The sequence below is a fragment of the Rhinolophus sinicus genome, linkage group LG03 (genome assembly GCF_036562045.2).
Source record: "Rhinolophus sinicus isolate RSC01 linkage group LG03, ASM3656204v1, whole genome shotgun sequence".
Taxonomy (NCBI): Eukaryota; Metazoa; Chordata; class Mammalia; order Chiroptera; family Rhinolophidae; genus Rhinolophus; species Rhinolophus sinicus.
The window spans coordinates 610,623-848,214 of NC_133753.1; the positions used below are offsets into that span (position 1 = coordinate 610,623).

Below are 237,592 nucleotides of genomic sequence, written 5' to 3' on the forward strand. Positions count from 1 at the left end.
CTATTCGGCAGTAAGAAAAGATGATATAGGAACATTTGTGACAACATGGATGGATCTTAGAGTATAATGCTAAGTGAAATAAGTCAGACAGAAAAAGAGAACCATATTATTTCACTGATATGTGGTATATAAACAAAAAATAACAACAGAACAAGACAAACAAATGAGAAACAAAAACTCATAGACACAGACAATAGTTTAGTGGTTACCAGAGGGTAAGGGGGGTTGGGGGGTGGGAGATGAGGGTAAGGGGGATCGAATATATGGTGATGGAAGGAGAACTGACTCTGGGTGGTGAACACACAATGGGATTTATAGATGATGTAATACAGAATTGTACTCCTGAAATCTATGTAATTTTACTAACAATTGTCACCCCAATAAATTTAAAAAATAAAAAAATAAAATAAAATAAAATAAAAGTATCTTGTTTAATCTCCATGTATTTGTGGGTTTTCCTGCTTTCTTTTTGCAGTTGATATCCAATTTCAAAGCCTTGTGATCAGAGAATATGCTTGGTATGATTTCAGTCTTCTTAGATTTGCTGAGGCTAGTCTTATGTCCCAATATATGGTCTATCCTAGAGAATTTTCTGTGTACACTGAAAAAAAAATGTATAGTCTGATGTTTTAGGATGAAGTGCTCTATAAATGTAAATTATGTCCATTTCATCTAATGTGTCATTTAGGGCTGCTATTTCGTTATTTATTTTCTGTTTGGATGATCTATCCATAGCTGTCAATGATGTATTTAAGTCCCCTAGTATAATTGTGTCTTGGTCAATTTCTCCCTTTAGTTCTGTTAGTAGTTGCTTGGTTTATTTCGGTGCTCCCTGATTGGGGGCATAAATATTGATGACTGTTATGTCTTCTTATTGTAGAGTCCCCTTTATCATTATGAAATGTCCATCTTTGTCTCTTGTTACCTTTTGTATCCTGAAGTCTCTTTCATCTGATATCAGATGATTTTGTACACCTGATTTTCTCTGGATACCATTCACTTGGAGTGTCAATTTCCACCCTTTCATTTTGAGTCTGTTTGTCCCTTTAGCTGAGATGTGTCTCTTAAGAGACTGCATATGGTTGGGTTTCGTTTTTTTGATCCAATCTGCTACTCTGTGCCTTTTTATTGGTGAGTTCAATCCATTTACGTTTAGAGTGATTGTTGATATGTGAGGATTTCCTGTCATTCTATCTTTAGTTTTCTGGTAAGACTGTGTCTCCATTGCCTTTTTGTTGTTGTCTATTATTTCTGTGTGGTGGTATTCTATGATATTTCCCTCTGTTTCTTCTTTTATTACAGTATATATTTAAGTTCTGGATTTTTTTTTTTTTGTGGTTACCCAGAAGTAACCACTACTGATATAACTGCGGGGCTGCATTGATTGGTTGGTTGGTTGGCAGGCAGAGACATGAATGGCAGACTGCGGATCATGTGGCTACTACTGCGTGTGTCTTGCCCGGCCGCCAGAGAGAATATAGTGGTATGACTCCCCTATCTATGGCTCCGTGGGTGTTCTTTTTTGGCCTAGCGTATCCTGGCTAGCTGGTTACAGCTGATGGCCAACCAATCACAGCTGATGGTCATTTACTACCCAAACCAGCACCTCCCCACGTGAGGCCAAGAGCCTGGAAAGTGCTCTCTGGGACTCTGTCCCCACAACGGTGACCATCACCACAGCCAGTCCTCCTTCCACAGCTCCCTCCCCTTTGCTGGAACTAGTTGGGCTGCGAATCTGTGTCTGTGGACCACAGTCCTCAGAACTGCAAATATTCTGTCCCTTTGATCTGACACTGCTACTGTTCCGCTTCTAGCACTGGGCAGGTGGGGGCAGGGTGAGCTCTGGGAGGGTAGGGAGGGGACGGCTAGTCTCAGAGCCTAAGGCTTCCATTCTCTGCTCGGCAGTGAGGGCTTAAACCACCATTTTCAGCCTTCTTCCCTCAGTTTTGCTCCGAGGTCTCTGCCATGAGTGTTGGGTTGAGCCGTGTTATATGCTGTTCCTTCAGCCCTGTGGAGCCCTGGCGGAGCCCTAGCAGTCCGAGTTCTTCCCTCTCCCGCAGCTGCGGTAGTTCCAGGATGCAGCGAGCTCGGAGCACTGAGCTGGGTCTGCGTCCTGCACCCGCGCGGCTCCATCTCCGCACTTCTCCCTTCCCTCCTCCCCCACTAGCACAAGTTGCCCACCTTTAGGTTATTTGTGTAGTGTTCCTCTTAGTTTTTCCTGTCTGCTGCACAGGGAGTCCTTTGTGGAGTTATAGTTGTTCAATTTATTATAAATTCCAGGGGAGAGTTCAAGAGGCTCACTTCACGCTGCCATTTTTATGATGTCACGCCCTCTCTTCTTTTCCTTTTTTCTCTTCCATACCCTACTTTTCCTCCCTCTTTCCACTTTTCTGTATTGATTTAGTGTGTGTGTTTGTGTGTGTGTGTGTGTATTTTTGATATGTTTGCCTGTGTTGAATATGGGCTATTGGTTGTTTTTACAATGTGAGTGTACTTGGTTGTTTTCTCTGTTGTTGTTCTTGTGCTTGTTGATTTATTTTGCTATGAAATTGCCCTATACCAGGTCCCTACAACACACCCAGAGGCCAACTCCAGACCAAATCAGAGTACTACCAGGTTTGACCTACAAGTGACACATCCAGAGGGACTTCTCTACAGAAACAAGAGCCCATAGGGGCCAAGTCTCATGTGAGTGGTCAACCCTCATGCAGCAGCTCATCCACCGTGGGCAGAGCCAAGTCTCACAACTAGACAGCCTAGGAGTCAATCCCACCTACTGATGAGCCAAAAGCAATTAAAGCTCAACTTTAACAGGGCAATATACACAATACAAGGGTCACCTTTGGAGCACATGCACAGGAGAACAGGGAAGTCGTGCAAGTCAAATATAAAGGACACATACTACATAAGCTCATCCAGCAAAGACTAAGAACCCTCGGAGATCTACCTAATACATCAAAGCAAACAGAGTCAGCCAGAATGGGGAAACAAAGAAACATATCCCAAATAAAAGAACAGAAGAAACCTCCAGAATTGGAACCAAATGAAATAGAGGTAAGCAACCTCTCAGAGACAAAGTTCAGAATACTGGTGATAAGAAGGATAGAGAAACCATAAAGAACAACCAGTTAGAACTAAAGACTACAATAACTGAAATAAAGAAGATACTTGAAGGAATTACCAGCAGGTTAAACGAGGCAGAGGATCAAATCAGCGATTTAGAAGACAAGTTAGCAGAGATCCCCCAAGCAGAACAACAAAAAGGAAAAAGAATAAAAAACAATGAAGATGGTTTAAGAGACCTCTGGGATAACATCAAACGCAACAACATGCGCATCATAGGAATACCAGCAGGTGAAGAGAGGAAGCAAGGGATCGAGAACATATTTGAAGTAATAATGTCTGAAAACTTCCCTAACCTGGTGAAGGAAACCAACATACAAGCCCAGGAAGTGCAGAGAGTTCCAACCAAGATGAACCCAAACAGGCCCACACCAAGACACATCATAGTTAAGATGGCAAAGGTTAAAGACAAAGAGAGAATCCTAAAAGCAGCAAGAGAAATACAGTGGGTTACATACAAAGGAATTCCTATAAGACTATCAAATAACTTTTCTACAGAAACTTTGCAGGCCAGAAGGGAGTGGCAGGAGGTACTCAAAGTGATGAAAAACAAAGGCCTACAACCTAGACTGCTTCATCCAGCAAGGCTATCATTTAAAATTGAAGGAGCGATCAAGAGCTTCCCAGGAAAGAATAAGCCAAAGGGATTCATTACCTCCAAATCAGCAATGCAGAAAATGTTAAAAGGGCTTCTGTAAACAGAAGATAGACGAAAACAATCTAACTAATGAAGACCAGAAATACAAATAACAAAATGGCAATAACTATGTACCTATGAATAATCACTTTAAATGTAAATGGATTAAATGTTTCAATCAAAAGACATAGGGTGGCTGAGTGGATAAGAAAACAAGACCCTTGCATATGCTGTACACAAGAGACTCACCTCAGATCAAAAGACACACAGGCTGAAAGTGAAGGGTTAGAGAAAGATATTTCATGAAAATGGAAATGAGAAAAAAATCTGGAGTAGCAATACTTATATCTGACAAAATAGACTTTTAAATGAAGAACATATTAAAAGACAAAGATGGGCACTATATCATAATAAAGGCATCGATCCAACAAGAAGACATAATCCTAGTAAACATCTATGCACCCAACATAGGAGCACTTAAATATATAAACAGATATTGACTGACATAAAGACAGAGATCAACAGTAACACTATCATAGTAGGGCCTTCAACACACCACTGACAACAAGGGACAGGTCCTCCAGACAGAGAATAAATATGGAAACAGCGCCCTTAAATGACACATTGGACCAGTTGGAAGTAATCAATATTTTCAGAGCATTTCACCCCAAACCTTCAGAATACACATTCTTTTCTCAAGTACACATAGAACATTTCCCAAGATAGGCCACAAAATAGGTCTCAATAAATTTAAGAAAATTGAAATCAGACCAAGTGTCTTCTCTGACCACAGTGCTATGAAATTAGAAATCAACTACAGGTAAACAATTGGAAGACACACAAATACATGGAGGCTGAATAGCATGTTACTAAATAATGAATGGATCAACAATGAGATCTAGGAAGAAATCAAAAGATGTCTCGAGACAAATGAAAATGAAAACACAGCAACCCAAAATCTATGGAATGCAGCAAAAGCAGTCCTAAGAGGGAAATTCGTAGCAATGCAGGCCTACCTAAAGAAACAAGAAAAATCACAAATCAACATGTTATCCTTACACTTAAGGGATCTGTAAAAAGAACAGCAAAATAAGCCCAAACGGAGTACAAGGAAGGAGATAATAAAGATCAGAGTGGAAATAAATGAAACAGAGACCAAAAAAACAATACAAAAGATCAGTGAATCCAAGAGCCGGTTTTTCGAGAAGATAAACAAAATCGACATCTTTTAGCCAGACTCATCAAAAAAAGAGAGGACTCAAATTAATAAAATCAGAAATGAAAGAGGAGAAGTGACAACAGACACCACAGAAATACAAAAAAATTTTAAGAAATTACTATGAGCAACTATATGCCAACAAATTAGACAATCTGAAAGAAATGGACAACTTTCTAGAAGCACACAACCTTCCAAGGCTAACTCAAGAAGAAACAGAAAACCTGAATAGACTGATTACCACCAGGGAAACTGAATAAGTAATCAACAAGCTCCCAACAAACAAAAGCCCCGGACCAGATGGCTTTACAGGTGAATTTTATGAAATATTCAAAAAAGAATTATCACCTATTTTCCTCAAGCTATTCCAAAAAATCCAGAAGGAGGGAAGGCTCCCAAACACTTTTTGTGAGACCACTATCACCTGATCCCAAAATCAGACAAAGACACCACAAAAAAAGAAAACTACAGGCCGATATCTCTAATGAACATAGATGCAAAAATCCTCAACAAAATATTAGTGAACAGAATTCAGCAATACATTAAGAAGATCATACACCGTGATCAAGTGGGATTCATGCCTGGTATGCAAGGTGGTTCAACATCTGCAAATCAATTAATGTGATACACCACATCAACAAACTGAAAAATAAAAATCATGTGATCATATCAATAGATGCAGAAAAAGCATTTGACAAAATACAGCAGCCATTTATGATAAAAACTCTTAAGAAAGTGGGAATAGAGGGATCATTCCTCAACATAATAAAGGCCATATATGATAAACCCACAGTTAACATCATACTCAATGGGGAAAAGCTAAAACCATTCCCCTTAAGATCAGGAACAAGGCAAGGTTGCCCACTTTCTCCACTTCTATTCAACATAGTGCTGGAAGCTCTAGCCACAACAATCAGACAAGAAAAAGAAATAAAAGGCATCCAAATCAGTAAGGAGGAAGTAAAACTGTCATTATACGCAGATGATATGATACTATAGAGAGAGAACCCTAAAGACTCCACCAAAAAACTACTAGAGCTGATAAATGAATTTAGGAAAGTAGCAGGATACAAAATTATTATTCAGAAATCAGTTGCATTTATATATACCAATAATAAAATATCAGAAGGAGAAATTAAGAAAACAGTCCCATTTACAATTGCTTCAAAGACTATAAAATACCTAGGAATAAATTTAACCAAAAAGGTAAAAGACCTGTACTCAGAAAATTATAAGACACTGAAGAGAGAAATTAAAGAAGATACAAATAGATGGAAACACATACCATGCTCATGGATAGGAAGAATTAATATCATTAAAATGTCCCTACTGCCTAAGGCAATATACAAATTCAATGCAATTCCTATCAAACAACCAAGGACATTTTTCACAGAAATAGAACATATAATCCTAAACTTTATGTGGAACCATAAATGACCCCGGATAGCCCCAGCAATCTTGAGAAATAAGAACAAAGTGACACGTATCACGATACTGACATCAAATTATACTACAAGGCTACAGTAATCAGAACAGCATGGTACTGGCATAAAAGCAGACACATAGATCAATGGAACAGAATAGAGAGCCCAGAAATAAATCCATGCCTATATGGTCAAAGCAAGAATTTATATTGGGGTAAAGACAGTCTATTCAATAAATGGTGCTGGGAAACCTGGACAGACACATGCAAAAAAAATGAAGCTGGACGACCTCCTTACACCATATACAAGAATAAATTCAAAGTGGATTAAAGACTTAAATGTAAGATCTAAAACCATAAAACTCTTAGAAGAAAATATAGGAAGAAACTTTACAGACATTACCGGGAGTAAGATTTTTACTGATACATCCCCTTGGTCAAGGGAAGTAAGAGAAAAAATAAACATGTGGAATTACATCAAACTAAAAAGTTTTTTCACAGCAAAGGAAACTATCAATAAAACAAAAAAGGAGCCTACTGAATGGAAGAAGATATTTGTCAATGATAAGGGGTTAATATCACAAATTTATTTAAAAAAATCATTCAACTCAATACCAAAAAAACAAACAATCCAATTTAAAAATTGGCCGAGGACATGAAGAGACATTTTTCTAAAAAGGACATACAGATGGCAAACAGACATATGAAAAAATGCTCAACCTCACTAATCATTAGAGAAATGCAAACAAAAATCACAATGAAATACCACCTCACTCCGGTCACAATGGCTGTCATCAATAAATCAACAAACAAGTGCTGGTGAGGATGTGGAGAAAAGTGAACCCTTGTGCACTGTTGGTGGGATTGCAAATTGGTGCAGCCACCGTGGAAAACAGTATGGAGGTATCTCAAAAGATTGAAAATGGAACTACCTTATGATCCAGCAATTCCACTCTTGGGTGTCTATTCAGAGAAATCCAAAACTCTAATTCAAAAATCTTTATGCACGCCTATGTTTATTGCAGCACTATACACAATAGCCAAGACATGGAAACAACCAAAATGCCCATTGGTAGACGACTGGATTAAGAAACTGTGGTACATTTATACAATGGAGTATTACGCAGCCATAAAGAAGAATGAAATCTTACCATTTGCAACAACATGGATGGACCTAGAGAACATTATGTTAAGTGAAATAAGTCAGACAGAGAAAGACAAATACCATATGATCTCACTTATATGTGGAATCTAAAGAAAAGAATAAATGAATGAACTAATCAGAAACAGTCTCAGAGACATAGAGGAAAAACTGAGGGTTGCTAGATGGGAGGGGGTGGGGATAAGGGGGAAGGTGAGGGGATTAGAAAGCAGTCAGTAACCACAAGATGGCCACGGGATCACAAAAGTTAATTTGGGGAATGTAATCAATAATGTTGTAAAGATTTTGTAGGGTATCCGATGGACACTTGTCTCATTAGGGAGACCACCTCAGGGATGATGTAGATGCCTGATCACTGCACTGCACACCTGAAGCTGAAGCTGAACAATAATGAATGTCAACTACAAGGATGGATAGATAGATAGATAGATAGATAGATAGATAGATAGATAGATAGATAGATAGATAGATACATAGATAGATACATAGATAGATAGATGTAGATTTACAAGAAGCAGAGTACAGCATTAGGAATAGAGTCAGTGGAAATGTAACGGCTGTGTGCGATGTCAGAGGGAGAGTGGATTGGGGGGTTATCACTTTGTGAGAGGTATAAATGATAGATGTCTAACTATTACAGTGTTTTGTACACCTGAAACGAATAAAAAATGAAAAAATAAAATAAAATAAATGTAAATAGATTAAATTATCCAATGAACGATATAGAGTGTCTGAATGGATAAATTAAAATAATAAACAAACAAACAAGATCCAACTGTTGACATAAGAACGTCCACACCTGTAGAGAATTTATGAGTTTATTTGAGTGAAATTGACGATTGCTGGAAAGCAAGACTTCAAATCCTATGGGGAAGGACAGTTTGCAGTTCTTTCTCTACATTTGGAATTAAGGAGGGGACATAAGGAAGATGACACGGAGAGGAGAGAGCAGTGGGGCCTGCAGGCCACCCCGACGGCCACACAAACCGCACCACAGAGATGGAGCATTTCTCTGACACTTTGAGTGAGTGGCCTCCTGCAGCCGCGAGTGTAAGGAGCTTCCCTGGTCCACAGGCCTGGCGGGCTCTGGAAGCAGCACAGTTGCCCTGACTGTGGTCCATCAGCCCTTGTTTCGATTTTGTGCATGTTTGCTCCCTGGGTGGTGTCCGCTCCCTCCTGAAATGCCTGGAGGGTTATGTTTTCTGGACTCAAGCTGGACTTTCAGAGCAACGGGTAGGAAGTGCTCTGGCGAACAGAGCCTTGAAAGTGGGCACTGGCCCCACGTATCCACCCTGGAGTGTGGGGGGCAGACGCTGCTGCAATGGGTTAGGTGGGGGCAGGATGAGCATCATTGGGTCTGGGCCTGGCTGCTGTCTTCCCTGCACTGGGCCAGTTGGGGACAAACCATAGGAAGGGGCTTCTGTGAACACCGTCTCTTTCATCTTGTTTTTGAAAGCCAAACCCAAATTCAATACGAGGGCTCGCAAAATTTCAACACTAGGTGAACACTGCCTCACAAACGTTCTCATGTGAGAGGGTTCATCTGGAAAGATCGGGGCCTTGAGAACTGGGGTGGGTCGTGTGTGTGGGTTCTGAGAAAGCCCAGATCACACTGTCACACCCATGTCAGCCAAAGAATCACCCCACCTGTGCCTGATATCTTGTAATGACCCCAAGAGACTGATCGCCTGACACCCCCCCCACCAGCACTGGGTAGGCAGCATGGGGACCACAGGTGGGGTGCATGATTTGCCAGAAACCTGGACATATAGGTGGGAGTGGACTCCATGGGCAAACACCCACCAGCCTGCACACTCCGGGGTTTCGCCAAACGTACCGATTCGTGGAGCCGACCAGAGATACCGTAGATCAGTGTGCTTCTCCAGAAGCCGGAAGCACTGCTCCCAGCTCACAGAGCTGGACGCCGAGTGACTGGACCGAGAACTCAAGGTGACCTGGGCACCGTGGAGAGGAAGCAGGTTTATCACCAGTTAGTCCCAGGGCGGGACTGGAGGACAGTCCCTTCACCAGGGCTGTGGCCAGAGCAATAGTCCCAGGACCACGGGCTCCCAGCACCTCGCCCAGCCCCCGCATAGGTGGGGCCACTGGCTGCCCCGTGATCCAGACCCCACAGGCTTGTGTGACCGCCTCTGTGGGGGAGGCTGCAGACGGGCCACTGCTGGACTTCTGAGAGCAGGACCCAGGGAGGTGTGGCTGCTCCTGAGAGGCAGGCTCCGGGCATGTGCAGCTGCCACCAAGGCGCCATGCTGGGAGTCCCCACACCACAGAGAGGCTCTTGGAGACCATGGGGGGGGGCGCGGGGAGCCCACCCAGCCCAGGTGCTAGACTCCAGGCAGAGCCTTCAAGCCCCTCACTGGGTTGCCTGTGCCCCACCAGATCATGTCCTGGGGCTTGGATGTGGGTGCTGCTGCAGGAAACCCCAGACTTTGGGACATGGTGCGAGAAAGGGCCTGCAGGAGGCTGTCACCGGATGTGGCAGCCCCCAGGACACCGGAGTGCTGGGCACTGCAAAACCATGGGTGGGAGGGGCCACTCCTCTCCTACGTCTGTTAAATGATCTCTTCCTGCGCACTGGACTCTGCTCTGCAGGCCTGAGGACACAAGCCCTGCCCACTGACCCTTAGAAGGAGCCCTGCCCGTCGCTCTCCCATAGCCTTCCTGGCCCCTGGTCCTTCTGGGGTGGAGGCTCCATGCCTCCCAGCCATCCCCCATATCCAGGCTGGACCTCGAAGTTGTCAGATGGCCAAGGGGCAGACACAGGGCAGGGGTGAGCTGTGAGATACTTCAGACACTGAAGGCTCGCGTCCCTCACACAGGACCGCGGGGTCTTGGCCACAGGAAGTGCAGGGACGGCATGCTGTCCAGCCAGAGGCATGTCTGGGCCCCGGTGACCACTGTGGACTTTGTCCTTGCACATCAGACTTCTGTCTGTCCTCTGGAGGACATCTTTCCTCTGACTGTGGTCTTTGCACCTTTGGTCAGGGATCAGGCCACGGACACAGCCAGGGGAGGAAGAGCTGGGGACCTGGAGCAAGACAGCAGGCTCCTTGGGAGCTGCCCTGCTGGGTGGACCAGATGGGGCCAGGGCTCGGTTGCAGGCTGTGAGCTGGATGGCCTGCGCCCACACCGCACACTCGCCGGGGTCAAGAGAGGAGCCCACCACAGCCAGGGACGTCGGGAGGCTCAGGCAAGAGGCCCAGCTCCCAGCCTGTGGGGGCTGAGTGGGCACAGTCCCATGGGGGCAGAGAGCCAAGAGCAGTGTGTGACGGCCAGGTGCCCACACTCTCCCCTGGGTCCCGGGTGCCCGCATCACATCACCCCCACACACCCACGTGAGGTAACCTCGGCCATGTCTGGACTCCCCCAGGACCCTTGACGCAGAAACCACCCAGAAAAAAGGGAACTTCAGGAAGCAAGCCATGCTGCCAGTTTCAATCTAGTTCTTAGTCTTCGTGGGGCTGCAGGGGGGGTTCACCCCTGGGGGTGGGGCCCGGCTACCAGCTCCTAGGAAGCAGGGGCACAGAGCCCAGCCACAAGAGCGTCATGCACCTGGGACCAGAGCGAGCAGGGTGGGGCGCCTGCATGGCCCCAACCCCTGGTGAGCGGGGTCCACACAGAGCAGGGCTCAGAGGGAGGGTGGTGGGGACAGTGGGACCTGCCACAGGAGCTGAGGGGAGACCAGGCCCTCGGGAACCACACAGAGGGACTGGAGCAGCTGAGCCAGCATGGAGAGTGCAGGTGGCCTCAGGCCACGGCCCAACTCGGCACAGGAGCCAGGGACCCATGGGCAGGGCACGTCTGTGCAGCAGGCCTGAACACACTGGAGGCCGGCAACGGTCGGTCAGGCCAGGGCCTTGGAAGGATGCGGTGAGCTGGGGGCAGAAGCCTGAGGGCTGTGCTTGGCCAGCTGTGCAGGGGTCACAGGCTGGGCTCTGGGCTGGAGCAGAGCTAAGCAGGACCCCTGCTAGAATGGACAATGGGTCTGAGAGAGGATGCAGGGGAGGAAGAGGACCCCAGGTGGCCTAAGAGTCCTGTCCAGGCCAGTGGGTAGTGTCAGAGGAGGAGACCGTGGGAACCTGGGCTGAGGGCAGCCGGCGAGCAGCACACAGCGGCAGGAGCGTGCTCAGAGCGCAGACAGCGTGAGGTCCAGCGGGCAGCTCTGCCAGTGGTGGCAGGGGCCGGGGCCGGAGCCGGGGTCGGGGCTCTAGGCAACAGCTGCTGGGCACAGGGCAGCTGACCAGCAACTGGAAGGAGCAAAGTTCCAGACGGGGCTTGCGGGGATGATGGAGAGAACAGAGCCTGGGACCAGGCAGGGCCAGGAGCTCCTCTGGGAGGAGACTAGGGTGAAGCAGGTGTTCAGGGCAGAGCTGGCCAGAGAGAGTGGGTGCTGGCCGCTCCAGGGAGCAAAGCCCAGTGTCAGGAGACGGATGAGACCAGGGATGGGGCTGCACTAGGCTGAGGGCCCTGGGCTGGGCCTGGGGAGACACGCAGCCTGGGCGCGTCTCACAGACCTGAGGGCACGGGGGCCCAAGGAAAGGAGGAGCAGCGGGCTACTGCGGGCCAGAAGCTCTAGGGACGAGGGCAGAGCCATGCAGGTGAGCAGGGGCAGGTAGCAGAAGAGCAGGGACCTGCCCCAGGAGGTCAGGGGAGCTGGCAGAGCTATGCAGGTGAGCAGGGGGCAGGTGGCAGGGCAGGGAGCTGCCCTGGAGGTCGGGGAGCTGACAGAGCTATGCAGGTGAGCAGGGGCAGGTAGCAGAAGAGCAGGGACCTGCCCCAGGAGGTCAGGGGAGCTGGCAGAGCTATGCAGGTGAGCAGGGGGCAGGTGGCAGGGCAGGGAGCTGCCCTGGAGGTCGGGGGAGCTGGCAGAGCTATGCAGGTGAGCAGGGGCAGGTGGGAGGGCAGGGAGCTGCCCTGGAGGTCAGGGGAGCTGGCAGAGCTATGCAGGTGAGCAGGGGGCAGGTGGCAGGGCAGGGAGCTGCCCTGGAGGTCGGGGGAGCTGGCAGAGCTATGCAGGTGAGCAGGGGGCAGGTGGGAGGGCAGGGAGCTGCCCTGGAGGTCGGGGGAGCTGGCAGAGCTATGCAGGTGAGCAGGGGAGAGGTGGGAGGGCAGGGAGCTGCCCTGGAGGTCGGGGGAGCTGGCAGAGCTGTGCAGGTGAGCAGGGGGCAGGTGGCAGGGCAGGGAGCTGCCCTGGAGGTCGGGGAGCTGGCAGAGCTATGCAGGTGAGCAGGGGAGAGGTGGGAGGGCAGGGAGCTGCCCTGGAGGTCGGGGGAGCTGGCAGAGCTGTGCAGGTGAGCAGGGCAGGTGGCAGGGCAGGGAGCTGCCCCCACGAAGTCTGGAGAGTTGGCAGAGCTATGCAGGTGAGCAGGGGAGAGGTGGCAGGGCAGGGAGCTGCCCTGGAGGTCGGGGGAGCTGGCAGAGCTATGCAGGTGAGCAGGGGGGAGGTGGGAGGGCAGGGAGCTGCCCTGGAGGTCGGGGGAGCTGGCAGAGCTGTGCAGGTGAGCAGGGGGCAGGTGGGAGGGCAGGGAGCTGCCCTGGAGGTCGGGGGAGCTGGCAGAGCTATGCAGGTGAGCAGGGAAGAGGTGGGAGGGCAGGGAGCTGCCCTGGAGGTCGGGGGAGCTGGCAGAGCTGTGCAGGTGAGCAGGGGGCAGGTGGGAGGGCAGGGAGCTGCCCTGGAGGTCGGGGGAGCTGGCAGAGCTATGCAGGTGAGCAGGGGAGAGGTGGGAGGGCAGGGAGCTGCCCTGGAGGTCGGGGGAGCTGGCAGAGCTATGCAGGTGAGCAGGGGAGAGGTGGCAGGGCAGGGAGCTGCCCTGGAGGTCGGGGGAGCTGGCAGAGCTGTGCAGGTGAGCAGGGGAGGTGGCAGGGCAGGGAGCTGCCCTGGAGGTCGGGGGAGCTGGCAGAGCTATGCAGGTGAGCAGGGGGCAGGTGGCAGGGCAGGGAGCTGCCCTGGAGGTCGGGGGAGCTGGCAGAGCTATGCAGGTGAGCAGGGGGCAGGTGGGAGGGCAGGGAGCTGCCCTGGAGGTCGGGGGAGCTGGCAGAGCTGTGCAGGTGAGCAGGGGGCAGGTGGGAGGGCAGGGAGCTGCCCTGGAGGTCGGGGGAGCTGGCAGAGCTATGCAGGTGAGCAGGGGGCAGGTGGGAGGGCAGGGAGCTGCCCTGGAGGTCGGGGGAGCTGGCAGAGCTATGCAGGTGAGCAGGGGAGAGGTGGGAGGGCAGGGAGCTGCCCTGGAGGTCGGGGGAGCTGGCAGAGCTGTGCAGGTGAGCAGGGGAGAGGTGGCAGGGCAGGGAGCTGCCCTGGAGGTCGGGGGAGCTGGCAGAGCTATGCAGGTGAGCAGGGGAGAGGTGGGAGGGCAGGGAGCTGCCCTGGAGGTCGGGGGAGCTGGCAGAGCTATGCAGGTGAGCAGGGGGCAGGTGGCAGGGCAGGGAGCTGCCCTGGAGGTCGGGGGAGCTGGCAGAGCTATGCAGGTGAGCAGGGGGCAGGTGGCAGGGCAGGGAGCTGCCCTGGAGGTCGGGGGAGCTGGCAGAGCTGTGCAGGTGAGCAGGGGGCAGGTGGGAGGGCAGGGAGCTGCCCTGGAGGTCGGGGGAGCTGGCAGAGCTGTGCAGGTGAGCAGGGGAGAGGTGGGAGGGCAGGGAGCTGCCCTGGAGGTCGGGGGAGCTGGCAGAGCTGTGCAGGTGAGCAGGGGAGAGGTGGCAGGGCAGGGAGCTGCCCTGGAGGTCGGGGGAGCTGGCAGAGCTGTGCAGGTGAGCAGGGGGCAGGTGGCAGGGCAGGGAGCTGCCCTGGAGGTCGGGGGAGCTGGCAGAGCTGTGCAGGTGAGCAGGGGGCAGGAGGCAGGGCAGGGGCCGCCCCAGGCTCTCGACACTGTCTGGCAGGGGTGAGCAGATGAGGGGAGAGCTGTCCTGGGGCCGTCGGGGAAGGGGGCAGTTTGGCCAGGAGCTGCAGGGAGGAGGCACGGCAGGTACAGGTGTGTAGGTCTGTGCAAGGACTCAGCCGGGCAGCTGGCAGAGGTAGGGCAGGGGTCCAGCTGGTCAGTTGAGGGCCCAAGGCAGGGGAAAAAGAAGCCCAAAGGCAAGGAGGGCTTTGGCCTGAGCTGGCAGAACCCGGCTCAGGTGGTCAGGAGACCAGGGCCCAGTGTGAGACGCAAGGACCAGGACGCAGGCAGCTGGGACGAGGTGAGCCAGCCAGGCACAGAGGGAGCGCAGCTGGGCCTGCACACGTGAGCTGGGAGGGCCGGAGGGCAGGCTCAGCCCCGGAGCTCAGGCGACAAGGGGCCGGACCTGAGGAGGCCTGGCCTAGGTGGGAGCAGCAGAGACGGCTGGGCTGAGCGATGGGGATGGGGCCTGGGTAGCCTCCCTGTGCAGGAGAGTGTGAGCCAGGTGAGGGCCCGGCTGGGACCAGGTGGACAGCAAGCTGGTGTGGAGTGTGCAGGGGGCCCTGGCAGGACCAGCTCTGGGGCTGGAGGGGAGGGGCACCCTGGAGGGGTCCAGAGGGCCAAAGTTCTTGATCCCAGGGGCACCAGTCCTGCTCCGGGGGCCTGTGATGACGTGGGACAGCAGGGGTGGACACGCGACAGCATGGGGGTGGCACAGGGCCCTGGACCCGGCGGAGGGAAGCAACAGGGCCGATGGGGCCTGGTGGGGCCTCTGGCTGAGGCTGTGGGGGGAAGGGCTGGGGGAGGTGGGCAGGGCCCTGGGGCTGAGCAGAGGGGCCCAGGGCCGGGGACAGGCCTGGCCCACACGGGCTGGGGTGCTGGTAGGAGGCAGGAGAGGACAGTGCCAGGCTCCCGCCTGCGCTCAGCGAGGACAGGATGGTCTGGGCAGGCCTAAGCGTTGGGACGGCGGAGCGCAGAGATCCCTGAGCGGGAGGGTGTGTGACAGCTCAGGAAGCCATGCCAGGCGGGCCCTAGCAGGGGCTGGCGGGCCCAGAGTCACAGATTTAGGAGCCTGGGCTGGGCGGCAGGGCCACAGAGATGAGGGCTCCAAGAAGGAGGTTCTAACACGGAGCAGAGCAGGGGCAGTGGGGGGCACAGGCCCACCACACCTGGGGGGCGCCTGCTCGCCTGGGGCAGGGCCAGACTGGGGAGACAGGGCACTGGGCTCAGGGGACCAGTGGAAGCCAGCCAGACGCAGGGGCCACCGGTCAGGACTCAGACAGAGGCTCAGTGGGGTCAGGGCTCTGGGGCCTGGGGGGCTGCAATGCAGGCAGCCGTCCAGCACTGATGGGGCTGACGAGTCCAGCGCCCGTGGCCACAGAGGGCCCTGTGGGGCAGCTGGGCTGCAGAGTTCCTGGAAACACACTGGCGACGGGCACTGGGCTCAGCGCTGCCCCGGCCCAGGCAGCTGACCCTGCTCAGACCTTCGCTGCTGTGAGGCGCTGGCAGTCACATGGCCCCGTCTCTTGCAGCCTCCAACACGGCCCCGAAGGTGTTCCCGCTGTCCCCCCGCTGTGGAGGCACGTCTGGCTCCACGACGGCCCTGGGCTGCCTGGTGTCCAGCTACTTCCCCGAGCCGGTGACTGTGTCCTGGAACTCGGGCGCCCTGACCAGCGGCGTGCACACCTTCCCATCCGTCCTGCAGTCCGGGCTCTACTCTCTCAGCAGCATGGTGACAGTGCCCAGCAGCAGCTCGGGCAGCCAGACCTACATCTGCAACGTAAAACACCCGGCCACCAACACCAAGGTGGACGTGATAGGTAAGAGCGCAGCCACAGGAGGGCGGCCACTAGGACACGGGCCGGGCCAGCCCTCATGCCTGGATGGACCACGTGGCAGGGACGGCTGACCCAGCCTGGGGCAGCAGGCAGGGCGCTGTCGGTCTCCTGAACCTGAAGAACCCCCAAGCTTGGGGAGGGGTTCTCTGGGAGTTTCCACCAGGCCCAAGCTGGGCCCAGCCTGGGCACCCCAACCCCGGCCTCTGGGCCCCGCAGAAGTGGGCGCTGGTCTCAGACCTAAGCAAGCCCCCAGGGCCATCCCCCCAGGTCCCGGCAGCTCCCAGTAACCCCCGTCTGCTCTCTCTGCAGTGCCCTTCGGAGACGTCACAGACCCCTGCTCCAAGTGTCCCAAAACCAAATGCCCAGGTAAGTCAGCCGCCCCAAGGAGGGGGCCCACGGGGGGACAAGTGCCCGGGGAGGCCCGCCGAGGTGCTGACCCCCAGCCCTGTGTCTCCCACACCAGCTCCTGAAATCCCGGGAGGGCCGTCCGTCTTCATCTTCCCCCCGAAACCCAAGGACACCCTCATGATCTCCCGCACGCCTGAGGTCACGTGTGTGGTGGTGGACGTGGCTCAGGGGGCCCCCGTCACGTTCACCTGGTACGTGGACGGCAAGGAGGTGAACACGGGCAAGATGACGTCTGAGGAGGAGCAGTTCAACAGCACCTTGCGTGTGGTGGGCTCCCTCCCCATCCTGCACCAGGACTGGCTGCAGGGCAAGGAGTTCAAGTGCAAGGTGTCGAACAAGGACATGCCGTCCCCTGTGCTGCGGAGCATCTCCAAGGCCAAAGGTGGGGCACACACAGGCGAGGCAGGGGCGCGGGGGGCTGGCCCCTGCCTGGGAGTGACCGTCGGTGCCGACCCCGTCCCACAGGGCAGGTCAAGGAGCCGCAGCTGTACGTCCTGGCCCCGCACACGGACGAGCTGAGCAAGGACACGGTCAGCGTGACCTGCCTGGTCAAAGACTTCCACCCGTCGGACATCAACGTGGAGTGGCAGAGCAACGGGCAGCCGGAGCCAGAGGACAAGTACAAGACGACCCCGCCCCAGCTGGACACTGACGGGTCCTACTTCCTGTACAGCAAGCTCACCTTGGACAAGGGCCGGTGGCAGCAGGGACACACCATCACGTGTGCAGTGATGCACGAGGCCCTGCACAACCACTACACCCAGAAATCCATCTCCCGAAGCCCCGGTAAATGAGCACGCGTCCTGCGCCCCAGCGCCCACCCTTGTACACACCCCGGGCCCCCAGCATGAAATAAAGCACCCAGCTCCGCCCTGGGACCCCGCGATGCTGTTATGGTTCTTTCTGAGACACAGCTCAGGCCGGCCTCTGAGGCTGGCTGGCACCACCAGGGGAGGGAGCCGGTCCCACCCGGGCGGGCGGGCGGGCGGGCGAGATGCCGAGCCTGTGGGTCTGCACAGGCCGCCCAGGACAGGGGAGGGGCTTGGCAGCTAAGGCCCCTCCTCAGGCCCCTCACCATGGCCACTCCAGGCTGGAGGTGTGGATGGGGCAGGGCCCTTGGGGAGCCCCACAGGACATGAGAGCTCAGTCCCCACCTCTGTACAAGCCCGCGCTGAGACTGCTTCCTTGTCTCCTGGGTTCCCCGTGCACTGGTCTCTCAGGGGCTCTGTGTCCACACGGGGGGCGTGCCTGGCCCACGGTGAGGGCACAGGCCCTCCTTGCCCTCACGATCACGGCCCCCACCCGCCCTCAGACGCACTGGCTCTGTCTGGCCTTGTCCTGCCTGGGGCAGGCCTGTCGACTCCTGAGCACTCATCCTCCTGCTCCAAAGGGTCAGAGACAGGCACAGGGCCCATGGAACAGACTGTCCCAATGCCCCATGGACACTGAGCCCATGCCCGTTGGAAACAAGCCCCTCCTGCTGAGCAACGCCAGCTCATGGCACCCTCTTCACACATGCACATATGTGCACATTCCTGCACACACACTCTAGGGCCTCCCACAGGACACCCTGCACAGGCCCAGACCACAGCATGGGGCGGGTCCCGTGGACCCCCACATGGACACCAGCCTGGCCCCATGCCCTCCAACGCCCCAGGGGCCACTCAGTGGCTTATCCACACACTGAGCAGCTCAGACACCAGCCCTCCTCCTGCCCAGGGCACCTACACCTTCCCTGACACGCAGAACGCCCCCACACCCAGACCAGCCCTTGGACATGCCCACTGGTCCCAGCACCCCAGCCGCTGCTGCACTTGGCACACACTCAGCACGTCCTGGCACTGACTCAACCCCCGGGAGAGGCAGAGGACTGGGTGGATGGACTGCAGACAGGCCTGGCTCTGCCCTGCGGTCAGGATGCCTTCTCCCCAGGGCCCAGTGCAGGGTGGCTGAGAGGAGAGGCCAGGTGGAGATCTGGGGCCCAAGTTGGAGGGACGTGGGACCTGGGCGCCCCTGGCCCAGCCTGGCGGGGGCTCCCACACTGTCACAGAGGGGATCCCCACAAGGCTCTGCCATGGCGGGCCAGCACTGACCACCCCTTCCCTGTCCAGAGGTGCTCCTGGATGACAGCTGTGCGGAGGCCCAGGACGGGGAGCTAGATGGGCTGTGGACCACCATCTCCATCTTCATCACCCTCTTCCTGCTCAGCGTGTGCTACAGTGCCACTGTCACCCTCTTCAAGGTGGGCCCACCATCCCCACACTGTCCCCATGCCATCCCCACACTGTCCCCTTGCTGTCCCCACACTGTCCCCATGCCATCCCCATGCTGTCCCATGCTGTCCGCACACTGTCCCCACATTGTCTCCATGCCATCCCAACAGTCCCCTTGCTGTCCCCACACTGTCCGTCACAGTCCCTCACTGTGCCCTCACTGTCCCTCACTATTTCTCACTGTCCCCACACTGTTCCCAGATCAACCCCACCTGACCCTCCCACACACTCCCACACTGTCCCCTCACTGTCCCACACTGTCCCACGCCGTCCCCACCTGGCCCTCCCTCACTGGCGCTGGGGAGGCTGACGTGGGTCCTCGCACTGCCTGCAGGTGAAATGGATCTTCTCCTCGGTGGTAGAACTAAAGCGAACCATCGTGCCCGACTACAGGAACATGATTGGGCAGGGGGCTTAGCGCCACCCCCCAGGCGGATGTCCAGGGCAGCCCAAGGCCCCGCCGGGGACCCAGGGCCACCAGCCTGCTGGCCACACCTGTTCTCTGCCTTCTGACCTCGCTGCCCTCTGACCCCACTGCCACCCTGGGCCTGCACCTCCCCTGCTCTGGCCTCATGGCCACTACGGGCTGCGTCCTAGCCCTGAGCCACCCCTTTGGAGACCCGAGTGGACAGCAGGTTCCGCCCCAGCCTGAGCTGAAGGACGTCTGCCGTCCCCTCGTCAGCAGCCCAAGACACCGCCCGAGGGCCGTGTGACACCAAGGGCCACAGAGTGGTGCGTCCTCGCCCCGGACATCACTGCCTGGGGTCAATGTGCAAGCTCATCCTGGAGGAGGTGGAGGCCCTGCATCCCGGTTCCATTGGGCAGGACTCAGCTCCCGTGAGAAGCCCGTCCATGCCAGGCTCCAGGACACAGGCTTCCTGAGAGGGTCCTGAGTGGAAACATCCACCTCAAGGCAAGGAAGGGCCATCGTCCCCCACCGGAAGCTTCCAGAAGTTCCCTCATGGTCACTCAGGTTGCCTCCACCAGAGGAGAGCCTCGGAGAAAGGCCTGGGCCAGGATTGTACATGCCCAGGGAGGCAGGGCGATCGGCCAGTGTGAGTCCTAGAGGGTCACCTGGTGAGCAGGTCCCTGGTGGGCGGGATGCAGCCTCCATGGGTGTTGGGGTGCAGGGTGCCAGGAGGATAGGGGCCTAAGCCCCGGCGTGGGGGACAGGGCTGAGAGGAGGGAGGACTGAAGAGAGCCCTCTGCTCGGGGAGCCATCGGGAAGGAGCGGGGTCGCAGGGCCTCACGCCCCTGGTCGCAATGTCCCCTCATGTCTTCAGCAAATGCCAGTCAGCACATCTAGCTGGGAAGGAAGGAGAAACGGACCCCCAAGGCTGTAGGGGCTGCACAGTGCGACATTATGCGAAGGAAACACCACCTTGTAGCCTGGGTTGCTTTTTCTTTTTAATTTTCTGGAGCCCATTGATTTTCTTTCCTGTTTCTCTTTTTTTAAATGACAATAAAACATCCTTAAAAATTCCATCTCTGACTGGGGAGTCTTGCTCTGCTGACGTGCCTGATGACATCATAGCCTGGCTGAGGCAGCGGCCTCCTCCCAGCGCCCTCCCTCCCGCCCCTGCTCTCCAGCGGGGGGTCCAGCGGGGGGTCCAGGCTCCCAGCAGTCCCTGTTCCCAGTGGGTGAGGAAGGTGGCCTGTGAGGAGCCAGCGGGGGCCGTGTGGGTGCAGGCTTCAGCCTGGGGGTCGCATGCAGGAGTTGCTCCTGGCTCTGACCGTGACAGGAGCAAGACACGCATAACGGGGACCAGTCGGCACATGCTGCTGTGACATGGCCCCACACCTGGGCGGCTGGAACAGCAGAAACGAATCCTCTCCAGTCCTGGAGGCCGGAAGTCCCAGGTCAGGGGCCTGCAGGGCTGGTTCCTCCTGAGGCCTCGCTCCTGGGCCGCGTCCTCACATGGCCGTCCCTCTGTGTCTGTGTCCTTTTCTCCTCTTCTTAGAAGGACACTGGTTAGACTGGACTAGAACCCACCCTAATGGCTTCACTTTAATTTATTACATCCCGAAAAACCCCATCTCCAAAAACAGGCACATTCTGTGTGTGTGTGTGTGGACATGTGTGTGTGTGTGTGTGGATGTGCATGTGTGTGTAGGTGTGTGTGTGAGAACATGTGAGTGTGTGTGTATATGTGTGCGAGGACATGTATGTGTGTGTGTGAGGATGTGCATGTGTGTGTAGGTGTGTGTGTGTGAGAACGTGTGAGTGTGTGTGTATGTGTGGACATGTATGTGTGTGAGGACATGTATGTGTGTGTGTGTGGATGTGCATGTGTGTATAGGTGTGTGTGTGTGAGAACGTGTGAGTGTGTGTGTATGTGAGTGTGTGTGCCAGCAAAGGCCAGGCCAGAAGGCACAGAGGTGGCAAAAAAAAGCCCGACACTAGTCAGGGCTCAGTCAGTAAGAACTCAGCAGGGAAGAGTTTCCACATGGGCTGAACTCGACCTGGGTTTGCCCAAGGGACATGGGCATTTTCCATGGCACGGAGGGGCAAGTGGGCTGTACTGAAGGGTCAGGACGGGTGGCCCCAGGACTGCTGCCGGCAATGGTGCAGCCGAGCTTGTCCTGCACAGACACGGGGCTGGGGTCCCATCCATCCTGCCGATTCCAAGTCAGAGGAATGGGCCTCAGCTCCCCAGAGACGCTCCTGGGTTGTAGGAGACACGCAGCCCCGAGGCGGGTGCAGGACCCAGTCGTCAGCCCTTCTCAGTAGAAGCTCCACAAAAGGAGATGGTGCTGTGCTGCGTAGGGGCCAGCCTGGGAGGCACCAGGAGCCAGGAGTTTGGTCACAGAGTTGCCAGTGGCTGGTCAGGAAGTGCCATTCCAGCTTCCTGGGTGGGAGAGAGTTTTGTGTAGGGAAGGGGCTGCAGTGCTCCCGTGGGGGCCAGGCCCGATGGGAGGTCGTGCAGCAGGGAGTATCTCGCGTCCGGGCTGAGACGCTCCATGAGCAGCGTGCTGCACTCTGCCTTCAGGGCCCCAGGTGACCGTCCTAAGGGTCACCCACGCCCTCCGTCTCCTGCACCCTGACACCTCACCAGCGAGCCGGACTTGCCAACGGCCACACAGCCTGCCCAGCCCCTCTCCCTCTCTGCCCAAGGCCTTGGCCCTCACTGCCATCAGCTGGGTCAAGGCTGACCCCTGCAGCCAGCCCACCCTCCCTCAGGAAGCCCAGGACTGTCCCTACCATGGCTGGCTCTGCAGCCTCCATGCTGAGCACGAGGCCTTGGCTTGGACTATCCCCTCGGGCCTGGGACAGGGATGCCCTCAAGAACTGCCCACCTGCCCAAGGCTCCAGTCTGTGACCTTCCAACATGCGGCACTGTGTGGCACCCCCACCTCTCCAGGGAACCCCCCCACCAGCCCGGAGCCCCTGCACCTGCACCTGTGTGACGCCGAAGCCCACCTGCTGCTGCCTCCTGACCACCTGGAGCCTCCAACCCTGAGCCCCAGCTCTGACACACGCCTGTCAGTGACTCACCTGGTCCACACACCTCCCTCTGCGTCTCACACACACAGGGCCTTGCACACACACATATACACACACGCATATACAGAGAAGTACACACACACACAGGTCTGTGCACGCACACAGGCCCTCACACACACACACTTACACACACGCACATACACACAGAAGTGCACACACACAGATCTGTGCACGCACACAGGCCCTCTCACACACACACACATACACACATGCACATACACACAGAAGTACACACACACACAGGTCTGTGCACACACACAGCCCTCACACCGAGATCTTCATGTGCACACGCACAGCACGCTGTCTGCACACTCAGGTACTGACCACTGGGCCCATCACGCTGCCCTTTCACTGGCGTCCCTTCACCCCACACACGCAGCAAGCCCCTCCCCTCTTAGCTCTGAGCTCTGTGCCTCCTCTGTGCGTCTCCCCTCAGCGCCAGCAGAAAGCACTGTGCTGTCCCCATCCTGTGTCCGTGCAGCCATCCTGCTCAGTACCCACGTGCATCTGTCTCCCAAGGAGCCCGTAGTTCCTCAGACCAGGGCCAGTCCCTACCTTTTCGTCCACGTGGACTTAGATTCCTGCTCTGCAGACTGGCAGACACCACGGCATAGGCACCTACGGCTTTCCCAGACCCAGACTGGGGCTGGCACAGGTGTGAGGTCTGTCACAACATCAGCACGACTAGGAACTGCATGACCACCACCTTGCCATTCCCAGGCTCTTTTCAAACACAGGCTGCAAAGGGCCAGGCCAGGGAAGGGGCTGAGGGGGCAGCAGGGCTGCCCACAGCAGAGCATGGAGGACCCATACCAAGCAAGGGACCGATGGCATTGGGTGACAAAGACCCAGGAGGGCACAGAACATGGGACCCAGTAGAAGCCCTGGCTCTCGGCAGCTGGTCCCTGGGCTCCTGAGCACATCTTCATCCTGGGGTTAGGTCAGTGACTGTCCCCACCCTCCCTCCCCCACCCCTCCATGCCAGCACCCCTTGGCCCCTGCCTCAGCCAAAGGAATGTGCACGGGTCCGTCAGGGCTCTGCTCCTCTGTCCTGGGAACGGTGGGTTCCAGTGAGCACCTGCTCCTTTGGCTGGATCCAGAGAAGTCCCGGAAAAGCTGCAGTAAAGGCGACCAAGAGACAGAAACAAGCGTGTGCTACTGTAGCCCTTTCATTGGGAAAGGTTGTTATCAAGGTATATCCTGGCATAGCTGACCAGTGCAGTGTCATCAAAATGTGACAACGCAGAGTAACCACGAGGACAAGCACAAGACGTGGCAATAGCCACATTGACAAGCACATGGTGTGCTAACATTTACAGAGTTTTTAGAGACTGTCCGTCAAGTTTCTCAAGAGTAACGACTGACAGGAGACAGATGATGGGTAGGCAATAGCCAAGCGAAGACAGACGATAGACGATCGATCGATCAGACAGACAGACGGACAGACAGACAGACAGACGATTCCTGCCCTTGGAGACAGGCCCCCTGCGGAGGTCCCTCCAGCCTGAAGATATTTGGAGAGATGGAAGCCATGGAAAGTCTGTGAAGATGCAGGCCACTGATCTGCTTGACCACTATTAACCAGACGGTGACTCTGCCACGATTGTCAGACATCGAGCTCACTGTACTGACCGACACAGACGTGGCCTCTGACTGCGAGGAAGCTAGAGACCAGAGCACAGGCTGACGTGAAGCAAATCATTCCACAGACCAGTGAGGCCCATTGTGACAAGTGCTGTGAATGGAAAGCATCGGGGCTATGAGGCCGCGGAGCAGAAGGAACGGAGCCCAGTCTATGGGCTAAGGGGCAGATTTCCCGGGGTGCCCTGAAGGAAGGGGGTGTCCACGGTGGATCTGCTTCTCCCCACGTGGTGTCCTGCCCACCGGCCATGAACGTCCTAGACATAGGTAGTGGGGCCACGGGGCAGAAGCATTAGCAAGGTGCTACAGACTCGTCTTCAAAAGGTGGCATGAGGGTGACCCTCATATAGATATGAAATGAACACATCGCAGAATTTTTATTGGACTCATTAATTGAGGTGCTACGACCAGTTCAAAGTAGAATTCAAAGTACTACATTTATATAGTTGGATCAAGAACGCAGAGATGAGTTTATAAGTAGTTTATAAATGGGAGGCAGGAAAGAATCACATGTCTTCCCAAAAACGCTTGGCATTGCCATCAGGCACGTGCAGTGGACAGAGTTGTAAAATAGCTCGGAAACAATGAGAAGTGCGGAGCCCCCATTGAGCCAGGAGACTGGGAAGTCCGTGCAGGACAACACCTTGCTGTCCGTGAAGACACAAGAAAACCTTCTGCTCCACGCCAAAGTCTTCCATAATTTCTCCTGCAAACATATACAACTGAGAGAAACAGGTCCCACAAGTCAAAGAAAAGAAAAGAAAAGAAAGAAAACCCAAGCAATTCAATAGAGAAATGGGCAAGAGAATTAAACAGATGCTTCAAAAAAGATATCACAGTAGCCATTAAACATTTGAAAAGGATGCTGAACCACACTAGTTATTAGGAAATTGAACATGAAAAACCACATGAGGGAAAGCAGTTCTCATCCCAGAAGTCATGGGCCAGCTTGTACCACACTAACCCTTTGCAAATAGCAGTTGTAAACTCTGGAAAACCTGTTTTTTGAAGGCACTGGGGAATGACCAAAAGCAAGCAGAAAATGCAGCCACCCTGGCTAGAGGGGTCAGACCCTGGGTTCAGGGCTGCATTTCAAGAGCAGCTGGAAGCCACAGAAGGGGAACCCCCAAATCTGCATGTAAACACTACTCGAATCCTTGGATGACCCCTCAACTGTGCATGTGTAGGGCAAACGCCGAAGGGCTCGGCAGAAAACACCAGCTGGGAGACTGAAAGAACTGAGGAGACTTAAGCTACTGCCACCCTCACAGATGGCAGATTCTGGAGTCAGAGTCCCGTCAAGCTGTCTCCTGACATCAAATGAGAATATGTTTCCAAGGAAGAGGATAAAATCCACAGTCTGTACAACGTCTCATCCACAACATCCAGGGTATGTTCAAAACTTACTAAGTATGCAAAGAAATAAGAAAATGTGACCCCTGGTCAAAATATAAAGTACTCAATGGTGATCAACCCACAGATGATGTAGACACAGACCTGATTATCAGATAAGCGTATGAAACCAGCCATTATATGTATGTTCAAAGACTTAAAGGAAAGTGTGCTCATAATGAGTGAATAGATAGAGAATCTCTACAGAAAAATCTAAATTGTTTACAAGAAGCAAAGGAAAATTCTAGAACTACCAGGTACAGTTTTGAAATTTTTTTAGAAGGCCGCTTTATGAGTTAACAGCAGATGATTGGAGAAGGCATAAGAAAGGTCAGAAGACTTACATATATATCAACAGAAATTTGTTTGAAACCAATCCAAAGAATAGCAAGAAAAATACTGCGGGGAAAATGAAAAAAGACTCAGTGGACAATACGAAGCATCCAAAATGTGTGAAATTGGAGTCCCACAAGAAGACAAGAAAGAGAATGGGGCAGAAAAAGTCTTTGAAGAAATAAAGACTGCAAGTTTCCCAGTGCGGTGATGGTGTTCCTTGCCTACGCACGTCATGTCAAACTGACATAAACAAAGATACAGACCTGTCTTGAAAGTAGCCAGAGAAACGACACATACGTACAGGGAACACATTATATCTGGCTTGTCATTGGAACAACTGGTAGCCAGAAAACAATGGAACTAATAGAATGGCATCTTTAGAGTGGGAGGGGCTTTCAAGGATGTTTGCCGATGTATTTAGGTAGAGGATCTTGAGATGAGATCACACTAGATTTCAGAGGGGTCCCAAGTCCAGTGATCAGTGGTCTTAAAAGAAGAGATGACACACAGGGCAGAGGCCACGTGAAGACATAGGCAGAGGTTGGAGTGATGTCAGGAGCCACCAGACCCTCCACAGGAGCCTTCACAGGAAGCGCGGCCCTGCCCTCACCTTGATTTCGGACTTCTGGCTTCCAGAATATGAGAGAATGAATTTCTGTGGCTTGAAGCCACCACATTTGTGGAGCTTTGTTAGGAGAGCCGCAGGGCACTCATACAGCTGGTAATAGAGTTCTCCAACCCCCAAAGGGGCGTCAGATTTCCCAGGCTCAAAGCCCCCGATCCTGTGCTGTCGGCCAGGCCCCATCTAACCTCCTGCCAGTCCCCACAGCCCAGCTCCTTGGGAACTCCCTAACCAGATGGGGTCCTGAGCTGGGGCATTCAGGAGCGGGAAGGTCCCAGCTCCAGGCTTCATGTCCTCCAGCGCAGTCGGGCTGGCCCTGAGGGGTCCTGTGGACACCAAGAAACATGGCCCTGCCCAGGCCAGTCACACACAGATGAGCAGCAGCTGTGTCCTTGCATCTGCTGCCCCACAGCCCTCCGTGGTCGGCAGGGCCTTTCAAGGGTGGGGTAGGGAAAGCACACCTCCCCCTGCTCCCCCAGACACACACGTGTGTGCACACACGTACTGTGCATGTCACATCATGTACTCACACACATGTGTATACATGTGCACACAGACACATGCACTGTGCATGTCACACAGACGCACGCACACACGTGCACAGCTAAGATGCAGCTCATTTAGATGCAGGCTCTGTCGTGAGTCATACAGGAGCACCAGTGTGGGGCCACAGCATTGTGGCCGGGAGGGCTGGGGCACATGCCTGCTGTGGGGGTGGGGGGGACCCCGCAGGCAGGACGGGAGCATCCAGGCCACACCTGGACAGAAGGGGGAGGGACCAGGGCAATTCCTGGAGGCTGGGGCAGGGCCACACAGACCTATGTGCCCAGAGCTAGGATGACCTTGGGGAGCCTTTCTCCTCCAAGACCGAGGAACCCCAAAGGCAGCCAAGGCTAGAGAAAGGGTCCACCCCCAAGCTGTTCCTACCCTGGCACCAGCAACCCAGCATGTTCTGGGACGTCAGGGTAGAGCCGGGAGGCTAGCTGGGCACTGAGGCCCAGGCCCCAAATACCCACAGCCCAGGGAGAAGGGCAGCGTGGCCAGGTGGAGCCCCCAGCCCCGCTCACTCCCACATGTGCAAGCACCACCTGGCCTGGGCCTGCCCCCCCCCGCCCACTGGGGTTCTGCTCCCCCAGCCCAGTGGTTTTTCTCAGTCATGGGTGCTTCCAAGGAACTCTGTGCTGCTCACTCTGCCTCCCACGCAGTGTCTCCCCTGGGCCAAGGGCAGGGTGTGACAGACCAGGAGTCAGCCCAGGGGGGCCCTGGCCAGTGCACTTGGTCAGCCCACCCCACCCAGCCGGGCCATGCAGCAGCCCTTCCGGGGTCTTCTGACGGCGCCACGCCTGACAGAGCCAACTCCACACAGCCTCCTTGCACAGTAACCACCGGCCCTGGGTGTCCCAGATCCAGGGGACAGTGTCCTGATATCATCCTCTCCAAAGCTCTGCACGTCCCCTCCCAGCAGCCCACAGTGATGAGCTGGGCTGACAGTTTCCCATGGCCTCCCCGTGTGTGCACGTGGGCCTTAGGGAGTTTCTGGGGACACACAGGCCTGCTGGACATGTCCACAGTTTGAAGGCAAGACCTGGACCCACCCATCACTTGGCCCCACACCCCCATGGGTGCCTGTGGCACAGAACAGTGACAGGGGAGTGAGCATGTGGGTGATGGGCAAGGTCACCCACCAGCAGGTGCCCAGGCCTGCCTGTCCCCTGTGGACCTGTGGACCTGTCTGTACATGCACACTCGAAGCTGCCCCCTCTGGGCCCAGCCCAGCTCCCCCCGCTGGGCAGCCACAGGGGAGCCCTGCATTCACGTCTCAGGCACGTGGCCCACACAGTGGCCATTCTCAGACACCAACAGCCACAGCCTCACCCTCACAGGACAGCCCTGGGAGCGGCAGTCGCGTGCCTGGGGCCCAGTCCCTCCTCAGGGCAGCGCGGTGACTACAGGTGTCTGCTGGCCCAGTAGGCCATGGCAGCAGGGAGAGGGACCACGAGCTGGGCAGTGGAGGCCAGGGGACGAGGCCAGAGAAGAGGGCACTTCAGCCACAGCACAGATGCCTCCCCGAGAACCCCCCCCCATCACTCGATCGACTTCCCAAGAACAGAGAAAGAGGAGGGAACTCCCAGTGCTGCCCAGGTCTCTGGGGGTTCCCACCCCGTTTTTAGCTGAGAGCACTGAGGCAGAGCTCCCCTCCCCCCAGGCCCTATTGTCTGGACGTAAAAATAACAACAATGGTTTCTAATGATTGACGGCGCCTGGGAGCCTATCCAGGGAGCTGCAGACAGTACGGGCCACACCGGCCGCGGCACCTGACGGAGGATCCCGGCACTCCAGGTACCCCACTTTCTGGGGCTGGTCCAAGCAGCAGTGAGGGTCAGGTTGCCTGGGCCACTGCCAGGAAGAGAACACCTGGATTATCCACCCAGCATGGACCGAGCCTAATGGTCACTGCTTGTCTCTCAGCTGCCCCTTCCCTGAATGCGGACCCAGGGAAATGAGAGATTGCCCACAGCCAAGCTGGAAACCACAAGGAGCCCAGAACCTCGGATGGGACAGGGCTGGGGCAGGGCCTAAGGCTGAGGGCAGGGATCACGCACAGGGCGGACAGTGGGCTGGGTGTGGACCTGCCAGCAGAGTGGCCGCCAGCCCAGGGTCAGGGGAAAATAGCACTGAGCTGTCCCTGTACTGGACTAGATATCAGACTGGCCTGGGGCCACATCCTCTGGCCTGACCTGGGCTGACTAAGGTGGGCTGAGCTGAGCTGAGATGAGCTGGGCTGAGTGGGGATGAACTGACTGAGATGGATAAACTGGACTGAACTGGGCTGAGCTGGCCTGAGCTGGCCTGAGCTGGCCTGAGCTGGCCTGAGTTGGGCTGGGCTGGGCTGGGGCCATGTCCTCTGGCCTGAGCTGACCTGGCTAAGGTGGGCTGGGCCAGGCTGGGTGTGGCTTGTGTGGACATTGCTAATCGGAGGCACATGAGCTATCCTTGGCTCAGTTGGGCCAGGCTGGTCCATCTGCGCTATCCTCACCCATGCTGAACTGTGATGGCCTGAGTGAGCTGGGAGGCCTGAGATAGGCCAGGCTGTGCTGAGCTGAGCTATCTGAAGGCCTTTTTGACTCAGCTGGGGTGGGCAGTGTGGGGCTGAGCCGGGCTGTCCTGGACCAGACAGATTTGGATGGCCAACTGAGCAGAACTGAGGCAGCCTGGACTGGACTGTCCTGGATTGGCTCAGCTGGGCCGACTTTAGCTGAGTGATACTGTCCTGGACTTGGCTGGACTCTGCTGAACTGAGCTGGGCTGTCAGGAGAAGCTGAGCTCAGCAGAGTAGAGCCAAGCTAGAGTAAGCTAGGTGGAATGGAATGGGCTATATTGGCCTACCTGGGCTGGTCTGGGCTGTTCTCTGCTGAGCTTGGCAAACCTGGGCAGGGCTGGGGTGGGCTGGGCTGAGCTGGGCAGGGCTGGGCAGGGCTGGGCTGAGCTGGGCTGAGCTGGGCAGGGCTGGGCAGGGCTGGACAGGGCTGGGCTGACCTGGGTTGAGCTGGGCTGAGCTGGGCAGGGCTGGGCAGGGCTGGGCTGAGCTGGGCTGAGCTGGGCAGGGCTGGGCAGGGCTGGGCAGGGCTGGGCTGAGCTGAGCTGGGTTGAGCTGGGCTGAGCTGGGCTCAGCTGGGCAGGGCTGGGCAGGGCTGGGCTGAGCTGGGCTGAGCTGGGCAGGGCTGGGCAGGGCTGGGCAGGGCTGGGCAGGGCTGGGCTGACCTGGGTTGAGCTGGGCTCAGCTGGGCTCAGCTGGGCAGGGCTGGGCAGGGCTGGGCTGAGCTGGGCAGGGCTGGGCAGGGCTGGGCAGGGCTGGGCAGGGCTGGGCTGAGCTGAGCTGAGCTGGGCAGGGCTGGGCAGGGCTGGGCAGGGCTGGGCTGAGCTGGGCTGAGCTGGGCAGGGCTGGGCTAAGCTGGGCTGAGCTGGGCAGGGCTGAGCTGGGCTGGGCTGAGCTGGGCTGGGCTGAGCTGGGCTGGGCTGAGCTGAGCTGAGCTGGGCAGGGCTGGGCTAAGCTGGGCTGAGCTGGGCAGGGCTGAGCTGGGCTGGGCTGAGCTGAGCTGAGCTGGGCAGGGCTGGGCAGGGCTGGGCAGGGCTGGGCTGAGCTGGGCTGAGCTGGGCAGGGCTGGGCTAAGCTGGGCTGAGCTGGGCAGGGCTGAGCTGGGCTGGGCTGAGCTGGGCTGGGCTGAGCTGGGCTGATCTGGGCAGGACTGGGCTGGGCTGGGCTGGGCTGGACTGAGCTGGGCTGAACTGGGCTGAACTGGGCTGAACTGGGGTATACTGTGCTGAGCTGGGCTGAGCTGGGCTGAACTGGGCTGAACTGGGCTGAACTGGGGTATACTGTGCTGAGCTGGGCTGAGCTGGGATGAACTGGGGTGAACTGGGCTGAGCTGGGCTGAGTGGGGCTGAGCTGGGCTGAACTGGGGTAAACTGGGCAGGATGAGCTGACCTGGGTTGAGCTGGGCTGAACTGGGCTGAGCTGGGCCTAACTGGGGTGAACTGGGCTGAACTGGGGTGAACTGGGGTGAACTGGGCTGAGCTGGGCTGAGCTGAGCTGGGCTGAACTGAGGTGAACTGGGCTGAACTGGGGTGAACTGGGGTGAACTGGGCCGAGCTGAGCTGGGCTGAACTGGGGTGAACTGGGCAGGGTGAGCTGACCTGGGTTGAGCTGGGCTGAACTGGGCTGAGCTGGGCCTAACTGGGCTGAGCTGGGCTGAACTGGGGTGAACTGGGCCGAGCTGAGCTGGGTTGAACTGGGGTGAACTGGGCTGAGCTGGGCTGAGCAGAGCTGGGCTGAACTGGGGTGAACTGGGCTAAACTGGGATAGCTGGGCTGAGCTGGGCTTAACTGAGCTGAACAGGGCTAAGCTAAAGTGAACTGGGCTGAGCTAGGATGAACTGAGATGAACAGGGATGAACTGAGTTAGCTGGGCTGAACTGGGCTGAGCTGGGCTGAGCTGAGCTGGGCTGAACTGAGGTGAACTGGGCTGAACTGGGGTGAACTGGGGTGAACTGGGCCGAGCTGAGCTGGGCTGAACTGGGGTGAACTGGGCAGGGTGAGCTGTCCTGGGTTGAGCTGGGCTGAACTGGGCTGAGCTGGGCTGGATTGAGCTGGGTGAACTGAGCTGAGCTGGGCCTAACTGGGTTGAGCTGGGCTGAACTGGGGTGAACTGGGCCGAGCTGAGCTGGGTTGAACTGGGGTGAACTGGGCTGAGCTGGGCTGAGCAGAGCTGGGCTGAACTGGGGTGAACTGGGCTAAACTGGGATAGCTGGGCTGAGCTGGGCTTAACTGAGCTGAACAGGGCTCAGCTAAAGTGAACTGGGCTGAGCTAGGATGAACTGAGATGAACAGGGATGAACTGAGTTAGCTGGGCTGAACTGGGCTTAGCTTGCTAAGCGGACCCGGACCCAACCTGGTGAAGCAGGTTGGTGCCAGTCTCCAAGGCCTGCCTAACTCAGCTCAGTTGTGCTATATTGAGCTCAATTTACTAAGGAAGAGTGCCCTTGGTTGGCGGGTTGAGATGGGCTGACCTGGAACGACTTTGGTTGAATTGTATGAGCTGAGCTAAGATGAGTTTCATAGCTTGGAATGTTCTGTCCTGGGCTGATCTGAGCCAGGATAGGCCAGGGTGGGCTGCCTAGAACTGAGCAGGCCTGAAACAGGGCTGGCTGGGCTGTGAAAGTGGTTGGCCTTGGTTGGTGCCAGCTGTCCTGACACAGGCCACGTGGACTGGGCCCAGCAGGCAGAGTGGAGTAGAGATCCTACGGCCAGGAGAGGGGCAGGCAGAGTCACCTATTGAGGGAGGGACTGAGGTGGGCTGTGTGGGGTCTTCATCCTCCATCCATGGAGGCTGCAGTTGGGCTCCCTCAGGGTCACAGAGAGGGCTGAGCACTCAGAAAGCCTGGCTGGTCAGGGAGGGGCAGGGTGAAGGGGCAGCCACAGCTGCAGGGAGCAGGACCTGGTGAGTGGCAGGTAGACATGCTTATGGAAAGCCCCACAAAGACTTTGGGGTGTGGGAGGGACACACTAGTGATTCTTGGGGAGTTGGGGGTGTCTCTGGATCCCCAGGCCTTAGTGGGGGGCTACCAGTGGGAGCAGAGGGGACATCTTGTCAGTTCCTGGGGGCCTCAGGGACCCTACTTCCCGTGTGGGTCTGTGAGTGGGAGTATTCAGTCTGTGAGGGGCGGCCTGGTGATTCTTGGCAGCTCGGTGTCCCTGCTCCCCTTTGGGGGGCTACGGGCTCTGAGCCTCAGCCTGAAGGAATGGCTGATGCCTCTCCTTCTGAGAACCCTGTGTTCTGGCCACTCAAGGCCGAGGGTGGTGACAGTGACAGCTTCTGGCAAGGGCACAAGGATTCATCAAGCGGTGTCCTGGGAGGAATTAGAGAGGGAGGAAAGAGCCCAAAATGAGCCTGGGCCTTTTTGTCCCCGAAGCTGGAGCAGGGGCCCAACGCTCCTTCCACTAGGGCCACAGTCCCCCCTCCCAGACTCCCGGGGCCCGAGGAATGGATGCCCCCGGTCAGCAGTCAGCCAGCACTGACCCAGCCCAACCCCACAGCTCCCAGGAAGGGCCCCTCCGTCTTCCCGTTGGCCTCCTGCTGCAGTGACACCAGTGCTGCTGCCACCTCCGTGACGCTGGGCTGCCTGGTCCAGGGCTACTTCCCTGAGCCAGTGACCGTGACCTGGGACGCAGGGGTCCTGAACAAAAGCACCATAACCTTCCCTGCCACCCTCCACTCAACCTCCGGCCTCTACACCACCTCCAGCCAGTTGACCGTCGCAGGTGCATGGGCCAAAGAGAAGTTCACCTGCAGCGTGGCCCACGCTGGGTCCACCCCCATCAACAAGACCTTACTCGGTGAGCCCGGTGGCCCTACTACAGCCAGGGGGCCACTGTCAGCGGAGGAGGGGCAGGCTAGGTGGCGGGGGTTCAAATGCTGCCATGCTGCTCACACCCAGAGTGCTTGGGGTCCTGGGCTGGGACGTGGGGCTCACAGGCTGAAAGGCCAACATCACGCCTCTCACCTCTGTCCCCAGCGTGCGCCATAAACGTCACCCAGCCCACCGTGAAGCTGTTCCACTCCTCCTGTGACCCCCTCGGTAACACCCACGCCATCATCCAGCTCCTGTGCCTCATCTCCGATTACACCCCAGGTGACATTGAGGTCACCTGGCTGGTAGACGGACAGAAGATGGAGAACGTGTTCCCGTACACCAGTCCCCCCAAGCAGGAGGGCAAGCTGGCCTCCTGCTACAGCCAACTCAACATCACCCAGGGCCAGTGGACATCCCAGGGTACCTTCACCTGCCAGGTCAGCTACCTGGGCCACACCTATGAGGGCAACGCCCGAAACTGCCCAGGTACAGCCCCTACCTGCTTCCCCAGACACTCAGGGCTGGGAAGGGCCTCAGCCTCATGCAGCCCCTCCCTCCCCACAGAATCCGAGCCCCGTGGCGTGAGTGTCTACCTGATCCCACCCAGCCCCCTCGACCTGTACGTCCACAAGTCTCCAAAGATCACCTGCCTGGTGGTGGACCTGGCCAGCGTGGAGGGCATGAGCGTGAAGTGGTCCCGGGAGAGCGACGTCCTCAACAAGGCCACAGAGAACCACAAGCAGCACTTCAACATGACTTTCACCGTCACGTCCACCCTGCCAGTGGACGCCAACGACTGGATCGAGGGCGTAACCTACCAGTGCAGAGTGGCCCACCGAGAGCTGCCCAAGGACATCGTGCGCACCATCTCCAAGGGCTCCGGTGAGCCGCAGCCTGGGGCGGGGGCGGGGTGGGCACAGGCCCCGGCTGGAGCCGCAGCTGACCCCACGCCTGTCCACAGGCAAGCGTGCTGCCCCCGAGGTCTACCTGTTCCCGCCCCCTGAGGAGAACCACGGGACGACGGTCACCCTCACCTGCCTGATCCAGAACTTCTTCCCCGCGGACGTCTCTGTGCGGTGGCTGCAGGACAATGCACTGATTCAGACCGGCCAGCACGCCACCACGGGGCCACTCAAGGCCAACAGCTCCAGCCCTGCCTTCTTTGTCTTCAGCCGCCTGGTGGTCAGCCGGGCGGACTGGGAGAAGAGGAGCAAATTCACCTGCCAAGTGGTCCACGAGGCACTGCCCGGCTCCAGGACCCTCGAGAAATCAGTGTCCAAAGTCCAGGGTAATTGACGCCCCCGCCCCTCCCAGGGCTCCACCCTGCTGGGAAAGGGGGAGGGGCCACCAGACCTCCTGTCCAATATTGTCAATAAACACTCTGTGCCTGCTCTGAGCCCTGGGCACCGAGTTCTTGGGGTGGGCAGGGCTTGGCACAGGGGGGCACACCTCCAGGAGAGGGGCGGGGGGGCAGGGCTGACATGTGCCTCTGTCCACCGTCACGTCCACATTGAGGCGCTCCTCAACACTGCGCCAGGGGTCCTGCTCACTCGGAGGAGTCCTAAGAACGAGTGTGGTCCCAGGGGAGGGACCACGCGACCCCAGCCCACAGCCCCTCACTCTCCAGGAGGCCCGGGAGCCTTGGCCTCCACCCCAGGCTGCTGCCAGCTGGCTGCACAGACAAGGTCCGAAATCCCCAGGTCTAGCTGCACACACAGGCCCTTCTGCGGGAGGAATGGGCAGAGTGAGAAGCTCGCACAGGTGCCAACACGCAGGGACCCCAGACAGCCCCACCTGCCGGCCCCACCTGCCAGCCCCACCTGCCAGGCCCACTGCCAACACCACCTGAGCACAAGTGGGCCAGAGCAGCCCCCCAAGCCCGCACAGGGCCAGCGCCAAGCCCTCTCGCCCCGTCCACCCTCTGAGCCTCTCCTTCCCATGTGGTCTCGCTGGGCCAGGGGCACCCAGTTCTGCAATCTTGCTGCCCGCCCCACTCCACCAGCCTGCCCTCCCCTGTGTGCTCCCACGAGCCTCACATGCTCACACTGCCAGGCACGCAGTGACTCCCACATCGCATGCACTGTCAGCCGTGGGTGCCCCACACGTGTGCTCACGTCTCACATACACTCCTGAGTGGCCTCCCATGCCCTCCTGCCTGTCACACCTGGGCCGCAGGATCCAACACGGGCTGGGAATGCCTCCCCGCAGCAGGCCCCACAGTGCCTCCTCCTGCAGCCCAGCCTCCCCTCTCCAACCCTCCTTGTCAGCTGCACCCATGATGGACAGGAGGACAGACACTCAGGGACACACATGCATACATACAGATTATACACACTGACCCACAAGGACACAGCACACAGACTCACTGACACACTTGGAGACACACGTACCCAGGATGTGAGCTCTGTCCCACACCCCATCCCAGGGCCTGGAGAATGCGGGGATCAGAGCCAGGGGCCAAGCCCACTCCTTAAATACCAAGCTGGTGTGCACCTGTGACAGCCCCCAGACCCACACTGCCATCCTGCACACACACACACACACACACACACACACACACACACTCCCTAGCACACCAGCTCCCACCATGAAAAGCCATAAGCTCCAGCCCACACTCTGAAGACACAGCCCAGAGACGCCCAGCTGGTGCCGGCACGCAGGCACACCTCACTCCTCTGAGCAGGAGTCTGGGGGACAGCAGTGGGGCCAGAGCACGGCCCTGGCCAGCCCCTCAGAGCACCTACTGCTATACTCAGTGGCTGCAGAGCTCAGACCCTCCCAGCCTCTGGCAGCCAGCCACGATCATGGTTTGGAGGGGTCCCCAGGCCAGCAGGAGTGAAGCTGTGCAGGCATCAGGCTGGGGGGTCAGGCTGGGCAGCTTGATTCGGTGCAGGGAGTCGGGGGGCATCCCCAGGAGGGTGAGGGGTGGAGCCGCAGGGCTGAGCTCTGTTGACCAGCAGTCAAGAGAGAAGCACAAGTGGAGGTGGAGGAAACACGGCCACCTGGGGGGCCAGGAGAGGCAGAGGACTGGGCTGCACCCCCACAGCCACCGGCCAAGGCGGGGACTGCCCGAGACCGGGGCACTGGGAACCAAGGCGTAGGGCCCCCAGGCTCTCCACTCCCTAAGGTGGCAAGGCCGGCCCTCCCCGCCGTCGTGCCTGAGGCCAGGGAGGGCTCACTGGCCGGTGCCCGCAGAGCTGGACCTCCAGGACCTGTGTGTGGGGACCGCCGAGAGCGAGGAGCTGGACGGGATGTGGACCAGCCTCTTTGTTTTCATCGCACTCTTCCTGCTCAGCGTGACCTACAGCGCCTCTGTCACCCTCTTCAAGGTGGGACAGAGCCCCTGTTCCAGGGCCGCAGGTGGGCCAGGGTGGCCCAGCAAGAGGGACAGCCCAGGACAGGGCTGAGCCCTTCACGCGTCGCACCCTCCTCACAGGTGAAGTGGGTCTTCGCCGCCCTCCTGCAGGAGCCCCAGCCCACCCACGACTACGCGAACGTGCAGCCGCCAGCCTGGGCCCGGAGCACAGGCAGCACGGGTCTCACTTCCTCCCTCCCCACGTCCGAGCGTCGCTGAGGCTGCCCGCTCTGCGCTGGGTGGGAGGAGAGGACCACAGAAACCCCAAAGGGACCAAGGCCACGGACCCAACGACCAGCTCGCGAGCGTCAGGAAGGTCCAGGCATCACTGGGACATGCCAAGCACAGTCCCACCCCCACCCCACTTTCAAACAAGTCCCAGAATAGCATCTGTCCCTTCGACAGAGTGACCTGGGCCGGGCAAGGGTGCTGACCATTCTGGAGTCCACCCAGGCCCCTAGAGTCGGGGCCTTGCTCTTCTGCCTGAACAACCCCTGAAACACAGTGAGGCCTGGATCCCAGGGCCCAGCCCCCTGCTCAGTGTCCAAGCCCAGCCCGAGGCCTCACTGCCCAGACTTCAGTGCAGCCCTCACTGGGCCCAGGGCCGAGCAGGCGGCCCCTGTGCCAGGCCCTGCCCAGCAGAACGTGCAGGCAGAGAAGCCCTTCCGAGGAGAGGCCCCAGGACTGGTGGGGCTGCAGGCAGGGCCCCACGGGTGGGAGCAGGAGCTTCCTTGGGGCGCACACAGCGGCCGGCGTGGCCCTGCAGCCCCCAGGCCACCCATCATGGCCTCCTCTGAACTCTCACTCCTGGCTTTGCAGTTCTGTTTCCTTCCCTTTGGGTTTCTTAGTATAGTTTATTTTTACAAATCCAGTGCCACTTGAGTGTACTTTGGGGAGGGTCCTATGGTCCCATGGGGGTGGTCAGACAAGGGGCCAGAGGGAAGGGGTCAGGGGGCAGCTCTGGGACCCAAGTGGCCAGCTGCAGGAACGCAGCTGCAGTCACCAGGTCGGACTAGCATCAGCCTCCCAGGACCACCGGTCACCTGCCCCAACCTGTCCACCCATGGAGCACACAGGCAGCCTGGGGTGAGGGGAGGAGCCACAGGGCTGAGTTCAGGTGACTAGCAGTCAAGAGAGAAGCACAATCCTTGTCTCCCGTCCCCTGCTCCCAGCCAGCCTGGACATCCCGAGGAGCTAAGCAAGATGCTCAGGCAAGAGCAGTGTGGGGCTGGCCGCTGTCCTCAAGAAGAAACTGGGTGGGCCAGGAAGACAGGGGTTACAGGTCCCAGTGACAGGGCCAGATGGCCACGGACGGCGGTAGGCACAGGCTGTGCCCCTCCTCAGGATAGAGAGGTGGCTTCCTTGGTGGGAGAGACCTGCCCATGGGGGTCTCTGTGCAGCCCCCTGGCAAGGGGGGAGAATACAGGAACACATGTGATGAAGGGCAGGGTTCCCTTACATACAAAGAGCGCTTGGGAACCAAGAGAAAGAAAAGTGGGCAAAGGTTCCTTCACAGCAAGGAAAAAACAAGTGGCCAAGAATTGGAAGAAAATGTTTCAATAACTAGAGAAGTTACAGTAGGAGGAAACCAGGGTGGGTCTGAGCGTGCTCTGGGGGTCTCAGCCCTGGGAGGCGTGTGAATTGCTGAGACCATTCTCCAGCCCACTGGCCACATCCCTGGCATCCAGATGCCCAGACCCTGTGGACAGGAGATTCCCACCCCTCACCATGGCCCTTCAGAGAGCCTGACTTCACTCTGGGAGGCACGGCATCACATGGCCAACATGGACGAGGATGGACTTGCGCTCCGACGGTGAGCCAAGCATGCAGCCTGCCAGGGTGCTCAGACACTGGCCCCCCATTGGGGCAGAAAACCCAAGACTGGGCCCCTCTGAGGCTTGTCCAGGGACACTGAGGACTGGGTCCAAATAGAACACAGCGGAGCAGGGGCTTCTCACACTGCAGTCCTGGCCCGCTTTGCTCTCACACAGACACACTGTCACACACTCGGGGACACTCAGACACACAGGCACACTGTCATACACTCAGGGACACTCAGACACACACAGACACTTTGTCACAAGCTCGCGCACACTCAGACACACACAGGGATTCTCAGGTGCTTAAAAAACAAAAACAAAACAACCCCAGAGGTTCCTTGAGCCACCCTGGGCTCCCCTCCCGCTGTCCACCTCCTCTCCTGCCCCACGCGCCCTGGGCCCCCTGACCCCCTAGGAAAGGCTGACCTCCCCCAGGGGCCCTGTGTCATTGGTGGAAGGCTTCATCACATCTGCAGCTCTCCCCACCAAGGTGTGCTTTCTGGAGGGGACTCAGTTCCTGTATGTCTCTCCAGAACCTCTGCATATGAAGCAATGACTGAATGAATGAACACAGATGCAAACCAGGCCCAACTGCCCCTTGTGTGCCCAGGCAGGGGCTGCTTCCTGAGGGGACACCAGGGAAGGCTAAGTGGGGTGCCCAGGAGCAGGCAAAGTGGGTGAGACTCGGAGAGCCACTGTGGCCAGCAAGCCTGGCAGGGCTGGTGAAATGGGAAAGCCCTGGGCAGGGAACTGGGCAGTGTGGGTGGAGGCAACACCTCGGCCACCCAACTTGCAGGGCTTCAGGCTCCCAGACAGGGTGGCTGCACACCCACACCCCAGCCTCATTCTGGGCCCCAACTGCTCATGGGCTGGCTGGGGAAGGGCAGCCACTGGTCATGCCCAGGCCAGAGTGGCTCCCGCTGTCCTGCCCCACCCTGTGGCCTGAAGGTCTACCAAGGCCTGCTCTCGGGGTGTGACTCAAGGCAAGCCCTGGACTTGGGCTCCCTGCCCTGCCAGCCCTCACATCCTCCCTGCTGGCCCTCACTCCACGTCCACCTCTGGGACCATCTCTACTTCAGTGACCTGAGCCCCTCACTGCATTTACTTAGGCCTCTGCTTTGCTGCATCTCGGCCCCATGCCCAGCCCTGTGGGCAGCCACATGGAGCCAGGACCCACCACAGCCAGGGCCAGGCTCCTAGGGGGGTCACAGCCCAGGCCACACACACCTGGCCTTGCCACAGCCAGACCACAAACTAGACATGACGTGGAGATGAGCAGCCGCGACTGGCGGGACAGGAAGTGGGCGAGTGACCCCATCTAGGATCATGACACAGTCATGCAGCCCCTCCCCAGCCTGCCCCTTACAGCATCAGCCTTGCCCCGGCGTGGGCAAAGGCCCCAAATGGGGCGGGGGTCTGCCGAAGCCACAGCCATCAGGAAGGGCCTAGACGAGGTCTGGCCTGCTCCCCACTCTAGCTGCTTTGGGGCAGACATGAGGATGGACCTGCAGTGCGGGCCACCTGGCCAAGGGAGGCCTGGGCCTCTCAGCCATGGTGGACCCTCCAGCAGCCTTGAGCAGGTGGGTCCCAGATACTGTTCAAGCCTCATCTTCTCCTCAGCCAGGCACTTCTGAGCCCTCCTGGGACAAGGGTCAGGGAGAAGAGGCACTAAGACAGAGAGGACAGGGACAAAGGCAGACAGAGATCCCAGAGAACCACAGGGCAGGACACTCTGCTTTGTCAGGGGTGAACTGGGCTACTGTGGCCTGGCGTGAGCTCCTGGGATGAACTACGCTGGTTGATGTGAGCTGGGCTGAGCTAAGCTGTGCTGAGCTAAACTGGGGCTGAACTGGGCTAAGCTGGGCTAAGCAGTGCTGAACTGGGCTTAACTGAGCTAAACTGGGCTGAACTGGGCTAAGCTGGGCTAAGCAGAGCTGAGCGGGGCTGAGCTGAGCTGAGCTGGGCTGGGCTGAGCTAAACTGGGCTGAACTGGGCTAAGCTGGGCTAAGCAGTGCTGAACTGGGCTTAACTGAGCTAAACTGGGGCTGAACTGGGCTAAGCTGGGCTAAGCAGAGTTGAGCTGGGCTGAGCTGAGCTGGGCTGGGCTGAACTGGGCTAAGCTGGGCTGAACTGGGCTGAAGTGGGCTGAGCTGAGCTGGCTGAGCTGAGCTGGGCTGGGCTGAACTGGGCTAAGCTGGGCTAAACTGGGCTGAACTGGGCTAAGCTGGGCTAAGCTGGGCTAAGCAGTGCTGAAGTGGGCTTAACTGAGCTAAACTGGGGCTGAACTGGGCTAAGCTGGGCCAAGCAGAGTTGAGCTGGGCTGAACTGGGCTAAGCTGGGCTGAACTGGGCTGATCTGGGCAGAGATGAGTTGAGCTGGGCTGAGATGGGCTGAACTGGGCTGAAGTGGGCTGAGCTGAGCTGAGCTGGGCTGAGCTGGGTGAGCTGAGCTGGGCTGAGCTGAGCTGGGCTGAGCTGGGTGAGCAGAGCTGGGCTAAACTGGGCTGGACTGGGCTGAGCTGGGCTAAGCTGGGCTGAACTGGGCTAAACTAGGCTTAGCTGGGCTGAACTGGGCTGAACTGGGTGAGCTGAATTGAAATGGGCTGAAGTGGGCTGGGCTAAGCTGAACTGAGCAGAAATTAGCTGAACTGGACTGAGCTGTGTTTGGCTTGCCTGAACTGGGATGATCTGGGCTCTACTGAGATGGGTTGAACTGAGCTGAGCTGAGCTGGGCTGAGCTGAGCTGGGCTGAACTAGGTTGAACTAGGCTGAGCTGAGCTGAGCTGGGTTGAACTGGGCTGAACTGGGCTGAGCTGAGCTGAGCTGAGCTGGGCTGAGCTAAGCTGGGCTGAGCTAAACTGGGGTTGAACTGGGCTGAGCTGGGCTGAGCTGGGCTGAGCTGATCTGAGCTGAGCTGAGCTGAGCTGAGCTGGGCTGAGCTGAGCTGGGCTGAACTAGGTTGAACTAGGCTGAGCTGAGCTGAGCTGGGTTGAACTGGGCTGAACTGGGCTGAGCTGAGCTGAGCTGAGCTGGGCTGAGCTAAGCTGGGCTGAGCTAAACTGGGGTTGAACTGGGCTGAGCTGGGCTGAGCTGGGCTGAGCTGATCTGAGCTGAGCTGAGCTGAGCTGGGCTGAGCTGAGCTGGGCTGAACTAGGTTGAACTAGGCTGAGCTGAGCTGAGCTGGGTTGAACTGGGCTGAACTGGGCTGAGCTGAGCTGAGCTGAGCTGGGCTGAGCTAAGCTGGGCTGAGCTAAACTGGGGTTGAACTGGGCTGAGCTGGGCTGAGCTGGGCTGAGCTGATCTGAGCTGAGCTGAGCTGGGCTGAGCTGAGCTGGGCTGAATGGGGCTGAACTAGGTTGAACTAGGCTGAGCTGAGCTGGGCTGAACTGGGCTGAGCTGAGCTGAGCTGAGCTGGGCTGGGCTGGGCTGGGCTGAACTGGGCTAAGCTGAGCTGGGCTAGGTTGGGTTGAGCTGAGCTGGACTGAACGGAACTGAACTAGGTTGAACTAGGCTGAGCTGAGCTGGGCTGAACTGGGCTGAGCTGAGCTGAGCTGAGCTGGGCTGGGCTGAGCTGAGCTGAGCTGGGCTGAGCTGAGCTGAGCTGAATGGGGCTGAACTAGGTTGAACTAGGCTGAGTGAAGCTAAGCTGGGTTGAACTGGGCTGAACTGGGCTGAGCTGAGCTGAGCTGAGCTGGGCTGAGCTGAGCTGAGCTGAACTGGGCTGAACTGGGCTGAGCTGGGCTGAACTGGGCTGAGCTGGGCTGAGCTGGGCTAGGCTATGCTTAGTTTGCCTGAACAGGGCTGAGTTGGGCTGAACTGGACTAAACTTGACTGAGCTGTGTTTAGCTTGCCTGGGCTGAGCTTGGTGAGCCAAGCTGGGCTGAGCTGGGTTTAGCTGAGTTTAGCTGGGCTGAGTTGAGTTGGCTAGTGGCTTTGGTGGATGGGAGGAGGTGGGTTCAGTACGGATCTCCCCCAGAGCCTTGTTCCCCAGCTAGACTGCCCCCTGTGTTTCTTGGGGGCACATGAAGGCCTTGCAGTCTCAGGTACATCTGTGACTTGCTTCTTCCATCACTAGTGGTCCTGAAGGGAATACACAGTGGGCAGACCATATCCTGTGCCTCACCTGTCCTGTGCCTCACATGCCTCACCTAGTCCAGGCAGGACATCTCAGAGGGCTGATTTGGACTTGGGCCTCTGATCTTGAGACCCTCGTAGGCCATGGGGACAGAACTCTGCTAGTTGAGGACCCTAACCAGGGAAGTTTGAGGCTCGGGCCCCCGTCCTCCCCCACATGCCCCCAGCACAGCCGAGCCAGCCCTTGGTGCAGGCTCAGCTTCAAGTCCAGGTCCCTATCCTCACCTGTGCCCCCTCTCTGGGCCCACCTCTCATGACCCCCAAACCCTAGGAGAGAGCATGGCTGTGCCCACAGACTCAGCTGGTCAGTGGGGGTACCGATGTTAACAGCTCTCCATCTGGGAGTGGCCTGCATCCAAGGAGCATGTTCCTAAGAGTGCCGCTGGACTCGGCGGCCAGTCCCAACCCTGGGGCCGTGGCACACAAGCTGTGTGGCCTTGGGGCAGTCACTAACTCTTTACCCAGTAGGGAGCATAGGTGGGCTTCGGCCTGTCTGCAGGGGGCTGTCTCGGGGGTCTCACAGCACACCCTGTGTTGCAGCCGACCCGACCAGCCCCAGCCTCTTCCCGCTGAGCCTCAGGAGCACGGACCAGGCTGGGAATGTGGTCATCGGATGCCTGATCCGGGGCTTCTTCCCGTCGGAGCCCATGAACGTGACCTGGAGCCACAGCGGGGAGGCCGTGTCCACCAGGAACTTCCCCCCCGTCCAGGCCGCTGATGGGGGCCTGTACAGCATGACCAGCCAGCTGACCCTGCCGGCTGCCCAGTGCTCAGACGGTGCCACCAAGACCTGCCGCGTGCAGCACAACTCCAATTTCAACAAGGCTGTGGACGTGCCCTGCCAAGGTCAGAGGTCGGGCGGGCAGGTGTGGGCAGCCACATCCCATGGTAGAGCCATGTGCCCCACTGGGGTTTCCCTCAGACACAAGTGCACTGCCTGGTCGAGCCGCCAGCATGTGGCCTGGAGGAGCCCCCTGGCTGGAGCTGGAGGGGAGGGGAGGGTGAGCTGGCCAAGGGTGCTGACTGGTGGCGGTCTCTCTCGTAGGTAAAAATAAGCCGTGCCCACCACTGAACTGCGAGCCCCAGCTGTCACTGCACCGGCCTGCCCTCGAGGACCTGCTGCTGGGCTCCAATGCCAACCTCACATGCACACTGAGTGGCTTGAAAGACCCCAACGGCGCAACCTTCACCTGGAAGCCATCTGGTGGGAAGGACGCCATCCAGGGGACCCCTCAGCGTGACTCCTGTGGCTGCTACAGCGTGTCCAGCATCCTGCCAGGCTGCGCCGAGCCGTGGAACCGCGGGGAGACCTTCTCGTGCACTGTCACCCACCCTGAGTCTAAGGGCCCGAAAACCGCCACCATCACCAAGGCTTCAGGTGGGCTTGACCCCTCCAGTGAGGCACTGCTTGCCCTCACTCTGTGGGAAGTACATTCCTAACCGACCTCCCCGCTAGCCCCTGGGTGCCCCGCCAACACTTTACAGAGGGAAACTGAGGCACAGAGCTCCCAGCGGATGAAAGGTTTCTTCCCCCCACATCCCTGACCTGGCCCTCTGCCCCCAGGGAGCGCCTTCCGGCCCCAGGTCCACCTGCTGCCGCCGCCGTCGGAGGAGGTGGCCCTCAACGAGCTGGTGACGTTGACGTGCCTGGTGCGGGGCTTCAGCCCCGAGGACGTGCTGGTACGATGGCTGCACGGGACCCAGGAGCTGCCCCGAGACAAGTACCTGACCTGGGGCCCCCTGCCTGAGGCCAGCCAAGGTGTCACCACGTTTGCCGTGACCAGCGTGCTGCGTGTGGAGGCTGAGAACTGGAAGAATGGGGACAACTTCTCCTGCATGGTGGGCCACGAGACCCTGCCCCTGGCCTTCACCCAGAAGACCATCGACCGCCTGGCGGGTAAACCCACCCACGTCAACGTGTCCGTGATCTTGTCGGAGGTGGACGGCACCTGCTACTGACCGCCCCCACCTGCCCTCCCCGCCCTTGAATAAACTCTGTGCTTGCCCAAAGCAGCCACGATTCCCTCCAATGCCTGTGTTGACCCTCTCAGCCTGGCACCTTGATGTGCCTTCACACCCATGCGCTTGTGTGTGTGAGCATGAGTGTGAGTGAGCCGTGCCTGGTGGTTGGAGTAGAGCGGGGAAGGACACCTGAGCCTGGCAGAGGCGTGCGAGGCCGGCCCCACCTGGGCAGCTCCTGAGCTCAGTGGTCCATTTGTCTCAGAAAAGCAGCAGGAGGGTAAGAGGGGAGCAGGTGACCAAGGAAGAGGCTGCACCTGTCGTGTGGGAACAGGGCATGAGAGGGATGGTGCAGGAAGGACAGCTGGATGCCAGGGCCCCACACACCCACACACCCTCCGTGGGCCTAACTCAGAGGTGCAGGCTGCCCCGCTGACTCGCAATGAGAGGGGCCCACCCACCTGGGCACAGCCTTCCCCCCCTGCATCATACAGCTCTATGTGCACATGTGCACACACACATGTTCTCCACATGCTCACATTCACATGTGCACACACACCTGTGTGAGCCCTGCAGGTGCAGGAAGATCACAGCTCAGACCCAGCTCCAGGAAGGCAAAGTGTGTTTCCCCCCAAGCCCCCAGTGGGTTTTCCTCAGGCCCAGCCCATTGCCCCAGACCCCTTCTGGCCTCAGGCCTCCCTGTTGCCCAGCTGGGCATGGCTCAGGGATCAATTCCACAGAACCCTGCCAGGCAGCCCCTGCTCCCTGCCCAGTCCCCAGACTCAAGCCTCCCATTGCCTCCTGAGCCCAAGAATGGCCAAACCACAGACAGGATAAGGGGTGAGCCTGGATTCAGAAGAATAGCTTCCACCAGGAACCTCTGCAGCTCCTGTGTGGGGTTCCTGGCAGAAGAGGAGGCCAGGGGAAACAGAGCATGGAGAGGGCAGTCCCACGACCACCTGAGGACACCTGGCATCACCAAGGCCCCACAAGGGGGCAGTGGGGCCCCTGCTCTTGTCTCAGACACCTTCTGGGCCTCCCCAAGGGACCTGGCTTTCTGCCTGCCTCCCTCTGTTTCCAGGGCCAAGGTGGGATGGGGACCCCTACCCACCCTGGCCACCCCTCCCTTCTGGAGGGTCCAGTCACCAAAGGGCACTAGGGAGAGCAAGGTATGAACTATAGAAGTGCTGCCATGGAGAAGGTGCTGCAGCCACCAGGGACCCTGGACCTGCCCAAGGAGGAGCTTCCTCAGGAGACAGGGAAGGGAGGACAGATCAGGGAAGGCTGAACCAACAGATGGACGGCAGGCAGGTAGGTAGATAGACCATAAGATCTACAGTGGATGGCAGGCTAGACAGACAGGTGGGTGGGTGGGTGGGTGGATGGATGGATGGATGGATGGATGGATGGATGATGGATGGATGGATGGATGGATGGATGGATGGATGGATGGATGAATGATGGATGGATGATGGATGGATGGATGGATGGATGGATGGATGGATGGATGGATGGATGATGGATGGATGATGGATGGATGATGGATGGATGGATGGATGGATGGATGGATGGATGGATGGATGGATGATGGATGGATGGATGGATGGATGATGGATGGATGGATGGATGGATGATGGATGGATGGATAGATGGGCAAATGGGTGGATGATTGGATGTGTCAGCATATGACAAGCAGGTCCCATTCCCATTTAACAGGGGAGGTCCATGCCCTGGGGCCTTGAAGACAACAGGGCTACCTGGTGGCCTTCACCTGGGTCTCTACGTTCCTTGTAGCTTATCAGTTACATTCCCCGGGAGGGCAACAGAGGGCACTGGTCATGCCCATGTGGCCCTGGAACACTGAACCACAGGCCAGATCTATGTCTTGACCTGGAGCCCCTTGAGGGTGGCTTGTGCGGTCCTCTCTGGCCTCACTCGGGGTACAGGCCAAGGCCAGCCCAGAGCAGGGCCTTGCTGAGGGCACAGCTAGGGCTGGGAACCAAGAGGCCTAAGGCTAGGCTCTCCTTGCAGCAGCAAAGACAGTGCCCTGCCAGGCCTCTCTACCTGAGGTACTCTGAGACCTTCAGACACAGAGGCCCTATGGGAATCTCAAGAGCTGCAAGGGTGGCGGTCCTTACCCTGGGACCCTGCCACTTTATCCTCCCTGAGACAGCCTCAGACTTGCTGTCCCAACCCCGACCCCGAGGGTGCTGGGCGGGAAGGGCAGGGCTTGGCCTCCACCCACGCAGGGGCCCTCCTGGCAGGGTCTTGGTGTCTTGCAGAGTGCCTAGAGACACTTCCCTGGGCGGTGCTGGATCTGCAGGCAGAAGAACTGGAGGAAGACTCCCCGGGAGCCAGCCTGTGGCCCACCACTGTCACCCTGCTCACGCTTTTCCTGCTCAGCCTCTTCTACAGCACGGCGCTGACCGTGACAAGCATCCGGGACCCATCTGGCAGCAAAGAGGGCCCCCAGTACTGAGCAGGAGCCAGCCAGGCACAGGTGAGGCAAGCAGGCAGAGCAGTGGGCTAACATGGGTGCTTGGCTCCCAGGAAAGCATGTGCCAGTTGGGGTCTGGTCTCTCAGGGAGGTCATCCTTCATATATACTGTGGACATGGCCAGGCATGAGGTCAAGAGCACAAATGTCCCCCTACCAGGTGTAGTCACTGAAGGATTCAATCTGATCTCCTGTGAGCCAGCCCAGGGCTGGGCAAGGGGCACTGGCAGCCCTGCCTCCTCAGGAGCTCCCCAGCCCCTGACCCACCTCATGTTTGCAGGGAGCAGCATGGAGGAGTCCCCTGGAGCCCAGCTGGATACCAGAGCTCAGCCCAGCTCAGAAGCCACCCACCCGTCCCCACACAGGCCATGCTGGTGCAATAAACTCATCATAAAAGCAGAGGTTCTCAGACTGAGTGGTGTGTGGGATGGGCACAGAGGTGGGGAAGGCTTTGGAGAAGGAGGCCTGCCTCGTGACCCTGGGCAGGTACACAGTGGACATGCAGATGGGATTCTCTTGCCTAAGCAAAATGACCAAGCTATATATGAGGAACAGGTCCATGCAAGAGCAGAGCTTCACAGGGGAGCATAAACATGACCCCTCGCAAAAAATGGACCCAACTCCCCAGTACTGCTTACAGGACCTGGTCACTGGGCCCTGGTCCTGATCACTGAGTCCTGGTCCTGATCACTGAGTCCTGGTCCTGATCACTGAGTCCTGGTCCTGATCACTGGGTCCTGGTCCTGATCACTGGGTCCTGGTCCTGATCACTGAGTCCTGGTCCTGATCACTGAGTCCTGGTCCTGATCACTGAGCCCTGGTCCTGATCACTGAGCCCTGGTCCTGATCACTGGGCCCTGGTCCTGATCACTGGGTCCTGGTCCTGATCACTGAGTCCTGGTCCTGATCACTGAGCCCTGGTCCTGATCACTGAGTCCTGGTCCTGATCACTGAGTCCTGGTCCTGATCACTGGGCCCTGGTCCTTGTCACTGTTTCCTGGTCCTGATCACTGAGTCCTGGTCCTGATCACTGGGCCCTGGTCCTGATCACTGAGCCCTGGTCCTGATCACTGAGTCCTGGTCCTGATCACTGAGCCTCTTCCTGATCACTGTTTCCTGGTCCTGGTCTTGATCACTGGGCCCTGGTCCTTTTCACTGTTTCCTGGTCCTGATCACAGAGCCCCATCTTTATCACCAGGGTCTGGTCCTGATCACTGAGCTCTATTCTGATCCCTAAACCTATTTCTTATAATTGGGCCCTGATCATAATCACTCTGCACTTGTCTTGATCACTGGGCCTTATCCTGATCCCTGACATCTGTTCCTGGTCATTCAGCCCTTGTTCTGAGCACTCTGTCCTGTTCTTGGTCAATGGGCCTTGTTTTGATCCCCAGCCCGAATCCTTATCACTTGCCAGGTCCTGGTCTTATGCCCATTTATTCTGCCTCTGAAGCCCGTTCTCTGGCTCCATCACTATATCTCAGACCCTGAGTCCTGCTCCCATATCCTGAGGAAGTGACCCACATAGAGGACAGGAAGCCTCCTGGTAACCTTTAACCTTCTGGGTCTTCACACTGGATGGAGTTTGAAGAGATGACCCCACCACCTAGTTTCATCCTTTCCAGGGCTTAGAAAGGTTTGTAGGTGCCTGGCTGACTTAGTAGAAAAAGAATCATTCCAGGCCCAGGTAGCATGAGTCAGATCCCTGCCCAGGAGGGTCATCAGGCACAGGGGTCACCATGGGAGAGGGGTTGGGTGCAGGAGTGGGACAGGTGGGGAGGCAACGGTGTTTGTGTTCTGTTGTTTTTCTCTTTCTTCTCAAAGCTCCTGTTCCCCCATCACCTGCTGAAACTCCCAAAATAGCCTTTGGGGCAGTGAGTCATTGTGAGCTCAGCCTAGCCCAGGTGTCCCAGCCAAAGACTACTGTTTGCAGATCATGCCCAAAACCGAGACCTGGCCAGATGGGCCTGGGGCCTAGGCAATGGGCCAGAGGTAAGAAGAGGCCTTCTACACCAGTGAGACCCCCAGGCCCCCAGAATACCTCAGACCAACCCCACACCACCCTTAGCAGGCAAGGGTCAACAAGGGTCAGCCAGGGTCAAAGCAAGATCAGCCAGAGTCAACCAAGGTCTTCCAGAGTCAGCATGGTCAGCCACGGCAAGCCACGGGCAGCCATTTAAGAGCTTACAGAGGCCAAGTTCAGTCAGGATTAGACCAAGTTCAGCCAGGGTCTGTAAGGTTCAGCCAGGGACAACCACAGTCAGCCACGATCAGGTCTTAGGCCAAGATCAGTCAGGATTAGACCAAGTTCAGCTAGGGTCAGCCATGATATAGCCTTACAGAGAACAAGTTCAGTCAGGATTAGACAAATTCAGGCAGGGTCTGCCAGGGTCAGCCACGGTCAGCCATGGTCAACCATGATCTGGTCTTACAGAGAACAAGTTCAGTCAGGATTAGATAGACCAGCTAGGGTCTGCCACGTTCAAAATCAACCACAGTCAGCCATGATCAGGCCTTACAGAGGCCAAGGTCAGCCAAGATTAGACCAAGTTCAGTCAGGATCAGCCAGGGTCAGCCAGGATCAGCCAGGATCCAACCTTACTGAGAACAAGTTCAGTCAGAATTATACAGGTCCACTAGGGTCTGCCAGGGTCAGCCAGGTTCAGCCAGGGTCAGCCAGAGTCAGCCAGGGTCAGCCAGAGTCAGCCAGGGTCAGCCAGGGTCAGCTAGGGTCAGCCATGATCCGACCTTACTGAGAACAAATTCAGTCAGAATTAGGTCCACTAGGGTCAGCCAGGGTCAGCCAGGGTCAGCTAGGGTCAGCCAGGGTCAGCCAGGTTCAGCCATGATCCAGCCATACAGAGGCCAAGATCAGTCAGGATTAAACAAACATCAGCACACCCTGACCTTCTCACACTCAAGCTCCTACACTCACTCACGTACACACACTCTCACATGCATTCACACACGTTCACTCTCACTCTGACAAATTCTCAGTCACACAGCTTCACATTTGCACACTCACATGCACATGCAAACTCACACACCCATAGCCCACACACTCTCGCAGCCATACAACCACACATGGTCCCTCTCACACTCTCTTACTCATCCTCACACACCCACACACTCACATTCACACTCCCACACTCACACTCACACACACACTCACACTCACACTACCTCTCATGCACACTCCTCCCTCTAGACCCTTTGGGCTCAGGGAGACACAGTGAGGCTCACTCTGGCCTGGTCGCTTTCTATGGGGTGACTGCCAGTTCAAAATCAATCAAAGTCAGCCATGATCAGTCCTTACAGAGGCCAGGTTCAAACCTTACAGAGGCCAAGGTCAGTCCGGATTAAACAAAGGTCAGCCAGGGACTTCCAGGTTCAGCCAGGGTCAACCAAGGTCAGCCATGATCAGGTCTTACAGAGGCCAAGTTCAGTCATGGTTAGAGAGGCCAGCTAGAGTCTGCCAGGTTCAGTCAGAGTCAACCAGAGCCCGCCATGATCAGATGTTACAGAGGCCAAGTTCGGGCCTTACAAAGGGCAAGTTCAATCAGGATTAGACAAATTCAGCCGGGATCTGAAAGATTCAGCCACGGTCAGCCATGGTCAGCCATGATCTTGCCTTATAGAGAACAAATTCAGTCAGGTTTGAACATGTCAGCTACGATCTGCCAGGTTCAATCAGAGTCAACCATCATCAACCATGACAGGCCTTACAAAGCCCAAGATAAGTTAGGATTAGAGCAAGTTTAGCCAGGGTCTTAGAGAGAACAAATTCAGTCATGATGAGACAAAGGTCAGCCAGAGTCAACCACAGTCAACCATGGTCAGGTTTACAGAGGCCAAGTTTAGTCAGGTTAGAGCAAGTTCAGCCAGGTTCAGCCATAGTCAGCCAGGATCTGGCCTTACACAGAACAATTTCAGTCAGGTTTAGACAAATTCAGCCAGGGTCTGCCAAGGTCTTCCACAGTCAGCCATGGTCAACCATGATCTGGTTTTATGGAGAACAAATCCGTCAAGATTAGACAGGTGAGTTAGGGTCTGCCAGGTTCAAAATCAACTACAGTCAGCCATGATCAGGCCTTGCAGAGGCCAAGGTCAGCCAAGATTAGACCAAGTTCAGTCAGGATCAGCCAGGGTCAGCCAGGGTCAACCATGGTCAGCCAGGGTCAGCCATGATCCGACCTTACTGAAACAAGTTCAGTCAGAATTAGGTCCACTAGGGTCTGCCAGGGTCAGCCAGAATCAGCCATGATCCAGCCATACAGAGCCCAAGATCAGTCAGGATTAAACAAACATCAGCACACCCTGACCAGTGTCAGCACACCCTGACACACATGCACATGCAAACTCACACACCCATACCCCACACACACTCTTGCAGTCACACACACTACACACATGCTCCCTCTCACACTCTCTTGCTCATCCTCACACACCCTCACACTCACATTCACACTCCCACAGTCACACTCACCCTACCACACACACTCACATTCACACTCCCACAGTCACACTCACCCTACCACACACACTCACATTCACACTCCCACAGTCACACTCACCCTACCACACACATTCACACTCCCACAGTCACACTCACCCTACCACACACACATTCACACTCCCACAGTCACACTCACCCTACCACACACACTCACATTCACACTCCCACAGTCACACTCACCCACCCACACTCACATTCACACTCCCACAGTCACACTCACCCTACCACACACACATTCACACTCCCACAGTCACACTCACCCTACCACACACATTCACACTCCCACAGTCACACTCACCCTACCACACACACTCACATTCACACTCCCACAGTCACACTCACCCTACCACACACACATTCACACTCCCACAGTCACACTCACCCTACCACACACACTCACATTCACACTCCCACAGTCACACTCACCCTACCACACACACTCATACTCCCACAGTCACACTCACCCTACCACACTCACATTCACACTCCCACAGTCACACTCACCCTACCACACACACTCACATTCACACTCCCACAGTCACACTCACCCTACCACACACACATTCACACTCCCACAGTCACACTCACCCTACCACACACACTCACATTCACACTCCCACAGTCACACTCACCCTACCACACACACTCACACTCCCTCTCATGCACACTCCTCCCTCTACACCCTTTGGGCTCAGGGAGACACAGCGAGGCTCACTCTGGCCTGGCAGATTTCTATGGGGCGTCTGGGACCGCTGGCCCCACTCCTCGCTGACCGTGTCCTCCATCTTGTCTCGGGGGTCCCATCTGTGAGGTGCGCACATGCCCTCCGCTTGGGGAAGGCCTCAAGCACAAATGGTGCAGGAAGACATGGGCAGAGGTCAGCGGCAGCTGGGAGCGGCCGAGTGAACCCTGGGTCAGAGACCGGGGATGGTGTGCAGAGTTGGGGACAGCTCTGGGTTCTGACCCCTGAGGTTGCTGGGACATCCACTGGCCCTCTGCCCTTGCACTGTTACTGTGCTGGTGGGGACAGGCCTCCGGGCCTCAGGAGAAGCCCATCGACCTGCCAGGGCTGGAATGTGGGGCTGGGAGGCAGGAGGGTCTGAGGACAGTGAAGGACCCTGGGAATACCATAGGACAGAAGGCTGGTGGGTGGGCCCAGAAGGGGCTGTGTGAGGAGCCAAGGGTCAGTGGGAGCCTGGCTAAGGCTCATCCCAAGGGATCGGTGAGCAGCTGGAGTGGCCAGGCTGGGTGGGGGTGGAGGGCATGGAGCGGACAAAGAGAGGAGAGTGACTGGACCAGATAGTGACCGAGCCCAGCCAGGGTGTAACCTGTACTGACCGCATCCCCTGGTTGCCGTGTGGAGAAGGGACAGGCAGAGGCAGGGGGCTTGGGGGTGAAAGACATCACGTTATGAAGGGTCAGGATGGGTTCAGTCCTTTCATCCCTGCCTCACGTGTTAGCTGGGAATCTTCTGGAAGGAGAAGTGCCCTTATTGTCATGTAGTGATTGTACAGCACAGATCATTCTGGAAAGAGCAGAGGTGCCGGCCTTCCCTAGATTCACCACTTTTCAGAATAACGAATGAGTCAGTTCCAAAGGTGGTGGGACCTCTGTGGATCGTGGGGATCCCTGCACGCACCCACCCTGCTCACCCCACGGTGCTCCCTCAGCACTCGGGTCTGCAAGGCCTCCAACACCTCCATCCATCACCCTCATGAGCCGGCAGCACCAGGCCTCCTGCAGCACATCTCCCTCCGTTTGGACGGTGACACCATGGCCACCAACAACGGCCCCGACCCCGGTCGGCGTCCCACAAACGCCTGCCCCAACCTGGCAGGCACCCCCACCTCTCTACACCCTCATGGTCCCTTATGTCCACCCCTCACAGTATGCATGAGCCCCGGGGGCAACTGGAAGTTTCTCTGCAGCTGCCCCCACTGCCCGGCTGGGCCCCAGGCAGGCCACATCCTTGCCACTGGTCTCTGCCCCAGTGCCCCTTGAGTCCACGTTCTCATTGCGGGGGTCCCTCCCACAGGGGTGCAGCCTGGGCTGCTCAGCACTGAGCTGCGGGGCCAAGGGAAACCAATGCCAGGGTGGGCTGGGGGCTGCCTAGTCGTGGTCTCTGGGCCCCTAGCCAGGGCTCGCAGGCCCATTCCTGCCCCACACCCTGCCCTCCCCCAGGCAGGTGCGAGAGGCTGTCTCAGTTTCTGCCCAAGTGACTCATTTGGGACGAACTTGGCCCTGGAGGGCACATGCAAATGGCTGTTTGTTCCACACCGAAAAACATGTTTCTCACCCTCTGAATCTGTTTCCAGAAATAGCACTGACTCCCCACCTGCAGCCCCAGCCACAGGCCCCCAATGCAGCCAGGCTGGCCCAGGGGACCCTCCACCCCCTCCCCTAGGGCAGAGTCCACTTAGGTCAGAGACACAGTGACCACGCTGCAAATGGTGGCTTTAGTGAATTGAAATGGCTCTCAGCTTGTTTCCATCTCTGTAACCCAGACCCGGGGCTGCCCACTCTGTCACTGGTGGGGTTCCAGAGAGAGTGACAGAGCAGAGGAGAAGGTACACTGGGGATCACCCTAGGGACCCTGGTGGTCCCCACTTGACAGATGTGGATAGCCAGGCTCAGCATGGCCAGAGAGTTGGCCTGAGGTCACAGGGAACAGGAACTGTGTCCCGAGGTCTGTGGCGCATGCGGTGACCACAGTGCCTGAGCCCTCCTCAGCCTGTCCCCTTCCTGTCCTGCCCTTGGCCTCATCCAGCCCGGCCACACTCTGACTCCATCTGAGCCTCTGGCTCCTTCCCTCCCTCTGACATTCTCCTGTCTCCTCTTGCCACCCTCGTCTGTCCCTGTCTTTCTGTCTCTCTCTGCTTCTCTCTGTGTCTCTGTATCTGTCTCTGTCTCTTTGTCTGTCTCTTTCTCTCTATCTCTGTGTCTCTGTATGTCTCGCAGCCTCCCCTCTATCTGTCTCTCTTTATCTGTATCTATCTCTGTCTCTCCTTCTCTGTCTTTCTCTGTTTCTTTTTGTCTCTCCCTGTCTCTGTCTCTCTCCCTCTCTCCGTCATCTGTCTCTCCCTCTGTCTCTATCTCTCCCTCCTCTGTCTGTCTCGTTCCACCTGTTTCTTATTGTCTTAAACTTATGAATCAAGGGAAGACCAGGCAACTCTGCCTGTTCCACAGTGATCTGTGCTCCACGGTCGCCATATTGTAGATGAGGGGACTTCTCCTTCTGGAAGGTTCCCAGCTAACATGTGAGGAAGGAATGAAAGGAATTAACCCGTCGTGACCCTTCACGACATGATGGCCAAGGCCAGTGGGCCTTATGTTGCAACACTCTTGAGTATCCCAGGCCAGCTTGTCCCCCTGCATCTGAGCACCTTTCAGATCCCCCATGTTGGTGAGTCTAGGGGCCACGACTACACGGTGATGGCCAGTGGCCAGCCACACCCATAGCTGTGTGAGCTAGAGAGAGCCAGGGCTCATAGGACAGAGGGTCTGAGGACCTGGGGACCCACCTCCAGGACCACAGGACTGGGCAGGGGTCCCATGGGACCGCCAAGGGCAAAGGATCTGTATGGGGAACACAGGTGGCCAGGTCCTGACACTGAGATGGTGGGAGAACTCTAGTAGGTCTGGGTGACACATTGTGAGTCATCACTGACAGTGACAAGACAGCTTGGCTCTCGTCAAGTCCTCCTGGCCCCGAGAGGTGCACGCTGAGGGCTGGGGTGCCTGAGACACCAGGACCGGGGGCCATGCCGGCACACCCTGACTCAGGCCCTTCACCCACATGCCCTCCCCAGCAAGCATCTTCAGATGGACCTTCGAATGTTCCAGACCAACTAGGAGGGAGGGCTGAAAGGACATGCTCACATATGACGTTAACACATGAGGGTGGGAAGCAAGCAAAGATACGTCTCCTGTCTTGCAGTGTTTGGAGCATCTGTTATCAGTGGAGTGAAAACTCCCACACTCCTTCCCAGTCCAGCCCCCAAGGCCCACTCCATGCCCTCCCCCCAGCTGGACCCTAGGCTGTCAACCCTAAGCTCCCACCTGCACCCCCAGCTCCAAGCCCCAATGTTCCCAATTAGAACCCCAGCCTCTCTCTCCAACATCCCTCCCTGCCCCCACGTGAACCCCAGGCATCTGGGCTCAGGCAGAGCAAAACCAACGCCCCCCCCCAAGTTGCCCACCTGGCCCTGTCACCCCCACGGCTCCTCCACCCCCACCCAGCCTGGCCACTCCAGCTGCTCACCAATCCCTCGGGATGAGCCTTAGCCAGGCTCCCACTGACCCTTGGCTCCTCACACAGCCCCTTCTGGGCCCACCCACCAGCCTTCTGTCCTATGGTATTCCCAGGGTCCTTCACTGTCCTCAGACCCTCCTGCCTCCCAGCCCCACATTCCAGTGGTAGGGTGAGTGTGACTGTGGGAGTGTGGAATGTGTGTGTGGTAGGGTGAGTGACTGTGGGAGTGTGAATGTGAGTGTGTGTGGTAGGGTGAGTGTGACTGTGGGAGTATGAGTGTGTGGTAGGGTGAGTGTGACTGTGGGAGTGGAATGTGAGTGTGTGGTAGGGTGAGTGTGACTGTGGGAGTGTGAATGTGAGTGTGTGGTAGGGTGAGTGTGACTGTGGGAGTGTGGAATGTGTGTGGTAGGGTGAGTGTGACTGTGGGAGTGTGAATGTGAGTGTGTGTGGTAGGGTGAGTGTGACTGTGGGAGTGTGAATGTGAGTGTGTGTGGTAGGGCGAGTGTGACTGTGGGAGTGTGAATGTGAGTGTGTGTGGTAGGGTGAGTGTGACTGTGGGAGTGTGAATGTGTGTGGTAGGGTGAGTGTGACTGGGAGTGTGAATGTGAGTGTGTGTGGTAGGGTGAGTGTGACTGTGGGAGTGTGAATGTGAGTGTGGTTGGGTGTTACTGTGGGAGTGTGAATGTGAGTGTGGTAGGGTGAGTGTGACTGTGGGAGTGTGAATGTGAGTGTGGTAGGGTGAGTGTGACTGTGGGAGTGTGAATGTGAGTGTGTGTGGTAGGGTGAGTGTGACTGTGGGAGTGTGAATGTGAGTGTGTGCGTGTGAGTGACTGTGGGAATGGGAGTGTGTGAGTGTAAGTGTGCATGACAGGGAGGGTGAGTGTATGAGTGAGTGTAAGTGTGTGAGTGACTGTGAGAGTGAGTGTGACAGAGTGTGGCAGAGTTATATGACTGAGGGATTGTGAATGAGTTTAAGTGAGTGTGTGAGAGTGAGGGTGTGAAGGTGTGTGTGTTAGTGTGAGAGTGTGTATTAAATGAGTGTGGGGTGTGAGAGTGTATGAGGGTGTTTGAATGAGTGAGTGTGAGTGCATGGTGTATAAGTGAGAGTGTGAGTGAGGGTGTGGTGTGGTGTGAACATGGTTATGTGAGTGTCTATGTTCACCTCTGTGGATGTGTATTGAGTGTGTCAGTGTGTTCTGAGTCTGTGTGGAGGAGTGAGTGTGAGTTTGGGTGTTTCATGTGGCTGTATTTTTGTTTGTGTGAGTGTGTGGCAGGGTATGGTGCTGTGGTGCTCAGTGTGTGTATGTCTCCCTGTGTGTGTGTGTGAGTGTGGGTGTGAGTGTGTTCACATGGCTGTGTGGGAGCCCCTGGGTGTGCTGTGAGGGGAACTGAGTCCATGTGTCTGTCTGGGCCTCTGTCTCTCTCTGTCCAGGTCTGAGACACCTACCCTGAGGCCCAAGCTGCCCCCAGTGCTGTGTCACCGGGGCTCCTAGCCCAGGCCATTCCCACACCCCACGCCTGACCCCAAGGGGCTCCTCAGCCCCCCCATGCTGCCCCTCCTTCCTGGGGAGGGGCCTCCATCAGGAGCTGAGAGCTTGGGGGCTCTGCCCAGACCAAGGAGGTGCTGGGCAACCTCACCCCCACTACGAACCCCACACAGGCCTGACTGTCTGGCACACATATGCACATGTGTGTGCACCCATATGCACCAAGACACATGCACATGTTGTGCATATGTGTGCACATGTGTGTATATTCACACACTCATGCATTCACACTCAGACATGTGCATACACCCGTGTGACATACAGACACACATGCCTTCACACTCAGATATGTGCATACACGTGTGTGACATGCAGGCACACATGTACACACAGGCCCACACGGGATGCCATCCCAGTCATCGTCCACTATTGTGGCTACATCATGAGTGGACATCCGTGCCAGCTGTGCTGGGGACATAGGCCACCCTTGCCTGCCCTGTCACTGCCTGGGGGACCGTGGGTCATGCATGCAGGGACCAGGAGGCCTGGAGGGTGGACGGAGCTCTTGTGCTGGGGGTGATAGTGACACACACCCACGGGAGGTGTCCACGCCACTTGCCTTGTGCACACTCATGTGCTCACGTGCATGTGCACACTCAGGCACATGCAGAAGGTGGGCCCAGTGGTGCCTCCACAGCCAGAGCCAAGGGCAGAGTTGTGAGGCTACAGTGACAGGACTGCACAGCGACACAGAGCCGGGCAAGGGTCAGCTCTTGCCACCAGGGCAGCCAGTGCTGGAGCCATGGTGTATCCACACGTATGTGTTTGTGTGTGTTGTGTGTGCACACACATGGTGTGTGAGTGTGGAGCAGATCCCTGCCTATCACTGAGCACCACTTTCCATCTGTCCCCTCAGCCAACAGGACTGATGTTCTGGAAGATTCCATCTGACAGAGTCCTGGACCACACTTAGGACAGGCATCCCAGCCTCCAGGCCTCCCCACAAGGACATGACCCAGGCCTGGGCCCCACACACTGCCCAGGGCAGGGGCCACACACCCTGGGGCCCCCAGGACCCTCACGGTCCCCCACAGGGGAGGCTGACATGCAGCTCGCCCCCTCCCCCAAGCCCAGTCTGAAAAACAAGGCCCTTGGGCTGCCTTGGCTCCCACCCCCACCCTACACACAGGCACAAACACACACTTGCAAATATGTCTAAAAACACCGAGGATGGGAACCGCAGGGCAGGTGGCGACTCGGATGGAAAGTCCCACACGCCCCTGAGACCGAAACAGCTGAGCCAGAACCCAGGGAACATTTGCATTGAGGTTGGGGGTTGGGGCCAGCTGGTTGGGAGAACTCCTGACCATTTTCCTCCCTGGCCTGGACACCACCCCCAGGAGACCAGGCCTGTGCCGTGGCCAGGCCCGCAGTGACCAGGCCCCCAGGGTACTTCCCAGAGGACTGCCTGGTGGAGGGGGACACTGGGGTGGGGAGGGAGCAAGGTCCCTGGCACCTTGGGTAGTGGACTTTGCAGGCCATCTGGAGACAAAACTCCTGGCCCACAGCCAGGTCCCACCAACCCCCTCATTCTGACTGCCACTGTCCCTCACAGCCCATCCTGCCACCAAAGCTGTCCATGCTGTGCCCAGAATAGGAGCTAGCCACTCCACCTCCAAGATTCAGGCTGCAGCCTCTCAGGTGGGCACCCAGCCGCACCCCGGCCCCCAGGACCCTCTGGGCCTGCCCCAAATGGCGACCCTGGGGGCAGACCTGCCCTTGTCCCCAGTGGGCTGTGGAGGCCCCTGTGAGACCACACCCTGCACACAAGGGCTCCATCACCCACACACCAAGACACCGGAGGACCAGCAAGGGTGTGGTGGTCATGGTGAAGGGCACCCCTGGGGAGGCCCACGTCTGAGGACACAGTGCAGGGGGGTCCTGGCTAGGCAGGCAGTCCCCACCCCCAGCCTCCCAGAAGCAGGGGTCTGTGCCTGCGCCCACATCGCCAAGCAGACCCAAGCCCTCCAGGGAAGACCCTTAAATCTGAGGGAAGGGTCCTGGGAGGACCCCAGGGAGGACCCCTAGGGTATGGCCTGGGCGACAGGGGTCAGTGGGGTAGCCCCTCCTTACACACACAGTCTCCCACACAGGCTTGCACAGACAGAGAGACACAATCAAACAGAGATATACACAGACACAATCACACAGAGACACAATCACAGAGAGACACACAGAGAGACATAGAGACACAGAGAGACACAGACACAGAGAGACACAGACACACAGAAAGACACACAGAGATTCAGAGACACACAGAAACACAGACACAAAATCACACAGAGACACAGACACAGAGAGACACAGACACACAGAAAGGCACACAGAGATTCAGAGACACACAGAAACACAGACACAAAATCACACAGAAACACAGACACACAAAGATGCAGAGACACACAGAGAAAGAGAGACACACAGAGATGTACAGAGAGACACACACAGAGAGACACAGAGAGACACACAGATACACAGAGATGCAGAGACACACACAGAGACAGAGATACAGAGAAACACAGAGACACAATAACACAGAGACACAACAACACAGAGACACAGAAGTGCACACACACAGAGACACATAGAGACACAGAAACACAGAGAGACACACAGAGATTCAGAGACACACAGACACACAGAGACACAGACACACACAGAGAGACAGAGAGACATACAGAGACACAAAAAGACACAGAAATGTAAACACACTCAGGCATTCAGACACACTACTGGACACACACTGACACACAGGTGTTGACACACAGATATACTCACAGACCCCACAGGCTCAAACACACATACAGGCACTTGTGGCCTGTCAGATAAACATGAAGTCACACTGGCAAACAGACAGATACACACGCAGGCACACTCCCAGACACTCACATGCTCTCAAAGGCTCAGTCACCACAACTATGTGGACACCATGCACACACACACACTCAGGCACACACTGCTTCCACAGACTCACATGGAGCTGGGAGCACGCACTCCATCATGCTCACCAGTCCCACAGGCTCACTCACATGGGCTCACACAGCTCACACAGCTCACACTGGCTCACACGGCTCAGACAGGCTCACACAGCTCACACAGCTCACACAGGCTCACACAGCTCACACAGCTCACACAGCTCACACAGCTCACACAGCTCACACAGGCTCACACGGCTCAGACAGGCTCACACAGCTCACACAGGCTCACACAGCTCACACAGGCTCACACAGCTCACACAGGCTCACACAGCTCACACAGCTCACACAGGCTCACACAGGCTCAGACAGACACTGTCACTCGCAGAGGCACATGGATAGTATGGTGCTGGGTGGGCCCAGTGGGACTTCTGAGGAACAAGAGAGAACACTGCTCAGCCCAGAGACCCCCAGGCCTGGTCCTCAGGCAACCCTTTGGGGGCAGGGCTTCATTCTGGGGACTTGGGGACCCCAGCTGGGCACAGAGATGCACATCCAGGAAGGAACATATCTGTGTTGGGCTGAGCCTGCAGCCGGGGTCCCAGACACATAACCCCACACCCAGAAACCCCCAGATACCTGGGCACTCGCCTCCCAACACAGAAGACATGCAGGGCACACATGAGGCATGGACACACAGCCATGCTGACACGCACTCACACATCCCAGGCAGCCCTCTGAGGTCCCAGGGTGACCCATGAGGCCGGGCACCCAGGGCTACAGTCCAGCTGCCTGGGTCTGTCTCCTCTGCCAGCAGCTCCCTCAGCTCCCATCTGTCACCCTGGGGATAGTTCTAGAACCCAGGCTGACCACAACCTCCAGTGCTCTGGGGGTGATGCCTGGCCAGACCCTGCCTCCTCCACAGCCAGCTCAGCCCCTCAGCCCCTGTCTCCCCACACTGGCTGTGGACGTGTGCCCCAGGCAGGATCCATGTGGAACTTGAGTGCCCAGCCCAAGGGCAGCAGGTACAGACATGGTCACTGCTGCCCTCACGGCACCCCTGCTGAGCCCTGGGGCCAGCCTGGACACTTGCCTAGGAAATGTCCCAGTCACAGCTGACACCCCTGGTCGGGCCCCAGCACCTGGTTTTTCTGCCAGAGCAAGGGCAGTCCTGACCCAGCAGGCCATGCACAGCAGAGGCTGAGCTGGCCCCACTCACTGGGCCCTGACCCCCCCTCCCCAGGGCTGTGTAAGCCTGTGTGAGCCGTGTGAGCTTGTGTGAACTGTGTGAGCCTGTGTGAGCCTGTGTGAGCTGTGTGAGCTGTGTGAGCCTGTGTAAGCCTGTGTGAGCCGTGTGAGCTTGTGTGAACTGTGTGAGCCTGTGTGAGCTGTGTGAGCCTGTGTGAGCCTGTGTGAGCCTGTGTGAGCTGTGTGAGCCTGTGTGAGCCCATGTGAACTGTGTGAGCTGTGTGAGCTGTGTGAGCCTGTGTGAGCTGTGTGAGCTGTGTGAGCCTGTGTGAGCCCATGTGAACTGTGTGAGCTGTGTGAGCCTGTGTGAGCCTGTGTGAGCCCATGTGAGTGAGCCTGTGGGACTGGTGAGCATGATGGAGTGCGTGCTCCCAGCTCCATGTGAGTCTGTGGAAGCAGTGTGTGCCTGAGTGTGTGTGTGTGCATGGTGTCCACATAGTTGTGGTGACTGAGCCTTTGAGAGCATGTGAGTGTCTGGGAGTGTGCCTGTGTGTGTATCTGTCTGTTTGCCAGTGTGACTTCATGTTTATCTGACAGGCCACAAGTGCCTGTATGTGTGTTTGAGCCTGTGGGGTCTGTGAGTATATCTGTGTGTCAACACCTGTGTGTCAGTGTGTGTGTCCAGTAGTGTGTCTGAATGCCTGAGCGTGTTTACATTTCTGTGTCTTTTTGTGTCTCTGTATGTCTCTCTGTCTCTCTGTGTGTGTCTGTGTCTCTGTGTGTCTGTGTGTCTCTGAATCTCTGTGTGTCTCTCTGTGTTTCTGTGTCTCTATGTGTCTCTGTGTGTGTGCACTTCTGTGTCTCTGTGTTGTTGTGTCTCTGTGTTATTGTGTCTCTGTGTTTCTCTGTATCTCTGTCTCTGTGTGTGTCTCTGCATCTCTGTGTATCTGTGTGTCTCTCTGTGTCTCTGTGTGTGTGTCTCTCTGTACATCTCTGTGTGTCTCTCTTTCTCTGTGTGTCTCTGCATCTTTGTGTGTCTGTGTTTCTGTGTGATTTTGTGTCTGTGTTTCTGTGTGTCTCTGAATCTCTGTGTGCCTTTCTGTGTGTCTGTGTCTCTCTGTGTCTGTGTCTCTGTGTGATTTTGTGTCTGTGTTTCTGTGTGTCTCTGAATCTCTGTGTGTCTTTCTGTGTGTCTGTGTCTCTCTGTGTCTGTGTCTCTCTGTGTCTCTATGTCTCTCTGTGTGTCTCTCTGTGATTGTGTCTGTGTGTGTCTGTGTCTGTGTATATCTCTGTTTGATTGTGTCTCTGTGTCTGTGCAAGCCTGTGTGGGAGACTGTGTGTGTAAGGAGGGGCTACCCCACTGACCCCTGTCGCCCAGGCCATACCCTAGGGGTCCTCCCTGGGGTCCTCCCAGGACCCTTCCCTCAGATTTAAGGGTCTTCCCTGGAGGGCTTGGGTCTGCTTGGCGATGTGGGCGCAGGCACAGACCCCTGCTTCTGGGAGGCTGGGGGTGGGGACTGCCTGCCTAGCCAGGACCCCCCTGCACTGTGTCCTCAGACGTGGGCCTCCCCAGGGGTGCCCTTCACCAGGACCACCACACCCTTGCTGGTCCTCCGGTGTCTTGGTGTGTGGGTGATGGAGCCCTTGTGTGCAGGGTGTGGTCTCACAGGGGCCTCCACAGCCCACTGGGGACAAGGGCAGGTCTGCCCCCAGGGTCGCCATTTGGGGCAGGCCCAGAGGGTCCTGGGGGCCGGGGTGTGGCTGGGTGCCCACCTGAGAGGCTGCACTTTGGAGGCTGTGGGGTCGAGCAGGCTGCTGCTGCAGCTCAGCCTGAGGGTGCACGGGGTTTGCAGTGGCTCTTGGGTTGTGTATCTTGGTTTGGGGCACTTTTCTGTCAGAATGTCATAAAGTGTCAAAACCACACATATGTTGCAAACACACGCACTTTGGTGATGATGTTTTACTGAAGTGAAAGCGGGATGAGCCCCCTGGGGTCCAGGAACCTGGCAGACCTGGGCGGGTCTTCACTAGGGAGAGGGCGCTGGGCACAGAGAGCTCATCTCTATCCTTCTGCACGTGTCACACGTTACCTTGGAAACATGATTAGACGTGGGGGAGGGCGCTGTGTGTCAAGCAGGGTTTTGGGAACAGTCCTCCAGTCCACCCCACACTCAACACCATGACACTCTGAGAGCTGAGGGCTCTCTGACCCCAGGACAGGAGGACAGAGGGGCAGCAGGGCGGGGCTGGAAACAGGGTAGAGGGAGATGGAGGGGCAGGGAAACGGGGGCCCAGAGGGAAGAGGGGACAGATGGGAGGAGGTGTGGGCGACTGGGGAGGGGAGGAGACTGGGGGGCAGGAGGGCAGGCAGCAGGGCGGCTCCCCCGCCGGAGCCTCTGCCTCCCCCGCCCCCCGTGGCCTCTGTCCCAGCCTCTCCGCAGGCATGGTCATTGCTTTTAGGGTTTGCAGGGGGAGCCCTCGTCCTAGAGTGGCTCTCCCCAGAAGGAAGTGCAGACTTCCCCACACACGGAGCCTGAGCCTGGGGTGCTTCTGCCCTGTCATCGCCTCCCCACGCCCAGGACGAGCCCGTGGTCTGCGGCTCTGTGACCAGGGCACTGCAGGGCCCGTCTGCAGGGCCCTTTGGGGGGGGGGGGGTTGACCTTTTCTTTCTCCCAGGTCACTTTGCCAAAAAAAAGGGGACAATTTTAAGTTGTTTTAAGTCCAGTAGTTTGAGCAGTTTCACCAGGACGGTGGTTCAGGGTGTCAGCTGTGCTGTGCTGGTAGAAACAAAGCCCCAGGTTGTTTGTCCTTGGTGTGCCATTTCCTGAGGTTACTGTGACCCCTTCCACCGAAGAGGCCTACAGGTCAGGACGTGGCTGACGCGGCGTGACCCAGCAAACCAGCAAACATTGGGCTGACGGGCTCTGTCACTGTCAAGGGGCGGGACAAGGAAAGGGAGACCTGAGGGCCCTCCGGGTGCAGGGACTGGGGTCCCCGAAGTCCCAGGGCTTCAGGACACGCTCCTAGCCCCGGGCACAAACACACATGTGCCACGACACAGCTCCACACATGTGTGCACATCTGACAGTTGAGAAGCAGCCTCTGGTGGGGGGTCCTATAGCCCCTGCAATCTGGAATGTGAGTCCCTGTCACCAAAGGACCTGGCCCCCTCCTGGCTGCCACCATCAGACCCTCCACCTGCAGGCCAAGTGGCCCACGGGCCCAGACTCTGTCCCCTCCCCCCTTGGCAGGGACCAGGCACTGAGCTCCTGCCCCACTGGGACCCCCCACACACACTCCAGAGGTGCCCAGGACAGGACCAGTGACCAGAAGTGTGGTCCCCTGGTCCTGTCTCCCAAACACTGCCCTCAGGGTGCACGCTCACCAGACACAGACAACTCAGCCCCCGATGGCTGTCCTATTGTGGTGAGTCCAGCCTGGCGGGGACGGGATCAAGATGAGCCTGGGGCTAGAGTCAGGTGGCCTAAGGCCAGGGTCAGGTGGCCTGGGGCTGGCCTCCGTGCAGACGGGACCCCTCTGGCCCTCTCAGGACCACCATGCCCAGGCCGGCAGCTCTCAACTGGACATCAGCGCCCTGCATGCGCACCGCTCTGCTGCCCCCGTGTGGCCATCAGCAGCATGGCATGCCCTTGAGCGACAGGAGGCTCTTCCCAGACCAGAGGCTGAGGCAGGTGGGGGCAGGGGAGCAGATTCAGTAGGGAGGGCAGGTGGGGGCAGAGGGCGGTGGGGAGGGGCCACGCCAGGGCAGAGGGCAGGGGGCAGAGGTTAGCAGGGAGGGCAGGTGGGGGCAGAGGGCGGTGGGGAGGGGCCACGCCAGGGCAGAGGGCAGGGGGCAGAGGTTAGCAGGGAGGGCAGGTGGGGGCAGAGGGCGGTGGGGAGGGGCCACGCCAGGGCAGAGGGCAGGGGGCAGAGGTTAGCAGGGAGGACAGGCTGAGGGAGAGGGCAGGAGGCAATGGGGAGGGGGCTGGTAGGGGCAGAGGGCAGAGGGCCATGGGGAGAGGGCATGTGGGCGCAGAGGGAAGAGGGCAGGGGGCATGGTGTCTGGGGTCTGCCTGGGACAGTGGGCAGTTCTGGATTCCTTCCTCACCCCAAGCCCTTTCAGTGGCTGTGGCCTCAGATGTTCTTATAACAAACTTACAGGGAGGGTCACACCAGGTACCAGGCACACCCGGGGGCACTGGGTACCTATGCTGTCAGGTGTGTACATTGCAGGTGTGTCTGCTGTCCTGATGGCTCCAGGCCCAGCCCGGCCTGAGAGGTGAGGCCTGGGTGCTTTGCTAGCTGGTCAGTGGTGTGTTGTATTTATCATTGCAGTTTGGGGGGACGCTCCCCAAGGCCCATGCCCCATATTGCCCCACAGGGTGACATCCCGGGTTCCACTCAGCATTCCTGTCCCAGGTTCAGTTGCGGCAGGTCCCAGCAGACAGTCATCCCCGGGTGTCCCCTCAGAGCACATTTGGCAACACAGGTGTGTGGCCACGGCCCCCACAGTCGTGTTTCTGCAGTGACCACAGAGCAAGGCTCAGGAGCCCCCTGGTGGCCATCCTGTGCCATGGTAGTTCTGTCATTTCCCAGTCACCAGACCCCGCCCCGACAGCTGCTGCAAGTGTGGGCTCTGGGGACACCTGGTGAGCAGTCTGACATAGGCTCGGGGGTCTGCCAGGAGCTTCAACCACATTTGGGCTCAGGTTGGGGCTGAGGCCAGCATGCCTCCTGGCCAGGACTCAGTTCGGGGCCAGCTCACAGCCACTCCAAGACAGGCTAACTCCCCCGCTGGACAAGGACAAAGGCCCCACCCCCACTCCCAGGGCACAGCTATCAGGCACTGCTCCAGGTGCTATGGCCCAGAGCCAGGCCAGTCCCAGCTCAGCCCTGGCTCTGGTGAGGAAAAGTCCCCTTAGTGCCCCACAGCCCCAGGCAGGTAGGAAGCAGGACCCACCATGCCCAGGCCCCTAAGCACCCACGGCCACACTGCTGTGGCTGGTCCTGCTGGCTGGTCCTCCAGGGGCCTGGCACACGCAGGCCTCGGTCACCTTGGAGGCTGCCCTACACGGGGTGTTCAGACCTCAGAGGCAAACCTCAAAGAATACGCACAGGTGGAGATCTGAGCAACGGAGCACACGAACAAAGAAAATCATAGTGAAGCAAAACCAGGACGCCTCCGCGAGCAAGACCCCAGGACAGGAGGCTGTACGGAGCAGGACCTCAGGAAGGGCCAGTTATTAGAATCACTAGATACGGAGTACACCATGTGTGGTTAACTTCTTAATTAAAGTGTTCGCGTGGGACTAGGAAACAAGAAGATGACTTTAAATGATCCAGTAGATTTGGAAAGAACTTCTGGACAATGAGATGCCTGGTGTTGGAATCGAGACCCATGGGACAGACAGCACAGGGGACACAGCTGTAGGGAGAGTCCCTGAGGTGGAAGAAAAGTCAAAGACGACATACAGGGAGGGGAAGAGGCAGTGACTGGGCATTTGCAACAGTGATGGAAGGCCGGACTCACATACTCTGAACCCCACCAACCCCCAAGCAGGAGGAGGAACCCGTCAGCTCCAGTGGGCGGCTGCCTCAGCCTAGGGGCTGCGATACAGCCTAGTGTCTCCAGTCCTGACGCTGAGGGCTCAGGTCAGGTCTCAGGAGGGCGGGGCCTCGCTCCTGGGCATGCAGCCGGCCCCCTTCTCCCTGTGCCGACATGCTTGTCCCTATGTGTGTGTGTCCTGACCTTCGCTTCTTATCCGACCATAGTCAGCCTGGATTAGGACCCACCCTAGTGACCTCATTTTACCTTACTCACCTCTTTAAGGCCCTGTCTCCACATACAGTCACGTTCGGAGGTCCCAGGGGTTAGGAATTCAACATGAATTTGGGAGCACAATTCCACTCATAACACTAAATAAAAATAAAATGCATGTCCTGACATTTTGAGATGAACCTGCCAACTCCTGTGGCAGAGGATTTAGAAAATTCAGACAGAAGGGCAGGTGGCAGGCTTAGCCTCGGTGCAGTCAGGGCCCAGTTGGCTCAGGTCACAATGGCAGGTCAACCTGTGCTGCCACCTCCCTACAGACAGTCCCTGCTCGGCAGTGACCAAAGAGCGGAGCTCGGGCGCCCCCTGGTGGCTGTCCTGCGCCATCGCATATGCTCCAGACCGGGTGGGTTTCTGAGCCCTGGGTGGAAGAGAGGTCACAGGGACAGTGCCTCCAGTCACCCGGACAACCTTGTCCACCCACCGCCCACACCCCATAAAGCCATCTACAGGAACCAGGACACAATGAGGAGCCAGAGGGAAACAGAGAAGACCAAACTCGCAGGCGACCTGGACAGTCATGGCGTGGAGCCTGCCCACAACAGGAGCACCGTCTCCGGAGGCTTCTCAGAGACAGACCGGACCCTGGACACGCATGGGGCAGTCACGTGACGGAGGGCAGAGAGCACCTGCGCACTTATATGGTCACAGGTCTGCCTTGTGATGGGGACCCAACTCAGGAGCTACCTTGGCCAGAAGTGGGACAGCTGAGTGGAAAACAGTCAAGTTGAATAATAATCCCAAGTACAAAACAAAGGTCCACGAGTCCGTGCTGATCGAAGTAAATCACTGAATAAAAATACAAATGGGGAGAAAAGACTAGTCTCCCAATCTCCCTGCAGAAGAAGCCACATAATTGATATAGGAGCTCCGCCCACTGGGAGGAGCCCATCCCTTAGGCGCCCACTACTTCTAGAGGTCACTGTGGAAAGGGGGAAAGAGTCAGCTTCCAGTGGAGAACCTGACAGCAGACTTCAGCCAGGTGATCAAGGTCAACATCACAGTGACCCGCCAGGTGGATACCATGTCCACACTATCCACATGCAACCCCAGCGTCATCATGAGAAAACATCAGACAAGGCCCATGGTGGGGGGTCGTCCTGCCCAGTGCTCAAAACTGTCCAGGCCGCCAAACACAAGGACAGTCTCAGAAACTGCACACCCAGAGGAGCCCAAATGACAACTAGATGTCACATGGGGTCTTCGAAGTGGTCTTGGAACAAGAAAATAATTACACTGGCTGCAAAGTAAGGAAATCTGAATAAAGTATAGATCTTAGTTAATAACGTATCAGGACAAATGTCATGAGGTAAGATGTTAATCTACGGGAACTAGGCATGGAACTCTGTACTGTCTTCCCAATTTGTCTGGGACTATAAAGCTATTCTACGTAAGGCATTTACCAAAAGTTTTAATAACCTACAAATAATAAAACCATGCTTTCCTCTCCAGCCCTGTTGCCCACTGTGACTGCCATGGGGCCTTCCCTTGGTTCACATTTTCTTGGTGTGTATTTCCCTGTCCTTGTATTTTCCAACTTCTCTGTTTTTTGTTTTGTTTTGAGTTAACTATAAAGTTAGTCTTGATTTTTTATTTCATTATAAGAATGTCCACTTTTTAATTGAGTAGTTTAAGCCATTAATACTTATTGTAATTACTAATGTATTATGTCTTACTTCTACCATCATGTTTCATTTTTTCCATTTATGGTATTTCTTTTTATTTCTTTCTTTCTGGCTTCTTGCTTTCCATTGAGCAGATTTCATTATCTTTTGCTGGTTTAAAAAGTTATACTTAACGTGATTGTTTTTAAAGCTCCTTGTAATCGCCTCTCTTCATTTATAGAATTTGCTAACCCTCACAGGCTCTCAGCAAGGCATATCGGGCAGCACAATCGATGTGCCTTGATAATTCCACCCTTATCCCTGAGAGTGTTGTTATTTTTGAGAATTTTAGTGCCAGGTAATTACACACATATTTTCCTTCAGCATTTTGATGTTCTTATGTTTTTTTCAGCAACAGCTTTACTCTCCTTACTTCTGGAATTCTTCCTGCGGCAAGGACTTCTCCTGACAGGTGGGCAGCCTGGGTCTCTGTCCAGCAATGGTTCTGAGGCCTCTTTTGCCTAAAAAATGTTTTCATTACACACTCACATTTGAATGACAGCTTCCCGGATGTAAGGTCAAAAGTGCAAAGCTCTTCTGTGATGCTTTACAGTCGTCGTCTGTCATCTCCCTGCGTCCAGTCATTGGGACGGTCTCGTATCAAGATGACTCTTACTCCTTTTTTGGGCGACCTGCTCTTCTGCTGAGACTTTTCCAGCTGTCGCTCTTTTTTTCTGATATTCTTACAGGTTGCATAATTGTGACAGGGTATGGGTTTTCCTCACTGTATATCCTTTGGAATTCTATGCAGTCTTTCATCTTTGGGGCCTGTCAGCTCTGCCGGCAGGTGCACCTGTGGGGCCCGGCGGTATCCGTCCCTAAGGCAGAGCTGAGGCTTGGGCGCCTCCTTGTGGCCATCTTCCACCAGTGCAAGTCCCGGCAGCGGTGCCCTAGCCAGGTGGGGCTCTCAGGGAGGTGAGCTTTGTGGGCAGGCCCACCTGCCAGAATAAATGTCCCCTCTTCTCCTTCCACCCAACCCTGCTCGTGGTCAAGTCCCAGTGTCATGTCACTTGGTGGGGAGGCCCACCCTGACAGCCCCACCCACCCTGCTGTCCCCTGCACCTGTATGACACCTATATTCACACAGGCAGAGCGTCTCCTCCTGGGAAATGCAAGCCAGCACAGCGTCAGCACCCGGAGACAGCTGGGGTGGGGGCCCTTAGGTGCGTCCCACACAGGATTGGGCACGTACACGCCCGTGAGTAACTTACCAGCACAGATCTTGTGCAGCCTCTGCTGTCATCTGTCACTCCCCACAGTGTTGTGTGTCCCTGCACAGCACAGCCCACCTCCCATGTCCGTGACCCCTGGGTGAGGCAGCCTTTCTGCGGTAGCCTGCGCGCAGCCTCGAAATTGTCCGTGACTTGTCACCACCGTGTGAGTACCATTTCCAATGCTCTCCACTTCCAGCCTACGTCACATAAACTACGTTCTCTTCCAAAACCCCATGAACATAAGAATTCTGACAAGAGTAAACGCTTGTCTGTCCTTCCACACAGCGGGCCCTGTCCTCAGTGTCACAAAGGGCTCCCCATTTAACCTCCACAGCACCCAGCTTAAGGATGGGGACACAGAGGCACAGAGATGAGGAGATGCCCCCGGGTCGCACTAAACTGACAAGGGCCGGTGGGAAGGAGGATGTGGTACAGGGAAGTGTGGAGTCTGCCTGCGGGGACATGGGGAGTGAGTCAAAGGCTGAAACCGAAGCCAGCAGCAGAGGACACACAGCGAGCCCGTTGTCACCACAGCGCCCGGGCAGCAGTGGGTTCTGTGGGCTGAGAGCAGAGGGCTGGCCGGCCGGGATGGCAGAGCAGGCACTGGACCCCAGCAGGGATGGCACGTCCCAGGGTAAGCACAAGCTCAACTTGACCAGAAACTCGGAAACTTCTGGGAGCTGCTTTGGAACTTGGGGAAGGAGGTCACCCTTCCATACTTTTGGCCGGAATTGTCACTCTGCTAATGTCACCCTGCCCAGCAGAGTTGGGCTCGAGCACTTGCATTTCAGGCCGCTTAGTCTAGGCAGCGAGGCAGCTGCACACGGCCAATCACAGTGACTGCCACAGAGCGTCACTGCAGACAGAGGCGTGGAGTGACGTGGGGACTGAGGGAGCTTCTGCCCACAACCCCTTCGGGTCTGGTTGGACACGTCAGTGACGCGGGACCAGAGTGAAGCCGAGAGGAGCAGTGCAGGGCCGGTGGGCCGCTCGAGGGTGTGCCGTCCTCCGTGTGTGGCCCAGATGGCTCTCAAACCCGTGCCAAACGTCCCAGCAGGAAGGGGGTCGGGGGTCTTCATCCAGCAACAGAGCCTCCAGCTAATGGAGGAGAGGGGCACTGGTGGCTCTGGAGAGAAGCTCTGAGAATGTTCTTCCGCTGCAGGCCACATGGACCCTGGAGAGGGCTCAGGGGCTAGGGACACAGTGACAATGCAAACACGTGACATGCACTAATAAATTGACACAGACAATTCACAGTGAAAGAACAACTGAATTTTGCGTTTTTAAAGTAAACCAAAAACCTAAACTATAGCTAGCTGAGGTGGGATAGGGTTCAACTGGCATTAAAGTGGCCAAAACCCCTGATGACCAGCAAGGAGGACAAGTGTGACCTTTTTAGGAAAACTAGTAGTTACGTGTTCAAGTGTAAGCTCAATGGAGCATGGTCCACCCACAAATGGGACGTCACTCAGCCTTAAAGAGGATGGACACTCTGATACCTGCTAAGACATGCATGGACCTGAGGACACTATATTAAGTGAAATAAGGCAGACACACAGGGACAAACCCCATGTGATCCACTCATACGAGGTCCCTGGAGGAGTCAGGTCCAGAGACAGGAAGTATATGGTGGTGCTGGGATTGGGTGAGGCGGGATGGGGACACAGTGTTAATGGGGACAGAGGTTCAGATTGGGACAATGAGAAAGTTCTGGAGACGGATGGTGGGGATGGTCACACAACAGTGAATGTGCTTAATGCCACTGAGCTGTGCATTTAAAATCGGTTAAAATGGTAATTTTCGTGTTATGTGTATTTTACCACAATGAAAAATTCAGTGGGGCCGGCCCGGTGGTTCAGGTGGTTAGAGCTCTGTGCTCCTGACTCCGAAGGCTGCCGGTTCGATTCCAACATGGGCCAGTGGGCTCTCAACCACAAGGTTGCCGGTTCGACTCCCACAAGGGATGGTGGGCTGCACCCCCTGCAACTAACAACGGCAACTGGACCTGGAGCTGGGCTGTGCCCTCCACAACTAAGATTGAAAGGACAACAACTGACTTGGAAAAAAGCCTGGAAGTGCACACTGTTCCCCAATAAAGTCCTGTTCCTTTTCCCCAATAAAATCTTTAAAAAAAAAAAAAAAAATCAGTGAATATATGCCGCCCTCAAAAAAATTCAGAGGTAAATTTTTAACTCTATTTTCCAAACCAGCAGAGGATAAAAAGTATGAAAAACGTGACAGATCCAATGGACTGGGGGGGGGGGGGGGAATAAGAACACACACACGCTCACACATTCACACACGTACATGCACACGCACACTGAGTGGTGGAAAGAATACATCAGAATTCAGTTAATGTGCCTTGAGCTTGCCGTTTCAGAGACTCCCACATAGGACTTAAATAATAAAGTCCACCCTTGAACCCAAACCAGTCGGAGTGTCTTGTCCAGCAGCTGCTGTTATAAGACATGACAGACAGGTGGCTTGAACAGCAGACACTGCCCTCTACAGTCCTGGAGGCTGGAGGCTGGGGTCTGGTGTCAGCACACCAGGTCCCTAAGCAGGGAAGGTGAGCTCTGGTCCCTTCCTCTTCTTACAAGGGCACCAACCCCAGCACTGGGCCACATTCACGACTGTCTAATTGCATGACATCCCAAACACCCCTTCCTAATAGCATCTCACTGGAGGTCACACCTTCAACATATGGGTTTGGGGGCACACAATTCAGTCCAGAGCAGAGACTTTGAGAATAAAGGTGGGGAATATATCATGAAAACACAAAGCAAAGAGAAGCTCGCAGAACAATTCTATCAGGAGGAAAGCACATATAGTGATGAGAGACACTCAGAGTGACAAAGGTGCCGTGACCACTGAGCCCCCACCTAAACTTAGTGCAAAAGTGACAGAAGTGAAGGACAGACACAGTCACATGTGGGGTTCCAAGCAAACAACTTGGCCCAGAACCGAGAGCTCACTCAGACAACAGAAGCAGTGACTCACCTCCCTCGGTAGGTGACACATGAAGCAGGTGAGGATGGAGTGGATTCCACATGGGCCGCTGGGTTGAGGGGAGGCACGGGGATGGTCCCAAGGAAATCCAGGCCTTGTCACCATGAAGGCGCGGCCACTGTGTGGCCATGGCAATGCCCAGCGGGCATCCTCCTCACCTGTCTTGGCCTCTGTCTGGCAGCCAGGTCACTTCCTCCTGCCTCCTGCCTGACACCTCCACCTGTGTCAGGACTGGGTCACAGACGCCCGATAGCACATCAGACAGTATTTCTGGGGGTGTCTATGAGGGTGTGGGGGAAGGAACTACCATCTGCCTGGGTGGACTGAGTAAAGCAGGTGCCTCCCCAGTGCAGGTGGCCTCACCCAACCTGCTGGAGGCAGGATGGAACCAAAGGCAGAGGACAGAGGGTCCACTCTCCCCTAACTGCCGAGCTGGGACCTGGGTCTTCTCCTGCCCTCAGCGCTCCTGGTTCCAGGGCCTTCAGACCCGCCTGGGATCTGCACCACCGACTCCCCGGGGCCTCCAGCTGCAGATGGCAGCTCATGGGACCACTCGGCCTCCATAATCACGTGAGACACGTGGATACAAAGGGAGCAACTTAGTAGACCCCCACAAGCTCGGGGGGGGGGCACATGACAGGCCTGACAAGCTCAGTGACCGAAGTGACCACACAGGATGGTCTGAACATCAAAATTCCTAACTAAAGGCGGGTAGTGGCAGGTAGTCACGTCCTAGACCTGTAGCTTCCTTGACAAAGGTCACTCTTTACCTGAAGTGAGCCTGTCTGTTGTCTTTTTGCATCTAAGATAACATATCTTTGAAATGTCAGAGGAATCTCCTTCCCCAGACCCCTCAGGGCACAACCTCCCCCCAGAGCCCACACCACAGATTCCCTCACTGTTATTTTGTTGTTCCCATACCATCTCCATGTGCTTAAGTGTTCATTGTTGTCCGTCCTGTACCCACCCATGTAAAGGAGTGTGTGTCTCTGTTTTAGTTTTTATCCAAACAAGGATGGCAAGGGCAGAGATCTCCCCGCTTTGCTTCCTCCCACCCCCTTAACCTACCACCCAAGGATTCCATGTAACCCCCCTTATGTCTCCTCCTTTGACTCTAATGTAAAAAATAAACTGCAAAACTGCCGTTCTCTGGAGCATTTTCTCAATCTGTTGAGATCCTGCTTCCCAGAAATCATCAGTTTGGCTCTATAAATTCATAAAACTCTTCCACAGATTTGGACATTCGTTCATCTACAGCCAACCCCTCGTACTAGATCCTTTTCTGTGTGTAGAAGTTATATTGGGCTTTTATTATTATGAAGCTGTTTTGCTACAGGAAATGTGCCTCGAAGTGGAGGAAGTTAGGGTGCTTGCTATCTTTTCGAGTGACCGAGTGGTATCTGCTGTGTGATGGGACCTACAAGCAGGTGAAGGTGGGCCCCAGGAGGGGGACACAGGACCCCCACTTTTTAGTGGGGGGAGTTGGCCAGGTCTGGCCCTAGGCTGTGGCTTCCAGAACTTCCAAAGGACACAGAGCAGCTTGCGGCTTGCTGCCGGGGTCACTGGGGAGCGGACTGAGTAACCTGGTGACTCAGACCAAGTGGGCTGCCTCAGTGTCGGTGCAGCTGGACATTTCCTTGGGGATGTCAGTGTGCGCTGGTATCATTGAGAATGCCAACAAGGGGACTGACCACATGGTCACAGGCAGTGTGCGAGCTCCTGGCTCGCCACAGTAGAGTCTCCTGGTTAGGTCTGAGGGCTGGTCAGCTGTGCCGTGCACCTACCCACAGCCCATCCCCCTGGGACTTGGCAGAAGAGCCAACACACATGTGTGGTGCCCGTGCTCTGCCACGAGGAACATGGTCCTCTGCCTTTGGCTCCACTGGCACCCAGGGCTCAAACCCCAGACCTGACAAGTCACAGCACCCCATTTCCTGTGGCCAGCCATTTGCACAGAGGTTGCCGTGGAGACCAGATCCGGATGGGGGCCCGAGGGGACTGTACTGGGACCTGTGAGGTCTTCCTGCCAATAAGAGATGAGCAGGAGGAGCTCAGCCCTCCCCGTCCTACATTTGGGTGTGTTCTCCAGACGACGTGAGTGTCATGCTGCTGTGAGCCTTGGCACGACCCAGGGGGACATCACTCACCCTCCAAGCTGGGACATAAAGGTGGACAGAGCCTGGGTCCTGTGTGACGGGGCCACCCTGCGAAGGTGTGCCTCAAACTCTGCCCTCAAGGCCACAGTCTGATCTCCCACCTAGCAGCAAGCTGACTCTAAGCTCTTTGGAGGGGCTGTCAAGCTGGGACTTTTAGAACAGGGTTAATGATGCCTGGTTCCCCAGGTGACAGAGGGGCTCCAGCTGGAGCCAACGGCGAGCAGCAAGGCTGGCTCCAGGACCTCACAGGTGCCTAGGCACCTCAGGTCCCGACGGGGCCAGCACCCCAGGCATCTGGAAATGGGGCTGTCGGCCAGGATGGTCAAGTGGAGAAGGGCGGGTCCCAATCTGAGGTGCTGGCCTAGATCACCGTGTCCCAGTTTTGTCCTCCAACCCTCTTATGTGCCGAGGTCAGGGGAGGACTGTGAGGAGGTGGCATCTGACTTTGTCTGGGAGGAGGATGGCAAGGGCAGAAGGATGGAGGTGGGCCAGCCCCCAAGGGGACCCTGACCCACTCTGCCTCTGCCCTGCTCCTCCCCCACCGCACCCACTGCCCCCCTCCAGGCCAAACCTCCCCGAGGACTGGCCGCACCAGCCCCACTGTCCTGCCCACTCACTCGTGAACTCGCTCCAGTGGGATGTCCACCCCGCAACCTACGGGCACTGCTCTGCCAAGTCGCCAGTGGCCTCCTGCTTGACTGACGGGCATCTCCGTCCACCCCGCACTGGACACCTGCCCCGTCCACCTGGCCGTTCCCCCGGCCCCCACAGCCCCTCTGGCTCTTGCTGTTTCTTTCTCCGTTTGACCCTGAGTCGAGAGAGGCCTCAGCCGTCGTGGGCTGAGGACCTGACCTATCCCAGGTCCTCTTCTACAATGGGCACCAACACCCAAATGCCCAGTTGTCCTGACGTGCAATTCCGATCCCTCCAAAATGCCAGTGTGACCTCCCGCCCCGCGTGCAGTCCTGCGTGTCAGTCAGCGTCCCCGGTGGTCAGGCCTGGGGTACCTCCTCGTGTCCTCCCTGACCTTCCCCCACATCCAGGTGGTCCCTAATCCCATAGCTCCGCACCCTGCTGACTTCCTTGGGCAGTCTCACTGGGGCGCCTGCTTTCCTCACACGGTGGCCTCCTCTGGCATGGATCCGATCACACCATTCCCACTGAGAACAGCTTGGGTGGGGGTCCCTTGCTCTTGGAGCCCACGCCTGCCGTCCCGACATGCCCCTCCAGTCCCCAGGCTGCTCCCCTGTGGGCTCTGACCATCTAAGGCCGCCTCCCACGTGCACAGAGACAAGTCTCTGCCTGGGCTCAGCATCAGCCTCAGAGCCAACACCCATCAGGGCCTGTGCGCTGATGACTGACGTACTGAGAACACAGGGACCCGCTGCAGCTTCTCCGGAATCCGGCCATGACAGCCCACCTCGGGGAGCCAGGGGAGCGCAGGCTGGATCGTGGCCACGCCCCACCCTGTTCCCAAGGCAGACCTAGAGGGCAGACACCTCCTGGCACAACCAACAAAGGCCCCTGACTCCCAGCCATGCACGACCCCAGGCTCATGGAGACAGTGGGGGACCTCGCTCAAAGACACAGGTGGGGAGCCGTGGGCCGTTAAATCAAGTCAGGACAGTGGGGCCAGGGTCCCTTGTGTGAGAGGCCTGGGAGGCTGGGGAGGCCAGGGAGGCAGTGAGCAGCATGGAGGGCCAGCCAGCATAACTGGGGTGTGTCTGGGGGACTGTGAGTCCCAGCAGTCTTCTCTGCCCTGGGAGGAAGCCACACTCGGGGAACCAGCTCCCACCTCTGACACCAAGACATGGGGCCTCATAGCAAAGCTGACCCCACAGCAGTGTTCCCCATCACTGCCTCCCAACTTCCTCTGGGAAGAGGCTCCGAGAGAAAAGCATCAGAACAGGCAGAACCCAAAACAGGGTGTTAGGAGGGCATGGCAGGACAGACCCTCTCTCTGAGCCCACAATTGGGACTGCCCAGAGAGACCAAATGGGGACTGGATAGGCCAGCTCTGGCTCAGGGGTAGGACGGGACCCACTCAGGCCCAGACACCGAGAGGGAGCTAGCTCTGCAGGACTGGCCCTCGGGCCCTCCCGAAACCACACACTCCCTGCCCCACGGGCCTGGGCCCCATGCAGCCCCTCACATGAGGCCTTTTCAGTGTAGCTTCCACTGCCCCTCCTGCTGCTCCATGCCCTCTCCCCTGTCCACCTCGTCCACTTGCCAGCGTGGCTGACTCCTGGTCCCTGCACTCCAAGTAGGGGGTCTACCTGCTCCCCAATGCAGGCTCCCCCAGGGCCCACAGAGGTGCGGGGGGATTGGGAGGGCAGGGCTGGAGGGACAGAGCCAGGGGAGGGGAGGGAGGGTGACATGAGTGGTTGTAGCCGTGCCTGGGCATCCGAAAAGAGTGGTCCCGGAGGCCAGCTGGCTGGAAAGCAGGCAAGCAGACCCCAGGAAGCAGCGAGCTGGGGGATGGGGTTGAAAGGAGAGGTGGGGGCTGCATGGGGGTGGAGCTGCCACCTGCCCACAGGCCCCTGTGACCTTTCAGCCAAGCCCTGAACTGCTGTTAGCCCTCTCCCAAAGGATCCCCCACTGCGCCCCAGCTCCCGCCCTTCTGGGAGCAGTTGGTTAGACACTGGTGTCAGGGACCCAGGCCCTGACATCAGGAAGTGCAGCTGAATGCAGTAAACATGTGTTAGAGCCACAGGGCTCCACAATGCTCTGTGCCACCTGACAGACGTGCAGACATCACCCAGCCACCATCCTCAGCCAGCCATGTCAACAGTCTCCCCAGATGCAATTGACACCTCCCACACCCACCCCCAGGTCACATCACAAGTGCACATGAGACCTATACATGCGCTTCAGTGTCGTGTCCTGTCTGCCCCACCAGGGTGCCACGCTGCCTGGGCCAGGGTTGCTGTGGGTTCCATGGGGTCTGGGCCACAGCCAGGCCCAGGTGAGGTGTAACCAGGCTCCCATGCTCCTGGCCTAAGGCTGCAATGGCCCCCGAGAGCAAAGCTGGGACCTGATCCCAGAGGGCTTCTGGCTGTCATGAGCTAGGGGAGCCCTTGGGCACCAGAGCAGAACCAGGGGCTTGGGGACACTTCTGGGCCTGTGGTGGAGGGACATGGGCCAGCACACCCTGCAGTGAGGGACAGGAAGGGTGGAGTCAGGGTTATGGAACCTCTGGAGGTGGGGACAATGAGATTGCAGGGAAGGTGTCTCTGGGACAGAGATGCAATGGTCCCTCCCAGGAGACCCAGCCCCAGCACTTTATTCACTCACACCCTCTCCTCCCAGCCCCTCCCCAGGACGCAGCAAACAGGTAGCACGTGAACCTTTGGATACGAAACTGTAAACACGAGTCTTTAAAATGACAGAGGCCTCCTTGACCCCAAACTCTGAGCCAGGGGCCACCACCAAGGGACACCCCCCGCCCCCAGAGACCAGACCTCCGCCACCGTCCTCCCTTCCCACCCAGGCCCCGAGGGCCCTTGCACTGCAGGCCAGGCGCACACACCGACCCACAGGCGGGGCGGCCTGATCCGAGGGGTCCCTGAGATGAAGAAGCTGCACCTGGCCCGTGAGGAGCCGCCCCCACCCCATCCCATGCAAACTGCGCGCCCCACCGGCCAATGTCTGCGCCCCAGGGGCGTCCCTGGAGCCGCAAGGGCCCTGTCATGTTTCCAGGGCGTCGCGCGTGGGCGAGGGCCCGCGGGGGCGGCCGGGCGGGCCATGCAGCTGCTGGGACGCCGGCACAGAGTTGCGCTGCTGCGGGGGCGGAGGCTGCAGCTCTAGCGTGAGCGCTGGTGGTGGGAAGTCGCGCACCTGGCGGCGGTACTCCAGGAAGGTGCAGGCCTTGGTGGCGAGCGCCACCACGTTCTTGCCAACGAAGATGGCTGAGACGCGGCTGTCGCGGAAAAGCGCCATGTTGGCGGCGCGCGCCAGCACAGCCACCACGTTGACGGTGGCGAGGCTGAGCACTGGGTAGAGCATCATCTTCTGCGGCGCGATGTGCTCGCCCTGCATGCTGACCTCGCTGAGCGCCACGCACGGCAGCACCAACAGCAGCATGTAGCAGTAGAAGAAGGTGAGGCCCTCGGCCCACAGCGGCAGCCCGGTGCGCGGCGGCTCCCATAGGCTGGCCTGCATGTCCAGCAGGTCCAGCAGGTCCAGCGCTACCCAGAAGAGGCGTCCGCGCAGGTCCTCGCGCTTGCGGAAGGTACGCACGTACTCCATGCGGTCGAGCGCCACGAGCAGCAGGAAGAGGCCGGGCACACACACGGACAGCAGCAGCGTCAGCGCCTTGCGAGCCACCGGGTCGGCCGCGCCCCTCCGCGCCGCCTTGTAGTTCTGGAAGATGAAGTAGAGCTTGATCTCCAGCACGAAGATGTAAAGGAACCAGAGGATCATGGCGTAGCCGCGCTTGGCCGTGCGCACCTCGGCGCCCACCCACACGGCCACGTAGCGCAGCACCAGCAGGAAGCACACGTCGCCCACCAGCACGATGATACACACGCCGATCTTACGCGGGCCCTGGTTCTGCTCCACCAGGTATGCGTCCATGACCGCCATGCTGCCCATGATCACCAGCGTAGTCAGGCACACGTGGCGCCGGTCCGGGGGCGGCAGCACCATGGTGGGCCGCCGGGACCCCGGCTTGGGCGCGCGCGGCCCCCACGCGTGGTGGGACGAGGCCCGGCAGCCGCGGCGCTCAACCCGCAGGCATGGCGCCGCAGGGCCTGTTCAGCCGCCCCGAAGGCGCCACCGCTCCTGGCCCGCGAGCTTGGAACCTGGGGAGATTAGAGACAGAGTCAGGCTGTGGTTGAGGGATGGCCTTCCTACCCGGCCCCCGCGATGCCCCCGAGACCTGTGTGGCACGCACGCGCCTATGCGCGCCGGGGGGGGGGGGGGGGGACCGGGAGCCGGCCGCGGGGCCTCCAGGGGGCGCTGCAGCCCCACCTGAGACCCGAATGCTCATTCCTGCCGCCGTCCGGAAGGAAATGGAATGGAAGTGGCTTCTCCCCGCCGCGCGCGTCCCCAGACACCGGTGGTTCATCCTTGCTGGGCCCACGCCGCCGTGTCTCCGGCGCTAGTGGCCTGGGCCCCATGTCCGAGGCCGTTCCCGTAGGGGTTCGGGCGACCTCTCTCCCCCAGCGCCGCGCTGGACTGGGAGGCGGGCCTGTGCCCCCAGTTCTGCGCACTCGCACTTGGGGAGTGCGGGAGGCGGGCGCAGGCCCCAGGCCCCATCCTGGGACCCAGGTTTTCTGATCCAGGACTGAGAATCGTCCAAGTTCCGAGGATCCTATCCCATAAGCCTCTCCATGCCTCCCTACCCCCCGCCTTAGCCGACTCAGCCTCCCCTCGGGTCCAACCCCCAACGGCAAGCGGACTGTACCCTGCTCCCCCCATGTATCCCCATTGCCTTATCGCCTGCTGTGTGTGCAGTGTACACTTCCCTGCACCTGGTCAGCACACCCACGGCTACCCTGCTCACTGAAGGAGTGGGCCCCCTATGCTCCCTCCCCAACACCTTCATGGCAATCGAGCAAAGCTCGCCCTCCGCTTTGAACACCTGGACCCCCTTTGGGCTCCGCAGACCCCTGAACCTCTCACACCCCTGGCACCGGTTGTCGTGGCTGTGCTGGTTGGAATCACACCAGGCCGCAGGTCCCACACTTGGGCTAGTTCACACCCTGGGGACGTTAGAGGCTCCCACACTCTCACCCACTCAGAAGTCAGGCTCACTTCCAGCCAGGCTTACATCCCTCCTCTCCCCTCCACAGTACCCCAGTCCCCACGGCTCTGTTTACTGCCCTGTCTAGACCAAGACATAAAATTTAATGTCACCCGTGACTGTGGAGCCAGTGCTCGGCCTGCCCCTGATGACAACGCGGTCTCCACTGACAAGGGAAGGAAGCCCTTTTCCAACTGGGCCCCCGACCCAGCACCCTGCTCCCAGGGGTCCCTGCAGCCACACACAGGACCCCGGATAACTCGAGAGCGCAGACACCTTGAGTAGAGGGTGCCTTGGGGTCATCGGCCTGTGCCTCTCCCTCCACAGTTCCGTAAGCTCCTGCTCCGCACCCACACACCCACCCTGTTCTCAGCCCCGCTGGGTGGATATGCTTGATCAAGGGTGCGCGCGCGCGCGCGCACACCCACACTTGGGCCTCCTATGGCAGCAGCGGCGGCCTGGGAATTTCCTTCCCCGAGCTTGGTCAAACCAAATAGCCAGAGAGCCGCCACACCGCCACCCCCTTCCTCTGCATCCACTCTACGTCGTCCCTCAGTCACTCGTCAAACCCGGGCTGAGGGCTGAGAGTGTCGGGACAGATCCCCCTCCCAACCAGAACGCACTGAGGGAGCTCGGGCTCCTGCCCGCGAAGCCAGAGCCTGGCCTGATCACCCCTCCCCCACCCTGCCCCGGCTTCTCCCTGGGACCGGTCCAGGCCCTCCTGCCCTGGTAGTCCTGTGCCGCCGCTTGTCCCCTGCATGCCCCTCAGCCGGGACCTCACAGACTTGGCAGCCTCGGGCGCCCCGCGGCCCACCCCTCGCACGAGCCCCCACCCGAGACCACCCCCAACGAAGCCCACGAGAGAGGAGGGAAGGGCCGTGAGCTCCCACCGGACCAAGGGCGGAGAATGGGTTGGGCTGCTCCCAGCAGGCTGCGTCTCCGCTCCTCAGCCCCACCGCGGGCTCACCCGGCCCAGGCCTCAACCCCGCATCCCACCGCCCCTTCGGCCGGCAGTGGGATCGCCCAGACCGGGCCCCCACCCCGCTCCGCGGAGGCAGCCGCCCTCCCTGCCCGCGCCTACCCGCCGGCCAGATGCTGCGCCCGGCGGGCCCGCCAAGCCTCCGCCGGGCCGAGGCCGCGCTCCTCCGCCGCTCTGCCGCCGGTCAGTTCCGCTGCGCCCCCCGCCCCGCCCCGCCCCTGCCCGAGGCCCCGCCCCGCGCCCCACGCGCCCCACCGCCCGCGGGGATGGGGGTCCGACGAGTGTTGCCACGGCAACAGCACTGCGCAGCAGCGTCGCCGGGCACCGGTGGCACTGGGGAGCTGGACACCCCAAGGGTCCACGCGCAGGCCCAGGAAGTCTTCCTGTCACCGTTGCTCACCCACAGCCAGAGAACCGCCCCGCGGGCGCTTCAGTCCTGCTAGCGCCCTGAAATTCCGCTGCAGCCCCCACCCAGCCCGCCCACCAGAGTACCCCCCTCACCCGCGACAGGCGGCTTGCGGGACCCTGAACCTGCCGGCGGAGCTGACCCGGACGTGTAGGCCGAGCTGATGCCGGCTGATGCAGGTGGCACCCTGGACCTCGATGGGAACCCAACAAAAAGCGTGGTGGGGGCCTGGGTCCGGATTTCTCCAGCCTTCCCAGGAGTCTTCTGAGTGTGGAGGACACAGGCAGTGGGTAGCCATCCAGGGGGCACACTAGGGTTTGGAGGGTCAGGTTTCTTTCCTCTGACCAGAGTCACCAGCCTGTCCTCACAGAGCCCCCCACCTACATCCCAGCCCATCCACCCCTAGGATGGAGGAGGGGAGTGCACCTACTGCCTCTCTGCCCTGCTTTCTAGAGTTGCTTCCACCTCCCTCTGACAGAGGAGGAGCCTGAGGGTCAGAGAGGTGAAGGGACACCCAGAGCCCACTGATGCAAAGGGGTGGAGCTTAACGCATCCATGTCTCCTTACACAGAGGCCCTGACCAGGTGCCTGGGCCCACACAGGTAACCCATCTGCCACTCCCCTTCGTACTGGGGGCCGGTGCATCAGGCCATAGGAGCTATCCGTGAGAGGCACAGATGCTCATTGGAGTGAACCCTCAAGATAGCTGGTTGGGGGATACCAGCCCCCACACAGGCGTGCTGTCCCTCCAGGAAGTGCAGCCAGAACCAGAAGATGCCTCTGTGCCCAGGGAGGGGCCCCAGATCCCACAGGGGTGGTTCTCTCCTCCCCACACACAGGGGAAGCCTCAGGGAACAAAAGCCCTACTCAAAAAGTCCCTCCCGCAGCATGGAGGGAGGAGGGGAGGCCAGGGCATGCGGGTCCTGCCTGGGCAGACCACCGTGGCAGGTCCAGGAGGCAGAGAGCACGCTGGGTTGGAAGGGGACCAGGAACACCTGCAGTGTCCCCTGAGCTCACACCACAGCCCTGTGCAGCCTGCTCCCTCTACTTTCTGGGAGGGGCTGCCCCCAGGCCACCTGGACCATTTCTGGAGCATGTCCCTCTGCCCTCACCCAAAAGCAAACTCAAAAAAAGGAATCTTTGTCAAAACCTGTGAGCTTGTGTCAGGGCTCTAAGCACCACACACCCCACCAGCACCCAGTTCTGGCCTCCCGTCCAGCAAACCCTGGGGCCTTCTCTGCTCGGATGCCAGCAGAGCTCACCCTCCACCCCTCCTGACCCTCAGGGCAGTGGCCAGGCCCAGAGTGGTATGGTCATTTGTGCTCCCTCGGAACCTCTAGAGAGGAGTGTGTGTGCCTTGACTTTTGCTTGGCTGTGGATGCACCCCTCCTGCCTGACTTTGACACCACATGGCCTCCCTGTGTGACTCCCCTCCTAATGACACGTCATACTGGAAGGCCCACCCAAATGACCTCACTTTAACTTGAAAACGTTTCCAACTCAGGCCACATTCGGAGGTGCCAGGGAAAGTGTCTCTGTTGGCAGACCTCAACTTATTCCCCGAATAATGTTTCAAATACAATGTGCCCCTCGAACTGGGCTCCAGGAATGAGCCGGCAGGAACAGACAGACTGCAAAAACACCATCAGATGCAGCCTGAATAGTGTTTGCTGTGGCCCACGACAGGCCACTAGAAACTATGAATGTGACAGAGCAGACTGGAAAAAAAGAACAGAAATTCAAGCCCTCAAAACAATAACCAGAACTAAGGATCAAAAGAAAAGTTAACAGAATGGACACCGCTGAAAGGAAGCTCCGAGAACTGGAGGAGAGGGTAGTGGGAACTGTCAAGACTGACGCAGAGACAGACAGACGGAAACCACAGGAGAGATGCGGAAGGCCACTGAGGTTGCCTGGGACTGGGGGGCAATGCGACTACAGGGGACCCTGGAAGTGGAGGGGGAAAAGGGGAGTCAGAGGACAGCTTGTGTGGGGACTGAAGACCTGCAGACACCTAACTTCAGCCTGGGGAGCCGGTTGGGCTTCAGGGCCACCAGACCGCTGCTTCCGGCCCCAACATGCACTAGTTTGTTACAGGCACAGTGGGAGCCAAGCCCACTGTCACTGCAGGCTTCCCACAGGCTTTCCCTCATGAACTTTACAATCGGCAACTGGTCACACAGACACATGGGGTGATAGGAAGTGGAATGACTGCAGGTGAATTTATGAAGTGACAGCTCCGTAACAGTTTGCATTTCTAAAGTCACATTCCCAAGGGCCACCTGCCACCCTGGCTCAATGGCAGTCCACAGAAGGCAGGGCGTTTTCCAGAATGAAAAGGGCCCCACTGGGCAGTTGCACAGTGGTGGAAGGGTGGGGGTTGGGCTGCAGGGAGTCCAGGCATGACCACATATTCAGGTTGCAGGTAGAGGGTCAGGTCCTATGTGCCTTGGGCCACAGCTGAAGCCAGCAGGAAGTGATAAGCCCTTCAGAAGAGCTAGGGAGGTGGTGCTGAGGGGACTGGTGGGAGGGGCTCCAGGCCAGGAAGCATGGACACAGGCCCAGGGGCTCTCTGGGGGCTGGCCCCATAGGACAGGGTCAGGGACATGCTTCTGAAAGGGAGGACCTGCTGGCCACTGCCTGGTCTGGCCACTGCTCCTACTACTGCTGCAAGGGTGGCACAGGCATTTCCCAGCCCACGGACTGGCCAAGAGCTGCCCATCCAGCACACCCCAGGCAAGGAGGAAAAGCCTCCAAAAGAACATTGGCGGGAGGTGGGGGTGGGGGGCTGGGAGTGGCCTCAGGCCTGAGCTGGCTGGAGTCTGAGTCGGGGTTCCACTGCCTTGGGAAGAGGGGAGCCTGGTGAGAGAGGCAGGGCTGAGGCTGTGCCTCCTGGGGTGGGGGTGGGGCTGTCCCAGCAGCTGGGGGCATGTTCCCGGACACAGATGGCTCTTTGTCAGGGCCAAGCCCTATGAGCAGAGCAGCGTCAGGGACAAAGTCCCTTCTGTCCACAGTGGCCTCCCCCTCACCCCCAGGGCACCACCCCCAGGAAAGGACCAGAGCCCCTACCCCCCAGGTTCCCATCCAGCGCTCACACACACACCAGGCCCAGGTGGCAAGATGGGAACCAGGGTGAGGGGCATGGGGTGCGTCAGTGGCGTCTCCCCACCCCCACCCCAGGGCCTACACCCACCCTGTGCTACAGGCCATGTCAGTTCCTCCAACACCCAGGCACCCCTGGCCCAGCGCAGCGTTGGCCCCCACTGCCCAGGGTCCCCTTCCCGCTCCCATCCCCTGAAAGAGAAGTGAAAGGGTGGCAGAGGGACAGCCAGCAGCCTGGCCCCTGCAAGGAGGCCTGCACAATTTATTTCTGAGACCTCTCTAGACCCTGAATGCCCACAGCCCCCCACTGGACATGTCATGACCTCCTCAGAGGGGACTGCGCATGCCGTCCCCACTACTGTCGGCGAAGGGGCTGAGCTCTGTCCAAAGCAGGGACAGCCCCACGCCTGCTGCTTCGAATGGACCTGCAGCCACCCAGCCCTGGAATCAGCCCCCCTGAGGCCCAGCGAGGTGCCCCACTCCAGGAGGATACGTCCTCGTCCCTCAGCGTCCAGGCGGCAGGATCCAGATGACACTGGGCAGGGCTTCCGCCAGCCTGGCCAGCTCCTGCCGACACTGTCCCTGGAGCCGGTGCAGTGTCACCTCCAAGCAGGCCTCCCGACTCCTCAGCACCCCAATCACCTCAGCAGCCTGCAGGCCCGGGCCCCCCAGCACCCCGGCTTCACTCCTCACCAGCCGGTGGGGTCCGTGGGGCTGGGCCCGGCCTCCGCCTCGCTCCCAGGCCTGCCGCAAAGCCGCCAGTTCCTGTCCCACAGCCTCCTGTGCGGCCCGCTGCGCGGCACTCCACTCCGGCCCCAGGCCTCCAACCTGCAAGGGGCAAGTCAGTGACTCCACGTCCTGCTCGTGAGGACCCACTGCAGATGTCACCTGTCACTACCAGAGCGGGGAGGGGCCTGAACAGCAGCCAAATAGCACAAAGGCTGCAGGCCCTTGGAGACGCCCTTGCTCTTCCGGGATCCTGAAGACGTGAAGGGGAAAAACCATGCCCGTTTTACGATGCTTCAGAAAAGGAAAGCAGAACATGCCTACTGTCTGCAGCCATGAACCCATGTGCTCAGGCTTCCCTGCCCTCAGGTGGGGTGGGGGACCATGTGCCCACCAGCAGGTCAAACAGGCCACGTGGATGGGAGCTGGCAGGGACCACACAAGAATGCCTGGGGCGAGCCAACAGACCCCAACAAGGGCGTCAGGCAGCTGGGGGGCCCTCACCGTACGCTGACCACATTTATGCTAAACCCATGTCAACTCCACAGGAGGCCCTGAGGAGGCACCACGTCACACCAGCAGCTCCCGAGCCCTCACCCTGGACGCCCAGGCCGCCCGCCGGGCCTCTGCAGCTGCCTGCAGCTCCTCCTGCAAGGCCTGCAGCTCCCCGGCCACCAGCTCCAGCTCATCAGCCCCGCGCTCTGGGATCCTGGGCAGAAATGTGGGCCACGAGGATTCGGGGGGGCAGGCACCCAAGACAGTGTCCTGCAGAGAGAGAGGCCCCAGTGAGGGTGGGCGGCAGCACAGGCGTCAACTCCCCAGCCTGCGGGACGGAGGCACAGGAGGCATGCCCACCCCAGGGCACACAGCAAGCTGCATGGCTACCATCACCCAGGCAGGCCTGGGGGCCAGGGAGGCACAAAAGCCAGTCTTCTGGAAGGCTGCAGACCCCTAAGAAGTCAGGGCTCCCCAGAAGCTGGGCAGGGTGGGGCCCATGGACATGTGGAAGGAGCCCCAGACTCAGAGCTGCAGGCCTGAGTGCAAAGCTGGCTGCAGGCCGGGATGGTGTGTGGCCCCGAGTCTCCTCTTCCTGTTCTCTGGGAAGAGGGAAGATGCCCCACCCCACCCCAGGGCCGCTATGGTCAAGGCCAGGGAAGGGGGTCATCCCAGCTTCCTGACCATCCATTGCCAGAAGACCAGCTCCCTGCACCGCCACTCCAGGGCAGCCTCCAGCCGGGCATTCTCACTCTGCAGCCTCCGCAGCAGCTGCAACGCAAACCATAAACCAGGCCTGTCAGAAGCCCGCTTGCACTGGGCCACCAGTGTTGAGACCCCACCCATCGCACCCACCCCTCCCTGCAGCACACGGCAGCCCCACCTCCACGCACCACCAGGCATGAGCAGCCCGGGGACCCCCTACACCGGCCCCCACTGCTAACCCCTCAGGGTCAGGCTGAGTGCAGGTGCCGCCTGACTTGCGACCTCCATCCACATCCCTCGCTGACTGGGGGCTGCACCCTGGAGGCTGCTAGCAAATGAGGAGGCAGACCGCGAGCCTGCCACCTCTGGGGGAGGGAAACCCCTCCCCTGTAACCTGCAACCCCAAAGGCAGAATAAGCCTCATGGCATGCAGCTGGGAAGTGACAGGGAAGAGGCCCCACCATAGCCCTGCCCGGCATGCACAGCTCGTGCCCACAGACCTGCACCCAGGCGGCCGGGGCTGGCTGAGGGACCGCCGTGCACTCCACCCCTCTGGCCCCTGCATCAGCCTCGGGAAGCTGGGCTAAGGGCCCCGCCCAGGAGCAGCCGAGGCAGGTGGCACTGTCCACCTGAGGGCCCACCTGAGATGGGGAGGGACTGTTTAGCCCCTATCCCCATTGAGAAGCCCCAGGCCGGGCACCTGCTGTGGCTCCTCTAGAAGACAGAGGTACTAGGCCATTTGGGAACCCGGGAGCATGTTCCAGGCAGGCACAAATGTCCAGAGTGTGGCAGCCAGACAGGAGCTCTGCCAGGCCACCACTCTGGGCTACCACATCAATGACCCTGGGTCTCCCCTAGACAGGGAGGGGCCCCTGCTCTGCCCCCTAAACCCGTTCCTGCCTCTGGCAACATAGAAAACCCAGAGTGCTGGCCAGGAAACCAGGGGCCTGCTTGCTGCGGCTGGAACCTGGGACTCCAGGGGCCAGATGGGGGCGGCCTTGAATGCCAGGCCAAAGGCCCAGCAAGCCCATCGCTGGTGCAGACTGGAGGGAGGCCTGAACCAGCCCACAGCCTGGCGAGCACAGAGCCTGGGAGGGCTCAGACCTGGGGAGAGTGCCCGCACACTCAGAGCGCAGGTGCCCGCACGTGTACACACACACCTGCAGGGCATTGGCCACTGAAAAGTTAATGCCATTTCCAAGAACAGTCCCACAGAGTGACCCCCCCACACCTCCCAGGCCATAGGAAAGAGGAACAGGCACATCAGAGGGGGTGGAAACAAGTCCCCTTCACACCCCTAGGGCTGGGGCAGGGAGGGGGCACAGGGATGCAAGGAAAAGGCTGCAGCCCAGCCACTCCACAGCACTCCACAACCACAGATCATTCCAGAAGCCTCTGAGACTTGTCCCAGGAATACAGGCCCTTCAGATAGGCCAGTCCAGGCTGCTGCCAGCTCCCCCTCCAGAAACTGTGCGAGGAAGCCAACTGTGGCCTCTGCCCACCTGGCCACACTGTCTGCAGTCCTCCGGCACCAACAGGTGCAGCCTCCAGGAGGCAGGGGAGCCCCACCCCCACCCCAGAGGCCAGGATCCCAGGCAGCACCAGGCTGGAGCCAGCGCAGCCTCAGCTCTGCTCCAACCCAGGGGGACCAGGGGCAACATGCCAGGGCCTCACTAAGTCACCCTTAAAAGGAGACAGAGCGAAGGGCACCTCAGGACACCCAGATGCTACCTCAGCACCTCCAGGGCCCCGCGCAGCCCTGCCTGAGTGGGACCCAGCCAGGTGTCGGCCAGGGACACAGGCCCAACAGACACCAAGGGCCAGGCAGGCGTCCCCACTTGGGCACACGGACCCTACAACGGGATGCAGACCCCCACACGAACACAACAGCTCCGGACCTGCAGGGACCACATCAGCCCCGGCCTGAGCCCTCCTGCCTGGCCAAGCACCCAGGGGGCTGAGTGGTGCCAGCCTAGCATGCTGGACAGGCCAGAGCCCAGCCTTCAAGGGACGGCCAGTCCTGGGCGTGTCCCAGGACCCCTGGCCAGAGTGTGGGGCGTGCTGGGCAGGCACCCCACATCACCAGCTGACACCTGCACAAGCTCGAGACGCCAACACTGTCCCCTTGGAGGTTGCAATGGTCTTCCTTCATTCCAGCACCCTGCTCACTGGCTGCCAGCCCCGCCCCGACATCGGTGCCCTCGGGCCCTGCCCATGCCGGACAGCAGCCAGTCTGCATTCCCACAGCACTGGATAACCTAGGAGACCGGGACGGGCCTAACATGCCTGTCCCAGACACCAGCAAGGTGGTGAGCGTGATAGACACAGCTCAAAGCCTGGGTTCCCCACCCAGGTCCTTCCCACCCTGGGTCCTGCCCTCACCTGCCGGCCGGCCTCTGGGTCCCTGAGCAGCTCTGTTTCGGTGACAGACAGGTGGCCAAGTCTGTGGTCACTGTGGCAACCGCGAGTATATGAGTGGATCTGAAACGGGCAGCACAGAGCCCAGGCTGAGCAAGGGTGGGTGTCTCCCCCAGCGCAGGACAGAGGCCCTGGAGCCCCGCTCTCAGATGTAGAAACGGGGCTGAGGGCCACACCTTGCCGAGGCAGTCCAGGGCAGATGTCCTCAGCACCGCAGGCGGCCAGCCCAGGGCCTGCCAGGTGGCCCCTGCAGAGGGAGGGGCACTGGGCATCTCCCCACAGCTTCCCCATCCTACCAAGCTCCCGGGCTCACAGTGGAGGGTGGGGGTGGAGGGGGCACCCCTGCTTCCTTCCCCCCTCAGTTCGTCGAGTGCCAGGCCCATGTGGTGGGTGAAACAGCCTGTGGACAGGCTCAGCGGTCCAGTGGGGCTGATGGTAAGACACAGAGTGATTTGTCTGGGCCTGGGGAGCAGTGAGGGCTCCCCAGCCAGGTGAGGCCTAAAGGCGGCATGGAGGTTAATAGGTGACCGTGTCCCAAGCAGGAGTGGCTGGAGCCAAGGCCAGGTAAAAGGGAGTGAGGGGTCCTGGTAAACACCAGCTGAGCATGAGACCCTCGGCTGGGGCTGGAGGGGTCCCAGCACCAAGGAGCCCTGCACTGGAGGGAGCCTGCAGTCCCCTCAGCCCAAACCTTGCACTGGGCCTGTGGGGGACACCTGTGCCCCCAGCTGAGCCCTACCAGCCCACAACCAGAATGCAGGGGGAAAAGGGGAGGCCCAGGCTGCAGCAGCTCCCCCAGGGCCTGCAGCCCGTTTCAGTGCTCAGTGACACAGAGCCTGAGGCCTCTGGTGGCTTCTAGGGACAGGATGGCCAAACCTGCAGGCTGCTTGCCCCAGTGATGCCCAGCTTCAGCTGCCCTAGGCCCCCTCCTGGACCACCTGGAGCCCTGGGCTCAGGCCCTGTGCCACTCCAGGGCAGTGCCCAGCCAGCCTGGAAGTGGGCCTGGCAGGCCTACTTCCAGCCTGTTCAGGGTCTCACTGGACAGGCCACAGGCAGGGAGAGGCAGCCTGACCGCCTGGAGCATGGAAGGTAAGTGCCCCTGGGTGGGCAATGCTCAGGTGGCAGTACCTTGCCCAGGAGGGAGCACTGCTCCTGCTGACTGGCCATCAGCTTTCTCCAGCGGAACCGCAGCTTTCCCATCAGCCACTGTAGGTAGCGGACGTCTACACAGCCATCTGCTTCCACACGTGCAGCAGGCAGGCTGGGGCCGGCCAGGGCCTTACACTGGAGAGGGGGCAAGAGTCAGGCCCTGCTCCCACACTGCAGTGGAGACCCCAGAAGGGGAATGAGAAAGGAGGCCCCTGGGAGTGAGAACCGTTGGGTCTTGGAGGTGCCAGGGGAAGAGGCGGGGCCACAGCCTGTGGGCACACACCCCACCCTGCCATGAAGGGGGGGGGCGAGATGCGGGCCTAGGAGGCCAGGACAGAGAGGCCAGCCTCCAAGTCCTCACCGGGGCAGCCAGGATGGCAACACTGACCCCCACTGGCCTAGCCTCAAGGGTCTGGCAGGTGGCGCCCAAGGTTCCGGCCAGGGCTAGGACCCCTCAACCTCACCCCACACCCACCTCACACACAAGCATCTCATCGCCCAGCCGCACGTGGGTCTGGGCCAGTAGCAGCTCGAGCAGGGGCCCGCGGGCCAGGAGCCAGGAGAGGGCCAGGAGCAGTTCGCGGCTGCCCCGGGAGCCGTCCTCTGGGAGCTGAGCCAGCCCCCGACGGGGGTAGCCCTGGGAACGCAGCGCAGATTTCACCCAGCGGGCTTGGGCCTCTGGGGATAGGAGACTGTCAGCTCAGGGGACCGACCATTGGAGGTGACACCACCCAGGCCCCTAAGGAAACCGGGCACAACTCCCAAGCAGAGGCCGAGGGGCGTTGCGATTTAACCAGAATGAGGAGGCAGGGCTAACTGGAGGCGGGGCTTATGAGGTGGGAGGGACCAGAGCCTACGAGAACTTACTGGAGGAAGCGAGGCTGATGGGGCGGGGCCTCGCATGGAGAGCGCGGAGAGGATTTTACCGGGGAGGCGGGGCTAACAGGGAAGGGGGTTGGCCGGAGTGGGCGGAGCCAGTGACGTAGTGGACAGCCCACCAGAGGTGGGGCTTAGAGGGGGTGGGGCTTACCCGGGACAAGCGAGACTGAGGCGCCGTTTGTCCGCAGCTGCGAGAGCAAGCAGAAAAGCAGCCGCCAGAGTGCGGGGGCCTGCGGGGATCAAAGGGTGGCGATTAGCAGGGCCGGCCGCCTCCCTGCGTCCGTCCGGGGCCCCACTGGGCCTGGTCGCCTGCCTCGCGGGCCTCACCGCCTCCGGAAGGTCGAACTTGGCGCGGCGGAAGATCTCAGGGCTGGGCCCAGCGGGCAGCGTCCGACTTAGCGCGGCAATGGCCTCGGGCAGGGCCCCGCCCGCGTCCGCCCGGTCCACCCGGCGCCGCCGCCGCCCCATGCAGTTGGCACCGTCCTCCTCCCAAGATCGCGCGCCACCGCCAGCGGGTCCCAGTGTCCAATCACCGCGCCGGTACCGACTCTGCTGTGCCTGCATCCAATCCCCGCGCGGTCCAGGACACGCCTCTGACTCCCGCCCAATGGGCGGTGGCCTCGGCATTTGAGTGCTGTCTGTTCTGTCCGTTGCTGAGGCACTTCCGGTCTAGCGAAGACCAATCGGCGTTGACGGCTCTGCGGCCCAATCGCGGCGACACGGGACACCGCCTAATTCAGACTCCACCAATCAGCGTCTCACCTCCGTGCACCAAATGGCAATATTTGGCCAAGCCCTCTCCCGCCCGACCGCCAGGGGGCGCCCGGACCCCGCAGCGCGCACCTGGCCGGGCCCGCGGGGACCACTGCAGGGGCACACCCTCACCCCGCCCAGCTCAACCCCGCCGCTCGCGGGCGGAGGGCTCCTCCCGGAAGGCCGGTGACTTTCCCCATCTAAACCTCCATCTGCAGAACCCCCGGCCCCGATTCCTCCCGTCCATCTTCTGCGCGGCCAACCCTCCCCAGCCTCCCTCTGTCCTGCACCCTCAGCCTCTCCTTCCCGCCACTGAAGAGGCGGTCTTTGAAGGAACATTTGGAAAGAACTTGGCGGTTCTTTCAGAGTTAAACATAAGTTTACCCTAAACCAAAAATGCCAGTTCCAGAACCTATGAGAACTGTATTCACATACACGGAAGTGCATAGCAGCTTTGCTCGTAATAACCCCAAACGAAACAATCCAAAGGCTGCCAGCTGTGCAGTAAGGCCATCCGTTGAAGTAGTGATCAGTAGTCAGTGGCAGCCACCTCACTGACACGTGCGCATGCATGGCTGCAGCTCAGAGAGGGGAGAAGCTTGTCTGTGTCTGCATCTGTTGGAGACCCAGAGAAGCAGATGTGCAGGTAGCGGTGGCCTGGAAAGAGTCCCAGAGTGGGCAGTGACAGCAAATGGGCACGAGGGGACTTTTGTGGGTGACAAGAGTGGTCTAGAATTGGATTGTGGTGGCCGCTGCCAAAGGCTGTGAACTGGTTAGTCACTGCATGTACACAGGTGAACTTTATGTATGTAAATTATACCTCAAAGCTGTAAAAAAGCGGGAGAGAAGAGGGAATGAGAACGCACTCTGTCCTCAGAACCCCAGCGCTCCCGGGCTGTGGCCAAGCCCCCAAGCAGTGCGGTCACGCCAGAACCCCATCTTCCTCGCAGCCCTCACCGTTGCCCGCCTGCCCGCCTCTCAGGCACAATGAGCCCCTTACCTGTCTCCCCCACAACCGACCTCCCCTGGGCCTCCATCGCAGGTGCTCCTGGGTTCCCTGCCCCAGTACCCCCACCGAACAGCCATTTCTCGTGGCCGGCCCCGTTGGCCCACACCCTGCTCCCCACCAGCACAGGGACATAGCTGCCTGCTCCCCCAGCCCTCCTATCAGTCCCCTCCAGGGTCCCCCTTCAGCTCAGGCTGGGACTAGCACAGGCCCCAGTCTGGCCCTGCCTTCCAGATCCATGACAGCCGGAGGCCTTTCTGGGTAGTCTCCCCGCAGCCTTCAGAATACAGATCACATCCCTTAGCTTACAGGAGTGGTTCCTGATGTTGGGTCTGGAACCCTCTCAGGCCTTTGCACCTGCTGCTGGGCCTTCCTCCCAGAATGCTTTCCTCCCCACCTGAGGCCTGGCTGACCCACTCTTCTCTTCCCCCAGGCCTCAGGACAGGTGTCCTGTGCATCGACTGCCCACTCGATGTCCCCCGGCCCCTACGCCCCCACTGTCCACTGAAAAACCCAGCCTTACCTTAGCATGCTCTGCTCTGTGCCTCTCTGCCCACATCCCATCTGGTAGAATCCCATGAGTCCCGTTTCCCTCCCTGTACCCCACCACCCCGCAGACACACTGCCCTTCATCCCCTCTCACAGCCTATCCAGCTCAGGCCTACAGTACCTCCACCAAAGCCCTGGGACAGGGCCAAGGCCACCTGGCATGAAGGTCACTTTATGCCAAGCTGAAGTGACCCCTCTGGGCTCTTCAGGTCAGCAGAGACCTAGGAGGGGTGGAGTAGATCGGCCAGTGGGGGAAATGGGAGGGCTCTGAGAGTGGCCAAGTCTGCAGCTGCTGCCTGAATTGACATAGACTGTCCAGAAAGCCCCCAGCCATCACTGCACAGCCGGTCCTCAAATGCGCCATTTGGGCAGCCGGCCACTTGGTAGTCCCTGGACACAGTGTGGGGACAAATGAGGGGCGGTGATGTCCAGATCGATGCCCTTGCAGAAGCACAGCTGGCCCGGTCTTGTGGGATGGGGTGCGGATGGGGACAAGGTCAGGGCAGCAGGAAGTGGGGAGGCAGGCAAGGACTCCCCACAACTCCCCCAGCTCAAAAAAAACGGAACTAGCATGAGCTCAGCTGATTCGCTCCTGATCTGGTAGCCTGTTGTTCCAGCTCTGGGCCTTCCCCCACCCCCTGGGGCGGGGCACCTTGGGGGCTGTCCAGGCCACTTGCTGTGCAGAGGGGGCTGCAGCCTGCAATGGGCCCCCAGCAGAGCTCCCACTCCCAGGGCATCCTGCTGCAGCAGAAAGGGCAATTTCCAGGCAGGGTCTAGCATTGGGACCCCCACCTGCAGCTCCCCTGGACCATTCCCCAGCAAAAGGCACACACAGGCAAGTCCCCAGTGTTGCGTTTATTGAGGGCATGGGGTCCTCAGGGGAGCCCCAGGTGCCTGGGGTTAAGGCCGGGCATCAGCCCAAAGGGGCAGTGGTCCAGCAGGCAGCCAGGGATGGGGTCTCCACAACCTGCACAGAGACAGAGACCAAGGTGAGTGCAGCCCTCACTCAGGACTAGGGGAGCCCATCCTGAGGGCCAGCTGGGGGTGATGGAGGTGTACCTGAGTTTACTTGTTGAAAGTGTGGCTCTCAGCTCCACCCCGCCCAAAGCCTGCAGAAAAAATAGTGGGCAGTTCAGGAGCAGCTAGCCGTGGCAGGCTGCATGGGCCGTGGGGGGCTGGGTGGGCCGTGGGGAGCATACCTTTGGGCCCGAACATGGCGGCATAGCAGGGATGGTTGCAGTAGGGCTTGCCTTCATGCTGCAGAGAGAGAGGTCATGAGGGGCTGTCCCCCAGCACCCCTTCCCCTGCGGCCCCCCAGGCCCCACCTACCTCGGCATGGCCCCCTGAGGTCAGCGTCTTTCCACACTTCTCACACTTCAGGCAAGGCCGATGCCAGTCCTTCCCCAGAGATGTCACCCTCTCAGCTGCAGAGGTACATAAGGCCCCCCATGAGACACTGCTCTGCGGACACAGGGCACACCCACCTACTCACATACCCACCTTCTCCAGCCACCTCTGCCTAGGACCTCGCCCACCCACACCTGGTGGCCCACCAGAAGTCTCAGATGGCCCTTGTGCCCCCAAGGGTCTTAAGCAGCACCTCTGGTGCCCCCGGCCAACCCAGCCAAATAAACAGGAGGAGACGCTAAGGCGCTAAGGCGGGAGCGGGGATTGGAATGTCAGGAGGGCCTGGCTGCCGGGTTAAGCCCTCCGACCTCTGCACCGATCACGGGGTGGGGCCTGCAGGGCGCCTTCTCCGTGGCCCGGGCTGGGGGACTTCTCACTTCTTCCTGCCCCTCCCTGGGTGGGTACCCGGGCGCAGGGCAAGGAGGCGGAGCCCCGGACCTGCGCGTGCCTGGGATCGCGCCCCGGGCGCCGGTTTCCGCCTCAGTTTTAACTTAACGCTACCCGGGGCGGCCGGAGTCCCGCGTTCCTTCCTGCCCTGCGGGGTCCCCGCCCAGGGCGTGCCCAGGAGGAGGCGGAAGAAAGCGGGACCCAAAGATGGGGAGACACAGAGTCGGGGAGAGAGAGAGTCGAGAACACACAGAGATCGGGAGGCCCAGAGTCCGGGAGACAGGGTCACCCTATACAAGAGTCCCGACCCGCACACCCAGGCGGCTGCGGGCAGGGCTGAGGTGTCTGCTCCCGGGGCCGTTCCCCAGGGTCCCCCGGCTCCTCCAGCCCCTAAACAGTCCCGGCCAGGTCGCCCCAGGGCCGCGCTTCCGCGTGGGTGGCGGGGTGCACCGCGGTTCGGCGGGGGGTAGGCCGAGGTGCCCTGGGATGCGCTCACCGAAGTACACCTCCTTGTCGCATTTGGGGCACTTGGGCATGGCGGCGCCGGGTCCGGTGCTGGAGGCTAACTTGGAGCAAGCAGAGCACTGGACTGGGTGGGTCCCGTCGGGTGCGCGCCTTTCAGGGACCCTGGGACCCCGCCTCTCAGAGACCCGCCCCTCGCGCTCCGCCCCCTAATTCCGGGACTTGGACCCTAGGACCTCGGCTCCAGAACTGGAGGCCGAGAAAGGTCATCTAGTCCACCCCCGCCTCCGGGCAGGCCCTGGGCCTACCCAACCACCCAGCAGGGGCTGGTGGGGACTCACTGAAGGGTGGGGCTGCTCCTGGGGCTCCAGCCCCGCCCCTCGCCAAGGGCTGTGGAATCGCGGGGTCCAGGATCTGCACCGGGGGTTCCCCAGGAGCACCCCTTGCCCCTAGCACCTGTTCGCGCCCCCAGGAGATACGCTGGAGCGGGGTAGGTGACAGCTTATGTAAAATGCAAATAGATGCAAACAGCGGGCGAGAACTTCCCACACGGTTTGACCCGGCCTTCTCCTGGACAGAGCGTTGGGACACCTGCCAGGGAAGGCTCAGCCTGGCAGCCCCCTCGAGAACTCCCCTCCATCCTTCACCACACCGGGCCAGCCCCACCCCACGGGACATCCGGGCTTCTGCGAGCCCCCCATTCCCACCGCTCCTGGGAAGTCCTTCAGACCGCAGCGGGAACGTCCCCGGGGAATTCGGAAGAAGGGCATCCAGACGGTGGGCCCCCTCCCTCGGCGGGGACAGCGAGGGCTGCGGGGGCCGAGGATTCTGGCGGGGATTGTGGGGCGCCACGCCCGGGAGGTCTCTAGAGGTCGGCCTGCGGGGGAGGGTCCTTATCTCTGGGGAAGCGCATAGCCTGGTGGGTGCGGCCCAAGTTCGCTGCCCCCATAGTGGCTGGCCTGTGCCTCCCAGTGCCAGGCAGAGACAGTGCCTCCCGCCGGGAGTGGGGTGGGCCCAGGGGCCTGGCGCTGGACTGCAGGGTCCCAGGCCATCCTTCAACCGGCCAGCTCAGGGGTACAGGTAGGAGAGGGGGAAACCCCATGGGAAAATCCCTTCCCTGTAGGGCACTGCCTGGCCTAACCCTCCCCCCTGTCACCCAGGACACCTCCCTGTTCTGGGGGAAGGGGCTGTCTGTCTCTGTGGACCCTTCACCTCCCTCCTCTGGCGGAGGGGGGGACTGGGGGCGCCACACCCAGTGCCTTGGCTTCCTGAAGGCCTGAGCTCCCAGCCCTCTCTCCCTCCTGCCCCCAGCTCATCAGCTGTTCCTCCCCAGTCCACGACCCCTCCCTTCAGCCACCACAATTACTAATGTTCTAATCTTCCCTCACACACCCATGTCAAAAGACACATCATCTCTGGGCCTGTCCAGGCCCTGTCCCCATGGAGGATGCTGGGGACACCCTCCCACAGGGCCTAGGAGCTCTCAGCCTCCCTACACAGACACTCAGCACCCACAGCACCCAGTGCAGTGACCCTACCTCACCCTCCCTGAAGCCCACCTACCCACCCTCAGGCCCTGTGGCCTGGCACTGGGAGACATAGGAAGCCACGGATGCCTCATCTCAACACCCACCTACCTGCCGTCTGCCCCCCAGGAGGCCAGATTGGGGTAAGGGTGGGAGCTCCAGGCTCAAGGGTGCCAGAGGTCACATCCAGAGTCTCCTGTTGGTAAGGGTGCCACAGTAGACCCCACAATCCCACTCCTCCTCCCCACATCTCTTTCTAGGCACTCCTTCCTCCCTGGGAACCCCCTCTCTGACGCTACAGTTCTGTCCCCACTGGGGCTCTGCAAGCCCAGGGGCCTGGGACCCCTCAGTGGCTGGCTGCCCACTGCCCTCTGGTGTGGAACCCCCAGCCTCCCACCCACCCACATTGGCTTGCTCCTGCCCTGGAGCCTTGACACCCATGGTCATGTTAGGCCACTGCCCTCACTGTGGTTTCTGGAGCTAAGGCCAGCAGCCCAACTGCCCCCACTGCCCCCACCCAGGCCTGGGCCCTATGCAGGGGCCAGGAGAAGGAGGGCACGTCCTAACTTCTCTTACCTCCTGGGTCCATGATCCCAAGAGAGCAGGACAGGGGAAGAAGGGGGACAGGGTGCACGTACAAATACCAGCCAGGGAGAGAAATGCAGAGGCAGAGGCAGCGAGAGGAGAGGAGGGATTGCAGGGTCCAAGAAGGTCGGGTGTGTGTCACAGGGCCACATGCAGCACACACCACCAGCAGTTCCCTGGGTGTGCTGGGAGGAGGCCTCCAGAGGGGTCGGTGAGTGACAGGGTGCCTGGATGCATGCTTGTGTGTGTCCCCGTGCTTGGGGCATACTTGTGTGTGGGGTCAGCCACCTGATTATCTCTGGCGGGGTGGGCACAGGGCCCCTCTCAGAGCAGCATCCCATGTTTTCGTCCAGTCCAGGCTGGAGCTCTCAGGCAGGTGGGGAAGTGAGCCAGGTTTCTCCTCCCCTCCACCTGCCCTCCCCCACACGCAGACTCCAACTCCACCCTGCAGGGGAGCCCCCCCTTGAAAACCAGGGTGATGAGCCCCTTCCTAACCTCCTCTGCTGTTATTGCCTGTTGCTATGGTCATGGTGGGGAGGCTGCTAAGAGCAGGGCAAGGGCCACGGGCCTCGCCCTTTGGTTGGTACACAGCACGGTTTTTCCAGACACACAGACACACACACACACTCAAGGACACACACACTCCCTGGAACCCTCCCAAAGCTTCAGCCACAGACTGATGTGTCCCTCCAAATGCCCTGAGCTCCCCCCACCCATGCTGCTTGTGCATGGACGTTGTGGAGCCCTCATCAACTGCAGTTCCTCAGGTCCCTGGCTCCATGGGTGGACAGCTCCCGCCTGCCCCAGACTCTATGTCCAGGCGCCCCATCTGAAGGTTGGCCCTGACAGCAACCCCGAGACCTGCTTCCATCAATGCACGTGGCCCAGGATGCACTTGTGGGGAGAGGTGCACTGACCTGGCCCAGGGTCCACCCGACTCAGGACCAGCTGGCCAGTTGGAGACCGGGTCCAGCCCTCTACTCCTGACCCCCTCTTTTAAGGCGCTTTTGGCACTGAACAAATGGAGGACATACTGAACCCCCTCATTCATTCCAAGGTGCAGCCTCCCAACCTTGCCCCTCAGTGGTGCCACATGCCCTGGCCCTTGCTCTTCTGTGTCCCGGCACCAACCAGCAGGCACAGGCAGTGTCCAGGACAGGACACAAAGCAACCCAGCTGCTCACCCCAGTCTGCCTTTGTGCCCAGAACGTTCCACCCTGCACCAGGACAGCATGAGGGCACCCCAGGTCCCTGAGACCTGGGGGGATGGGCACTGCAAGGTTTGGGTGCACCAGCCGAGGCCGCCTCTGTCTGCTCATCCCGGCGTCCTCTCGTGCTCATGCTCCAGTCAGGCTCGGCTGGGGACGCAGAAGGGAACCAGGCAGGATCTTGTCTCCTAGAATTCTGGGGAGGCCCGCATGCATGGGGCAGTGACGTCTGAGGAACCCACCTGCAAGAGTCAGCCACTCGCCCCACTCCCCCAAGACAATTCTAATGCTCGGGCAGGACAGACCTTCAGGCCCTCCCTCCACAGACTGGAACGTGCCTCTGGTCTCCCTTCTGCAGCCCACACCCAGGTCTGCTTCTCAGTATGGACAGGTGTAAGAATGTCCCTTCCTCGGGCAGGAGGTCGGCTGGGCTTTCACACACAGATGCTCTGAGCAGTCAACAGGCGCTCCAGGACAAGTGCAGAGTCAGGGGTGGGGCAGAGCAGCTCCCCCCTCAGGGTCCAGCCCTGCCTGCCCTTCCCCCAGTCCTGGCTGAGTCAGTGACACTCAGACATTCCCAGGGTCTATTTTCAGCAGCTTGTCTCCCGGGACCCCCTGTCTGCCCCAGGCTTGGCCCCAGGGTAAGCCTGCTGGGCTCCATGCCCTCCTGGCATTGATGTATGGGGGAAGGGCTCTGCTCACAGCCACCCAGGTGGGAGGAAAGCTTTTCCCCTTCACTCCTGGAAGGAGGGATGGCATACAAAGGAGTGGGGTGCAGGGATGGGGGCACATGCACCTTGAGCTCCCTCAGCCAGCCCTGTCTGGGGTCCAGATGGGGTGCCCCTGCTCACTCCTGTCCTTGAAGCTGAGCCTGGTTCCAGGAACCTCTGGGTCCTGAAGCCAAAGCCCATGCAGAACCGCCTCCAATTCCTGTCTTGCCAGTGCCACTGCTGGGCCTGTTCATGGCCTGGGCCCACCCCCGGAAGCCATTGTGCCCAGGGAAAGCGGGCTGCCCACACCTGGCTGCCCTGGCCCCACCCGAGGGCCACTGGCACTCAGGCCCTGCCTACAGTCAAAGGCCAGTGAGCCGGTGCTTGGACCCAGGGATGGGAGGGAGTCGTGCACCCCCACCCCCAGTTCTAAACAAGTCTGAGCTGGGTAGGGTCCTCCAGCAGGTAGGGGAGGGGCTGCCCAAAGAATCTGTGCCTCAGGGAATTGGGGGCAGTGGGAGCTGCAGACACACCAGGCCCCGCACAGATGTCTGGCTGGGGGCACCAGCCAGAGCTCTACCGACCCAGGTCAGAAGCGGTGCGGTGGCGGGGGGGGGAGGGGGGGGGGCGCAGGTTGGAAGGGCCTGGCCTGGAGTCCTGTGAAGACTGGGGCATTGGGGGTGGGGCTCGATTGGAGAGCAGGATGGTGAAGCAGGCCCGGGTGTTGAGTGAGCGGCCCTGGGATTCTGGGGCGGGGGCAGCGAAGTGGTCAGATGGCATTTCAGAGCCACCTCACTGGCTGGCCATGGGTTGGAGGGGCGGGGGTGGAGGTTAAGCAGAACGCAACACACACCGGGACACTGATGCCCATCCCCCTCTAGCTTCTTGCGGATGCGTCGGGGGCTGCGGGAGCCCGCGGGAGCACCTGACTTGTGGGGGAGCTCCCTGGATCTAGTGCCACCTAGGGAACCCCCTCAGCGCAGGGGCACCGCGGCCCCCACCCACGCGCCTAGCTACGTCCCGCAGAGACCGACAGTAGCGGCACCGCCCCGGTTTCCATGACAATCCCTAGGAAACAAACACGAAGGCGCGTCACCCTCCGCCCGCAGGAAATGGGGCGCGCCCTCCTCAGCTAGATTCAGGGGTGGGGGAGGATGGGAGGCTCTGCGTCCAGGCAGAGCTCGGTCAATCCTCGGTGGAGGTGACCACTGCACCCCTCGCCCGCGCCGGCCGGGGCGGGGCCTTCCAAATAGGTCCCGCCCCTCGTCCCCCCACCTCCCGGGTTTGGGGACTGGCGCGCCGTCTACCACGTCTCCTCCCCACATAGTTTCCACTGGAGGCTCCCGAGGGAGGGGCCCAGGCTGCGTCCTTAGCAGCCCCCACGCCCTAGGAATTTCCCCTCCGAGACCGGGAGTCCGTTGCGAGGGTAGCAGTTGAGTTCCCCCAGAGTCAGCCCCCCTCAACTGGGGAACCTAGGCCTGGTAGGAGGTGGGGACGAGGAGGGGAGTCGTCCCAGCCCCACCTCTGAGCACGCGTCGGGTGCCCCCTGCTCAGTAAGTGGGGGGCTGGGGGCCCCTGGAGTACCTGCTCAGGCTCCCCCCCCCACCATGCAGCCCGGCCCGCCCTTCACACTCTGGCTGCATTCCCTGGGCCGGCCAGGTGGGAGTAGACCTAGGGCGCCTGACTGGAACTGGACTGGAGAAGGGCGGCCTGGCGGGACACGGGAGCCCATTGCTCCACCCACCCCCACCCCAGGAAAGGGATGGCTACTCATCGGACAAAGGGCCAGGCATCAGGCTCAGCTGTGTGAGCCCACGGAATGGAGGGTGGGCCGGGGAGTGGCTTGAGTCGAGCTGGGATGCAGGGCACATGAGAAGCCGGCCGCCTGTGGCGCTGGGGACAGGGGCCCAGAGGTGACTAGGTCCGGTTGCTGCTGGCTCCAGGGAGGGCGAGGTATCGGTGCCTGATGCTGGGGGCCGGCCAGGGCCCCGGAGTTCCTGCCCCACGGCGCCGAGTGGAAGAGAAGGCGCGCCCTCTGGCGGGCTGCCCGGGAATGGCAGATAAAGGGGAAGGCGGACAGCGAGGAGGGGGCTCGGAGGAGCTCCCAAGGGGTCCAGGTTGAAAGGGCAAAGCCTGGGCCGCGAACGAGCCCATTATCATTACAAACGCCACGCAGACTTCCGCGGACGCTGGTCAGGCAGGAGCACCATTCAAGCTCCCGCCCTCAGACTGCCCACCTTCAGTCCTTGGCCCCTACCAATGCTGAGGCAGAGGACCACAAAGGCCTCCACCTGGCCAGCCCCGCAGGTGGAGCCGGGCAGTCTTGATATGACCATACTCCGTCCCCATCCAAACCCTCTAGACTGCCAGGCTTTGTCCTGGCCTGAAGGCCCACCTCAAGCCATCCACTCTTCACCAGCTCCCACCCTGCAGAGGACCCCTGCTCTGGTTACCTGTCTCCTCTCCCTCCGCCTGGAATGCCCTCTGCCACTTTCCCAAGGTTGACCCTCCACACCTCTATGTCTCTGAAGGACCCAAGCATCTCCTGGCTCTAGTGCCCAGTGTTGGCATTTCCAGGGGGCCAGGCTCAGCCGCGTAGGCTCCAGAGAGCTGGGACCTCAGCATAACAAGGCTCTGCCCCTTTCTGGACCCCATCCCCAGAGACCTCCCATCTCCACCCACTTGCCCCTCTCTCAGCTGCCCTCCAGACTGTGCTGGCACCACTGCCCATAACATAGCCTTCCTCCCCTCACCGTCAACCTTGGGAATAGGACCCGCCTCTCTACCAGAAGCTGGGTTCAGTTCGGGAGCATTTGTGAATGGGACAAAGGGATGCTGTGCGGGACTCATGTCCATCCCATAACCAGAGACACAGCACTGGGTCCTGCAATCCTCAAAACTTTTATTGACAGCAAAACCTGTGTGAGGGTGGCAGGTGGGCGCTTGCAAGGCAGTGTGGGAGACGGCACAGGGCCCTGGCAGGGAGCCCTGTCCACGGACACTGTGAGGGGCGTGGCTGTGGTCACAGCAGCAAGAGGAGATAAATAATACTGGGGGGCAGCAGGAGGGGGAAAGTGGGATGGCCACCTTGGAGGGACCCACCCAGGGCCACAGAGATACACAGGGACACATGGGGCCACTAGACACACAGACACAGAGACATGTGGGGCCACACGGAGAGGGGGCCACGAAGACACAAAAGGGGGTAACAGGTGCTGGGACAAAAAGGCAGACACACCCAGAGGAGCGGGAGACGGCCCAGTGCAGCTTCCTCTTCCCCAAGGACAGGACGTGCTGAGGCGGGACTGGTCACTCTCCCCCCCAGGGCCAAGCAGTGGGGCCTGTGGTAGGGGCACATGCCCTGAGGGGGGGCAGGGACAGGGGGGGCTGTGGGCCTAGGGCTGAACTTTGCCCTCGGGGTCCCTGTCATAGATGTAGCTGCCCACGGCTCCAGTGTTGACTCCTGTAGAGAGAGGTGGCAGGGTGGTGGGGAGCAGTGGGGAGAGGGAAAGAGGGGCCCAATTCCCCTCCGCTCCTGGCCACACTCACCCTTGGGTCCGAAGAGTATTCCATAACAGGGCTTGTGGCAGTAGGGCTGGCCATCGTGCTGGGAGCAGGATGAGGGTTAGGTGGGGGTCCACGGACTCCTGTCACCCCACGCCCCCTAGTGGCTTCCTCCTTGTCCACGTGCCTGCCTCCCTCCCTGACAGCCTTCAAGCTCCCAAAGCCATGACCAGTCCACTCACACGGTAGGGGGCGGCTCGAGCATCGGCGCGCCCGCGAGCCTTCACTCTGGCCACCAGGGGGCAGCCCCCACCGCCCGGCGTGGCCCTCCCCTCCGGAGGCGCGTGCCCCTTCCAGGCCCCTCCCGTCCAGCCTGCCCGCCCCCAGCGCGCCCTCACACACGCCCCTCACCTCCGCGTGCCCGCCGGGCGTCAGTGTCTTTCCGCAGCGTTCACAGCGCAGGCACGGCCGGTGCCAGTCCTTGCCGAGGGATGTCACCTTTTCGGCTGGGAAGGGGGAGATGGTGACGACGTGGCCCACGGTGGAGACCTCCCACAGTTTGGGGTTGGGCATGGACACTCACCAAAGTAGACCCTCTTGTTGCAGCGAGGACACATGTTGGGTTCCCCCGTGAACGTGGTGACGCTAGAGGCTGGGGTGGGGGTTGGAGAGGAGTCATGGCCGGCTGAGCAGCTCCCACCCCCCGAGACACGGAGACCAGCCTACCTTTGCTAGGCCCCTTTGGGGGGCCACTCGCCTTTCGCTCCTCAGCTCGGGTCACAGAGACCTCAATGGGGCCAGTGACCTGCGGTCCCTCCGCAGGGGGCTTCTCGTAGATGTAGGAACCAGCACCTCCGATGTTCACACCTGTGGGGTGGCAGGCACTGTAGGGTGGGGGGCTGGTGTCCTCTCCCATCAGCCAGACCTCACCCCCACAACTTCTCAGAAGGTCCTCCACAGCTCGTTCTATGGGGTTAGGACCCAGCCCCGAGAAGGCGCTGTGGGCTGCGGCCCATTTCTGGGAAGGGCATGGAGAGAAGGAAGATGGGGGGAACCCCCCATCCCTTCCAGGCCAGAGCAGATCTCAGGCTGGGGGGCCACCCCGAGCTCACCTTTGGGTCCAAACAGTGTGGCGTAGCAAGGCTTGTGGCAAAACGGCTTCCCATCATGCTAGGCAGAGAAGCATGGGGTGAGGGCCAGTGCCTGGGCTTCTTGGACCACCCCCTGCCTGAGGGTGGAAAGAGCCATGGAGCCCCCCTAACCCAGCCCAAGAGAGGAGCTCACCTCAGCGTGGCCCCCGGGCGTCAGCGTCTTGCTGCAGCGTTCACACTTGAGGCAGAACCTGTGCCAGTCCCTGCCCAGGGAGCTCACCTTCTCAGCTGGGAACCAAAGGGGAGGTCAGGGCCAGTGTCTGAGGGGTCCCGCTCTCCCCAGGGTCTCCAGCACCCTCCCCGCCCTGGGCTGTGAGCTGGCGCATGCATCTTATCCAGGGTTCCCAGCTCAAGCACTTGTTAACCCTCAACATCACATCTGCCCCTCCTTCTACACACCAGCCTCACACTGTCCCTGAGCCATCCACGAACCCCCCAATAAGGACCCAAAGGAGTTGGCAGAGCACCCCTGCTGAGGGGAGTGGCAGGAACCTCCAAACCTTGTGGGGAGGTCCAACCAGCTTTCCCTAGTGGGAACTCCAAGGGACAGGACGCCTGCCTGTCTACATTTGGCCCCGAGTCCCCACCCCACTGCCTCCAGCTGCTGCTTTGGCACCCAAGGTCTGGAACCAGCTGCTGAGGGTCAGGTCAAGTGCCCTCCCCACACCCACACGGCGCTGGGGCTGCGGGGCCACCTCCCAATGGAGGGATGCATAGTAGTCCTCCCCAGGGGCGAACACCAGGAAAAGGGCGGAGGAGAGGACAGGCAGAAAGGCCGGAGCCCAGCCGGAATTCCGGGAGGAGACCTAGCCTGGGGCCCTGGTGGGGGGCAGGGCAGAATCTGGCTGAGCCCCAAGAGGAAGCGAAGGACCAGCAGGTCCCCCTCACATAGAGGTTGTTGTTTGGGCCAGGCCTCCCCTAGGGCCCTGGCAGCCTGGGAGTGAGGGCCTGGCCACCCTGCCATGTCCATGCCAGGGCAGGCAGGAGCTGGCTGAGCCCAAGACGACCCGGATCTCATGCCAGCCGGGTTTCTTCTCCCAGTTCTCCTGCTGGCCAGCAGTGGCTCAGGGCTGCCAGAACCACGCTGCACTGCCGGCTCTAGCATGGAACCGGCACCCCACCCAGCTGCACCATTGTTGGGGACACAAAGGCACAGTATCCTGAGGTCACTCTAGGGTGTCCTGGCCCAGGTTCCACTCTGCTCACACTCTGGGATGTTGACTGCTGGGACAGAGGGTAGCAGGGTGCAGCCTGGTTGAGGGGTGGGCAGGACCCCGGCCCCCCAACCCTCCACTAGTGCCCCCGACCAGGACAGAAGCCAGCGGGTCCAGGCTGCCTTTGTTCCTGCTGGGAGCCCTTGGCCGCCCAAGCTATCAGGAACGCTTTCCGGGCCTTCCACAGGACTGTTGGCCCAGCTGGAGGTCTCTTGAGCTGGTCTGGCTGGGGGCAAAGTCATGGGCAGCAGGCAGACCTGGGACTGTCCCCCACCCTGAGCCTCACAGGCAGGAGCCCTCTCTGAGATGGGGACACAGGGCGGGGAGGGCTCCTGGGGAGGCAGCTGGAAGCCTGTCGGCTCCAAGCCAAACCAGAAGCACTCCAGGCCAAATCCGGTCCCTCCCTTCTGGGAACAGCAAACAACTGCTGGCCTCCTCCTTCCGTAAGCGCAGCTAGCTTCCTTTACCTCAGCCTGTCCTCATCCTGGACCCTAACAACTGCGCCAGGATGACCTGGGAAGGGTCCCCTGTCTGTCCCCACCCTGTGGCCATCCTGGCTTCTGGCACCAAGTCTTCCCTCTGAAGGTGTTGGGGGAAGTCGGTGGGCAGAGACTTTGCCGCCTTGGCAGTCAGACAGAGGTTCAGCCAGGAAGAGGGAGAGTGGATGAGTAAGCCACTCAACCGGTGAGCGCCAGGAGGTGCCGTCTGCCCAGGGGGCATCCTGGCAGAGACAGCCCCTCTTCTGTGCTGCCCTATTCTGACCTTGAGGCAGGAGGGCCTGGCCACCTGGACTCCAGTGCTCTCTCAAGCTCGCTTGTCACGCCACTCCACCCGTGGGAAAGTCCTGGGGGAACTCGCACCAAGGAAGGGAGCGCATTGGGACACGCCAAGATCGCCCCCGCGTGGATTGAGTCCAGACAGAGCCTGGATCTGGCCCGGCCTCTCGTGGGCAGAGGTCGGGGTGCGGGTGCGGGCGGGGGTGTCACTGCTCGGGGACACACCGGCCCGGCCACGTGTCCGCGGGCAGGCGAACTGGGTTCCGCAGGGACTGGCCAAGAAAGTCAAGCGCGCGCGAGAGGTGCCCCGAGCGCGCGGCCCCGCCCGACCCCGCCCCGCTCGGCCCCGCCCGTCGGACCGCGATGCTCCAGCAAACCCAGGCTACCCCAACCCCGGCCTCATCCTGGGGGGGAACATGCGCTCCCGCCCCGTCCCCACTGGGCTCTTCGGGGTTCAGGCGTGGCCGCCCCCACCTCGTTGCAGCTACGCCCAACGACCGCACCCGCGTGGGCAGCTTGGCGAACCGAATCGGGGCCGCGCATCCCCGGGCGGAGGCTGGGCGCACACCGGGGGCGCACAGGTCTGCGGCCGGGGTCTGACTTCGAAGAGCGGAGGGGAGCTGGCAGGGCCGGGGCACTCACCGAAGTACACGGTCTTGTCGCACTTGGGACACTTGGAGGCCATGGTCGGTGCGCCCGGTCGGCTCGCGCTCTCCGCCAGCTCCCGTCTCCGCGTCGCCGAGGCCGCGCCCGCCCCGCCCACCTGGCTGTCCGCGCGCCCATTGGTTCCGCGGCCTGGGCGGGGCGTCGAGGTCCCGCCCCGCGGGTCCCGTCGCCAGCAGTAGAGTAGCCGCCGGGGCGGGGTCACACCTGCCTGGCGGGGTGGGGGCCGGCGGGACCTGCTTGGCTCCCTTCAGCCACGCGCGCGAAGTGGCTTCTGCTGGGGCCTGCCCGAGCCTTGCCTGTTTCCATGGCAACGTCGGGGCCGCGGGGCGGGGCGGAGCGGGGAGTGCGCGGCCCCCGCGGCTTGGGACAGTCCTGGCCAGCGGGGCCTCGGCCCGGAAGGGCGGCCCCTGGACACGCAGACGGACGCCCCGACGGCGGACCCGCCTGCCACGCCCGGCCCAGACGCCTAGGCACCACCTCCCCCGGGAGGACCCCACCCCCATCGTGCTGCGCACCCCGCTTCCCTTTGTTGCTCGGTTTCTATAGCAACGGCCGCGCGGCTGAATCCGAGACGGATTCCTAGCGGGCCCGGCCGCCCCGCCACCCGGCCCAGGCCCGGTCCCGCCCTACCCGCCACCCACCTCCGACCTCCCTTCCCCGGCCCCACGCTGTCGGTTGTGCCGAAGGCTCCGCGGGTAGAGGGCAGGGCGCCCGCTACTTCCAAAAACAGCGAGAGAGAAACTGCTGGGAGGAGACGGGGGAGGGGGCGAAGCAGTGCTGGGGGTGTTGAAGGCGTCCTCCCGGAGCTCTGCCTTCCAGGGGGCGGTAGGGACGGATGAGAGAAGGGGCAAAAGATGGGGAGCGCTGAGTGTCCTCTGTGTATTCATCCCCACTCCCCAGGACCCCTGCCGTTGCATCACTCCTCTGGACCCACCAGCTCAGGGCCTAGGACCTCCCACCTCCAGCCTCTTGGCTCCAAAGCATCCTACTGGAGGGCCAGAGAGATGGGGTCCTACTATCCTCCCGAAGCAGGGGCCTGTCTGACCACTCCCACCCCTCCCTGCCTCCACCCCAAGCACCCTTGGGGGACCTGGAGGACCTTCTGCCTCCCTGGAGTTCTCCTCCCCGTAGGCCTTTCTCTGGGCCTCCAGCCCCAGCTTAACCTGGCAGATGGACAGAACCCCCACCCAAGCCCAGGCCCCCCACTGTGTGCTCAAAGCTCTGTGCCCACCCTGCTTTCCCCTGACCCGTGACCTGCCCCTCCAGAGGCCCTGGGGCCTTGCGGCATCCATCCTGGCTCCTGGCCCCTGACGCTGTGTGTTTGCTGAGCAGATTAGCAAGCCAGTGTCCCACAGCCTCCAGAACCCAGGCGCTCCTCATGCCCTGTCCTGGCCCAGTTCCTTGGGGTGGCCACCCCCCCCTGTACTCACACCCTGCAGCCACTGAAACATAAGGTCCCCCCAAGCCTGACTGACCAGCCTGACCAGCCCCTCTCCCTGTCCACACTTGACTCTGGCCCTGTGCCAGCCAAGGCAAGAGATGAGGACAAGAGGCCTCAGCGGTCTCCTTCCTGGACAAGGTGGCCGCCATGGGGGCTCCCCACAGGTCAGTCATTCTCAGCCCGCTCCTTGGCGGGCATCGGGTATCTCTGAATAATTCATGGCCCACTGCCCAGCGGCGCCACTTACCTCGCTCTCAACAGCTTGGGAGCCCCTTGGCCAGGCATCACCCTCCCTGACTCCACCCCCTCTGAAATTTGCAGGACTGCTGTGGAGGGCGGAGCTGGCCAGGCTGGCACAGGTGTCTCCTGGGAGGAGCCCCAGGGCCCCAGTCCTGCCTGGAGAGAGAAGGGGGGTAAAGGGATGGCCCCAGCACTGGATATATGCCCTGGAGAGGTGACATAGGCTCCCTCCTGTGCCAGGGCTATGCTGGGCCTGGTGGAAAGGGGCACTGATCAACGGTCAGAGCAGTGGTGCTCACCTCTGAGGCCACTGAGGGTAACAGGGTGGGGCAGGGACAGGGCAGGGTGGGCTCCCAGTGATCAGGATTCGGGGCTGGGTGAGGACAGCTGGGTTTGAAGGAAGCAGGCAGGGCCCTGACATGGCTGGGCCAGGTGCCCAGGTGTGGGGGCAGGTCCCTCCCCAGGGGCCACAGTGGCATGGTGCCCTGAGGATCACCCGTCTTCATGTGCCCTGTTGTCCTGGCAACACTGGCAAATGACAGCAGGATCCAGGTCTGGGCTTTCAGGACCCAGGGCTGAGCTCTGCAGGGGCAGGGGAGGCGGGAAGGGGCTTTACGTGCAGGCCCCTCACGGGGACCACTCTTGCCCACCTGAGATGGCCCTTGCTCCCCCACCCTGTGCCCACTCCCCATTCTAGGCCCCACCTCAGACCTCAAAGCTGCCCAGAGGTGGGCAGGCAGCCCAGGCCCTGCCCGCATGGCACTGGGGGACCCCTGCCCAGCCAGGATGGGTGAGGCCTGGTTCAGGCCTGGGGGAGGACAAATTGGGAGGAAATTCCTGGGCCTGAAGAGGGCAGGGGACTTGGGTGGACAAGGAGGGCGGGGCCTGGGGAGAGCCACTCCCGCCACATCCCCCACACCCCTGAGGCTGTCTCAAGGTCACAGCCAGGTCTCCCAGCTGAGACTGCATTCTGGGCAGTGGGGACCATGGAGGGGCAGGACTGCAGATTAGAGTCCTGGGGGTGTCACAGCCACTTCTCCAACACCCTGGCCTATCACTCTGTTGGCCCATCACAGGCTGTCAGAGGGAGGCCCAGATGCCCCTTATCTGTCTCCAGCCAGGGAGCAGTGACTTCTATTTTAATTCCCCGGCTTGAGAGGTCCACACCTCAAGCTGGAGCTGGGGGAGCAGGAGGCAGAACTCAGGAAGGGACGAGGGAGCCCCCCCAGGGAGGGCCAGCTGCAGTGGCCCAGGCTGAGAAGTGTCCCTCCCAGACCCCTCCTTCCAGCGGCTGGTCGCCTGCACCTGTCCTGAAGGCGTGCAAGGGGGGAATCTCGGGGGGACGCCAGAGGTAGGGTTTCTGAGAATGCACTGGCTGAAATCCGAGCAAATTCCCACGCAGAAACTCCACACCTGCTGGGGCTGCCTAGGCTCTAGGCAGAGGCCCTCAGACAGCTGGGGTGGGGCCCTAGCAGAGCCACACAGCCCTGTGGGCCAGGTCCCTGGCTTTGGACAGACACCGAGTTTGTCCCCCAGCCTCACCCGCCCTCCTCCCGCCCCCAGGTTCCAGGCCCTGCCAGAGGCAGGTGTACAGGTGGAACCCTCAGGCCAGTCTGGAGGCCAGGATGGCTACAGGTCACACATTGCTCACTAGGGCTTCTCCCTGAGGGTCCTCTGGCCTGCCCACCTGGCACAGAGGGTGGCCCAGGAGAGAGGGGCTGGGTGGCCTTTGGACCCACCCGGGAGAGCAGTTATTCATCCTAGGCCGGCTCCTGCAAAGTGCTAGGGGCAGGGAGGGCCGGCGAGGGAGAGGGGGGAATAAACAGACACGAGCGGGTTGGTTGTATTTTTCTTTTTATGAGTTTTTTTTCCTTTGTTTTTTTTTAATATGAAAATTACTTGAAAAGACAAAGGGCCAACCCTGCCAAGCAGCTCGGCCGGCCGCTGGCTGCGCCGATCCTAACATTCCAGGTGTAAGTTACAGAGCTTAAGTTCATCTACAAAAAAGTAATAAAAATAAAATTTAAAATGGCACCTTCAACAGAACACAACAAAACTTCCGGCCAGCCCGCGAGCCCGCAGTGCGGTGCGGACACTGGCGGCTCCTCTCTCTCTCCGGCCAAAATGTAACACAAAGGAAAAACTAGCTCCTGGGCGCTTGGAGTAAGTCAGGCTGCACTTATTTCCCCGACGCCCCAGGAACAGTTTCTGGGCAGGTGAGGGTGGGCGGTGGTGGGCGGGCAGGCGAGGGGCACCTAGTCCTCAATGACGATCGGCTCGTCGTTGACCGGCGCGGGTGGGGGCGGCCGCAGCGGCAGGGCCTGGCTCTGGCGCAGGGCGATGGGCTTATAGGGCCTGCGGGCGGCACGCTTGGTCTCCGAGGATGAGAGCAGCTTGCGAATCTTCCTGTGAGCGCAGAGTGAGCCCCGAGTGACAGGGACACACGGCTGCCCCACTGCCCCCCGACCCCACCGGCCTGGAGGCCCCACCTGGTCTCCTCGGTGGCCATGTAGAACACGTCATCAGGGGCGTCAATCCAGTTCATCCGCCGCCGCTTGACAGGGGGCAGGGAGCCCCCCCGGATCAGGCGCACTTTGGTGGGGTACGACTTCCCGTTGAGCAGGAGGTTCCGGCTTGGTCCCTGCGAGGGAAGGCATGAGGGGGCTGCCCTGGGGCCTCCATGCTGCATGTTGCACCCTAAGAGCCCCCAGACAGCTGCCTGGCAGATGGCACGGCATCCCAAAACCCCGAGGGGGTGAGGACGCTCTCTGGGCCGAGGGCATGCCACTGCCTGCCCCTCCACTGGTCCCACTGGGCCTCCTCCCAAAGCCCAAGGGAGCTATGTGAGCACACACGTGCACGTGTGTGGGGTGGGGCCCAGCCTCTCACCATGTGCCTGGTCTGTCCGTGGTTCGCCAAGCCTGACAAGAGGGGGAGGACAGAACATGAGGCTGGGGGCAGGGCATATCCTGAACCCACATACCAGCTGAGGAGCCTCAGCCTGCCCCAGGAGGCAGGGGACCCCTTGGGCCACTCCCCACCCCAAACCACATCCCACACCCAGGCGAGGCCCGGGGGTCGAGGGTGCATCAGCTGCCCTCACTCTGGCCCAGCCCAGGTGGCCCTGGGCAGCCCCACCTACGGCTCTTGGGGCTCTGAGGGCCACCTCTGGCCTGGCCAGTAGAAAAGGCACCAGCTTGGGCTTCAGGCAGGAGGCCAGGAATCTCAGATCTGACAGCTTGCCCGCCCCCGAAGGCCACCTGCCTGCCTGCCTGCCTGCCACCAATTCGGCCAAGACCAATGGAACCAGTGTACACAGTGACCAGGTGACACCTGGCACAGTTATAAATACAGTGGCACCACAGAGCTCTCCCAGGGAGGCCACGCCTCAGCCAGCACTGCTCAGACCCCAGGAGGCCAGCTCCCCTCACTGACCCCAGGGCTGGCCACCCTGGGAGGGGCTGATGGAAGCTTCTGGGAGCAGCCAGCTGGTGAGGCTCTGGCCAGGGCACAGGTGTTCCCACCCTATGGGCTAGGAGTCTGGAGCCACAAGCCTCTGCAGCAAGTCAGGACAGGTGCCATCCAGGTCACAGTCCACAGCACGGCCTGGGCCTGGCTACCCCAGTGGCGCCCAAGGCTTGATTCCCAAATGCTCGTTGGGTGAGGACCTGAGTGGGAAGGCAGGACCCAGCTCAGAGCCGCCATCGCCTCCCTCTGCAGGTGTGTGAACATGTCAGTGTGTCCCCGGGGTGCCAGGAGCTGCTGTCCACCACGTGCCAGCTACCCTGCTGCCCCGCCCCCCGGTATCCTGCAAATCGCCTCCTAACTTGGTGCCCAATGCAGGGCGGGCGGCCACAGCGCTACTTACCCAGGTAAGTGCCTATCAGAGCGTTGGGTTGTGGAGGGAAGAAAACATACATTTAGTGTTAGAATGAGCGTGCCGAGCGGAGCTACACGGCGGGAGGTGGGAAGGGGGTGCAGAGCGAGGCGTGTGGACCAGCAGGTTAGTGACTTGATGCCCCCACAAGTGGGGGCCAGCCCTGCCCCGAGCTCAGCTCACACCTGCGCACCTGTCTATGCCACCTGTCTGCGGGCTGCCTGCAGCACTTGGGACCTGCCTGCCTGACAAGCTGACATGGAAGTACCCCGATTTGGGAAAAACCCACAGAACATGGACTCTATCCACCTTGTTCATTAATGGCTTTTTATAAAATAAGCCCGAAGCTCAAGGTGCCTGCTAATGGGCACCCACTTCCATGTCTGCAGGTTTCATCAGACCACTCCTGATGAAACTGCCCATCGGGGGCAGAGAGGAAGGGCCAGCCCTGCTGCTGAGACGGGGCAGCAGGCAGTCGCCTCCCCGGAGGGCTCACAGAGGAGGCAGCAGGGGTGCTGGGGGCTGCAAGAGGTGAGATGGCAGAACCAGGCAGCACAACTGCTGGCCAACTCCACAGGACATGGCTGGTGGGGCTCCCAGATGTGTCCAAGGGAGAGTGCCCCGGGGACAGGGCTGGGTTGGATGGCCACTGCCTGCAGCCACCGAAGTGGCCATGCTGGGCTAATTCCCGCAGGCCCACCCACTGCCTTGGCCAGCCCTCCGCGGATGAGAAGCCCTCTGGCATTGGGCTTGGTTGGGGAGGGCTCAGGACATCCAAGCTGGCAGGCCAGTGGTGCTAGGGTGCTCACACGGGGACCCTGACCACCCATCTCGAGGGGCTGGCAGGAGCTCCAAGCACGTCCCCTGAATCCTTCCCTTCAGCTTGGTTCCCTGTCTACCTCCCGACAGGGCTCCTGTCGCAGTGGCCAAGCCCCGCACCCTGAGGGCACGTGCCCCTCCCGGCCAGCATGCCTCCTAGCCCCCCATGCTGAAGCAGCCCCAGAGCCCACAGATGTCTCTTTCCTAACTAAGGGGGCAAAAGCAGGGCCCTGGCCAGTGTGGGGAGTGATGGCCGTGGGTGGCACACGGACAGTCAGAAGCCCCAGTCCCCAGGTGGCCTGTTCCCACCCCTCTGTAGGCTTCCGTCCCCTTCCCGAAGGGCTCTGGGGCCTGGGTGTTTACCTGGGCTGGCAGACCACCCCCTCTCCCCACCCCGCCCCACCAACCACACCCACAGTTCCATCCATCGACCCCCACCCCCCCCCCAGGCAGGGCGCACGCCAGAGTTGCAGGCACAGCACGGGCGGCCACTAGTGCTGAAGCTGACGGCATGCGGGCAATTACAGCATGATGGCAGACAGTACAGGCAGGCAGAGGGGGCACCAGGGCCACACAAGTGAGGACAGTCCACTGACCAGGCGCCGGGCCAGGAAGGAGGGACGGCCTAGGAGCTGGAGGCCCTAGGACAGGAGACACGTCTGGGGGAGTTGGTTGTCCCTGGGCTGCACTTGGTTCTTTGCCAAGTGACCAGTGAGTAGGGGCGTGGGGTGCGGCCTGGCCCGCATGGACTGCCCCACGACGTGCCCTGAGCCGCCTGCCACGCAGCACGCACGAGCACAGCACACACAGCACTGCACCGCTCAGCGGCCATCCCCGGCCTTACCCCTACTGGGCATCAAGAGGCGCTTCTTCATGTTGCCTGGCAGCGCCCGACGACAGGAGAGAGAGGGAGAGAGAACACGGTCAGCGGGCGCAGGTTTGGGGACAAGAGGCCAGGGCCCTGGGGCCACCGGCTGCGCCGGCCCAGCTATGAGGCCCCGCCGGCCGCCCCACCGGACTCACCGTCCACCCCGTTGTGTTGCTCGTAGCTCCTCTTGCCCAGGATGGTGGGCGAGCCGTTGTTGATGACAGGGGCCGACTTGGCAGGGGTCAGGCTGCTGAGCACGCCAGACACGCTCTTCACAAGGTCAGGCTTGGGGGGGCGGGGATGGGTCTCTGTCGGGAGCAACACAGGCAGGCGTTTCATGGGTGAAGGACAGAAAGGCCCCATGACCTCTGCCCAGGATCCACGGAGACCAGTGCCCATGGGGAGAGTGCCAACTGCCTGGACCCAGCGTCCGGGCCAATCCCACACCTCAGGGTGTCCTCGGGGCAGGGGACAGCCTGGTGGGGCTGGGCCCCTTGGCTCCTCTGCCCGGGTCAACCGGCCAGATCACTGGGCGACCACCAGCGGTTTACAGGCTCCAGACGAAGGCCCACAAACAAGCAGGCCCATTACAGGCCTCCATGTCTGGGCCACCAGAGCTGATGGCAGATGGCTGGATGGCCACTGGCCAGATGATGAATTAATAGCCCAGCGGGCCAGGCAAGGTCACACCCTTGGTGGCTCTCAAGAGCCATGGGCCACCTCCTCCCACAGGCTGGGGCAAGGCTAGCCTCCAGACCAAGACCACAGATAGGAAGTGATAACAAAGCCACTTGTGTCTGAGTGGAGCACACTTAGCTCATGGTTCTGGAATGTCCTTCACGGAAAGAGTCACCTCCACGCCGGAGGGACTGACTCATGAGCCCACCCTGAGCCCAGCAAAGCGGTGAGCCCTGCCCCAGCCCGCCTGTGGCTGGCCGGGTGGCAGGCAAAGCTGCCTGTGGGGCCCTAGCTGAGGTGCTCAGGGTCCTCAAGCCGCAAAGGCCCTCTGTGTGCAGCTTCTAGCCAGTGCACACATATCCTACCCAGTGTGGGCCTGCCCTCTGGGAGACACGTCCTGCAGGCGCCGTCACAAGACGCCCATCCTGGCTCAGAGGCATCACAGGAGTGGCTGTGTGCAACCCCGACCCTGGCCCCGGGGCACCGCAGGGACTCGAGGGGCCTGCTCAGGATGCCCGGAAGGCTGGACCCGTGGGGGGCGAGGGCACGGGCAGGCATTGCGGGGACGTGCTAGGGTGGGGCAGGCTCACCGAGGTACCGGAGCACAGCTTCCAGGGGTTTCCGCACGGCCTGCTTCAGCACCAGTGGGCTCTGCGAAGCTTCGGGCAGCCGGGCCGTGCCTGCGGGCCGTGCACAGTGAGGGGCATGCATGAGGGGCCCAGGCCCCTCCCTCCCAGGGGACAGAGCATCATCGGTCAGGAGCACACTCACACTCGGCTTTGATGGCGGCGCTGTTGATGGGCATGTAGGGGTGCCTGGCGGCATGCCACGGGCGCAGAATCTCTCGGCACAGGCGCCGGGCAATCCGCGTGAGCTTGGTGGTATGCAGGTAGAAGGCCTGTCGTGTCTTCATGGCAAACTTGGGGCTCCCGCTACTCCGGGCTGGGATGCCGTGGGGGCTCTGCGGAAGGGGGCGCGCCGCCCCGACACAGCGCCATGACCGCAGGCCAGGCAGGGAGGCCACGCGCAGGGGCGGGGAGGGTGCCCACTTACCATGTTACTGCGGTTTGGTCCTGGCCTCTCTCCATCTAACCGGGTTGGCATTTTCAAGCCACCATATTTCTTCCAATATGTCCAACAAGATGCGCAGAGACGACACTGCATGTTAGGGGGACCCCAAGAATACCACTGGTAAGACTGGGTGGCTACGGACAACAAAGTTGGAGATAGACGGATTCCTGAGCAGAACCAGTGACGGCAGAGAGCATTACACAGCTGTCGCCCGCCCATCCGCCCACCAAGCCGCCCACCCCGGCCCGGGCACCCGGCGTCCCCCAAGAGGGCTTCCTCGGACAGTATGCGGCCCCCGCCCTCCAGGCCAGGTCCCGGGATGGGGCAGGGCGCCCACCGCTGCGGGCTGGGGCGGGCCCCGGGCAGCAGGCACTTACTGTAACAGCTCTCACAGGCCCGGCCAGCCCCAGGGCTCTGGCCTGGCGCCCCCGCGCCATTCACCACACCCGCCTTGACGTTGTTGACGCTGATCTGGTTCGGGTTTGGCTTGTTACTTAAGGTAAGGGAGAGAGGGAGGGCGTCACGGGTGCAACCGCCGGCCGGTGGTGCACATCTCCAGGGAAAGCAGGGCTCCTCTTGCCCCCTCGAATCCTGGAAGAGGCTCGCGTGCAGGCTGGAGCCCTTGTCTACACCCTCAGGCAGCCTGCTGGTGCTCAGGGCAGCTGAGCTGAACCAGGCAGGCAGGTCGAGCTGAGGCCCGTGCTGCTTGAGAAGCCAAGGGAGGGCCAGGCCCCGAGCCATCCCCACCCAGGCCCATCCAGACCCCAGCCCGGGCCCCAGGACGGAAGGGTCAGCAGGAGGAACACTTACTAGTTGGGAATATAAACTTGCTTTAACTTGCTCTCCGCTTCTGCTGCTTTCAAGCGTTTCTTAAAACACAAAACAGGATCAGAGAGGCCAGCATTCGGCTGGGAGGGGCTGACTGAGGAGCAGGGAGCTCCAGGGTCTCCCCGCCGGTCTGCCTTATGAGAAATCACCCTAAAAGTCACGCAGGATCTGCCACGCAGCAGCAGTGCCCTGGGATGCCCGACCCTGCCTGTGCCGTGCCCCGCCCAGCCCAGGGAGCCCACCTGCTGCACGTATCTGTCGGTGGTCTTCCACATGTAGTAGTACTCAATGATGCTGGTGAGCGACTTCCAGGGCAGCTGGGTGACAGAAGGGCGCGTCAGGCGGGGGCACAGGGGGACAGCCCGTCATCGCCCCGCCAGGAGGAGGGCGTGTCCTGCTAGCACCTGGACCTCAGCACACGGCGGTGCTCACAGCCCTGGCTCTGCAAGCGCCTCTGAGCTGCCATCCCAAGGCCAGTAAATGTACAGTGTCTTCGCCTAAATGTTCTCCAGCTCCACCCACACCCTGCAGTCCCCACTCACGCACGGCTCAGGCGCCGTCTCTGAGTTCCTAAGGGCTAGAGTTTCGCTCGGTGTGGCCACCTTCTTGCCTGTGGCCCTGCTGCTCTGTGCTCACTGCAGTACCTACGGGACCAAGCCCTGTGCCACACGGGGGACGCACAGCCTGGGGCTCGGACTTGTCTATGCCGGCTGCATTGCGCCCACTTGATCTGTCACAAGGAGAATGAGGTGGGCGTCTCCAAGATCGGGGTCCAGCTGCCCATGTCTCCCAGCGCCTGCAGTTCCTTGTCCCTTGGAGCGGGCGGGTGACACCGGGGCGGTGGGGAGCACTTGCCCCTTAAATTCTCTCTGGTCACAGCCCTGCAGCCTCCGTGCAAGTCCAGCCACCTGCTTCTGGTGCTGTTCTCGCTCTGAGAAAACCCTGCTCACTCAGCTCAGATTTCTAGTGAGTTCTAGACATGTCTGCCTCACGCCTCTGCTCATAGTCACCCTCAACCTTCTGCGTGGACACATGCCTTTCTGAGCGACCCATCAGCCCACAGTGGTGACAAGGCCACTCCCCTTCCAGATGAGTTTCATGGAGACGTAAAGCAGGGAAGGCTCCCTGCCTGCACTGTAATTCCCATGGGCTCCTGGATGGTCACTTTCAAAGGACACAAAATGAGGTCACCCCAAGGTAATGCTCAGCTGGTTCAAAACAACAAACAAAACCAAATCAACTCCAATGAGCACATGATTGTTAAGAGTCGGTGACGGCCCCGGTGACGTCTGGCACCGACCCTCGCCCTGGCAGCAGGTCACAGCAGAGGTAGCTCTCAGCCCTTGCCCCCCCGGGTCTCCCAAAGAACCGCTCACCGAGAAGGGGCCTCAGGGGCGGGGAGACTCACAAAGTCTTGCTGAATGTCCGTGAAATCTTTCCCGTACTTCTCCAGGGCCTCCTCGAACAGGCTGGCCTCCGAGGCTGACCACTCCTCCATCTCATCCCGGCAGAGCACAGGCCCGCCCTGCGGCACCAGGGCCGAAATGGCCTTGGCGACGTCGTACACACTCTTGTGCAGCGTGTCCATGGCGTGGAACTGCAGCAGCACACGCGGGGTCACCCAGGCCTCCATACACGGGCCATGCGCCAGCCCGGGCCCTGTCTGGGCCGTCACAAGGACACGGGAGCCCCAGATGGGGCTTGTCCCTCCCCCCCACTCCCACCTAGGAGGAGACAAGGCCAGTCCCAGGGTCAGCTGGGGGCACGGGGAGTGACGGGCCCTGGGAGAGCTCAGAGAGGATGGCCTGCTGAGAGCAGGAATGCAGACAGGTTTGCTCCCGGAGTGACCCTGGCGGGGAGAGCCCCTCCATGGAGGACCCAGGAGGCCAGGTGGGGGTAAGCTCAGCCCTGAGGCTGCGTCCCTTATGTGGAGCCTGCAGGTGGTATGTGACCGACCTATCCCTTTCTACTGTCTCCCTCCCCTGGCTAGTGCAGTGACCCCAGGGAGACACTGCCCTGGGCGGTGAGCTGTCTGCTGGAAGGTGCAACTGTCCCTTGGGGAAAAGGAGAGTGCGAAGGAGCAAGGCAGAGAGGACAGGGCCTGAGGCCAGCGGCCTCTTAGCAACAGGCCCAGCAGCACTGAATGGGGTTCCTAGGGTGGACACCCAGGCCTCGGCCGTCCCGCCCCAGCCGCTCACCAGGGTGATGTCCCTGGAGGCAGCCGCAGCACTCATGTGCAGGCTGGGCTGCCGGACGGAGCTGCTGCAGTCCAGGGCCCGAGCAAAGGTGCCAACAGACCTGGGGAGGACGACACGCTGATTACTGAGGCTGGCCAAACAGGAGGGGCGGCAGGACCACACCTGGACCCGAAAAGGCGCACGAGGACACAGCCAGTCGGGGTGGTCCCAGGAGTGTGGCCCCTGGGCATCAAGTTAAAAAACTGCTCACACTGCAGGATCCCTGCAGGACAGATCCCAAGGCCTCCACATCCCCAGCGCCCCCTGCAGGGCCAAGGAGAGACAAGCACGCCAGGCGAAGCCCCAGCCCCCGAGCTCACCGGGCCACCACCAGAAACTGGTCAATCTGCTTGTCTATGAGCGGGTTGTGTGCCTCCCACACCTTGGTCTCCAGTTTGGACTGGTCGCGGCCATCCTCTTCGCCTGCAAGGAAGAAACGTGGCACTGTGAGACCAACAGAGTCTGCAAAGAGACCCCGCAGCTGCCGGCCAGGCCTGTTGGGGCCAAGGGTCTGCCTGCTTCGAGGGCTCCATGGGGGACGACGGGCCGCTGTCAGGAGCCACACACCCTCCTGCCAGTGCTGGGGGCGCAGGGGAGGGCCAAGTGAGCCCAGAAGTGGGTGTGGCACATGGGCGCACACATACACAAGCACAGGCATGCACACACATGCAGACACAGGTGCATGCGCACAAACACACGCTGTGGGGCACACTAGCACACGATGGGTTTTCACATCTGGAAACAGCGCACAGTGGGGCTGGAGTGACCACCTGGTCTTGGGTGGAGCAGCTGGAAGACAGGTGATGCTGGGAGGACGGCAGCACCCCTAGGAGGGCCCCCCAACCCCCGAGACAGGCTTGTCTTGGTTTAATGAGCTTCTCATTTAGAGACCCTGCAGCCTCCAGCAGCCCCATCACCACCAGGACGCAGGATGGTCCAGACATGGCACCTGCCACCCAAGGGCCTCTCATGGTCCCAAAAAGGGCCCCACCTCAGTCCATCTTTCTTTCCAGGAAGAAACCCCCACGCAGACAGCAGAGCGGGGGCGCAGTGGGCCATGGCTGTTTGGGGATTCTGTCCTGGGAGCCGCCAAAGGCTTCAGAACCAGCAGGCCAGGCTGCCTGTGATCAAGTGACCTCAACTCACGGAGAGGACAAAGGGCAGGGCTCTGCCAAGGCCCATCCACAAACCACTCAGCACCCTGATCCAGCAGCGATGAGCCTCCAGACTGAGGCCGGGGACCCTCACAATGTCAGCACACCCTGGGGAGCCTGGGGAGGGTCGGGGCTCGAGTGTAAAGTCGCCAAGGAAACATGACCCCATCACAGGGAATGTGAGGCCCCAGGGCCTGGTAGGAAAGCTCTGTACGTGACACACCCGGGCAAAGGTCGAAGGGCGTACACTGCTCGCAGTGCATGGAGGTCGGTGTCCGAGCCAGCTGTGGGGTTTTCCCAGTGTCATGTGTGGGCTCCTTCCTAGTGGGGACTCTACCCTGAGACCCCTCACCTGGGGCCAGGTGGGCACCAAGGACACTGGCATCCAGGGTCTAAGGGTGATTTGGCAGCTGGCCCGCGTCCCCATCTGTCCCTCCACACCCAGCTGACTTGCTCTCGGCTCTCACGGAGCATCACTTCGAAATCCCAAATGCATCAAAGGCAGGTGTATAACTTCATTCACTGCAAGGGCCATGGGCTCCAGGCGGCGTGGGGACACTCGCAACGGGTGCTGGTCCATCCCCTCTGCTCCAGCGGCCCAGGCCTCATCAGGGCCGCTCCTCCTGGCCGAAGCCGGCCGTGCCGAGGCCCCACCTCCTGGGACCCGCAGGCCCAGGGTCTGAGTGGCCGCTCAGAGGGGCTGAGGCACATTCTCCACCCAGCACCCAGGTGGCTGCTCAGAAAGTCAGGTCCTAACATTCGGGCTGCTTGGCATCCTCCTTTGGTCCTCATGTGGGTTCTCCTGTTTCGGGCTGGACGTGGCTGTCCCCAGGCCCTCAACCCTCAGGCTGGGAAGGCGGGACTGGCACCCGCCGGAGACTGGGCACCGTGGGGGTGGTGCCACGTCCAGAGGCCCCAGGGACCCCTGGGATGCCCAGTGCCTGGGGCTGCCCGTTCACGGACGGGCTGCACACAGGACACAGACAGATGCATGTGACAGACAGGCATGTGGACAGACAGAGGGAACTGTGCTGTCACCACACAGCCTCCTCCTTACATCTGACCAGATGGGCAGGACCCCAGAAAATCAGACAATAAAACCAACAAGGGGAAGGGTGCACATGGTGCAAGTATGTGACAGGTGTGTGTAAACTGACATGCACAAGGCAGGACCAGACAAAGGTGACATGTCACATCCGTGGAAGGAGACCAGTGGGCTGCAGAGGGAGGGGAAAGAAAGCAGAGAGAGCCAACGGAGGGGACAAGAGCCATGGCCACACCCCCTCCTCAAGGGTCACCAGCGCAAGCCGGTCCCTGAGACTGCCCCAGGCAGATGGAGGACAGGAAAGTCAGGACCCCGGCCAGCTGGAGCCTGGGGTCCAAGAGGACAGCCCCGTGTCCGCACATGCTGCGGGGCCTGCCCACCCAGCAGAGGTGAGCACACACACCAGCGGACACAGGATCGAGGCCAGGGCCAGCTGCACAGAAGCTCCAATGAGAGCAGGTGTGCGGAAGACACTGCAGGCTGCCCCAAGAGGTTCAGCTACAGCCCTCCTTCCCAGCTTGCAGTTACCCCCAGTTCTAGCAGAAAACGATGACACAGCCAGGGATGATGAGGGACAAGGTGACAGTAAGCAAGCGGTGGTGGCAGGGTCTTCAGGAGCAGGACGACAAAGAAGGCAGGTCCCCACTGAGGGCGGCTGCCTTCACAAGGACCAGGCCATGCAGGACCCCCGCCAGCCAGAGCGCCCTGCCCAGTGCCTCTGGGACAGGACGCAGCCCGCCCGAGTGCAGCCAGCACGTTCCAGTGACCAGAGAGAGCACAGCCTGAGATGCAGCATTGTCTCATGTGCCACCAAAGGGAGGCCCACAGAGCGCCCCAGTCACAGCTGTCAGACTGCCACACGGAAAGTGGCTTCACATCCCAGAGCTGCGCGTCGGGCGCCCGGCTGAGACAAGACGCACGGCCTCTCTGGTCACTGCGGTCCTGCCTATGGAGCGCACCAGGGGTCAGCCCACCCACCCACTCTGCCGGGGCTGCTGCAGGACCGGAGGTGGGGCGCAGTGCCCTCCACCACGGTGGCAGCGCCACCCATAGCAGAAGTTGGCGAAACAGGCAGATCCATTCAAATGAGTGTTTTGGAGACAAAACGAGTTTTAGAAAAGTTACGAAAACAACTGTGAAATGTGCACGTGCCGGGGTGGCCCCAGGACCCCTCCCCTGGCTCACGGTCACCCTGCCAAGCCCTACCTTCCTGTAATAGGTCGGTGACATCCGCCTGGTAGCGGTTCCCCACACGGATCTCCCCTTTGTCCGCCAGCAGCGTCTTCTGCTGTGGGTCGTAGACCAGCGAGTAGAAGAAGAAGTCCTGGAAAACAGCGCCGACGTCACGCGGCCACCCAACTCAAGTGGGAGAAAACAGACCTGGGGGCTAGCAAGGGCGCTGTGGTGACTGCATTTCTATCAACAGCAGCAGCTTAAAACCTGAGCTTATAAAAGTTTAACAGCAACAAGTCCTGAGACGTGTGGGAATGAACCTGACAGATTCTGGGCACGTCTGTGGGAAGATGGCAGTTTTCGTGTGGTTGCCACAGGAGACGCACACAAGTGCGAGTCACAGAATGTTCTGGACTGGGTGCCCAGAGCTGCCGCTCACCCCACCGCGCCACAACTCAGCCTCTTCACCTCACCCGCCAGCCCCCGACGGTCTGGCCTGCGCTTCCCAATGCAAGCCCCCAGCCCACTGTCCACCTGCCCCATCAGCCACCTCTCACCCTGTCCACTCTGTTCCCCTAAATAGGCCCCAAGGTGGTTCCTCTGTCCCTCAGGGCTCTGAGGGTCTGTGCTAAGCTGTCCTCTGGTGCACGTGCAAGGACGGCCTGCCTGGCCTGAGAGATGGCACCACACTGACCCTTGCCCAGATGAGCAGATCAGGGGAGACCCTGAGCAGACCAGGGTCTCAGGGCACGTGTTTTCTTACAGTGTAAGAATTACACGCTTCCTAAACAGATGAGTGGGGACAGGCAGAGGAGACCTAGGTGCCCACACCTGGAGCCACACACAGGTCCCTCCATGCCACTTAAAGCCACTTCTCCGCACACACAACATGACACACATGCGCTTGCCAGTTAAACCGTTTTACAGCATCCTCTTGGCTCACAAACGTCTCTCTGCGTCACTTCCTGTGTGGCTCTGTCATTAAAGGGTTTTTCTCAACTGCAGAGAGTACTCCCCACTCCCCGGTGGAAACATTCCTGGGGGGCCACTGCCCCTGCTCCCGCCTACCCAGTGGGAGGTGGTCACGCACAGCCCTCCCCACATGGGACCCAAGCCACCTTCTCCAAACGTGCCAGGCACGTGATGTCTCCTGAGCCCTGCCTGCTCTTCAGGATTCACTCCAGGCACTATCCTCCTGGCGGCTTCCCAAACCCCTGACTGTGAGTCAGGGCCTGGGCGCCGCCTCAGCGCCAGGCTGCCTCCCTGGACGCTGTCTGCTGTTCCCCACCCACCGTGTCCCACTGCGGCAGCCAGGCTGTGTCAGGGAGGGAGACAGTGGCCGACGACAAGTGGTGCCCACCCCGCAGGCGATGACATGCGTAGGGTGCCCCCTGCAGGCGATGACGCTGTGTGAAGCACCCCCATAGGCAATGACATGTATGTGGAGCACCCCCATAAGTGATGACATCTATGTGGGCCCCCACGCTCCCCCCACAGGCGATGCCACGTGTGTGGGGCCCCCACCCCTCCTCAGGTGGTAACACTTGTGTGTGAAGCCCCCACCTCCTCTCAGGTGATGACATGTGTGGGGTGGCTGCAGGCAGAGTGGGCAGAGTGGCTCAGGGAGGTCCCTCAGAGCCAGAGAACGGCCGCCTCTCACCCGACCCCAGGGGCTCCCTCACCGTTAGTCCCTCTAAGTCACTAAACTGCCTCAGCTGCCTCTGACCCAGCTGGCCTCAGAACATGCCATCTGTGCACTGACTGTCGCTCCCCAAGGGCATGTGCGCTGTCTGGAGACACTGCTGGTGTCACAACTCGGGGTGGGGGGGTGGCATCCCACAGTGGGTCTTGTCCAAGGGACAAGGAGGTTGGGCCCATGGTCCCAAGCCCATGGCCGCACTGACGTTTCCGATTTTATAAACTTAAGGGATGCTTCTCGTCGCTCGGCCAACATGGTTCTGGGCCAACACAGGTGGCTGTACGGCCCCAAAGAAATGGGCGGCAGTGGCCCAGTGGTGTGCTCAGGGCTGCACAGGCCTGGCCGCGGGCGCAGTGTGGCCGAGCCCGCCCGCCCCGCCCAGGGTGCCCGCACTGCGGCCTCACCTCCCGCTCCAGGTAGGACTTGAGTGACTCGGTCTCATTGAGCAGAGTGACACTGCACTTCCCTCTGCAAGAGAAAACGGCCGTCAGGGCAGGCAGGCTACCCTCTCGCACCCATCCAGCGCCAGCTACCTGATGTGGGTGGCTGGCAGGGACTCCAGCTGTCGCGAGAGAAACAGCTCCCGGTGCCGCAGCTGGTGCTTGAGCTTCTCGGGCAGGTCGACCATCTCAGGGTTCTCCATCTCCTCCTCCATCTCCCCTGAAGGACACGGGTGCCGTCAGCGGGACCCCCCAGCACCCGCCTGCCCCCCAGCAGCCCTGCATGGGTGCTCTTACCTTCCTCACCGTTGTCGGTGCCCGATCCGGTTTTGTAGCAGACTGACAGGGCTAGAGGACAGATGGGCCCAGACGCAGGTTAGTGACACAGCTGCCACTTGCTGCCTGCCAGAAGGCACGCCGTGCAGGGTAGACACGGGCGAAGACCACCAGGCATCCCACCCCGTCCGCCTCGCCCGCCCGCCCAGGGCTCCAGCAGCAGCCCCATGACCCTCGGCCAGTCTCCTTCCAGGCACACAGCACACTGCCCGCCCCGCCCCCAGGCTTGAGGGAGCCAGAGCTTCCCCAGACGCAAGGATACAAGGGGGGAGGGGGAGGAGGGTCCCCAAGTACTGTTGGCAGTGTGCCTGCTTCCTGCCCTGACGTGGACCCGGGGGCCACATGCTCCGGGCTGGGACAGTGCTGCCTGAGGGACCTGAAACTCGTGGGTGTCGGGGAGTGGGGGTGGGGAGGCCTCCACGATGGGGACCCCAGCACACAGCCTGGGGGTGGGGTGCCCTGAAGGCACCATGGAGGTCTGGGGTGGTTCAGGGCAGCAGGTGGGGACAACACCAGGGCAGGGGCATCAGAGCTTGGTTCTGGGCAGCGTTCTGGGGAGCCACCAGCCAGACAGCTAAATCCCTGTCCTCTGCCCCAGACTCAAAGGTGGGGGTACAGAGCAGTGTTCCCAGCTGCATGCCCCCACCCTGGGCCTCCCCTGTACCACCCAGAGCTGGCATGGAAGACCTGCCAGGCCACTTCCCACCCACGTCCCTCATCCCTCAGCCGGGAGCCACCACGGGCCTGTGGTCCTCTGCTGCCCCCCTGTGGTGGCTGCAGGGAGTCCTGGAACCCCTGGGCAGGAGAGCCCCCCAGACACTCTCAGCTGAGACTGAGGGCAGGATGGCCGGGGGAGGCGGTTCTGGGTCTGCTCCAGGCTGTGTTCACACTGCCAGCTCCCTCATCTCGCTGCCCACTCCCAGGGACCCCCTGAGCAACCCCGCCTGGAGATGTCACCAGCATCAAAATGCCTGTCCTGTGACAGCAGTGCTGGTCCAAGCAGCAGAAGAAACAGGAACTGGGGCCAGAGGTGGTCCCTGGCGACGGTCCTGTGGTCAGTGCCCACTTGGGTCCCACAGACGCAGCCCCTGACACGAGCCCACAGTGGCTCCTGGACCTGCACCCTGCCAGCGCTCCGTCAGCAGTGGTGAGCAGGGGGGCCGCAAAGGGGACTCCCAGGGCCATGCTCATGGCCTCAGGAAAGGCCAGGGCTTGGGTCAGGCTGGCCTCCGGCCCCCAGGAGCGCCCCTGCAGACCCCTGCCCCTTGCCACCAGCACTCCAAGACGGCCCTGGGCCCTGCAGCACCTGTGCCCCCAGGTGGTTAACGCAGGGCAGGTGGCTCATGGCACGGAGACCCCCTCCTCCGACACTGGTGGGCCCTGACCCTGGGCTCAGAGCTGGGACCTCACCCTAGAGGTACAGGCAAGCTGCGCACTCCCCTCAAAAGCTCACACACCCCACCGACTCTGGGGGCTCCAGGGAGGCCCTGTCACTTGTGCCTGAGGTTTTCCCGGCCAAGGTCTTGCTCTCAGGAGGACAGCTGTGGGGGAAGGGTGGCAAGCAGCTGTGGCCACAGCCACTGTGGCCTGAGGAGGCTGTGCTTGTGCCCCCACAAGGGGCCAGGGCCGAGCGGATGGTGGCCTCGGAGACCTGAGGAAGGCTCCACTAGTGTGGGGTGGCCCAGGGGCTTGTCCTTTGGGCTCCCAGGCCCAGAAGACACCCTAGCAGCGGACCTGACTGTGCAGTGGGCTCCCCTGGGCCTCCATCCCTGCTGCCAGAATTCCGGGCCCAGAGTGTCCACACACCGCCCACGACGCTGGGCACAGCAGCTCCTGGGGAGCCCACCAGACGGTGGAATGTGGCGCCTGCAGACCCGCTGCAACTCAGCACCAGCAGGAGGCTGGGATCCTCTGGGGACGCAGACGAGAGCTGCCTGATGGGCGGGCTGGTGGCCTTGCACGACGTGCTTCCTGAAGCTCTTTCTACCCCACAGCGTGGGACTTAAGGCACACAGGAGCCCCTCCAGACAGGCCTCCCGAGGCCACTTTCCGGGAAGCGTGATCACAGGCTGTCTGCAGGCACCTCAGGGCCATGGCCTGGGCTGGGATGCTGCCCTCTGCCAGACCCACCAGCTCCAACACAGCCCTTCTAGAAAACCACCCCCACCAGCTCCCGCCTGGAGCCTCTGGCCACTGGCCATCCTCTGGGCCACAGTGTGTCACCACGTAACTAGGGGGACTGTGATCACTCTGGGTCAGGAAGTGCACACAGGTGAGGAGATCCTTGGTCATCAACGCCCCCGAGCCCACAGTGAGCCAGCTGCCCTGGGCCACACACCAACCAGTCCACTCCTGGAGTCCTCATTAGTGTCCTGACGGCCTGAAGCAGGCACCAGCCTGCTGACACCTGCCAGGCTAGCAACCACACAAACACTCCTCGGGGTCACACAGCTCATGGACCCGAGACCCCCACTCTTGTGCTTGCCACTGGGAGGTCACAGTGCGGGGTGGTGGGCACAGGCTTTAGGGTCAGAAGCCGAGCAGCCACTGTGTCCCACCTCTAATGCTTCCCCCGCCAAGCTCAGCTTTGTCACTTGCCACTGAACACGGAGCCACACGGGGACACCACAAAGCATACAACAGCCAGAGAAAACTAAAGGGTATAAAACCACACTGAGCCTAGGCCCACAGCCACTCCTGCAACCTTGCGTGGCGCAGGGGCCCAGCCGAGAGCTTGTCCGCCCCGCGTGGCGCAGGGGCCTGCCCTGGGGGCCAGCCCAGCGGTGCTGACCTCAGGCACTGCTCAGGGCTTCATCCACCCCGGCTGCCAGGAACAAGGTCTTCCCTGTAACTGTGCCCGCCCAGTGACGAGAGCAGGATGCCACCTTATGGAACCCATGACAAACAAAGTGACTGCAGGCCGGACGGCCATCAGCAAGAATGCCCACAGCAGCCCTGTAGTCAAGCATCTGGGGACCAGGGACAGTTGCATGCCATGCCCACTGGGAGATGTCACACCCCATGGGCAACACCCTGACACCTCCCACCTCGCCGGCAGGCTGTGTAGAGGTGGCCTAACAGTACATCTGGGACATGGGCAGCTGTGGGCCAGCCCGCAGTCCGTGGTCACCAGGTCACAGGAAGGCTGGCTGTATGACAAGTGGGCGGCGAGCGAGCGTCCAGGCAGTGACTTAGACTTGGGTGTGAACTGTGAACACGGGGCTTCAGCGGCTCAGCACTGTTGGGGCCACGGTGGAAACCTCTTGCAAAGCACAGGAGCGAGAGTCGGCAGGACCAGCGACCCACAGCCCCACCCTCCAGGCGACACCCAGGAAACGGTCCAGCTGATCTGAAGTCTCAAAATTGATCGCATTGAGAAACCCCTGAGGCAGATGACCCCCCGATCCCCTGTGGTGACAAGCACACACCAGGACCCATGAAGCCCCACCTGGGCTGGGCACCCCGGACCCTGGGCCACAGATGTAGTAGGGGTGGGGGCGGGGAGGCAGAGCAGGCGGTGCAGGTGGCCTCCAAGGCCGGACTCCTGGCCTGGGGAGGGGCAGGGAAGGCAGGGCCGCCCACGCGGGGCCGAGACTCACTGGCATGCTTGTCGGCCAGGGCGATGAGGGCGCTGGAGATGTCCCGCCTGCGGTAGAAGCACACCACCTTGGCCTCCACGTTCCCGTTGGCCGTCTGCAACAGCAAGGGCACGTCACCAAAGGGGCCGCCCCAGGGCTCCCGAGCTAAGGGGCACAGCACCTCGACCCCGGACACTCACTGACCCGAACCCCCAGGCCTGCCCCCTCGGCCCCTCCCCCAGCAGGCCCCATGCCACCACCTCCATCGGGGACCGGGCTCCCCAGCCCCTCCCTGCAGCTTTGCATGCTTGAGGCCACAACCCAGTCGACCCCTGGCCACTGGGAAGGTCAGCTGTGACCAGAGTTCGGCGAAAGCTGCTCCGCCTCAAGCCTGAGCAGCCACTGCCTTTGCGGCTCCCGGAGGTGGCTGATGGAGGACAAACAGGTGGCCGCTGGCCCGTGTCACTCGGGACCCGAGAGGCAGCCCAGCTAGGGCCTGCAGTGTCCCCTCCCAGCACTAGGGCAAAATGCTGCCCTCATCATGACACCTGTGAGGGCCGCTACCGGATGGTGGGGACAGGCTCAAGGACTTGCAGAGCTCCACAAACATGGGGAGGGGGCAGCATGCATGCTCGGCAGGTGGCTGGGCCAGCGACCGTGCAGAAAGAACGTGTCTTTTCCCAACAACAGGAGCTCACGAAGTTTTAATAATAAGGCAAGGGTCACATCACAGTTCTCACCCTCGAAGAACTTTGTGTTCCAGCATTTGTGACAGCAAACGAAATTACCTTTAAGGAAAGTATTTAACTTTTCGTTACTTAATTCCTTTAGGCCAGGAATCTTTCAAGAAAGTCAGGAGTTTTCCACACCCATGAGTGTAAGCCACAGCGTGGCCAGCTCTACTGCGTCACAAACACTGTCCGATGCTGTCACACCCGCCAGTGTCTTCGGCAAGCAGAGGTGTTGCTGTGTGCCTCAACCACAGACCCCAGACCAAAAGTGCCTCCTGGAAACCTGGCCAGAGACCACCTGCTGTGCTCGATGACAGGGACGTTGTTGACAACTGTGAACGTTGTGGGTGTGACAGCACTGCACACGTCACCCAGGATGCAGCCTGTAGCGTCGATCCGAGTGGGACCCTTTGACCAGTGTCAGCCCCATTCTGGCAGTGTGTGCTGTCACGGATTGCACATATCTAGGGCCTCATGGGTCTTTGGTGACCCCCACACTGTGCCCTTCGCGTCCCCTCTGGCCCAGACTGTGCCCTGGTCTGTTCTGACAGCGTGGCCTGTGCACCAGCCAGGCAGAACCCAGGAGTCCCCCATGTCCCTCTGTGCTCAGCCCTCAGGACCCCAATCTATGTCCCCAGTCCGCTTGGGCCCCTCCCCATGTAGAGTCCCAAAGAACCCCAGGCAGAAAGCTGGGACAACTATAGCAAGGGCAGTGCTGGGAGCAGGCTGAGTGGGGTCCCCAGGGCCCCCAAAACCAAGCCCAGACACCTTGGGTAGGGAGAAGCCCCCCGGGTCCAGCGCCCGTGTCTCCTGCCGTTATCGCTTGCTGTACCCCGGAGACTCCCACGCCGGACGTTCCAACCCGAGCAGACTTCTGACGGCTTGTCTTCTGACGGCCCACGTCCCCCCACACCCCCCGCGTCATCCCCCCACGGCCCGACGTCCTTCCCCCTCCCCCTCAGTTCTCACAGCTCAGACCCCACCTTTCCTCCAAAACAGCAGTTTTCTCCAGCATATGAAGATTCTCCATGGCCACAACATAAACACAATACGTGTCCCATCTAAGTTCTATGGAGAAAACGCAACGATTCCTTTGAAAGTTCACAAAAGCCCAGAGCCCTGTGGGGTGGGGAGGCTCTGCTGGATGGCCAGCCGGTGCGTGAGCACAGGGCTCAGGAAGGGGACCCCAAGCGCAGCAGGCGGGTGACAGCTTTTCTTAATTGAATCGTTTCCAATTGACAGAGAAGGGCAGGGAATGCGGTGGCCCTTCTCCTGGTCCCTGGACGCCAATGCACCCTCACTTGTGAGACTCCTGTTCCCACCCAGACCCCCCAGTACCACCTGGCTGCTGCGTCTTCAGAGGGCCCCGGTCTTGACCTGCTGAGGCCATGAGGGCGCTCGGGAGCTCCCGGCTGTCCCCATGCTGGGCTCCCGCTTCCCATGGGACGTGGTTTAGGGACGCCAGGGTCCTCGGCCACATCTGCCCGGTCTGCTTGTCATCTTGTCCGTCGTCCCACTAACGACGCCCAACCACTGCAGCGAGCCTTTCACCCAGTCCCTGCACTCTGGCCGTTTCGGGGGCTTCAACCTCATCACCGAAGCCTCCACTCCACCTTCATCGCCACGTCAGGGCTCTTCCTCACTCGAGTCCCCACCCTGTCGCTCCGAGGACATGCATGGCTTGTTTACACTGGTCCCTTCTGCTCCGGCATGAGCTCTTCTTGGTTTGTCTTGATCAGTTTTCTCGTTCAAGGCCTCCCCTGAGCGACTCCCCTCTGCAGGCGTCCTCCCCGTCCCCGAGGGGCTGGGCTCCACACAGGGGGCGCCCCACTGCATGCCCACACGTAGCAAGGGGTGGTCACTCGCAGCCGTGCAGCTGAGAACAGTCACCACTTCTCCTGCTGGCCCGGGGGCTCAGCCACATTGAGCAGGGCACCGGTTCCAAAGCAGTGGCCTCACAAGGCGTCCTGGCCACTGGCCTGACCCTGCCACCTCCAGACCCAGCTCTCAGCCTCTGGGAGCTGCCAGGTCCCTGCAACTGGCCCGACCAGCTCAGGCTACAGCTCCTCCTCCCAGTGGTGGTGGCAGGTGGTGCAGTTAAGAGGCCGGTGAGCACGGCGGGTCAGGGTTCAGCTGTGGCTAAGTGTGACCCTTGGAGGGTCAGCACCGCGACCTTCCCACTGTCCTGCCTGGTCCCAAGACCCCAAAGCTGTGCTGTCACATGGAGGCACAGCCAGGTCCTCCCCTCAATGGCACGAGTGACAATGGGGTCTTATGGGAGGGGGGCTGCTCTGGAAGGGAGGGAGGGACCCAGGGGAGGGGTAGCTGCAGGGCCAGGGATGTGTTGGGAGGAGGGAACACGTCCGCCCCCCAGCACCACCCGGATCACCTCCAACCGGGGGCCAGCAGGAGACGGGGAGGGTGGCTCACGCCTCTGGTCAGAGAGTTCCTTGGGGGACTGCCTACCCAGGACAGTGAGGGGCTCTGGGCACAGGCGGAGGCCAGTCCGGGAGGGAGAAGCAACAGGGCCGGAGCCCGCGAACCCACTCCCCTGCCCCATTGCCTGGCAGGCTCTGGGCGCCCCGTTGACAGGCACAGGCACAGGCACCTCCTCTCTGCAGATGTGGAGCGAGATGAGAGGGGGTGGCCCAAGCGAGCGGCAAGGGAGGCAGAGGGACAGCAGCCACCCTGAGCCCCGACACCCCTCTGCCCGATGCAGAGTGCCACTTCCATGGGTCTCGGTTGGTCCCAGGAATCATCCAACCCAGACCCTCAACACTTTTGTTCTGCTCAGGCCCCGCTGAGCATGTCCCTCAAATGAGGCCACCAAGGAGCCAGGTCTAGGCAGGTGACCCTGGGACAAAGCCATCGAAAGGTCTGAGCAGAGCGGCGGTCTGCCCCCACACCCCAGGCTCCTGCAAACACTGCAGAGGCTGGGGGCCTGTGGTCTCGTCAGTGACAGTGGCTCCTGGGCGGAGTCCCAGGAAGGATAGCACCCTGCCATCCCCAGGCAGGGCCAGAGTCCTGCACACACACACACACACACGGGCACACACACTCACATACACACACACACGGGCATACATAGACACATGCAGACACACACACGTGCTACCTTGTTCAGCTCTTCGATTCTGCGGATCAGGTAAGGGTTGCTGGAAGAGTTCTCGAAGTAGACGTAGTCTGCAAACAGGCAGAGACAGTGTCACAGTGTCACACGTGGGACGGGGCCGCCATGCTTGCAAGGCTCCCACCTCCCTGGGGACCCAGGGCAGCCCCCACCCCCTCCACTCACTCGCGCCCTCAGCTCTGGGTACAGGCAGGAAGAAGTGAAGGCCTCCATCCCAGTGGGGAGAAGACGTACCCAGAACCAAGGCCCTGCTGGGCGGAGGCAGAGATGAGGCAGGAGGGGCCGGCAGCCCTCCCCACCCATTCCCACCCCAGCTGTCCCCCAGGGACTCTGACCGTCCTGGGGGAGGGCAAGAGGGATGGCGACAGGTACCACGGGACCCTACACAGTCACCAGTGCCCCACCTTCTCTCCAGAAACAAAAGCAGTAAACGGAGGCCGGGGCTTCCCGGGCAGGGCGGGCATGGCCCCATCTAGTGCCCAGAGAGACAGAGGTTGCTGCCCCGCTACGCCCCCCAGACTGTGGGGTCCCCACACACAAACCACCCGTGCTCTGGCTCCCCACAGGCCCCACAGGGGAAAGCTACGCCATGGCTCAGAGGAATTCCAGACAAGCCCACAGGGGGAGGCCTAGGACGCCATGAAGCCACCCAGCTGCCAGCCTGCCGCCCAGCCGACGAAACAGTGCTGCGGGCTCCAGGAGCAGCTGGGCCAAGGTCCCCACCCACCTGCACCAGGAGGGCCCCCTGCCCTTCGCAGCCCACAGGGAGGCCCAGGCCCACAGCTGAGCAGCAGGCTCGCCTGGGCTGGAATCCAGTTAAAGCCTGATGTGGCCCTGATGCCCACAACTGGCACTGACCTACAAACTGCGGTAAGGCCAGCAAACGCCAATGGACCAGGCCAGCCCTCTGCACACGGGAGGTCCCAGCTGAGCTGCCTGGACCCTGTGAAGGGGCCTCTTGCCATTGACACACACCTGAGAGCACACACTTAGGAGGACACACCTGTGGGAATGCACCTAAGGCACACCTGTGAGTGCACACAGTGAACACTGCCCCTGGGACCGACAGGCAGCTGAGAGCAGGTCCACGGAGGTTCGCCTCTGGGGGCAGGCGTCCTGAGCTTACATCGTGGCCATGCTGTATGGCCCGTGAAAATGCCAGGATTCACTGAACTGTCTGTCCATGCAAAATGTTGAATTTAATCCCATGTAAATTATATCTCAATCGAGTGATTTTTATAAAAAGGTCTCAAATCAACCATCTAAGCTTTCAAGCAAGAAACCAGATAAAGAACAAATTGAAGCTGAACTAGTCACTCACGTACGCCCCAAACAGGACTGAAGCGCACACCCCCACAAGTGGGGGACACACAGACCAGTGCGAGTCTGTCCAGTGGCAGAGTTCTCGCAGGGCCCGGGTGGCTTGTGGGTCATATGCGCATGACAGCTGCAGCCAGGGCAGGCAAGGGTGAGCACACGGGGTGAGGGGGGTGTGGGGGGACTGGGCTGTCCCACAGCCGTCGCGCTGGTGACATGACGAAACCCACAGTACTTGCGCCTGAGGGGAGCCGAGTCTCAGTGCAGGTGAATCGTGCAGCAAGTGGGACGAACACAGACGCGGTGGACTGCTGACGCACTCGGCACACCCGCCAGACCTGGCCCGATGGACAGAACACAGATGACCAATGGCAGGAATGAGGAGACAGCACATCTGGCTGCTGAGAAACAGCTTTCTGCCAAAAAATCTCACAACTCAGACAAAACAGACCAATTGCTTCAAAGACATGACGTACCAAGGCTCACACCAGGAGGCACAGGTAACCCGGACTCAGTCAAGAAATTAACTCATTAAAGAAATTGAAACCTTCCCATAACCACCCCAAAAAAGAAAGCTAAGAAGGAAAAGCCCTTCTGGCTCAGAGGGTTTCACTGGCAAACGTACCATCTAAGGCAGACTTAACACCAGTTCCACTTTAATTCTCCAGGAAGCAGAGGGGAGGGAGGGGACACGTCCCAGCCACACTGCAGCACGCAGGGCCACACTGCACCTCTCGTGAACACAGGCGCAAAGCTTCTCAACAAAACACTAGCAAAGTGAGGTGGGCAGTGGAGAACAGGCCAGCACAGGGGTCAGCCGGGAACACAAGCCGTTTCAACATCGAAAATCATGTTGGCATAAAAAAGAACCAGATGGCTGGCTCGCAGAGGCAGGAGGGCCTGGCCACACACGACATGTATTCCCATAAAAACCCTTAAGCCAACTAGGGGTTAAAGAGAACTTCGACCTGGGCAGCCGATGGCTCAGTTGGCTGGAGCACAAACTCTGAGCAGGGTCGCCAGTTCGATTCCTGTATGGGATGGTGGGCTGTGCCCCCTGCAACTAAAGACTGAAGCGCAATGGAGCTGAGCTGCGCCCTCCACTAGATTTAAGGACAACTTGGAGCTGACGGGCCCTGAAGAAGTGCACTGCTCCCCAATTAAAATAAATAAATAAAAATTTAAATTTTTTAAAAAAACTTCTTTAAAAAAAAGGGGGAACTTCGACCTGATAAAGGGCATCTATGAAAGACCTACAGCGAGTGTCACACTTAACAATGGAACCCTGGCCGCTTCACCAAGGTCAGGGGCACAGCAAGGCCGTTGGCTGCACTGCTCGCTTGGCACCAATGAGCAGAAAAAGAGGTGAGGGGGGCACACGGGCTGGAAACGTGCTATGTGCAGATGATGTCATTTCTACGTCGAGATTCTGAGCCTTCAATAAAGGAGTTGGAACTAATGGGTAAGGGTTCAGCAGGCTTGTGCAGTAAGAAAATGATATATAAAAGTACCACTTATGACAGCACCAATAAACATTAAATACTGACATATCAATTTAACAAGCGATCTACAGATCTTTCACGATGTAGAGTTGTGTGTGAAAATCTGTGCTGAAAACTACACACGTCCGACGTCATGGGCCAGAGAACAGGCAGAAGGCAGACAGCACCAGCCTTGCAGGACGAGGCTAACCCACGGGGGCACATGGGTGCTAACACAGCACGTTCTCACATACTTCTGGCTGGTGAAATTAGAAATGAAACAATAATAGTTGAGCACAACTTTTTGTAATAACGTTGGTCTACAGATGAGGAGAGGTGGATCGCCTTGGGGGAGGACATTTGCTCAATGGGGGTTCAAGGTCAGGGTATCTGTCATCAAAAGCAGTCGCAGATGTCAGTGTGTGCCGTGCTCCTCTGTTTCATCTCTGTCAGATACTGATATCTATCTACCAGCGTGTGATTTTAATTAAGGAAATGCATGGCTTGGAAGGGTCTGCAAAACCCTTAGATTTTTCTCTTGACATTTTCCATGTCACATCGGTGCACTGAAGGGTTAACTCAGCAGGCCTGAGTTGTCCACACCCTGCACAGTCCAAAAAGTTTGGCCCTTGACCTGCTCCAGCGATGTCACGTCAAAGTCCTTTAAGCGTCCTGGGCTCGTGGGCCCCACGGTGTGTGCTAACAATGTGATTTGTGGTGGGGCTAGAGGTTAGCATGAGCTCTGAAGGGCTGGAGACTGAGTGACAAAGGCCAGACATACAGACAGTCAGCCATGACTACGTGACTAGCCTGGGACAAATACTGGACAGAGGTTGGTGAGCCAGACTTCCCGCGTCCCATCACACGCAGTGGTGGGAGAATTAGACACCATCCAGGACTCCACAGGCAGAAGCCAAGAGGATGCATGCACCTGGCTTCTGTTGGCCCGTTACTGTTGTTAACAACCCATGATCAGAAGCAGGCTGCTGTGATTTCTATGGGTCCTGCCAGTGAACGACGGAGCCCAGGACACGGCAGTTGTGTGCCCAAGCACAGACCCAGCACGCCCACCGCCCTGGGCAGCAAGCAGGTCTGGAAGCAGACACTCCCTCTGCCCTGCTTTGAGGCCGAGAGGCCAGCCAGCAAAAGTGCCCATGGCAAGCACAGGTGGGAAAGCATCTCTTCTCATTTTATTATACTTCTGACAGTAAGAAAGTTGCATGAAGCAGTCTGCGATTCAAACGTGAGTTGTCAACAAAAGGACTTTACCGCAGCCTTAGTTTTGCGTCAAGCCCTATTTTACATACAGTGGTACCTGTTTTTGAACGTAATCAGTCCCGGAAGACCATTCAAGGTCTGAAACATTCGAAAACAGCTGACAGCTTGGCCTCAGGATCTTGCACTCAGTGGAAGCCACGTGACATGCTCAACTTCTGAGTTGTGTTCGAAAACCAAAGCATTTACTTCCGGGTTTATGGCGTTCTAAACCGAAATATTCATCAACAGAGATGTTCGAAAACCGAGGTACTACTGTCATTTTGAGGTGAATTTGTAGAGGACCACGATGGAGCATGTAGCAAGATGGATTCCCAGAGGTACTGGGTGGTTAACAACAGTGCCTGAAGACTAGTCCTTCTCGGTCTGAAAACTTTGATTTCCAGCCAGAGTGGAAGACATCGCACTGAGATTTAACAGCCGCTGCTGGGTGGGGCGAGAAATGCTCAGCTTCTATTTCTGATAGAAGTTCCCAGAACTGGTGATAGTTAAGTCCACAGGGTCAGATAAAGTTCAAGGTGGGAAAACTAAAATGCCTTCTACGAAATACTGTTGGCATGTCACCAAATGGGTGACAATAGGCTTTCAGTGTCTCTCACTTGAATGAGCTTTGTAAATGTGTCCTCTTCTGCTCCACATTTTATCACTATCATTTGTAATGTTGTCTGTAACAGCAAGGGCCGCCCCCAAGAAGCAGAGCCTTGTGTGTGAGCCTGTTCCCCACGTCTCCGTCCTATGCTGGCCCTCAGTGGCCTGAGCACGGTGCCTGGCAGGTCCTCTTTATGCCACCATTGGCTCAGATGCCGGCCTCCTCTGTGGACACCACACAAACCCAGAGGCCACGTGTCACCAGCCGTGGGGACCATGGAAACCCAGTCAGCTTCACCTGAGGGTGCCATCACATCTTACATCTTAGTGCATCCCACTTCAGTTTGCACTGGTCCCCAGCTGCTCTGGGGATATTCTCAATGTGCTTGGTCCATGCACACAGCTCAACTGGCAGTAACCGGGAGGACCGGGCGCCTGCTGCCTCACGAGGGAGAAACAAGCCACCTGCCCTGTGTCCACATGTGGGTCACACCCCTCCCTTCAGCTCGGGTCATCCACACTTTTCTCTGGAGGTTGCAATCAAACTTGCTATATCACCATCAGTAAACAGCTTTCTTTGCTTGGCTGATAAATGAGTTACTCTTCCATGTGTCAGAAAGTCTTCTTCTTTTGACTTTTTTGTTATCCATTGAAAAATGTAAAAACCTCTCTTTGCTCATGAGTCACAGTGATAGGCAGTGGCCGCAGCTTGCCCATCCTGTATGAGGAGACTGCATATTGGCAACGATGCCCCTTCTCCCTCAAATGGATCCATACGACAGCTTCACACAATCCCAACCAAAACCCACCGTTTCTTTTTCTGTAGAAACCAACAAGCCAGTCCTAAGCTTCACGTGGGAACCCGAGGCACTGGGACAGACTAAAGAGCTTCCAAAGGACAAAGTCGGAAGACTGCCAGAACCCAACCGCAAACTGACTGTGAAGTCACAGCAGCCTGGCTGCATGCACATACAGGGACACACAGACCAGTGGGAGAGAACAAAGGGACAGACGCAGCCACACAAGTGGCACGTGCTGGACAGCATGGACATTCTGAGGAGAAAGCACAGTCGAATTTAACCAATGGCAACGGGACAATTGGACGTTTACATGAGGAAAAAAAAAAAAAACACAAAAAAAACACACCACAAAACACCCCAGTCTTGACTGTTACCTCACAAAAATTAACTTCAAATGGATCGTGAACTTAAAAAGTTCTATAAAAAAACAGGATAAAAACCTGTGTAGCCTTAGATCAGGCAGGTTTCACAGATATGTAAGATGCACCCATTATAAAAAAGTCTGCAAAAAACCACATCTGACAAAGGGCTGAAATCCAGAGAATAAAACGAACTCTCACAACCCAACAAGAAAACAAATGACTGAACTTTAAAAACCGGGCAAAAGATTTCTGCAGGTGACCAAAGACCCATGAGTGGTGAATAAACACACGAGAAGAGCCCCACAGCACTTGTCACCAGGGAAGTGCAAAGTGAAACTTTGCCACGCTGCCCAGCACACCCACCAGACACTGTGCAAAAGCAAAAAGCTGATCAGCCCAGGTCTGGGGAGAATGCAGGGGCACTGGGACCCTCGGCAGTGCCGGCAAGAATGCAACGTGCTGGCAGCCACTTTGCAAATAACATCAGCTTCTCATGGTCAAATGTGCATTGCAATTCAGACAAACGACCCCAATCCTGGGTACTTCTGTGACATGACACTAAGCACAGGTGTTCACATCACAGTGGCTTTATTCCTATCGCCAGCAGCTGCAACCAGCCTGCTGTGACCCTCCACAAGATGCATTGGGAGGCAGGTGGAGTCCCCATGAATGGGTCCCCGATCCCGTACACATAAGGGAAGCAGGTCTGTCGGAGCCTTGACCTTGGACTTCCAGCTGCAGACTGTGAGAGGTACACTGCCCTTGTTTATGAGCCACACAGTGCATGGCCTTGTTATAGCAGCCTGAGCCGACTAGGACAGGCCCAAATGTCCACCCACTGCTGAATGAACTATGGTCCACACAGTGGATTCTGTCCAGCAAACAAATGGACCACAGGCACAGGGACACAGGGATGAGTGAAAGAGCCAGACTCCACAGGATGCATTTCGACGACATTCTCTAAAAGGAGCAGGAAAGGTCAGTGGTAGCCGGGAGCTGGAGGACAAGGGGACTGTCTGTGGGCTGCCCTGAGGGTCGGCAGTGCCACATCACTGTGTACACCTGTCAGCATCAGGGAACTGTGACAACTGAGAGTCACATGTGCAGAGTCCACTTCAATACACCTGACTTTAAATGTGACACACACATAGTCAAGTCCTGTCAGTCACAGCAGTTATGTCCTACAGACTTACCACAAACACGGAATTAGTGAGCAGGAACCACTGCTCCTGGGGGACACAGGCTGAGGGTGCTGCCAGCCCCTGGTCACACATTCTCAGCAGCCCGACTCAGGACCTGTGCCGTGTGTTCCAGTAGAGACTCCTAGTTTGGTGCACGTGGCCGAGTCGTGGACAGAGCTCAGAGCAGCAGCCCCGGGGCTCAGGCCTCAGGGGAGCCCACCTACCACACGGGTTTGCTCCGGGAGGCACATCCCAGCCTCCTGCACTCAGGACACTGTGGACAGCTCAGTGTACACTCGGGGCCACTTTAAATAGTGCAGTCGTCAACAAAAATACGAAAACTACAGCACTAGCAGGCCAGGAGAGGGCCACTCGTCTGCAGTGAGGAGCTGGAGCGCACAGAGGCTCATGTCCAGTCGTGTGGGTGCTGGCGCCTGAGCGAGCCGGTTCTCTGCACATCTGCTGGATGGACAGAGCCACCTGCCACCCCTGGCTCTTCTCTGAAGGCGCTGCCGGGCGCCCACCACTGACAGCCACCACTCCCACCAGGAGCACGTCCAACTCCCGGCTGGCCACTGCCCAGGCCCTGTGCTGACCCTGGTCCCCTCAAGTGGCCACAGAAGAAATGACCCCCAGGGAGCCCAACCCACAGCACCCCGAAGAGCCCATCTGCCTGGCACTCACAGAGCCTCCCGGAGCCCGCTGGCCACTCAAACCCCCTTCCTGCTGGGAGGTGCTGCCCTCTGTGCACCTCACTCCCATGACAAATGACCCCTTGTCACCCAGAGGAATCTGGCCTTCACCTTGGGGTCCTGAGCCCAGCCAGTACCCACTCGTGAGAGTGACACTGGGGGCTGAGAAGGGCAGGCTGGGGCCACCGGGCAGAGGGTGAAGTGGAGCCCAGAGGCACCGGGAGGGGCGGGGCCGGATTCCAGGCCCGCTAAGGGGCTCAGACTTGACCCTCCACACCAGGATACCGCTGAGCACTGTTAGGCAGGGGACACGAGCAGATCAGCACCTAAGGCAGGTGACAGAAGGTGGTCAGGGAGGGGCCAAAAGGGCCCAGGGCGCGGGCACAGGCCTCGGAGCTGGGAGAAGACGTCCAACCAGGAGGAATGAGGCCCTGGGAGTGTGCGGAGGGCAGGTGGTGCCCGTGGGCGCCTGAGGCCACCATGTGCAGGAGGGACTCAAGGGACCAGCACGGGCAGGGCAGGCAGGCTCCTGAGAGCATCTGAGCAGCCCCGCCCACCAGGCCCCCCCCAGGGCCACCCCGACACGGGCAGCGGCACCCGGGCTCAGCCACTGTGAAGACTGCACCAGCACCCCTCGCCAGCCATGCGGGGTCCTGGGAGCCCAGGAAGGTTGTGTGCTGCCATGAGCTGTGTGCCCCCACCCCCGCTGCCCTAAGGACAGACAGGCGCGGAGAGTGAGGCCCTGGGCAGATGAAGAGGACACACTGCAGAGCCTGAACTCCTGAGAGAAGGCACATTGGGGTGCCGGGGGGTTGGGCAGGGGCCTTAGGGTGGTTCCTCCGGGGGACTCGGGGCAACAGACTAGTGGGACCTGCCCGGAATCCAGGTGGGCGCACCACCACTTCAGCTGGAGGCAGCCCGGGAGGAGCCCTGCAGTCCCAACCACAGGCGCCCGCCTCCATGCCTGGCATGTCCAGCACCCATGTCCACATGTCCGGATGCCCTGCTGAGCCAGCCTCCAGGAAGGCACTGGAAACACGCAGGGGTGCCCAGACCCCAAGGGTCCCGCCCTGTGGGGCCCAGGCGTGAGGGATTCGCTCCAACTCAGATCAGCAGCTGCTTCTTTTTAATCCAAGAGCTGAAGGGTCAAACTTTTCTCTCAAAGCCACAAGTGGGGCCCAACCCCTGGGGCAGCTCAGCACTTCCCTGAAGGCCACTCATAAGTTGGGGGCTCATGCTTGGCACTGTCTTACCTGGTCAAAAGCTTAAAATAAAAAAACGAAAGCAGCGTTTCTGACAGCAGGACAGCGTGCTGACGTAATGAACGCAGCAGGACACAAAACCGATGATGTGGGGAGGGCAGAGGCTGCCTGGTGGCAGGATGTTCCTGGCACTTTTTTAAAGTATATTTGAAAAAACAAACTATCCATAAGAATGGGTGTTAACTTCTTGCAATGGAAGGAAAAAAATTTAAAAAAAACCTGTGGGAAACGGTCAGAGCCTGTCAGCCGCATGACAACACTGCAGGGTGGCTGACACGTCACCAGGCACCTGGGCAGGTGTGCAGAGAAGCAGCCCTCAGCCACAGCCAGTTCCAGCAGCCTGCCAAGGTCCTCTGGAGCACAGGTCCTGAGGGGCAGAGGTCGTGGACCCTGACCCTGCCACTCGTGCCCAGGCCCCGCCCACCTACCTGCCATACTCGCAGCCTCCTCTGACAGAAGGCCTCAGTCTATGGCCAGGTCACTTCCCTGGGAAGAGCCAGGCCCTGTCCCCTCCCAGGCTGACCCATTCCACCCAGCTGGTCAGCTGGCACAAAGCCACAGCCATGCCTTCACCCCGCCCACACATCCTGGCAGGGCCTTGAAACAGCCCATCAGGTGAAATGCAGGACATCCAGATAACTACAGATTTCTGCAAAGAATTTTCTAGCGTAAGTATGTCCCATGCATTATTTGGGACATACTTATGCTAAGAAATTGTTTATCTGAAATCCAAATTTAGCTGGTATCCTGTACTGTGCTTGCAGAATCGGGCACCTTTGGAAAAGGCTCTGTTCTTAGGGTTCTGAGTGGAGACAATGGGAGTCTCTTCCCAGACTGTCTCTGCAGTGTCCTCCAGGCTACAATCCACTCAGGGACCAAAGGGCCCATCTTCCAGATGGCCCCTCCCCAAGAAAGCAGCACCTGGGAACAGGATGCTGACCTGCCAACACTGCACCCACTGTGACACCAGCCCTGCCAGGACCCAGGGGGTGGCACCTCAGGGTCCCCGCCCAGAAACCAAAACCAAGGCTAAATGCAGTTTCTTCCACATTTAGGGTCTTCCCAGGGACTGACAAGTTCAAAGTGGAGCCTGTGGTCACACTTGCGGAGCGCCACTTGAAACTGGGAGGAGATCCCACAGCACCCTCAGAGGGGCACACGCAGACTCAAGGCCAGCCAGGCCTCCCCAGGAGCCCCTGCAGGTCAGAGAGCCCTGTCCACACCTCAGGGAAACTGAGGCAAGGGAAGACCCCCCCAAGTCGGGGTCCAGGGGCCCAGAGCCTGGGAAGGGCCAATCCCAACAAGCAAGCACAGTGGAGGCCCCACAAGGCAGAGGCGGGCAGAGGTGCCTGGGCAGGGCCAAAGGCACAGTGGCTGCAGCCCCCACCCTGCCTCCCCCTCAGCCGCCTTCATTTATTCTGCACTCAGGGCCAGACTGGATGGGAGGGTAAGACCATGCCTGCAAGAGGGGAATCTAGCTGGTCACCTCAAGGGGGCAGCAGGTGGGCTTCAGGTCACAGGGACTTGTTCCCATCAGCAGGTGCCATGGGGGCCTCACAGAAGGTAGGAGGGGGTCTGTGCGGCACAAAGGTGGTCCAGGAGGGTGCAAGGGGGGACAGCATCGAGAGGGGTGGGTGCAGGAGCCCTGAGCCACAGCAGCTGGGGGTTGTGCAGAGGGGCTGGGGGGTGGAGAAAGGTAAGTGGTCCCCTGGGGGTCCAGGGCAGCAGTGATGGGGCCTTCCCTAGGGTGTGGTGACACTCCTGCCTCCCCATGGTGGGAGATAAACAGGCTCCTCCCTCACAGGGCCCCTGCACCCTGCCTGCTCCCTGTTTCCCCAAGGGCCTGCTGCTAAGTGGGAGGCAGGCCCCCATTCCAGAGACCACCTCTGAGCCTGAAAGGGCAGAGGAGGGTCGGACTGCAGGCAGGTGCCTTGATGACCCACTGCACAGACGGGGTCCTGGTCACAAAACAGGCCTGGCTGGATGGAGATGTGTCCCAGACACCCAGGGGTCAGCCGGCCAGTAAGGGGGCAGACTGGGGACAGCGGTGACTTGGAGAGCGGGGCAAAGGTGGGCAAGTGAGCGTCTGACCGTCTCAGAAAGGGTGAACATCGATGAAATGGGGGGCTGCAAGGGTTCCTCACCTCCCTGTGGAGAAGCCACCTGAGGACCAGCTCAGAATTCCATGGAAATCCAGAGGCAGAGTCCCTGAGGCTCCTCCCCACAAAGTGGGGCAAGGCCCAAAGGTAGGGGGTCCCTGGGGCCCAAGCAGGAGGAAGCCCCCAGGGCCCCGGCCTGCTCAGCACAGTTCCCACCAGGGCAGAAGAAGGGCAGGGGGTCACTGGCCTCTCCCCAACCCTTGCAAAGCACCTCCCTGCTGGCCTGGGGCACAGGAGGCAGTGAAAAGTTTGGGGGTGCTTTGGAAGCATCCTGCTGAGGATCCCGAGGGATCCTGCAAGGGAAGCCTCCAAACACACACACAGCTCTCAGGTGCCCCTGGACCCTGGGGAAAACGTGGCCCAGGCCTGGGGCTTCCCATCCCCACAGGGGCCTACGGCCCCCAGCATTCCAGCCGGCCCTGCAGGCCCAAGACTCCTGCTCCTGGGAGAGCAGACAAGCACCTCGCAAGACCACGTGCTCCAGCTCCGGGAGGGGGCTGGCCAGGCCCCAGGCCCAGCCCTGGCTGCCAGGCCCGAAAGGATGCTTCGGCCTCTCCCCCGGGCCCCCAGGTCACGCAGGCGCCCCAACAGGTGGGCAGAGCCCCGCTCCCCAGGGCCCAACTCCGCCACCCCCACTGTCCGCAGTCGGGGCAGGGGTGGAAGTGGAGGCGCAGGCTGCTCGAAAGGTGGGGGAGGGGAGCAGGGGTGCGGGCGTCGTGGGCCGATGGGGCTGCGCGGCCGGGCTGCGCCGGCGGGGTGGGGGAGGGGAGGGACATTGGGGCCAGGACCGGGTGCGGCGGGGCGGGGATGGGGCCCCGCGGCGGTTTGGGAAGCGCGGCCTGGAGGGCGGGGGACGGGGGCCCGGGGGAGGGGGACGGGTGGGGGGGGCGCGCAGGGGAGGGGGGCCCGGGGCCCGGCGACGGCCTTACCTCCGACCCTGTACATGTTGGCGGCCATGTCCGGCGGCGGCGGGGCCGCGGGCTGCGCGGGCGGCGGGCGGCCTGGAAAATGGAGGCGCGGGCGGGCGGGCGGGGGCGCGGCGGGCGGGCGGGCGGTTTAAAGGGGCCGCTGCCGCCGCCGCCGCCGCCGAGGCCGCGCAGGGACCGAGGCCGCGGCGGGCGGGAGAGGAAGAGGAGGAGCGGCGCGAGCGGGGGAGGGGCCTCGGCGCCGGCGCCGTTACAGCCGCTCGCGCCCTCCCGTGGGTCCTCCCCGCGGCCCCCCAGTGGGTCCTTCCCCAAGTTCTCAGGCGGCGTCTCCCTATTCTCCCCCCCACGCCTGTGTTTCCTCCCCAGCCCCTGGTGGGGCTCCCTGTTCTCCCCACACCGCGGGCCCTCCCTGGAGCCCCCAGGTGGGTCCCCCCAGTTCTCCCCTCGTGGATCCTCCCATTGCTCCTCCCCAGAGGGGTCCTCCTACAACCCGCTAGGGTGCCCCTTATGTGTGGGTCCTTCTGGCATCCTCAGCGCCCCTTCCCGGGGTGGGTCCTCCCCACTCCCCATCCCTGGGTCCACATCTTCAGCGTCCCTTCCCACAGTAATCCACCACACCCTCCACGCCCTCTGGAACCCTTCCAGGGGCCTCCCGCCCCCTCTCTCCCACAAGCCTTCCCCCCCATTACCCCCAGCCCCGGTGGGGCCTTTCCAAGTCCTCCACTGCCCTGACGCCCAGCAGCCATGCCCTGGCCTCGCGATCGGACCCATGCCTCCCTTCAAGGCTGCTGTCTCCACTCACCGTGGGTCTCTGGCCTTGCCGGTCACAGCCCATTCCCCCAGCCATGCTCACATGTGGGGGTGCCCCCACCCCACTTCCAAGTGAGCCAGTTCCTGAGCTGGCATGGCCTCCCTGGCCTGTGGTCTGATGAAAAGGCTGCAGGAGGGCAGCACCTATGCCCAGAGGACGCCCTGTGGAAGACACATCTGAGGCTGGGGTTCCGGCAGGCCTCACTGACCCAGACTCAGTGGGTCGGGATGGCAGGAGGTGCCATGCCCAGAAGACAGGGGGGCTGGAAGGGCTTCCTGTGTGCAGTGAGGCACCTGGCTCTCCTTCCCACACCAGTTGGGATCTGGAAGTCTGTGTGCTTCTTGCTTCACGTCCAACGACAGTGGAGAGTCTGGTCCATGCAGTGCCCGCAAAACCAGGGTCCTTACGCCCCCAGGGGGGAGAGCACGAAGCAGAGGGGATGGCGTCCCAGCCATAGTGTGCAGACAGGGTTGACAGCACTGCTGGGGGGTGAGGAAAATGGGGTGTCGGGGGCTCCAGGGGTCTGGTTTGAGCAACACCAGAGTTATCTGTTTACTCACATGGGGCAGGTCTGTGGCGGGGGCAGGGGGGCATGTCCAGTTTGTGGGACATGGAGGGGCTCTTTCACGGAGTGGAGCTCAGGATGCCACGTGGTGGAGGAGACCCCCCCCATAGACAGGTCCTTACAGGGGACTATCGAGGTGGGCAGGAGCCCAGAGCGTGTGCTGGGATAAAAGAAAGCCAGGCAGGGGTCCCAGGAGAGCAGTGGACTACGTGCCACATGGTGCCACCACCGGCCACCATCTCTCAGGAACTTAGCTGGGAAGGGCAGTGAGGGGGTGGGACCACAGTTGTGCTTGATGGGGGAGGAGCTTAGCTATAGGACACAGGCGTGATACTAGGATTTGATATTCCAAGGGGAGGAGAGGCGGTGGGGTGCTTCCCCTCCCCTCCACAGGCCTCTGTCCTCCCTTTCTGGCCTTCGACTCCTCTGGAAAGCAAAGCTGCAGCGTAAAATCTTCCACCAACACCTCACAAAGTGACCCAGGAGTCAGGACAACCAGAAGGTGACCAGGCAGCCATCATGCACGAGAGCTTCTGCCTCCCTCCCAGAAACTGGAGACCTCAACCTGAGAGCAGATGCCATGGGCACCCAGCCTACTGTTTCCCTCTATCCAGTGGGGGTGAAGGGAGGAAGGGCTGCCTGAGAGTGGACAGTAAAGCTTCTGAGGTCAATCGGTGTCTGAGGGAAGACACCAGAATTCCAAGTCTCCCCTGAGGTGACATGTGCCTGTCACAAAGCAGAGTGACATTTAATAGTGTCTCGGGACACCGCAGCCCAGCTCCTCCAGCTGGCTCCCACTCTTGACTGACAAAGTGGCTGCATGTAGGGCTGAGGCCATAAACCAGTTCCGCCAAGTCAACACATCTGATACGTTGCAAAAAAGACGAATTCCTCTGTTTGGTAGCAGAGCAAACAGACTGTCAGAGCAGGCGTGATGTGAGGAAGGTCTGAGCACATCCGTGAGTCAACACCAGCAGAACAAGGGGGAGTGAGGGGCAGGCCGACGGGGCAGGGACACAGCACTGGAAGCAGGAGCTGGGCTCAGGAGAAGCCCGAGAACTGGAGACATGGCAGCAGGGCCAGAGCAGAGGCCCCCTGTGGAGGGGCAGGATGGCAGGTCCCTAATACAGCAGAGGCTGGATGAGCAATTAAAGCGATTCACTCAGCACCAACTTCAGGCCACACTGTTTCACCTGGGAGACTCCCTCTTGGGGGCGCAAAGTCTAGGGGAGGAGGGAAGGTAACGAATGGTGTGATGACGTCACATGCTTTCAGACAAAGTGACCATGGCAAAGGGCAGTTTGTTTAGCGGTCAGGACACTGGTGAAGGAGGAGCCCTTAGGGCCCAACGGAATCCTGTACGAGAAGTTCACGCCACAGTCTAGGAAAGCCCCCAGCACGACCCACCCAAGGCCGGACTACCAGTCACTGACCCTCAGGACGGAGATAACAGAGAGAGGGCATAGCAGACCAGGACGTAAAGTCAGGCCAGCCCTGGTCTCCAGCAGTGCCCAAAGTATGAACAGGAGCCTGGGGCAGGAAAGCGGAACCTAACCCTTCCCCAGCCAAATCCCCCAGGGAGCAGGAAGGCCCCAGGAAAACATTTTTAAACCTGGAAGAAACCAAGAAATAAAATTCTTTGAAAATGTGAAAGCTACCATACATCCAACCACTGAGGACATGATGAAGTCAGTACGGACTCAGGGCCGAGTGGTGCAGGGGACCATGGGGAGTTGCGGGCAGGAAGGACGCAGTCACAGGACACAGGAAGCAGGAGAGCCAGCTCTGGCTAACGGAAGCATGCTGCCTCAAACCAAGTGACACCCGTCCCATCATGGTTTTTGTAATTTCTAAAAATAATCTTAGGAGCATCTTTGAAACTTGGGGTAAAGAAACATTCACCTCATTTCATCGACCATGTTTTCCCTTAATGCTTTAACTTAAAAGAGTAGCTCTGCACGTTCCGTGTGTCACGTGACCTCTCATGCTTGCCTGGGCCTTTACAACTACCTGCGTAAACTTGATCGAACATTGACAGCAATATCTCGGTGATGAAATCGTGGGCAACACTTTTTTTTTTTTTTTAAGATTTTATTGGGGAAGGGGAACAGGACTTTATTGGGGAACAGTGTGTACTTCCAGGCCTTTCTTCCAAGTCAAGTTGTTGTCCTTTCAATCAATTGTGGAGGGTGCCGTTCAGCTTCAAGTTGTTGTTCTTTCAGTCTTAGTTGTGGAGGGTGCAGCTCAGCTCCAGGTCCAGTTGCCATTGCTAGTTGCAGGGGGCACAGCCCACCATCCCTTGCGGGAGTCGAACCCGCAACCTTGTGGTTGAGAGGACCGTTCCAACCAAGTGAGCCATCCAGGAGCTCAGCGGCAGCTCAGCTCAAGGTGCCATGTTCAATCTTAGTTGCAGGGGGCACTGCCCACCATCCCTTGTAGGACTCGAGGAATCGAACTGGCAACCTTGTGGTTGAGAGCCCATTGGCCCATGTGGGAATAGAACCAGCAGCCTTCAGAGTTAGGAGCACGGAGCTCTAACCGCCTGAGCCACCAGGCTGGCCCCTGTGGGCAACACTTTTTAAATTTTATTGTTGGCTTGTGGAATAGTGAGTGCCCTTGCAAAGCCAATGAAGTCCTTTTTCTCGATGGGGGCAGTGGCTGTCCACTGGCCCTCAGAGCACAAGCTACACCTCCCAGGTGCCCCACTGGTCCTGGGGGCTGGGCTGAGGGGGCTCCCCTTTCTGCTTGGCGTGTCTAGAGCAGCCTCAGACCCTGCTCCACACCGGCCGCACAGGCACAGATGGGTGCCAGGGCATGATGGGGACCACATGGCCAGCCCGGAGGCTGCACCCGAGAAACTGTCCTCCCTCCAATTCGGGGTGTCCCCATGAGTCCTGGGGAGGTGCACTGCTCTTCCTACAGCTGGGGAGAGACATACCTGGTCAGGAATCTGAAGTGAAGGAACAGTCTAGAGTGGATATGGAGATAGCACTGCAGTACTCGCTGTCAGAGGTGGCTGGGGGTGACATCCTAACCACGCTGATTCTGCCTGCCCTGCCTGCTGGGTGGACCCTACTCTCACCCGGGCTCCCGGGCCGCCTCACACCCTCCTCAGGGGACACTGCTGACATCAGGGGCCCGCTCATTCTTGGTTGTGGGGACCGTCCTGTTCTCTGTGGTATGGTGAGTAGCACACCTGGCCTCTATTCACGTGGTGCCCGGAGCCCCTGTGGAAAGCAGAGTGCTTCCCCAAAGGTGCACGTCTGTGACTGCACTGGGTTACATGGTAAGGGGCAGTGCAGGTCGCTAACCAGGCGACCCGAAAGGGACCCGGGGTTATTTATGTGGTGGGCCCGACAATCACAGGGTCCCTAATGGGAGAGGAGGCAGAACAGAGACAGGATGTGATGATGAAAAGGGTCACAGATGCTACGTTGTGACTTAGAAGATGGAGGAGAGGCCATGAGCCAAAGGGTGTGGGCGCTTCTAGAAGCTGGAAAGGCGAGAAACGACTGTCCCCTGGAGCCCCCAGGAAAGAAGGCAGCCCTGCCCACACCCTCACCGTAACTCAGTGAGACCTGTTTTGGACTGCCCAGAACTCACAGTTCATGTATTGAAGACACTGAGTCTGTGGTGACCTGTTAGGGCAGCAACACCTCGTGTGACAACAGAGCCATCTCCAGGCACTGTCCCCGGTCCCCGCACCGTGCTCTGCTGGAGAGGGCCGCAGGCTCCGTGCCAGTCCGTGCCAGTCCCCACGGGGAGACGGCGCTCATTCCCGAGAGTCAGGCTGGTCCTGTGGCCGCCCCCCGCCCCCATGGGAGGCGGCCCAGGAGGCTCCCAGCTTCGGGCCTCGGCACTGTGGTGGGGGTTCTGGGGCCACCTGACAGCTGGTCCCGGTGGGGGGACCTCGTGGAGGGCAGAGCACTGGCCATCCCAGAATCTTGGCCGGGTGAGCCAGCCAAGCCCTGGACCTCGAGTGACTAACGAGCCCATGAGGCCAGTCAGTAAGAGGCCTCCACAGCACCTGTCACCTGCCCTAACTGCTGACTGAGCAGGGGAGGGCCGTCCTGCCCAGCACGCAGCCTGCCCTTGACACCCACCCCACTTCCTCATTGGGGGCTACAAAGCCCTGCCTGAATCTCCCCCCCGCCCCTTAGGACATCTCCCCTAGTCCCACCCATCGCCCCCGTCTCTGGCCCTCCACCCACTCTAGGGATCCTGAGAAATGCACAGACCTGGAACAAAATTACTTTCAGGGCCCCCCAGAGAGAGTGGGGGCACCTAGCTTCCTGAGCCCTGCAGTCAGGCAGGGCGGGAGTGGGGGCATGGGGGAGGAAGGGGGTGCAGCATCTGAGCAGTGGGCTCTGGGAGGAGCGGGCTGGGCAGTGCTGCCCGTTTGCTGGTGCCAGCACAGGCCTGACGCCTGCCCTAGCCCCGGTCCTGCGGCTCGTGAGCTCCTGCTGCCCAGAGCGCCCTGTACCCAGCTGCCTACACCGAAGCCCCATCAGCCCAACAGTCAGTCACCAAGGCCTGCCCTGCTGCTGTCCTCGCACCCACGAGGGCTGGGAGCCTGCAAGCACCCCCTTCCTCCCCTGCCACTTCCCATCCCCCTCCATCTTGGTCTCCCCAAAAATGCAGTCCTGCCTCATCACCCCTCGAAAGCATAGCAGGCGCAGGGTCAGCTCCTCACAGCGACCCCAGACTTCTGCCACGCTGCCTCTGGGCTGTCCAGTCCACTCACATGCAGAGGTGGGGAGGCTCGCCTGCTCCAGGAGGCCTTCCCGTATTTAGCGGCTCCTTGACCCCGCAGCCCCTGGCTGCTCCCCATCACAGTGTCAACTTGGGTTACGTGTGGGCTCCTGGAGGCAGGGCCCAATGCTGACCGGCACCCCAGGGCTGGGCAGGCACCAGTACCTGAGGTCTCAGGATATCAAAGCCCCACCTTCCTAAGGGCTGCTGGTCCCACTGTCTCACCAAGCCATTCAAGCAGGCACCTGATTCCTTGAGGGGGCCTGGCCCCCCAGCATAGACCCCTTGAGCCCAGGCCCGCAAAGGAGCTGGTCATAAACCAGGCCCTCCAAGGCCGCCCACAGCTGCTGGCTTCTGACGAGTGGGCAGCCTCTCCTGGCACCGCCCCCCCCTCCTCCAGGCCCCACCAGGTGGCCTCTTGTAGGCTGGGCTGGGGCAAGGCATCCCTCCTGGAGGTGGCCTCCAGGGCCTCAGGGGTACGTGTTCTGGGAAGAGACAGCCAGACAGTGCTCTTGGGCCAGTTTTCTCATTTGCGGGCTGGTCATGGCCCTGGGTGGGATGTGAAAATGGCCTAAAGTGTCCCTCCGGCCAGCCGCCTCCCCCAGAACCCTCCAGGAAAGGTGCTGGAGACAGACACCAGCTGAGTGGGCTCTCAGGAGGGCGGCCAACTCGAAACCTGGGCCTCCAAAGTCGAGTTCTGCCAGAAAGGCACGCTCTGGGCCAGGAAGGCGTGGAAGTCGTGGGTGGACTCGAAGGACCTCCGCGGGTGGGGGATGAGTACGTCCTTGTCCACGTCCTGGGACACCAGCTGTGCCACGATCTGCGCGACGTCCTGCGGGAGACGGCAGGGTCAGGGGCGGGGCCGGGGCGGGGCTCGGAAGAGAGGCCCCGCGAACCGCGTCGCCCTCCCAGCAGCGCACCAGGCAGTGGGCGGAGCGCCCCGCGGCGCCGCGCCTCCCCCAGACGCCCAGCGTGGCCCGCCGCCGGCGCTCTTCGATGCTGAGGCTCCAGTGTCGGCTGGGGCGCCTGCTTCTCTGCGGTGGCTCGCACACCTGCGGGGAAAGGACAGCGGTTCAGCCGGCCACGACCGGGGGGGTCCCTCCACCCGCCGATCCTCTGCACCCTCCCCGGGTGGATGCCGAGCCCCCTCCCCTCCATCCAGCTCAGGCTCCCAGGACGACGGCCAGGGCCCCGCAGCCCCTGGTCCTGCGGCTTCCGCGGTTTTGCACAGTGGTCTGCGCCTGCACGCCTTCCCAGCACCTGCCCGCCTCTGGGCGCACAGGTCGGCCCCAGACGTGGAGTGTACAGCGGAGGCCACGGCCGCCCAGCTCATGCCCTGAAGGGGCACCTGAGCCTGCCGCGCACACTCTGGGGAGGCCGGGAGAACCGCGGCCAGACTGTTGTGCGCTTCAAGAAAGGCGGAGCCCAACAGTCAACCTTTCCTCCTCAAGTCCACCTAAAATGACCACAAAGAAATGAAGAAATAACACTCAGGAATCCACAACGCTCAAGAAACGGGGGGGTGCTACCAACTGGGAAAGGCCAGAAGCAGGCCACACACACTCTTGCAGGGCCCTGCTGGCAGAATTTCCCAGAACTAGGCTGTCTGTGAAAGACCCTGGGGGAGCCCCTCCCAGACTGCCTAGCCCGGGCCCATCCTGCTACCTCCCTGGGGGAAGACGGGTGCCATGGGGGGGTTGCCATGCTAAAAATAAGGGCTAAGACAAACTCAAAGTGAAGTCCCCCTTCCTCAACAAATTAAAAAAAGAATTACCATATGATCCAACAACCCCACTTCTGGATATACACCCAAAGAATTGAAAGCAGGTCTCAAAGAGCTAACTGTACATCCACGCTCACAGCAGCACCATTCACAATAGCCAAAAGGTAGAAACCACCCAGTGTCCACCACAGATGAGTGGGTAAACGAATGGGGTCCAGCCACACACTGGGACGTCACCCAGCCTTAAAGAGGACGGACTCTGACACCTGCGATGGCACACGTGGACCTGAGGACACTATATAAAGGGAAATAAGGCAGACACAGAGGGACAAATGCTGTGTGATCCACTTACACAAGGTCCCTCAAGGAGTCAGGTCCACAGAGGCAGGAAGTAGATGGTGGGGCCGGGGCCGGGGGAGGAGGGGCTGGGCAGTGAGTGTTTAATGGGGACAGAGGTTGAGATTTGCAGGATGAGAACGTTCTGGAGATGTGTTTCAGAACAATGTGAATAGACTTAACACTACTGAACTGTACACTTAAAAATGGTTAGGATGACAAGTAAAAAGTGGACATTTGAACAGACACACAGAGAATGAAGACGATGTGAGGAGTGAGGACACGGCGAAGACAGCCGTCTACACGCCACGGACAGAGGCCTGGAACAGAGCCTCCCCACAGGCCTCAGAGGTCAGAGGACAGAGAGCTGTGACCTGGAGCTGTGACCTCCCAGGTACGATGTGTCCATGGGAGGGCCATTCAGAAAACAGGAGCCCTTGAGATGAAAAGTGTGACATCAGAGTGACAGTTTCCATAAAGGCCTGGCACAGTGTTCTTTGGCCCGGTTCCCCACTCCCCGTGGAGGTGGCTTCACAGTCGTGTCTGAGGGCCATCGGCTGGCTCTAACTCCAGGCCTCAGGGAAGGGCAGCGGCAAAGCCCACTGTGAGTGGCACAGCTGCCATGGTGCGGCTCCTCCCCACCCGGTCGGAGCCCCAGGCTCCACTCACAAGTCCCGGTGCACGTCGGGTGGGGCGTTCAATCCTCCCACGACGCCTGCCTTTCGCCTGGGCCGTTTGCTCCACCTACTGAGTTACTGGTGTCAGTACTCGTGCTTTGTCTCGCCTGTTTTATGGGTCTTTCTCTGCCCTCTCTTCTTTCCTCTAGACCAATCAGGCGTCATGTGCTTCCCGCTGTTCCCGCCACTGGTTCGGAAGTGGTTCTCTTGGGTGTCATCATGGTGTATGTGCAAACTCATCAAAGTCTGAAGCTGACCATGTCTCCATCACCTTCTCACCCAGCACAGGAGTTTAGGACACTTGCCTTGCTCACAGGGCGGCTCCTGACACCTGTGCCGTGCTGGGTGTGCATGCCCTAGGATTCCTGTGTGTGCGTGCGACATCTGCATACGGCCGCACTCGCCTGCGTTAGTCTCCATCTTTCCACACACGGCCTTCTTTGTGGCCCTCCTTCCATCTGCAGTCACTTTCCTGCTGTATGAGGTCTGTTCTCAGAATGGGGTGAGGGTCAGCTGGGGGCAAATTCTTTCTCCCACTTGTCATTTTATTTACTTATTTTGCCCTTTTCTTGAAAGGTATTTTCGCTGGACATGAACCCACAGAGTGACAGTTTTCTCCTCACACCCCATCAAGCTTCCAGGTTGTCCATGGCAGTCTGACTCTTCCTACTTTGAAGGGTGTGCGTCTATCCTCTTTGATTGCTTCTGAGATCTCTGTCTCTGGCGTCCTGCAGTTTCGCTACGATGGTTCCCAGTACGGATGCCCTTTATTTCTCCTGCGGGGAATTGGGCCGGCCCGTGACTACGCCTCACTCACTGGGCTGGCCAGTGTCACTTCCCACATTTACGCCCTGGACTTCCATCGCACATTAGCTAGGATGACCAGTGTAGCCAATAGGGTGTTGCAGAAATGAGGGGTGTGACTTCCACAGCTGTCACAAGACACTGCAGCCTCCTCATTGCTCTGTGTTGGAGCACTCGCCGGGGGGAAGCAGCCGCCAGCCACCGTGACTGAGGACACTCAAGGCCCGTGGAGAGGCCCAGGCGGTGGAGAGCTGAAGGCCTCCTGCCCACGTCTGGCACTGACTGCCCAGCCATGTGAGTGGCAGGTCCCCAGCCATCCCCAGCCAAGCTTCGGACGACTGTAGCTCTGCCTGACATCTGACAGTGCCCTTGAGGGGCCCCGCCACCCAGTCTGCAGCTGCCAAGTCTCTTGCTGCAGACACGGGACAGATGTATTCATTAGCGCTTTCAGCTGCTAGACTCGGGGGCTTCTGTTGGCAGCATATGCTGCCAGGAACACTGTGTACATTCAGGATACGATTTCCAGGATCCACAGAAAGGTTATTAAAAATTGGGATTGCACGGAATTAGTTATTTGGGAAATCTGGCAGATTTCGGTCAGTCTTCCCATCCAATAATAGGTCGGGCTTCATCCTGTCCTGCGTTCCCTCCCACCCCTTCGTGTTCTCCGTACAGGCGGCAGCCAAGCCCAGACTTACTCAGAAGACGTGGTCCTGTTCTGAGTGTAAATGGCCCTTTTTGCTGGTCCGTTTCTGGTTGGTTACTTTTATGCTGAAGATGATTGTGTTGAATGGCGGTCATATATCCAACCTTCCTATTCTATTAGTGGTGTGTTTTTATTGGCTTCCGTGGATTTTCTAGGCAGACAGTGTATTAGCTGCAAATAGTGACCATTTCGTCTTCTCTTTTCAGGTGTTTATAGCTCACTTCATTTTCCTGACTCCTGCGGAGGCTGTCTCATCGTCATGGCAACGCACTGCTGCCCAAGTCTGCAAGGAACACTCCTGCTGGCCCACTCCAGGCCCACGACAGCCCCCTTTCTCGGGGTACAGAAATGTCCATCCCTTCTGACCTTATGAATAGTCAACAGGTTTTCAGTTCTGTTTTGTTTTTAAGGAACGAAACTGAAGTTTATGAACATTATTTTCAACATCTACTGAGATAATCGTGGGGTCTTCCTCCTTTTGATAATGTAGAGCATTTTATTAATTCCCAAACTCCTTCTTCCTCAGATACAATTTTCTTGTATTTATATACAACTTCATTTATTCAGTACATTCACTGAGCACCTATTGTGTGCTAGGCACCCTCCCAGGTCCTGGGAAAGCAGTGAAGCAGACAGAGCCCTTGCTCTCCTGGAGGCGGGCAGGGCACCCCGACACCGCCGTGCTGTCCTGGAGGATGGGGGCACCCTGACACCACGGGGCTGTCCTGGAGGATGGGGCACCCCAACACCACCGGGCTGTCCTGGAGGATGGGGGCACCCCGACACTGCCGGGCTGTGTTGGAGGATGGGGGCACCCTGACACCACGGGGCTGTCCTGGAGGATGGGGCACCCCAACACCACCGGGCTGTCCTGGAGGATGGGGGCACCCTGACACCGCCGGGCTGTCCTGGAGGATGGGGGCACCCCGACACCGCCGGGCTGTGTTGGAGGATGGAGCACCCCGACACCGCCGGGCTGTCCTGGAGGCGGGCAGGGCACCCTGACACCACCGTGCTGTTCATTGTTTTTGCTGCTGCTGCTGTTTGCACTCCTCATGGTGCTCCTGCCAGTGACATCGGGACATCGGGTTTCCTTCTTTTTCCCTTTTCCGTCCTCCTCTTCCCAGCATGGGTGTCTAGGTGATGCCGGTTCTGGGCAGTTTAAGCCTCACTGAAGGGGATGAGTAATTTCTCCATTGCTTGGGAGGGCCCACCCATAAGTTCTTCCTTCAGGGAAGGTCTGGGGCCACTTCAGAGTTTCCTTTGCTGTTATTGATCTCTCTGGGTCCTTCCTTCCTTCCTTCCTTTCTTTTTTGTACCAGCCCCCTGCACCTGTCGCAGGCCCTGGGCCAGGCGCCTCTCGGTGGCATCTACAGGACGAGGCCTTCCAGCCGTCTGTGACCTCAGTCACCGCGGGGCTGGCCACCTGCTTCCCAGCCTCACCCTGTTGCTCCAGCCTCTCCAGGCCTCTCCAACGCCTTGCTTGCCACGTTCAGGGTTCTAGGAGGGACAAGGTGTGTGTTATTCATGGGGTCCCTGAAATCCAGTCATGGTCGACATCTGAGGGCTCAGTGAGTCACTCCTGTTGGTAATTGTGCTCCTCGGATCAGTTATGTCTTTTTTCTTACTTATTTCATCCCTGTTTTCTTCTCGGAAAGCTGCATTACACGCACTGGAACTGTGAGTTTGGTCATTTCTCAGGAGATGGCTATACCTCTATGTCCTAGGTGCTCCCAGACTCCACTGTGAGGTGCCCCCAGTCCCCAGGCGTTGCACGCAGCCCATGGCCAGCCGGTCCCTGCAGGCAGACAAGGGAGGGCTGTGCCCACCATGGGGCCCTGGGCTCCAGACCTGCCCGTAGAAGGGCTGTCCCATCCCAACCTGACCGTAGGCACGCGTTCAGTTTACTATTAAACAATGCCCACATGGAAAAATGCAAAGGAAAGCATTTAGAAACTCAAGAAAGCACTAGTCTAATGAACAATGCCACGCTTGCTTCAGACTTCCCCCAGGAACACAGTGTGACATGGGCTCTCATTGCCCAGGGTTCCTTCATCCACCTGTGAGCCGCGTGCCATAGGACGCCGCGTCCCAGTCCGCGTGGCCTTCGACTCTGAGCTGGTCTAGCCAGGCAGGTGCACAGTGCCGCAGGCACAGAATGGCCTTCCGTGGGCTCCTCACTGAGCACAGTCTTGGGACATGTCCGCATGGATCCTCGAGGGGCTGACTCATTTGTTGTCATTGCTGTACTACTGTCACCCCGACAGATGGGACACTGGGCTGTTTTCTGCCCACGTGCAGGCTCTTCTGGGATAGCCAGGCACACGCCCACCCGCAGGAGCACTGGCTCTGTCCCCACACCTTTGTCAACATTTATACCCTCTGCCTTTCGTATTTTTGTCAAACAATTGCATTTCTTTCCCAGACACATGCCTCCTACTTCCTTCATGGCCAGCTTGGGCTCGCTCTCCGTGGAAGGCCCATGCGTTCTGGGACCATCTGTCTCTTTCTCAGGTGCATGTGCCGTGTCCTACATGCTGTCTAAGTGGCTGGCGTCTTGTCTCTGGGCCTCACTCCTGTGTCTGTCGGGGGCTAGGTGTGGGGACAAGAAGGCGCTCATGTCCCTCTGTTTTCAGCACAACCTGCTGAATCACTTGTCAGGGTGTCCAGTCCAGCGGCCCAGACGGGCCTGGGCCACCTCGCTCAGTCTGTCCTGCCCACCCGGGGCCTGGTGGGCACACGTGCTTTGCTTTCACACTGCCCGCCATTCACGTGTGTCCTCGGTTAACTCCTCAGGGCCAGACACACGCACTCACCCTTCCCCACCAGACTAGACCCCACTCTTACTGAAAATGCCACTAATAGGTCTTGGAGAAGTTCGTTTGCTTCACCCTATTTGTTCCCCGTGGGCAGCTGTATGTCATTAAATGACATCCATTCCTTCTTTTCTTTTTATGCTTTTTGTATTGTGATAAAATACATAAAATTTATCACTTCAACCATTTTTAAGTGTAAAGCTCACTGCCATTAAGTACATTCACATCGGGATGCAACCCTCACCACCATCTTTCTCCAGAACTTTCTTATCGTCTCGATCAGAACCTCTGTCACCATTAAACACTCACTGCTCATCCCCCATCCCAGCCCTGGCCCCACCATCCACTTCCTGTCTCTGGACCTGACTTATCCAGGGACCTCATGTAAGTGGAATCACACAGGATTTGTCCTTCTGTGACTGGCTTATTTCACTTTACCAGTATACAGTGTCCTCAAGGTCCCATGCATGTCGTAGCAGGTGTCAGGACCTCCTTCTTTTTAAGGCTGAGTGACGTCCCACTGTGTGCTGACCACACTCAGCATTGATGAACACTGGGCCGCGTCCACCTTCCGGATGCAGTGAGTGATGCTGTGTGAACACACACGTGCAAGTCCCTGCTTGTAGCTCTTTCTGTTCTTTCAAATAAATGCGCAGATCACTGAGTCAGTCGTATGGTAATTCTGCTTAATTTTCTGAGGAACCTCCGTACTGTTACCACGGTGACTGGACCATTTTACACCCCACCAGCAGTGCACAGGGTTACGATTTCTCCATTTCCTCGCCAAGACTTGTTCGTTTTGTATTTAATTATGTCTTGTGTCAATGTCCAGATTTTCAGTTTGGTTCTGCTGTTCATGAATCATGTGCAAGGACCGTGTTGCTTTGGTAACTGAAGCTTTGAGATATGAAGTCATACATGTTAGGACTGAAACTAGTCTGGTGTTTCCATTTGACCAGTTTGCCATACTGAAAAAGAGATGTTTATTAGGTTGGTGCAAAAGTAATCGCGGCTTAAAAGGTTAAAAATAATTGCAAAAACCGCGATTACTTTTGCACCAACCCAATAGCATTTTTATCATTGATGACACTGAACTGGGAAGCGTGCGGGGAGAAGCCTCTGTGCTGCTGAGTCTTCCCAGTGTTAAGGCTATGTCGGTAATGCTTTGGGGTATGGGAACGGAGCAACTGCTCACCAATGGGGGCAGCGGGGAGGACAGAGAGGTGCCTCCAGTTTGGGGCTGTCACAAGTGGAGTCTCTAGGAATGTTTTGGTCACGACTTGCGGAGACAAGTGCTTCTGCTGACTGCCTGCCGACACTGTCCTGTCCCCACTGTGTGGGCAGGCAGCTTCCCCTGACTGGGCTCCCTGCACTTGGGGCCGCCGTCTCAACCCCTGGTGGGGGTGCCCCTCTCGCTGGCCTCACATGGCCTTACCCAGGTGCCCAGCAAAGGCAGGAAGACGGCTCACAGTTATGGCATGCAGGAGGGGAGCGAGCCCACTGTAGTGCCCACTCAGGGAAGAGAGCCGTCCTCAGGCACCATTCAGCCCTGTCCATTCACGCACATCCTCCCAGCCCACCTCCAGAGCCAGTTCCTGGGGTTCCCGGAGGGGAGCGATGGGGTGGCCGAGGCCAGGCTCTTCAGCTTACCCAGTCCTGAGTCTGCAGTGTCTGCTGACTGCTGCTCTGGACACCCGGCTGGCCCCAGACTGCAGTCGGGCTGGGCAAGGGAGCGGGCAGCCTGTGCTCTGTGGCCAGCTGTGGTCCTGGCTTTTCCCTCTGGGAGTCCTTAAGCAGATGCCTCGTGCTCTCCATCTCCAGCCAGCTCCTGCTTGTCTGCACCTCTGGGCTCTAGAAGGACCCCAAGGCCACTCGTGTTCTCTGAGCCCCTCTGGCAGATGGAGGCAGTGTCAGGCCCTAGAGGCTCACCTCTGCCACTGGCCAGACAGTGCTGGGGGAGCCTCAGGCCAGTGAGACTTAACGCTGGACTCCAGTGGGTGACCTGGGGCCCCGGGCTCCCGTTGCCACTTTTCTTCACACGGACCCTCCGGGCTGGAGCAGCCGCAGCTCCCCACCTCCCACAGGGACAACACCTCTCCGGGCCCCGCCCTGGCTCCACTCCAGGCAGGTGCCCTCCGCCGAGTACCGCGCTTTCTCAGGACCCGGGTGGCCCGTGCACCGAAGGCGCGGAACCACGACTGCGCAAAACGACCACCAGAGAGATGAAGGGTCGCCGGCACCCCTGTGACCTCACCTCCAAGCTCCGGGACGCACCCCAAGGCCCAAGCGGGCTTGAGGCCGCCCCTCTCCACTGCAGGGGAGGCCGCTGACCAGGTGGGGAAGTGGGGGGGTCAGAGGACACACGGGGAGGGTGAGGAGGACACCACTGCGGGTACCCGGGTCAGTGGGGGGGTACACTGGGGTACGGAGGTGGGAGAGGAGGGGGTACAACGGGGTAAGAGGCGGCGGGGGGCGGGCCTACTGCGGTGGGCGGGTCAAAGAGTAGGGGTGGGGCCCACAGAGGTTCTCGAAGGCCTGATGGGGCGGAGCCGAGCCCAACTTCCGCTCCGACCCCCCCCCCCCGCGCCGGTCCCGCTTCCGGCCGCGTTGCGCCTGCGCCCTGGCGCCTGCCCGCGAGCGGCCTCCTCTCGGCCGCTCCAGGACGCCGTCCTCGCGCTTCTCCGAGGGACTCGGGTCCCAGACTCGTCACTCGTCCGTGTCCCGAGACCCGGGACCCCGGGTGGTCTCCAAGGCGCAGCTCGGAGCTCTGGGTTCTTCTGCCGGAGCAGTCCTAGGCCCCGCACCTGCGGGCCCCCAACTCCCGGCCGTTCGGCCTCACAGCCTCCCCCCACCCCCGGCACCTGCGACTCGGCGGAGTCCGCGGCGGGAGGATGGAGAGTCAGGGAGGGGGCTGTGGCCGCCGACAGGAATCACACAGCAGGCGCGGGAGGGCCCGGGGGCGTGCCCCCAGGTTTATTAGTGTCGCATCAGCACCTTGAAGTAGTCCATGTGCTCACATACGTGAGTTTAGAATCTGTTCCCCCAAAAGGCTGTTTACATTAATTGTTTTCCATTAAAAAGAAAATAGCAACACGTACATTCTAGAAACCAAACCTCACAATGAACTGGGTGGAGGTCTGCAGGGTCGGCTCCAAGGGGTGCCACGGAGGTCAGCACTCGGGACTCTCCCTGCAGACCCCCCTGCCGGGCACATTACTCCCGCCCGCCACAGGATGGGCAGCAAGGTCTGGGGAGGCGTCAAGGAACAGGTGTTAAGTCAGGCAGCTGGCCCTCCAGAGCAAGTGGCTTGGTCGTGTGACGAGTGTCCCAGCACAAAGGCCAGACCACAGAGGGCAGTCAGTGAGGACAGTGCCACAAGGCTGGCCGTGGCCACTCTGATCCCGCCCCTCCCCCCGCCTCTGCAGACCCCCGGCTCTGGGCTCGTCCTCTCATGCCCAAGCTGTGGCCATGACACACAATACTTGCCTGCATGCTGCAGAGACCCAAGGGACAGACGCGGGAAGAGACAGGCAGCTGGCTGGGCTACAGGACCAAGTCTGACCCCCACGGGGCCTAGGCAAGAGCAGAGCCTGCCCACACTACCCAGGAGGAGCCTCGCCTTGCCCCATGGTGCCTGGCAGCTTAACTTTTTGAGTTTCGGTTACTTTTGGTCACCCAAAGGGCTGGGAATCCTTGCTCTGAGGGGGCTGCTCTTGTCCTGTGGGGTCGCTTTCCAGGGTCTGCATTCTTTACATCCCACACTGCCGTCGCCCATGCTTACGGCTGCATTAGCTGTCTCAGATGGCTTTGGCTTGTGTCCCCTTCCTTTGAGGGACAAGGTGCTTTTATGTGTATCCTCAGAACAGCTCCATGAGGTAGGCAGGGGATATGTGACTATCTCTGTTGAGCCAATGGGGAAACTGAGGCACAGGTGAATGAAGCCCAGGTCTCAGTGGGTCACCGTGGCCGGGGTGTGGACGACCTCCAGGGCACTGAGGCACAGGACACCACCAGCGGTCTCTGCAGGGCTGGGGCACAGGGTGTCCTCCCCTTAAGTGTAAAAGGACACAGCCACGGAAGTGGACAGGAAAGCGCATGGGGGAGGATGGCTCCAGGAAAGGGGCCACCCACAGCCAGGATGGACAAGACAGCTCCCTTTGGCCCCTTCCTTCAAAACCAGCTCGGAAGCTAGAAAGGCCATTTCACCTGCACCTCTGTCCTGTTGAGTGACCTTTGGCAAGTTAACTTGAGCCGTGACCAAGGCCCCAAGGCCAGTGGTGGGAACGAGGGTGGGAGGCTTAAGGTCTCATGGCTCACTCGCTTCTCAGTGTACCTGCAGGTGGATGCCTCACAGGCTGCCTAAGGGGTAGCTGGCTCAGTGGCCTGCACCCCAGGTGTTCCCAAGGAGGAGCAGGGCCCCAAGCCAGAGTTCAGTTTCAGGCATCTGGTCCAGGTGTTGTTGGAGGTGGTGTATTTCAGCGAGGGGCTCTCGTGGGGAAGGGCCCTCTGTCCAGCATTCTGTGCACAGGCACCCGAGGTGTGGGATACACCCAAGGTCATGCCCAAGTCCTGTCTGCCAACTAGACCCAAGGCCCTTTGCCATGGACACTGACCCTGAATAGCCACCTGGGGGAGGAGGTAAGCAGGTAGGTCACAGGTAAGAAAGGTGGGCCCTCCCCCACTCCCCAAGGATGGGACCCCTCTGTGCTGCAGCCTGCTGGTGAGGCCTGTTCTCTGAAGCACGGGGCAGCTTGCAGCCCGTCCTGCATTTGGCACTGTTTTCTGAGCATAGCCTGCATGGCTCTCAGCCTTGGGAAACCAGGCCCACAGCCCTGTGGAGGGCTGCCGGGGGCCCAGGGCCACACAGGGCAGAGGCTAAAGGCTCTTCTTGTGGAGACCTGGAGTGTGGGGTTTTGGGGAGGCAGCAGGACTGGGGAGGACCCTGGCTGCTGGGAGGTCAGGATGTCCCTCCTGCTGCACGGGAGGCAGAGGGTGGGACCCAGTCCTCTCTGAGGAGCTTGGCCTAGAGGCCAGCCAGCCCCTGTACCTACCCACACTCCGACAGTTCCGCACTGCCCTGCCTGAGCTTCCACTGGCCACATCAGTGCTGCAGGTGACACAGACACCTGCCAGGCAGCAGGTGGGGCTAGGGCTGGGGGCAGGAGGCCACTGTGCTTGCTAAGTTTGGGGCACAGGGGTGTCTCAAGAATAGCCTGAGGGAGTGCATTATGGGAGGCGGGTGTGCGCTGGGCAGGGGGAAGTGCTGGCTGGCTCTGCCCAGCCCCAGGCGCTAGGACTTCCGAAGAGCAACATCTGTTTGGCAGCTACGTTGTAACATGTATTTAGAAGCATTAAAAATATCTGCTACTGTAAGACCTCCGCTGCCTGTGAGGCTGGAGTTTATTGGGAACCAGGAGTGGATGGTGCTGGGGCCGCTCGGCTGGCTGGTCGGTGGCTGGGGCCCCGGGCTGGGCTGACTGGCCTCCATGTTCTGCTCAGGACGTGGCCTCTGGCGGCCTGGCTCTGTGCCTGGCCATGCAGGCCACCCACCGGGGCCCAGCTCCCTGAGGAACAGAGTCCTGGCTTTCAGGGAGGACGGACACAAAGACAAGAACCTTTCTTGCTGGGGGCCTGGAGGACAGGTTCTGAGGCGAAATGCTTTTGGGGATTCTCACACTCGGCACTGCCTGCCTGTCCCCGCCCTGCCTCCCAGAACATCCTGGTTAATGAGCAGAGCAGTTAGGGGCTCCCAGCGGGGACCGTGCGTTAGTTTCCGGGTTGTGAGCACATTCGGACTTTAAGACGGTTTTTGTTTGTGTTTTAAGAATCTGTCTCTGTAGTAAACTGAAATGTTAACAGGAAAGCAGCAGGGCCCTCCCAGCGCTCGGCCGTCGCAGGGCTGCAGGGCAGCGGGCGGGCTAGAAGGTGGACTTGGAGTGTCCGAAGGTGCAGATGGGGAAGTGCTTGACGTGGGAAGACCACTGGGCCGCCAACTGGAAGAACTTGACGTCGTTCCACTCCACGCCGTCGATGAGGACTGTGGAGACAGCACCGCCTGACCCGCCTGCCCAGTGGCCCGGACACAGCACAGGCTGCGGGGCGACAGCCCAGGGCTCCCAGGCTCCTGGGTGACACACGCCTGCTCCCACCGTCCGGAGGGAGGAGGACCTGCTGGCCGGGCCTGCCACCCAGCCTCCCCTGGCTCTGAGCCACCTGCTGAGGCCGTCTCTCCCCGACTGACCGTGGGGAGCTGCTGGTCCACACCCCTCTGCCCAGCCCGTATGCAAACCAGGTGGCAGACACCCTCCATTTAAACCAGAAAAGTCAAGGCAGGGAGGCTGGTGGTTCTCGAACCCCGAGGCCATCAGACTCTAGCTCGTGGGAAGAGAACCGTGAGCCCCTGGAGCCCCGTTTCAGTCAGTGTAGAGTGTCTTCCAGAAAACACCTGAGACACAGTCAGGCTTCGAGAAGAGCAGACAGGATCGAAAAATTATTGCTCGGAACTTGAAAAGCTGTCACATGCACACGAGTGCCTTAAAGACACGTGTTCCGAGCACGGCTCGGATGCCCCCTCCACAGCAAACTGGCACTTCCTGTGCTCACTCAGGAAGATGCCCAAGGGGGCTGCTGTGCTCCCTACTTTCCACAGGACCGGGGCCCTGGTCAGGGCCCAGCCACGGGGACGCTCACCCCGCAGCATGTTCTGCTGGTGCTTGGCCGTGCAGATGAGGCGGCTGATGCCCTGGATACACTGGCTCTTGGACTCCGCATCCTTGTCCTTGGTTTTCTTGGGCAGAAACATCACTAGGAGGGAAGGGGCCACGCTGTCCTCCTGTGGCTCCTCCAGCGCCTGGCCTGGCCCTCCGACCCCTGCCCACCACACGCCCACTTCTCGCCATGCCCATGGCGCCTGCCCGCCCTCCCGCCCAGGTGGCCTCTGCCTGGGGCTCTGGTCAGAGGGGCCCAGACCCACCCCCACCTCACCCTTCTTGTTCTTCTCCTTGGTGACCACAGTCATGGACATGGTGGGCGTGGCCGAGGCCTCGCCGCTGCTGGGCAGCCTGCTGACCTGGAGAGACCGGAAGGTGCACTTGAGCGTGTTTTTGGCGGCAGGCAGGTCCTTCTTCTCTGCGTCTCTCTTCCTGTCTGTGGGCTGGGCCGCCGTCCAGTAATCCACCTGCAGCCCCATCAGCTCAGCGCCGACACCCTGGCTGGGGAAGCAGAGGGAGGCTCACCACCCACCCTCAGACGCGGGCAGGACGGTGCCAGCTGCCGCCTGTGCTGACTGGCTGACCTGCAGCTGCCGCCTGTGCTGACTGGCTGACCTGCAGCTGCCGCCTGTGCTGACTGTCTGACCTGCAGCTCACTGTAGGGCCGTCCCTGGACTCCTGGGACAGCCCAGTCTGTGCCCATGGCCTTTTTGCATTGTCGCGATGCCGGGCTGTCTGGGCCTGCTGTCCTGCAACCCCACGGCCCCCACACGTGCGAGGACTCCCCCAGATCCCACAGTTCAGTCTGGGTGACTTCTGCTCACGAGCCACAAGGGCACAGAGAGGGGCTGCTGAGCAGCCTCCCGTCTCTAACACCTTCTGCCCCTATCGTGGCTCCCAGAACCCCCACCTGTGTACAGAGCACCCCGTTTACTTACCCTTCTGTCCCTAGCAATGCTGTCCCCAGGCCCTGTGCCCTGCCAGCCATGACGGGGCACCCTTGTCCAAGACAGCCCGTGTCCTCTCAGCAGTCGTCAATATGTCGCCTCCCCAAGACTGCTCTGAGCCCACCCTCCTGCCAGACCCTCGGCTTCCTGGCACCTCAGGGGGTGGCCAGTGACCAGGAGCAATTGGCAGCATTCTCTGACCCAAGCCCACTACGGGTGAGGAGCAGGAATCAGGGCAGCACGTGTAGGGAGCGGGTGGGCACCACACGAGCAGAGAAGCCCCCACACAGCTGCGTTACCTGGGGGAAGACAGGCCCCCGCTCACTGATGGGGAGGAGGGTGGGGTGGGCGAGGCCTCCTTGGCGGCGGGAGACGTGGACGGCGGGGTGGACGAGAGCACACTAGAGCCCGAGGGTGCTGCGTCGTCCGAGTCACCTTTGGGGAGTCGGGGGACGCTGAGTTCCCCCGTTGCTCTGCCCCAGCAGAACCCCGGGCTGGGGAGGGCATGTGGGACATGGGGACCACTCACTGGGAGGAGCTGCCAGGCCTCCTGGGCTTTCAGGGACGACCCCCCTCAGTGAGCAGAAATGCCCAGTGGGCATGGACAAGCCTCCCTGCCCGCCCTGCAACCCAGCCCTGAGGGGAGGGAGGGTGGGGTTACCTGACGTGGCCGAGGATGGTTCCACGATTCCCACTTTCACCACCTAGAAAGGAACAGACCTGGCTGGCAGCAGCGTGGGGTGGCGGCCAGCCCCGCCGCCACTGATACCCAGGCTCCAGCCCCAGGCCGGGCCCTGGCTTCCTGGGCCAACCAGGTGCCGCCCGCCAGTCAGGCTCCTGGGCAGAGCCCGGTCCCAGTGCCTCCTGCCCATGGGCAAAGCCACGCTCAGGGCCCTACTGCCAGGGCGAGGGAGCCTCCCTCACGGGCCATGTGGGAGACTCCCGCCTTGCAGCATGCCCCTGGCCGTCCTGCACTCGGGGAGGGTCCACAGCAGCCAGTAGCCCCTGGGCTGTTCCCGAGCTGCAGCCAGTGCTCAGGACGCACATGACCTTCGGCAGGAGAGGTGCCCTCCCCCATGGCTAACCCTCAGCAAGCTGGGAGCCTGTGTGAGTGGCCAGGCCCAGATGTGGGTGAAGTGAGGGCACTGAGGGAGCCCTCCCCAGCTTGGACACGGAGCCCTGCGGCCTGCACCAGGCGCCGGGCGCAGGCAGGTGCTGCTCCAAACCCCCGTGTGGATGGCTGGGACTCCAAGACTCGTGTGGACGACTACGCAAGATAGAGTGAATTACAATGACAAGTCATACTTTGGTCACATGGTGGCATTTCAAGTGTCCAGAGAAGACTTGTGGCTGCTGTATCCAATACTGCAGCGCCGTCCTGTCACTTCAGAGGGTTCCATAGGACAGGCTGCTCTAGACTAATTTCCTCCCAGGATGCCTGACCAGGATGAGCAGATGCCCTGCTCTGCCCTGTGGCCCACTGTCTAGGCTACCTATGGCTGTCACAGCAGACACCTCGCTGGAGGCCACCAGTGGGTACAAGGCTGCAAAAACTCGGGATGGGAGAGGGACAGCAGCTGGCTGGCACTGAGCCTCCTGGTTTGTAGGCCACACCCCAGGTGAGTAAGTGGCACAGGGCCACCCCTCCCTGTGCTTTGGCTCATATAGGACGGAGGCACCCCTCTGCCCCCAGGCAGGTGGGACCTGTCCTGAAGCCCTATGTCCCTGGGCCCTACCCCAACTCAACACGGGAGAAAGATAACGGGCTTTAAGATGGGGGGGGGGGGTTAAAGTAAGTCCTCTGCTCAAACTGGTGAAGAAGGTTCTGGAATATATCAACTTAATGCAACAACAGGCTGACAAAACTTGACATTTTGGTTAACAGTCTCCCCAGGTAGGCAGAGCAAGGCTACTCACCCCCACGAAGGGAATGAACTTCTGCGAGGACTCCTCGTCAGGGCTGTGAGCAAACACAGGGTTAGTGCTCTCAGGACACGCCCACCCACCCACCCACGTGGGCGCAGTGCCCGGCCTGGACCTTCAGGCCCCAGGCCCCTTCCCACATGCCAGGAGAGGGGCACAGCTGTGTGCACTGGAGGGGGAGGGGGAGCCCCTGGGACCCCCAGAGACAGTCTGGGCCTCCTCCATGATGAGGGTGACTGCCCCAAAGCCACGGCGCAGACAGTTTGGGCAAAGGTGATTCCGACTGGAGATGAGGCTGGGGTGGGAGGCTGTGCCCCAGGCCCTGGGCCTCGCTCACGGGGTGCACACACCACTCTATAACACAATGACGCCCAAGGGCAGCTCGCAGATGAGGCCTAACTCTTGCCGTGCTGCCGTCCTGAGCTGCCGGCATGTGCCAGGTGGGGCACGCTGTCTGCAGCTGGCTCTGGACAGCGGCCAGCACAAGGGTGGCTTCCCTGGAACCACGGTCAGCACGGAGGCGTGGGGAAGCCCCCATGGCCAGCCTCTGCAGCAGGCGGCCTGCTGGCCGGGCTCCACCCTGGCCTGGGCTGTGGCCCGAGGGGACGTCCCATAGGACTCAGGCTGGACAAGTGTGTCCTTCCTGGCCTTTGGGACGGTCCACAGGGCACGGCCAGTCTGGGCCCTCTGCCCCTCCTGTGGCCTTCGAGAAGGGCTGTGCCTCCTCGGCCGCTTCCTTGGCTGGTGGTGTCTGCTGCCGAGGTCCAGCCCTCTGGGCCACTCTCAGAGCCACCTCTGTGTTGTTCCCCACACTGCAGAGCCTGCGGGACTCTTCTGCAGATGCCTCTGCCCGTGCTGGCCTGAGGGGTGTTACCAGGTACAGGGTCCTTCGGGAGAGACTTCTGCAGCGAGCAGGCCTGGGGATGGCGCCCCGAGAACCAGCTCCCTGGAGCCTGGCTGGTGCTCCCTACAGTGTGCCCAGGGGCTGGCACAGACGTGCGGCTGTTCAAGGCTGGTCCTGGCAGGAGTGCTGCCCTGAGCCCTGTCACCTGCATGAAGGGACAGCAGCCACAGCACCCGCCCTCCCCCAGGTGCCACCTAGACATGGGGGTCCACAGTCTCGGCCCCAACACGGCCCACGCCACCTGCATACAACACCCAGAAAATGTGTCTGGATGGAAGAGCCTACAGAGTCAGTGTGTCTCACTGAAAATGACCAAACTCCCAGCCTTTCTGTCCTCTCTAAGGGGAATGCAGGCAAAGGAGAAAAATGTCCCCCATTTCCTGTTTCAAACAGTAAAGCCAACAGATGCAGTGCCCAGGCTGGCTTCTGCATGCAAGGCAGCAGGAGGCAGGCGGTCCCGTGGGCTCCTGCGCCCAGTACACGGGAGGCTCTAGCCCACAGGCCACTCGCAAGCCACTGTCCCCACGACCCTCCCCACGAGCGGCACGCAGGAAGTCAGGCGATGGCCTTGAAGGGCCTGGACTCAGAGAAGCACATGGCCCAGGGATGCTGCTGGAAGGCCCCAAGCCAAGCTGTGCCTCTGGGCCATGCACACGACAGCCAGCGCTGGACACGTGCCTGGCGTGACAGGGGTGACACCGGCTTACCACTGAGACCCCTCAACCTGAACCCTGCTTACAGAGGGGGACACAAGCGTCCGTGGCGGGGGTGGCCACACCCCCAGCTCTGGGTCTCGCTCATGAGACACATCACATGAGTGTAACCTTCACATCAGGGCTCAGGGTGTGGGAGCCGGACCGGGGCACTGAGTGTCCCCACTGCCCCCAAAGCCACTGGGCTGCACACAGCAGGTGGGTGACCTCAGCGGGGAACTGGGTGCTGAGAAACAGGACCCTCCCTGCAGACGCTCTCAGGGGGTTCAGGCTGGAGAGGGGCCAGGAGGGCTGCCCACACCCTCTGCTGGGTCTCCTGGGTGGACAGAAGGGTCCTAAGGCTGACCTGCTGACTTCCTGGCCCTGAACTCTAAGGGTGCCGACACACGGGGCCTTCACGAGCCTCCACCCAAGGCATTCGCAGCCCACTCCCACCCCCAGTGCCGGTGTCACCACTGTAACGCAAAGGTGGGGGGGGGCACGGGAGGAGGGTCAGGGTCCCGCAAAACCTGGGCTTGCTGCTCAGATGAGCCAACCGGGAAGAGGAGAAGCTGGGCCCAGGCCGCGAGGCATGCGGAGGCTCCTTGTGCCACAGGCCCGGGCGGCTCGAGGGAGGGGCAGTGGGGCACATGGCGGCTGGTCTTTCTCGAGCCCGCAAAGGCCTGTTTAGCAGGGTGGTCCAAGGAGCTCAGACCCTCCCTCTAGTCTGTCCCAGGGCCCAGCAGGGAGGCCACCTGGGACCAATGACCCTGCGCTGGGGGGGGGGGCGCGTTCCCAGGAGAGCAAATAACCCAAGACCCAGAGTGGAGGGTGCCCAAGGGAGGGTCGAGAGGGGCCGCGTGAGAGGCGGCTCTGTGGAGGCCCGGGGTTCAGCTCTCAACAGACATGCTTTCAGTTTTCAAAGGATGCAGCCTACTTGAGGTGAAAAGCCCTTGACCCGCATGTGGGGGTCTCAGTGGTCCGGCCACCTCTCCTGGTAAGCCACACAACTTCTCTGAGAAAACCCTCTGTGCAGGGCACTGACCGCTGTCATCCAGGGCAAGTCCCCATCCTTGCTTGCCTCGGTCCCCACGTTTGCCATCAGCATTAATGCTGTCCTCCTAGGGCCATCATCACGGGAGCCGGGCTCGTGACCATGTGCTGGGAGCAAAGCCCGCACGCGGCCAGTGTGGTGTCAGCAGCCAGAGGCTCAAACTTGATCCTAGGCACCTGCTTCTAACTTAAGAGGCAGTGCCACATATGACTTCAGAAATGAAACACATTTACTCACTGCAGGGCTGAACTCAGCCACTTTTTAAACCAAATCTCGGGACTGAAACAGACAGGACAGCCCGCTGGCCGACCGCCAGCTGCAGGGTTTTCTGATCCATAAACCCGCTGGGGTGCTGAGGAAGGGACAGGCCCTGGCCGGTGCAGTCGGGGAGGAAGTGGGCAGTGGGGGAGTGAATCTGGGGCGGTGGCCCTTTGGGACGCACCCCCACCTGCTGACACTGCTAAACAGCCCTAAAGACCAGCCTGGGGACAGAGGGAGGGCACGGATCCAGAAACAGTGGTACCTGAGGGTAAAGTCAAACTGAAAGTTCTTTTTCCTTTTCAGAAAGCCACCAAGAGAGAAAACAGACATGTTATTGTACGCGCGGAAGCCCAGGCACAGCCGGCAGAGGTCCCTGCGCAGGGATGGTGTGCCCCTCTGGCCAGGAAGAGTGGCAGCTGGGGGCTGCACAGGCCTCAGCCCCTCCACGACACTTGAATTAATTTGTCTTCCGCTGCAGGGAAGATGTAACCCTAGGAGCAGAGATGCTTTACCTCGTGTGATTGGCTGCAGAGCCTGCCAATCTAGCTCACCTCCCAAGGATGGGCCCTTGGCCCGCCCAGGGCTCCCAGAGGACCTGCCGTGTCCGAGGCCCTGGCCTGTGCACCCAGCTCCACATCACCCAGGCCGAGCAGCTGGGTGGGAATTTGGCCCCTGGCCCGGAAAGCCCTGGCTGTTGGGGCGTGTGCCTGGATTCAAGTGAGCAGATCATTGCTAGGGGCTGGGCACATGACAGCTGCTCTTTTAACTTTCACTATGGGGAGCGGCAACACACACAGAAATAGCGCGATAACATGAGCAGCTTACTTTAACTCCCATTTGGGGCCAGTGAGGGGTCCTGTGGTCAAGGACCAGGACACAGCCTTAGCTCCAAGCCCAGCTCCAGTCCCACCCCCTGGCCTACCGGGTTTGTCCCTGATGGCCATTCTCAGAGCCCCTAATGTGCCACCCAAGGAGCTGGGACGCAGGCTGGCTGGGCTGAGGTCAGCAGTGGGAGGGATGGTGGCCACAGGCGGCCTGGGTCTGCGGCATGGACCTAGGTGCTCTCTTGCAGCCCCTGCACCTCGCCCTGGCCAGGGCCCAGCCAGGTACCTCTTCTGCTTGTAGGTCAGCATGGCCTCTGCGATGGGCAGCTGGTGGGCGCAGTTGGCCCCTGCGATGTACTGCGTGATTCTGGACACGATGTCTGGCGTGTCCTGCACTGCACGAGAAGCCCAGCGGCATGAGGTCCGAGTCGGGCCCCAGTCCACATCTACTTCCCTGAGGCTGCCCAGCAGGGTCCAGCAGTGGTACCACCCTGGGGAGGCTGAGGGGCCCTCTGACCTCCACCCTCACGGGGTCCCAGGCAAGGGCAGCAAGGCATCCCCGGATCGTGAAGATCCCTCCCTCAGAGTCCCGCCCTGTGTCTCCCAGCCCAGCCCCCCAGCAAGTTGTGTGGCTTGTGGGGACACTCCAGGTACTCATGCACAGCTATAGCCTGGGAAAGAGGTGGGCACACGGGGGTCTCATCTTGGTGGTGTGGGCCTCACCAGCGCTCTGGGCCTCTAGCTTGTTGAACAGGTCCCTCCAGGCCAGGTCCTGGAAGAAGTTGTTGTAGCGGTAATCCACGGAGCCCAGGTACCTGGCCACAGGGTGGGAGCCTACAGGTAGGATAGCGTCAAGGCAGGCGGCCTGGCCCACAGCCTGCGCCCGGCCCCACCCACAGCCTGCGCCAGGCCCCACCCACAGCCTGCACCCGTGGGAGCAGGGAGACCAGACGCTCTTTGCTGCTGCAGACTAGTCACTTCCCAGCAGACTGACAGCTATAGATGTTTGTAATAGAGTGAATTGTGTACAGCAAAATGAGCAGAGCTCAAGGACGCAGGGTTTTGGTCATTTAAAGGATTTATAACTAAGCTGTGGTGCATTTCTGACAACAGAAAGCAAATGTAGCACCGACTTATGGAGCGAGGACAAGGGCCTCGGCCTGCCCCCCCCACTGCATGCCAAGGCTTGCCCCCCCACTGCATGCCAAGGCTCCACCCAGGCGAGCTCCGAGGCCTCACCCAGTGGGATGACGAGGAAACGCATGTAGCCCAGCCAATCGGGGGTCTTGTGGGACAGCTGCTCCACGAACAGCCGCAGCACGGCGCTGAGGTAGTGCTGTGCCCCCGCCACCGCGATCTTCACGGGCGTTGGGGGCTGCGAGTTGCAGTTGCAGCTGTGGTGGGCAGGCAGGACAGAGGACGCGGGCGTCTCAGGGCGCTGTCCTCCCGGGCAGGACCGTGGTCGCCGCTCAGCCCTGAGTGAGCACTGCCCCCGCTCCCCTGAGCCAGGGCCTGTCCCACTCGGAGGGGCAGCTGCAGCCTCTCTCGACCCTCATGGCCCCCCAACAGTGGGAATGCCCACTGGCCTCCCCCCCAGATCCAGGAGAATTCGGGACTGTGGGGAGCCTGCAGGCCGGCACATCTGGAATACATCGGCAGCTCCCACGATGGAGCCACAGGCAAGGCTGGGAGTGGGAACCCCAACAGACACCCAGTGGCAACGCCATGGGCGCGGGACTCACTATCTCTGTATCCGCGAGACGATGGTGCTGAAGGCCGCCTGCACGTCCGCCGCGGAGCACGTGCACACCACGGGCAGTGTGTGCCGCTGCAGGATGTCCGAGAGGAACTGGGGAGCAAGGGCGCACGGTGGGCTGCAGCCTCCCCACCCCACCCGGCCCCGCTGGGGGGTCGCCACCCACCTGCCCCTGCCAGTCGGCCGTGTTGACGAGGATGATGTTCTCCGGCAGCTGGTCGTCCGAGATGAGAATGTGGTTCAGCTGGTCGTACACGGTCTTCCGGGGGATCTGCAGACACAGGTCCGTCCACACGGGAGGCCGGGGCGCCGCGCCCCCAGCCCCGCTGCAGCTGCCCGGAGTGGGCAGAACTCAGCTCTGGACAGAGGCCACAGGCTAAAGGCCCCGTGGGGCTGTCACAGCTGCGAGGACGCAGCCCTGCCTACCTGCAGCTGGCTCCGCGTGTCCGGGCAGCGTTCACTGTCCAGGCTGTTGGCCCGCTCGTTCTGCGGCCGGACTGCCTGCCGCTCCTTCAGGGATGTGCTCCGGCCCCGGCGGCCGGCCAGCTTGCCCTCGGTCCTGTGGGGACAGGCCAGGCTGGGGCAGGCCCACATGCTCACTGCCCCAGAGGAGGGGTGCCCAGGATGGCTACGCAGAGCCCGAGCCTGTGCCCTGAAGGGGCTGCAGTCCGGCTCTCCCAGGGTCTGGCCCCTGGGCTCAGCAGGCGACACACGCTATGGGAGCAGACGGCCCTCACACAGGCACCGGCCGTGGGGGTGCCCGCTGACGGGGCCAGGTCAGGAAATGCGAGATCGGGCCAACGACGACCTTCCCTGCCTTCGACGGCAGCCACACTTTGGCCCGGAAGACTTGCCGGCAGTTAGTGACAAGTGGAGGTGTGGGGACCAATGAGGACCTCAGGGCGGGCGCCGAAATCAGAGTGCTCCTCACCATCAGACAGGCCTGGCGAGGACAGGCGCCCACACCTGCTGACGGGCGTCCCTCCCAGATCGGCCTCCCTCCCACAGGCACTGCTCGGCCCACACTCCACCCGGGGTGGCCTGTCACCTGCTGGACGGGATGACGAGAGACTCGGTCTTGGTGATGCGCCCGCTGGGCGGCAGCTTCTCACTGAACACACCCAGGGCAGAGGTCTCCGCCTCCGGGCTGTCCTCAGGCTGTGCCAGCGGCTCCCCCGGGGCGGGTGTGCCCTGCTGGGAGGGGAAGGACACTGCCGGGACACGCACCCTGCCTGGGCCTCCTCCCGGTTTGTGTGGGAGTGTTCAGGCCTCTTGGGGGCTGGCGGTCCCCGCCTGTGGACACACCCGCACGCGGCCCTGGGGAGCTGCAGAGCTGACCCGACTCCCACCACAGAGCTCCTGGCCCTGGCGCCACCGGGAGACCCACCAAACCTCCCCAAACCGAACACCTGCCCCACAGCCCGGGATACCCACATGGACAGCAGGAACCACTGTCATGGGGCCTGGGCCTGACAGCAAAGCAGGGCACACTGCTGTCCACCAGGTGACCCAGGGGCCCTCATTGTGGCCCCTGGCAGTACGAGCAGGAGCACCGTGTGTCGGCCCCCACCTGCGGGTCACACCCCTAAAGGCAGCGTGTGGGTAGGTCTGTGCTTAAACAATGAGTGACCGTGGCCTCTGCCTGCTTACGTGGGTCACCAAGTCGGAGACACTGTCACTCGGCTGCTTGCCGCCCGGGGCCTGTGTCTTCTCGGGTGCGTCGGCCTGTGTGGACGAGACGGGCTGTGTTTAACAACCGTGCCGAGGCTGACCCAACTGTGGGCAGGGTGTTCTGGGCTGGGGAGTGGCCCGGGACACTGGCTGGGGTTTCCTGGACCGTGGGCTCAGGGTTTCCCCACGCCAGTCACCTGGCACCAGGCAGGGAGACCCCGGCCACACCACAAAACCAGGAGCACGTGAACTTTGGGTTTGTCCAGCACCAACGTGTGAGTGACCCCTGGGTGACTGAGACACGAGGGTGTGGGGGAGCCCGGTGGGGGTCCAGGGCCGCCTGGACTCACTGGACTCGGAGGCTCCTTCTGGCTCCGGGTGCTGTGGACGCTCCCAATCTCTGTCTGTGAGCTGGAGTGTGACAGGCCCTCGAAGTACGGCCTGGGGACACGGGGACAGAGGGAATCACTGTCTAGGACCCTCTCCACACCAAAGGCACAACCACTGCCCCACGGCACAGCAGCAGCATCGGAAGGCCCCCCACCCTCAAGAACCACGGCGTGGGAGAGACAATAAGCCCGGGAGGCCGGGTGCCGTCTCGTCCAGCACCTGCTGAGATCAGCCTGACCTGTGTCCCTGAACCCCCATTGCTCAGGGCCTTAGCTCTGGGCAGGGTGGCTAGCTGCACAGGGTGACAGCTCCACCCCACAATCCTGCTGGAGGACCATCCAAGTGGTCCTTGGGGGCCTTGGGACCCCCAGCCAGCTTGTAGGGGCACAGGAACACGCGGAACAGCACAAGCAAAGCACCATCAGCAAGATCTGGGCCAACCCTGGCCAAGCCGGCCAAACGTCCTGTCCCAGGAAATAGGGACATGGAGGGGGTGGAAGAGACTCAAGATTCAAAGGCACTCAGAAGGTAGCTCAAGCTGAAATGATGATTGGGACTCATGCAATGTCTGGTGACAAAGCCATGTGGGGACATGGAAACGTGAGGGGAGGGTCAGGAGCCCTGAGATGGCCACTTCTCACTCCCAGAACTGTGCAACTCTTCTGCCCCTGTCCTCTCCCTGGGAATCCCTGTTGTCACTAGCCATACCAACCACCTCGGGGACAGGCATCAACAGTGCAGCTCCCTCCTCCTGTCTGTGATAGGGACACCGCTGCAGTTGCCAGCACCCATCTCCCCGATGGACAGAAGCCTTGTGGCCTCATACTTGTTGGTCCCCGTGACAGGGCCTCACTCAGCCAGCCAGCAGCCTGGGAAGATCTCCGACCCCCAGCATAGCCAGCCAGCACCCGGGAGGACCCCTGACCCCCAGCATAGCCAGCCAGCACCCTGGGAGGACCCCTGACCCAGCCAGCCAGCACCCTGGGAGGACCCCAGACCCCTGACTCAGCCAGCACCTGGGAGGACCCCTGACCCCCAGCATAGCCAGCCAGCACCCGGGAGGACCCCTGACCTCCATCCTATATCCCACCTCCCCATCCCCCACACCAGAGCCACTTGCAGGCAAGGTCCCATCTACCTCCCCGCTGTCTCCCCCTGACTTCATGCACCCAACGGATCCCAGAGAACATCCCAGACCGTGGCCTGGTTCCCACCCTGAGCCACCTCTCAGCTCAGACACCTGGGGCACCCTGAGGAGACACAGCCCCCGAGCCCATGCCCTGGCCCCACACCTGAGCTTGGGCTTGGGGGTGCTGAGGACACTGTCGTCGTCGTCCATGTCCGGGCCGCTGTCGCTGGGGTTGTCCATGTCCAGAGTGTCGTACAGCAGGTCCAGGTCCTCCTCCACCTCGGGGACGTGCTCTGCAGGGTCCTGCTCCGAGTCTAGGACCTACCACGAGGCCAGACACGTGAGGGCTGGCCCTGGGCTGGGGAAGGGACACCTGCAGGACAGGCAGGAGGAGGGCAGAGCCACCGAGCGCCCTCCCTCAGCAGCCCCACCAGCCATTATCCCAGGTACTGGGGCAACCCCTGGGGACCGTCACAGGCTCCCACGATCCCACTGATGGAGCCGTGCTTCAACATGGAGATGCCCACCTGGACTGCAAAGCTGGACAGGTGTGTGCCGCTGTGCCCCTCCCCCCACAGAGGCCCCTTGCCCTGCAGTCCCTTCCCATTCCCCAGACCACCCCAAAGTGACTGTCCCCTGTGCTTGGCATCTTCCAGAACATCCCACAACTGGAGTGACACAGCACACAGCCTGTGCTGGGCTTCCCCTCAGCACCATGGCCGTGAGCACCGTCCTATTGTGTCTGCCGCCGGTGCCATGACACAAAGGGCCCGTTCCAGTGAAGCCTCCGTGATTGCCAGTCCTCATGTGGACATGCTTCTGCCTCTCACAGGCAGACACCGGGCAGCGGGACTGCTGGCTGTTTGGCAGCTGTGCATTTAACTTCCCGAGGGGCTGCAGGACCGCCAGACTGTTTTCCAAAGCGCAGCACCTCCCACGTTCCCGTCGTCACAGCCACCTGGCACCTCGCTGAGGTTCCAGTTTGCATTTCCCCGGTGACCAGTGATGCCACGCGTCTTTTCTGGGCTTATTGGCTATTCGTGCATCTTCTTTGGAGGAAATGTCTAGTCTGATCCTGGGCCCAATTGTTAACTGAGTAGCTAATTTTTTAACCGGGTTGTCTTTTTGAGTTGTACATGTTCTCGACATATTCTGGACGCAAGTCTGTTATCAGATACATGATTTGCAAAAATGTTCTATTTTATGGGCTGATAGGACTTATTTCTGGACTCTTAACTGACTGCCAGACGGTCTCGATTACCATGGACTGGAGGTAAGTTGTGAAATTAGAAAGCACGAGGCCAACATTGTTTCTCAGGGTTGTTGTCTTTCTTCTGGGTCCCTACTATTCCCACCTAAGTTTTAGGACTAGCAAGTCGATTTCGGCAGAAAGTCAGCTGGGCATGTGCGAGGAATGGCCTTGAACCCGGAGACGAGTTTGCTGAGCCCCGTGCGAGGATGGCCGCCGGCCCTGCCCAGGGCACGGCCGTGGACGTGGACGTGGACGTGCAGCCGACCGGGTGGCTCAGGTCACTGCCTGCCATCATGACCATGTGTGATGACCACACTTGGGCTCAGATACTTAAGCTCCACATCTCCCAGGTGGCTCCTGAACCTGGGGACTAATTTTCCTCTGACCACATTAAAAAAAAGAAGGTGTTTTCTCTCTGGTTATAAGGGTTATTTATGTGCACTCATCAGAAAATTTGAAGACTAGGGAAAAGCTAAAAGAAGAAATGTCAAAACACATGGTGTGTTGATGGTGGGGAGGCTGTGTGTAGGCGAGGGGCACACAGAATGGCTACACTTTCCGCTGGATGTCACTGTGCACCTCAAACTGCTATAAAAAGTTGATTCATAAAAAAACCCACAAAAACCTGTGATCACACCCCCCAAGGAAGAAGTGCAGCCTTCCTCCTGGTCTGTTCATCCAGGTGAAGCTCAAGAAACACAGCAGGTGGTCTCCTGGGGTCTCTGCTGGACCCTGGGGTGCCCCTGGGGGTAGGCACTGCCACCTGCTCGTGGGTGAAGCCCCAGCGGCGCAGAGACGGGGTGTGGGGCGGGGACAGAGATGGGCGGAGAGACAGGGCTGGCAGGACCTGGTAGAAACGGGGTTGGGAGACAGGGGGCACGGGGACCGTGGTAGCTCTCACCTCCTCCGACACTTTAAACCTGCGTAGCAGCGCCACGACTTTCTGCTTGAAGTTCTGCTGCTGTGGGACAACAGAACACTCACAGCCACAGCCCAGATACTTCCCTTAGGACACGCCCAGCGCATTCTCCGCGGGAGGGAGATGCACACTGAACGGCACCCTCAAAAGTTTAACAACAAGCATTTTCCACCACGGCTGAAGTCACATCAGAAATGGACTGGGAAGACCCACCACAGGAGCCAGAGAGACAGCGTGTGCTGACTCCAGGGTTCTCCCAGAAGCCTCTGGGCAGACGCAGCTGCCGCCCTTCCTAGGTCGCCGGCCCCTCCCCAGGCACCGTACACAGCCCGGCAGGGCTCAGTGCAGAGCCCCAGCTGCATCTAAGCCCCAGTGCTACCCTGGGCCGCACAGGCTCTGCTCCAGCCACTGGCCTCGGAGCAAGGCGGCCACTCTCAGCCAGTATGTGTGTGGGGGCGACCCTGCCAAAGCAGGCCCAGGCTCCCCCTCCAGAGGGGGACACGCAGGCCCTGGGACTGAGGCTCAAACTGCTGCAGCTGTGGGGGCAACTGCGCCACCGGACAGAAGTGCTGGGGCCATCAGCACCGGGGCGGCCCTGGGCACCCATTGCCATGGCCTCACAGGGAGCAGCTGTGAGCTGTCCCAGGAGCTCCAGTACCCAGTGGGGGGGGCCTTCTGTGCCGGCTGAGGACTGTGCCAGGGGCTTTCCTCCTGGAGAAGCCTGCCAGCCCTGCCAAGGGGGGCTGCATGCTAAACATAGATGGGACTGGCCTCACACAGGGCACCTCTGGGCAAAAGTGGGGACAGGAAAGCCCCCAGCTATGCTCATGGAGTGACCTGGGCAAGAAGGCAGCCACCCCAGCTTGTCCACGGGCCTGAGGCAGCAGCTGGGGTCTGCATGGGGACGCCCCGCCTGGCTCGCGTCTGCCAGGGGAGCTCTCACTGCAATGCCTGAGTGCCTTGCAGCCCCCACTCCCAGGCCATGGCATGGGGTCTTGAGGGGAAGAGACAGCACTTCTGGAGAGGCCACACCTCAGCGTACGCCCACTGTGAACCCCCCCTCCCCCCGCCCGGCCCGGCCCCCGCCCTGCCCTTCCCTAGTGTTAGTAACACCAGTTTCCACCGACCCTGGTCATGGACGTCGTTCTTACTATCGATCGCCGCTGCTTCTTGGGCTTCCCCTCATCGAAGTCATCCTCGTCCAGGTCCTGCAGACACACACGGCACCTGAGGCCAGGGGCCCCGCCCACAGGGATGGCGGCCTCCCGGGCGGCTCACACAGGAGGCCAGGAGCCCAAGGGCTGTCCCTGAGTGCCTGCAGACACACTCCGAGCCCCAGGATGAAACTGGCACAGCATTTGGAGCTGGGCGCCTAGCCCCCAACCCCCCATGCTGGTTCTGGAGGGTCTTGACGGAGCCGGTGGCTCTGGGGTCCTGGCCTGTGTGGCCCAGGTACCTGCCCTGGTGCAGCATCGTCGCTGGCCTCCTGCTCAGAGGACAAGCTCTCGTACTCCTCCTCAGAATAGTTATCTGCGGGGTGAGCACACGGAAGGGGCATCCTGGCAACGAGGCAGCAACCCAAGGACGGCCCAGATGCGCGGGGAGCAGGCGGCAGTGGGGGAGGGGCCGTACCCTGCACCACCTCGTGCCCCACCGCACCCCATGGCGGCCCCCACAGCCCTTCCCGCCCAGCACAGCATGCATTTCAGCTTGGATCTTGTCTTTGACTGGGACCCTGCCGGTCCCCCTTCATCTCACAGGGGACAGTAACCCTACCTGTGACAGTGACAGCCCATGCTAGGACCTGTACCCAGACCCGGGAGGCACCGCGATCCATCCCACAACCTCCACTTACTACCGATGTCATGGCTGCCAAGGGCAGGGCTGGGACGCCTCACAGCCAAGTCCCCACGACAGCACGAGGAACTCTGCTGTGACCTCGGGGCCACCAGGGCAACCCAAATCCCACACAACCACCACCTCTGACGTCTCAAACTTGCAGGATGGTGGCCACGTGGCACAGAGGCAGGGGAATGGGCACTGCCCACGGCTGCACTCACCTGTGGACTTGGTCTTGGGGCCAGCCTGCATGGCACTGTCCTCGTGGTCGATGGGCTGGCTGGACAGGGAGAAGATGCAGATCTCGGCTACCTTGGCAGAGGCGTCCTTGACGCTGCTACAGAGGCTCAGTACCTGGCCGCCCTCGGGGGGGCGTTGCATCACCTGGGGGAGGGGGCGGCACATTCCAGAATGGACCAGGGCAGGATGTGTAGGTGGGGAATGCCATGGGCAGGAGACAAGGATACATGGCCAGAGGATATGGGAGCCAGGTAGACGGGCCAGGGGGAGAACACTGGGCTGGGCTGGGGGGGCAGCGCCCGGCTCAGCTCCGGGGACTAGAGGTTGCCCGCCTGCCCGAGGGCCACAGCCGCAGCGAACTATGTGAAGACGGCAGCTCCCAGACATGACCACTAGCCCACGGGATATGACTACTTGTCTGTGAGGACCACGGAGACTGGCCACCTGCCTGTGGCCCTGCCATGCCCCATGCCAGGTGGTCACCCACAGCTCCACGTCCCTGATGCCCCCCCATGACCGTGAAGGCCCCGAAACATAAGGGCCCCTGAGCCCAGCCTGCTCCTTCCAAAGTCCTTAGAGAGCCAGAGCTCTGGAGCTGGGGGCCACGAGATCTTCCAGGACAGGTGGTTGGGGTTGGTTCTGTTCTGACACACTTCCCCTCGTTTCCTCACCAGGGGACTTCAACTTCATGTCACCCTGACCCACCCTGAGCACGTGCACCACCCTCCCGGGCGTCCCTGGTGCCGTCTGCAGCCCTGTCCTGCTGGACAGCTCACACCCAGTCCAGGCCGAAAGCTACCCTCAGCCGAAGGGCGGCCATCCCTTCAGATCCCAGCTGAGGAGGTGCTGCTAGGGCCAGGGGGCCGCCCGGCTGCCTCACCTCGGCCATGTTGATGGCGCCTGCCGCCAGCGTCTTGTAGCCCAGGATGGTCCGGTTCTTGTACCGCTTCCTCCGCTGCAGCATGACCTGCAGCCTGTTACCGTCTCTCTTCAGGAAGTGAGGGTACTGTGGGGGAGGGGCGCTGTCACACAGGCCCCCCCACAGGGTCCTCACTGGCTCATTGGCCACAGTCAACACTAAAAGCCACCGACAGGCAACATGCGGTTTGCCGAGGGTGTCAGGTGGCTATGCACCCAGGGCTGGTCGGGGCCACCCGGGGGGTGTGGCAGGGCTTTGAGGGACGCAGAGCTGTGTGCACGAAGGTGTTCACAGGCTCTCCTCCAAGTTCACAAGTGAAAACCAGTTTTGGCGTTGGGGCAATGGGATGGTCGTACACCGGGACTTCCACCTGAAGGCTGGACTGCGATGGTGGTTACACACTTGTGCCCGTTGCTTAAAACTCACAGAACCATATATTCAAAAAGAAGGAATTGCGCATTTTGCAAATTATGCTCCAACAAACCTGACCCCCACAAAAAGAAAAAAACCCACACAAGCCCCAGACGCGCTGTGGTGGGTGTCAGAACTGGGGTCAGGGTGCCACCCACGTGCCCCCCGGCACAGCCAGGCAGCAGGGGGCTGCGAGGGGCGGGGGACGTGGCTTTGGGGGAGGGCGCGAAGGGCCCGGCAGACCTCTCCTGTATACACTAGACCACACTTGCCTTACCCACTTACAAGGAGAAAGAGGGGTTTTGTGGGTTTGAAATGGACACTAAATACAGTTTGAATGTTTAAAGCACATGTTAGGCGAGGAGAAAGTGTATCTGCTGAATCTAAATAACACGGATCTTAAAACGACCACGAGAACAGAAACGAAGGCAGGACACGCTGCCCTCTGGGTCAGTTTGGGGCTGATCTGGGTGGACAGAGTCCAGGGGATGTTGTCTGCTTCATTCTGGGGGTGTGTGTCCCGGTCTAAAGTGAGCCCACATCCACTGCCCACACCCAGAAATACCTTGAAGGGGTCTGAGCTTATACTACGAGTCCCCACGTCCCTTCCCCATCTCTTCCCAACATGAGAATGGAAAGATTGGAACTTGGTCATTTGAGTTTCCAGCCTCACTACTCTCTTTATCATGGAACTGGCATGAAAAACTCCACCTGTTATAAAGCCAAGTGCACTGTCTATTGTTTCAGAGTAAACTGTGGGGCCGATGACATTGAGAGCCCACCTGCAGTGAGAAGGTCAGGGCCAGGTCGGTCTCCACTTGTCCACTGGGGGGCAGCACGATCTCATGGGACCGCAGGACGCGCTTGGAGCCCTGGGAGAGTAAGACAGCGTGTCATTTCAAGTGACACCAGCTAGATGTCCCCTCAGTTCTATTCAAACTCTCAGGATGAGGAGCCACAGCCTGGGGGCACGGGCTCCCGAGGGCAGCTCGACAGATTTGTCGAGAGTCCTAAAGACATCCACGCCTTTGAACCGCCCAATCCTCCTCTAGGAATCTGCCTAAGGACTGAGACGACTGAGAACAGTCACTGCAAATTTACTGCAGCCACCAAGAAATGCAGCCGTGGGTGCAGGGCGACTGGACACTGGGAAGAGCAGTGTGAGATGCCAGGCAGTTTTGAAAACACAGGACGGTGGGGGGTGAGCACCCTATAAGAGTCACCAAAGAAAACATGGCGGCCGTGTCACAGGATGTGGGACCAGAGGGCCTACAAACAGACCTGAGAAACACATGGACGCATGGGAACAAATGCGCTGCATGCCAACGAGCCTGCAGGCTCCAGGAAGTCGTCACTAAAGGGCTGTGGTGAGTGGAGTGTGAGCCACGTGTACAAAGCCATGCCCAGGCCTGGTGGGCACCCAGCACAGCGCAGGCTTGGGTCAGTGAGAAAGGCCAGCAAGATTGCTTCCTCTGGGAATTCAAACACAAGGGCCTCAGCTTGGGTGGGGACTGAGGTGACAGGAGCAGGCCAAGGACAGGTGGAGGGACATGGTGGGGTGGTTGGCATGGCCCAGCTCCTCGGACGCAGGTGCAGAGCAGGCAGACAGCAGGTGACCCAGACAGGAGGACGCCCAGAGAGAAGCCAGAAGGAGCTGAGCGTCGTGGGGGTAGGCAAGCAGCCAGTCAATGGGGGAGCTGGAGAGGCAGGGTGGCTCCCAGTGCCCTGGGACCCTGATCCTGGAGGCTCAGGCTTGGTCACGAGGGGTCTGGGAAATGGGCAGCTGGAGGAAGGGGGTCAGGCCCAGAGCCCAGCCACGGGCAGCTTCCTGAGGCCTAGCACACAGCTCTGCACGGCCTGCTGGGACGCTAAGGACTCACAACAGCATCTCCAGCAAGGATAGAATTTCTTCAGAACTTTATTTAAAAGTAATGTTTCCGGGTGGCGGCAACTGCCTGCAAAAGGGGACGGGCCTCTGCCTCCTCAGACACAAGCTTTCAGTTCGGAGGTGAGCCAAGCTCCATGGCCCCAGGTCTCTGAGCAGCTCCTGCAGGTCCGGACAGGAAGCCCTGGTGACCCACGGCCAGTCCCGAGCACTCATATGGGGCCACAGACGTGGGCTCCAGCAGGCTGGGCCTGGGTGTCCTACGAGGACAGGCACCGGTACCTGCTGTGGGTCCCCGCCAAGGGCATTCCCACACTTGGAGGAGACTGTGGGCTGGTGCTGGGGGACAGCGGGGAGAGGTGGATCCTACACGCTCCCACACCTGTGGGGGGATGGCCGCCAAGGGCCACAGGATGCACTCTCTGGGCAGCCCAGGGCTGAGAGCCACCTCCCAGCCTGGGCAGTGGACCTGGAACCCAGGAGCCCCTGAAAAGGCCACAATAGCCCACACGGCCGACAGGGCCCCTGCCGCCTTGGCTGCCGGGCGAAGGCAGTGCTGAGGGTTGGGCCCTCCTGAAACAGTGACCTGTTCAAACCAGACAGAGGGGGCTGCGAGGCTGGAGGAGCATTAGCGCACAGACACGAGAGGCCCTGGGTCAGGGCTAGTGGGTGACAGGCGCATGTGCAAGGAGCACGTGTGGGGCGCAGGGAGGGTCCACACTTCTGCTCCGGGAAGGCCCACCTGCAGGTGAGGTCAGCACACTCGCTTTCCTCCACCTTCCAGAATGCTGGGCTAGCCACCTGCCCCACAGGGGATGGGACTGCACCCAACGCTGCCAAAGCATCAGGACTGTCTTCCAAGCCAACTGCCCCGGTAGAGGCCCTCCCGCTCCCCGGACGCACTCGGCCCCCAGCCACCTACACAGATGTGGGCCAGGCTATCGGTGTGGCCGTGCCCTCTCGTCTCCTGGGCAGTACGGCCGTCCTGCACGGCCCAAGACGGTGGCAGAGGGAGAGCCTCACCTGCATCTTCACAGCAATCACCACTGAGATGGGCTCTTTCTCCAGCTCCTTGAAGACCACCAGCTTCTTCAAGGTCAGGCTGCACAATCTGCAAAGGGCACAGACGCGGCTCAGCGTGACTGCACCCTCCCACGCCTCCTCGTACCCCAGGAAGGCCCTGGCTACAGCTGGGCCACGCTGGACCACATGCCCTCAGCCCCCAGCCTCCCGCACTACCGTCACCCCTCTAGACTGGCCAACACCTCTCCCAGGATCCCTTGCCCAGGCCCATCCAGGCTGGGAGCCACCCTCATGGTCCCTGCATGGCAGGTAGCCCTCAGCATCCATAGGCTGTCTGCCAGGCGCCCCTCTCCAGAGAGTACTGGAGGGCGGGTTTCCCTGTTGTGGGGGGTGCTCGGTGAGGGTCTGTGGACAGTAGGCAAAAGAAGGGCGTGCCGACCAGTGGTGCCCCCACAGGCAAAGGTGCCAGTGCCCCCAGCTGTGAGGGCACTGGCCTCCCCACCCCACCGGCCCCGCCCATGCTCCCCTCTGGTCAGGGAGCTTTCCTTGACCTTTCACCTCCATCCTCTGTTCTGAGCCACACAGACTCGTGGCGATGAGTGTGGCGGACACACGTGCACCGTGTCCACTAGGCCTGAACCTCCCTCCTACAGCCCACGCACAGGCATGCGGCCCTACGCCCGTGGTCTTCCTGGAGGCAGCAGCCCCGTGAGGCACCAGGACGCAGGTGCGAGCGTGTGTGCAGACCCACATCCGGCGGCCAGGGTTGCACGTCTCAGAGGCCCCGGCTCCCCTCCACTCAGGCGTCAGCCTGCGGGCTCGCAGGAGAGCGACAGCTGCATAAGGGTGACTGCACAACCATCCAACATGTCACTGTCCACCAGCATACGTTCAAGGGCCAGGGCCAACTCCCAAGGTCTGTGCTGGAGTCCCATTTGGGAAATCCAGACTTTCCGTGCCCACCTGAGTTGTTGCTCGGCCCCCAAGGTACGCATTGAAACCCCAAGCAGCAGGACAGACACCAGACACAGCCAGGCCACGTGGTACAGCTGTTTACTGCCATCAAACTGACACTGTGCTCTGCTGTCTCTGTGCCGGTAAACAGGGCGTGAGGACACAGTGGGTCAGAAGGAGGACCCCGCACACGCCTACATCCAGACGGCAGGGAGCCACGCATGAGGCAGGCGGGCATGGGTCTGGGAATAGGGCCTGGGCATAAGCAATCAGAGACCTTGGAACCACATACTTCAGGAGCCCCTGAGCGCTTGGCCACCACGCACGGAGCCAAGACAGACCCACCCTGTCCAGGCAGAGCCGAGACCCGCTGCTGTCCAGACAGAGCTGAGACCCACCCTGTCCAGGCAGAGCTGAGACCCACCCTATCCAGGCAGAGCCGAGACCCGCTGCTGTCCAGGCAGAGCCGAGACCCACTGCTGTTCCGTGGCCAGAGTTGCTCATGTTCCCTGGGTCCAGAGCCCACACCTGAACGCCCTCCTTATCCAGTCCTCAACACCAAGTCACCATCCCCTGCCCTAAACACCAGAACAGGCAGTAGACGACTAGGGACAGCCCCGGTGCCCGAGGGGCCGTTGGTCCTCAGCTATTTACACTGCCATGCCAAGCCATGCCTTTCCATGGAAACCCCCATAAAAACTCTGGTCTCGGCCTCTGCCTCGCTCTCTCTGCCTGACTGTCCCTGGTGCTTCCCCCCAAGGCCCCGTGTGGCATGGCAAACCTCTTGTTCCCAAAGCACTGTAAGTGACGTTAAACTTTTCTTTCAATAGCACTGACCGCTCTGCATGGTCACACAGTCACCTTTATAAATTGAAATCCAATGTTGTCTGCATTCCACTGAGCCCAAAGGAGCCAGGAGACAACCTTCCCCAGGCTGTGACGCCCTGATTTGAAGGCAGGGACAGCTCCAAGTTGGAGTGCCATGGGGGGGGCTGACACTTCGCACAGCAGGGCCCCCCTCACAGCTCCCAGTCTGGCCCATCCACCCACCAGGGCCGCTCTGATTCCTTGGGCTCCGCCTCACTGAGCAAACAAACTTGCCAGGAAAAAAGACGGTGAAGACAGATTACATGAGTTAATTTTCACCAAGACGGGCCACAGCCTGGGCCATAAAACAATGTGAATGAGTTTAAAGAACTGAAATCACATAAAGTGTGTTCTCTGACCAAAATGGTGCTAACTGGAACTCAATGCTAGAAAGGTCGCTGGGGAACACCAGCTACCTGGGAAACTAAACAGCACACCCCTAAATGGCCTACCAGCCAGAGGAAGTGTTGACGGAAACCAGAAATACTTTGTGTGGAACGAAAGTGGAAGGAAAGCCATGTGTCACGCCGCTAAGCGCTGCCACAGAAGGTGCCACCACGCCAAAAGCTCACACTGGAAAAGAAGGACGGTGTCAAGGACACCCTGTGAGACACGAGGAGAAGGAGAGTGCGTTAAACCCAAAGTGAAGTCAGAGACAGAACAGAGGCAGCCAACCCCGAAGTGGGTTCTTTCAGAAGATCAGTAACATGGTAAAACCTCTAGCCAGACAAAAAATTAAAAGAGAGAAGGAAAAAATGACCAGGATCAGGAATAGAAGGGCCATCAGCACAGAGCTAACTCCCGTGAGTGGTCAGGACAGACGTCGATCTGAGAACCTGGACGAAGGGCAGAAAGCCACCTGGACTCACCGAGACGAACAGACCATCTGAACAGCCTAGTGCATTAAAGAGCTTGAATTAACAGTTAAAAGCCTTCTGAAGGAGAAAACTCAGGCAAATGAACGATATAATACCAATTGTACATAAGATCTTCCAGAAAACAGAAGAGGAAGGAACACTTCAATTCATTTTATGAGGTTAGCAATTACTCTGACAGCAACACAAGAAAAAACCTACAAAGAAGAAAACTGCAGACCAGTATTCCTTCATGAACATAGATTTTTAAATCTTCGACCAAACTGAACTCAGCCACATACAAAAGGAGTGATGCCTACAATGGCACGAGCGAGTGGGGCTTGTCCAGGAGTGCAAGGCTGGCTCAACACTTACTTGAAAATCATTCGCCACAACAAGCCTACTGAGGAAAACCATGACATCTCCTCAACTGACCCAGAAAAACTGACAAAATTCAATACCCATTTGTGATTAAGAAGTCTTGGGGAACTAGGAATGGATGGGAACTTCCTCAACCTGACGAAGAGCACGTCCAAAGGACATGGAGCTGACATGGAGCTGGAAAGCCAGGGATGGATGACGGGCCCTTATGACTGGAGACAGGCAAAGCCACGCCCTGTCACCACGGCCCCCGCGTGGCGCTGCGGCCTGCCCAGTGCAATAAGACAAGAAAAGGAAATAACAGGAGACGGTTGGAGAGAACAGACTCCTCGTCTGCAGACAGCCTGCGCATCCTGTCGACGATCCCCAGGAAGGTAGAAAAATGTGAAAACAAGCGCCCAGAACCTGTGAGCTTAGCAAGGTCATGTCATACGAGTGTAATACATAAAAATGTCCATTTACAGTGGCTCCAAAACCAAAAGTAAATACCCAAATCTAACAAAACAAACGCAGGCTCTGAGTGCTGAAAACTCCCGACAGCCGATGCTGGGGATCCAGGAGCTAAACAAAGAGGCGCACCATGCCCCACAGCGGACCTGCAGGTTTAAGGCAAGTCCAAGGAGGCCACGGCAAGCCTTTTCCGCAGGTATCAATCACCTGATTTTAAAATTGATGTGGAAAAGCAAAGGAACCAAAACAATCAAAATAACTGGGAAAAGGAGAATGAGGTACGTTGGGCCCTGTCTCTACCTGCCATGGAGACTTGCTGTGAACCCACAGTGATCACGATGGTGTGGTGTCAACAAAAGGGAAGGCACGTACATTAACAGAACAGGAAAGCTAAGTTTGATAAACTGACTTCATCAAAATTTAAAACTTTGCTCTGTGGAAAACACCGTTAAGAATGGAAAGATACGCTGAGAGGGAGAAAATATTTGCAGATCACGTTGGACAAAGAGCTTTATCCACAATATATAGAGAACTCCTCAAACTCAACAACCCAACTAAAAATGGGCAAAAGATGTGAACAGACACGTCACCAAAAAGGCAAGGTCAGTAAAGCAGCGCTGCAACACACGCCCGCCATTAATGGTGAGGAGGCAAACACAGCGGAAAGCCACACGGACAGCGAGCGACAGAGCAAGGCCAAGGCCTTCAGTGCACGGGGAGGCGGGGAGGCACCACTGTACCCTGTCGCTGGGGACCCCGGGTCACACACAGGCTCCCTGGGCACAGCCCCTGCGCAGACCTCCCCAGGGAACGCATCGCGTCACAGCAGATGTTCATTACCGCAGACCGGGACTGACCTGCAAGTCCCTCAGACCCATCCATCCGCGAGCGCAGTGCAGGGCGACAGGGGCACAGGAGATGGGAAGCCTCGGTGCACGCACGCGCTGGCCCTCAGAGGCGCGACACAGAGAAGCTGTGGCAGGCGGATGGCGCCCGCGTCTTCGCGTGCCGTAGTCATGGGCCAGAGCAGAACGGAGACCCCATGGCGGACAGGATTGGTGATGGCCATGGGGCTGCAAGGGGGCTGGCCTGGGAGGGAACTGCCCAGTGTTCTGAGCCTGATCGAGGGGGGTGATGGGACTCGGGTCAGAGCTGTACACACAGCTAGACCGTATTAAATTGCACAGCAGGCAAACTTTAAAAAGCAAATTTTCAAACGTTAAAGAAACCACAAGACCTAAGGGACACATCAGCTAGTTCAAACAATGGGCCTGATTTACACCGTGCTTCGTCTACACCAGTTACAAATGCGTCCCTGACACACATTTGGGGGTGGGGATCTCAGGGTCTGGAGCTCTGGCTTCCGGGAACTACTCAACCTCTATTTCTAGTTTCCATCCCTTAGCTTGTTTGACTGGGAAGGCGGGTGCGTCTAGTGTGTGCTGTCCACAGCGTGGAGACGGTTCTGGCTAGTAGCACAGTGGCACTCCCCTGGGACGTGTCCTTGTCACAGCAACTCAGAGGTCACGAGGCCAGCTTTCAGTGGTGCAGAGGGGCTCCTCCTCTTAGCCCCGAGGGGCCCTCATGCCGACAGCTCCCGCTTTGGAGGCACATTTCCCTTGACTGTGGACACCCACAGCCGCTATGATTTTCCTTCTTTTTTCCCCCTAAGAGACGTTCAAGCTGATGCTATTAGTGCAAACAACACTAAAAGCATAAAAAGAATCATTTGCATACAGAAACTGACCCACAGCAACAGAACAAAGGTGTTTGTTTTCTCGCCAATACTGTTCTGAGATAAAGGTCTGAGGGCTGGATTGTAGCCAGTAGTTATACTTGGCCCTCAAGGAAATCATGAGCAAGTACATTCAAAACCCACAAACCGTGACTCATCACTAACCTGGGGATGTTGTTCCACAGAACAGGCTGCTATCGGAACAGATCAGTAGTAAGGGAAGGAAGCCAGTGTGTTAATCGCAGTCAGTGTGAAGTACAAGCCCTGCAGCTTCCACGCAGAGGGGACCCCTCCACACCTGGGCCTCCCTCCCCCATCTGCTCAGCGCAGGAGTGGGCAGAGCCAACTGATACCTCACCTGAAGAAACAGGATTCTGCTTTGTTTTCTAAAACAGAAGTGTTCGACTAGAAAAATTGGAGTGATGCCACAAACCCCACATATCCAACAAGAATTAACTTCTGATCTTTTTAAAGATGACCAGAACCAGAGAAACCCGTGTACGCTCTCCCCACCCTCCCTCCTTTCTCTCTGAGGAATCACCATCTGGAGGAGAGTCTCCTTCCAGGACACTGTCAGCTGTCCCTAAACTTCGGTCTCCCCACCCTCCATTGGTAGCTGGGTGTCATTCGGCTGCCAAGCCAGACCTCGGTCCTGTTCCCAGGCACTGAGCAGGCCAGGGGCGGCACCTGAGCAGAGGTGTCCATCACCTCCTGGGCAGCACCTTGCTGGCTGTCTCTCCTCTGGCTGCGATGGCAGGAACTAGGCAGCCAGGTCAGACACAGGTAGAAGCCATGTGTCGAGGATGGCAGAGCCCCGGCCCAGCCCTGGAGCACAGACCCCTGCAGTTACACGAGGCAGCAACAGCAGGCAGCTCTGTTTCCTGCCCGTTTTAGAAACGTGGGCTGCACAATCAGCTGCCGGGCTCGCCATGGTTTCCCTACATACGCATGTACATGGCAGTGTTGTTTCTTCGATCATGTGGCTAGGGCCACCCTGCGTGTGCCTCTGCAACTTGGCACCAACATCTCGTTTCTTTCAGACAGCTGGGGACGCTAGGTCACACAGCAAATGTTCATATCCCTGGCTGCTGTATACTTATTTAGTGTAGTTGACACTTTCTCCACCTTCCTTAGCCGCAGTGAACCCATTCCAAGACCCCTAGTGGATGCCTGAAACTGCAGATAGTACCAAACTCTATATATCATATGGTTTTTCCTGCACATACATATGATAGTTTAATTTATAAATTAGGGAGACTAAGAGATCAATAACAATAAAACAGAACAACTGCAACAGCATACTGTAATAAAAGTTATGTGAGTGTGGTCTCGCTCTCGGAATATCTTACTGTGCTGCGCTCATGGCTTCTCTTCAGTGCGTCCAAATTGCCAGCATCACTGTTCCTGCCCTTCCGGCCATAGTCAAGTACAATCAGGGTGACCTGCACATTGGCCCTGCGATACTGACAGCCAATCCGGTCACGAAGCCAGCTCCTCTGTGACAACTGGGTGGGGGTGTGTACCAGGTGCAGACGCAGGACACGGATGAGTCACGTCCCGGGAGGACGCAGCAGGATGCTGGAGAGTCATCACCCTGCTCAGAATGGCGCACAATTGACAACCTACGAATCACTTTACTTCTGGAATTGTCTACTTAAAATTTCGGACCTTGTTGACCGTGGGTAACTCAAACGTACAAACTTGCTATGGGCTGTGTGGGCGCTTCCTGGCATCACCCAGCGAATGGGGTTGCTGCGCCTGCACCCTGCACACTGGGAACCCGTCTGGGGTCCACCACACTGCTCTCCCAAGTCGTGGGGCTCGTGTGACTCCTATTGGCCCATTTGAGTCCCACACGTCATGATGTCAGTGTCCTCAGGTGCCTTACCAAACGCCACAGACAGCGGCTTACACAAGTCAGTCATTTCTCAGCTCTGAGGCTGGAAGTCTGCGACCGCGATGCCAGCAAGGTCGGCTTCTTCTGGTCAGAAGGGTGTTCCGGGCCTCGGCCTGCTGATGGCTGCCCTTTCACGGCCCCTTCACACGGCCGTCCCTCTGCATGGGACCCCTGGTGTCTGCCTCTGTCCAAACCCCTTAGCACACCGGTCATACTGCATCAGGGCCACCGTAAGGACCTAATGTTCACTCAATCACATCTTTCAAGGCTCCGTCTCTAAATGCAGTCACATTTCCCGAGGCACTAGGACAGTTAAGGATTCAACATGTGAACTTGGGAGGGGGCACAACTCAGCCTGTGACACTCGCTGACACGCAAACGACCAGCGTCATTAGATCTGGGGGTCTGACGTGACTCCCCTGTGGCTTCCTCTGTAGGAGGCTGTGCCACTGTCCAGGTGTGCACTGGCCATGGGCACTTCCTGTGGCCCTCGCCGGTTCATATCCTATTGGACTGGCATTTTCTTACTGTCTAGATATAATCGTTGGCTTATGTATTGCATACATCATCTCCTAGCTGTAGACCGTCACATAAATGGGTTTCTAAAAAATGTTTACAGAAGTAAATGCATGTCTTTTATGATTGATGCTTCCCAGATACTATGCTCTGTCATTCCACTTCCTTCGTCCCAGTTGTTTTACCTTCTCTTCTCATACTGAGGTCACCCGTCCACTTAGAGTTGTGGCTGTGAGAGTGACTTGATTGTATTATTTCCTATGTGATGTCCAATTGCCCCAAACCACCTACTCAGGAGCACAGCCTCTCCCTACTGCCAAGTACGGCCATCTCTGAAGGGATGTGCGGTCTGCGTCTTTCTGTGCTCTGCCAATTTCATACCATTTCAATCGGTGTGGCTCATTTAAATACACCTGCTAAGGGAAATACTCCCCAACGCAAACACATTTTTCGCTCACCTGTTTCAGATAAATGTTAGAGTTAGCCTGCCAAGTTCTATTCCTATGTGGAATTTTATGAAATTGAATTGCATTTAGGGAGAACTGACATCTTCAGGTCGCTGAGTCTGCCTGTCAGGTGCTTTACGTCCTGGAGGACGTCATTAGGTGCTTCTCCTGGGAAAGTCTTCAACGCCCTGTGTTCAAATTATTCCTGGATAGCTGCTAGTTGCTCTCATGAATAACACTCCTCTTATTTTCCGATTATTGCAGCTATTTCAACAGTACTGATTCCGTATGCTGACCTCATATCGATCACCTTCCGGTCTTCTTCTTGGCCCTAATTATTTGCATACTCTCTCACATTGTCCTTTTGAGCTGCCAACGGCAACTTTGTTTCTTTGAGCTCCATCCTATTTACTTTCTGGGTCTTGTTGCACCTTTCTTCTTGATTTTAAAGGTAATGTTTCTAATGTTTAAGGACAGTGACAGCAGCGCTGTGAACGTCCTGCAGGGATGGTGTGTGCGAGGCTGCAGTAATGTGGGAGCCAGCAGCCAGCACTCGGACTGGGGCCCCAGGTGCACACTTCAGTAAAATGGCAAATGAATGAACAGCCACACGTAGACGCTCACCCTGGACAGTGCAGCCCTGGAGATTGCTAACAGGTACACTACAGCAGGCAACAGTTCAGTTTATTTCTGAGTCCCTAAGGAAGTACGCTGAATTTCACCAGATGCTTTTTCTGGATATAGTATGATCTTTCAATCTGCAAAGCGGTAAGTTAAAATAACTATTCTGACGTTAAATAAATCACCACACATCCCAGAAGTAGTTCCTACTTTTTATATGTTGCAGGGGTTTGGGGTCCACATGTGACTTAGCATGTTCACACCTGTGTTCCCAAGTGCATTACCTTGCTCTCTCCCTGCTGCTGCCCTTGGGCACCTCCATGACCCAGCTGCCCTTGTCATCCTTCCTTAACCTTTCCAGTCTCTGGACTACATCATGTGAGATAGGGCTTATTTCCTGAAGATCTGGAGAAATTCATCCATAAAACCATCTGGTGCTCTCTGGGGAGAGAGCAGGTTTCCACGTGATTGGTCTCTTTACATTTTCTATTTTACTAAGTCAATTACTAATTCACATTTTTTCTACTAAATTAGCCCACTTACCAACTTTCCCTGTGGGTTGACAATGTTTACCCTGTATTTCCGGGTTTCAACTCCGACTTCAGCCGTACGACCCACCCCACAGCCATCTGGTGCATTCTCCTTTCCTCTCACTCGTTTTCCTAGAGGCCTCTCCTGGCAGCAGCTGGCTTCCGACACATCCAGCATTGTTTCTCCTTCATTACGTGTTGCTCTTTATTACGTCTGCTCCTCTAATTTTTTATTCTCTCTGTTCTTTATGTAACTTGACTTGGATGCTCCTGTGACCGAATGCTGACCTCTCACCTTGAATATTTGCATTTCAAACGAGCAGTCTGTTCTCAGAATTAACACTGACTGCTCCACACGGCAGTCCACCACCTGCTCACTCGGGGCTTCTCCAACCCCCTTCGGGACGAGCAGCCAGCTTAGCGCCCCACTTCACAAGAGCCCCACCACAGACGTGTGTCTGGGACCCACCAGCCATCCCCAGCTGCCCTCCCAGCTCCTGCCTGGCCCTGCGTCCCTCTTCATCCAAATGGATCCCAGGGGGTTTCCTGGTCATCAAGCCAGTCATGGGTGTACATCTCACACCTTGTCTTCCGTCTCTCCGGGCCATTGTGTCTGCTGCTGGCCCTGCCGTTTCAGAGCAGCTGGTCTCGCTGTCTCAGTGGGGATGGGACAGTACACCTCTCCTTCTGCAGCATCTAGTGACGCTTATCGCTACACCATCTTTGGTCGGAGGCAGCCGCTGCTGTCACTGCGGACCATCCTGAGGATGAAGGCTCTTAGGCAGGAATACTGGTCTCTGGTCCTGAGAGCTGCCCTGTACACACACTTCAATCTTCAGGGCCTCTGGTTCTTGTCACGCAGGACGAGCTGGGGCTGCAGGACTTCTGGCAACTTTGAGGGACACAGATATAGCCACACGTCCCCAAGAACTTGCCAAGGGCCTGGGGAGTACGTGCAGGAAGTGAGCCATGATGGTCAGCAGAGCTGCAGAGGCACCCACCGCCCATGACAACTGGGCGCCCCAGGCGAGGCTGTGTTGGCTGAAGGCAGGTTGTGAGCACCTCAGAACCACCTCCTGCCATCAGGTGGGCTCCCAGGAGACCGGGCGATCCAGCTGGCTCCAAGGTCCCTTTTTGTGGATGTCTGTCTGTCAGCACCAACACCAGCTGCTGTGGTGCCCCCATGTTCCCAGGCCTTTTGCAGTGCGGGGCACCCACAGGCTGGAGCTCCTGGGTCGCGAGCTGCGGCCCTGCGCTGCCTGATGCCCGCCCCACCCGGAAGGCTGGCACGCCTCCAGGGGCTGGTCCTCGCCCAGCCCAGAGCCACACAGCTCCAGGCCACGGACAGAAGGGCTGGCCTGGGCACCAGACAGAGGCTGGAAGGTTGTGTTGTAAGGGCCAGAGTCTGGAGAAAGAGGGATGTGCTGGCAAGGTCAGAGGGGAGAGCAGTGGGGGAAGGACAGGAAAGCGGGGATTTCCAGGGGTGGCCGCGTCCACTCAGGAGCTGACCTGCACTGGTGGACTCCAAGGGGAGAGACAGAAGGGCATCCAGTGGCCTGGGGTTCATGTTGCTGGGCCTAGGCCCTGGGGGGCAGGGATCAAGGGTGGATGGACACAGCCCTGCGACTCTGGACAGAAGGCCAGTGGGGACATGGTGAGGGGGGAGCACCCTGAGAACGGGAAAACGGGGACAGCAGTGTCACTCAACAAGGCCCCTGGGGGCGGGAACACACACAGCCCAGGGGAGCAGGGATGAGGGGCTTGGAGTTCAGACTCTGGTGGGGCCCCTGAGGTCAGGCACCACAGCCCAACAGCCCAGGTTTTTGTGAGCTGCAGAACAAGTGACATTTCAGAAAGTTCGCAGAAGCCTGGTTTTGAAGCAGTTTTCATACATGGAGGCCTGCAAGGCAATTCCATGTCAAGAGGACAGTCGCATGGTTACTGCACCTCAGGGGCTGGATGGCGGGTCCCACCCACTCTGCCAAGTCCCCTCTGTGGGCCCCACACGCAGCCACACAGCAGAAGGAAGCAGGGCCCCTCATGGCCCACGCCCCGTCCCTGCGTCCAAGAAGCCTGGCCAGCACCAGCGCCCCAGTCCCAGAACAAAGACCTCAGCCCATTCACCTTGGGAACCCCAATTCCCAGTGTGTGGGGGCAGAGAGCGAGGCCTGAAATAGCACAAAGTGGCAGTTTTCTCTTTGGAAGACTGTCCCCCATGTCCCAGCATGTGTGATGCAAACCAGAGACTGGAGGGCCCCCCAAGTATCTGGGCAGAGGGGGTGGTACCTCCTTTAAACCACCACCCTATTCAGGAGCTGGGGCAGCAGGCAGGTACTCTGGGATCCTGGCTCCACTCAGCTGCAGGAGGGCACTCGCGGGGGAAGGGTGGGGACAGGCTCTCCAAGAAGGGGCCCTGGGGCTCTGGGAGGGCAAGGTGTGAGCAAGGGCAGGCCCTGCCCAGGGGGCTGGAGCCCATGCGGACCAGCTGCACCCACAGCCCAGCCAGGCCAGTGAAGGCAGCGCCGGTCAACACCGAGGGTTCTGGCTTAACTTTTCCCCCAGGAGGGGGTGTTAGTTGCTACAGCGTTATTTGGGGAATAGTTTGGCAATGTCTAATTTTATCTTTTTTTTATAGTGGTAAAACATACATAAAATTTTACCATTTTAAGTGCACAGCTCAGTGGCATTAAGCACTTTCACTGTTGTGCGACCATCGCCACCCTCCGTCTCCAGAACGTTCTCTTCGTCCCAATCTGAACCTCTGTCCCCATTAAACACTCACTGCCCAGTCCCTCCTCCCCCGGCCCCAGCACCACCATCTACTTCCTGTCTCTGTGGACCTGACTCCTTGAGGGACCTCAGACGTAGTCGGACAATGAAGTTCGCGAACTCATCCTAGAGAAAGTGCTACATACCTTATTGCTGAATTTCACTACGGTCACCTTCCAAGCACTCCCCTTGGGAAGCTGTGCACTGACGCCAGCGCCTAGTCCACCCTTCAAAGCAGTTTTGGGACTCTTTCTGGAATGGCCATCAGAACTGTCGTCACATTACCCTTGATGTCCTGAGTGTCATCAAAACGTCTTCCTTTCAGTATTTCCTTTATCTTCAGGTAAAGAAAGAAGTCACTGGGGGCCAGATCAGGTGAGTAGAGAGGATGTTCCAATACAGTTATTTGTTTACTGGCTAAAAACTCCCTCACAGACAGCGCCCTGTGAGCTGGTGCATTGTCGTGATGCAAGAGCCGTAAATTGTTGGTGAAAAGTTCAGGTTGTTTTTGTCTAACTTTTTCACGCAGCCTTTTCAGCACTTCGAAATAGGAAACATGGTTAACTGTTTGTCCAGTTGGTACAAATTCATAACGAACAATCCCTCTGAATAAAAACAGGTTAGCAACATCATTGCAACAAGTCTGCGAACTTAACTGTCAGACCTCATATGAGTGGATCACACAGGATTTGTCCCCTCTGTGACTGCCTGTTTCCCTGAGCCTAACGTCTTCAAGGTCCATCCGTGTCGCAGCAGGTGTCAGGGTGTCCGTCCTCTTTAAAGCTGAAAGACGTCCGAGTGTGTAGGTGGACCAGGTGGCTTACCCATCAGCCGCCATGGACACTTGGTGGCTTCCTTGTCTTGGCACCGGTGAAGCGTGCCGCTGTGAGCGTGGGGCACCAACGCCTATCTACGTTGTTTCACTTCTAGGACACACACAGGGGACACTGCGGGGTGGCATGGTCAGTTTGTACTAAGTGCTTTAAGGACACCCCACTGTCTCCCACGGTGGCTGCATCATTTTACACTGTTGTGCACGGGGGCTGGTTTTTAAACTTTTGATTAAAAACTTGCTAAGAAGGGTTTCCCCACAAACAGGGCTATCTCACCCAACGGTGCCCTAGCCCTGCTGCGCGCAGGGGACAAGCATGTGCCTTGCTCGCTGAGCCGATTCTGGGCAGTGACACTCTTCTTCAGACTGAAATGTGACGTTCTCGCGAACGAAGTCAGAGCCGGGCGGGCGGCCGCAGGAGCATGGCCGCAGTGCCAAGGGCAGACGAGGGGCTGATGTAGCCAGCACAAAGGCTCTTATGGAAGCACAACAAAAGGACAAACGGCCCACAGAAAGGAGGGAGGAGGCCGGCAGAGGCCCCGCTCACACACAGGCCCTCGGGCCCCACAGCCTCAGGCTGGCGGGCCTGCTCCTGCACCCGGAGCCCAGCTGAGCTCTCCTCAGAAGAGTTGCAGCACTTCAGGGGGTCCCCCCGCCACCAACTCGGGGCACCTTCCCATGCACCTGCGATTTCTGGCCGCCCAATGAGCTGGAGTGTGAGTCCCTAAGCCCCAGGGAGTGTCTCCTCCCCAGCGAGGGGCTGTCCACAAGGCGTCCACTCGCCCAACGCCCAGCAGACACCCCTGAGCCTGCCATCCCATTTTCCTGGGGACGCTTCCGCCATGAGCAGCCACGCATCACACCCGCTCGCCTGCCTGGCTGGTGTCCTCCAGTCTAGAAACATCCGTCCTCCTTTCTTACAGCTTTTTGTGGTAAAACATGTACCATATTCCCAACTAGCCTGGCTGATAGTGGCATCTTCCTGCAGACATTTCAAACCGGTAACTGTTATATGAAAGGAAAATAAACACAGATGAAAGCCGGAAAATAAACAAACAAAAAAACACCATAAAATCGCCATTTCAACCATCTTGTGTAGAAATTGGCGGCAGGCAGCACAGATGCATGTCAAGCGGCCCTCCCCTCTGATTCCAGAACATTTTCTCTGCGCTCTGCCCAGCCTCCGGTGGCAGCCCTTGGTCTGTGCTCTGGCCATGCAGTCACCCACGGTGGCCTCAGTGCCTGCCTCCCGCGCAGCAGCACGCTTTCCGGATTCACCACACCGGGGCGTCAGGCCTGCTCTCCTTGCCAGGCCAAGTAACACTCCACTCGGGGCAGAACATGTGCTCACGCACTCACCCACCGATGGCCACCTGGGCTCGTTCCAGCTCTGGGGAACCGTGAAGAAAGGTGCTATGAACATCGGTGGACAGCTTTCTGTCCGAGTCCCTGTTCCCGTCCTTTGGAAAGAGTGACTTGCTGGGTCACATGGTGACTGCCTAACCCTCTGAGGGGCTGCCCCAATTCCCGTTCCCAGCAGCAGTGCCCAGCTGGAGGCCTGGCACAGAGCCAACCACACGGGCCAAGGAGGGACCCTGGCCGGGCCCAGCCCCCCACAACAGGGTAGGGCCCTCGTAGGCACGGAGGGCATTTATGGGTTTGTAAAAAATGCAGCAGTGTCTGGCTGGCCCTGTGACAACACTGACATCGCCGTTTTCTGCCAGGCACGTGGGGACATGAGGGGTGTGCCTCTGTGGCCCCAAATGCGCTAAGTGTCTTGTGGGAGGAAAAACTAAGGGGCCTTTTGTTTCCAGGGCTGACCTGCCTGTGCTGTTGCGTGTCTGTCCTAGTGGGAGGTGGAGCTCTGCACTGGCAGTTGGCCAGGCGGCCCCCACGCCCTGCCCACCTCCCAGGCATCACGGCCCAGTGATGGTACCCATGCACTCCCCGTGGGCCCTACCAGCAGCCCGCTGCCCTGCTTGGGCCCCAGCTGTGCCCAAGGCCCACGCAGCCAGGCCACGGCACGCAGAGGCCTGCAGAGCAGCAGGCGGCCCAAAGCACTTCCGTTAAGAACGGTCCAGCAATCTTGAGAGTGTAATGCTGAGCGAAATAAGTCAGACAGAAAAAGCCGAGAACCATGTGATTTCACTGATATGTGGTATATAAACCAAAAACAACAAAAGAACAAGACAAACAAATGAGAAACAGAAACTCATAGACACAGACAATAGTTCAGTGGTTACCAGAGGGTAAGGGGGGTGGGGGGTGGGAGATGAGGGTAAGGGGGTCAAATATATGGTGATGGAAGGAGAACTGACTCTGGGTGATGAGCACACAATGGGATTTATAGATGATGTAATACAGAATTGTACACCTGAAATCTATGTAATTTTGCTAACAATTGTCACCCCAATAAATTTAAAAAATAAATTAAAAAAAAACAAAAAAAGAACGGCCCAGCAATGGAGAGCCGAGGTGTGGATGGTTGTCAGGGCCAGCTCTGCAGGAGGTGAGGGCTCAAGTTCCCCCCACACCCTGAGCACTGGTCCCCTTTCTCGGAGGCCTGAGGCGGCTGCCAGCTCTCACTGGCCCAGCTCAGCTTTCTCTGCTGTCGGAGCCTTATCTAGCTTCCTGCTGATCAGGAGAGGTCAGAGGTGCCTTCTCAGTGGCCCTGCCGCCAGCATGTGGGGCCAGGGTGGCTCCTGCAGGAGGCGAGGGACATCAGGGGCTTCATCATCCAGGCCGGGACCCCTTGGAAAGGGCAAAGGGGGAGGGGCTGGCTTGCTGTGAGCCCACCTCCCAGCCCCAGCCATGGGGTCGGGGAGGAGACGGATGGGCCAGTCTGAGGGCGGTGGTGGGCGCTGCATTCAGAGGCCTCTTCAGCACGGGCACCTGCAGTGCCGTGTGTCTGTGGGGGGCAGGGCTCCGAGGGCTGTGCAGACAACGCTGGATAACACCACACCCTCGCCAGCCAGCGACCAAGCCATTATACACAAGGGCCATCACCCATTCTGGTCCCCGCCATCAGGACCCCCGTCCTCAGGCCACATCCTGTCCTGGTGACTCAGAGGCCCAGAGGTCACTCCTTGCCCCTCCGCCTCCAGCCCAGCAGCCCCAGGCTTGCAGGCACACCTCAGCAAGAGCTGCAGGGGAACCCCACATTGTCCCGGCAGGTGAGGGCTGACGGGTCTTCCTGTCAGGAAAGAGCACCTGCCCAGGGCTTTCCCATGAGTGAGGACCTCCCGGCAAGAGGGGCTTCATTACAGCAGGGGCGGCACAAGCCCTAATGGGCAGCAGCCGGCTGCCAGGCCTGGGGTGCAGGCTAGGGAGCCCCAAAAGCACCTCGGTCAGGCCACGTGACCCTCCAGCATGGCCTGTGGCCTGGAGCTGCCACAACAGATTTCAGGGACCGAGCGATGGGCCCAGGCGGCCATGCTCCAGGCGGGAAGCGGTGGTTCAGGTGATTCTCGGTCAGGAGAGCAGGGACCGGCCAGCCACCAGCCCTGGGGTCTGCAGGGACAGGGTGCGGGCGATAGCCTCCCAGGGGCTTCTTTGCCAGCCATCTCCTGTCCCTCCCCCGACTTCCCATGGGCAGGAGCAGGGTGGGAGGGGTGCGTGCTCACTCAGGGGTGGGCCTGGAGGCAGGTACCCCTTCTTCCGGCTCCATTAACATCCAGCTTTCCCGCGGGTTCAGAGAGCGCACCTGGCCTCACCCCAGCCCAGCCCGTCCAGGCATGTCCCCAGCCCGTCCAGGCATGTCCCCAGCCCGTCCAGGCATGTCCCCAGCCCAGGCAGCGCAGTCCTCAGTGATGGGGCAGCAGAGGGGCGGGGCCCAGGGCTGACCACAGAGCGTGTGCGGCGTGTGGCCAGCCAGCAGAGCCACGATGGGGACACCCACGATGGGGCAGCCTCCCAGAGTGCCCACTCATGGGCAGACTGAGGGAGGCACAGAACTGGCCCCTGCTGGGCGTGGGGTGTAGCCATCTAGGGGGACATTAGAGTGGTACCTCGTTTTCAAACGTCTCCGTCGACAAACATTTCGGTTTACGAACGCCGTAAATTTTATGGATCTATGGCATCATTAGATAGTAAAATTCATGCTAAATTTGCAGTTTTAGGGGTTGATTTTAAAGGTCTGGAACAGATTAATCCATTTTGCATTACTTTCTATGGGGAAACCGTGCCTCGGTTTTCAAACGTTTCAGAACTGGAACAGACTTCCGGAACAGATTATGTTTGAAAACCAAGTACCACTGTAGGTGACCCTGTTTGTTGGACACCGAGGGGCAAAGGGAGGTGTGGCAGCCACAGGGTCAGCAGACGGGTAGGAGGCGAGCAGACAGAGCTGACAGGGCACAGGGCGGGCTCCACGCATCTCCGACGTCCTACACCACTTGGTCCACAAGGGCCCCAACCCAGCTCCAAGTCCCAGGCTCAGTGGAACCCCCGCTGGGGCCCCTCCCAGCACAGGGCTGCAGGCCCACTGTGAGCCGGGCTCTGCTGGCCACAGGCTCAATGTGGGGGAGACCACGACACTGCGTATGGGTGCCAGGTCTGGGGGTGGAGGGCGCAGATCCATGTGGCCTCAAAGCACCCGTGAGGGGTGCTGCTCCAGGTGGACATCCCCCGAAATGCTGGGGGACAGTGGGTACTGCAGACTGAATTCTGTGTCCCCCAAATCCATATGCTGAAACCTAACCCCGAGGGGATGGATCAGGAGTGGGGAGCCCCCACGAATGGGATCCACGCCTTACAGCAGGCCAGGGAGCTCCCTGTCCCCTTCCCTCACCAGACACGGGACTGCCAGCCTCCAAGCCAAGGGATAGGTGCCCGTTAAAGCTGCAGAGACCCCGACAGGGGAGGGGCAAGCCTGTCGGATTTTCCTCTGCCCCACAGCAGGCGGACACCCCAGGACTAAGCACTGCAGAGTTCAGCCCCTCCAGGAAGACGGAAGAACAGGGAGGCAGAGAAGGGGACACACAAAGTCTGACCAGATGAGAATTCTCCCAAAACAGGAAAAACACAAATGCTCGTATTCGGCAAACACGACAGAGTCCCAAGAAGGATGGAACAGCATTGACAACAAAGTCACCCCCACACGCCGAATCCAGAGAAAGCCCAGGAATCAGGGAGAACACATTACCCCCAGGAACCACGAGCAGGCTGAGCGCAAACCCCTCAAAACCACCAGAGGCCACAAGACAGATTCGTCAAAATGCCTAGGGCATAAACCACCAACCTGGGCACCACCTCCCACTGACAGTCCCGCGGGAGAGGACTTGGGTGCAGGGGGGGGGAGGCTGGCCCTTTGTGAGGAGGGATCTGAAACCAGGGGGCGGAGAAGGGTGCAGGGTCCTGTGTTTCAGGGTCCTCTCTCTGCTGGGAGGTGGACGTACTGGTTCACCTTCAGGGTCAGGAATCTCACTTTTTAAGCAAATCGGTAACAAATGGACCAGAAATCGATTTGTTGGAGAGAGTAATAAACAAAACTCAATCAACCTCCATCAATTTGCAATAAAGAAATGACCAAAAATAGCAAAGGAAAAGCACAACAAAGAGAAGATGGGGCAACAGAAATAAGCGCACAGTTCGGTCATCACAGCAATTGAAAGCTGCCCGTTACAAGCCAGTGTGGGCTTCACAATGCTGTTCCCGGGGCCAGTGAGGCTGTCATCGTGGGCTGGGCAGGGACAGAGGGGGCAGCAAGATGCTGTCAGGATGTGCGTAAGGCGAAAGCAGGACTCGAGTAGAGATGACAAGTGATAAGAGGGCAGGTCACCTGGAAGCTGAACCAAGGCCAGGCCTGGCCACCTCCGGAATGTCCTGCGAGAGATGGGAGCACGGCAAGTCTTGGGTGGGCCTGGATCCTGGTGTCCCAGCTGGGCAGGTGGCCGCAGTGACAGTGGGACATGGGGTCCAGAGAGATGCAGCTGGCCCAGCTGGTGGGGGGCAAGCCACCGGAGTGTGCAGAGTGGGAAACCGTACAGCACAGCGGTCCTCTGTCTCCGTGGCCTCCTCTGGGAAAGGACACGCCCCTAACGGGAAGTGTCCAGAAGCCCCACCCCATCCCATTTCTCTGCAGAAACCACCCTGCAGCCCACCCCCACCCCCGCGTCCTGTCCCAGGAGATGACACGCTTGGACCACTACTCAGAACACGTCTCAAATGCTCTAACACCAGACCCACCGTCCGTCCCCCCACACCAGACCCAGCCCAGCGCCCACTCTCCCTCCCTGCCTCCTGGTTTCACCTGGGAATACCAGGTCACTGACTACTCTGCACCTGAGACACTGGACACAGCCCCAAAGAACTCCTGCCCACCCAGGCCCCCAGCCTTCCTAGGGTCGCCCTCCCCTCCACTCGCTGGGCCATCGCCTCACATCCTTCCCACGCTCCCTCTGCTGAGAAACAGGTGATTGGAGGGGAACAGACGTATGCCCCCTCCTCCTGGGTGCACCCCATAGCACCCGGCCCCCATCACGGCACGAAACACTGTCCCCAAGCCTCCTCTAGCCACCCCTGCTCCATTCCCCTCCCAGACAGCTGCCTACCCCTCGGGCCCCTCGTCACCACGTCTCTCTTGGCCACACCCCGCCAGACTGTGCACCCCACCAGAGGAACCCCTAGAGTGGTCCCAACACCAGGGTCCATGCTCCCCACACACCTCGGTCCCAGAAGCTGGCCTTTCTTCTGGAAAGCCTGGGTCTCAGGCTCTGCCGTCAGCCGTCTCACCCTTGGCAGAGCGCTCCATGGAGCCCAGGGCCAAGTCCCGGGCATCTTCTCAGTCATGCCACTGGCCGCCCTCGGGCCCACCCCGGGCAGGTGCTCACATGTGCCAAGGCTGTCACCAGGTGAGGCCAGAGGCCACGTCCTATGACCCCATGGGCACAATGGTCACCTTTCCGGGCCCTGGCTTTCCCAGCATGAAGCCCACGGGTGCTGGGTGTCTGAGCAGCTGAACGGCCTGGAAGGCACCCATCTGGGGTCCCGCCTCACAGCCTGTCCTCTCTGGAGGGGCCACTGGTGCAGGCAGGGGGTGCTTGCCTCCCTCTGGACTCGCTTGCCTTCCCACACACGTTCCTGCCATTTGGTGAGCCCGCAGGCTCACCTCCAAAGAGGGGGTGCTCCAGGCCCACCAGTCACCGGGGCTGCAGAGCTGGGGAGGAGCTGCAGGTGTGCGTCTCCAAACAAAGGGCTGAGGGCACCTTGCCCAGCTACTGTGAGATGGACTTGGAGTGGCTCCAGGCCTGAGCGGACCAGAGGGCTGTGGTCACTTGCCTAGCACCACAGTGACCACCCCCCCAAGGGTGCTCAGGACCCCGGCCCTGAAGCACTGCACTGCAGCTGGCCTGGGGGTCCACACCCTCCTCTGGGCATCGGCCAGTCCATTCCCCAGGAGCAGCTGGTAGGGGACAGCAGGCCCGCCCTGGTTCCGGGGGCTTCTCGTCCAGGGAGGGCAGGTGACAGTGGCCTGGGAGCACATCTCCAACGACAGAGTAAGTGCCACTGAGGCACAGGGTGTGAGGGGGCGAGCACAGGGTGGGGTCGTTGCTCCTGCAGGAGAGGGCTGCCGGGTCGGCCCGGGGCCGGGGCAGCGCCGGAGACGGCTTATCTTCGCCCCGGCCCAGCCTTGTCTAGTGTGAAGGTTAAGGGCAGGTCCGAGCATTGTCACCTCCACAGCAGGGAACGCACCTGCCCTTTACTCTGGGGACTCTGTCCAGATGATGTCCAAGCCCCTCTCTCTAGGTCAGCGATGTGCAAACATGGGGCCCCGCCACGCTTCCTACAGTGGCAGCCCGCCATCTTCACTGTCCTCTGAAAGCTAAGCGTAGGAGGAAAGCCACCAGGGCTCTCCCAAGGGTCCTTTCAAGCACGTTCCTTCCCTCCCCTCAGACAAGCCACCCACTGAGCTCTGGCTCACCCGAAGGCCAGCGCCCCGGCCCTGCTCCCGCCCAGGACAGGGCACAGGGGCGACTTCCCAGCTTTCCAGTGACCGTGAGACCAGCGCACCGCCGTTTCCTGTGTCCGCCACACGAGGGCTGCTGGTGGCAGCTGCCCCCCTCCACTGCAGGGCTCCTGTGGTGGCACAGGGATGGAATGTCAGCCTGTCAAGGGCCCAAGTGCTGGGTGGGAGCAGCCGTGCCCCAAGGCGCCAGGGGCTGGGGGGCTGTTTTCCAGCAGCCGTCATCGCCCTTCCCAGGGAACTATTCTCCAGGAGGCAAAGTATGAACGAGGGAAAGCAGGTGTGCACATTCTCTAGCTCAGGGCTAGGGCCAGGTCACGTGTGCCTGGCCCTGGGGCCTCACTGCAGGGAGGACACAGGTCCCCTCATGGACTCGCTGCCCGTCTGTGCCAGAGAACAACCTTCGCAGCATCCTGAGCCAGGCCACGGGAGACCCAGCACAGCTGCGTCCGCCCCAGGTTCCTAATGAACGTCTTCAGTGATCTGGCAGAGGCAGCGGTGCTCTGGAACCCACAGGCAGGTCCCACCTGTTCCCCCAGGGCACGAGTGGGGAGGTGGGGGGGGCAGAACCGAAAGACGGCTCCCAGGCCAGACCCCAACCAGTCCCCTGCGGGACCTGCAGCTGGCACCTCCACCAGCTGGGCCCAGAACCAGGTGACAGTCTGCAAGTCCAGCGCAAGACCCATGTGCAATGTGCTACCATCTGAGAGCTGGAGAAGCAAGTGGCCGGTGGGGGAGCCGGGACCCAAAGTCCCTCAGCACCTGAGCACAGCCCCGCCACTTGCCAGGCCCAAGGAGCAGTCCTTGGTCAGTGCTGACCAGGCCAGGCACACGTGTCTCCTGCCACAGCCAGACCCTCGTCCCTCCCAGGGCTCGCTCTGAGTGGGGCAGCGCTAAGCACCAGAGTGGTCCCAGCTGCCAGCTCAGCCTCCACTCCCACTCCTCTCTTGGGGCCCCCCAAGGCTGGTTTTCACTCGAAAAGCAAATGCTGCCTGCCAATGAGCCCCACACGCTGACCTGGACGCTGCGTGGTTTGTGAGCATATCCCAGGGCCAAGCCAGAGAGGAGGGCGTGGTGACTGTCAATCTCCATTAGCTCCAAAGTGTGACAACTTGAACTTACGCTGCAACAGGTTCAAGCCTGAGCTGGACTCACGCTCCTGGAGGAGTGGGCGCATGTGGCCGGCGTGGGGCTGGGGCCGCCCAGGAGGCCCAGAGACCCTGGCCAGGAACAGATGGCTGTGTCCTGGCTGAGGGGTAGGTCACCAGAATCCAAACCCAGACAGGTCTTCACAGCCAACGTTCGCCCACCCCAGCTAGAGGGGGCAGGGCACCCCTGGGCCCTCAGGGTGAGGAAGGGTCACCACCCCACTCCGTTGCTGGGCAGTGCCTCAGAGCACGTGCAAGTGACCAGTTAGCACATCTGCACCCCTCAGATGAGGAAACCAAAACGCCCTCACGAAGGGAGTGTGGGCACACACGGACGTCCCCCACTGCTTCCAGGGCTCCCTGCTCAGGGGAGCGTCCAGGCCGCAGCCCTAATGTCCATCCACAGGCGGGGAGCAGCCTCCCGAGAAGCGCTTGCGTCCCAGCCTGCGGAACACAGAAGTGCACGCATCCCCCAGGAGCAGGCCGAGGGCAGTGCTCGCTGGGGACTGAAAACACAAAACGCCATCACGAGGAACGCAGTCCTTAGAGACACTGACATGCCGAGTCCCTCACACTGAGGCCACGTCCATGCCACCCACCTCCAGGCTGGAGGGACCCAGCTTCTAAATGCGTTCCCATGCTATCTGTAGGGCCATCTTTCAGTGCCACTGTCCGGAAGCCCCTGGAGCCGGCCAGGCATGGCGGCTGGGCCGCCGCTCACACACTGTCGGCTCTCACCGCCGGGAGCCCACACTGTGCCCAGCACCAGCAGGAAGGACAACAGTGATCCAGCAAGCAGCTCAGGGTCCCAGACTGGACGAGGCCTGGTTGTGCCCATCACGGGGGGCGGGAGGGCCGTGGCGGGGGTCCCGCCCGCACCTCAGCATCCCTATCTCTGCGATGGGTCACTCTGGCCATGTCACGGGGCGCTGGGCTCCTGAAGGACACTCGAGGTCTGCCCCTGTTGCCTCCATGCCCATCACAGGGTCAGAGCACCCCCCACTCTTCTCCTGACGCAGAGCCGCTGTCTGGAACGGCCGCTCCACCCCCACCAGCACCCCCCTCCATCCTCCCGGGACAGGACACCAGGCATAATAGGGAGGGGGGACACCCAGTTTCGAGCTCAGATCCGCGAAGACAGGAGCATACAGCAGGGCCACACGAGGGCCCCCAATCTCCCAGGTCACAAAGCATCAGAGGACATCACAGACCTGCTAGACTAAAGCTCCCGCGCTGGCCTCTGCACAAATGCCAACTCAAAAAGATGAGGTGATCACGGCACGAGCCCCACGGACACCGACTGCCACTTCACTGCACGACGCAGGCACAGACAAGGCACACTCAGCGGGTGTGTGTGTGTGTGTGCAATGGATCTGCACTGCCTGCCCCCGACACACCCAGCCCGCAGGCCACGCACCACCAAGTGTCAGCCACCTCAGTCTTTCCTTGGGGCAGCCCTGCGCCCTCAGAGCCTGCAAACCACACGCCCCTCCCCACCCACTGCCCTACACACAGCCGCCCATCGCCACCGCCCCACCCAACCAAGCACACCCACCGATAGGTCAGTATCACCCAAACGAAACGAAATCCACATGCCTCAGTGTGGCATCTCTGTTCAACTCCAGGCACGTTCACCAGCAGCCCCCACGCAGGCGCTGGGCAGGGTGGGGAGGGCCCGACAGCCCAGGGGGCGTGCACAGAGTGGGAAAAGGGCTGGGAGCTGGCCACTGCCACAGGGACATGCAGAGCCTGCCCAGACTGCCGCTCCACTAACGCCGGTCAGTGGGCACCCATCCAGCCGGTGCCCCAGCAGCGAGGACACAGACCAGCAGAAGTGACACCTGACAGTGTCTGGGGACTTCCCAGATGAACGAACACCACCAGTCCACAATTCAGTCCACAGCCCTGACTCGGGCAGTAACAGCAGAAACCCACCCTGACACAACGGCCACTGCAGAGCCACGAGGACACAGGACAGACCTCCAAATGACTCACACATGACTGACACTCATGCTCAACAGCAAAACCGAGAGCCAAGTCAGGGTAGGTGCATCATTCACGCACAGAGAGGACCTGTCCCCCAGAGCCCACGGCCATCAGAACACCTGCACGTGCACAGGGGACCTGCCACCTGGACGTCCAGGGCCAGCAGGATAGCCCCAGGAGTGAGGTCAGACGTCACTGGACAGTGAAAGAGCCGCTAGTGGTCGGCAGGGTCACTGAAGGAGCCCCTGAAGACGCGCTGTCAGACAGAAGGAACAGGAAGGGCTCCAATTCCGAGGCAAGAAAAGTGACCAAGAGGAAGTACAGAGTTTTGAGGTTAATCAATTATCAAAGATAGAAAGCAACTGCAATAACCTTTTATGGGCTTAAAAAGAAGACAACTGAAACACATCAAACAAAAGCATATAAACATGACAGGTTTGGTCAGCATGACACGCTTTAAGGTCCCCGTGTTGCTCAGGAAAAGATTAAACATACAATTAACTTTAAAATTTAGCAGCAAGCATGCAAATTACAATTTACACAGTAACCACTTAAAGACAAAAAGGAAAACAAATGTGTATTGAATGTTTTAGTTAAAAAAATAAAGATCGTCAGGTTAAACAAAAACAAAAATGTAGACTCATGTCAAATAACCAAAGATACATGTAAACATGTAAGGATACAGAAAAGTTTCAAGAAAAAAGTTGGGAGAAAATATAACAGGCAAATACCGTCCAAAAGGCAGCTTACAGAGCGCTATGCTGCTCTCCTGGTCCAGGTTCAGACAGAAAGCGTTACCCTGACCAGGTCACGAGCCACACATGCTAAAAAGTTCAAGCATGGGAAGGCAGTCTAACTCTAACCATGTGTGTACCTAGTTACCTTGTCTCACACGACAGAACCGATGTCAGGTTGGAAGATTCTAACACAAAGGGACGTAGGTCAAGAGCATGGCCTGGGCCTGACCTAAGTGGACAGACACCAAACACGGCACCTCAACTGCCAAACACATTCCTTTCAGTACAAGCAGAACTTGTAGGAAAAGCAACTTCTAACTGAGCCATAAGGCAAGTCCCGTACTGACCACGTACTTGAACAAGAACGAATCATGGAAAAAGGAGAAAAAATGAATTCAACAACGGAAACATCGCCAGAGAAAACCGTATGTTTGGATAGTAAGAAACTTTGAAATAGCCCATCACGTAAAGAGAAAGAATAATGAAAGATTTTACAAATAAGTGAACGATTCTGCACATAAAAAAGCTTGTGAGACGCTGCTCAAGCGTTACTTATTTTGCAGCTACAAATGCGTGCGTAAAGGAAAGAAGGAAAAATGAGCTGTGTGCTTACCTTAAGAAATTAGAACAAGAACAGCAAAGTAAACCTAAGGAGTGTAAACAGAAGGGAATAAAGATGAGAACTAATTTCATTTGAAAACCTGAGCCCGTGGTGACAGATCAGTGTGTGTGTCCCCCTGCACGAGGTCACATAAAGAATAGAGGGGACAGAGCCACAGATTCTGCAGACATTTAAAAAATAAGACTAATACGAACACCTTTATGCCAATAAACTAGAAAATCTGGACAAAATGGACAAGTTCCCAGAAAAAATGTATTTCTGAAATCTAAGGGACAAAAAAAAAATGTCCTTTGAAGGGGCTGCACCAGGGCACGGACTTCCCACAAGGCGACCCAGCTCAGGCTGTTGTGGGATATTTCCCCCAAACATCCTAGGAAGAATTCCAGCGTTACGCTGACAACACCACGGGACAGTGCAAGAGGAAACAGTCCTTGGCTTTCTCCACAAGATGTCTTGGCCCGAAGCCCATCAAGACTTAGCCGAGGGCGAGTGCAGAGCCCAGACGTGGGCACAGGGGCCATCCAGTCACTCAGAGCGCGAGGCCGCCACACATGGGCGCTCGGCTATCCTTCCCAGAGGGCGCAGTCCCCACTAGCAGGTCAGTCATGCATTTATCACAAAGGGGAAGCAGCACGTGACGCCCTTAACTCAGAGCGTTTGCTTATATTCAAAACCCACTCGCAATGAGCACAAGTAAAACCTAAGGAGAGACCATTAGAATGGCTAAAACTAAAGACACTGACATGGAAGGTTAACACAACTAGTGGCCGCAGAAGGTGGTGTCACCACTTCAGAAAACTGGCAGTTTTTTATAAAGCTGATACCCGCTCACCTCCCCTGTGACCAGTTATTACGGAAGAGAAGAGAAAAGACACGTCCCAACAGCCTGTACCCAAACGGTCACAGCGGCTTTGAACACAACATCCCTGACCTGGAAACAGCCCAAACGCCTACCAGCAGGAGCAGGTTTAAACAGTGTGGTTTGTTCCTCCAAGGCGATGGCCAGCAACACAAAAAGCAAAGGCTCGCAGTCTGAGCAGAGGATGCAGGCCCAGGGCCCCGCATCCCAGGCGACACAGGCGGCCGGGGCCTGCTGCCTGCTGGGGTGGCTGCCTGCATGCAGCTGCCACTGCTGACCCTTCCCCGAGTGGAAGCCGGCCCTCCACAACCTCCCTCACAGGGCCACGGAGCTCTCAAGGAGGCTGCAGGAGAAAGTGCAGGGACAATAGCATGTGCACACATGTCCAACCCCAGACACATTATTGAGTTCATGAAACACAACAGGAAAAACAATTTAAGTGGAAGTGCAGGGGTCTAAAGGCCCCAGACCCTGCTGGAGCCAGCGGACACAGAGCCCTCTGGGGACATGGCATGGACAGGGAAGGGTGGCCCCGCCAGACACAGCTTGGCTCAGGGTCAGCAGGGAGGAGGAGGGCTGTGTCACCTCGAGGAAAGCCACGAAACCGAGCCCTCCCACGTCACTGCCAAGGTGCCTGGCACGAACTCCCCGCCACACTAGGGACGAAAGAGCAAGAAAGAGGACAGAGGCCGACGCTGTGTGGAGCCAAGAAACACATACTGTCAGCAGAGGGGGTTTCAACACATGTGGCCAAAGCAAGATTAGTGCCCGTAAAGAAGCTGCTGAGACTCAGGTTGGGGGAAGGAGAAAGAAAACTGGCAGAAGAAAAAGGAATTTCGCTGACTAGGAAGTAGAAGTGAGATACACTGGCCATCAGAGAAACTCAAATTAAAACCACAACACCACTTCGCACCCCCCAGATGGGCAGAAATTAAAAGTCAGGCAGTGTCGGTAAGAATGCCGGTGGGGGCCAGGCTGGCACAGCACTCTGGGAAGCCGCCGGTAGTAACGCTGAGCACACCCCCAAACCCCACGCCGGCATGCGCTCAGGCCTGCCCGCACATAGGATACAAACACACAGGACAGGGTCAGGGCCTGAATGCCCACAGTGGCACGGTCGTAACTGGTCAAAACCTGGAAAATAAGCCAAAAGTCCCCTGACAGAGCAGAGACGCACGCTGCTGTCTGACGGGGTCACCAGGCAGTAGTGACAGCCATCAGCACAGATGCCACGCAGAAACTTCGAGATCAGGCAAAACCGAGAACAAAGACAATGTGACTCCTTTCATAGAAGTCCCCGCACAAGCCTGGCAAGGATGGGCATCCCGGAGGGACAAGGAGGGGCCCTCAGCAGAGACACTGCCGTCAGCTCTGCCTTGCCCAGCATGATGGCAGCTCCCCGACACCCAGTGCTGTCCAGCCCACACCCCACATCCCACCCACGACCTCCCCGCACACACACCAGACTGGGCTTCGAGCAGCTCCACGGGGGGGGGGGGGGCTGACACGACCCCTCAGCACGGTCTCTCCGGCCACCTCCCCCCTCTAGGTTAAGACTTCAGTGGTCTTTCATGGATCCCAGGAAGCCCCTGAAGAGGCACAGCAAAGGCAAGGTACATGCCACACTGTGTCTGGGCACTTGGCCAGCAGGGGGGCAAGCGTGGACTGGGGCAGCTGTAATGGAAGGCAGCCAGGGCAAGAGGTCCAGCGGATGCTGGTGGTGGTGACAATGCAGAGGGAACAGACACGAGAAGCCGGGAGGGGCGAGGTCACAATGAGGGTCCCCTGACTGGGACCTGGCAATGGGGCAACTGCCAAGACAGGAAACAGAGGAGACTGGGCCTGAGAAGATACTCCTCAGCTTGGCCTCGAGGCCCACACAGGTGTGGGAGCCGTGCTGAGTGCCCTCAGCTCTCAGCCCTGCGCTCTGGGAGGGCAACCCCGCTGTCCACGCCCCCTGCATCCCCAACACCTCACTCAGTGACACCTGTTGAAGGAGCCATGGCAGAGTGCACGGCCCTCAGTGCACACCAGCCACTTCCTGTGCCTGGATGGCACTCCTGGGGTCCCCAGCACAGGTCTCCCCAGGGAGACCTCTTCCCTGCCATCCCTGCCTCCTGGGGTCTCTCCAGAACCAGGCTCTGCTGCAACCACCCGCTCCTGTCTGCCCCTCAGCCTGGGAGCTTCACAGCAGGCACCACAAAAGCGGAGAGAGACCAGTAGAGCTTCAAGCTGACAGGAGAAACAGGGAAGTTGGCAGTCTGAGTGGAGTGGGGCTGACCACAGTTCTGGCCTGTGGGTAAACCTCGTCCAGCAGCTACCACGGGGCGACGGGGCTTCCCGACCAAGTGGGAGGACAACGTCTTCGTCCATGGCAAAACTAACAGCATGCTGCAAAGAGCCGTGTTTATGTACAAGCAAATGTCCGTCCCTAAATTACCAGGCATAGTGCAAACAGGAAAGGCACATGACCATCAACCAGAAAAGAGGGGATAGCGCCAGACCCCTCCCAGGACAACGAATAAAAGCGTGTGCTAGCTGACGGAGTGTGATCATGGTCCCAGCTCTGTGTGTCCTCTGGACACTGCGTGCCCTGAGAGTCACTCCCAGGCTGCTCAGACTTCAGCGTGGCTGGACGCAAAAGGAAATCTGTGGTGTGGATGCAAAGAGGCGACACCTTCGGTCAACTCCACCAGCACTACATCAGTAGGCAGGTGCAAGGATGCCGGTTGGGAGCCAACCACGTGAGCGCGCCCGGGAGACGGGGACCTCGGAGACCCTCCAGGCATCAGGGGTTACTCGCAGGGAACGAGTCTGCATTCCGAAAGCGGGGCGCAAACGCCACGGCCCCGAGCGCGAGATCCTGGGTGGGGTCCCGGTGGCCGGTCCCAGGTGGGTGTCACAGTGGCCGGTCCCGGGTGCCCGGTCCCGGTGGGGGCCCCGGCGCGAGCTCCCGGGTGGACCGTCCCAGATGGACGGCCCCAGGTGGGTGGCAGGTGCGCGCGGGAACAAAGCGGCCGGCGTGCGGCGGCGTACCTGGGCACGCAGCTGGGGCTGGAGCCGTCCACCTCCCAGGTGGCGAACAGGTTCATGGGCACCGGCGTGTTGAGGACGGCGGGCGCGCCGGCGAGGCCCAGGCGGCCCCGCTCGGCCATGGCGCCGGCCCCCCGCTCCTCGGCGGCCTGGGGCTGCGGCCGGGCCGCGGACGCGCGGCGGCGGCAGAGGGCGGCGGGCGGGCCGGGCGCGCGGAGGGCGGCGACGCGGTCACATGGCGGCAGGGCGGTGGGGACGGCCGGGCAGGCGGCAGACAGGCCCGCGGGCGGCGACGAGGCTGTGGCCGCCCCGCCCCGCTCCGCGCGCGCCCGCCCGCGCGCCCGCGCAGCGCATCCCCGGCCTCCGACCGCGCCGCCGCCGCCGATTGGCTGGGCGGGGACGCGCTCACCGCCTCCAGACCAGTCGCGGCCCGCGGAACGCTCTCCGGAAGTGAGGTAGGCGCTCACCTCCCCGCCGGCGTCGCGCGAGGCCTCTCGGCCCGCGGCTTGCGGGAGCTCGCGCCCGCGCCTGCCCACCGGCCGCGCCCCGCGCTCTCCGCCCCGCCCCCCGGGAGCGGCAGGGAAAGGCCGGGAGAAAGCGGGGTCCCCGCCGGGCGCGCCCACCCAGAGCCTTTCCCTGCCTGAGCGTCCCGCGCACCCCTCGGTTCTGCAGCCCCCCCAGGAGCGCTCGTTGTCTCCACGCACCAACCCGGGCCTTCGCGCGTACTCCGAGTCTCCCCGTCCCCTGCGCATTCCCCGTGTCCCCTGGCGCCCTGTGTCTCCCGCACCAACCCCCAGACCACCAGGCTTCCGCGCCCCTCCAGTCTCCCAGGGCCTGGCGGAGGTTTGCAGCAGGATGACCAGCGCCCACCTCGCCCGCCGGAGGGGTTCCTGCCTGCCGGGGCCCAGGGGCGCCCCCCAGGCTAGTGTGTGGAAGCGATCCTCCGTAATTCCATTCTGGGGTGTCCTTTTTATGCCTGAGCCTCCTTATTATCCAGCAACAGCCTTTCTGCATTTTTTACACAAGACAATGGAGGACAAATGCATGGGGCAGGGGCGGCACTGACCCTGGGCTCACAGTGAACTTGGGGACCCAGGCCAGTAGGAGGCAACGACCAGAGCTACCCACTGGGCCCACGGGCCAAGGAAGGTGGGAAAAAGCCCTAAGCGAGGACATCTAAGTCTGGGGGCCAAGGAGTCCCCTCCCACATCGTTTTGGCGGCTGTTTTGGCCGGTCACCAGGTGCTGAGACTTAGCGAAAGCTTTCCTCCTGTCCACAGTATTATTACATAGTTGCTTTTCTCTGCGGCTCCTGGTTCCTGTCTGCGTCCTGTTGTCGACAAGTTGTTTTACGGAAACAAGTCAGCTCAAGCAGATGGACTTCCTTCCCGTGCCCTCGGGTTTACCACCATAAAGCCCCGGGGGTGCTTTCTCCTCAAAGAACCCCAGCCGGCTCCCTCCTTTGTAAGAGCCTCCAGCTGTAACCCTGTATCTGGAGCCACAAACAGCTGCAGCTGCTTAAAGCCAGGGCCACACTGGGAGAGAATCTGCTTCCCACGGTTCCTGCTCCTTTCCTCTGGGGTGAGGACAGCATGAGGGTCGGTCTGTCCTCGGCCAGCAGGCTGGCTGTTGTCCTACACTGCAGTTCTGCCAGGCGATCACCTGTGTGTCTCATACCTATGAGATAGGAGGTGTTCAGAGGGCGGGTACAGTCCCCTGTGAGGACAGGCTGCCTTTGGTGGCAGGGCAGGAGACGGACACCATTGACCTCAGCACTTGGCATGCTGCACTGAGGGACAGTGTGAGGGACAGATGAACGGGCCACCTGACACTGTATCTGTGTGCGCCAGCGTCTCACCCAGGCAAGGAGTACAACTGGGGGTCAAGTGAGGAAATGGGTGACTAGCTGTACCCATGGGGGCTTGGCACCAGCTGCCCACTGCAGCAGAGCTGTGTCCCTCTTCTGTACCAGGCACTGTTGTGAGCCCTTCCTGGACAGGACAGCCCTGTCCCATCCCCATTTGATGGTTGAGGAGACAGACACACACAAGATTATGCAACTGCTAAGGGAAGCAGCCAGGGCGTGGGCCCACACAGGGGCTCAGAGTTGCTCCAATTCACCGCTATGGTGGAAATGCTTAAATTCTTCTGCAAGGGGGGGTGTCGCAGACAGAAAAACACACTGTGCACTGGGTCTGGGGCTCTGTATGTTCATTTGTTTTTTAAGGTACAACCACATGGACACCAAAATGTTAGTGAGGATGAGATCATGGCCTTCACTATTTTCCAAATTTTCTACGGTGGGCAGATACCACTTTGGTGATCAGAGTTATTTTTTTTGGCCAGAACCTTTCATTTGCACTGTGGGGACAGAGTCCCAGAGAGCAGTTTCCAGGCTTTCGGCCTCACGTGGAAAGTTGCTGGCTCGGGTAGTAGACGGCCATCAGCTATAACTAGTTGGCCATCAGCTGTAACCAGTTAGCCGTTGGCCACTGATATAAATGCCATGGCTGAGCTAACAAGCGCAGATTGCAGCCAGCAAGGGGGGTTGGTGGGTTGGTTAGCAGAGAAGCGGTCGGCGGATTGTGCATCGTGTGGCTCCTGCTCCCTGTGTCCCCAGCCCGGCCCCCAGCGAGAATATAGTGGTGTGACTCCCCCATCTATAGCTCCATTGTTGCTCCTTTTTGGCCTCACCATGTCCTGCGTTCTTGTGCGGGGAGCGGGAGCAGAGTCCCTGCATGACAGCACTGTCAGCCTCTGTATTTGGAAATGACTGTGTTCATCTTCCTCCTGTGGACTGTAGGTCCCAGGGTGAGTGCCCTGAGTGTGGGGAGCATGCCCCTGCAAGTGAGCCTGGCATGGTGTGACACACACCTTCAAATGTTTGGAGTGCATCTGCTCTTTGGTCTATTCAGCCTGAATTAAGATGACGCACCAGACATGGGGGTGCTTTGTGGCCCCAGGCAGACATGGCCTCTGCGGGTGAGAGACTGCCTCTGGTGCGGGTTGGTGAGCCCCACTCAGTGTGGGGACCACGATGGAGTCTCTGCACACCTGCAAGCAGCCGGCTCAAATGAACAGAGTTAGTGAGAGAGGGCGGGCGTGCTGGCTGTGCTCATGTGGGGAAGCTGGCGCACTCCTTGGCACTGTGGCCCTTGGAGTGGCCAGGGCCTTCCAGAGAGCCCGCCAGCCTGCTCCAGCCTGCAGCTCTGCCGTGCCTTCTGTGGGGGCAGAGCCCCAGAAAGTAGTTTCCAGGCTCTCAGCCTCACATAGACAGGTGCTGGCTCAGGTAGTAAATGGCCATCAGCTGTGGCTAGTTGGCCGTCAGCTGTAACCAGTGAGCCATTGGCCACTGATATAACTGCTGTGGCTACGCTAGAAGGAGATGGAGAGGAGAAAGGATGGGGGCCTAGCAAGAAGATGGCGGCTGGGCTGGCAAGCGTGGATGGCGGTTGCGGACAGTGTGGATCCAGCCTCCAGTGAGAGTATAGTGCCGCCAGAGAGAATATAGTGGTATGACTCCCCTACTTATGGCTCCGTGGGTGTTCCTTTTTGGCCTCACCATATCCTGCGTTCTTGTGTGGGGAGCGGGAGCAGAGACCCCGCAGGTCGGCCGGCACGACAAATGGCGCAGCGAGCAGGGTCTCCCGCATGACAAATGGCGCAGCGAGCAGGGTCTCCCGCACGACAAATGGCGCAGCGAGCAGGGTCTCCCGCATGACACATGGCGCAGCGAGCAGGGTCTCCCGCATGACACCTTCTCTCCCTTCCAGAAGCAGGACTGAGGAAGCCGCCCTGGGTGGAAGACGTCCCTGTCCAGTCCATGCTCCTGGCAGAGGGACAGTACTTCAGAAACCCCTGGATGTGGCCTATGACATCCATTCCATGGGGGAACATGTTGTGGAGCTGAGCCACCATCACTGAGGTGGGGACAGAAACTGCACAGCAGGCACAGCACATGACAAGGAGTCCTCTCACAGGAAGGGAACACTTGTGACCAGGAATTCAGACAGCCTCCTGGTGCAGGGCACATAGGAAGGGACTGATGGGAGCAGAAGGTTGCTGCAGAGCGCCAGAGCTTAGGGCATGTCTGAGATGCTCCATGAAGGTGGAATAGGTATGTGGATATTTGGCCCAAGACCTGCACACAGCAGATGGGCACCTGAGGGCAGCACCAATAATCCATCCGTTGACATTGAACATAAGGTTAGGGCTTCAGACGTCTGGGAGTGCCTGCCTGTCCTATTGACTGGTCCACTCCTGACTACAGCCTGCATTTCAAGAGTCATGGCACCATCTGGCATGTCCCCTGGATACCCTGTTAAGTGGCTGGCATGGTTGAGGTGCCCCACTAACCACTGCTGCTGACAGATTGCTATAGAAGCTACAAATTCTATCAAGAAAGAGCTGCCCATTGAAAACAGCCCAGGTGACCCTCACAGAGTTGAGTTGAAGGGTTCAAACATTTGTTCATTGGTTCCTTTACTAAGTAATTAGCAAGCCAATTTCAAACACTGGGAACACAGGGAAGAAAAAGCAGGACACAGTTCTTGCCCTCACAGAGCTTATGTTCTCCTGGATAGAGACTATGAACCAGTCAAGTAACACACACACACACACACACACTGTACTTTCAGAATGGAAGTATAAACCAGGGTGTTGTGATGGGGACAGCGCAGGGAAGATGACGGCTGAGCTGAGGGCCAAAGGACAGTGAGGAGTGCCCGGGAAACGCACCTGCATGGCCTGGGTTCTGAAAGGGTAAAGTATTCCCCAAGGGTTTAGATGGGGGCCTGCCCTCAGCCTGGTTTGCACTAAAATTTCATGCTCCCTGTGTGGTCTCAGAGACCCTAAGCCAAGACATTATCCCAGAGATCCAGGTTAGGGGGTTTTGGGTGGCTGGTGGCAGCAGCACACGTCCTTTCACCCCAGACTGTGCAGGATTGCCACCGAGAAAGGCACCCAGGCAGGGGATGACAACACCTAAGGAAACAAGCCCCATGCACTACAGGTAGAAGAATCAAACGTGAAGGACATTAGATACTGGAGTTATCACCCACAGACAAAACACAAGCAGGTACAAAAGAAACAAGAGGAAAAAGCTAATAGAAAAATGAAGACCAGGCAGATTTCAAAAACAAACACCAAAGAGATCCTCCATAAATAAAAAAACTGAAGTTTGTAAAGTTCAGTGGATGGGTGAAAAGATTAGGTGCTGCTGAAGACAGAATCGGTGAAGTGGAAGACAAGTCTGGAGATATTAAATAATGCAGCGCTAACAGAAAATGCAAAAGAGAGGTCAAAAGTGTGGCGAGAGGTGTGCAGATCTACAACATACCTTTCCTCATAGTTCTGGGACGAAAGAGAACAGACGATAGGGAGGCCATTCCTCCTGCGGGACCCATCACAGTAGCGCAGCATTAGGGCACAGCGCTCTGAGCAGGCCAGCGGAGTAACAGAAAGTGTGGGGGGCCCACAACCAGCTGGAACAGGAACTGTAGGGGGCTGGCGGAGAGCCGCGCTGGCACAAGCAGTCAGCAGTCAGGCTCTCAATGCTTGTTCCGCATCCATTATGGGAAACCACTGGGAGTTTTTCCACGGTGGGAGAGATGGTCAGCTTCCTGCTCCCATAGCATCCCTGGTTGTGGAGAGAGTCCACTGTGGAGGCACAGGTGGGTATGAGGCCGTGGAGGCATGAACGGGGGTGGGGGTTGGGGAGAGGGTGGGGACCGGGGACGGGATGGGGGCATGGACAGAGGTGGAGGCCGGGGAGGGGGTGGAATGTGACTACAGGTGGCGTGGATTTTGGAGGAAGATTCAGCAGGACTGGATGAAGAGTATGAGGATGAGAGATGGAGATGGAGGTGAATTCACTGTGAGGGATGACAGGGGAGGTGAAAGGTGAGAGGACAAGTAAGAGTGAAACGTGGACTTTCCTGACACACTGCAATAGTACATTATCAATATGCCCATTAATAACATCTCACCTGCCTCCTGGGTGAGATGTCATTAGTGGGCATATTAATAACATACCATTACAGTGTGTCAGGACAGTCCTTTCAGGAAGCAGATGCACCCTCCTATTGGGGGTGCGTATAAGGGACACCCAGACAGTGCAGGGAGAGGGCTGGGCGGGGCAAGTCATGGGACCCTGGAAGGGGGGGCCTCCTGCAGGGCTGTGGCTTTCAATGGAGCCCTGGCCAGCACAGGAGGCTGATGCACCTGGAAGCCCAGAGGCAGGGAGTCAGAGTCTGTCCATTCAGAGGCCCGGCTACGCAGCGAGTGGTGAGTGAAGAAGAGCTCACAGAGGAGATGGTAACCAGAGGTGTGTCACCCATCGCTCAAACCACCAGCAGGTAGAGAAGCACCTGTTTAGAACAGCAGAAGAAAAGAAAGCACTTGGGAATGAACTTAAGAAACCAGAAAATGTGAGAATCCTATTTCGGGAAAGAAAAGAGGTTTACTCATTCCTTTAACCTGTGCTAAACTGTAATCGCCATCAGAATGCTAATGTGGAAACAGCCCAGTTAATTCCCAGATGTTTACAGAAAACAGTGTGAGCACATGTCCGGGATGCTTTTGCAACAGAAGAGTGAGGAATGACCACGTGTTGTGTAAGGATGACGCGATGGGTGACACAGTACAGATCAACAGAACGATGCTGAGGGTCCGGAATGGAACTGAATTATACAGGAAGTTAGGACGCAGCAACAGTTGCATCACAATCACTATGGAAAAGATGGATTACCCAGAAAATGTTGGGACAACTGGCTAGACATTTTTTTTTTAACTGAATCTTTACCTCACTCCTTACACCAAAATAAATTCCAGATGGAGTAGGAATTTAATCATAAAATATGAAACCAGAAAAGCTCTAGAGAAAAATTAGAAAAAACTGTTTATCATCTTGGAGTGAGGAGGGCTTTGTCAAGCAAGCCACAAAACTCTAAAAGACAAGATTAATCATTTTGTCTCTGTTCTTTAAAAAAAGTCAAAGGACCACAAACAGGGAAAAACTGCAACAGATATATCAAAAGACTAATTTTTAACACATGAAGAGCTCTTGCAAATCAGTAATGAAAAAAAGAACCTAATAGAAAAATCTGCAGGAGGTATGACCCCCATTTCACATTCACTATTAAAAATTATATAAATTTACAATGAAATAAATGGTGTGAAAAACAAAGGCAATAAACACACAGCCGTCTTCCTAATAATTTAAGACACTTCCCATTGACCCACGCTCTGGAGGCATTCATGTCTGTGGTGTCTGCACGCGGTGCCACTCGCACCTCTTCCCAGCTCCACAATCGGGATGTCACACTGGCAGCTGGAAGCTGGCCGTAGTGTGAGTATTTGCACCACAGAAATTGGCAAACAAAACCCATCTTGATTTATTGTTTTGTTTATGGCCAGACTTCTCAAAGGCAACACCCTGGGAGCTCATCTCACAAGAACTTGGCTCTCAGCCTCCTGCCAACTGCCATGGACCCTGCAGTGCTGTGGGTGTTAGAGTTTCTGGATGTTTATCTCCACAAACAAATCATTTCAGGGTCAGGAAAGTGATTTTTAAAAAGGCATTAAAGGGGTGGCCGGTTAGCTCAGTTGGTTAGACCGTGGTGCTGAAACACCAAGGTTGCCGGTTAGATCCCTACATAGGCTGCACCCTCTTAAAAAAAAAAAAGAAAGAAAAGAAAAAAAGGCATTAAACACAGATGCTCCATTTCCTGGAACAAAGGACCAAAGTTCTGAGACAGAGAAGGGCGACTGTTTTCCTGAGTGAGCCGGTGGAGACAGCACCTTCCCGGTTACAGCTACACCCAAACCCATGGCTTCAAATCGCCACCAGAGAGCCAGATTGGCACCTTGGGCCCCAGGATGACCAGCCTTAGCTAGCAGTGAGGGGCATGGACAGGGAGCCTGCGGCGCCAGGCAGGCACCCCGGGGCTTGGCCACCCCAGGCTCCATGACTACACAGATGGCAGCGTCTGTCTGGCCACCAGGTCCACTGCCAGGTCATCCTAACTTTGGATTGGCCACTGGCTCCCACCCCTTCCTGAAGGCCCCTGGGCTCTTCCTGTCAATGACCACCCACTCCCTCCTCTCTGGGCCAGGAGGAGCCTCAGGTGACATAACCCTGCATGGCTCTCAAGGCAAGGTTGGAATAGGCCCCCAGCTTCCACCTGGCACTCTCACTCACACGCTGTCTCTCCATCGCTCTGATTCTCAGTGTCTCTGCTGAGGACTAAACTGTGTCCCCCTCAAATTCATATGTTGAAGCCCCCAATGTGACTGTCTTCTAGAACAGGGCTCTTAGGAGGTCACTAGGGTTAAATGAGGTCATAAGGGTGGGGCCCTAATCTGATAGGACTGGATTTATAAGAAAAGAGAAAAAGCGCTCTCTCTGCTGGGTGAGGACTCCGCAGGTAGGAGGCCATCTGTAAGGCAGGGAGACCCCTCACCAGGAACAGAGTTGGCTGGCACCTTGATCTTGGACTTCCAGCTCACGGACTGTGAGAAATAAATGCCTGTTGTTTAAGGCACCCAGTCTGTGGTATTTTGCTATGGTGGCCTGAACTGACTCATTCTGACTCTTTCTCTCCACTTGCACTTAGAAGACAGACCCATGTTGGGAGGAAGCCCAAGTCACAAGAAGAGGCACATGCAGGTGGCCCCGCAGGTGGCCAGCAACCACCACTGGTGCAGGCATCTCAGAGGATACCAGCCTAGCCTTCCCACACACCGCTGGGTGTTGGAAGCACAGAGTGAAGGGACAGAACCATAAGACTCAGGAGGTCTGGTGGCTGAGGTATGTTTTTATGGTCTTTTTCTATGCACACACATACTTTCTCCCAAATCTGGATTGAAGTATGCATACCACGTTTTTTCACCTAACAACACATTAAGAGAATTGCTGAAACCTTGAAAGTTTTTCTCAGTGGCTTTTGGTGTTCTGTGATACGAATTACTCTAATCTGCTTACCCAGATGTCCACTTGGGGACATTTAGTCCAATATGTGGTAAAACATCACTGGCATCTCATTAAAATGGTCAATTAGGATATGTGATAAAAAAATATGGTTAATGTTTAAATTTAAAAAATGGGGGGTGGCCGGGTGGCTCAGGTGGTTGGAGCACTATGCTCCTCGCACCAAGGTCGCCGGTTTGATTCCCACATGGGCCAGTGAGCTGCGCCCTCTATAGCTGGATTGAGAATAACGGCTGGGCTCCCGCGAGCGGCCGGTGTAAGCTGCCCTGTGCTGCCGTGAAGCTGTTGTGTGCTGCTGTGAAGCTGCCGTGTGCTGCTGTGAGCTACCATGAGCAGCCGGTAGCCAACGTGAGTGAATGGTAGCCGGTGAGAGCTGCCGTGAGCTGCCGTGAGTGGCCGACGACTGATTGGCTCAGCTGGGTAGAGTGCAATGCCCATAACACCAACATGGGCCTGTGAGCTGCGTCCTCCACAACTAGACTGGGAAACAATGGCTTGACTCCGAGTTGGGGGGGCCGGAGGGGGTAAAGGGAAAAAAATATTACAGTAAAAGACACATTGCTATTAATCCCCCTCAAAATACTCCCTCTCACTTCAAGCACTCTTATCCCATCGTTCTTGCCACTTCCTGAAGCAGTTCTGCAAGTCCTTTTTCGTGAGTGTCCTTAGTTGCACTGTCATGGTTGCCTCGATGTCCTGAATCATTTTGACTTTGGGGAAGAGCCAGAAGTCACACGGTGCCAGATCCAGCGAATACGATGGATGAGGACACACCGTAATGTTTTCATTGGACAGAAGTTGCTGTACCAGAAGCGATGTGTGACACGGAGCCTTTCCATTGTGATCACAAAATACAGTGAACGCTGCTGCCGAGTGCCATCCAACAGAAAGGCAGGGATCTTCATACGGGAAGTGGCATGTTGACCCTTAGTAACAGTGTGTGACAAGTTTCAACTTGTTTGGTGCAGTTGGGTGTGAGCTACGGTTGAGAGAAGTTGTGTTTTAAGTGTGCCATGAATCATCCTCCCTCACGACCGCTCCGTGTCACACATCGCTTCTGTTACGGCAATTTCTGTCCAACAAAAACATTATGGTGTGTCCTCATCCACCTTATTCACTGGAGCTGGCACCGTGTGACTTCTGGCTCTTCCCCAAAGTCAAAATGATTCAGGACATCGAGGCAGCCATTGCAGTAGAACTAAAGACACTCACGAAAGAGGACTTCCAGAACTGCTTCCGAAAGTGGCAAGAACGATGGGATAAGTGTTCAAAGCGAGGAGGAGTATTTTGAGGGGGATTAATGGCAATGTGTCTTTTACTGTTATAAAATTTTTTTTTATTTAAACATTCACCATATTGTTTGATCACACCTCATAGTTCTTAAAACAATAGTAAGAGCTATAGGAAGGAGGAGGTTATATTGTCATTATTAATGGAATTTGATGATATCCTGAGAAAACACAAGGGAAAAACTGGGAAAAGCTCTGTAAATAATCAGAGCTCAGAATGTTGTAAGCTATAAAGGGAAAGTCTGTTCCCCAAAACAGCAAGCGATGAAACAAAACACCTCCCATGGCAGAGAGCTGATCTAACATCTATTGGACAGAGCTCTGAATTTGGGCTGAGTGTAGGACCCCCATCCCCCGAAAGAAGACCCCCCCCAACATCCTTCCAGCAGAAGCTGAAGGTGTGCGGCTGGGTTATAAAGGAATGTTTGAGTGTAGACAGTGGCGCCATGTCTCTGTGGGGAAACTGATCACATGCTCCCCAGCAAATGGAGACGTCCAGAAGGGTAATAGAGGAGGCAGTGGTTAATTGTGTGTCAGTCACCCTGACAAGCCACAGGTGCCCAGATTGGACACGATTTCTGGGTGTGTCTGTGAGGCTAGTTCCAGCCAGACTAGCATTCGATTGGTGGGCTGTCTAAGAAGTTGGCCCTCCCCAATGTAGTGGGCCTCATCCAACCAGTTGAGGGCCTGAATAGAACCAAAAGGTGGGGGAAGAAGGAATTCACCCCTTGTTCCTGCCTCATGGCTTCAACTGGGACATCACGTCTCTCCTTCTGCGCCCACGCTGGGACTGACGCCCTCGGCTGCCCTGGTTCTCAGACCCTCAGACACAGATGGAATTGACCACCAGCTTTCCTGCCCCCAGTTCACAGATGGCAGACCTCCACGTCACAGCCTCCATGTCACAGGAGCCAGCTTCCCACAGGCAGCGTCCGTTAGCGGTACGTCCCCTTGGCTGTTTCTCTGGAGAACCCTGACGGATACAAGGAGCTTGAAAACCTGATGCTGCAGTTGTGCTGGAAGAAGAATGTTGGCTGTGCTTGAGCGCTGCCCTGGGTCTTCTCACTCGTGAGCCCCCACGCCCATGCTGCTGGTCATGAGAGCAGCCAGTGACAAAGGGTGTAAAATGAGGCGCAGCTGACGCCCGGAAGCACCAAGTGAAGCCAGCAGTGTTGTCATTGTCACTGTTACCAGGCATTGGAGGAAGAAGTGGAACGAGTCTCCTAAGGTGGCCATGAACAAGCCACGCAGCATCACTGCAAGACCCCAAGAAAGGAGCAGTGGTACAGAACAGGCGTGGGACGCACGGCCTCTTCTCAAGTCGCTCGCAAGAAAGTCAAGTTTGAGTCTCCCTCGCACAACACACCAACACGAAACCCAGATGGAAGACACAGTTAAAAAGAAAAAGCACCAAAAAAGCGTAAAAAGGAAGAGCCATCACTGGGGTCACAGGGACTTTCTGAGGAAAGAGACTCTGAAGGACACCGCGGGCTGAAAGCCAGGTTGTGTCTGTGTACCTGGACACCTGGAGATGCAAATGTCGCTACAGCCAAAAAGCCACCACCAGCAAAGTTACAAGGCAAACGGCAGAAAAGGGTCTGGGACATATGTGGGGGGCCAAGGGCTGATACGCTGGGTACATGCCAGCCTCCAGCACGTGGACAGGAGCACTGGGTGTGCGCAGGGCAGGGCACAGGCCTAGGTGGTGATGAGTGGGCTGAGCTCGTGAGGGTGGGGCCCCACCTACAGGGCTGCCTCAGTTGCCCATCAGATTGCTGGGGACTGAACACCAGGATCCCAGTGTTGGCACTCGGTGGGCAGTGGTGTCAGTGCACAGACGTCCCCACAGACGGTAGGAGCAGCACATGCCCAGAATGAGCTCCGAAGGCTGAGCGGGTGTGGGTCAGGCAGCCATAGCACAGCCACCCAGCTGTGGGAAATAGCAAGTTGAGATCTGGCTACAAAGAGAACATACCATATGATCCTATTTGGTTAACAAAACGTGTGTAAATGCATGTACATGTAAAGTGCATATTTACGTGTAGTGGGTAAGGCATGTAAAACATCTACACTCAAGTCCAGGGAAAAAGATGGAAAGATTAGAAATGCTCTCTGTGTTAAGAAGTTGTCTCTGTGGTGGGAATTTGGTTGACTTAGTTTCTTTTTTTTCAATTACCTCTATGTCTTATTTTCTCAGCAATGCATATGTATAAGTTGTGTAACAAAATACAGGAAAATGCCACAGGCTTTCGGAGTCACATTGCATTGCAGCCGTCAGGCTACTCACCCATCTGGCTGGGGTTTGCCTAGTCCTGGAAAGACCAAGTGAACAAAGGGCCCCCCAGCCCACCTGCGCCCTGCAACAAACTGAGGTGTCTATGTAAGGATGCTGTCTGCTTAGGGTACCATCACTACCATCAAACAAAATTATGCAAATCTGTAAGAGGGCACCAAAGTCCCGGGGGAGATGGTGCGAGGAGTAACACACAGAAGAAGTAAGTACATGACTGCTTGTTCATTGTCACCAGTATCAGGAACCATAGCATTTCCCTGTCTCCTTGGCATAGACTGACCGTGGGCCTGGGTCAGGAGAATACCCTGCATCTCAGTTTACTCAGGCTGGTGTCCACTTGGGTATTCTTAGTGCAGGTGAGGCTCAGGCATGGCACCGTGGCGCTGGGACCTGGAGCAGCCCTCTGCCCAGCAGTGGGTCCTGCAGGTGAAACCAGAGATGTCAACAGGGACGCAGGAACAGGTATGAGTGACACTTCAAATAGCAAAGCATAGGGAAAGGCAAGTCTCACAGCAGAGAAGCTGACGGATCAGACACGTGGAACACGTTTGCCAGTAAAATGTCAGCATGGGACGTTCCCAGCATGGGAATGTGCTTCCGTGTGTTATGAAAGTCAGGACAGACGGCCCAAGGACAGTGGCCTGGGTCGGGAAGAATGCATGAGGAGGCGCCCCCACACTGACCAGCCCGCTCTGGGTCCTGAGAACAAGGGGCACCTTTGTGTTTCATTTAATACTTCTCTGTGTTTCTTACAATGGGAACAGTGTCACAATGAGCCAGTGCATGAGTTAGATGCTGAATGAAAGAGGAAAGCAGCAAGTCGCTGACACAGAAGCCCACAAGGGACGCTCACGGATAAGTCATAACAGCGGACCCCAGTGCCGGCAGCACCAGTGTTCAGCCTCGGCACTGGTCAGATGACCGTAGGAATGGTTTCCCGTTTTCTTTATTTTTCTCATGTTTACAATTAGCAAAAATGATTTTGGTAATCTGAAAGCAACATTACATCTTAAGTCAAAGAAGTAAAGTGGGGCTGATGGAGGGGCCCCAAATGCCGGCTTTGTGTGGGATCCAATGCAGCGGGAGGCGGGGGGAGGCACAGTTTGGAGCAAATAGTATTCTTCAAAGATTTGTGTCGGGTGCTGGACACAAGACAGGGAAGCCTGGTCGCAGGTACAAAGGCCGCAGGTGTCCTGGACACACTGGCTGGGTGCTGGCCTGGCTGGCGCTGCAGGTGGGGAGGAAAGAAGTGGGTGAGAGCCGTGGGGCCAGCGGCCCAGGTGACCTGGGGACTGACTGGGTTTGGGGGAGGAGGAGGAGAGAGGAGTGAAAACCAGCTGAGGTTCAGAGACTGCCCGTCCCCCAGGAAAAAGAAAATTCTGGACCAATATGCAGAACAGAACATAAAACAGACGCACACACCAAACGGGCGAGTGTGTCTGGGATTTGGAACCATGGGGGACGGGAGGACCTAGTTCAGTTATACAGTGGAGTCACACAGACACAACATGTTGCCCAGGAAACTTCCAGACACTGCAAATGAGCGAGATTCACCCTCACATGACATTGTCCACCTTACAAAATAAGAAGGGGAAAAAAAATCAAACCCCAAGTAAGCAGAAGGAAGGATTATAATAAAAATCAGAGTGGAAATCAATGAAATGGAAAACAAATGCAATAAAGAAAATCAATAAACAAAATGTGGTCCGTAAAATTGATAAACCTCTAGGCCGATCAGGACAAAAAGAGACGGAAGACAAAAACGACCAATATCAGGGACATGGATGAGAAAGGGACAGAAGGAAACATTTAGGTTATTGTCTTGATATGGTGATGGTTTCATGGGTGTAAATACTTATCAAATTTATCGAATAACCCTTGGGTCCAAGAAGAAATTAAAAGGGGAACTTAACAAATCATGCATTTCAGTATGTGCAGTTAGGCCTCAATAAAGCAGTTAAAACAAAATCACGAAAGCGTTATTGGGAGGACTTTTAAAAGACCTAAGTGAAAGGTGAGAGGGAAAAGCTAAACAGAGATATCAGAATGTCACAAATGTTGGGGTTCAAGACTTGCCCAGAAGGGTCCCTGGGAACACCCCAGACTTTGGCTTGACCCTGAAGGGCAATGCCCTGGACGCAGGAAGGCAGGGCCTCCCAAAGCCTGGCGGCATCCATGAGTGGGCCCAACCCCACTGGATGGACAGAAGGAAAAAGAAATTCTGAACAACAGAACACCGCCAGAGCCTCCCCGTTTTCTTGACAGTGACCACCACATAGCCAAGATCCCCAGCTGTGCCAGGACACAGGATCACGGTAAACCCAGAAGAAGCAATAGACACAAATCCACGCGTCACCAGACATTGCCATTGTTAGAAGGAACCTTAAAATGTGAGCAATGTGTTCAAGACATAAATGAAAAAGAGAGAATTTCATCAGAGAATTGAAACTAAAGAAAAAGAATCCTATGGAAATTCTAGAACTGAAATATAAAAATGACAGAAATTAACTGCATAGATGGCTTGAAAAGCAGATTGCACACGACAGAGAGAGGACTAGTGAAATGCAGAGCAGTGGATAGAAACCCCCCGATGGATGCGTGGAGAGGAGAGCAGTAGAAATACGGAGCATGAGGTGTTGGGGATGGAGTAAGAACCTGACACAGGTGCACGTGAAGCCCCAGAGAGAGAGGCGTGGGGGACAGAGTGCAGACACAATATGTGAACAATACCGGCTGAGAATTTTAAAACACTGACGAAAGACAACAAGCCACAGATTCAGGAAGCTGTATGAATTGAATTAGCATAAATAAAAGAAAATCAGCTAGGAACATCCTAGCAAAACTGCTGGAAGTAGAAATTTAAAAAGCATCCATGGAAAAATGGTACATTATCTTCAAAGTGCAACAAAAAGATATGAAGCACATTTTCAACAGAAACACTGGAAGCAAGAAGACAGTGGAGTGAGGTCTTGAAAGTGCCCAAAAGATAATGACCACCAACCTCCAATCCCATACTGGGTGCCCGGGTGCCCACAGTGCAGGCCACTCCTGTTGGCCACCCCAGCTGCCCCGACTGGCGCCCCCACTCCTGAAGGCAGCACCCCCCACACACTCCAGGACACCCGACAAGCTCCCCATGCCCTGTCACACTGTCCCCACCTGCAAGGAGGCCAATGTCCAGCCCTTGGATCACGCCCGCACTGCTCAGGGGTGCTGACCTGCCCTGCAGAAGCTGGAAGCTCACTGCTGCCACTCGGGGGCCTCAGCTGGCCAGGGTCCTGCTGCAACCAGGGACAGCCTCACCTCCTTTCTGTGTCCAGATGACAGAGCGGAGGGACATCCTAGCCGCCCACTGCGTTCTCTCCTGGCAACTGACGTCTGGGGGTGGCCTGATTTCTGTCTGCCCAGTCTGTGCTTGGACATTTCCTCCGCTGCATGGTGAGTGACACTCTCAGGGTCCTCCATGCCCGAGTCTCTCTCCTCATGGTGGCCCCTCTCTCAGAAGCCTGCGGCGGCCCTCTGCCATCTGAGCCCCCAGGGCCGTGGATGGCCGTCCAGCACGTGTGCATTTGTCAGGCAGGGTAAGGTGTGTGGGTGTTCCCAAGTCCTCCTCCCTCCAGGGGTGGGCTCACTCCCCCCCACCCCCCGAGTGTGGGCTGGCCTGACGCGGGCAGTCATCAAGTCTTGCAGGGCTGTCCCACCAGCTCTGGTCACACTGGCCGAGGGGACGCCGGCTGCCATGCTGGGAGGACATGCAAACAGCCACATGGAGAGGGCCCCTCCGGGAGGAGCTCAGGCCCCAGGAACAGCTACATGCGGGAGCTTAGAAGTGGACCTCCCAGAGTCTTCAGAGGACTGAGGCCTCTGGGGACACCCCAAACTAGAGCCACCGGGCTAAGCCTGTCCCAGACCCTGACCCACAGAAGCTGTGACATGATGGTTTGTTGTTTTGAGCTGCTACATTTGGAGTAACTTGTTACCCAGCAATTGATAATCAATATACCAAAAACGGTTGTTCAAAATATGGAGCAATGTCAGACTATGGGACTATGGAAATTTCACAACAATTTTGGACATCTGTGAAGTAAGAGAGATGAGCCAGGTAGCAAACATGGGAAGCTGCTAAGCATTGGTGTGGCTGAGTGATTGTTCCTCAGCCTTTTACTATTTTCTCTGCACTTTTAAGTCTTAAAATATTTTTATGAAAAAATTAGAAAGAAAAGGCACTAGTTTGGGCTTTTCTTTCTTTTAAATATATATTTCCCCCCTTTCTTCTTCCTCCCCTGCTCTGGTTCAAGCCCAGGGCAGGCAGCCCAGCTCCAGGGAGAGCTGTTGTTCACAATCTTAGCTGTAGAGGGCGCAGCTCACTGGCCTGTGTGGGACTCAAACCAGTGACCTCAGTGTTAGGAGCACAGCACTCCAACCACCTGAGCCACTGGTTCAACTCTAGTTTGGGTTTTCAAAGCAGAGGTCTTCAGCTTTGGCCTCTTGGGTGGCTGTGTGCTATCATGACCCTCAGGGCACTGACGACCCTCAGGGCACTGACCCCTTGCTGCACCACTCGCTCCACCCCGCAGTGCAGGTGAGGATGCAGGCTGCACATGAGGAGGGGGCCCAGTTGTCAGCCGCTGCCTCTGGCGTGGCCTCCGCAGGTGTGGCCTCCTGAGCGTGATTCAAGTGGTCTTGCAGTTTTGTTTTTACTCTTAGCTCTAACATCACCTGGAATTCATTGTTAGGACAGTATGAGGTTGGGATTCGGTTTACCCTTTTCCTTCTCTAAATGGAAATCCCAGCATCACTGAAGAGCCTACCTTTTCCTCAGTGATTTGAGGTCCCTAAATTTCCATACACGTGGTTTTCCGTTGGGCTTGTTTTCCGACTCCTGCTTTTATTCCATTTGCCTGTTTGTCCCCGTACAAATACTACAGAGTTTTAATGGCTGTAATTTGGTGTAATATACAGAAGATAATTTTCCTCTCCCTGAGTTTTCTTTTTTCTTTTAGAATTTTCTTGACTATTCTTGTGGATTATCTCTTCCAAGTGACTTTAGGATCAGTTTATCAAGTTACTGTATTTGAAAATCTCAGTGACATGTGATTGGGATTAAATCGACTTTACAACCTGACTAGTGAAGAGTATGTGTATTTTACATCTTTGCTTCCAAATCAGAATGGAGCGTTTTCTGAGTTAGTTTGAGCTCCTGTCACGTCCTACAGTTAAGGTTTAGTTTTTCAAAAATGTAGTCATGCACATTTCCTTTTAGGGTTATTCCCATGGGTGTTGGGGCGACTGTGAATGGCACCTGCAGATGCTTGAGGGCTCGCGTGGGTAACCACAGGTGGCGGGAGTCCTGGGGGGACAGACAACAGGGGGAGGGGCGCTCATGGGGATGTCCGGGCAGGTCAGGCACAGGTCCCAGAGACAGGTGAGCTGTGGGGCACAATATGCCCGCCCCGAGGGAGGGGCGGGCGGTCCCCGGGCCCGGTCTCCACCCTCGACCTGCGTCGCCCAGTCCCTGAGCTCCGCTTTTCAGACCCCACCCGGGGCCCCGCCCATAGCCCCGCTCACAGATCCAGGTCCGGTTCCAGGCGAGTTTACCACCCAAGGCACCGCCCACCACAGTCGGACCCGCCCCTCAGGCCCCGCCCACCAAACAGAGCCCCGCCCCGCCTCCGGAAGTTCTCGCGCTGCCGACGAGGCCTGCTGGTTTGTAGTTCCGAGGCTCGGTGGCCCTGCCGGGGCTCGGAGTCGCGGGTTCGAGCCGTCACTTCCCCGTCGCGGCCTGGGTGCCCGTCTCCGTCTCGCAGGCGCGGCCGTTGCAGGAGACGGAGCCCCGGCGCTCGCGGCGAATCTGCCGCTGCGAATCGGCGGGCGCGGCGGCGGCGGCGGCCTCGCGAGAGTCTGGGCGCGGACGCGGCGGCGCGCCGGCCGCCGAGGCGGACAGAGCGGGCAGAGCGGGCCGGAGCGGCGGAGCCGGTCCCGCGAGCCGCCGGCATGACGGGCCGCGTGTGCCGCGGCTGCGGCGGGACGGACATCGAGCTGGACGCGGCGCGCGGCGACGCCGTGTGCACCGGTTCCGGCTGGTGGCAGCTTGGGGTGGTTGCTGGCGCCTCCGGAAACGGCGTGTGAAGCTCTTGATGCGGACGCACGCTTTCCTTTCTCGGGGGTGGCTCCCAGGAGTGGGCGAGCGGAGTTTGAGTTTCCCGCGACTGTGGAGCTGGTGTCGGTGGCCGTGCCGTCCGCGCTCGGCAGCCGCGCGCCGTCTTCACCAGCGCTGGGTGTTGGCAGGGTTTGCACTCGGAAGGTTCCAATAGCTGTGCGGTGGCGCCTCGCGCGCTGCGCATTTGCATCGTCCCTCTAGTGCCTGTCGGTGATAAGCGGCCTCTCCAGGGCTTATTGGTCTCCCCTGATCCTCTGCTGAAAGGCCTGTTCAAGGCTTTTGTTCCTTTTTTATTGAGGTTGTTAGTTTTCTTACTGTTGAGTTTTGAGCGTTCTTGAAATATTTTCGTGGCAAGTCCTTGGTTGGATATGCAGTTGACAGAGCAGAAGTGAACATTTTGACTAAAAGTTTTACATTTTGATACAGTCCAGTTTATCGATTTTTTTTCTTTCGTAGATGGTACTTTTTGTGCATGTCCAAGAAATCTTCTGACTCTAGGTTGCCATATTTTTCTTCTAAAAGTTTTATTTTTTTGTTTTACCTTTAGATCTATGACTATTTTGAGTTTAAGTTTTATATCAGCGTGATGTGTGTAGTGGAGGCTCCTTATTTGCAGGTGGATGTCCTGTCCAGTTGTTCCAGCACCATTTGTCATGAGACTGCCTGTTTTCGAATTGCCTTTCCTCCTTTGGCAGAGGTCACTAGCCGTGCTTGTGGGTCTGTTTCTGGGCCCTCTCCTCTGTTCCCTTGGTCCCAGTGACATCCTTTGTCTACACCACACTGTCTAGTGTACTGTACATTTATCGTCAGTCTTGGAATCACGTGTTGTGTGAGTCCTCCAACTTTGCTCTTCGTTTTCAAAATTGTTTTAGCTGTGGTAGTTCCCTTCCCTGCCCATTCAATTTTAGAATAAGTTTGTGTATATTTACCAAAAAATGTTACTGGGGTTTTGATTGGAGTCGCATTAAAGCTCTTGATAAATTTGGGGTGATTTGACATTTTTACTATATCGTGTCTTCCAGTCCGTGAACACAGCATGTCTCTCCACACGTTTAGGCTTTCTTTGCTGTCTTTCATCAGCGTTGTGTAGTTTTCAGCATATAGCTCCTGTACAACTTTGTAGATGTATGCCCAAGATCCAAACAGAAGTATTGTAAATGATGTTTTTTAAATGTTTAGTTTTTGGTTATCCATTGTTAATATATAGAAATATGGTTGATTTCTGTTGTTGGCCTGTTTCCTGTGACCTTGCTAAACTTTTTAGTTCTAGGAGTTTTTAAAATAGATTCCTTGGGATTTTCTATGTAGACACTCATGCTCTCAATAAATAGGGGCTGTTTTATTTTTTTCCTTTTATTTCTCTTTCTTGCCTTAGAGCAGACATGCCTTCCTTCTTCTCAATCAGGGAAAAGCATTCAGTCTCTTCCCAATCAATGTAATGTTAGCTGTAGGTTTTTGGTACCTAGTGTTTATCAAGTTGAGGATGTTCCCTTTCTACTCCTAGTTTGTTGAGTTTTTATCACGAATGGGTGTTGAATTTTGTCGTATGCTTTTCCTGTATCAACTGATAAATCACGTTTTTTTCTTTAATACGCCAATATGGCTGATTTTTGAATATTGAACATGCCTTGCGTTTGGGGTAAAACTCACTTGGTCCTGGGTGTTATTCTGGGTATGGGTTGCTGGATTAGATGTGCTAATGTTGAAGAGTTTTATGTTTCTATTCATGTTGGATATTGGTCTGTAGTTTTCTTGTAATGTCATTGTCTGGTTTTGATATCAAGGTCATGGGCCTCATGGAATGAGTTGGGTAATATTCCCTTCTCATCTGTTTTCTGGAAGAGATTGTATGGAACTTGTGTTAGGTTCCTTGAATGTTTGGTGGAATTCTCCAGTGTAGCCATCTGGGCCTGGAGGTTTCTTGTTCAGAAGATATTTAACTACAGATTTCGTTTCTTTAGTAGTTGTAGGTTATAGTTATAGTTTAGATTATCTCCTTCACCTTGGGTGAGTTTGTGGTTTTGAGGATTTGGTCCGTTTGATTGAGGTTGTTAAATTTTTGTACAGAGAATTGTTGGTACTATTCTCTTATCCTTTTGATGCCTGCAGGGTCTGTAGTGATGTCCCTCTTTCCTTTCTACTATTGGTGTTTTGTGTGTTCTTATTGTTTCTCTTGCCAGAAGTTTATAAATTTTATTGCTCTTTTCAAAGAACTGGCTTTGGGTTGCATTGATTTTTCTCTCTCGGTCTTCCTCCCCATCCTCTCTGAGCTCTACACACGTCTTTGTGTTCTTCCTGGGTGACTTCCCAAGGGCTACTTCCTGAGACTGCTGGAGTAGCGCTCCCCGGCACTGTGTTTGGGGCTTTGTCACACATCATCAAACTTTTCCTCTAGAGTCATTCAAGACTTTGATGCCTGTTGGGGAGAGTAACAACCACAGTAAGAACAGGTAACTGGAGTGGCTGATACATTGTGCTGAGCGCACCCCTGGACCTGATGACAGCGCCTGTCCTCTCTGGGCAGACAGGAAGCTGGGTGCAGAGGAGATGGACTCCCAGAGAGTCCTGGACGTGAGAGATGTGCTCCCGCCCATGCACAGCGGTCAGGCACACGGCCTTGTGAGCGCCGGGTAATGAGGGGGGGTGTCTCCTGCGCCAGGAGTTCTCCATCTGCCCGGTGGGGTTCTCCCAGATGCCTGGCCTCCCCTCCCTTCCAGCGGCCATGGCACTGAACCAACTCCCTGGCACAGGGGTGTGTGCCCAGTGGCCCTTCTGAGCTCTTCCTTCACGCCAACCCCATCTGAAAGCTGAGCTTCCCTCCTAGTTGCCCTTTTCTGGGTCCCAAGGCCACTGCTTTCCTAATTGGTCCTGCTTGTTCTTTGAGAACTGAGCGTGGACATTTAGCTCAGTGGTTTACTCCAGAATATGCACATTAGTCATCAGGCCGTGTGGCCAGAGGCCTTGCCACCCAGGCTCCCGATGGGGCTCCTGGAAACCACCCCAGAGCTCCGTTGTCCAGGCCTTTCCGAGCGACCACCCCCCCCCCACTCCCGCCCATTCCCTGGAAGATGTTCCCTGACCAGCAGAGTGTGAGTCCAGGACTAGACACACAAACAACTCCTCACTGAGCGGTGGTGACAGGCGGTGCGGGGAAATCCAGGCCAAATGCCTCAGCTAGTGAGGGGTTGGCATGGGCAAGGGAGAGACCACCAGCCCAGAAGGATGGGTGCGTGAGGATACGGGCGCCCAGCCAGGCCAGATGGGCAAAGCGGGGTGGGGTAGAGCGTGGGGCCTCAGCAGGTCCTGAGGAAGCTCCTGCCGCTCCTGGGGAAGGGCTCGCCTGTGTGTGCCCGGGACTGCAGGGGCAGAGCAGGGCTTCCCAGCAGGGCGTGCAGGGTAGGCTCTGTGTGCCGCAGCGTCCTGTCACAGACACTGAGGGCCTCAGGACAGCATGCTTCCCCTGGGTGTCTGTCCCCTGTGCGGGTGATGAGGCAGCCTGGAGGCCGAGAGAGCTCCCGCAGCGAGCGACGCGGCTCCTCCTGGGCAGCGCCTCCCAGGGTTTCCACAAGGACAGCATCTCCTAGTGCGAGCGGTCCCAGTGTGAAGTGCTGTCGGCACGTTGGTGATGGATGCCCACCCCGTAATTCAGTGACAGGTTTGCTGCCTGCAGCCTGCTGCTGCTTGCTGGGGCCATCCCTCTGCCCTGAAGGAGGCATGCACCCCTCCCACAGGTGCTGTCTGGCCACAGCCCGCCCAGCAGCTGGGCGTCTGAGCAGGGGCCTGGTGTCCCAGAGTTGGAAGGTTCTGCGTCTCTCTTTCTACCTGGTGGCCTCTCAGAGCCCCTGGCTGGTCTGTCCTGGAGTCTCTTGGGTGAGAGAGGACTGTTTGTAAGATGTCATTTGCTGCTTTTTTCGCCCACCAGGCGCCTTGCTGCGTGGTTTCCATCAAGGGAATGTTAACCCTGCAAAGCAGGCTTTGGTAGCTGCCTCGGGGGAGGTTCAGGTTGCTGCCTCTGCTTAGCTGTTCATTCATCAGTGGCAAGGGCTGCGTGTCCGGCCCGTCCTTAGTGCCTGCGACTCACCTGGCTTCTCGAGTGTCTTTGGATGCTTTGGTCCACGTGCGAGCTCAGGCTGCCGGACACTGAATTCCTCTTTCATGCTGGGACCTTGTGTGGGTGTCTCCCCTTAAAAGGAGTTTCACTGCAACAGAAACGCTGCGCTTTAATGAAATAGTACAAAGTGATTGAAGGTTTTGCTTACCCATCTTGAAGGAACCCGTGAATGAAACGGAGTGTGGCACCGTGCGAGGCTCTTCTTTCTGGGGTGCTGAGGCCCCTCGGCCCTGCCTGGTCTCTCCTTTCTCTTTTGGTCTGGGGTCCTGGTGCTGCTGGTGTTGTCGTGTGCT

General features: G+C 58.7%; 7 protein-coding genes, 1 long non-coding RNA gene and 3 gene segments (V, D, J or C); 4 read left to right on the forward strand and 7 right to left on the reverse strand.

The window, feature by feature from the left end:
• Positions 1 to 20,449, forward strand: part of LOC109455540 (immunoglobulin heavy constant gamma 1) — a 58,807-nt gene extending 38,358 nt beyond the window's left edge. Inside the window, 6 exon segments of the C gene segment in view lie at positions 15,978 to 16,265; positions 16,593 to 16,649; positions 16,747 to 17,073; positions 17,157 to 17,477; positions 18,803 to 18,933; positions 19,299 to 20,449. Of these exon segments, the coding sequence occupies positions 16,175 to 16,265; positions 16,593 to 16,649; positions 16,747 to 17,073; positions 17,157 to 17,477; positions 18,803 to 18,933; positions 19,299 to 19,382 (1,011 nt within the window).
• LOC109455542 (immunoglobulin heavy constant epsilon) overlaps positions 1 to 37,523 on the forward strand; it is a 144,166-nt gene extending 106,643 nt beyond the window's left edge. The window contains 6 exon segments of the C gene segment in view: positions 33,055 to 33,354; positions 33,534 to 33,857; positions 33,936 to 34,253; positions 34,333 to 34,652; positions 36,569 to 36,700; positions 36,808 to 37,523. Of these exon segments, the coding sequence occupies positions 33,055 to 33,354; positions 33,534 to 33,857; positions 33,936 to 34,253; positions 34,333 to 34,652; positions 36,569 to 36,700; positions 36,808 to 36,945 (1,532 nt within the window).
• LOC109455567 (immunoglobulin heavy constant alpha 2) overlaps positions 1 to 47,533 on the forward strand; it is an 85,718-nt gene extending 38,185 nt beyond the window's left edge. The window contains 5 exon segments of the C gene segment in view: positions 43,220 to 43,525; positions 43,725 to 44,057; positions 44,244 to 44,576; positions 46,903 to 47,138; positions 47,415 to 47,533. Of these exon segments, the coding sequence occupies positions 43,327 to 43,525; positions 43,725 to 44,057; positions 44,244 to 44,576; positions 46,903 to 47,117 (1,080 nt within the window).
• A 31,218-nt stretch (positions 47,534 to 78,751) lies between these two features.
• Positions 78,752 to 86,486, reverse strand: TMEM121 (transmembrane protein 121). Of its 4 annotated transcripts, none has more exons than XM_074326744.1 (2): positions 86,352 to 86,486; positions 78,752 to 80,227 (listed from the first exon to the last, which is right to left on the reverse strand). In XM_074326744.1, exon 2 carries the CDS (start codon positions 80,070 to 80,072, stop codon positions 79,113 to 79,115), a length of 960 nt encoding a protein of 319 aa, XP_074182845.1. In that variant the 5' UTR covers positions 80,073 to 80,227; positions 86,352 to 86,486; the 3' UTR covers positions 78,752 to 79,112. The 4 variants fall into 4 exon arrangements, with proteins under 4 accessions (XP_074182845.1, XP_074182847.1, XP_074182846.1 ...); XM_074326746.1 differs by lacking the exon at positions 86,352 to 86,486 and adding an exon at positions 82,652 to 85,724; XM_074326745.1 differs by lacking the exon at positions 86,352 to 86,486 and adding an exon at positions 82,253 to 82,386.
• TEDC1 (tubulin epsilon and delta complex 1) lies at positions 85,880 to 92,607 on the reverse strand. 2 transcript variants are annotated; one of them, XM_019747277.2, is made up of 9 exons: positions 92,355 to 92,607; positions 92,179 to 92,257; positions 91,624 to 91,826; positions 91,128 to 91,283; positions 89,967 to 90,065; positions 88,085 to 88,225; positions 87,564 to 87,650; positions 86,982 to 87,149; positions 85,880 to 86,486 (listed from the first exon to the last, which is right to left on the reverse strand). In XM_019747277.2, exons 1-9 carry the CDS (start codon positions 92,589 to 92,591, stop codon positions 86,163 to 86,165), a joined length of 1,494 nt encoding a protein of 497 aa, XP_019602836.2. In that variant the 5' UTR covers positions 92,592 to 92,607; the 3' UTR covers positions 85,880 to 86,162. The 2 variants fall into 2 exon arrangements, with proteins under 2 accessions (XP_019602836.2, XP_019602838.2); XM_019747279.2 differs by lacking the exon at positions 88,085 to 88,225 and having other exon boundaries at positions 92,355 to 92,600.
• A 2,568-nt stretch (positions 92,608 to 95,175) lies between these two features.
• CRIP1 (cysteine rich protein 1) lies at positions 95,176 to 97,072 on the reverse strand. Its single transcript, XM_019747163.2, has 6 exons — positions 96,933 to 97,072; positions 96,626 to 96,691; positions 95,665 to 95,759; positions 95,535 to 95,592; positions 95,395 to 95,444; positions 95,176 to 95,302 (listed from the first exon to the last, which is right to left on the reverse strand). The coding sequence occupies exons 2-5, from the start codon at positions 96,663 to 96,665 to the stop codon at positions 95,401 to 95,403; spliced, it is 237 nt and encodes a 78-aa protein (XP_019602722.1). The 5' UTR covers positions 96,666 to 96,691; positions 96,933 to 97,072; the 3' UTR covers positions 95,176 to 95,302; positions 95,395 to 95,400.
• A 6,433-nt stretch (positions 97,073 to 103,505) lies between these two features.
• Positions 103,506 to 109,662, reverse strand: CRIP2 (cysteine rich protein 2). Of its 3 annotated transcripts, none has more exons than XM_019747309.2 (8): positions 109,620 to 109,662; positions 105,409 to 105,503; positions 105,237 to 105,294; positions 104,851 to 104,991; positions 104,708 to 104,776; positions 104,536 to 104,630; positions 104,170 to 104,227; positions 103,506 to 104,083 (listed from the first exon to the last, which is right to left on the reverse strand). In XM_019747309.2, the coding sequence occupies exons 5-8, from the start codon at positions 104,739 to 104,741 to the stop codon at positions 104,016 to 104,018; spliced, it is 255 nt and encodes an 84-aa protein (XP_019602868.1). In that variant the 5' UTR covers positions 104,742 to 104,776; positions 104,851 to 104,991; positions 105,237 to 105,294; positions 105,409 to 105,503; positions 109,620 to 109,662; the 3' UTR covers positions 103,506 to 104,015. The 3 variants fall into 3 exon arrangements, with proteins under 3 accessions (XP_019602868.1, XP_019602867.1, XP_074182848.1); XM_019747308.2 differs by lacking the exon at positions 109,620 to 109,662 and adding an exon at positions 107,908 to 108,415; XM_074326747.1 differs by lacking the exon at positions 109,620 to 109,662 and adding an exon at positions 107,252 to 107,539.
• A 1,787-nt stretch (positions 109,663 to 111,449) lies between these two features.
• On the reverse strand, positions 111,450 to 145,508 carry MTA1 (metastasis associated 1). 5 transcript variants are annotated; one of them, XM_074326758.1, is made up of 23 exons: positions 145,323 to 145,466; positions 133,262 to 133,329; positions 130,156 to 130,203; positions 129,437 to 129,530; positions 125,799 to 125,849; positions 125,595 to 125,721; positions 125,466 to 125,529; positions 123,396 to 123,513; positions 120,311 to 120,413; positions 119,952 to 120,051; positions 119,162 to 119,350; positions 117,996 to 118,070; positions 117,736 to 117,794; positions 117,303 to 117,418; positions 116,908 to 117,059; positions 116,626 to 116,815; positions 116,445 to 116,534; positions 115,332 to 115,484; positions 115,153 to 115,188; positions 113,481 to 113,492; positions 112,502 to 112,533; positions 112,102 to 112,253; positions 111,450 to 112,018 (listed from the first exon to the last, which is right to left on the reverse strand). In XM_074326758.1, the coding sequence occupies exons 1-23, from the start codon at positions 145,348 to 145,350 to the stop codon at positions 111,868 to 111,870; spliced, it is 2,208 nt and encodes a 735-aa protein (XP_074182859.1). In that variant the 5' UTR covers positions 145,351 to 145,466; the 3' UTR covers positions 111,450 to 111,867. The 5 variants fall into 5 exon arrangements, 4 of the variants coding, with proteins under 4 accessions (XP_074182859.1, XP_074182861.1, XP_074182860.1 ...); XM_074326760.1 differs by lacking the exon at positions 130,156 to 130,203 and having other exon boundaries at positions 145,323 to 145,508; XM_074326759.1 differs by lacking the exon at positions 113,481 to 113,492.
• On the forward strand, positions 144,888 to 156,143 carry LOC109455615 (uncharacterized). 2 transcript variants are annotated; one of them, XR_012494479.1, is made up of 5 exons: positions 144,888 to 144,984; positions 153,752 to 153,900; positions 154,333 to 154,667; positions 154,760 to 155,526; positions 155,900 to 156,143. It is a non-coding gene; the product is annotated as an uncharacterized LOC109455615 (long non-coding RNA). The 2 variants fall into 2 exon arrangements; XR_002138681.2 differs by having other exon boundaries at positions 154,760 to 155,281.
• On the reverse strand, positions 150,853 to 161,016 carry TEX22 (testis expressed 22). Of its 4 annotated transcripts, none has more exons than XM_019747291.2 (4): positions 160,439 to 161,016; positions 160,160 to 160,360; positions 152,368 to 152,499; positions 150,853 to 152,279 (listed from the first exon to the last, which is right to left on the reverse strand). In XM_019747291.2, exons 2-4 carry the CDS (start codon positions 160,322 to 160,324, stop codon positions 152,100 to 152,102), a joined length of 477 nt encoding a protein of 158 aa, XP_019602850.2. In that variant the 5' UTR covers positions 160,325 to 160,360; positions 160,439 to 161,016; the 3' UTR covers positions 150,853 to 152,099. The 4 variants fall into 4 exon arrangements, with proteins under 4 accessions (XP_019602850.2, XP_019602851.2, XP_019602852.2 ...); XM_019747292.2 differs by having other exon boundaries at positions 160,764 to 161,015; XM_019747293.2 differs by having other exon boundaries at positions 160,160 to 160,400; positions 160,764 to 161,015.
• Positions 161,017 to 161,451: 435 nt separating this feature from the next.
• Positions 161,452 to 214,785, reverse strand: PACS2 (phosphofurin acidic cluster sorting protein 2). 10 transcript variants are annotated; one of them, XM_074326752.1, is made up of 25 exons: positions 214,462 to 214,784; positions 185,259 to 185,346; positions 183,133 to 183,222; positions 181,901 to 182,026; positions 181,002 to 181,164; positions 180,398 to 180,471; positions 180,093 to 180,149; positions 178,924 to 178,980; positions 176,934 to 177,091; positions 175,602 to 175,692; positions 175,231 to 175,305; positions 174,629 to 174,774; positions 174,007 to 174,139; positions 173,747 to 173,851; positions 173,567 to 173,673; positions 173,064 to 173,218; positions 172,548 to 172,658; positions 172,111 to 172,219; positions 171,263 to 171,295; positions 168,084 to 168,126; positions 166,828 to 166,870; positions 166,466 to 166,601; positions 165,494 to 165,720; positions 165,200 to 165,313; positions 161,452 to 164,546 (listed from the first exon to the last, which is right to left on the reverse strand). In XM_074326752.1, exons 1-25 carry the CDS (start codon positions 214,578 to 214,580, stop codon positions 164,428 to 164,430), a joined length of 2,679 nt encoding a protein of 892 aa, XP_074182853.1. In that variant the 5' UTR covers positions 214,581 to 214,784; the 3' UTR covers positions 161,452 to 164,427. The 10 variants fall into 10 exon arrangements, with proteins under 10 accessions (XP_074182853.1, XP_074182852.1, XP_074182851.1 ...); XM_074326751.1 differs by having other exon boundaries at positions 178,924 to 178,983; XM_074326750.1 differs by having other exon boundaries at positions 180,069 to 180,149.
• Positions 214,786 to 237,592: the final 22,807 nt, after the last annotated feature.

Excerpts from the sequence above, each read along its gene's own strand:
- PACS2 (XM_074326748.1), bottom strand. The coding sequence starts at position 214,580 with ATGGCCGAGCGGGGCCGCCTGGGCCTCGCCGGCGCGCCCGCCGTCCTC. Across the intron at positions 183,223-185,258 it reads TGATTGCTGTGAAGATGCAG|GGCTCCAAGCGCGTCCTGCG; the intron begins GTGAGGCTCTCC and ends TTACTCTCCCAG. Across the intron at positions 182,027-183,132 it reads CCCTGACCTTCTCACTGCAG|TACCCTCACTTCCTGAAGAG; the intron begins GTGGGCTCTCAA and ends CCTCCCCCACAG.
- TEX22 (XM_019747291.2), bottom strand. The coding sequence starts at position 160,324 with ATGGAGAGCACGAGGCATCTGCTTAAGGACTCCCAGAGGGAAAAGCCA. Across the intron at positions 152,500-160,159 it reads CACTGCAGACTCAGGACTGG|GTGTGCGAGCCACCGCAGAG; the intron begins GTAAGCTGAAGA and ends CTTTCCCCGCAG. Across the intron at positions 152,280-152,367 it reads GGCGCTCCGCCCACTGCCTG|GACGTCGCGCAGATCGTGGC; the intron begins GTGCGCTGCTGG and ends CGTCTCCCGCAG.
- CRIP2 (XM_019747308.2), bottom strand. The coding sequence starts at position 107,950 with ATGGCCTCCAAGTGTCCCAAGTGCGACAAGACCGTGTACTTCG. Across the intron at positions 104,992-105,236 it reads CACACTGTTTGGACCCAAAG|GTGTGAACATCGGAGGTGCT; the intron begins GTGAGCTCGGGG and ends GCCACCCCACAG. Across the intron at positions 104,084-104,169 it reads AATACTCTTCGGACCCAAGG|GAGTCAACACTGGAGCCGTG; the intron begins GTGAGTGTGGCC and ends CTCTCTCTACAG.
- MTA1 (XM_074326758.1), bottom strand. The coding sequence starts at position 145,350 with ATGGCCGCCAACATGTACAGGGTCGGAG. Across the intron at positions 125,722-125,798 it reads CACCGACAACGGTGAGGAAG|GGGAGATGGAGGAGGAGATG; the intron begins GTAAGAGCACCC and ends CGTGTCCTTCAG. Across the intron at positions 116,535-116,625 it reads CGCCGCCATCAAAGCCGAGT|GCACGGCCCGGCTGCCCGAA; the intron begins GTGAGTGTGCTC and ends CACGGCCCGCAG.
- TEDC1 (XM_019747277.2), bottom strand. The coding sequence starts at position 92,591 with ATGCAGGCACAGCAGAGTCGGTACCGGCGCGGTGATTGGACACTGGGA. Across the intron at positions 92,258-92,354 it reads AGTTCGACCTTCCGGAGGCG|GCCCCCGCACTCTGGCGGCT; the intron begins GTGAGGCCCGCG and ends TGATCCCCGCAG. Across the intron at positions 88,226-89,966 it reads ACCCAGAGGCCGGCCGGCAG|GTGGGCCCTCAGGTGGACAG; the intron begins GTGAGGGCAGGA and ends TCCCCATCTCAG.
- CRIP1 (XM_019747163.2), bottom strand. The coding sequence starts at position 96,665 with ATGCCCAAGTGCCCCAAATGCGACAAGGAGGTGTACTTCG. Across the intron at positions 95,760-96,625 it reads CGACAAGGAGGTGTACTTCG|CTGAGAGGGTGACATCTCTG; the intron begins GTGAGCGCATCC and ends GTACCTCTGCAG. Across the intron at positions 95,593-95,664 it reads CCTCAGGGGGCCATGCCGAG|CATGAAGGCAAGCCCTACTG; the intron begins GTAGGTGGGGCC and ends CTCTCTCTGCAG.
- TMEM121 (XM_074326744.1), bottom strand. The coding sequence starts at position 80,072 with ATGGTGCTGCCGCCCCCGGACCGGCGCCACGTGTGCCTGACTACGCTG.